At 41.5% G+C, this 288,358-nt stretch overlaps 2 protein-coding genes across 9 annotated transcripts; one reads left to right on the forward strand and one right to left on the reverse strand.

The window, feature by feature from the left end:
• Positions 1–3,102: 3,102 nt before the first annotated feature.
• Positions 3,103–39,267, reverse strand: nudt13 (nudix (nucleoside diphosphate linked moiety X)-type motif 13). Of its 6 annotated transcripts, none has more exons than XM_052113079.1 (9): positions 39,209–39,267; positions 38,720–38,823; positions 37,068–37,210; positions 36,873–36,980; positions 33,926–34,032; positions 31,870–31,995; positions 31,572–31,683; positions 29,240–29,394; positions 3,103–4,755 (listed from the first exon to the last, which is right to left on the reverse strand). In XM_052113079.1, exons 2-9 carry the CDS (start codon positions 38,797–38,799, stop codon positions 4,561–4,563), a joined length of 1,026 nt encoding a protein of 341 aa, XP_051969039.1. In that variant the 5' UTR covers positions 38,800–38,823; positions 39,209–39,267; the 3' UTR covers positions 3,103–4,560. The 6 variants fall into 6 exon arrangements, with proteins under 6 accessions (XP_051969039.1, XP_051969037.1, XP_051969040.1 ...); XM_052113077.1 differs by having other exon boundaries at positions 36,861–36,980; XM_052113080.1 differs by lacking the exon at positions 36,873–36,980.
• Positions 39,268–67,890: 28,623 nt separating this feature from the next.
• p4ha1a (prolyl 4-hydroxylase, alpha polypeptide I a) lies at positions 67,891–198,839 on the forward strand. 3 transcript variants are annotated; one of them, XM_052113074.1, is made up of 16 exons: positions 67,891–68,024; positions 109,397–109,513; positions 109,668–109,764; positions 129,396–129,547; positions 133,464–133,601; positions 134,126–134,377; positions 134,533–134,726; positions 147,718–147,894; positions 150,407–150,477; positions 150,934–150,999; positions 168,944–169,043; positions 169,217–169,270; positions 169,378–169,443; positions 169,540–169,608; positions 169,778–169,874; positions 198,006–198,839. In XM_052113074.1, the coding sequence occupies exons 2-16, from the start codon at positions 109,426–109,428 to the stop codon at positions 198,074–198,076; spliced, it is 1,692 nt and encodes a 563-aa protein (XP_051969034.1). In that variant the 5' UTR covers positions 67,891–68,024; positions 109,397–109,425; the 3' UTR covers positions 198,077–198,839. The 3 variants fall into 3 exon arrangements, with proteins under 3 accessions (XP_051969034.1, XP_051969032.1, XP_051969033.1); XM_052113072.1 differs by lacking the exon at positions 150,934–150,999; XM_052113073.1 differs by lacking the exon at positions 150,407–150,477 and having other exon boundaries at positions 150,929–150,999.
• The last annotated feature ends 89,519 nt before the right edge of the window (positions 198,840–288,358 follow it).

Consider the following 288,358-nt stretch of genomic DNA (forward strand, 5'->3'; position numbering starts at 1 on the left):
GCACCGCCTCCTTGGGGCGACCGTTCCCTTAACTGGCTTGCAGGACCTCACTGTGAGTGTATTGTGCAATCAGAGAGCTGTCCATGTCTCCCAAAGGTGGATGTCGAACATGAGATGATGAAAAAGAACAATGGGTTACTCACGTAACCCCGGTTCTCTGAAACATCGAGTGGAGAGATCCACCAAGCTTGCCCCACTTGCAGCATGAGAAGCAAATATACTTACTGAGGAGCAGCAGCGCGTGCAGGTCGTTATATGCTCTTAGGTAAGGGGGCGGGTCCTTACCGAGCATAGGTCACACGCTTCTGTCTGTCTAGCCAGACTTTGTGCAATTGGATGCTTCTGCAGAGGTCAGGTACGGATGCCCTTCCCATAGGTGGATCTCGAACACGAGATGTTTCAAAGAACCGGGGTTACGTGAGTAACCTATTGTTTCTAATGTCATTTGGAGCGCTCATGGTACTCCTATGTATGGCCGTACAGCTGCAAGCGCCAGTGGATGTTAGTTCTGGGCAGCAGGTGATTTCTCTTTCCCTCATTAGTGCTGTTCAGAATGTTGGCATTGTCAAGAAGTTTCATGTGATGGTTGAACTGCTCCATGGTACTTTTAAATAGCAAATTCTAATGTAAAATTAAAATGGGTCACACAACCATGCATTTATTAATCTTGGTTAAAAGGGTAGTTCACCCAAAAATTATAATTATCTTATAATTTACTCTTACATATCATTCCAGATGTGTATGACTTAACTTTCTTCAGCAGAACACAAAAGAAGATTTTTAGAAAAATAACTCCACTCTGTAGGTCCATACAATGCAAATGAAGGGTGACCAGACCTTTGTAGCTCCATAAATCACATAAAGGAAACATAAGTACTGTATATATGTGACTCCAGTTTTTAAATCAATATCTTCAGAAGTGATAGGTGTGGGTGAGAAACAGAACAATATTTACTCTAAATTTACACTTTAACTTTCTGATGTGAAAGTGAAACTAAACAGGAACCACATGTGACTTTCAGATGTAAAAGTTAAAGCAGAGATTTAGAGTAAAAATATTTTTTTAAATTTGTAACTTTTTCTCACTCATACCTATTATATTGCTTCTTAAGAAATGGATTTAACCACTGGAGCCTTATGGATTTCTTCGGTTTCATTTATTTGATTTTTGGAGAAAATGATACAATGATGCAACTTGCATTGTATGGTACTACAAAGCGCATATATTCTTCTGAAAATCTTTTGTGTTCTGATGAAGAAAAAGTAATACACATCTGGGATGACATGAGGATGAGTAAATGATGAGAGCATTTTCATATTTGGGTGCAATATCCCTTTAATATTCACCTATAAAAATACAATTGATTATTTTTAGTTCATGTTAGTTAACAGAGCCATGTCTGAGCTTACTTGGGCCCCAAGTGAAATCCTGCTTGGAGCCGCCCTAAGCGAAATCCGGCTTGGAGCCCTTCAGTGGTCTGGCTGCGTTTCTCCTTTTCCTTTATCCTTTTTCCGCTTCGGATTTGTAGGTGTGCTTCATGATGTTGAAAAACTCTTTGAGTGTACACATGCCTGTCACATCTAACTCCTACTCTCTCTTTGCAGTTACATTCTCCCTTCCCTCTCAGGCAAAAGGGGGCCCCCCTATAACTGACTAATTGAGCCATAACAGCAGCCTCAATTTTACTTGCAGCATCCATCCGAAAATCCATACTTTTCTACTATATGGTATGCCAAAAACAGTATACCAGTGGAGTATGTCTGAATCCTCAGTATTCATGAAGCAGTAAGTGAGAAATACCCCAATGACATACTATTTCTGGTGAGATTCTGAAGTGCAGATATGCTTAATCCTTAAGCCATTTTGCCACAACTTTGGAGGTATCCTTGGAGTCATTGTCCATTTGGAAGACCCATTTGCAACCAAGCTTTAACTTCCTGGCTGATGTCTTGAGATGTTGCTAGAATATATCTACATAATTTTCCTTCCTCATGATGCCATCTATTTTGTGAAATGCACCAGTCCCTCCTCCAGCAAAGCACCCCCCAACATGATGCTGCCACCCCCATGCTTCACGGTTGTGATGATGTTCTTTGGCTTGAAAGCCTCACCCTTTTTCCTCCAAACATAACGATGGTCATTATGGCAAACAGTTCATATCAGACCAAAGGACATTGCTCCAAAAAGTAAGATCTGTCTCAATTTGCACCTGTAAACTGTAGTCTGGATTTTCTATGGCAATTTTGGAGCAGTGGCTTCTTCCTTGCTGAGCAGCCTTTCAGGTTATGTCGAAATAGTACTAATTTTACTGTGAATATAGATACTTGTTTACCTGTTTCTTCTTCACAAATTCTTATGCTGTTGTTCTGGGATTGAATTGCACTTTTCACACTAACCTACATTCATCTCTAGGAGATAGAATGCATCTCCTTCCTAAGCGGTATGATGGCTGCATGGTCCCATGTTGTTTATATTTGCGTACTATTGTTTGTACAATAGTGGTACCTTCAGGCGTTTGGAAAGTGCTCCCAAGGATGAACCAGATTTGTGGGAGGTCTAGGCTGAGTTCTTTTGATTTTCCCATGATGTCAAGCATAGAGGAACTGAGTTTGAAGGTAGGCCTTAAAATACAACCACAGGTACACCTACATTTAATGCCAATTAGCCTATCAGATGCTAACTGGCTAAATGCCTAAAGGCTTGACATAATTTTCTGGAATTTTCCAAGCTGCTTAAAGGCACAGTTACCTTAGTGTATGTAAACTTCTGACCCACTGAAATTGTGATGTAGTTAATTAAAAGTTTAACAATATGTCTTTAAACAATTGTTGGAAAAATTATTTGTCACGCAAAAAGTAGATGTCCTAAACGACTTGCCAAACTATAGTTTGCTAATATTAAATATGTGGAGTGGTTAAAAAATGTGTTTTAATGACTTCAATCTAAGTGTATGTAAACTTCTGACTTCAACTGAACTAGACTAGAACTAACAAAACGTCATATACCCATGTCCCCAGATGAAGTATGTCCAAAATCTATTCATACTACTTGCATGCATACCAAAAAGAACATACCGTTTTACGGACTGAAAGTGTCCTTTATTAAATACAGTACATACTGTTACAGTACATGGTTCGGTCACAGGTTTAGTATATTTAAAAAAAAAAAAAAATCGACCTTGCTTTGTGAGGCCGCTTATAGATTCTTCATCCCACACAACATTGAGTTTTTCCAAAATAATTCCAGTGCATGCAACACTGGAAATCATTAAAATTATTCTGAAAGAAATTCTGAAAGTTGTCAATCTTAAAATTGGAAGTAAAACCACTTGAACAAACTGTATGTCTATTCCATACAGCCTCATTGTCATTAGCATCAAGTTAAATATGATGTCTACTCTTACTAGGGTCCACTGTGCCCACTTAAGCTATGATCTAATCCCGTTTAAATGGTTCATACACCAATCCAGTAGCGTGCTCTAGTTTAATGTGTTTAACTATTGTTCACATAAGGTATCACAACCCCCCCCAAAAAAGAAATTATTATGTTTTTATTTTTTGGTGTTCCCAATCATAGGCCTCATTGACCTGAGCTTATGAACCCCTGTTTTTGAGTGAAAAAAGCATTATATGTTGATACTTTTGGCAATATTAAATATAAAAACATTCTGTACTATTTATCACACTAGTGTGCTTTTAATTAACCAGCTAAAAGTTTAACCAGGAAGTTTGTTTTGAAATGCTTTTATTTTGTACAAAATGGCACAAAGTCACACTTGTGGTGTATAAGCTCAGGTCAATGAGGCCTACGATCAATAAGCTCCAAAAAGGAATACAAATCCTGTACTAATTGAAAGAAAACAAGTTGGCACAAAGATATAATACAGTATTCCGTGATAATATAGCATAACGAGAGATTTATAGGCAATTTTTAATAGGCCGGTCATTTTTGACCAGGGACACCAAATTAGATAAAAAATTTCACCACATTTTACATTTTGTTTCCAGATGACTGTTCAAATTATTTAAATCTCTCCTTTCACCCATAAAAATATCTTTTTTTGAGCTAGATGAGGTAGAAATCGTAAGGCTTAAAATGCAATCCACAAACATTTCACTTAACAAAACATTCAATTCCAAAAGTCAGAGACCACGAGTGAAAATTATATAAATGCATATTTTTTTATAATTATTGTTGCAATGTATATTTTCATTGGAAGCATGTCAGAAATTTGCTATGTTAATCATCTATAAATAGTGTTGAAGATTTTATATGTGGCCTCAGACTTTTGCACCTCATAATTATAATAATTATCTTTTCATGCAATCTTTCACATTTAGCTGTGCACGAGTCCAGGCATAATACTAATACAATCTATGTTACTCCATTTGATATTTCTGAAGTTTTCTTTACAAATGAAAGACAGTCCACTTCGGTGTGTTCTGGTTATCACAGCAAATCCAGTTTGTTAAATTCTCTTGTCCATTTTATTAAGTTTCTGTGTAAGTAGTAATCCATTCGATGCATAGTTATTGTTCAAATAATGTCCTGAGTCCATGTCACTGTCTTTTTAGCTGTTGCTGATTGGCCCATTCCTGAATAAGCTGATTGGCTATGGCATAAGAGGGTGGGACCCAGAATACAGGTGGCTCTCCTTTACGGTTGCGTGGCGGTTTCTTCATTTGCAGTGCTTCTGTAACTTCTTCAACAGTGAACCAACAAGCATCCTCAAGTTCGGCCTTGTCTACACTCACCTATCCATGAATACAGGTAAAGCAGTGACAATGCTTACAACAGCAATTTTGCAGTGCCTCTATTATGCTAATATTTGTTTTAATAAGTTTGATAATAAATTTGATATACCTAAATATTGAAATTTGAAATTACTCTGGGTTTTCCAGGGTCTCAAAATGGTATTCTCCAACTTCACTTTGCACATTTTGACAATTGAAAACATGATATATTTAATTAATCAACTCAAAGTCCTTTATGATGTCAAAGTGACATTTAACCAAATGTATACATTACTGTGCAAAAGTCTTTTTTGAAGAAGCTTTTGTGAAGCACATAAAATGCTTCACAAAAGCATTTGTCTTAAGGTATTTATTTATATTTTCACCTTTAGTGTGTCAAAAGGAAATATACATTTTAGGCTCCCAAACATTTATTTTGCAAATAAAATAGAATAACAGGGAGCCCTGCAACAGATGGCATGGTCCCCACAGAGCCCCCCAGTGAATATTGAGTCAGTCTGGGATTACAAGAAGAGACAGAAGCAATTAAGACAGCCAAAATAGATAGTAGAACTGTGGCAAATTCTCAAAGAAGCTTGGAACATCCTATCTGCCAACAACTAAGAAAAACTGTATCCAAATGCACCTAGGATAATTGGTGCTGTTTTGAAGGCAAATGTGGTCACCAAATATTGATTTAGCTTTTTTTTATGTTTACTGGACTTTGTATGATGTTAATTGATAAATGAAAACTATTTATAGCATTTATTTTGAAGACATCCTCACTATGCAACATTTTTCTCAAGTGCCTAAACTTTTGCACAGTACTGTATAGAGAAAAAGGAAATCCATTAATACAAAAGCAGATTTACAGCTGTAATGTAAGGTGAAAGATACATTTTTACATGTACGTTTATTAAAACGTTTTAATGTATCCTTTTGCATTCTTTTCCTTTGACATTCAACAGTTCTATGTTGATGAGTGGCAAGTATTTTAAAGACAATCTGGTACCTATTTTAGAGTGTTTTGCCTGAAGCGCAGCACTCAAAAAGTCAGTGGGCATGGTCATGAAGTTTTGATATTTTTGTGCAAGCATGCATGTGCCAAGTCTAAGCGCAAATAGGTTGGCAAAATTGCATATACAATGTGCTATTGTGCTGGGTCAAGTGCAACTTAATTCTGGAGGTCCTCTCCCTTTTATTGCACAATCTGCGTTCTAGAAAATATGTCAAGCAACATCCACTTAAATGAAGACAGCCCAATCATGAGAATTTGGTAGTGTAAATGGGCTGCATGCAATTAATTCCTGGGACTGTATTTTCACATTCTCTTCTCCGGATTGAGAGGTATGTGTTTTAGCCTATGTTTTCTATCGGCCTCTCTGGGACTATTGGCTCTCACCCTGCTGGCCCGTGTCTCACTTGCTTGAAATATGCTTTAGTTCTTTCCCACTTTAGTTCATTGTTTTGTAATTTATGTTTGGTTTATGAAATTGTGCTTGAAATTATTGCTCTGTGGCAGGATGAGAAACAGACCGACACATCTGTTGTGGTTGCAGGGCTCAGATACGCATAAATAAATAAACGTAAAATGTCCAAAAAAGGGAATAAAGTGTCCTTGGGGAATTGGTGTTCAAAATAAAGGGGAATCTGGCATCCTCATGGTGTGCTCCAATCCCAGACGATGCATCTAATTTGCGCCGGACACTCACCGCTCCATTCCTGAACCTGCAAAGATGCCAATATGTGCACAAAAGGAGGCCGGCTCTACATTCTTTTGGCAGCGGTGATGAGGCTAAATTCACATCAGGTGCCCTTTATTATCCGCTGCCCTAATGAGGCTTATCAAATTGCACCTCTTCTCTCTCCAGCCCACTCCTATTGTGAGGCTGGCTAATGGTGGCTCTAAGAGGTGGGGTGACAATGATGAGAGCCCACATAGCTGTGCTGAAGCTGTATGTTTGTCAATGTGTTAGTGTAAAGTGACTGCTGAAAAGCAGTGTGTGATATGTGACACTGAAATGTGTATAATGTTTGTACAATAAATGTCTACGTGTTGTCAAGCTGGTCCCAGCTTCTTCCTTTCCCGAACAAGTAGAGATCCGTTACCTATACATCTCAAAAAATCACGTCCAGGCTACATTTACCCCCTAAAAGAAATGTAATATTTTTTAGGCCTTTTTTTATTTTGCATTTTGACATTATTTTCATGAAAAGTAGCACATTTACCTCCAAGATTTTCATTTCATTACTGTAATAAAATTGTTTTGTAATATCAATTATACTCAACTGTGAATCTCATGTTTACTGTAAATTCTGCATGAATTAAAGGCAGTGCAACAAATAATTATGTATAAATACTTTTTGGAATTTATATATCATTCTTTTTTACATTACAGTAATGAAAATGAGACTTTCATTTCATTTCATTATGGTAATGAGGAAAATGTACTTCATTTCCATAAAAATATCACAAAGCAAAAAAAACAACAGATTTTGGGCTGACATATGTTCTGAAATGCTCTTGGCAGGTTTTAAGAGATTCACCCCAATAGATGTTAGGCAGATACTATTTACACCCTAGTGGTTAAAAAGGCACACTTGCACTGGCATTATGGCGCATGCAACTACACCAACAATGCAGTTTGTCATAAATGTATGCGTCTTATCCACTCTTCCTGAAAGTGCTAATTCTAAGCACAATTTTCATGTCAGCACAACGCACAAGTTGCCGTGGGTGGCTTGTGCTAACTGTGGACATATGAGCGCAAAGTGTGAGTGTGTTTTATGAATTGTCACAAATCACAATTTCCTATTTTCTTGAGAAATAGGTAATTGTGCTAAAATGTCTCAGCAGCACATCTATTCTTGGCACAAAATCTAAACACAATCCTTGCATTTGCATTTTGGGGATTCCAGCAGCAAATTATATCAGCGCGAAATAGATTCCAAAAAGAATCAATTCTTAATTTACAAGATGTTGGGAATCAAGATTCTGTCGACTCTACTCAGGGGAATCGACTCTGCACAGGGCATGAAATGTTCGGAGTGCATTTATTTCCTTCACTAAACCACTAAATGCAACCACTAAACTACTACACATTCCAGAAGCCCTAAAGCACTAATTCAAATTACAGACTATAGCAGCTAAATTATCATAATTTATAACTTAAAAGGTTGTATTAAATGTGCTTACTAACAATAAAATGGACAAACGCATCTTTTAAACATACCTCTAAATGACATTCACTGAATTAAAGAGGAAAAACGACTTGGATTTTACTGTTTAATTAACAATTTCACTGCAAAAAATCCTATTGTTATCAGGTGTTTTTGTCTTTCCATTTTAAATGTCTAAAAATCCTTAAAACAAGATACATTTACTTGAGAGCAAAATATAAGATATTTAGACTTGCTTTAAAAGAATGTATCTTAAATATGAGTGTATTTTTTCACTTGTTCATACTTCTGCCAGTGCAGTAAAGAAAAAATATATTCAACATATTTGCACTAAAAGCAAGTCTAAATATCATATATGTTGCTTCTCAGGTAAATGTATCTTGTTTTAAGGATTTTTCGATATTTTATAATATTTCAATATTCAAATTAATTAAATATTATATAAAAAATTCTCCGATAACAATTTTTTCTTTTGCAGTATAGCTGCTAAAGTAAATGTACATAAGGATTTTTTGATATTTATATTAGAAAACAAACCAAAAAAGACAAATCAAAAAAATATTTTTCGCATTGTATAATGGGCTAAGGCTACACCCTCTCACCTTTTTGTTCACTTGATTTCGATCCATCTTTAACTCACAAAAACAAACTCTTTCTTCTTTATAGAGCTGCGTATCGCAGATTTTCTTCAGCATAAGATACACACCGTGACACTCATATTAAAATTCACTATGTCACTAGCAATCAGTATAAACGAAATCTAGCTGCATCAAAGGTGCGCCAGTGATGAGCGTCTCCACGCCAGACTGTGTATTAGCCGGGAGAAATTTTAAACTTTCACAATGTTTTTCACGCGACTCATATAAGCGGCTCTGACCGCACAGACAAATGCCAGTTTTGGAGTTTGTGCTTCTTTATACAGCCGCTTCCTTATTATTTGAACTTTAATAAAGGATGCATTAAATACAGAATATAATGGCAAAGTGTTCCCTTTTAGACGCTCTGACAGGCAAGTTTTGCTCAAGTGGAACACCAGGTACGGCTCTGCTTTATTTCACGACAACACTTCTTCTGTATTTACTTATTTTGCATTTTTGTATTATAATACTCTGTGATCTACATCACCTTAATGATCACCTGTTTGGAAAGTTTGGAGTGCGTCTGGACTGTGAGCTGTTCTTTCTTCCTCACCTCAATCAAGTGCGAGCTGAAGTGCTGCTCTCCCGTGTCATCATTAGAGTTTCAAAAGATCTCATGTTGTGTTAAATGAAATCAGACGAATGTTCGACAACAAAAATTTTTGTAGACAATTTTTTATTATCGACGTTGCCGATAATGTCAACTAATCGTTTCAGATCCTCTTTGAATTAAATTTCGATTAAACTAATATGCCAAGCCAGACAGAATGGCTCACCCATCCATTTGCAAGCTGCCTTGAGACGTCACACAGGTCACACAAACTACAACACATAGAGACGGTATCGCCAAGAAATCATATAAAGAATGCGTCTGTTCCCTGAACTACCACAAACCAACCCCTCACTAAATAATTTAGAAAAAAATTTGATTGAGGTCAAGCTCGAAAATAACAAAAAAAATGTAAGATAACCATCATATAAAGGTAGGGCTACTAAATATTAGATCTCTTTCAACCAAAGCCCTAACCTTAAATGAAATGATTACATATAATAATTTATACGAACTCTGTTTGACTGAAACCTGGCTTAACCTGGGTGAATTTATTCGTTTAAATGAATCTACTCCCCCAGGTTATTATTATAATCATGAACCTCGGAGTCACGTGGCGCAGGGATAAGCGATGGCAGCTTGAAATGTGTGCTCCTGCTGTCTTTTGGGTTAATATCCTTAATATATGCTAAAATACATTCAGATATAGGTATTTTTCTTCTCTATTTTAAGTGGAACTCAAAATGTCAGTAGAAGGCAAAAGTTCTGCTGGCCATAACATTGAACAAAGAAAAATTCGATCAGCCGCACAGACTCTGCTCAACATGTGCACGAAGGGAGTAGCAGCTAGCAAGGATCTCATAGCTAGCACTGCCACGGAGCCCAACCAACCTGATATGGCTCAGATCCACGGGACGCTGAGCAAGATATTAGAAGAAACAGCGGATCTGAAAGAAATTCGTCGGTCTCTGAGCTCCATGGATACAAAGCTCTCTTCCATCATTTCTCGCATTACAGAAGTGGAAGATCGAGTGAGACAGCTAGAAGATGAGCAAGCTAACATAAACGCAAGACCGGCGGCAGCCACTAAAGAGGACATACAACTACTGACAGGCAGGCAGGCCACAGCGGAGGACAGATCCCGACGCAACAACCTCAGATTCGTTGGGATACCGGAGGGGGCTGAAAAGAGCAATGTTACGGCGTCCCTGAACGAATTTATCTCAGCGACCCTTGGCATTGATCCAACCCCGGGGGAAATCGAGATGGACCGCGCTCACAGGATCGGGACACGGATGGAAGCGGGGGACAAGAATCATGGCCGAAAGATTGTGGCACGCTTGCTACGGTACAAAGATTGCCAAGCCATCCTGGAAGCAGCACGGGAAAAGAAACGCCTGACGTGGAACGGCAAACAAGTTATGATTTTTCCGGATTATTCGAGGGAGACGCAAAGGAAGTGAGAAGCATTCTCGTGATGCAAGAAAGCACTGCATGAGCGCAAGATTAAATTTGGCATGCTCTACCCTGCAATTCTGAAGATTTTCATCAGTGGACCCTGTCCACTGATGTTTGATGACCCGGAAAAAGCAATGGAATACATCGAGAGGCGCTGAGGTATATGTCTGGTATTGTGTCAGCGCGTCATGCAATCCGGGCGCGCTCTGGATATGCTTTGGAAACCACAAAACCTTGCGGTCCGTCTGTTCGGGAATGTAAGGTATGTGAGATAGGGGATGTGTATATGCAAATTTGCAGACCTCTGTTTTGTTTTTGGACATGGAGAGATTATTTTAAATTACCGGCTCTGCACGTCACAAATCATTTTGAAGCCGACATTTGAGTTTATATTTTTCATAGCCGGGGCCTGTGTTGCCAACAATTTCTATTTTTGTATAGAAATTCCTATGTTTTCCTTAACCTAATATCTGAACACAATTTGGTATACGATACTCAGGGCAGTGGGCTTTTAGGCTGCCCTTGTTCCATAAGTCATGGACCTAAGAGATTTACCTTTTTGTTTTATTTCAACAATGTTCCTGGTTCTGTTGTTCTTTGTGCCAGACTGGTTCACAGTCTGCTATTTATTGATATTAATACGGTGTTGGTATTATGTTTTTTTTTATTTTCTGTCAATGTGTATAATTGATGGTGCACCATGGTTCTTATATCGTGATAGAATGGCCACTTATTCTGCAGTAAAATACATTAGGATTGTGTATAACTAGCAGGGGGAGGACATTATGTTATTCAACCTGGAATGTTAATGGCCTAGGCTGTCCAATTAAAAGGAAGAAAATAATGGGACATATGAAAACTAAAAAACAATGTAGTATTCTTGCAGGAAACACATTGTTGTCCCCAGGAATCAGTTAAATTATGCAGGGACTGGGTAGGACACGTGTCCTTTAGTGTTGGGTCATCTAAAAGTCGAGGAGTAGCTATATTAATTAACAAAGGCTTACAGTTCAGGCTCAGGAGGCAGGATAAAGATGAGGAGGGCAGAATAATAATAATACTAGCAAAGATACAGGGACATACTCTGATACTGGCCAATATATATGCACCCAATGTTGATCACCCCAATTTTTTCATAGACTTCGAGAATTAGCTGCATAATATTGGACAGTATCCCATAATTCTGGGAGGAGACTTCAATGTTATCTTAGATCAAATTCTTGATAGAAGTAAACCAACATTAAGTAGAATGTCTGGCTCTGTTTTGCTTGTTAAGAGAATGTGTTCATCTATGGGTTTAACAGATGTGTGGAGGCTGAACCACCCAACGGACAGAGATTATACTTTGTACTCAGGAGCCCACAAAGTATATTCAAGAATAAATTTTTTTTAAATTTCTAGCTCCTTGCTGCCTGCCACACTATCCTGTATAATTGATAGCATTCTCTTGACGGACCATGCCATGGTCAGACTACAAATGACCCCATATCAGGAAACAGAAAGATCACAGATGTGGCGTTTTAATTCATCTTTACTACAAGATGTGGGATTTAAGGAAGATCTTCGAGCCCAGATCAGGTTATATTTGGAGACCAATGTCCCCTCAGCTCCCTCTGCCATAGTGGCCTGGGAGGCCATGAAGGTTTTTCTAAGGGGATTTATCATTCAATATTCTTCTCATAAGAAGAAGGTCAATGCTACTAAACTCACAGATCTAGAAAGGAGAATTAAGAACACTGAAGCTAAATTAAAAAGGAATATATCTGAATCTATTTTAAAAGAACTGACCCACCTTAAATATGAATATAATATTATAATATCCAAAAAAACTGAATACCTTTTGTTCAGGGCCAGGCAGACTATTTTTGAATCGGGGGATAAAGCGGGGAAATTTTTGGCTGGGTACATTAAACAAAAAGAGTTCAAATCCTCAATAGCAGCAGTGACGACTGGGGATGGAAGTTTGGTAACTAAATCCAGGGAAATAAATGATGCATTTAAGAAATTTTATATAAATCTTTATACATCTGAAAACACTGCCACAGACGAGGAGATAATGTAATTTCTCAACAAATTAAACCTTCCCAAGCTGAGTGTCTCACAACAGGAGGACTTAGATTTACCTATTAGTTCACAGGAGATACTTGATGCAATTAAGGCCCTACCATCAGGTAAATCTCCAGGCCAAGACAGGTTTACGGCAGAATTTTTTTAATGTTATGAAGAAGACCTATTACCATTGTTTGAAAATATGATTGCAGAAGCATTTGAATTGGGCAAATTACCTTCCTCCTTAAACCAAGCAATTATTACACATTATTAAAAAAGAAAAGGACCCGGCTGACTGTAGAAGTTATCGTCCAATAAGCTTAATATCTGTTGATTGTAAACTTTTATCTAAAATACTTGCAAATAGATTGGATAAAACACTTGGGTCACTTATCCATCCTGACCAATTGGGCTTTATTGGACAAAGAAATTCTTCTGATAATGTGAGACGCCTTATAAATATTATGTGGTCGGTGCGGGACTCCAACGATCCAACAGCAGCTATCTCACTTGATGCTGAGAAAGCCTTTGATAGGCTGGAATGGAGGTATATGTTTCATACGCTTAAAACTTTTGGATTCGGTCAAACATTTCTCAGATGGATAGATATTATTTACAAAGACCCACAGGCCACAGAGAGAACATATGGTTTGATTTCCTCTTATTTCACACTTCAGAGAGGCACCAGGCAGGGCTCTGCATTATCGCCAGGGCTTTTCTGTCTGGCTCTTGAGCTATTCGTGAGAATCAGAATATTCAGGGAGTTAAAATCAATGGGTCTACACATAAGCTTCTGCTTTACACGGACGACATTTTGTGGCTTGCCTCGGACCCGGCCAGATCTGTCCCAGCACTATTGGATGTTATTGAATCGTTTTCCAAGATATCAGGGTATAAAGTCAACTGGTCTAAGTCAGAGGCCCTTCCACTGACTTCACACTGCCCAAAAACCCTATTTCAGGCAGGGCTGTTTCAGTGGCCTATTGAAGGCATAAAATATCTTGGCATTCTCTTCACTCACCAAATTGATAAAATAATCGAAAAGAATTTGGACCCACTTTTTAATCAAATCTCATTAGATACTGATAGATGGTCATCACTATTCTTATCATTATGGGAAAAGGTCAACGTCCTGAAGATGAACTGTATCCCGAGATTGAACTATTTGCTTCAATGACTTCCTATTGCAATACCCCAAAAGTACTTTAAAAGGTTCGACCAAATATGCAAAAAGTTCTTATGGAATGGTAAACGTGCTAGGATAAAATTGGAAAGGCTTCAGGTGCCAATCAATAAGGGTGCCAATCTTAATTCTGAATCTTGTATTTGGAATAACCCAAAGTTACGTATTAATAAACATTCCCTACTATGGAAAGATTGGGTAGAAAAAGGAATTGTTACACTAGCAAATCTATATGAGAGGGACAATATAAAGTCATTTGAAATGTTGGCTGGTGAATACAATCTGCCCAGAAATAATTTTTGGAAGTATCTACAAATGCGTCACCAGTTAGTTACTGTCTTAGGGAGAGGAATAGAACCTCAGCAATCAAACCTTCTCTCTCAGACTACGAAAATAATGGGTTTGGGGCATGAGGCTGCTATGTTTTATGCAATGTTACTCCAACAGACAGTTACCATATCTTATACAACAATGCTAACTTGGTCGGCAGACTTGAACATTGATGTCACACATAAGGAGTGGGATCGTATTTGTGAAAACACTGAGGGTTTCAAGAGACATTAAAATTAGATTAATCCAGTTTAAGATTCTTAATCGCTTTTATTGGACTCCGACGCGACTGTTTAGGCTGAAGCTGAGGGATAATGCAGACTGCTGGAAGTGCTGCAGCTCGGAAGGGACTCTTCTTCATATGCTCTGGGAATGTCCCTTGATTCAGAACTATTGGTTAAAGATTCATGATCGCATTGAAAACATTACTCGGACTAGCTTGGAGTTCTGCCCGAGGCTGTATGTATTAAATGATCCACAAATTACATTGAATTGTGGAGCAGCGGACTTTATTCAGATGGGTATAATGGTTGGAAAACAAATAATAATGAGAAACTGGAAGAACCCAGGTGAGCCCTCTTTCCAGGAGTGGAGCACGGAGTTGGCGAAAGTGGCATCATACGAAAAAATATCTTTCAACATCAATGATAATGCGGAAAAGTATGTGGCGAAATGGGGAAAATATGTGCAATATATTGCTACCAGATGAGAGCGTGGTGATTATTGTAAAACTGTACATTTGATCCATGTGTGTTCTTAGTATTTATTTATTTATTTTTTAATTTATTTATATTGATCTGATTTCTATTACCTCTTTTGGCTTATTCCTTTTAGTATTGTTTTTTTATTTATTTTTTATTTAAAATGTATCATCACTATGGGATATATGTTAAGATGTCTATTGTAATGATGTCTACATTATTGACTACAATGTAACAGTGGTGTTCAAAAACTCAATAAAATACAAATTATAAAATAAAAAAAACATGAACCTCGCCTAATGGGTCGAGGAGGAGGTGTTGCTACAATTTACAGTGAAGCTGGTGTAACTCAGAGGACAAGTTTAAGTTGCTTAATGTGACATTGTCAGATATAAATAAAATAGCTGTCGTCTTTTGCACTTGGTACAGTATATATATATCATCCAGGCCATATTCTGATTTCCCTGGTGAATTTGCAGATTATCAGACCTAATAGTAACTGTGGATAGAGCTTTAGTAGTTGGCAACTTCAACATTCACATAATGAAAATGACACATTGGGATTAGCATTTATCGATATAGTCAACTCTCTTGGAGTCAGACAAAATGTGACAGGACCAACTCATCACCAAAATCATACGCTAGAATTAATTCTGTCATATGTTGATAATGTAGAAATTCTGCCACAGAGCGATGTCATCTCAGATCATTACCTCATCTCTTGCATGCTACGATTAGCTCATGTCACTCAATGTACACCACATTATCGTTCAGGTAGAACTATTCTTTCGAACACTAAAGATAGCATCACTAATAATCTTCCAGATATGTCTCAAATACTCAGCAAGCCATAAAGTTTAGAAGAACTTGATGTAGTCACAGAAAATATAAATACAGTCTTCACTAACACTCTTGATAGTGTCGCCCTCCTTCAATTAAAGAAAGAATCCCTGCACCATGGTACAAAGAGCAGTTCGGAAAAAGCAAGTGAAAGAATACAAAATTAGAGGTATTTTGCCTTGCATGGAAGTCTCTAGCTACAAACTGCCAGGCCAGAATATTTTAGCAAACTCATAGAAAATAACCAAAGAATCCTAGGTGTTTATTCAGTACTGTATCTAAATTGGTTAAGAACAAAGCCTTGACTGAACCAGACATTCTGTCGCAGCACAATAGTAATGACTTCATGAATTTCTTTACAGATAAAATTGAAATCATCAGAAATAAAACTGGAATTATGCAATCTCAAGATGCATAGACTCAAGATGGCGCCGAGTATGGCTGCTGCGTTGCGAGCTCCGATACAACACTGCGGTTTATTGTTTGTTTTGTTTACAGTTCTTTGTTTTTTTGTCTTGGATGTTGTCTGCCTTATTGTTTACGACAGACAAACGCTTTTGGACATAGGTTCTACAATTACACATCGAAAACCGGACTTTAAATTCCTCAACGCCGACCCGCTGTTTACAAACACGCCGGCGGAGCCCTTTGTCTGGGCTGCTCGGCCGCGGAAAAGCAGAAGGAAAAGGGGAAAAAGAGCCGGCGTTCTCATCAGAGTAAGACGTCGTGCAAATCGACCCCCGCTACCCAGTATACTACTGGCAAATGTTCAGTCTCTGGACAACAAGCTCTGCGAGCTGAGAGAGCGGATCTCTTTCCAACGAGAGATGAGAGATTGCTGTGTTATCTGCCTTACAGAAACCTGGATGTCTACGGAGATTCCAGACTCGGCCATCGAAATCACGGGCTTCTCCATGCACTGAGCGGACAGAGCGAAAGACCTCTCTGGCAAAACCAGAGGTGGTGGTGTATGTTTTATGATCAACAAATCATGGTGTGATCAGAGGAACGTACATTCATCAAGTCTTTCTGCTCTCCTGATCTGGAATATCTCATGCTTCTGTGTCGACCATTCTGGCTACCGAGGGAATTCACAGCGGTCATCATCACAGCTGTGTACATCCCCCCACAAGCCGACACAGACCGGGCACTCAGGGAACTGTATGGGTGTATAAGTCAGCAGGAAACCGTGCACCCTGAGGCTGCGTTCATTGTTGCCGGGGACTTTAACAAAGCCAACTTCAAAACAATCGCTCCAAAATACCATCAACACATAAACTTCAACACACGAGGGGACCGGGTTTTAGATCATTGTTTCTCTCCTTTCCGGTATGGCTACAAATCCCTCCCCCGCCCCCCATTTGGCAAATCGGACCACTCTTCCATTCTGCTTTTGCCCGCTTACAGGCAGAAACTGAAACAGGAAGCACCCACCCTCAGAACGATCCAGTGCTGGTCGGACCAGTCAGACTCTGCGCTACAAGACTGTTTTGATCACGCGGACTGGGAGATGTTCCGGTCCGCCTCTGATGACGACATCGAGGTTTACGCTGACAGCGTAACGTGTTTCATCAGGAAGTGCGTAGAGGATGTTGTTCCGACCAAAACAATACGGATATACCCCAACCAGAAACCATGGGTTAACGGCGATGTTCTCACGGCACTCAATGCGCGGACCTCCGCTTTTAATTCTTCCAACACGGAGGAGCGTAAACAAGCCAGTTATGCCCTCCATAACTCTATCAGTGAAGCCAAACGCCAGTACAGGCACAAACTTGAAGGTCAGTTCAACGCCACTGACTCTAGAAGTATGTGGCAGGGAATTAACATCATCACGGACTACAAACGGAATAAAGACTCCGCCGTGAACACCGCTGCATCTCTCCCGGACGAACTTAATACATTTTATGCTCGTTTTGAGGACAATAACACCGCCCTCGCGGAGAGAGTATTCGTGGCTGACGCTTCAGAGGTTGGTTCACTCTCCGTCTCTGTTGTGGATGTAACCCGATCCTTCCGACGGGTGAACATCCGTAAAGCCGCGGGTCCAGACAGCATTCCGGGCCGCGTCATCAGAGCGTGCGCGAATCAACTGGCAAGTGTTTTTACGGACATTTTCAATCTGTCCCTCTCCCTGTCTGTAGTCCCCACATGCTTCAAAACATCAACCATTGTGCCTGTACCGAAGCAAGCCACAATCACTTGCTTAAATGACTGGTGTCTTGTTGCTCTGACCCCCATCATCAGCAAATGCTTTGAGAGGTTAATCAGGGATTACATCTGCTCTGTTCTGCCCACCTCTTTAAACCCATTGCAGTTTGCCTACCACAACAACCGCTCCACTGATGTTGCCATTGCATCTACACTACACACTGCTCTCTCCCACCTGGAAAAAAGGAACACGTATGTGAGAATGCTGTTTGTAGACTACAGCTCAGCATTCAACACCATAGTGCCCTCCAAGCTTGATGAGAAACTCCGGGCTCTGGGCTTAAACAGCTCACTGTGCAGCTGGATCCTGGATTTCCTGTCAGGCAGACATCAGGTGGTTAGAATGGGCAGCAACACCTCCTCATCACTGACCCTCAACACTGGAGCCCCGCAGGGCTGTGTTCTCAGCCCACTCCTGTATTCACTATACACACATGACTGTGTGGCAACACATAGCTCCAATGCCATCATTAAGTTTGCTGACGATACGACGGTGGTAGGTCTGATCACTGACAATGATGAAAGAGCCTACAGAGAGGAGGTGCACACTCTGACACGCTGGTGTCAGGAGCACAACCTCTCCCTCAATGTCAGTAAGACCAAGGAGCTTGTGGTGGACTTCAGGAAGAAAGACGGAAAACACAGCCCCATCACCATTAATGGAGCACCGGTAGAGAGAGTCAGCAGTTTCAAGTTCCTCGGTGTCCACATTACTGAGGAACTCACATGGTCCGTCCACACTGAGGCTGTTGTGAAGAAGGCTCACAGCGCCTCTTCTTCCTGAGATGGCTGAGGAAGTTTGGAATGAACCAACACATCCTCACACGGTTCTACACTAGTACCATAGAGAGCATCCTGACTGGCTGCATCACCGCCTGGTACGGCAATAGCACCGCCCACAACTGCAAAGGGTGGTGCGAACTGCCAGAAACATCATCGGAGGTGAGCTTCCCTCCCTCCAGGACATATATACCAGGCGGTGTGTGAAAAAAGCTTGGAGGATCATCAAGAGTCTCCAGCCACCCGAGTCAAGGTCTGTTCTCACTGCTACCATCAGGCAGGCGGTATCGTAGCATCTGGACCCGCACCAGCCGACTACATGACAGCTTCTTCCCCCAAGCAGTCAGACTGTTGAACAATTGATCTCCCATGATCAATAATTTGCACTGCACTTTATTAACCTATAATCTCACACTGGACTGTCAACATATTGTCCTCAATACAACTACTTATATATATATATGTATACTCTTTACTTATTGTATTGTATATTGTGTGTATTGTTTACTGTACATTTGTATATAATTATTGTGTTGTGTAAGTATGTGTACATCTGATATGTAAATTGTGTTGTGCAAGTATGTTGTTTACTGTAATTGGTATATGTCTCATCACTGTCATGACTGCTATGTTGTTCGGACCTGCACACAAGAATTTCACCTACTGTTGCACTTGTGTACATGGTAGTGCGACAATAAAGTGATTTGATTTGATTTGATTTGAATCGTATGCCACCGCACCTCAGAAAACAGTGTATCATAATTTTCCTCACAAGCAACTTCAATCCTTCCCTGTCATAGATCATGGAGAGCTAACAAAATGTATCGAAACATCAAAAGCAACAACATGCAACATGCTTGTTAGATTGAATACAAACTAAGCTCTTAAAAGAGGTGTTCTCTGTAATCTCAGAACCGCTTTTTAATATTATTAACTCCTTGATTCCCTTATGATATGTCCCAAGAAACTTTTCAAATGGCAGTTTTCAAACCACTTATTAAGAAGCCACAGCTTGATCCTGGAGAATTGGCTAATTATAGACAGATTTCAAATCTCCCATTTATGTCGAAAAATACTGGAAATGGCAGTGTCCTCCCAACTATGTTAATTTTTACAGACAAATGGTATATATATATGAACACTTTCAGTCAGGATTTAGGCCCAATCACAGTACAGCCATGGCCAAAAGTATTGGCAGTGACAAATTTTGTGTTTCGCAAAGTTTTCTGCTTCAGTTGTTGTGGTGTTTATTCACATTGTTTCTAGATTATTGTGCAGAGTGATCAGATGCATTTGAAATGATTGCAAAAAGCTTAATTGGCAAAACATTTTTACTTTATCAAAAAAAGCCAAATGTAACTGTTTTTGGCCCTGGCACAAAATGACCAGCTAACATCATTTCACTAATCATATAGTAGCACCTGGGAAAGTGTGAACGGGTACTAGTCAGGAGAAATCACTCTATCATTCTGATTGGATTATAAGAGCAGACTGATTGCTATAAAAGGAGGGAAGAAGTGCTCCCAATCATTGTGTTCTTGTTAGCAATGGTTACCTCTAAAGAAAGATGTGCAGCCATCATCACTTTACATCAAAATGGCCTCACATCCAAGGAAATTGCTGCAAAGAATATTGCACCTGAAAGAACCACTTACTGGATCATCAAGAACTTCAAGGAGAGAGGTTCAACTGCAGTGAAGAAGGCTTCAGGACATCCCAGAGTGTCCAGCAAGCATCAGGACATCTCCTGAGGAGTCAGCTATGGAATCATGTCACCACCAGTGCAGAGCTGGCTGAATATTGGCAGCAGGTTGGTGTGAGTGCATCTGCACGCACAGAGAGGCGAAGACTTTTGGACAAAAGCCTGGTATCAAGAAGGACAGCAAAGAAGCCAATTCTCTCCAAGAAAACATCAAGAACAGAATGAAATTCTGCAGGAAGTACAAGGATTGGACAGCAGAAGACTGGTGCAAAGTTATTTACTCTGATGAAGCCCCCTTCCAACTGTTTGGGACATCAGGAAAATCGTTAGTCCAGAGAAGAAAAGGTGAATGCTACCATGAGTCCTGTGTCATGCCAACAGTGAAGCATCCTGAGACCATCCATGTGTGGGGTTGCTTTTCATCCAAGGGAGTGGGTTCTCTCACAATTCTGCCCAAAAACACTGCCATGAATAAAGTCAAAACGTCCTGCAAGAGTAACTTCTCCCAATGATCCAGGAGCAATTTGGTGATGATCAGTGCATTTTCCAGCATGATGGAGCACCATGCCACAAGGTGAGTGATAATGAAGTGGCTCGGAAATGATTACATTGAAATTTTGGATCCGTGGCCAGGCAACTCCCCGGATCTTAATCCCATTGAGAACCTGTGGTCAATCCTCAAAAGGCGAGTGGACAAGCAGAAGCCCACATATTGTGATCAACTCTGAGCACTAATAAGGCAAGAATGGATTGCCATCAGTCAGGATTTGGCTCAGAAACTGATATCCAGCATGCCAGAGCGAATTGCAGAGGTTATGAAGAACAAGGGTCAACACTGTAAATATTGACTCTGCGTATATTGAATGTTTTTGCCAATAAAAGCCTTTCACACTTAAGAAATGCTTATCATTGTATTCTAGTATACATAGAAACATGTGAAAAAATTATCTACAAATACTGAAGCATCATTTTCATTACAATCGCAAAATTATGGCCTGTTAATAGTACCTAGAATATCAAAACCCTATTTGGCTCCTAAACTATAGAATAGTATTCCTAACACTGTTTGGAATTCAGACACACTCTCTCAGTTTAAGTCTAGACTAAAGACTCATCTATTCAGCCAGGCATACACCTAATTTATCCATCAACTCATAGTTATGCTGCTTTAGTTATGTCTGCCAGAACTGGAAACACTTCTCATATTCTATAACTCTGCAATAAATTAAATGGTATCTACGCTAATATTATTCTACCTGTTTCCCAGTCTCAACCTCAGGATTGTAGTTGAGAGAGATGAACGGTGATGGTGGTTAAGTGAAACCTACCTATGGACTAAATAAAGAGAATTAACTAAATACATTTGAAAAAACTAAATTATTTTGAATAACATTGGTAGCAGAGGACGGTTCAAGTATGACAGCCAGTTATAAAGTTCCACCGAAGTTTGATGAAGCCCGGCCATACGAGTGTTCGAAAAAGGTTAATATCTGGACGCGGGTTACCAACCTCACCAAAAAGAAGCAAGCCCTTGCTGTCGCCTTGGGGCTTGAGGTAAGAGCCTGTGAAATGGCGATGGAAATACCTGCCGAGGATTTGGACAGTGATAACGGTATGGCAACATTGATTGCAAAGCTGGACGGCGTGTTCCTCAAAGAGGAAAAGGATCACGCATATGAAGCCTATTCTTATTTTGATGGCATAACAACGAATAGTTCAGTTTTCCTGGAGGACTATATTATTGATTACGAAAATGAAAAAGTATAATATGATGCTTCCTGATGCTGTGCTGGCTTTTAAGCTATTAGACACGGCCTGTCTCAACGAAAAAAGCAGACAGCTAGCATTGACAGCCTGCACCGAGTTGAAGTTTCCCTCCATGAAGTCTGCTCTAAAAAGGATTTTCAGAGGGAAACTACAGGCTCGTCGAACGGAATACAAGTGAACCAGGACGTGGCGTTTTTCACAGAACAAAGAACACAAGTAAGAGGAAAACGGAGCGCAAATTGCCAAAGTGGACAACTAAAGCAGCCATTACCAGGGACTAATCCACTTGATAAGTTCGGTAAGAGATCCAGTTGTGCTATTTGCCAGTGTACATTTCATTGGGCGAAAGACTGTCCCCACAAGAAAACTGAACAAGTAAAAACAACTGAAGATGCAAATGTAGAGGAATGTAACATTACATTGTTTACAAAGGCCGCCATGTCAGACGCAGAGATAGTTATGACTGAATCGCTGGGATCAGCCATTATTGACACTGCTTGTTCCCGTACTGTGTGTGGGGAGAAATGGCTGGAAAGCTATATTGATGGTCTCACCCAACATCAAGTGAACCAGCTGATGCAAACAGAAACTCCCAGTTGCAGACCATTTCGGTTCGGAGATGGGAATTTGGTATATTCCATAAGAAATGTGAAACTACCAGCTAAAATAGGATTGACAAAATGCCAAATTGAAACTGAAGTTGTTAAGGTTGACATTTCACTTCTGTTGAGTAAAATCTCCCTGAAGAAGGCAAGGACTATTTTGGACATGGAGAAGGACAGTGCAGTGATGTTCAAACAATCCATTCCTCTTGAATTTACTAGTTCTGGACATTACTGTGTCGATATCAGAGACAAAGAAACAAAAAAAGGCCAAACTGAAGAGGAAGTCCTACAAGTGACAGATAATACGTAGGCAGTGGTGGCTCAGTGGTTGAGGCTCAGGGTTACTGACCAGAAGGTCGGGGGTTCAAGCCCCAGCACCACCAAGATGCCACTGTTGTGTCCTTGAGCAAGGCACTTAACTCCAGGTTGCTCCAGGGGGATTTTCCCTGTAATAAGTGCACTGTAATAAGTGCACTGTAATAAGTGCTTTGGATAAAAGCACTGTAATAAGTGCTTTGGATAAAAGCGTCTGCCAAATGCATAAATGTTAAATGTTAATATGTCTCCAGATGAAAAATGTAAAGTCCTTCTGAAGCTCCATAAACAGTTTGGTCACTCATCGGCAGACCGGCTACAGAGGCTCATTCACAGTTCAGGACATAACGACAAAGAATGCTATACTATCTTACAACAAATATTATATGACTGACAAAAAGTATAAAAAGACAAAGACAAAGCCAAAGCCTGCTGTGGGATTGCCCTTAGCTTCGGAATATAACAAGCCAGTGGCGGTGGATCTGCACGAGTTGGAGCCAGGTGTATGGCATCTCCAACTCAACTTTAACATTGAGACAAAAACAATCGCAGGATACAGTCCCTGGGGCAACATAATCAAACACTCACTGAGATAATTCAGAAGGTCAAATGAGAAAATGGATGTGACTGGCACACTGCCCTTGACTGGGCCCTCATGGCTAACAGTATGTTGAATGTTAATGGCTACAGTCCATATCAATTTGTGTTTGGACAGCGTCCTAACCTTCCTTCTGTATTAGTTGATAAACTACCCACTCTAGAAGGTACCACTATGAGTGCTAGAGTAGGAGAACACATTTCAGCTTTACATGCTTCTAGGAAAGCATTTACTGAAGCAGAGTCTTCTGAGTGGATAAGAAGGGCACTACTTAAGCAGCTCAGGCCCACAGATGACATGTATGTGACAGGAGACAAGGTATATTACAAAAGAGCAGACTGTCTTGAGTGAAAGGGACCAGGGGTAGTTATTGGTCAAGATGGAGCTGTTGTATTTGTAAGACATGGGGGGACTCTTGTTAGAGTACATCAATCCAGAACCTGTCATACAAACACACAGGATCAGGAATTTCAGGATAAGCAAACTGTACAAGACAACAGCGAGACAGCAAGTGAAAAAGGCAGCTTAAACAATGTAACAGAAAGCTCAGATAATGAAGAAAACACGGACAGGGAACAGGAAAACATCAGCGACAGGGAAGTGAATACAGGAGATGAGGTTCATCCAACTATAACACAATCTGAAACAGATCACCATTTTTGTGGTAACACTGTATCTTCTACTGATGTGAAGTTAAAACCAGGACAGACCATAACATTCATGAAACAGGATGGTGGTGGTCTGCAGAGAAGGCAAAGCCTCTGGGAAACACAAAAACTGGTTTAATCTGCAACATATTGAACCTAATGGCAGTGATGGTCAAAAGGAGTCTGTGGATATGTCATGTGTTGATAATCTTAACATTGAATCAACTGATAGAGTGACTGATGCATTCATAACAAAAGACATTTCATTTGATGCAGCCAAACAGGATGAAATTATGAATTGGTACAAAAACAATGTTTTTGATGAAGTTGATGATGCAGGTCAAAAATGTGTCTCTACCAGATGGGTCTGTAGTCTCAAAGAGACTCCTAATGGTATCATGCCCAAAGCACGACTCGTTGCTAGAGGTTTTGAAGAGCTTAATATTCACAAGCTGCAGAAAGATTCCCCAAACTGTGCTTTCGACTCTCTGAGACTATTATTAGCAGTAATCTGTCAAAATAAGTGGCATGTCCTTCTATGGACATCAAATCTGCTTTCTTACAGGGTATGTAGTTGTCCAGAGAAATCTATGTCTGGCCCCCTCCTGAAGCTGGAAAGCAAAATATTCTATGGAAACTAAACAAGTGTGTTCATGGCCTTGCAGATGCTTCATTGTATTGGTATAACAAGGTGAGAGAAATCATGCTGAGTACGGGTGGAAGATTGTCTCAAGTAGATCCAGCAGTATTTTATTGGTTGGATGAACAGTGTAAGGTTACTGGAGTACTCACATGTCATGTTGATGATTTTCTTTGGGCAGGCTCACAAAACTTCTCAACAGATGTGATTCCCTTACTTTCATGTTGGACGTAAGGAACATGAAAATTTCTGCTATGTGGGACTGGACTTTGTTACTATTACTGGTGTATTCATGTACATCAGCACAGTTATATTGAAAACCTACAGCCTATTCGCCTGCAAGTAGCATGTGCAATGCAGAGAGATGCCTCTCTTAATGAGACTGAAAAAGAGCAGCTTAGGTCAAAAATAGGACAGATACTGTGGGTTGCAAAACAAACCAGACCAGACATTACATTTGATGCAAGCAGCTTGGCATCAAATATAAAAGATGCTACAGTCCAGTCTATTCACTAGAAAAATAAGGTCATTAGAAAGCTTAAATCTGAAAACGTGACTCAAGTTTCAGCATTTGGGAAACAGTGATGCTCTGAACTTTAACGTTTTCAGTGATGCTTCCTTGGAAATCTCCATGATGGAGGTACACAAGGGGGAACATTGATTGGTCTCATGGGAGAAGGAGGGAAGTTTTCTCCTCTCTGTTGGCAATCTAAGAAAATTCAACGTGTGGTGAGGAGTACTCTGGCAGGGCGAACTCTGGCCCTGTCAGATGGAATAGACAATGCTGTTTTTCTGGCTACCCTCTTTTCAGAGCTCACAACTGGAAATGCTGAGCTGAATGCTCCTCCCTTGATCTGTGTGACAGACGATCACTCTCTGTTTGATGCCCTTAAGTCAACAAAACAGGTCACTGAGAAACAACTTAGACTGGAAATAAGCGGAATAAAGGAGCTCATACAGAGTAAAAGGATGAAGAAGGTACTCTGGTCGGACACAAAAACTCAACTCATTGACTGTCTTAACAAAAAGGGAGCATCTGCTCTGGTACTATTGGAAGCACTCAGTGAAGGGCTGTGGTGTTATTGAAAGCACTCTGTTAAGGACTGTGGAGACTTTAAAAAAAAAAAAAAGAAAGAAAGAAAAGAAAGTACATTTGAAAATACTGATCACTTTCAGTTGCATATGCTACAACTGTTTTGTTGTTGTAACTGTGATCTTAGTTATACAAGTTTTTTTTATATATACCATTTTATTTATATGTTTTTTTTTGTTTTGTTTAAAGTATAGGGAGATTGTTAACATGTGATTTCTCCTCTACTCTGTTCATCTCAGCACAAGGTGCTTATACACTATTGAATACAGTGGTTGTACACTATTGGATACTGCACGTCGTGCCATATGCAGTTGAGTGAGATGAACGGTGATGGTGGTTAAGTGAAACCTACCTGTGGACTAAATAAAGATATTTAACTAAATAAAGGTAGTGTTTATTTTGAATAACAATTGCATATAGTATTCCAGTGCTCACTTTCAATAGCCTATATTAATTTATAATAAAATGTAATTATAACAAGCATTCAGTTTAATGAATATAAAAGCTTTTGTATTTTAAATAAAGTTTATAAGCTTTTAAATTAATAAGCCTGTGTCTTCTTATTGTTGGCTTATATGAATTCACATATTCATTGATATATCATCTATTTTATAATTTTATCCCATTTAGAATGAGAGTAGAGGAGCAGTTGGCTCCGTCCAACCGTCCGGGAGCCGGTGAGAAAGTTCTTCTTTCTCTGTGTCTCCGCTCTCCCCTTCCCTCTCCCAACGCCTCCCCTGGTCTCTCCCTCAGGTTCCCGCCGCTGCCTCGTAGCAGGAGATGGATGGGGTTTACCACCGGCTGACAGAACGGCCGGAAGGGCATGTGTCGCTCTCACTCTCGAACCGGCATCTCCTGCTACGAGGAGGCGGCAGGAACTGGCTGAACAGTCAACATAAACTTTAATGATGTAAATTTACTTAAAACAAACAAACACAGACACACATACAATGCGTTTATGTTTGTTTTAAGTTAATTTATATCATTAAAGTTGATGTTGACTGTTCAGCCAGTTCCCGCCTCCTCCTTGCCCATCCTTACACTGTTACAGTCACTTCTTCATAATTGTACAGTGATTCCTTGTGCTATTTAAATGTATTTCAATTCTTTATATTTTCATAATTATCGGCCTACGGCAGAAATGTAAATCCTGCTGACTTTCTCACGAGAGGCAAATCTGAATCGCACGCTCTGTCTGTATATCACACGATTGGCTGTTCGCTGCAAACATCCCTCATTGCTCGTGTGAAATAATCTTAAACTCAGGATCAAAGCCTGAGTTGAGAAAGTTGATGGGCAGCATCATGGTACCAATTAAGACTGATAGGATTGGTTTAGTTTTTTCAACTCAAAAACAATCTTGGAACCCTGAGTTTGACCTTATTTTTTCTGCACTAATAGAAAATGACAGAGCATAAAATAGGGGGAAATAGAAAATAAAAATGTGGAATGTCACAGAATTTAACATATTTGGGACAGAAAAAAGTATGAATGCACAATTAATCTAATTAAAATTGTGATTTGTCCTAGTGTGATAATTCACCCACAAAGGCTAAGATTTAATTAAATGAATTATTGTGCATACAGTCTGCATTTGCTGCATGAATGTGTGAAGCCCGCAGCTCATCACTAAAAACACCTCATCATAACCTTCACGCGTACTCCACGTGTGGATGACGAGAGTACCCATTAACCTTAAATCATGCAGAACATGCAGACCATGTAGTTATATAATTAAATTGCAGCCTTTGCTGTTTAATTAGCATGCTAAGCCATATACACTCGACCAAACTCATTTAGGCTTTGTGCACACTTTAGTGCCAACTTACAAACCCCTAAGACAAAGCGCATACTTGCACGGAAATACCAAAAACTTACCATGCCCACTGACTGCGCATATTATTGCGTAGCACTGTACTGTAGCAATCTTAAAGGGCACCTATTATGGAATTTAGAAAATTACCTTTCATGTAGTGTGTAACATAGATTTAAGTGAACAAAAACATCCTGCAAAGTTTTATATATGAAATTTCACCGTAAAAAAAGTTATTGTCTCTCAAAAGTAGGAGTCGACTCGGAGTCAATTTAATGAATCGTTTTTCCAATGAGTCATTTTCCTTTTCGTTGTGACGTCAAGACGAAAAATTATCAAATTGGCTGTGCCCACTCATTGCGCGCGCAGACACCAGGGAAAACTTGAAAACATCATGTCGACAACAAGACGCTGTGTTCTGAAGTGCATATCAAAAGCAACCTTTTTTTCACTGCCCAGGGACGAGCATGTGAAGAATCAGTGGCTAGAGTTTATATTTACAACTATACCACACAAGTATAGCCCGAACCTTGTGCTGTGTTCGCGTCATTTTAATGACGATTGCTTTATGAACATGAATGCTTTCAAGTGTGGAGTCGCGAGCCAGTTGATACTGAAGGAAGGTTCAGTACCAAGTTTATTTGGATCAGCTTCCTCCGAAGAATCACAACCTGTAAGTATTATTAATAATTGTTGCTTTTATGTGGTTTTTAGCATGCTTAATAAGTATTTGTGTGTGTTGTGTAAGTTACGCTCAGCGCAGCTTCTAGGTCTCCAATGTCAATTTTTTGGAAATATGTGAAATGGTTGTCGATGTTATTGGAGTTGTCATAAAGAATAGAGCAATAACTTGTAGTAATGCAGTGCTTTACCAATATGTTTATGCGTTGGGCTAACGCAAACAATAACTGATTGGGTGTTTACCACCGAACTTTGGGCTATGATCGCTAACATAAATCAACTCAAATTCCTTCTCTGATTTAGATTTTTTTACTACAAAGCGGTGATGGGTGTTCCGTTTCCGACAATCTCTGCACAGAGTATACCAATCACAACTGACTGGGTCATCTGACCAATCACCACAGATTAGCGTCACGCAAAGGAGGGGTTTGGAAAAATTAGTCGTTGAACGAATCATTTGGGAGTCGGTGAGCAAATCAGGTAAACATAAATGCATATTATAAGACAACAACAGTGTTTTTTGTCATTGCATGCATGTAAAACTGTTGTTGGGGACTCCCAAAACAATATTAGGAACATTTTAAATGCCATAATAGGTGCCCTTTAAAAGGCACCTACAATAATTTTAGTTTTTTTACTACAATTTCTTTAATTATATAGCTTTTGTGATTAACATCTTGTGGCTCACTTTATTATGCATTTAAAGGCATCACCCAGGTCTCACCTGTGTTTTATCCGGGTTTACAGTTGCATGGCAGGCTATCATAAAGGAACTTTGTGGAAACGGCCAGTGCTGTGATCCAGAGTACTGCAGGGTCTCAACTTCTAAACCCACCTCCTCCGCCACCTCTCTGTGAAGGGCTTCCTCCACTGACTCTCCTACAAGATGATATCCAACTATTACTGGTTATTATAGCTTACCTTGGCTTTCAGAAAATAAACTTTTACTACATTTAGGCAAAATATAATTAATATTATTTGGTTCTAAATATAAATTACATAGGGCTGCTGAGCTGGCTATCAAGGTTGGCGACTGGTCATTTCAGAACTTCAGTCAATTCTAAAGGTTGTGTTCCTAATTATATATTAAGTGGAGTAAGTATGGCCAAGAAAGTACTAGGCAAGGTTAATGTCAGGATGAAATTTCTTGCTAGAAATGTTGGATTTCTGGATAGCGAATGTATGATTACTAGTAAGATTACTAGCATCATGTTTAGTGCAATATCATTTTGATTATGCTTTTAATTCCTGGAAGTCTCATCTCGGATGTGGATGGGATGGTTACAAGCATCTCAAAATAAATAAACTAGATTAGTTTTAGTTTTAGGGATTCAGGGTCTCACTTTTATGGATGAAACCCATTTTCGTCATCTTGGTTGGTTGCCAACTGAATGTAGAGCAGTTCACCTTAAACTTATAATTGTACATAGAATAATGAACAAAAGAGCTCCAGTCTATTTTAGTACTTATTTTTCAAAGGATAATGAAAAACATTAATACAATACCAGGCAGAGTATTATGGATCTATATGTTGGTCTAATACCATGCATGGCCAGAGGTCTTTTGAATTCTCAGGAGCACAGGAATGGAATATGTTACCTATGCATATAAAGAGCATAACAAATCTGGTTGTTTAAGTCTAAAAGTCTTTTCTTTTTTTTTTTTTTTTATAAATTATAAAAAGGGGGCAGTGGTGGCTCAGTGGTTGAGGCTCAGGGTTACTGACCAGAAGATCAGGGGTTCAAGCCCCAGGCACCACCAAGATGCCACTGTTGGGCCCTTGAGCAAGGCACTTAACTCCAGGTTGCTCCAGGGGGATTGTCCCTGTAATAAGTGCACTGTAAGTCGCTTTGGATAAAAGCGTCTGCCAAATGCATAAATGTCAAATGTCAAATATTTAATCGATGAATTGTATATTTTAAATAATGTCTAATATATATATATATATATATATATATATATATATATATATATATATATAAATAATTGTAATGTATTGTGTTTGTTAAATGTATGATATACGTGGACATCCTATGTAAAGGTTAGTACTATCAATGCCAGTGTACCTATCACCATGAATGTCATCTATGCTATGTAATATCAAGGACCACAATCGAGTGTGTGTGTGTGTGTGTGTGTGTGTGTGTGTGTGTGTGTATGTGTTATCCTTGACAAATGAGTTTCATTTGTGAGTTGTGAACTTTATATTGTCAAATAAACCAAACCAAAACTAAAAACCACCGCACATCACATACAGCTACAATGAACATTCAAAGTCATTGAAGTTTGAAATTGTAATCTGATTTACATTGTGGAATATAGAATGTATTAGTAAAATGTAAGATATTCAAAGGGGAAAACTTCTTTAAAGTGCTATAAAAAATGCTTAAGGGGGCCTTGGTGTCTCAGCAAGTAAAGATGCTGACTGTTCATAAGTCACAAGTTCAAATCCAGGGTGTGCTGAGTGACTCCAGTCTGGCTTCCTAAGCAACCAATTACATTTACATTTACATTTACGCATTTGGCAGACGCTTTTATCCAAAGCGACTTACAGTGCACTTATTACAGGGACAATCCCCCCGGAGCAACCTGGAGTTAAGTGCCTTGCTCAAGGACACATTGGTGGTGGCTGTGGGGATTGAAACAGCAACCTTCTGATTAACAGTTGTGTGCAATTGGACCGGATAGAGTCACGTTGAGTTAAACTCCTCTTGGTCGCTATAATGTGGTTCTCGCCCTCGGTGGGGCACGTGGATGTTGTGCGTGGATGCGCTCAACAAGCCACGTGATAAGATGCGCAGATTGACTGTCTCAGACACGAGCAACTGAGATTTGTCCTCCACCACCTGGATTGAGGCGAGTCACTGTGCAACCACGAGGACTTACATATGCAACAATGCACATGCAACTAATTAATCATTAAATTCTTTGATGATTATTTTTATTATTTATAATTGCTGATTTTATTATTTCGATTAGTTGTTGCAGGCCTAGTAAGATATTATCCCTTTCAGTAACTCCAACAGTTGGTGCAGTTACATTAAAGTGTGACTCACCCATGTCACAGAATCCAGCGAGAGCGCTGTACATTCCTGCAGGAAACATGGACTGCCGCCCCAGCAGACATCTGCTGCCATCAGACACCAGCACAATCACCACTGGTGCCATCTGAAGTCAAGCACAATCAACTAAATATTTTACATTCTCAGCATAAACTGGAATTAAGAAAAAAAAAAAAAAAAGATTTAAACAAACTCAGAAAATGCAGTACTAATCAAATCCCAATCAGTTGAGTAATTAAATTTTTATGAGAGTTTATTCTCAGATTGTCAGTTGTCCTGTTGAGTGACTTACTTTGGGATAGTATGTGATGCCACTGCTGTGGCAGACTCTAAGACTTCCTGACTGGTTTCTGATGGTGGGCTGACCTGTGGCACTGCAGAAGCCATTGGTCTGGTGCCATCGAAGTACAGCTTGACCCTAAAACACAGACAAAGACCATTTCAAACTGTACTTTTACCAACTATTTAGACATAGTGACAACAAAATGGCCCCAACTTTACTTCCAAGTAGCATCTTTGTATGTCTGCTTATTTGGGAATATACAGGTGAAACTCGAAAAATTAGAATATCGTGCAAAAGTTCATTAATTTCAGTATTTCAACTTAAAAGGTGAAACTAATATATTATATAGACTCATTACAAGCAAAGTAAGATATTTCAAGCCTTTATTTGATATCATTTTTATGATTATCAACACAGCTTATGAAAACCCCAAATTCAGAATCTCAGAAAATTAGAATATTGTGAAAAGGTTCAGTATTGTAGGCTCAAAGTGTCACACTCTAATCAGCTAAACACCTGCAAAGGGTTCCTGAGCCTTTAAATGGTCTCTCAGTCCGGTTCAGTTGAATTCACAATCATGGGGAAGACTGCTGACCTGACAGTTGTGCAGAAAACCATCATTGACACCCTCCACAAGGAGGGAAAGCCTCAAAAGGTAATTGCAAAAGAAGTTGGATGTTCTCAAAGTGCTGTATCAAAGCACATTAATAGAAAGCTAAGTGGAAGGGAAAAGTGTGGAAGAAAACGGTGCACAAGCAGCAGGGATGACCGTATCCTGGAGAGGATTGTCAGGAAAAGGCCATTCAAATGTGTGGGGGAGCTTTACAAGGAGTGGACTGAGGCTGGAGTTACTGCATCAAGAGCCACCACACACAGACGGGTCCTGGACATGGGCTTCAAATGTCAAATGTCTTACCTGGGCTAAAGAAAAAAAGAACTGGTCTGTTGCTCAGTGGTCCAAAGTCCTCTTTTCTGATGAGAGCAAATTTTGCATCTCATTTGGAAACCAAGGTCCCAGAGTCTGGAGGACGAATGGAGAGGCACACAATCCAAGATGCTTGAAGTCCAGTGTGAAGTTTCCACAGTCTGTGTTGGTTTGGGGAGCCATGTCATTGGCTGGTGTTGGTCCACTGTGCTTTATTAAGTCCTGAGTCAACGCAGCCGTCTACCGGGACAATTTAGAGCACTTCATGCTTCCTTCAGCAGACAAGCTTTATGGAGATGTTGACTTCATTTTCCAGCAGGACTTGGCACCTGCCCACACTGCCAAAAGTACCAAAACCTGGTTCAATGACCATGGTATTACTGTGCTTGATTGGCCAGCAAACTCGCCTGACCTGAACCCCATAGAGAATCTATGGGGCATTGCCAAGAGAAAGATGAGAGACATGAGACCAAACAATGCAGAAGAGCTGAAGGCCGCTATTGAAGCATCTTGGTCTTCCATAACACCTCAGCAGTGCCACAGGCTGATAGCATCCATGCCACGCCGCATTGAGGCAGTAATTAATGCAAAAGGGGCCCAAACCAAGTACTGAGTACATATGCAAGATTATACTTTTCAGAGGGCCGACATTTCTGTATTTAAAATCTTTTTTTTTATTTATTTCATGTAATATTCTAATTTTCTGAGATTCTGAATTTGGGGTTTTCATAAGCTGTAAGCCATAATCATAAAAATTATATCAAATAAAGGCTTGAAATATCTTACTTTGCTTGTAATGAGTCTATATAATATATTAGTTTCACCTTTTAAGTTGAATTACTGAAATTAATGAACTTTTGCATGATATTCTAATTTTTCGAGTTTCACCTGTATTGTAATGTATTAGTATTATGTTTAAGCTTGCTTGTACCTAACAACCAACAAACACAGAAAGATAAATAAATCTCACACAATAAATAAGGTTTGTCAATTACAATGCACAGCTCTCTTTAGAATCAGTCTGGATTCTTTGATTAAATGTTATGATCTTTAAAAAATAATTTATTAGTGATGTTTGCAAAGGCAAACATTATAAAGCTCATGGCTATAATGTGAAGAAAATTAAAGAAAAATAAATACTTTGGCCACAAGTGGAGCATCTGATCCAGATAACATGAAGAAGGCTTTCCTGAGGTTCACAAACACACCTCCACACTGCTGCTCCAAAGCACTGTGGTCTATCTCACCTATAGTGAAAAGACATCTCCATGAGATCATATATACAGTATATACAGTACTGTGCAAAAGTTTTAGGCACTTGTGAAAAACTTTCAAAGTGAGGATTTCTTAAAAAAAAAAATCAATTAACATCACACAGTCACAAATCAATATTTGGTGTGAACACTTTTGCCTTCAAAACAGCACTAATTCTCCTAGATACACCTGGACACAGTTTTCCTTGGTTGTTGGAAGATAGGATGTTCCAAGCTTCTTGGATAATTTGCCACAGTTCTTTTATTTATTTACTTCTTATTATTATTTATTATTACTATCACTGGATATGGGACCAGTAAGCTCAGTCTATGTAACCTGGGTTTACAGGCCAACGATGCCAATACCTTTTTTGCGAGGTTCGATGAATTAGATTTTTCTTCACTTCATGAGAGTGTTCTCTCTAATCTTAGGCAGAGCAGCTCTGAGGACTATAGTCCAGCCATTATTCTTAATACTGAAGAGGTTCGTCAGCAGTTAAGGCGTATTAAATCAAATAAGGCGGCAGGCCCTGATGGTGTTCTTCCACGTACCCTAAAAGTGTGTGCTGACCAGCTGTGCTACGTCCTTCATTTATTGTTTTCTTTGTCCCTGTCCACTGCCAAAATCCCAGCTATGTGGAAAACATCATGTCTTGTCCCTATCCCCAAAAAAGCTAAGGTGTCTAATAATCTTTCTGAATTGAGGCCTATAGCTTTGACTTCGCAGATCATGAATTGTTTTGAGAGGGTAGTATTGGAACATCTGACTAGGCACGTGTCTGCTTTTCAGGATCCTTTGCAGTTTGCTTATAGGAAGGGTGTAGGGGTAGATGATGCACTACTATTTATGGTCCACAATATTTATAGTCACCTTGAAACTACTGCCAGTTCTGTTAGGATCTTTTTTTTTTTTTTTTAGAGTGCTTTTAATACTATACAGCCACATATTTTAGCTAATAAATTAATTGATTTTAAATTGCATAATACAACCATTGCTTGGAATTTAGAGTACCTTTTAGCACGACCACAGTTTGTTAGGATTGGTAACAAACATTCTGATACCATTTTAACCAATACCGGTGCACCTCAGGGTACAGTTTTATCTCCCTTTTTATTTTCATTATATACTGCTGACTATAGGTATAGTCAGCTATCTGGTTGGGCCCAAAAATTTTCTGATGATACTGCATTAGTGGGTCTACTAAATCAGGGGGATGATCTTGTTTATAGAAGGGAGATTCAGTCTTTTGCAGTTGGTGTGAGTCTAATTTTTGAAACTGAACATAGGGAAGACTAAAGAACTTGTGATTGATTTTAGAAAGAAAAAGAAAAGGTCCTCCCAGTTACAATTAATGGTCAGGTGATCGAAATTGTTCAGTCATATAAATTTTTAGGTGTTCATCTGGATGAAAAATTAAATTGGAAAGAGAACACTAATGTTCTAATAAAGAAGGCTCAGACGAGACTGTTCTTTTGAGAAAACTTAGATCATTCGATATCAGCACAAAGCTCTTAAATGTTTTTTATCAAGGGATTTTAGCTAGTGTTCTTTTTTATGCTGTACTTTGTTGGGGGGGTAGTATATCTGTTGAAGATAAGAATAGGATAAATAAGCTGATTAAGAGAGCTGGTTCAGTAATTGGTCTTAACCCCGATGTATTGGAGGTTACTGTGGAGAAGAGAACAAGTTCAAAACTAAAACTTGTCCTGTTCTTTGAAGGCCATCCACTTCACAATCTGTTTAAAGGACTCAGAAGCTCTTTCAGTGAGCGATTGATAATGCCCTGGTGCTCTAGTGAGCGCATGAGAAGATCTTTTGTTCCTTCAGCGGTTAGATTTTTTAATGAACATCGTTAATTTGAACTGTGAAATTGAATTCTATTCACATTGTGTTTCCTAATCAGGGCCTATTATTATTAGTCTGTTAATCCAGAATTGTCTATTTGTTAGTTGTGTATTGTGTTTGTTTGATGGCTGTATGGTTGGTGGCAAACTAGTTTCCCTATCGGGATTAATAAAGTTTTTCATTCATTCATTCATTCATTTAGGCTGTCTCAATGACTTCTGTCTCTTCATGTAATCCCAGACTGACCCGATGTTCAGTGGGAGGCTCTGTGAGGGCCATGTCATCTGTTGCAGGGCTCCCTGTTATTCTATTATATTTGCAAAAGGAATGTTTTGGAGTATAAAATGTATATTTCCTATTGACACACTAAGGTAGAAGATATAAATAACCATTTTAAGGCAAGTGTTTTTTGCGAAACATCTTATGCGCCTAAGACTTTTGAACAGTAATATATCTCCATGAGATTATATATATATATATATATATATATATATAAACAGTATATCTCGAGTATGCAGTAATTTCTTGTTAAGTTCCAGAGCTGGAAAGGTCATAGCTTGTTTTATAGATATTTATACTTTTTTTTTTTGTGTCATATTTAAACAGTTGCTACAGTATTTGTGAGTGCAATCTCAAACATCCTTAAAAATACTTATCCAGTAATCACAAATGACAGTAAAAGTCATGGAAAAGCCATCGAAATTCATTAGTCAAAATGTGTGCAGTTATTACAGTACACTATACTCCGTATACCTGCATCTTTTTACTAATGGAATCCATTAAAACTTTTTATGGCATAAAGTATAGTGTATAACTCTTAAAAATGACTTTTGTTGGTGTTACCTAACGTATTTATGTTGATTCAGGGGTATGAAATAATATTTTTTACTTGAATCAAACCAGGATTTATTAGGCCTACACTTTTTCCAAGTAAAGTGCAGCATAGTATATTATTGTATAGTACAGTATATATTACCATAGTACTGACCCATTTCCAGTGAGAACTGTGGTATACCCTTGTCAGAGCATCCCAGAAGGACAGATTCATTAACAAAGTGTTTGTCCTTTCCAACCTTCTCCAATATTTTCTCCAAATCTAGAAAAATGGTAAAGATATACAGACTTATATTCAAAACCCTTTTATGTCTGTGATAGAAGAGGTCAAATGGTGTTGCATTGAGACCTGAAGTTTTCAGAGAGGCCAATTTGTAAAGGCCACTGGTTGTTTTATGCAGCAGAGGAGCAAGTTTATGATACAGCAGAAAACTCCCACACTTCAGTGCTTCTCGACACGCCTCATCATCCTCCTTTATTTTCATAAGGTGCCTAAGTATGACATACACAAGGTTTCTACATTTATTTTAACAGATTAAGGAGGATGAGAAGTTTGTGCAATATTTCAAAAATGTTTACACTATTCCAGATAACACTTTATAATCTATATAACACTAATAACAGGTAACAGAACAGTTGCTCAGGTACATTCAAATATTAGTATAGGATATGAAAATACACCAATCTATATTTCATGGATTTTTTTTGGTAACTATTTGAATGCAAATTAGGGTGCATTATCTCATATTGCATCAGATCAAATTTCACCTATAAATCCCCACATATCAAAAGAATAAACTAAATCACACTTTCCAAAAAGACAATAAATACTGTATAAGGACCAACCCTTATGCACTGTTCATCATTAAATCACCAGTCAAAATAAATGTGTAATTCTTTTAAATGTTATGAAAGCAATGCAATAACTCTAATTTAAATTATGTACATTTTTGGTCAGGACCTTTTTTTATTTTATTTACCAATTTATTTACCTATATGACCTTGAGAATTGACTTCTTTACTTTTCTTATGAATATTTTCTCAAATACTAAACCTATCCTCATAAATGATATACTGTTTGAAATCTTGAAGTCTCAAGAATCAAACTGTGCTGTCCATTTAAAAAATAAGAAACCAGATGAAATTACAAGTATAAACACTAGATGACTGCAGAGAGATACTTATTCATCCCTGGTTAAAATAGAATTTGATTTCTAGATTTTGTCACATAGTTCTCCATTTAGATTTAAACATTATCAAAATACTACTTATGTCTAAGTTTAGCGTTTAGTTTGAGGTTATTTTTTGTCCGTTTTTGCATACCTGAAATGAGTAGATCAACAAGTAATAACCTAATTTATCCCTGAGTGTAACTAGATGAATGTGAGTGTGTGTGTGTGTGTGTGTGTGCTCAGCATTGTAGATGTATTAAGGTCTCACCGATTAATTTTGGTGTGTTTGTGTGTGTTCTGCATTGTGGCTGATTTTTTATTATTATTATTTTTTAACAAAAAACTAACAAAAAAAAAGAAAACTGTTTTATAGTCTGACCAGTTCAGTTTTGTGTGTTTGCATGATTGCATTTTCACTCTAGATGTTTGGTAGTCTTTGTGTCTGTGTGTTTGATCTGCATTGTGGCTGTTTTTAGATTTTAAACAGTAAATAATGAACAAAATACAATAAATAAGATTTATTTCCATCTTAATAGTCCAAAAAATGGGCCTCGTTTATTTATTGTTATATTTTAAGATGAATAATTTTGGGGTGACATGTGACCTGGACTTTTCTTGTTATTTTGTGGCATTCACCCAACTAATGATAAGTTAAACATTATATAAGTTATATATGATGGTAATACCATGGTACTTTGACGTCTACCAAAATACTGACTATTACCATATCCATATTCACTCCAATTGGGTACTTAGAATAACCATGGTTACAAACTGTAACTCTATTCCTTATTTAACATAGATATTTTTGTATGTTAGGTTAACATACCTCATTCGAGACACATATCCAGAACAGCAGCGAGTGGGCCCAGGGTTAAAGTTTAGGAGAGACTTGACTGACCGCTGCATGTCCACAGGAAACGTATAGGCCTACTGTATGTTCAATTGGAAGGTTATGAAAAACATTCACATATGAACGAAATTAAATTCAGTTTAACAACATAATCATGCAGTCAGCCAGAAGGCATGCAAGGCGGATCCTGCTACCGCAGCTTTAACTAGCAGTTATTAACTAACAGTAGAATCACAGTTTCATGTGAATCAATTATTGACAATGTTCATGTGAAGAGACAGCGCAGGGAATGACAGAATAGCATGTTACAGAACACAGCGTACTGCATGCGGCCAGTTCACAGATGGTAGGCTGTTTTGTAATTTTTTGTCAGTCTCCACTTCAGCAAGCTTTCTGTTTAAATATTTAACGGATCAAGTAAAAATACCGATATAAATAAACATAAAGAAGGAATCGATTTTGTACCTCTGCGAATATACGTCAACAAAACAGCTGCAGTTTCCGCTTGTTTCAGTCTGCGGCAGTGGAGGTGGTAACAGCGTCCTCTGGCTTTCAAAAAGAACCACTCCTTGTGTTAAATGTTAATTGTTAATGTTAATTGTAAACAAAAACAGAGCAAGAAACATTTTAGTTACACAATTTTTTTTTTTGCAATACATTTTTACGCTATAAAATATGGAGGAAGAAACATGCAAAAAGAATAATTTGATTAATACACAAATATATACATAAATACATCTGCAAATTCATGCATAAATACGTATGTAAATAATACAGTTTGAGAGGGGATATACAAATAAATAAATGCACCAATCAATGCAAAAATAATACAGTACAAAATATAAAGGCATACATGGTTGAAGAAATGGAAATTGTTTAAGGAAATGCAAAAATGAAGGAATTACAACAGTTTGTATATGTGCCTCCCACTTTTTAAGGGACCAAAAGTAATGGGACAATTGGCTGCTCAGCTGTTCCATAGCCAGATGTGTGTTATTCCCTCATTAGCCCATTTACAAGGAGCAGATAAAAGGTCCAGAGTTCATTTCAAGTGTGCTATTTGCATTTGGAATCTGTTGCTGTCAACTCTCAATATGAGATCCAAAGAGCTGTCACTATCAGTGAAGCAAGCCATCATTAGGCTGAAAAATCAAAACAAACCCATCAGAGAGATAGCAAAAACATTAGGTGTGGCCAAATCAACTGTTTGGAACATTCTTAAAAAGAAATGCACCGGTGAGCTCAGCAACACCAATAGACCCGGAAGACCACGGAAAACAACTGTGGTGGATGTCCGAAAAATTCTTTCCCTGGTGAAGAAAACACCCTTCACAACAGTTGGCCAGATCAAGAACAATCTCCAGGAGGTAGGTGTATGTGTGTCAAAGTCAACAATCAAGAGAAGACTTCACCAGAGTGAATACAGAGGGTTCACCACAAGATGTAAACAATTGGTGAGCCTCAAAATCAGGAAGGCCAGATTAGAGTTTGCAAAGATGCGAATGCGAGACTCGAACGTGTGAAATCTCTTCATTCCCGTATTAAAAAATCAGCATGACACATTGTCACGAAAGCCTATCAGCATTGAGATTGTCTGGATGTCACTGACGTAGACGCAGAGGAAATTAGAAAATTGTTGTAGGAGGCGGGCAAGATGGCGCCTAGTAAAGTCACAAAAGTTCGTGGCTGAGTCAGCGTTTTCAATTTTCATCCTTTATTATCCTCTTTTCAAACTCCATTTGAATCCAGAATACCTCGTAAAACATCTTTGTACTGTATCGCATGGATTAACTTCACCGGGAAAGTGCTTTCCCAACATTGCAACTTTCATCAGAGACCGCCGAACACTGTAGCCAGCTAACCACAACTCTGCTTATCTCCAGCTAAGCTAACTTGCAACATCTTCGTCTGAGCACAGCGTTAAGCGTAAAGATAAAGAAAAAATTGTATCCACCAAAAACGTGACGAGAATCTCACGTAAAGGCATGAAGGCAACTGCTGTAACAACTGGTGTCCAGGCTCGTTCTACAACTGCTGCCCATGTTCCCTGCGAACATGACTATACTTTCTCCAGCATTCGCAGCCAGAGCCCAGAGCTATCACCCATGCTAGAGTCCGACCCAGATACTCCTGCCAAACAAGAGGGAAAGAGACTCAGAGGTGACTTAACTCTTACTGTTTGCAAAACAACATTGCTGCCATTATCAACGCGAGATCTGATAACCTGGAGAGCATGATCAATAATAACACTGTCCACTGTCAGCATCGAAGGCCTGAAAAAGTAAATTGAATTTGTGTTTACTGAGATTGAAAGCTTGAAAACAGACTTGAGATTGACAAAGACCACGTGTGAGAATAATATCCAGAAGTTGAGGCAGAAAGGTACCAGCGCAGATGGAACCCCAGACTCCACGATATCCCTGAGAACAAGCAAGAAAACATAAAGGAGAAAATTACCGAAATTTGCTGCGCTGTTGACATTGTTCATCTGGGTCACTATGGGCCAGTGGTGGCTCAGCAGTTAAGCCCCTGGGTTACTGACAGAAAGGTCGGGGGTTCAAGCCACAGCACTGCCAAGATACCACTGTTGGGCCCTTGAGCAAGGCCCTTGACCCTATCTGCTCCAGGGGCACTGTTTCATGGCTGACCCTGCACTCTGACGCCAGCTTAGGTGGGATATAAAAAAAACAACTGCATTTCATTGGCTCTGTACTCTGCACAATGACAATAAAGTTGAATCTTGAAAAGACCGACGCGCAGAAAAGACCGAGGATGACCTTCATCCGCCTCTCCAACAGATCAGCACGGGACCTGGTGTGGAGAATGGCAAAGGGATATAGCTTCCTCAAAGAGAATAACCTGAGATTTACAGAAGATCTAATGACAAAGCTATGCGGGAGAAATTTTGGCCACTGATCGATGCTGCCAAGAAACAAGGAAAGAAAGCTCACTTCGCTGGGATTCGCGTGATAATAGAAGGCAAGGAGATGCGCCCACCGCTGTCTCCACTACAAGTACAACCGACACCGGCTCAGATGAACACTACAAGACCTCCCTGATGGTCGTCTGTAGTTACGATTCACAATTTGCATAAACACTGTTTATAGGTAGGCCTACAATTCCGTTTAAAGCTGTTGGGCCTGTGAGTATAAGGTTATGTCATTCCAGGTTGGTTTAGTCTAAAGTCCTTAGACCTAGTTTTCTTAAGGGATGAAAATTGTTTGTTGTTGTTGTTTAAGTTACTTAATTGAATACTTATTACACTGTCTTTATCAGTTGTTTCTCTCAATGCCAGGGGACTAAGAGAGAATATTAAGCGTAAAGCTCTGTTTTTATTCACAAAACAGCAAAAATCACATTTGTATTTTTTCAGGAATCACATTCAGTGGTAAATGATGCTGCCTTTTGGAAAACTCAGTGGGGAAATGATATATTGTTGTCGCGGTTCAGAAAGATCTGCAGGGATTGCTATCTTAAAGAATAACTTTGATAGAGATGTCTTGCACTCAGAAAGTGACCACAGTGGCCGTTACATGTTATTAATTCTTAATATTGATAACAACATTCTCCTGCTTGCCAACATATATGAGTATAACACCAGACTCAAAAATTACTTTTTGCTTGATGTTTTACAATCCCGGTTTTTACATTGGTTATCCAAATACCAAAATGTACTGCTTCTGGTGGGTGGTGACTTCAACATTGCTTTAAATGGTTCCTTAGACAGATGGCCTACAAATTCAATAAATTCCTCATCTTCCAATTTGTTGATATTCATGCAAAAATTCAACTTGATAGACATATGGAGGGGAAAAAATCCTAATGTTAAACTCTATACGTGGAGTAATAAGGCTTGCACTTCAATGTCACGTATTGACTATTGGTTAATTTCTGAACACCTAAATAGTAATAGCATTATGGTTGATATACTAACAACTCCATTAACAGACCACATAGCTGTGTCACTCCAAACCTCTTTTAGATCCAATGCTAGTCAATCATTAAGAGGCTCCTATTGGAAACTTAATAACTCTACTTTAAAACATGACCTAGTAATTAAGAAGGTCCAAACATTGATTAATTGTTTCTGGAACAAGGCTTTAATAGAAAAGTGCTTTTCCAGAAACTGGGAGCTCTTTAAATTTGAGGTGTCAATATTCTTAAGAGAATACGTGTCCTTTTTATCCAAATCCAGAAAAGCGGAATAAACAAAGATAAAGACCAGAATAACTGCTCTCTTTCGGATTATACCTGAAAATCTATCAGAAAATGACAAACAGGATTTAATTTGACTGCAAAATCACTTGAATGAAATATACAGAGCAAAAGCAGAGGGAGCCTTTGTGAGGTCAAGGTGTAGATGGTTAGAGGAAGGAGAGCAAAACACTGCCTATTTCTTCCAATTAGAACGATCCCGCAATAAATCCAACTCTATTTCAAAACTCAGCATTAATGGTGTTATTACTGATGATCCCCAAAAGATAGCCAATTACTGCTCCACCTTTTATAAAAAAAAATTAGAAATCTCAGTATAATGAGGTAGCAGCTAACACTTTTTTAGGATACCTCACTAAAACAAAGTCAATCTTGAATGCCCAAATATATCTTTGTGATAGCCCAATAATTGCAGATGAAGTCTTGTCTGCCATTCATCATCTAAAACTCAACAAATCTCCAGGTGTTGATGGCTTAACCTCTGAATTTTATATTGCTTTTGCAGAACAACTTGCCCCCTTCCTTCACGACGTGTACACAGAAAGCATTGAAAATCAAACTCTCCCTCCCACTCTATCTCAAGGACTTATATCCCTTATTCCAAAACATAGGAAAGACTCGCTATGCATTGACAACTGGCGGCCAGTTTGCCTTCTTAATAATGATTACAAAATCCAAGCTCTAGTTTTTGCCAAAAGACTAAAAGCTGTTTTGGACCAAATTATTGATGAAAACCAAACCGGGTTTATGAGGCATAGACATATATCCAATAACATCAGGCTTGTGCTGAACCTCATTGATTACATTTACATTTATGCATTTGGCAGATGCTTTTATCCAAAGCGACTTACAGTGCACTTATTACAGGGACAGTCCCCCCGGAGCAACCTGGAGTTAAGTGCCTTGCTCAAGGGCCAAACAGTGGCATCTTAGTGATGCTGGGGCTTGAACCCCCAACCTTCTGGTCAGTAACCCTGAGCCTCAACCACTGAGCCACCACTGCCCTGTGATTATGCTGTTCTTAGTGATGATGATGGCTATATACTGTTTCTAGATTTCCGCAAGGCTTTTAACACAGTCGAACACAACTTTCTCTTATGGGCCTTAGATAAATTTGGCTTTGGCACTTACTTTTGTCTCACCATACTTGTTTCTGATCTGTGCTCAATTACTCTCTGATTTCATGAAGACCAGCCCCTTGAAAGGTATCACAATAGCTGAAAAAGAAATAATCATTAGTCACCTTATTTTTAAAAGATGCCTCACAGGTTTCAGTTGCTATTGATACAATTATCTATAAAGACATTCTCTAAAGCCTCTGGTCTATTCTTAAATATCAATAAGTGTGATCTGCTCGCCCTTAAAAACTGTAACGTTCTGTCTATCTCTACCATTCTAGTGAAAGAGTCCGTCACCTACCTTGGAATTGTTATTAACAAAAACAACAACACCAGATGCACTTTTAATTTCAGCCCAGTCGTAGGAAAGGTACAGACATTTTTTAATTTATGGCTTCAAAGAGACATCTCTTAAAGGAAGAATTTTGCTAACCAAAGCTGAGGGCATATCTCATCTTACTTATGCAGCCTTATCTCTAAATGTCAGCAAACGGATCTCTACGGTCATTGAACTTACTATACAACTTTGTATGGAGAAATAGAACCCATTATGTTAGAAAATCAGTATTAATGAACTCTTGTGTAAATGGTGGTCTAAACTTTCTTGATTTCTCTACCCTCAACAATACCTTTAAGATAAACTGGATAAAACAGTTTTTAAAAAATCCAAACTCAATCTGGAATTTTATTCCCAACTATCTGTTTTCAAAGCTTGGAGGTCTTAAGTTCCCCGTCTGTCGCTCTCTTCGACGTTGTTGGATTGACGGCGCATTACAGTGGCAATTTCTCCTTCTTGCACGGCAGTGCAATTTGCCCTTGGTCGCTTCGACAGTGCAGAAAACCAAACTCTAAGAGAGTTATTTAAAAGAGTGATTCCTCTAAAAGAATGTATTTTCTCTAAAAGAGCATTACACAGCGGCGTTGAACGTCCTTTTCAGGACGCGTCTTTATTTAGATGCCTTTCCGCCCCTGTGTAGTTCCTGGATACGGTAGAGTGCTCTCTGCTTCAGATGGCCACAGGCATTGTTTCGTGTGTCTGGGCAGCGATCACACAGAGGCTGCGTTTGTGGAAGGTTCATGCTCTCACTGCGAGAGCATGACCATGACAACGTTGCGGTCGCGGCTCGCTTTCAACCGAAAGCAAGCCACTCCAGCCGCCCCCCGCATTGCTTCTTCCCACGCGCGGCATCTGACGCGGATGACTCCCTTGGGCTGCTGCCTTCGAGCCAGCACGCCCAAGCTGGGGCTGACGCTCAGATGTCCGACATGCTTTCCCGGGTCCTGTTTTTCCCGGAGGTGCATGATGAGCTGACGTCACTGTGGAGAGCAACCTTCTCCACCCGTCACAAAGCCACTCGCTCATCCGCTCTCGCTACCCTCGACAGCGGAGCGGCCCACGTGTACACGGCGATTCCCCCGGTGGATAGGGCTGTTGCGCTCCACCTATGCCCTGGAAACCCTACCACTTGGTGGGGTCACCCTGTGCTCCCTTCCAAGGCCTGACAGTGAAGGCCTACAGTGCCACCGGACATGCCGCTTCCGCCCTGCACGCCATGGCCCTCCTGCAAGTCCTCCAGGCCAAGGCGCTTAAAGAGTTGCACGTGGGTAGCCCTGATCCCAAGGTGCTGCAGGAACTGCGCTCAGTGACCGACCTCGCCCTTAGAGCCATGAAGGTCACAGCGCAGTCACTCGGGCAGGCGATGGCCATGCTCGTGGTCCAGGAACGATATCTGTGGCTGATCTTGGTCGAGATGCGTGAGACTTTACCCAGCAGTTCTCCACGGTGAAGAAACAGACGGAGGCCATCTCTCACATCTTGCCCAGCCGCAAGTCTGCCGCCATGGGCCATGCCCCGTCTGCTCACTGAGCACGTCCCTCTGCGAAGAAACAACAAGCTGCTCTGTCTCAACCTGGGCCCAGCTCTCAGCCCACGCGTCGAGCGCTTCACAGGAAGCAGACGCCCCCCCGTCTCACGGACCCCCTCGAGGACCCGGAAGGCTGAGACGGATGACCCAGAGCCCAAGACGTTAGCTCCGGAGATGATAAGACCACTCCGTCCCCCGGTGGAGGGCCGGGAGGAGAATCTTCTTTTGAATTTATTTCATTTGCCGCTCCCCTTAAACGGGGCAGCGGTACCCAAATTCTCAATAAAAGAGCTATTTCCTTTGCCTCTGGGTCATCTGGCCCGCAAATGCCGTTCTCACGGCACTCTGCCGCCAGATCTCAACAGTCCCGGCATGCTGGAGGCGGTCCCAGATCCACCTTCAGCCCCACGACTGTCCCCCGGCCGGCCGGTTCTGACGAGTCTAGAGGACGCCACTACAGGACCTCCTCCTCAGTCACTAACCCGCCCCCTGCTGGGTGTGCAGAGCAAGTTAAGTGTTTCGAGTCCTTTCTCAGCACCAGAGCCTCAGACGCGTCCTCGCCTCCCGATGACGTACTACCTGCTTTGCCCCGCTGCGAAGCCCTGCCGGGTACGTCAAAAATACTCGTCCCCTTGGTGCCCCTAGCACGGAGATTGGATGCATGGCCCTCACTTCCCAACCCGTCACGCTGGCTGGCCCGGACCATCCAACTCTGTTACGCAATTCAGTTTGCCAGGCCCCCGCCCCCCTTCGCGGGCATCTGCTTTACCGCAGTGCACGGCGAACATGCCAAATCCTTGCGCGCGGAGATCGCTACTCTTTTACTCAAAGACGCGATAGAGCCTGTCCCTCCAACCGAAATGAAGAAGGGTTTCTACAGCCTTTACTGCATTGTACCCAAGAAATGTGGCGGCTTATGACTGATCTCGGACCTGCGAGTTTTCAACCGAGCTTTGCTCAAAGTCCCATTCAAAATGCTCACGCAAAAGTACATCTTAACATGTGTCCGGCATCTAGATTGGTTCGCAGCGATAGACCTGAAGGATGCGTACTTCTACGTCTCAATTCTGCCGTGACACCGACCCTTTCTACGGATCGCGTTCGACTGCCAGGCGTTCCAGTACAATGTCCTCCCCTTCGGCATGTCTCTGTCCCCTCGCGTCTACACGAAAGTCGCAGAGGCAGCTCTTGCCCCGCTCCGAGAAGCCGGCATCCGCATACTCAATTACCTTGACGACTGGCTCATACTGGCCAAGCCGCTCGGGGCTTCAGGTCAACCGAGAAAAGAGCAAGCTCACCCCGGTTCAGAGCATCTCTTTTCTCGGCATGGAGTTAAACTCAGTCTCAATGTCCGCACACCTCACCAACGAGTGTGCGCAGTTGGTGCTGAAATGTTTCACCAAATTCAAGCACAACGGTCCGCAACCACACCGCTGGGGTTGATGCATATGAGACCGCTTCAGCACTGGCTTCAGACTCGAGTCCCGAGACGAGCATGGCGCCACGGCACGCACCGTGTGACAATCACCTCCGGCTGCCGCCAGACACGCAAACCCTGGACAGACCTCTGCTTTCTACGAGCAGGTGTGCCCCTGCAGCAGGTGTCCCAATGCGTCCTGGTCACGACCAATGCCTCCAGACTGGGTTGGGGCGCCGTGTGCAACAGGCACGCAGTTGCGGGTCACGACTCGCCCGTCATCTCCTCCAATTCCCCGGCAAACTCAATGTGATAGCGGACGTGCAGTCATGAAAATGCTTGCCCAGCGGAGAGTGGAGGCTTCACCCCCTGTCGGTCCAGCTGATTTGGGAACGATTTGGCAAGGCCCAGGTAGATCTGTTTGCCTCCCGAGAGACCTCCCATTGCCCGCTCTGGTATGCCTGAACAGAGGCTCCCCTCGGGGTAGACGCACTGGCACACAGATGGCCCACAGGGCTACACAAATACGCATTTCCCCCAGTGAGCTTCCTTGCACAGTTGCTGTGCAAGGTCAGGGAGGACGAGGAACAAGTCACACTAGTGGCTCCCTATTGGCCCACCCGGGCCTGGTTCTCGGACCTCATAGTCCTCAAGACAGCCCCTCCCTGGCAAATTCCCCTGAGGAAGGACCTTCTTTCTCAGGGGCAGGGCACGCTCTGGCATCCGCATCCAGACCTTTGGAAACTCCATGTCTGGCCCCTGGCGGGACGCGGAAGATCTAGCTGGTTGTACCACCTACCGTTGTAGACATTATCAACCAAGCCAGAGCCCCTTCCACCAGGCATCTCTATGCCCTGAAGTGGCGCCTGTTTGCAAATTGGTGTTCTTCCCGGGCCGAAGACCCACAGAGGTGCGCAGTTAGGTCAGTGCTATCCCCTTCCACCCTAAAGGTGTATGTCACTGCTATCGCGGCCCACCACGACGCAGTAGATGGCAAGTCCCTGGGTAAGCACGACTTAATCATCAGGTTCCTAAGAGGCGCCCGGAGGTTAAATCCCTCCCGGCCAAGCCTGTTCCCGTCCTGGGACCTCTCAGTAGTCCTCACGGGCCTCCAGAGACCTCCCTTCGAGCCGCTAGAATCAGTTGGACTCAGGGCCCTCTCTCTTAAGACTGTCCTGCTGATCGCGCTCACTTCCATCAAGAGGATCTGCAAGCGTTCTCTGTCAGCGACACTTGCCTGGAGTTCAGTCCAGCAGACACATGTGATCCTAAGACTGCGACCGGGCTACGTGCCCAAGGTTCCTACCATGCCCTTTAGAGACCAGGTAGTGAACCTGCAAGCGCTGCCCCGGGAGGAAGCAGACCCAGCCCCTTCGTTGCTGTGTCCGGTACATGCTTTGCGTACCTATCTGGACCGCACGCAGAGCTTTAGACGTTCTGAGCAGCTCTTTGAATGCTTTGGGGGACAGCGGAAAAGAAACGCTGTCTCCAAACAGAGGCTTTCCCACTGGGTAGTGGATGCCATTTCATTGGCCTATCACACCCAGGCCATGCCCCCCTTGCGGGTCCGAGCTCACTCAACAAGGAGTGTTGTGTCCTCGTGGGCACTGGCCAGGGTTACCTCCCTGGCAGACATATGTAGAGCAGCGGGCTGGGTGACACTCAACACCTTTACAAGATATTACAATCTCAGGGTTGAGTCACTTTCATCCCGTGTTTTCTCAGGTTCGAGCCAGTAGAACTCGGTAACACGCTGATGGGCTGGCCGGGTCGGTGTGGTCTCCGCAGGGTCTTTTCCCCCTGAAAGAATAGGAAATTGGGTAAGACCCCCTTCCCTTGATGCATTTAAGGGCCCCGGCCGTCTATTGATCTATGCAAGTTTTTGGGGCATTGGGGAAGGGTACGTGCAGTCTGGTCGTAAGTCACCTGCCCGCTCCTGTGTCAGCAGAACACGTACAGCATGGTGTTATTTAAATTGGACCCCTAGTGTCGCTTCTCCGACACAACGTCGAAGAGAGCGCCAGATGGGGAACGTCTAGGTTACAGATGTAACCTCCATTCCCTGATGGAGGGAACGAGACGTTGTGTCATCCTGGCCACGTCGCTGAGCCAAGCCGCTGTAGTGGCCGGACCATTTCCGGCTCCTCAGAAAAATCCTGAATGAACTCTAATATTTCCTCGCCTTTATACCCGTATGTCCGGGGGCGGGGTACTAACTGCCAATACTAGCTGCCAACTTCTCATTGGCCTTTTTTCATAGATCAGAGGTATATTCGGTGCTCAAGAGAGACCCCTAGTGTCGCTTCTCCGACACAACGTCTCGTTCCCTCCACCAGGGAACGGAGGTTACATCCGTAACCTAGACTTTCCTCTTACTTTGCAGCTACAATGTGGAAAAAATGCCCTTAAAACTATCAAAATTTCACAAACAATTGCTTCTTTCCTGGTCCTTAATTTATAAACATAACTTTTCCCCTCACAAGTATTCCATCTGGAACAACAGAGACATATTATATAAACACAAATCATCTTGGAAAACTGGTTTGTCCATGGAGTTTACCTGGTTAAACAGCTCCTCAATTCTAGTGGTGAATTAATGTCATACTCCAAACTTCTAGACAAGTATGGTATTCCTATACCACCGAAGGAATATGCCTTAGTGTTTGATGCAATCCCTTCTGGTGCTCTAATGCTTCTTAGAAACTATATAGTATCTGTACCAACTTTTTTGCCACTGGATCCTTGTGCGACTTCTGTTGGCCAGACCTGTCTCTCCTCTATCTTGAGAAACAATAACCGAGCTATACGTACTCTGTTTCAAAAAGAAATAGTCTCTGTTCCAAATGTTGTTGCTTATTTGAATAACCTTACTCCAAATCTGGACTGGAAGAAAAATTAGTTAATTTTAAATAAGGTTAAGGAAGTGTCTTTTAAAATGCTGCATCGCTATTATCCCTCCAAGATATTTCTACGAAGATATAAGAAGGACATTGATGTGGATTGCTCATTTTGTCAAATGGCTCAAGAAGACCTGCATCATTTATTTTGGACTTGTCCCCACTCTTGCACTTTTTGGCAAGATATCTGTACATTTATCTCCCAATATATTGACTTTGAATTCTCACTTTCCTATGACAGTGTATTGTTTTGTGACTCGTGGATTCGGTGATCTGCTGAGAATGCCTTTCTGAGTTCAACGTGAACACGCTCAAACTCTGAGTTTCAAACTCTTGATTGAGTGAACTAACCATACGCAGGTGTACTGGAACCAGCATACCCAGAGTAAGCAAGGAATGGGTTAATCAACTGAGATTTCAGGGTGTATATGTGAAGGTAAGTTAACCTTACTTTCTGCAATACACCCCAGGCATTAAAGTCAAACTATCATACCATGTGCAACGGTTATTGGCGGGAGCTTGCAGTTTCACCATGGTGAAGAGAAGGTCGATAGCATTTCCTCAACCATATTATATTGTATTATTTTGTATTATAACTGCATTTCCTCAACCATATTATATTGTATTACTTTGTATTAATGGGTAGGCCTACATTTATTTATTTGTTTATTTAATTATTTATGTACCTCCTCGCACATTTAATGATTTATATATGTATTTATGCACAATTATATGGATTAATTTACTTATTTATATATGTATTTGTGTATGTAGTTATTTATAATTTTTAGCAGGTTGCATAAAATGATGAGAAATTTCTAACTAATTTGACCCATATAAAATGACTTTTATTGGTGTAACAATAAGGTCGGGTTGATTCAGTCATATTGGACTTTTTTTTATTAAACCAATTAATTAACATGTTACCATATGCCACAGGTTTTACACAGGTTCAAGTTACTTGACAAAACAAATTATTTTGTACGAATATTCTGTGAAGTGCCTTGAGTGCCAATGCCAAGTAAATTCTGTGATCATTCAGTAATCATTACATTCTACCAGAAATGTACATTATCTGTCCTGGAAATGTTACAGTGAATAAAACTTGTATAATCCAAAAATGTCTAAAAATGAATAGATGGTTGAATTCTGTGAGTTGTTCTGTAAAGGAATTTGTAATTCATTAGGTTCTCAGATGTTTTTGTCTTTATTAAAAATACTTTTGAAAAATAGAAATCCTGAAATATGGACTGTCTTCAGCCAAATTTGAGCTACATATGTCATTGTTTTGTTATGATAAAAACTGTTATTTAAAAAAAATAACACTATTAATCAAAAAATTCAGTCGTTATCATTCACATCAATTGATTAAAAACATGAAATTATACATACATACATACATTCAATAAATAAATAGTATTATATAACTGTCCCCATGTTTTTGTCCTGTCCTGTCACATTTACATAAAACAGTACATAAAAAGTGTGCAATAGGCCTTTAAGGTTATGACTCAGAGGAAGTGACATAATTTGACCAAGGTGATGCTTACATTGATTGAGGGTGAGTTCTGTCAATGAATTGTTTGATTTTAAGTTTGATTTTGCATGTTTTTTTAGGAGGATGAGCTAAAGGGTCAGGCCCTGTCACGCTAATATATCTCAGAAAAGAATGAAATATTTTTATATCCAAAACATGTCTAAAAATGTTACTGAAATTCCTTGCTTGCATTCTAACAATTTGGATGTTAGCCTATTGACAGGCTGAGCAATGGTAGTTAAAATGGCTGACCGTCAGGCCCTGTCACATCAGGTCCTGTCACAATCATGTGTAACAGGACCTGACAGCCCTGTGACAAGGCCTTGGCATTGTTACTTTTTATTAGCTTTATTGCATATAATATGTCATAGTAAAACATTATTTGAATTAAGAGAAAGGCCACAGTTCCACAGCCAGGGCCAGGACCAGGTCCAGGGCCAGGTCCAGGGCCACATCCAGGGCCACAGCCAGGGCCAGAGCCAGGGCCTTCAAGATTAGAAAAGGACAAAATAGTGTAACATTTGAATGACATTTAAATCGTTGTGTTGTAGTATGCGTGTGTATGTTGTAGGCAAAAGCTAGAGGGGCGAAAGCGTTCCAGGAAAGAGAGAAAAAAGCTCTAGGCCAAAGTTAAAGAGCTACAAGAGGCCTTAGCAATTGAAAAAAGAGAAATAGAGCAATATAAAAAAAGGTTCCATCGGGTGCTGTTGAGGTCAGGGTCTCCAGCAACAAAAGTGCGATATGTGAGGCCAAGAAACACTCCAACTGCAAGGAAATTCCTGTTCCATGATGCATTGATTGGAGACCTACACTCTTAATAGGCCATAGGAGAACCCTTTTAAGATCTACAAAGAACCCTTTATTGTTAAGTTCTTTAAAGAACCATCTATATACTGGTGCTTTAAAGAACCCAGAAATGGTTCTTAACAGCGGTGCCACAAGGAACCCCTTTTCAGTTCCACAAAGAACCCTTTTAAGTTCCACAAGGAACCATGATATTACAAGTTCTTTAAAGAACCCTTAGTACTATGGTGCTTTAAGGAAGCAAATAAAGGTTCTTAAGAGTGATGCCATAGGAGAACCTTTTCCAGTTCCACAAAGAAACTAATATACATTAGATCTCTAAAGGACCAAGGGCTTATACAGTAATGTTAAGATACTTAGCAAAGGATGTGGTCAGTTACAATAAATAAAACATTCAAAGCCTTTGAAAGTTATAACAAATGTTTTATTAAAATTAACCATCTATAGTTTTTATAGATAAAACATTTTTTTTGCACGTATTTACTTACAAAGTTTATACAAATGACTTTGACTAGTCCCTGGGTAACATAACAAGTTAGCTGTGGTTAGCATTTCATTCTTTAATTTAACATTAACACTGAATTTTAAAAAGACAACAGACAAAATTTAAAGACAAGTTTTCCGTACATTTTTGGGACACTCAATTTGGAACATGTGAAACAATGAAAATGTCAGACCCATTGCAAGTGAAATGTCAACTCCTCCATCGTCATGGACCATGACATTTCCATCTATTTTGATTGTCGCATTCGTGCTATCAAGTGGACTCCCATCACAGCTACCTAACTCCAGCGTGGGTGTTGGAGTCACCGGATCCTGACAATGAAAAAAGACCTGTCAGTCCTAGCATTATATACAACATCTCAAATCAAAGTACGGTTTGGTGATGGGAGTAGTAGATGATGATTTAGGATTATTTTGAAGAGATAATGATGATGATAATTTTGTAAACTTACCTTATCAATAGTGAAAAGTTCATCTTGGTTCTCTTTAAAAAAACTGGACAGGAGCAAGACAGCTGCATTGACCATTTGCCCTGTACACAATGAATAAGAACTCTAGTGAAAAGGCTATTCATTTCAAGAACTATCCTTATTTTAGTTTAAGAAGTCTTTAAAATGCAACAATTAACAAATTTCTAGTTTGTTTAAAATGTTTAAAAATATTTTCTACAGAAGTTGGACTAAATGTGGTATTGAGCCGGTTTCTTTTGTGCAAGTGAAGAAGCAGTGTATTTTTATGTCACAGAGAACAAAAGAGAACCATAAAGCATGCATCTGTTTAGACTAGTTTGTTGTTACTGATTGTATATTGCATTCATGTGCTTAGCAGTCATGTGCTTATCAGATATATCTATGACTCTGCTCAACACTACAAATACTACTAAATGTATGTAAACGGACTGCTGTAATCAACACTCAGCCCCCCACCCCCCTTGCCAAATCTACACCCTTGTCAACACTAATAATAATTGTTTAATCACAACAGCTGATCTTGTAATCTTGAATATTCGGCAGCCCTAATATATTTACCACAGAATGTACATGAGTATTCCTAAAAAATCACAATATTATATTGTCTAGATGTCTCCAGTGTTTTCCATAACCATGAGAACATGGTGTCAAACACTTGTGCAGTAATGAGCAAACAAACCTCTTCTTTCTTCATCAGTCATACATTTCTCCAGTGCCCAGACACATTGAAGCTTCAGAGGGCATTTTGGTGCCTTTTGTACAATACTGTTGGCCATCTTTGAAATATTTGTCAACAGTAGTTTGTACGCATCAATTTGATAACCTTCATCTCTTCCAAAAGCTAAAATAAGACAAAGTACATTATATTATTTCATGAAATATATGGAAATTGTGGACAGCAGGGTCTTGGCACCATCTAATTAATGAATGACAACAAAAAAAAAGAAAAACACAGATTGATCGACCACTGATCTTTATTTGCCAATATACCTCAAATGAGAGCTCACGATCGAGTCTAAAATCAGGACCAATATTTAGTTATGTCACAAAATCATAAATACATGTCAGAGAAGCTTCTGTTACTAAAGATATTATGCATGTTTTTGACTAGAAATGCATTGTTTTGATTAGAAATGGAAAATATGCACTTCTTGTTTTGCATCTTAAGATAGAGATGTGCTGAGTTTAGCCAAAAGATGGTTATTACATTTGTAGAGTTGTAGACCAAGAACAATTTTATAATATACATTTTTTTTTATAGAAAACTTTTCGGATTTGGGTGAAGAATTTAAATTTTGGTACATCACTAAAACATATATATAGAAAAAGATGATGTGCAGGGGATTGGGGTATTGCCGCCGCAGGTCTTCTGTTTCAAATGAACGCTCTGCAAGAATTCATGTGTACCGTCCACCTGGTCTAGATAATGAGTGCTAAACCTGAATCTTAAAGAGGTCATGAATTGCAAATTCAAATTATCCTTCATCTTTTGACAAATCATTATGCTATAAAAACATATTGTAAGTTTTAGAATTCAAAACTTCAAAAGTTGTTGTAGGCCAATATATCAGCATAGGCCAATACATTGACTGATGTTTGTCATTTTTTAGTTTTCTTGTTTTCACGATTAGTGTCAGAAGCGGGTATTTTAATTTATTGTGGCACACTTTCTTTGCAGCGTGGAGAATCTCTGTGTGAAGCTCAGAAGGCTGGCATGGGAGTGTCTTCTAAATAAAGATGCGCTTTAAAAAAAAATTTGATATGCATTGATGTATGCACTCAAATAATCATAGTATCATAGGTTATGATCGATGGATCATTACACCTCTAGTAAACTGTCTGAAATTACACAGCGCGGTACATTTTTCTGCAGCATATAAGTTATTTTTACGTGTTTGGCAAGGGGCTCTTTAAAAATGTATATAACAGAATGATTAGCTTTATCTCTCAAATAATTTGGTCAACAATAATGGAAAGTGATGTTCAAATATTTTAACCTATTACATTCTATATTCATATTAGCACACAACCCTTCACATCTGAAATTTGGAGGATGTGAATTGTTACTTTGGTAAAGTTTTAGGGAAGATTTCAGAAACCAAATTTGATTTATCTCTACAAAAGATAACGTACATAGATTGCAGACTAATACCGTCATAGAGAGCATGCACCAATTAATTTTTCATCTTATTCCTTTGATGTGACTTCAGTTGAGGGTCTTGATTCTTCAGTGCAGTCATGAGGAATGGTTGAACGTGAAGTTGGACACTCGCTTGTAAAGTATAATTTGTCTAATTAAATAAACAAACTAACATCATCGACTTTACAAGTCATGTTTCTTCCTAGACATGACCAACACCATCTGCATTGCAAATTTGTACTCCATTTGATAAATCAGTTTATATTATAGCTGCAACTCTTTTAGTGCATCAAGTGCAGTCATGAACTAGATGCACTAAAAGAGTTGCAGATCCGCTCACCCAAGATCCGCACACCCATTCGTTCTGTGAATTTCATGAGCGTTGGGCCATCAACTTCATTTTCTAGAAATTAAGGGGGAAAAAACACCCGGCATGAGGTAAAAGTACATCTTATACAACAAAAAAGTGAGTAAATTAGAGCTGTTGTTGTTATACAAATATATTCATAAAGTGCAAAGTTTGATAGTTTACATGAACACTTTAAACCAGGGGTCACCAGTCCTGCTCCTGGAGGGCCACAGTCCTGCAGAGTTTAGCTTCAACCTAGTCCAAGTGTGTGCCTCAATCAGTATATCACATGAATTTGTGCACTGTCAAGGGTGTTGATCCACTGAAAATTGGGACACTTATGACTGAATCACCTTTGGGCCACATGATTAAACACAGCCAGTAGTAATCAACAACATTGCTGTATAAATGAAACTTTTGTAATTTTTTATGGTAGATTTTAGAATCAACAATGATTTTATAAAAGATAAATTACATAAAGGAGTGAATTTTTTAATCTTCTTCTAAAACAATTATGAGGTGAGAGACTTCAGAAGACATGACGTCATTTCCGGTAAGGAAACAACATAGTGAGCAACGATGCCCCCTGGAGCATTGTGGGATTTTCTGAAACAATTTTGACATTGGGACACCCCGTAAAATGGCCAATTCTCTGACTACTGAACTGGCGAGCTAAATGAGGTGCACCCTAACTTACACCTCTGAAAGTTTCTGGTAGTCCTGAAGAACTTGACTAGCTGGTTCAGTTGTGTTTAACTCCACTGGACTGTGGCCCTCCAGGGCCAGAATTTGTGACCCTTGCCTCAAACAATAGAAGACCCTTATGCATGGGCTTTTATTAATGCAAATGCCAAAGATGGACAAAGCAGTTACCTTTAAACATATACAGATTTGAATGGCTGATATAGGAATGTGATGAAATCTTTTTCAGAAATATGGTAACAGTCAAGTGGATGAAAATCAATTTCATCTCCAGGGCTCAGAAGGACATTTGTTTCTGTCTTCTTGATATAGAAGGCATGGAAATGGCTCTCAAATGCCACTGTGTGGAAGACATTAGCAACACCAATTTGTCTGTATATTCAGTATGTGTGTGACCTGCACAAACAATGGAACCTCATCTCCATTGAACAAATCAACAATGAAGAAGTCTTATTTGACAGTGTCCACCACAACTTCCTTTGTTTTCCAAAGCTTTTCGTCCAGTGACAAGGCTGTTTGCAGGCCTTGAAAGTGTTCTTGTACACACAGGCAATTCATTCAAAGTGACTGGAGTTGTACAGTGGGGGACATCTAAACTTGAGATGTTCCACTCCCAGCACTGTCTGAGTTGATTTCTTTTGGCCAATGAGTAGCAAATATTTTTGAAGTTCTTCATGACATTGGAAAAATTTTTGAAATACAAGTGCTGACAACAGGTGCAAGTAATATCTCACATATTTCCCGAAGTACAAGATACAATTGCCACTGCTTATTGTTGGGTGCAACTTTATCTCCAACCACAAAAGGAAGCAATTGAAATAGAGTCCACTTCTCAACAGCTTTTCCAACAATATGTCCATCAGCCGGAAGTTTTTCAGAAATGAATGGTGTTTTGTGGTGAATGCCATTATGATCATACCTGAAGTGTTTTGGGCCAAAATTCAGTTCACGAACACTTACATATTTTTCCTTGTGCTGTGTTTTGATGATCAGCTTGAGAGTAAGTGGTATGACTCCCTCTAAAACATTGTGCATAACATCAGGAGGAAATGCTTGTGTGACCTCAAAGTTAGGTAGTTTACTGAAAGCACAGGGTCCAGTAACACTGTATACTGCGCTAACGCGTGGGTCATCTGCGACACACTTTAAATGATAACTGTGCACAGCAGAGGTCCGAAGCACACAATTCTCTTCATTTGTCTTACTTGAAAGGTCATTGTAATGGCAAAGGCAGTATCTGCAGATTCGACCATTACTAAATGATCCTGAAAATCCAGCAAGAGCATGAGCTGAAAGGTTATCTGCAGATATATTTGTAACAGTTCCTCTGATACAATGTGGGATACCTTTATAACAGACCTTTACACCTTCATTCTGTAATTTTGCAACATCCTCAAGAAGGGGTTTTAAGACTTCTTCTACTTCGTACTGTTTCAAATGTCTGTACTTGACTAAAATTAGTAGATGGATATGCTTCAAAATAGATCGGTTCTTGGGTGCAATATTTCCAAGTGTAAAATAAAAAGCTGATAACTTGTGCAAAAGCCTTTTTGAACCTAGAGGGTTTACCACCTCAAACTCATCATTGTAGAGGTGGAGAGTCAAGAATGGTGCACTACAATTAAAAACAGTGCTTTCCTTAAAAATAGTACCATCACTAAAATCATTTATCGCGTCAAATATCCTTCAGTTGATGATAAAAGACCCTTAAAAATAGATTAAAAATATCCAGTATGGGAATATTGTTATGCTGAGCAGGAAGGCAGACGAGGTCAGACGAGGGGTTTGGATCTAAGTGCGTTTAGGTTTTATTGTTTTAAAAATAACTAGACAAACACTGGAACAAATCAAATGTCCACAATGGGAAAATAAAACAAAAACATGAAAGACATAAAAGAAGAACACAGGCTGGGAAACATCCACGGGTGGTAAAGATAACAAAAACATCTACATACACATACCATCTACAAACCTAAATGAACGACAAGGGATAGAGGAACAAACAGGGTTTAAATACACAGACACACTAATGACTAAACAACATACAGGTGAGAACAATGAAGTGCATGGGCAGTGATGAAGGCAGGGAACTATGGGAAATGTAGTGCATGACAATAGACAAGTGAAACACAGGGCGGACAACACAGAAAACGTGACATGGAACGTGATCAGTGAAACAGAAAACACGGGACAGACAACAAGGGAATCGTGACAGAGCCGAAGGAGGTGGGAGGTGGGAGGCTCTAGAGGCGGAGACCTGGAAGGCTCTGGAGGCGGAGCCGTAGGAGGCTCTGGACGCAGAGCCGAGGGAGATGGCGCCGTAGGAGGCTCTGGAGGCGGAGACCTGGAAGGCTCTGGAGGCGGAGCCGAGGGAGGTAGCGCCGTAGGAGGCTCTAGAAGCGAAGACCTGGAAGGCTCTGGAGGCTCAGGGGGCGGAGCCATGGGAGCCTCAGGAGGCAGAGCAGAGGGAGGCTCGGGAGGCTCAGGAGGCAGAGCAGAGGGAGGCTCTGGAGGCGGAGCCGTAGGAGGCTCGGTAGGCTCAGGGTGCTCGGGAGGCGGAGCCGTTGGAGGCTCCGGAGGTTCAGGCTGCTCGGGAGGCGGAGCCGTAGGAGACTCTGGGGGCGGAGCCCTGGGTGGCTCAAGAGACTTGAGAGGAGGAGCCCTGGAAGACTCGAGGCTCGAGAGGCGGAGCCCTGGGAGGCTCGAGAGGCGGAGCCCTGGGAGGCTCGAGAGGCGGAGCCCTGTGTGGCTCGAGAGGCGGAGCCCTGTGTGGCTCGAGAGGCGGAGCCCTGTGTGGCTCGAGAGACTTGAGAGGCAGAGCCCTTGGAGGCTCGGGAGGCGGAGCCCTGGGAGGCTCGATAGACTTGAGAGGCGGAGCCCTGGGAGGCTCGGGAGGCGGAGCCCTGGAAGGCTCGAGAGACTTGAGAGGAGGAGCCCTGGGAGGTTCGGGAGGCAGAGCCCTAGAAGGCTCGAGAGGAGGAGCCCTGGGAGGCTCGAGAGGGAGCCCTGGAAGGTCCAGAGGCGGAGCCCTGGAAGGCTCGAGAGGCGGAGCCCTGGAAGGCTCGAGAGGCGGAGCCCTGGAAGGTCCGAGAGGCGGAGCCCTGGAAGGCTCGAGAGACTTGAGAGGCGGAGCCCTGGAAGGCCCGAGAGGCGGAGCCCTGGAAGGCCCGAGAGACTTGAGAGGTGGAGCCCTGGAAGGCTCGGGACGAGGAGCCCTGGAAGACTCGGAAGGCTCGAGAGGCAGAGCCCTGTGTGGCTCGAGAATCTTGAGAGGCGGAGCCCTGGAAGGCTCGAGAGGTGGAGCCCTGGGTGGCTTGAGAGGCTTGAGAGGTGGAGCCCTGGGAGGCTCGGGAGGCGGAGCCCTAGGAGGCTCGAGAGACGGAGCCCTGGGAGGCTCGGGAGGCGGAGCCCTGGGAGGCTCGGGAGGCGGAGCCCTGTGTGGCTCGAGAATCTTGAGAGGCGGAGCCCTGGAAGGCTTGAGAGGCGGAGCCCTGGGTGGCTTGACAGACTTGAGAGGCAGAGCCCTGGAAGGCTCGGGAGGCGGAGCCCTGGGAGGCTCGGGAGGTGGAGCCCTGGGAGGCTCGGGAGGCGGAGCCCTGGGAGGCTCGGTAGACTTGAGAGGCGGAGCCCTGGGAGGCTCGGGAGGCTCGAGAGGAGGAGCCCTGGGAGGCTCAGGAGGCGGAACCCTAGAAGGCTCGGGAGGCGGAGCCCTGGGAGGTTCGGGAGGCAGAGCCCTGGAAGGCTCGAGATGCGCTGGCTCTTGGACGGTCATGGCTACAGGCGCTGGCTCTGGGACGGTCGAGGCTACAGGCGCTGGCTCACTGACGTTCGAGGCTACAGGCGCTGGCTCACTGACGTTCGAGGCTACAGGCGCTGGCTTGTTGGCCGTGGTATGCATGGGCTCGGGTTTGTCAGACATAGAAGGCAGAGCCACGGGAGGTTCTGGGGCGGAGCCGTGGAAGACGGAGGCTTTAGAGCAGAACCCTTCCCTCTTCTCCTCCTCCTCCGGGCGGACGAAGTTGGCAGCGCTGATATGTTGACCACGGCAGGCGTGGGGGTTGGCTCACTCACCGTGGCTGGCGAGGAAAGCCCAGAGGCGGGAGCCGGGATCAAGAGATGTGGTTCCCCGGCAGCAAATTCCTCCACGACGAGTTCCACATACTCTTGCCAGGTGTAGTCTCCGGTCTCCGGTAACTCCCACCATCGGTGTTTGGGTACACCGAACTGATACGCCTCCTTCAGGGTATTGTCATCCCAGCCGGTGTAACTGGCCACGCTGGCGAAGAAGTGGGTGAACTCCCGAACAGAGAAGTCCGCCTGTGTTAGCTCCTTGAGGAACACCGCTAGATCCATTTTGGGTCGATCGTTCTGTTAAGGATGTAGATGAAGGCAGACGTGGGGCGAGGATCTACTTGCAGTGTTTCTTTATTAGATAGGGTGAAAACTAAACAGACAAAACCAGAACAAAGGAAATACCCGCAATGGGGAAATAAAACAAAAAACACGGAAAACATTCAAAGGTTTAACAGGCAGGATAAACATACAAAGAGCACAGAAACAGGCGTCCACACAGACAAGGGAATGGAGAACAAACAGGGTTATATACACTGGAGACATGATGATGACAAACGACAATCAGGTGAGCACAATGACACAGGGCTGGCAGTGATGAGGGCCGGGGATCATGGGAAGTGTAGTTTTAAACAAAGACAAGTGAAACCCAGGTCAGACAACAAGGGAATCGTGACAAATATACTGAAATGTGTCCTTTGTTCCAGAGGAGTCTTCACCTAGAGTGTATTCCACAGGCTCAATAAGAGAAAGTTTGTCATCGCAATATTTGTCAAGTTGATAGGTACCACTCACAGCACTAAAGAAGTGCTCCAGCAAATTAGATTGTGTTAAAAGTGACCACTCTGGATTGTTGAGGTCAACGTTTACCTTTTCAAGATACAGTGCCAAAAGTTCTTTATAACTCTATATGAAAATAATTAAAAAGTGCCTTTACATCACTAATGACTGTTCCATGCACAGATCTTGGAATTACATGGCTCCCAAGCGTTAAACAGAAAAGTGCACTGACTTTATAAGATTGTCAACAACACTGCCAACAGTAATGTTTGTAGATTCAGTACTTTCCTCTGGGACTGAAGAACAGCTCGGAGGTGTATCAAGCTCAGTTTCTATAATGGTGTCTCTCTCTCTCTCTCTCTCTCTCTGTGTTTCCGTCGGATGTGATTATGAGGGGATTTTACTTTGGAATACTGATGAGGACAACTGTCAATTCCAATATAATTGGAATAATCCAAATCCAAATATCCGATATTGCATAAAAATATTTCAAAACCACTAGTTCAGATTACAGACGCATTAAAAAGCACAAAAATATAAAATATAAAAACAAGATTTATTTTTTTTTATTCCATTCCAAACAAGTTTTTCTAATAAAATGTTATATTTTACATGTAAACTAATGCCGTTGTTTAGTAATTTTGAGGTAAAAAGTGTATAAAAACATACATTAAAAAAAAGTACCACATATCCACCAAAACACAGCACAAATGTAGAGATAAGTAAATAATAATAAAATATATTATTTGTTTTATTAAAATAAAAATCAAGAGCAGCAATGGTTATCACAGTTGGCTACTTACAATTTTGTTATTAAGTTCCGCCCTGGAAGAGTTAATCAGAATGCTGATGCACTGTCTCAACAGGCCATGAATGATGTGTTTCCAGGAACAGAAGTTCCTCAAGTTTTACGGCAGCAGTTGAGGGGGCGAGCTCCAGGGTGTGCAGTGGTGAGTGTCAATGAAATTGCTGCATTCCCTGGATGTTCACAGCAGGTAGATCTTTCTTGTTTGCAGAGGGCAGATCCGGTTACTGGCCCTATTATGAAGGCCTGGTGTGCGGGCAGCAGTTTACGTTCTTCTGAATTAATTGATGTGGATGATGTGGCTGTAAAAGATCTGGCTAGGCAGTGGGACCGATCGTGGGAGAAGGAGGGATGTCTCTATCGTTTAGCTTATGGTGGTCACCGAGAGATCTATCAGCTAAAACTTCAAAGGGAGATGTTTAGTAGTTTGAATGATGGCCACGGAAATCAAGGGAAAGATCGAACTGTAGAATTGGTGAAGCGTCGGTGTTACTGGCCAGGAATGGTGAGAGATGTGGAGCAGTGGTGTCGGGAGTGTCAGCGGTGTATTATTGCTAAAGCGGTTCAGCCAAAGGTGAGGTCTTTTATGGGAATGCTACAAGCATTAGCGGTTGATTTTACGGTGTTGGAGCCGGCAAGTGATGGGAGGGAGAATGTTTTGGTGCTCACTGATGTTTTCTCTAAGTTCACTCAGGCCATCCCCACTCGGGATCGGTGAGCAAGCACTGTGGCAGAGGTTTTGGTCCGCCATTGGTTTCACTTGTTTGGGGTCCCTTGTCGTCTGCATTCAGACCAGGGACAGAATTTTGAAAGTAACCTTATTAGCCAGTTATGTAAGGTTTACGGTGTACAGAAAAGTCGCAATACCCTGTACCATCCGCAGGGTAATGGGCAGTGCGAACATTTTAATCAGACTCTCCATGATTTGTTGCGGACGTTGCCCCCAGAGAAAAAGAAGCGTTGGCCTCAACATCTGCCACAGCTTGTCTATGCTTATAACACCACAGTGCATTATTCTACTGGTATGAGCCCATATTTTGTAATGTTTGGTTGTGAGCCCAAATTACCAGTTGATTTTTTGTTAAATAATCAGTTGGAAGTAACCACAGAGACGCCTGAACAGTGGATTGTGGAACACCAAGGTAGGCTTCGCGCAGCATATGGGGAGGTACAGGAGAGATTGAGAGACAAGGTCGCTCGTCGTAATAGACGATATGAGGGTAAGGTAAATGACCAGGGTTTTAGAGAGGGTGAGTTGGTCTACCTTAGAAACCATCATCGGGGACGAAATAAAATCCAGGATGTGTATGACTCCTGCTTGTATAAGGTGGTTTGTGAACCAGGAGAGCAGGGGGTTGTGTACTCGGTGGCTCCAGTGTCTCAGGTAGGGCCTGTGAAGCAGGTACATCGGATGGAAATGCGTAAGACATTTGTTGACCCTGTATTAAGTGATGTAGACTCTGCGGTGTCTGATAGACCGGCTAGCTTGAGTAGTGGGTCTACTACTGATTCCGATAGTGACTCAGCCTCGTGTGTATTATTGCACGGTGATTGTGATTTGTCTCCTAGTACAGTAGAGGGTGGTGCCCTGGAGGGTCACCCAGTATCAGAGGTCCGACCCTTAGGGCTAAGGATTTCTAAAAGAAGTACAGTTGGCCAGCACTCAAATCCTCATTGATTACCTAGAAGAGTAGCTGCACCAATAGTTAGAGAGGAGTTGGAGGCCTGGGAATAGAGTTAATGTTGTTTTTAGTGATGAGGGCAGTTTTTTTTGTTAGTTCATCAGCGGGTCGCCGATTTATTTCTGGGGGGAAGAATGTAGCCGGTGAGGTGGTTACCAGTAGAGGGCCTGGCCAGTTAGGCAATGAGAGGGATTCAGAGAATCATACACTAAACTGAAGAACCTATACTGAAACATAAAGAACATTTTTAATCTCCAAAGAACCATGTAACTCAAATTAAAAACCCTACATCATTAAAAATGGTTCTTGATAAGAACAAGGTTCTTTGTGGAACCTAAAGTGCTGCAAAGAACCATTTAAGGACCTTTTTTTTTTACATCAACACATTCAACAAGCAGGTAATAGTCAGGAAAAACAAGAAAGACAGGGATGATTGTGAAGAAATACAGGCTACAGAAATATGCCCAAAGTACCCTTGGCTTTACCTGAAGGAGATGGAAGTCAGTGGGAGGGAATCCATACTCCTTCTCAAGAAAGAAATGTGTCCGCATGGAAGAGGAATTCAAAAACAATGTAAGAGCCTTTTACACCAGAGATTAAGTAAGCCGTGTGACAATGGGAAAAAGCAGACCGTAACACAAGCCAAAATCAGGATACAAAAGAGATTCCTTGTGGACACCCTAAAGAACCTGCACAAGAAATACTTGGCAGAGAATACAAGGAAATCAGTTTCCTATTCTCAGTTTTGCAGACTTCGGCCGCTTTCTGTTAGGGAAACGTGCTTGTGCAAATTACATGAGAACCTGGGCTTTGTAGCTCAAAAGCTTAACAGCATGAAGTTTCTCAGCACCCCTGAACTGGAAACGTTGATGTCAGAGATCTGTTGTGATCAAAACAACAAAGACTGCATGTATAATGACTGTGGGAACTGCAAAGCAAGGACTTACCATTGCTCAGGGAGTATGAAGGCTCCACCTGGGTGGAATACATGCAGTGGGTCACAGAGGACACAAAAGGACAAACAAAGGACAACATTGAAACAACTTTCAAGAAGACAGTGAAAAAGAAGGTTGAGATCATGCTAGATGATCTCATCGAGCACTTCAACTGCATGCTTTTGAAATTCAAACACCATACACTCAAATTTAGACAACAGTACAGATCCTGCTGGGAACTGAAGAGGAACCTGACTGAGAATGAATGTATCTTCATGTGGACTTCTCTGAGAATTACATATGTAAATATGCATCTGAGATCCAGGCAGTGCACTTTTGTGCATCCCATGAGCAAGCAACGCTGCACACTGGAGTTTTATATATAGGACCAGATGCTGAGACAGTGTGCTTCGGCACCATCTCACCATCATGTCTAAAGGGGCCAGCCATATGGGAACATCTAAGCCCCATTCTGTCCTATGTCATGAACTTCTTCCCTGCTGTCAAAGTGGTCCATTTACTCAGTGATGGACCTTGTATGCAGTACCGCCAGAAGGGGAACTTCTACCTTTTCACCTCCCTCCTCTACAAAAAGGGATTCCAAGCTGGAAATGGAATTTATTTGAGGCCATGATGGGGTTGGAGGTGTTCTGTTGCACACAGGCACCACTCTGAAACTGTTCTACATAAGTGAAGCATCCATTGACAAGGCAATGAAGGGCATGCCAGACAGCATCCTACAAGTCCCATCAACAATGAGAATACATCAGGTTGTCACTACCTCTCCTGGGCAGATGTTGTACCGGGATGTAAGCTGTATGTGCACTGTACACAAGATTCTACAGTGCACGTGTTATAACACAAAAGGCATTCAGCTTCAACTCACCAAGCACACCAATATCAGAAGAGATTGAATGGGGTCCAGAAGTCATTCAAAAGTGGTGTGTCATAAAATATGATGGAGACCTCTACACAGGCATTATCACCTGCATTGATGAGGTTCAGGTGAGATGCATGCACCATGTGGGAGAGAACCGATTCTTCTAGCCCACCAGAGAAGATATGATCTGTATGTATTCGAGGATGTCATTTGTTTCATTCCACCTCCTCAGCCTGTAACCACACTTCATCATGAGATCCAAAGGGACATTTGGGCAAAGCTTGCTGGAGGATTAGAAAATAATTCTCTTGAAATGTATGTTTGTTATGGTTATTACACATGTGTGCAAAAAAGTAGTTTTTGTGTTTACTCCTGTGTTTGTACCATTACTGTATCTGGTCATGTTGTTGTTAAATGCATTTTTAGTTTTATTAAATTGTTGAATAAAATATGTTTTTATATCGAAATATCGTTAAATAAATATTTAATAAAAAAAAATGAAGTTTGGTCTCAATCAGTTGTCAGTGTAACGATGTTGACAAAACAGGCAGAGACGAAGATGAACCCAAGTGCAGTTTATTCTTAAAGTGTGGAAACCAGTATCCCCAACTATAAATGTGAGTAACAAAAACAAGAAACCATGGACCTAACTAAATATGACAAAACTATACATGACATGAAATAACTATGACTAAGGCTATGCTGGAACAAAACAAGGTTACAAGCAAGCTGGCTATACTAAACTTTGGCAAAAACAACAAGGTTACATGAACAATACCTGACAAATGACAAAGGCAAACATGAGGGTTTAAATACACAAGACATGGATAACAAAGGCCAATGAACAAACAGAACTCTAAAACAAGATAACAACCAATGACAAACTAGAACTGCATCAAAGTAATCAAACAATGAACCAATGAAAACCAGACACATAAACATGGAGGGAAAAAAGGACACATGAACACGACTGGGGAACAGGAACTTTAACAAGAAATTTCAAAATAAAAGTACACAAACAAAAGGTAACTGAGAATATATCACAGTCAGTCATATTCTAATGAATTAGGTCCTTGTTATATGTAATTGGCTGAACTTTAACGTATTAGTCTAATATTACATTAACATTAAAATTTAATAAGAAATTAAAATAGGAATGTTTACAAATACTTAAAGAAAACAAACATATCTTTTCCTGCAGTCAGTCCTGTCACAACACTGTCAGCCCTGTCACGCCACAGTCAGTCCTGTCACACAAAATATTATGATATAACAATTCATTATTTGAGAAAATATTGATGAATAGATCTTTCTAACTGTAGATAAAGGTGGGGGTACTTATCCACCATTACATGTTTGTAATGTTTGTAAAATCTCCTATGTAAATGTATATATCTAACATATATAAATTTGTCTGTGACAGGGCCTGACAATTTAGGTGTGAAATGCATATATCAATGTAATTTATTCAAGCATAAAAACATGCTGAGATGGCATGATGTGTGTTTCTCATAGTTTAACATGTCTTCCATGTGACTCAATGTTCAGATTTCAAGAATTCTATCTTTTTTCCATCAAGATTTTTCAAAGTGGAATTGTACGTTTCTGGTAGAATGTCAAATATTGCAAATAAAATTGCAAAAATGATGGTATCAGATGGTAATGGTTATAACCATTACATCTGATACCATCATTTTTGCAATTACAGCATCATACTTGTTGTGCATTAGATAATAAACTGTGATTAGATTTTAAACGTTCCTCTCCTTCCCACACAGTTCATACTTATTAAACAGTTATCTAAATATAATGGCTATATATATTTAAATATTTCACAACTGGATCACAATGCAAATAATAAAACACGTGTTGTTCGTCATGCATGTGTTTGTGTTGCTGTGATGTGACTGTGGCGCATTTTCCACTGTGTGAGCAGCAGATGGCACTACAGCACAGAACAAACAGTTTCTTCTGTAGCTCTTTTCACAGTTCAGCTGCTGTGAAATGTACAGCTTTATAAAATCAGACGAGCGGCTGAGGATAGAAGCAGAGAGTCGCAATTAATCGATTTTATCAACATTTTGCTGCGACTGAAATTCAGGAAGGAACGGTAAGTTGACCTACTCATTATGCCTTCAAGTAAACATGTTTACAGACCATCGCAAACTAGCACTATCATGCACACGAACTCAAGAGACTAGAAATTTCCCACATATTTCCAGTTTTCCCGTTTCGTGTGCTGCCGTAGCTCGCTGCTTGTATTTTGTGGTAAAACGACGGTTTTCAATAAGTTTCCTTGTATTAAATCTATATTTTTTTTTCTTGGATTTGGTATTGTAGATTTCACTAGTCGCTATTGAAAATCATCTCGCGTTCTGATTCAATCAATAACGCTGCGATTATGAAATATGAATCGTTCTACACAGAGTTGGCTTATGATATCAACCTCCGTGTACGCATGTAAAATACACTATCGTTTTTTTTGTTTGTTTGTTTTTTACACAAATATATCCCAACATATTCTTTAGTTTCTTTGTTATTACAATTGACGTTAACGCATATGTTTGGGCTCTGTATTTCTGTTCTGAGTATGTAAAGAACCAAGTTTTGGGCTGTTTCAATTTAGTGAGAAGTTACTATGGTGTAGTAATAATAAAGTAGCAGTGTTTGACTCCAGTGCAGAAATCGGCTCATACACGGGGGGAGGGGAAAGGACGTGGCACTCAGTCCACCCTCAGTTTACAAATACTTTAGTTAATGTACCAACATTGCAATAACAGTTAGCCATTGGTAATAACATTTAAGGAATTCAGATCAGTCCCTCTATCATCAGCTGACTGTGGCAGGACTATGGTACAGTGACGGTATCAGATAGTAATAATATTATACACACACTATTATCTAATATATTTATAGATAATTATAGATAAATGTTTACAAAGGTGTATTTATTTATTCTAATTTGCAAAAATAATATAAATGCAATAACTATCAGATTCTGGAAACCATGATCAATTTTTTAATTACAATGGGAGTAGTCATTCTCTATCTATTACATACCACACTGAGTAACCATCCATCACTTAACCTAAGGCTACTACTTTTTTAAGGATTTCAGGAAATCCTACTCTACAAGTTTGTACTAGTTTCTCCAGGCTTGCCAGTTTAGTTCAATCAAATCTTCTCATCACATTCTTGCCTTTAATGGTCAAAAGACTTGATAAATGATACATTTTTAGTTAACAACATTATAAACAGGTATTTGTTCATGTTTTAATAGATGAAGTCCAAGGGCGAGTCTAGCCCCTTTTTAGGGGTGCTTCAGCTCCCCTAAGAAGGAGATCAGCACCCCTAAAACTTGGAGTAAGAAATGTTGTTATTCTAAAAATTTTGTTCATCTTTGACAAGGTTTGACAAGGTAGTGAGCAAAATGTATGTGTTAAGGATGAAAATGTCCAAAACATACTCCGTAGTTTGTGGTTTAAAATGTATGTGTTAAGGATGAAAATGAAAACACCCCCGCCTAGCAAATGGTATCATCCTCTTCTCTTCTTCTACTTCTCCTCTGTACCTGCACTGCTCAGCACGACCGTCATCCAGCGCGAAACACACGCAGAGTGAGAACCCGTTATGTAGTGTTGTGAATCAACTAAGTTGCTCCAAAGCTGTGTCTCACACTTCTTTCCTTTTACCTAGAGTTGTTCCGTTTCCGAAACCATATCGGTGAGTACTGGAGTCAGTATCCTGAATCACCATGGTACACCTATAATAAGTGTTTATTTTCAGACTATTTTAGTCCAGCGGGTCGCCGCCGCTGTGGAGAAGCACAGCACCTGGGTGTAATGATTACCCTGTCTTGTCTCTCTGTTGCCCTCTTGTTTTCCATCTTGTCACTTTTTCACTTCTTAGTTTTCACTTTGTTCCCTTATTTAACTCCATAGTCCACCCGGTCTTGTTTCACTGTTGCCCTCTCGTTTTCCTTCTTATCTCTTTTAGTTGTCACTTTAGTCCCGTATTTGATTCCATAACCCTCTGTTAGCGTTCGTGCTCACTGTTCATTGTTTACACCTGCACTTGTTAATTTGCCTTTGGTTTCTGTTAATCACCTTGTTATCCTGTTTGAGTTCTGTTCTTTCATTGGCCACCTATCCTATGTTTGTGTATTTATTCCCCGTGTCTTTGTTCTGTCTTTGTCGATCGTTGTTTGGTGTAAACCCGGTATGTGTTCCCTGCCCAAGTTCTCCGTTTGATCCTTCGTGTTTTAGTTAACTGTTTTATGCTTTATTTCCCCATCGTGGGTTGTTTGTTTGTGTTTATCTTCTGTTTATTCAAATAAAGCCTCAGCTGCGTTTGGATCCGTAACTCCTCGTCTGCCTCGTTACTCCAACATTACAGAACGATCGACCGCACATGGATCCAGCAGCTATCCGAGCCAAATGTCGGCTGCTCAATTTGCAGCAAGAGCACTACCCGCTCGTAGACCACGCTCGCTACTTCCTCCTCCTGGCCAACGCTACTGACTTCCCGGACTCTGCGCTGATGGTCTTCTTCAGGGATAGCTTAAATCCCTCGCTGAGGGAGCAGGTGCCACAGGCAACGCCCGGCAGCACTCTCCGCGACTACCTGGAGATGACCCTACTAGCGTGCAGCTCACCGCACCCTGTCACACCAGCCCCACCTATCAGCGAGCCTGCCCCCACGCCGGTCGCCTTCCATGAGCCAGCGCGGCCCACTGCGTCTGCCCGGAGGAGGGAAAGAAGACGGGCATCCGCCTCCCGGCCCGCACCAACCCCGGTCTGCGAGCCTGAGCCCACGCATGTCACGGTGAGCGAGCTAGAGCCCCCGCATGTCACGGTGAGCGAGCTAGAGCCCCCGCATGTCACGGTGAGCGAGCTAGAGCCCCCGCATGTCACGGTGAGCGAGCTAGAGCCCACGCATGTCACGGTGAGCGAGCTAGAGCCCCCGCATGTCACTGTGAGCGAGCCCGAATCCTCGCCAACCACGGTAACCCAGCCAGAGCCTGTAGCCTCAGACGTCAATGAGCCAGTGCCGCAAGCCCCAAACGTCAATGAGCCAGTGCCGCAAGCCCCAAACGTCAATGAGCCAGTGCCGCAAGCCTCAAACGTCAATGAGCCAGTGCCGCAAGCCTCAAACGTCAATGAGCCAGTGCCGCAAGCCCCAAACGTCAATGAGCCAGTGCCGCAAGCCTCAAACATCAATGAGCCAGTGCCGCAAGCCTCAAACGTCAATGAGCCAGTGCCGCAAGCCTCAGACGTCAATGAGCCAGCGCCTGTAGCCTCGACCGTCCCTGAGCCAGCGCCTGTAGCCTCGACCGTCCCTGAGCCAGCGCCTGTAGCCTCGACCGTCCCTGAGCCAGCGCCTGTAGCCTCGACCGTCCCTGAGCCAGCGCCTGTAGCCTCGACCGTCCCTGAGCCAGCGCCTGTGGCCCCGATCGTCCAAGAGCCAGTGCCCAAAGCCACGACCGTCCCCGAGCAGGTGCCAGTAGCCACGACCGTCCAAGAGCCAGTGCCAGTAGCCTTGACCGTCCAAGAGCCAGTGCCAGTAGCCATGACCGTCCAAGAGCCAGTGCCAGTGCCAGTGCCAATGGCCGTGACCGTCCAAGAGCCAGCGCCTCTCAAGCCTTCCAGGGCTCCTCCTCCCGAGCTTTCCAGAGCTCAGCCATCCGAGTTTCCCGAGCTTTCCAGAGCTCAGCCATCCGAGTTTCCCGAGCTTTCCAGAGCTCAGCCATCCGAGTTTCCCGAGCTTTCCAGAGCTCAGCCATCCGAGTTTCCCGAGCTTTCCAGAGCTCCGCCTCCCGAGTTTCCCGAGCCTTCCAGAGCTCCGCCTCTCGAGCCTCTTGAGTCTTCCAGGACTCCGCCTCTCGAACCTACCAGGGGTCCGCCCCTCAAGCCTCTCGAGCCTCCCAGGGCTCCACCTCCTGAACCTCTCGAGCCTACCAGGGCTCCGCCCCCTAAGCCTCCTACGGCTCCACCCCCAGAGCCTCTCGAGCCTCCTGCAACTCCGCCTACGGGGCCTCCTACGGCTCCGCCTCCAGAGCCTCCGATTGCTCCGCCTCTCGATCCACTCAAGCCTCTGACGGTTCCGCCTCTTGAGCCTCCTACGGCTCCGCCTCTCGAGCCTCTCGAGCCTTCCAGGGCTCTGCCCCTCAAGCCTCTCGAGCCTTCCAGGGCTCCGCCCCTCAAGCCTCTCGGGCCTTCCGGAGCTCCGCCTCTCAAGCCTCTCGGGCCTTCCGGAGCTCCGCCTCTCGAGCCTCCCAGGGCGCCGTCTCTCAAGCCTCTCGAGCCTCCCAGGGCTCCGCCTCTCAAGCCTCTCGAGCCTCCCAGGGCTCCGCCTCTCAAGCCTCTCGAGCCTCCCTGGGCTCTGCCTCTCAAGCCTCTCGAGCCTCCCAGGGCTCCGCCCCTCAAGCCTCTCGAGCCTCCCAGGGCTCCGCCCCTCAAGCCTCTTGAGCCTTCCAGGGCTCCGCCCCTCAAGCCTCTCGAGCCTCCCAGGGCTCCGCCCCTCAAGCCTCCCAGGGCTCCGCCTCTCAAGCCTCTCGAGCCTCCCAGGGCTCCGCCCCTCCAGCCCCTCGAGCCTCCCAGGGCCCCGCCCCTCAAGCCTCTCGAGCCTTCCAGGGCTCCGCCCCTCAAGCCTCTCGAGCCTTCCAGGGCTCCGCCCCTCAAGCCTCTCGAGCCTTCCAGGGCTCCGCCCCTCAAGCCTCTCGAGCCATCCACGGCTCTGCCTTCCGAGCCTCCCCCAGAGCCTCCTACGGCTCCGCCTCCAGAGCCTCCAGTGGCTCCGTCTCCTGAGCCTTCCTTGGCTCCGTCTCCTGTGCCTTCCTCAGCTCCGTCCCCGGAGCCTTCCAGGCCTCCGCCTCAAGAACTGTCTACGGCGCCACCACCCTCAGCTCCGCCTCCTGAGCCTCCAGAGCCTCCCTCTGCTCCGCCTCCTGAGCTAACCAGGGCTTCGCCCCCGAGCCTCCTACGGCTCCGCCTCCAGAGCCTTCTAGGGCTCCGCCTCTAGAACCTCCCTCGGCTCCGCCTCCAGCCTTCCACGGCGCCGCCTCCCAAGCCTTCTACGGCTCTGCCCACAGGGTACACCATGGCTCTGCCTGCCTCTGCTCCGCCCCCAGGGTCTCCTGCGGCCCTGCCTATGCCTCCTGCGGCGCCGCCACCCAAGTCTTCGACTGCCCCGCCTCAGAGGTCCTCCTTGGCTCTGCCTCACGCGGCTCCGCCAGCTCCCCAGTGGCCACACCTCCCAGGTCCCCTGAACCGGCCATTGGCCCACGACCACCTCCCAGGCCACCGAAGCTGACCTCTGTCCTGTGGCCTCCTCCCAGGCCTCCTGACCCGGTCCCTGTCTTGTGGCCTCCTCCCAGGGCTTCTGACCCTGTTCCCGTCCTGTGGCCTCCACCCAGGCCTCCTGCCCCTGTTCCTGTCCTGAGTCCTCTTCCCTGGCCTCCTGACCCAGTCCCTGCCCAGTGGCCTCCTCCCAGGCCCCCGACCCGGTCCCTGTCCTTGCCAAGTGGCCAGCTCCCGGGCCATCTAAACCGGCCTCTGTTCTGCGGCCACCTGACCCTGGTCCCTTGACACACCCCCATAGACTGCTTGCCTGCCCTCTCGGCCTCCATGGTCTATCTATCTACCCTCTCCACCTCCCTGGACTGCCTAATGGCCCCCGTGGACTTCCTGCCTGCCCAGTGTACTCCCCGGTCCGCCCATGTGCCCACTTGTCTCTGTCTGTTTGCCCCTGGTGCCCTCATTTTGGTTTTTCTTTGTGGGTCTTTTTACGTCTTTTGTTGTTTTGATCGTCTGGAATCCGATCCTTAAGGAGGGGGCTATGTAATGATTACCCTGTCTTGTCTCTCTGTTGCCCTCTTGTTTTCCATCTTGTCACTTTTTCACTTCTTAGTTTTCACTTTGTTCCCTTATTTAACTCCATAGTCCACCCGGTCTTGTTTCACTGTTGCCCTCTCGTTTTCCTTCTTATCTCTTTTAGTTGTCACTTTAGTCCCGTATTTGATTCCATAACCCTCTGTTAGCGTTGGTGCTCACTGTTCATTGTTTACACCTGCACTTGTTAATTTGCCTTTGGTTTCTGTTAATCACCTTGTTATCCTGTTTGAGTTCTGTTCTTTCATTGGCCACCTATCCTATGTTTGTGTATTTATTCCCCGTGTCTTTGTTCTGTCTTTGTCGATCGTTGTTTGGTGTAAACCCGGTATGTGTTCCCTGCCCAAGTTCTCCGTTTGATCCTTCGTGTTTTAGTTAACTGTTTTATGCTTTATTTCCCCATCGTGGGTTGTTTGTTTGTGTTTATCTTCTGTTTATTCAAATAAAGCCTCAGCTGCGTTTGGATCCGTAACTCCTCGTCTGCCTCGTTACTCCAACATTACACTGGGTGACTCGTCCATAGTCATAAACGGAGAGATGTAGCGCCAGTTACAATGTTCTTCCGCAAGACACATGCAGTTCTGTTTATTAACTGCTAGAGCGTGAAACAAAAACAGCAGCGCGACAAATAAACTGCGTACCTGTGTAGTGCGTATGTGTGTCTCTGTTGGTAAAGTTTATCGTTAATTTCTCATTTTAACAATCGGGAGTCATGTAAACATGACATCACGTGCGTCTTTTCTGGTCAGTCGTCATGGAAACATGAAGCCCTGGCGTTTGGACCAGAGTAAAACAAACATATCACTGTATACCACCAGTATGTGTGAAAACACTCACTGTGGCTTTTTAAATGAATTGTTATTCATTCCTAGATTTATATCTGTTATTTTTCAGTTGTGGCTGACTATCAAACTAGACAATAAAAGAAAGTTTAATGTTTTTCTTTTGCTGTATTTATTCATTCCTCACACACAGAGGATTTAACCTGAACCAGGCTTAACTCCTGAACTCCTAGCATTACTCTCTCTCTCTCTCTCTCTTTGTGCGTGTGTGTGTGCGTGTGTGTGTGTGTGTGTGTGTGTGTGTGTGTGTGGCCTGCCAGTGTGCAATGGACATATGACAGTTCTTTAAAAGAAAAAAGACAGATTCAGGTGAGAGACTAGGGACAGTCCATAATGACCTCTGTCTTGTTTTTTTATTTATTTTTTCTTCTGAAAAGTGTTAAGCTAAAGTAACAGATAATGCAAACCAGCTATCTGTTGTTGTATCAAATTACTTATCTAGGCAATGGTCCCCTGCTTTTATTTTTTTTTTATTTATTTCAAACCCTCAATGGAGAATACAGCTTCTCTTGTGAAAGGAATTTGTGATTTAAAAAAGTTTCTAAGCCCAATAATAATAATAATAAAGACATTTAAAATGCTACGCCTCTGTGTGCCTTTTGATCATATCCTTGGAATCTGTAAATGGTCTCCATGACATTTTTGTGACATGACAAACTGACCTCATCTCTCCTGCCTACAATATATTTGTTTATGATTGTCAGTGCCAAGTCAGGGAGATGGAGAAGGAGAAAGGGAAAGGGAGAGCATGCAGGAAGAACCAGGTGAGGAAACAACAACAATTAATTGACATATAGTGAATAGTGGCAAGCAAAACAGTAACTACTCATACTCCTATACTAACTTATTGGCATTAAGTAGCTGTGACAACCGCCAAAGGAAGGGACGGAAACAGGCGTCAGCTTAAGGGGTAAGCTTTTTATTTTTCTACTAAATACATATATATAGGTATCGCAGTCTTTCTTGGACGGGTTGTCGGGCTCCCCATGCTCCGTCGCTGCTGCACTTTTATGCCGCTCTCCTCATGTTACTGAAATCAGACACAGGTGTTGGTCATCATTTAGCTCAGGTGTGAGCGCCCTTACCGCTTTTCTCTCCCGGACGGGCGCTTGACCACGCCCCCGCTGCCACATACCCCCACCGCCCGACTCAGGCCGGGGCGTCATCCGGACGGCCCTCAGATGTTGCAAGTGCAGATCGTTAGATCCAAGGTCGAATAAAACCGAGCAGTACCTAACCGATCGAGCAGTTCATCAACACGGGGCATTGGGTACGCGTCAAATTTAGACACAGCTTTGACTTTTCTATAATCCACACAGAAACGTACAGACCCGTCGCTCTTGGGAACAAGGATGACCGGGCTGGACCAATCGCTGTGAGATTCTTCTATTACTCCCATGTCAAGCATCGCATCCAATTCTTCCCGAACTATTTTCTTTTTATGTTCGGGCAAGCGATAAGGGTGGCAACGTACCACTACGCCCGGCTCGGTCTCAATGTGGTGTTGTATGATGTCTGTGCGGCCCGGTAGAGGAGAGAACACGTCTGCAAACTCCTTTTGTAGTTCGGAAACCTCTGTGAGTTGGCGTGGTGAGAGGTGGTCTCCACAAGGAACCGGAGTGTTAGGATGGCAGGCTTTGTTTACCTCCGGTCCGAGCTCCGCCCTCTCCGGAACTACCGTAGCCAACGTCACAGAGGCCGCCTCTTCCCTCCACAATTTCAGGAGGTTGAGGTGATATATTTGACGTGCGCCCCCTCTATCGGTACGTTTAACTTCATAATCGAGGTCCCCTACTCGTCGTGTGACCTCAAAGGGTCCTTGCCACTTGGCGAGTAATTTAGAGCTCGATGTTGGGAGTAATACAAGCACTTTATCTCCCGGTGCAAATTCCCGTAGCTGAGCACCCCTGTCATACAGCCGGCGTTGGCGTTCTTGAGCCTGGAGCAAATTCTCCTGTGTTAATTGCCTCAGTGTGTGGAGTTTTGCTCGAAGATCAAGAACGTATTGAATTTCATTTTTAGCATTAGAAGGTCCCTTCTCCCACGCTTCACGGATGACGTCGAGGACTCCGCGTGGGCGTCGTCCGTATAGCAGCTCAAATGGGGAAAATCCCGTGGAGGCTTGCGGAACCTCTCGTACTGCGAATAACAGGGGGTCCAGCCACTTATCCCAATTCCTAGCGTCTTCGTGCACGAATTTACGAATCATATTTTTGAGTGTTTTATTAAATCGCTCCACCAGTCCATCCGTCTGAGGATGGTACACGCTAGTGCGAATCGACTTAATGCCCAATAGTTCGTAAAGTTCGCGAAGTGTTCGTGACATAAAAGTAGTGCCTTGGTCGGTGAGGATTTCTTTCGGTACCCCCACCCGGGAGATTATCTTGAAGAGTGCCCCGGCAACACTACGTGCTGAGATGTTGCTCAGAGGCACTGCTTCCGGATACCGCGTTGCGTAATCCACCAGGACTAACACAAAGTGATGTCCGCGTGACGTTCGTTCTAATGGACCGACGAGGTCCATTCCAATTCTCTCGAAGGGAACCTCGATCAATGGAAGGGGCGCAAAGGTGCTTTTGGGGTGGCCGGTGGGTTTACCAGCTGACATACGCGGCACGCTGCACACCACCTGCGGACGTCGCCGCCAATGCCCGGCCAATAGAAACGGGCTATTAGACGGAAAAGTGTTTTCCGTTCCCCTAGGTGACCGGCCATAGGATTATAGTGAGCCGCCTGGAAAACCATTTCCCGGCGGCTTCGTGGAATCAACAATTGTGTCACCTCCTCCTTTGTTTGAGCGTCCTGCGTCACTCTGTACAACCGATCTTTAATAACTGAAAAATACGGATATGAAATGGCGATACCCGGCCGGAGTTGTTGACCATCGATTACTCTCACTTGGTCAAAAGCGTGCTTAAGGGTTTCATCCCGCGACTGGGGAAATCCCCCTCAGGGAACTCCCTGAGAGGAGGGGTGACCCCCTCGCCCCTTCCCTCGTCACTCGGAGCAGCCGAGGACGGCCCCGGCTCCGCCTCCCCTGCCAAAGCATCGCACATCACACACCTCTTCACTTTCATGCAGGACCCATCCGCACAAACTCCCCCTAATACATTTCTAAAATTCGGCCAATCAGTACCCAAGATTAGCGGATGGGTGAGGCGGGAACTAACCGCTGCCTCCACACTCTGTTTTTCTCCCCGGAATTTGATCGCCAAAGTCACCATGGGGTACTTGTGAATATCCCCATGCACACACCTCACCCTCACCCGTTTAGCTGTGCCCAAAGCCCCGGGTTGAACCAAGCGTTGGTGGATGGTGGTCTGATTACAGCCGGTATCCATCAATGCTTGGTATGTACCCCCCTGGATCCTTACCGGGACCCGGTACGCTCCAGCCCGACCGGGGGCAGCCTGCGGGACATCGGAGACCCGCACCACCATCCCCACCTCCATCAGCGGACACTGATCCCGGAAGTGGTCCGGGTCTCCGCACCTCCAGCAGACCGGCCCAGGCGCCACGGCCGCACCCGTGCTGGCGGGCGCCACCACCTGAGGAGGAGAGCAGCTGAAGGAAGGGGAAGGGGTAGGCGGGTTCTCCCACGGCCGGGAAGTTGGCCTGGTGTATCCTCCACGCCTGCGTGGGGCAGGAACGGGCCCTGGGGAGAGAGCAGAGCGAGAGGGAACGGGGGGAGAAGCAGGGGAAGACACAGGGGAAGGGGAGAGAGAGAGAGAGGGGGAGGGCTCATCCGCCCTCGGTATCGCCGCCAAGTGGTCCTCCGCGAGCTGAACAGCTGCCTCCAGCGACGCCAGGCGTTGGCACTGGACCCATTCTGCCGTTCTCCTGGGCAGTCGTTGCGCGAATTGCTCCAGTACCACCTGATCGATGACTCCCTCGACGTCGCGGTCCCCCGCGAGCAGCCACCGCCGACAGGCGTCCCGGAGCCGTTGAGCAAACGCAAACGGGCGGTCGGACTTCTCAAGCTTCATGCTCCGGAAGAGCTGGCGATTCTCCTCCGGGCTCCGACCAACCCGTTGCAGAATGGCCCTCTTCAGGTCAGAGTAAGCCAGGAGGTTAGTCGCCGGCAGTTGTTGTGCCGCGAGTTGTGCTTCCCCGGACAGGAGAGGAATTAGACGGGCTGCCCACTGTTCGGGCGGCCAGCCCCAGATTTCAGCCGTCTTCTCGAATAAGTCGAGGAAGGCCTCAGGATCATCTGCTACTCCCATCTTCTGTAACGTGGGCGGGGGCAGCGTAGCGTGGGTGTCCGGGGTCGCGGCTGGGGCCGACGCAGCCTCCTGGCTGAGGAGGCTCCGGATAGCGAGTCGGTCCTCTGCCTGAGCCCGCATGATCTCGAAGAACCGCCGATCTTGATCCTGCCGGAGCTCAAGCAGGGATTGTTGGTGGCCTTGATGGAGAGTAGCGAGGGACTGGAGGATTTCAGCCAGCTGGGAGGACTCTATGGGGCGATCTTGTTTCATAACTAAAAAAAAAATGTTCCCGGGTTTCTGCACCAATGTGACAACTGCCAAAGGAAGGGACGGAAACAGGCGTCAGCTTAAAGGGTAAGCTTTTTATTTTTCTACTAAATACATATATATAGGTATCGCAGTCTTTCTTGGACGGGTTGTCGGGCTCCCCATGCTCCGTCACTGCTGCACTTTTATGCCGCTCTCCTCATGTTACTGAAATCAGACACAGGTGTTAGTCATCATTTAGCTCAGGTGTGAGCGCCCTTACCGCTTTTCTCTCCCGGACGGGCGCTTGACCACGCCCCCGCTGCCACAGTAGCCTATATTACATATACTTTTTGTAACATTATTTTAAACCTCATTTTTTAATAATAAAGGAGGAGGAAAACAACAGGGAGAGTCCATAAGGGATGAGAGGGAATTGACTAGTGAAAGAAATGAAGAGACAGAGGGAGTGCAACATAGAGACCACCAAGCCAAAGCAGCAGAGACAGAAGAGAGCTGTTCAGACTTAGGGGATAAGGACACTGGTCCTAAACAGTTAAAGCTGTCTCAATACCCTCATACTCAGTTTGGCACACAAAAAAAGAGCCTTTCAAGAACCATTTTTTGTAAATAATTTACAGAAGATGAATTACATTTTGTTGTCCAAGTACCTGTTACTTTGTTCAATGACAATAAAGTTGAATCTAATCTAACCAATCTGATGATTGTTGATACAAAAGGAGGCACATGGAGTTAATGGACAGGAAAACCAGCTGAGTGAAGAAGGTTTTGTGTTTGTTACAGGGGGCTGTCTGTGAGAACTCTCACAATTAAGCTGGTGCTCTGAAAAGGTATAGAAAAAAAAGAAAAAAAATCTGGATTTTGGAGTTAGTTGAACCAATGTTAAAATGATAAAATTATTTTTCAGTAGACATATGTTTTATTTTTGTGTGAAAAGAGGGTGGGTGGTGGCAGTGGGGCTCATTGGGTGCTCAGCACCCCTAAAGCTCTGACCCTAGAATCGCCCCTGATGAAGTCTACAATCGTCTGTAAGCTACTGTTGTGCATTTGTGGTATGAATTTCCTGAAGTGCTTATTGTAGCAGCTATTATTGCCCCAGCAGTTGGTCTGTTGTCTTGCATTCATAGCATGTTTTTTGTCATTTCTGTGGCCAAATGGAAACATAATTCAAGCTGCAGTCAGCAATAGGTTACTGTAGTTTAGTTTCAAAGAAAAATAATAATTGAGGAACACCTGCTTGTCTTCTATTAATCATCTAAGTTAAAGAAAAAGAAACTTTGAACTGAATACATTCGATCACACCCCCAAAAAACAAAAACAAAACAACAATAGTCATTTTAAGGAATACATCTGGTAAACATAACTCCTTAAAGGTGCACTCATAGCCCTTTTCCACAGCACGTTTCGGGGCGGGTTCCTGGGCCGGTGCGAATTCTCAAACTGTTCCACACGTTTCCACCGCAGAAAAGGCCGTTCCGGGGCTACACAAGCTAGCTGTAGCTACTGTCTGGAGCAAAGAGTACTTATTTGCTCTTTAAAAACAATAATTAAAACCCTACAAAATTATCAGACCCCAAAAGCATTCAAAACGAGTCCACTACTTGTGGTTTGGACTTTCTAGAGATCCGACATAAACTAGAGAGATCGCAAAGGAAAGAATTTGTCTATGAGAAGAGACAGCACAGACCAAAAATGTTTTTCAATACATGTTTACACTATAAAAAATTATATAAATCAAAGTTTGTGGCTGTCTGTTAAGTAAACCGGTGGGATTCTCAATCAGGACATAAACAATATTATGGCAAAAATCCAAATATAACCATCTGCTACACTAATGTTAATGATTCCATTGTTACAGTTTACAGAACTTAGAAAGTTAAGCCATAGCTCATGCAAAATAATGTAATTACATTGTGTGGCAGCGGGGGCATGGTCAAGCGCCCGTCCGGGAGAAAAAGCGGTAAGGGCGCTCACACCTGAGCTAAATTATGTCTAACACCTGTCTCTCATTGCAGTAGCTTGAGGAGAGTGGCATAAAAAGCAGCAGCAACAGAGCCCAAGGAGAGCCGGACACGAAGGCCAAGAAGCCTGCTGTTATATTAGTGTAATATTTGTGTGTAAAAATAAAACAAACAACCTTACCTGAACCCGCTCCGCCGTTTTCCGGGGCAAGCGCTGGACAAACTGCTCCAGTACCACTTGATCGACGAGCTCCTCGACGTCGCGGTCCCCCGCAAGCAGCCACCTCCGACAGGCATCACGGAGCCGTTGGGCGAACGCAAACGGGCGGTCGGATTTATCCAGTTTCATGGCCCGGAAGAGCTGGCGATTTTCTTCCGGGGTCCGACCAACCCGTTGCAGGATGGCTCTCCTCAAGTTGGTATAAGCCAGGAGGCTTGTTGCTGGAAGTTGTTGTGCCGCGAGTTGGGCTTCCCCGGACAAGAGAGGGACGAGGCGGGCTGCCCACTGGTCGCGTGGCCAACCCCAAATTTCCGCCGTACGCTCAAAGAGGTCCAGGAAGGCCTCTGGATCATCTGCCGGCCCCATCTTCTGTAGCGCGGGTGGGGGCAGTGTGGCGCGGGCGTCCGGGGTCGCGGCTGCGTCTGGAGCAGCCTCCTGGCTGAGGAGGCTCCGGATGGCAAGCCGGTCCTCTGCTTGAGCCCGCATGATCTCAAAGAACCGACGATCCTGGTCCTGTCGGAGCTCAAGCAGAGACTGTTGGTGGCCCTGATGGAGCGTAGCGAGGGACTGGAGGACTTCCGCCAGCTGGGAGGACTCTATGGGGCGACTCTGTTCCATAGCTTGGAACCACTGTTTCCGCAGATATTGCCGGGTTTCGGCACCAGTGTAACACGTTTCCAGTGAGGAAGGGACGGAAACAGCAAGCGGGTTCAGGTAAGGTTGTTTGTTTTATTTTTACACACAAATATTACACTAATATAACAGCAGGCTTCTTGGCCTTCATGTCCGGCTCTCCTTGGGCTCTGTTGCTGCTGCTTTTTATGCCACTCTCCTCAAGCTACTGCAATGAGAGACAGGTGTTAGACATAATTTAGCTCAGGTGTGAGCGCCCTTACCGCTTTTTCTCCCGGACGGTCGCTTGACCACGCCCCCGCTGCCACACATTGCCATCAACGCTCAAGGTAATCTAATGTAAAGTAAGGTAAGTAATGTTAAATAAGGTAATCTTGTTGCGCAATGTAAACATTTTGGATTGCGTTACTCCTTATGTTTAAATATGTCCTCAAAACAAGAATAAAAGCAAACACTGTGATGGGCCATGCTTGTTTGTGGGCAGGTGAGGTAGTCATGTGAAACTACCACTTAGCCTGTTACATTGTTGTTCGGTTCTCAAGTCAGTGGAAATACGAAGCCGGTTTATGATAGACTCTAGATTGCCCTGGCCGTAAACCAGCTGAGCAGTGGCTCGGCACAAGAACCAAACACTATTTTGGTTGAAAAGTACGTTTTTGCTCATTTAAAAAGTTTTTCACACAAAGACATGAATAGCACTTTTTAGAAATATTTTTAAAGTAGTCCAATATTTTCAATTAAATTTGTTTAAATTTATATTGAATGGGTTGTCCCTCATAGGCACTGCCACGTTGACAGTAAATGACAAACTGCATGCAATTAACCATGTTACTACCACATAAAATAATTATAATAAAAACAAAACAAGATACATTAATCCTAGAAATGAAGCGGCAGCATTTAGTAAACAAGCTTTGAGCATTCATGATGATGGATGTCAGTATAATGTCCAAAACCACTGGTCCTACTGGTACCAGTTTAAAATTAAGGTACACTAAATGTAGATGCATGAATTGTAATGTTGCGTACTTGGTAGTATGCAAATTGGTACACAGAAATGAGCAGATGAATATATAGGAAAAGCGATCCTAAATTAGCAAGACAAAAAATGAAAAGTCATTGAGGAAAGGAAGAAGTTGTATTCTGCACAGTTGTGCTGTCCTGTTTACAAATAAAAGCCACAGGCTCACTGCATGTAATCATGCTGGCAACCCCTTTTTCTTCCACAGTGCCAGTGGTGTATTGAGTGGAGATGAGTGGCATTGCTACTGTTGTTTAGGCTAGATCTGTCTGGCACAGAACGTCTTGTCTCTCATTATTGCTGTACCTCTCAGGGCTCTAAACCAAATATGAGCAATGACACTGCTGAAATATATACAACAGTTGTGTGAGAACTTCATTATTCTGTTAATGCATTAATGCTTAAGCTGCATGGACATCATTTACTTCCTTTTTTGTGAAAATGGTATGTTGACCTCATCAGATTTTCTTTGTCAGTTCCTGATTTATTCTCAAATTTTGGTATTTTGTGTGTATATGTTTGGTTGTTTATTTGTTTTTACTGTTTAGAAAAAATATTTTGATTCTCCATTTATATCTCCATTTAGATATAAGGTCCCCATCTAGGCCTTGGGTGCAACATCAATTAGACCGGTTCCACAAGCGTCAACAAACACTGCATACAAATAAAATCTTAAAATGGAATTCTATGAGGCATTTCCAGAGGGTCAATATTAATTCTTCCATACAGTTGTTTGAGCTCTAAAGTTGTCTAAATTGTCCTTTTAGCAGTGGGACTACTGTTCTTGGTGGATTATTATCTAATCATGAGTTACCTACATACTAGTGCTGCACGATAAATCATATAGCAATCGCAATCGCGATGTCAGCCTATGCGATTATATGACGGCAAATGCTGCGATTTATATTAAATAAATAAGTGCATGTGTGGACGTGACAGCCCATTCTCTCTGAGAGCTGTTTGCCCATTTTCTACACCGCTGATAAAAAGATGACCAGTCAGTCTCAGTTTAGGGAGTGGCACTTGTGGTCATGTCATGTGTGTTTCTGGTCATTGTTGCCAACTTAGCGACTTTGTCGCTATTTTTAGCGACTTTTCAGACCCCTTTAGCGACATTTTTTCAAAAAAGCGACTAGCGACAAATCTAGCGACTTTTTGGACAAACCTTAGCAACTTTCCAAATTCCAAATATCGCCAGTACTGCAAGCGTGAGGTCTTACTTCCCCGCTGCGTCTGCTCTGTTCAGTGAGCGGCTGGGCTGAGCAGCACATTCCGTTGACTGCACGCCAGCGGACATAGACATGAATGAGCTGCGCATGTGCACGCTGTGTTAGCAGGAACCAATCAGTGATCACATAGCAGCTGCCTTCTCCTTTGTTTTAATTCAAAACATTTAATTTGACCGTTTTTTCTTGGCATGCGCTTATATTCACTACTAATCAGAGTTTTAGTTCATTCCGGTTCGGTTTCTGAACTCTCCGACTTCAGATCGTATATTTACAGACTCTATACATTTTACTTATCCAAACACAACAGTAAACCTTCTTCAAACTCATAAACATGTAACGTTAGCTAAGTTACGTTCTGTTGTCTAACAGAAAATATGTAATTGAGAACTGTTTTACTGGACATTCGGCTATATACTTATATAAAAACAGTATGAGCACGGTTTAGGGGAGATAACCGTTATTATAAACTGAAGTAGGCTACAGTACCGACAAATTAGGCAGAATGCAAATACGACGCGATGACGTCATTAATATGCTAATGACGCATGACGTCATCTGGCGACATTTAGCTACTTTTCGAGCAGGCTTTAGCTACTTTCCATTGAAAATAGTTGGCAACACTGTTTCTGGTGTGCAGCGTGGAAATCAGGTGAACATGGATGCTGAGCAGACCGACACTGAACTCGTGGCCAGAAAAAAATAACACAGATCATAGCTTGGCGATATATCTTTATTTCATCCTTAATTAAAGTTCATATAATACGGGAGCATGCCAGGTAAATAAACACAAACTCCAAAACTGTCATTCTCGGTGCGGTCAGAGCCGCACTTCAACCAGTCGTGGAAGAGATACAATCTGAGCGGGAGTCGAGACCGGGAGAGATATAAAGTTCCGCCAGGTGATGTGCACTCTAACACGGAGCCGCTCGTCTCTCACCCCCGCTGTCTGCAGCTTGCAACATGTTGCATTATTGATGAGATCATCATAAGATCAATCTTATGTGAAAAATAACACTAAAATGACAACAACAATAAAATGTGTGTGTGTGTGTGTATATATATATATATATATATATATATATATATATATATAGTTTTAAAACTAAACATTTAGACTATTTTAGCACAAATTATGAGCTTAATTGGAGATTTTTTTTATAATTCTTGACAAAAAAATTTTGAAGAAAAGTTTTGGGTGGGCCTGTTGAAAAGTGGGTGGGTATATATATCAGGCACGGCGTTATGGGTGGGCCTGACGGGCCTAGGCCCACCCAAAACTTTTCTTCAAATTTTTTTTGTCAAGAATTATAAAAAAATCGCCAATTAAGCTCATAATTTGTGCTAAAATAGTCTAAATGTTTAGTTTTAAAAACAATTTTAAGCTGGTTATGTCTATTTTGATGTTTCTGCGCAAGTTCAGCAGACAGTGTTCGGGTTTGTTCCGATCAGAGCATGTGAGCGGAGAGCGCATTTCTGAATATTCCGCTCTGCTCGCTCATTCTGCAGGGTCGCTCGCTCAACCCAGAATGGCCTGCTGGTTCGAACTTCGAAGCAGGGGCGGATTGGCCATCGGGAATACCGGGAACAATCCCGAACGGCCGGTCCATTTCAGGCCGAAGACCGGCCGGTGGTCAAAGAGTTTTTTTTTTTTTTAATATATACGCGACCGGCCTAACCGGCCTCTCAGCTGCAGTGGAACGCTGTGTGTGTGTGTGTGAGATTCAGACCGGGCCAGACCAATACTTTCAATCTGAGGGGGGATATGAGCGGCCCCTGCCAACTTGGACTGATCCTCGTTTTTCCTGACATCCGATTGGCTCAAACTAGGCGCCGATCAAAGTAGTTTACTTTTGGTCATGTTTGGCGGGTTTGTGTGAATGCAACAGATACGAACGGTAAAAATGGCAAAAAGAAGGAAAGAAGAGAAAGAAATGGGTGGGGCCGAAAAAATAAGAATTAAAAAGAAAAAAATTTTGGCACAAGAGGCAGCTAAATGCACCAAATTAACAGACCTTTTCCGTAGTGGAAAGAGTGCTGTGGCAGCCGGAGGTGCAGATGAGGAAGGACCCAGCAGCATGGACAGGACAGGTGCACGATTAGGGATATATTAGTGATTTATTATACACTGAAATTGTTTATATTTGCATTTAAATATAGGCATTTATTACATGGCTTGGTGGAATTCCAATGTAGGAAGAGAGAAGAGGAGGAGGAGGAGGAGGCGGAGGAGCAGCAGAAACCAGGAAACAGACAGGTAGAGGGGCAGTGTGCAGTGCTGGGTAGGCAGTCATATTAGGCATATCAATCAATCAATCAAAGCTTTATTAAGGACACACACACACAAAATAGAAAAATACAGCACAATATTACATCTTTACATATAGGATAAAATGCCAATAGTTCCACATACTAGATAATAACCTGACTGAAGCACAGATTGAATTAGAAAACGTATTATTCTTAGTCATAGTTGAAAGTGAGGACACACACACACACACACACACACACACACACACACAAATCTCTATTTTATGGGACTGTATTGTGGTTTTTGAGTATCTGAGTGGGTATTTGTTAGTATTTGTAACCATTTTATCACTCCGACTGACTGTACACATGACATGCTGGTAGTTAGCAGTATACTAACTATACTGTGACTTATGTGTTCGAGATTAGGTTTTGCTGACCTGGTTGTGTTCAGTGCAGTGGTGACTTGCTTATACAACCTGAAGAGGCAGGTGTCATCCTAAAATTTCTTGAAGGTCTTCAGTGTAATCTGATTCTCTTTATACCATAAAAACACTATTAGAATTAAAATAACTGCAAAAAATCCTTCTGCTCGTGCACCAAAGGCACTTGCGTAAAAGGCCTCTCCATCTTAAAGTCCCGGGCTGAATTTCAGTCCCAGTACGTCCCTGCTTCGAAGATATGTGGAATAAGGCCTCCGACTATTTTTTTCCCCCCTAGTCGACTAAGCCATTAGTGGACAAATCGCCTCTTTATATTAATTTAATTAGGCTACTAGGGCAGGCTATAGGCTATAGCCTATGGAAGCTTGTTTCCGCCATAGAATAGCCTAAAACATTTAAAAAGATAATTGCGACTTTTTATCTTGCAATTCTGACTTTATTTCTCAGAACTGCGAGATATAAAATCAGAATTTCGTGAACTAAAGTCGCAATTACGTGAAATAAAGCCGCAATTGCGTGTTATAAAGTCAGAATTGCATGAAATAAAGCAATTGCTGCTTCTTTTTTTTTACCCATAGTATAGGCCCTATATCTCACAATTCTGACTTTGTAACACGCACTTTATATCATGCAATTCTGCCTTTATATCTCCCAATTGCGTAGGCCTATTATAAAGTCAGAATTGCGAGATATATAAACATGCAATTATGTGAAAAAAAACAGAATTTCAAGCTATATTTCTCGCACTTTATATCACGCAATTTTTACTTAACATAGGCTACAATTGCGACTTTATATCACGCAATTCTGACTTTATAGCTAACCTGCAATTGCCACTTTATATCACGTAATTCTGAGATTAAAAAAATCGCAATTACATTTTTTATTTTTCACTCTGTGGCGGAAACGCTCCAGTTCTCGTGCAATGCAAGTGATCGTACCGGCGCCTATTACATTGTCTGCTATTTGCTTCTTATTTATTAAATACAGGCGGTTGATAAAACATTGATCAAAATTAAGATACAATTTAATACAAAACGAAAAAACTCAATTAAGTGGTCAGAATAATGTTTTACCCACTCCATGTATCCAGAAAAATTGCGCATCTCATGATGTAGCCTATCATCTCTCTCATGCTGCATGCTCACTTTCATAATCAACATTGAGAGCAACATGCAGGTTGAATTTATAACTGAATTAATACTTTATATTGTCTGCAGAGGTCTTTTAAAAACACATATGTAGAAATTACTAATGAAATCTCATTTGATGTAGAGATTTTGATGAAAACGTGCTAGGCTCTGGAATACGCCTTTCCCAGCAACGTAGGGCGAGGCAAATAAAAGAGCTCGCGGTCAGCTCTCTCATTGTTGGGTGTTGATGTAGTTAGAGCAGTAGTGAGAGACAGAAAGTTTTAGATCGAGTTTTAGAGAAGCCATAATGGTAAATTATTGTGTTTGTGCTGGTTGCACGAATTACAGCCTGTCTGGACATCGTGTCCATCATTTTCCTTCTAGGAAAAACAAGGCTTTTCGGTCTTGGGTGCGTTTTGTGCAGGTGAAGAGAGCAGACTTCACTGCCGCGTCTGTTACCACACACTCGGTCGTTTGTGGCGCACATTTCACTCCGGAGAATTATCGACCTGGAGATTTGTTGGAGTCTCGGATGGGATTTCGGAGTAAGGACCACGTGAGGCTGATTACTGATGCTGTTCCCTCGGTGCACTCGATGGAATCAAGTCCACCGTCAAAGTTTACACCGGATTTTGGCGCGGGCGGGACTGGAGGACCAAGTGCTAACGTTAGCAGACATTCTGTGCAACAAAAACGAGGACTTAGCAGAGTAAGTCTTACTTTTAATTATTTTAACTCTTAATTTGTGTAATTTCGTTAAGGAGGCTCATAATTATAGGCCTGTGGGCCATCATAGGCATGTTCGTCCACACCGGAGAACTCGTTTTCTTCATTCGCATCCATTGTAACCTGAGCTTGAACTTGACCAGAATCCATCGGCCATCGTCACTTCCGGTTAGTGTTTAGTAAAATTACTCAAACGTCACTCGTCCACAAATATAAAATGAAATAAAAGAAAGAGTACAACGGTCGGTGGAGCGGTTATCTCATCACCTTTCAAATCTATTACTGACACGCACATGCGCAGTTCTCATTTTACCTCAGATTAACATAAAAGCACAAAGTGACCGTTACAGTAGCATGCCCTTTCCTACTGCTCTGATAAATAATTTGATTTGCAATGAATGAATATTCTTCTCATACTCTCTCTTCTTCCCTTTCCTTCACGTTTGGCAATCTTTTAAGCCTGTCTGTTAGCGCAAAAATATGAGTGTCTTTTACTCAGTTGTTACTCAGTTGTTATTTTTTAGCCTGATTATTTTTTGGCTTCTGAAATGTTTTTTTGTTGTTGTTGTTGTTTTTCTGCAATGCAGATAACTTTGTTCTGATATTGTGATATTGTATAGGTTACATTTTAATACATCTTCTCTGTATAATAAGTAAGTCTGTTGTTAATGAAATCGAAAATAAATAAATGGACAGATGACGTTGTTAATGAACAAGTTCTGTTCCCAGTATTGATTGAAACTGTCGGGCAGTGTTGTTGATCTGTAATGTAGTAGCCTATTGTTGAAAACTTAAAACAATTAATAAGAATTGTGAAATATTCGGCCTCATGTTATACTGAGCAGAACTAAACTATGTTTTGGGGAAATATTACATTCCTGACCTCTTTTACAGTCTAAATATAGGCTATTATAGTTTAGATAATTTTTTATAATATCCCATGAGTTCTAATAAATGCAATTTCAACTATTTCTGAAGTGCTTATTTTATAAAGAACACCGCTTTTTCTTTTATCGGGAAACGCAGCCCAGGTATGATGCGTAATGGAGATTCCAAAGCGCTCTTCTTTGGTCAGAACCAAGGAGAGCGATCACGGATAGGTCCGTCCTGGCTCTATATGCACCGAAACTTTTTAACAATGCAACAAAATATTTAAAGAGCATCAAGCTATTAAAATCTATATTATGTATAGCCTACGTACAGATAATATAGCAGTATATTAGTCAGTAACTTTTATTAGGTTAAACAGTGATTGGATAACGTTTTTAATTTAAGGCCCACCCACAATTGGTCTGGCCCATCCAAACCTGAAATCCTGGCGCTGTGCCATATATATATATATATATATATATATATATATATATATATATATATATATATATATATATATTAGGTTTTGGATAGACAAATGCTTATCAATAATACTCTTATGGCTAAAATGTTTACAGTGTTCAGTGGCTAAAATATCAATATGACCAAATGTTACTAAAATATGACAAAAATGTCAACAGTTTTCATTGACTAAAACTACAATAAAAAGCCCAGTAAACAAAACAAAACACAATTACAGATGTATTTGCGAGTGTCACACCATATGACATATCTTCACAGAGATATAAAGAGACTGTTAGCAAAGTGGGATTTCAGAAAATGATCCACTCACTGGACAAGAGGTACCAGCGATAAGTAGAACTTTTTAGAAAGAGGATTTGGAAATACCAGTTGGTCATTTAAAAAAAAAACAAAAAAACAACAGTTTTAGTGGTTTGAGTGAACCACACTTTTATATCCAGTTTCCTTTTCAAAAGAGTTTATAGAAAGTACATGTTACATCCTGATTAAATGTCTCTGTTTGTTTGGATAATCTTATTTTCATGAAAATTTTTATGTTCTTATTTATTGTTCCATTTTATTTAGGTGTAATATTGAGAAAATAACAAGTAATGCAAAGATGTTATTTAATTTTGTAAAAATATTTTAACTTGAAAACCTGTGCATTTATAGTTGTTGTTGCTAGTTTGTATGTTTGAGTTGAGAAATACACATTTCAGCATTATCAGTAATCTATTTGTGCATTTTCCTTGATAACCAAGCACAGTGTCGATGGCGGCGCGGTAGCACGCAGCGGCCACTCCGGATCCACAATGGTGCTATTTTTGTTAAAAAAGCCCGACTTTTGCAACACATGGACATCGGAGCAACCGGTGTTCGTGTCTACCATCGCCAGACACTACTGAAATATAAGACTCATGCAAAAACCAAGCTGCATGATGACCTGCAGGAGGCGCTACGCGTACTCGGCTTGCTGCGGAGACCAGGCCTCCAGCCCTCGGCGTCGCCTGATGCCCGAGGCCGGGGGAGAGGACGTCGTAGCGGTGTGCGAGAGCGAGCGCGGAAAGAGGGCGGGGTCCATGCTAGGCTAAAAACAAACCCTAGCCGACCGGCTCTCCCGTCTATCCTGCTCTCAAATGTTTGCTCCCTGGACAATAAACTGGACTATATCCGACTCCAGCAGGCTACGCAGCGTGAGTTTAGAGACTGCTGCGTCTTTGTTTTCACGGAGACGTGGCTCAGCGACAGAGTTCCGGATGCCGCCATTCAGCTAGACGGGCTCGCCTCGTTTCGTGCCGACAGAAATACAGCTCTCTGCGGTAAGACTCGCGGTGGTGGCTTGTGTGTTTACATCAACACGGAATGGTGCAAGAACTCTATGCTAGTCTCTAGTTACTGTTCATCGCTGTTGGAGCTTGTGACTGTTAGATGCAGACCTTTTTATCTACCACGGGAATTCACCACTGTTTGCATAACCGAGTTTACATTCCCCAGCGCTAACGCTAAGGAAGCGCTCTGTGAACTGTATGGGGCTATGAACGAACTGCAGAACGCTCACCCCGACGGACTGTTTATTGTTGCCGGAGATTTCAACCATGCAAATCTCAAGACAGTGCTCCCTAAATTCCATCAGTATGTGGACTTTGCAACGAGAGGGGCGAACACGCTTGATCTTGTTTACACAAACATCCCAGGCGCGTACCGGGCGGAGCCCCGCCCCCACCTCGGCTACTCAGACCACATCTCTGTTATGCTAATTCCAGCATACAGACCGCTCATCAGACGCACAAAACTGCTTCAGAAGCAGGTGAAAACCTGGCCAGCAGGAGCCATCTCTGCTCTTCAGGACTGTTTTGAGTGTACTGACTGGCACATGTTCAGGGAGGCTGCAACATATGGCAATTCTACCAACTTGGAGGAATACATAGCGTCAGTGACCAGCTACATCAGCAAGTGCATTGATGATGTCACTTTCTCCAAGACCATCACCACACGCTCCAACCAGAAGCCGTGGATGACTGCGGAGGTGCGCACACTGCTGAGGTCCCGAGACTCCGCCATCAGAGCAGGCGATAAGGCAGCCCTAAGAACAGCTAGGGCCAAACTGTCACGGGCAATCAGAGAGGCAAAGCGCGCACACGCCCAGAGAATCCACAGTCACTTCCAGGACAGCGGTGACACGCGGCGCATGTGGCAGGGCATCCAGGCCATCACCAACTACAGGACAACATCAGTTGCCTGTGACAAAGATGCCTCTCTTCCAGATGCGCTGAACGACTTCTACGCTCGGGTTGAAGTGCAGAACGACGTGATGGCGAGGAAGTCCACCCCTCCTCCCAACGACCAGGTGCTCTGTCTTACCACGGCAGATGTGAGGAAAACTCTACGTAGAGTCAACCCACGGAAGGCTGCTGGACCAGACAACATTCCTGGCAGAGTGCTCAGAGGATGTGCAGACCAGCTAGCAGATGTTCTTACCGACATCTTCAACATCTCTCTGAGCAGCGCCGTTGTTCCAACGTGCTTCAAGGCCACCACCATCATCCCCATGCCAAAGAAGTCTTCAGTGTCCTGCCTCAACGACTACCGTCCCGTCACACTTACACCCATCATCATGAAGTGCTTCGAGAGGCTCGTCATGAGGCAGATTAAGACCCAGCTGCCCCCTCACTAGACCCACTGCAGTTTGCGTGATCGTTCAAACCGTTCAACGGACGATGCCATCACCACAACCCTCCATCTGGCCCTCACCCACCTAGACAATAATGACTCATACGTTCGAATGCTGTTCATAGATTTCAGCTCAGCATTCAACACAATCATTCCCCAGCACCTGATTGGAAAGCTGAACCTGCTGGGCCTGGACACCTCCCTCTGCAACTGGATCCTGGACTTCCTGACTGGGAGACCTCAGTCAGTCCGGATCGGGAACAGCATCTCCACCACCACCACACTGAGCACTGGGGCCCCCAGGGCTGTGTGCTCAGTCCACTGCTGTTCACTCAGCTGACTCACGACTGTGCAGCAATGCACAGCTCGAATCACATCATCAAGTTCGCCGATGACACGACCGTGGTGGGTCTCATCAGCAAGAACGACGAGTCAGCATACAGAGAGGAGGTGCAGCGGCTGACGAACTGGTGTAGAGCCAACAACCTGTCCCTGAATGTCGACAAAACAAAAGAGATGGTTGTTGACTTTAGGAGAGCACAAGGTGAACACACTCCGCTGAACATCGACGGCTCCTCTGTGGAGATCGTCAAAAGCACCAGATTCCTTGGTGTTCACTTGGCGGAGAACCTCACCTGGTCCCTCAACACCAGCTCTATCACCAAGAAAGCCCAACAGCGTCTCTACTTTCTTCGAAGGCTGAGGAAAGCACATCTCCCAACCCCCATCCTCACTACATTCTATAGAGGGACTATTGAGAGCATCCTGAGCAGCTGCATCACTGCCTGGTTTGGGACTTGCACCGTTTCGGACCGCAAAGCCCTGCAGAGGATAGTGAGGACAGCTGAGAAGATCATTGGGGTCTCTCTTCCCTCCATCAAAGACATTTACAAAAAACACTGTATCCACAAAGCAACCAGCATTGTGGACGACCCCACACACCCCTCACACAAACTCTTTACCCTCCTCCCGTCTGGCAAGAGGTACAGAAGCATTCGGGCCCTCACGGCCAGACTGTGTAACAGCTTCTTCCCCAAGCCATCAGACTCCTCAATACTCAGAGACTGGTTTGACACACACGTGTCCTGAGTTGCACTTTAATTACTGTCACTTTATAACTGTCTGCTACCTCAATAACTGCTATGTGCATAGAACATTATCTCATAGTATGTTATGTTTACATTTTTAGAAACTGTCATCTTTTTGCACTACTGAGTACTGGTCGGCGCTGCACTGTCTATTGTCCTGTTCATTGTCAGAAATTTGTTGTACTGTCCTGTACTTTTTGCACATGTTTGCACGTGCACTTTATATAGGTATATGTAGGTTTTTTTATATAGGTATTTTATTTCGTTGTGTTGTCTCATGTGGTCCTGTGTTGGTCCTTTGTTGTTTTTATATAGCACCATGGTCCTGGAGGAACGTTGTCTCATTTTGCTGTGTACTGTACTAACTGTATATGGTTGAAACGACAATAAAAACCACTTGACTTGACTTGAAGTTGACTCATGTTACCAATTGTTTAATTATATCGCAATCGCATATCGCAATATTAGCCTCAATAATCACAATATGACATTTTCCCCAAATTGTGCAGCCCTACTACATACTGTAATTCCTATATTAAAGGTGCACTCTGTGAATGTTTTTTCTTTCTTTCTTTTTTTCTAATTGCTAAACTTTAAAGAAAGATAAATTAATAATATTTTTTTGAAAATATGTTTACTTCAGATTTGTTTAGAAACTTGTAATGGCCAAACATATTTGGAATTACTCAAATGTCCAACTAAAGTAGGCCTAAATCTGGAGCATTTTAAATATAACATGAAATTCATGTGTATCAAGCACAGAACAGTTCTGAGACCGCTGAAACACCATGTATTCAGACTTATGTTTGTTCCGAGTACATGTGTAAAACACTTCAAAATAGAGCTGCACATATACGATACTCATAAACGGTTGCATGTTGCAGGTGCATATTTCACAGCGTGCTCAAAAGTGAAACAATGATTGGTCAATAGCGAACTTCTAAAGTGAGCTTGATAGGTCAGGTGAGGTGAAAATGCAAATAAGCTCATTTTTCAAAAAGCCCTAAAATATTTACATAAATAATTTTCTTTATTGCCATAACACCACTTTTCGTATGATTATCAAAACAATAACAAATTGAAATGATCTCTTTAAGACAAACGTGTTCATGTGTTCTGTTCACTGCTTCTGTACGCCACAAACTCTGTATTAGCTCTCTTACCTTCAGCTGTTTATTGAAAAAATTACTGATGTTTAAACATCAAGGAGCTTTCATATGACTCGCGTCAGCGCTAATAAATACATTAAAGTCTATGGAGTGAAGCGTTAGATTAGGCCCTGGCTCAAAATGTACACCAAAGTTTTTCCACACATTTGTGCCTCACAAATGTTGTCTATGAGAGTACAAAGCAACAATAAATATTTAAAAACTGTCCAAATTTATTGAATGTCTCAATTTCTTATAATATTTTTTTGTTTCTGAGCATTGTGAGGATGTAGGTATTGAACTAACTCATTTAAATTCACCACGTGTTGGTGTTCGCATGATACGAGCGCAAAGCGATCGTCAAGCAACAGCAACATCTCCTCATCACTGACCCTCAACACTGGAGCCCCGCAGGGCTGTGTTCTCAGCCCACTCCTGTATTCACTATACACACGACTGTGTGGCAACACATAGCTCCAATGCCATCATTAAGTTTGCTGACGATACGACGGTGGTAGGTCTGATCACTGACAATGATGAAACAGCCTACAGAGAGGAGGTGCACACTCTGACACGCTGGTGTCAGGAACACAACCTCTCCCTCAACATCAGCAAAACCAAGGAGCTTGTAGTGGACTTCAGGAAGAAAGACGGAGAACACAGCCCCATCACCATCAATGGAGCACCGGTAGAGAGAGTCAGCAGTTTCAAGTTCCTCTGTGTCCACATTACTGAGGAACTCACATGGTCCGTCCACACTGAGGCCGTTGTGAAGAAGGCTCACCAGCGCCTCTTCTTCCTGAGACGGCTGAGGCAGTTTGGAATGAACCACCACATCCTCACACGGTTCTACACTAGTACTGTAGAGAGCATCCTGACTGGCTGCATCACCGCCTGGTACAGCAATAGCACCGCCCACAACGGCAAAGCCCTGCAAAGGGTGGTGCGAACTGCCAGAAACATCATCGGAGGTGAGCTTCCCTCCCTCCAGGACATATATACCAGGCGGTGTGTGAAAAAAGCTTGGAGGATCATCAGAGACTCCAGCCACCCGAGTCATGTCTGTTCCCACTGCTAACATCAGGCAGGCAGTATCGCAGCATCAGGACCCGCACCAGCCGACTACATGACAGCTTCTTCCCCCAAGCAGTCAGACTGTTGAACACTTGATCTATCAGGATCAATAATTATAACTGCACTTTATTAATCTATAATCTCACACTGTCAACATATTCTCCTCAATACAACTACTTTATGAAATATATATATATATATATATATATATATATATATATATATATATATTTTCATAAATTAGTTGTGTTCTTATTGTATTGTATATTGTGTATTCTATATTGTGTGTATTGTTTACTGTACATTGTATGTATGTGTACATTTTGATATGTAAATTGTGTTGTGTAAGTATGTTTGTTTGTTGTAAATTGGTATATGTCTCGTCACTGTTATGACTGCTATGTTGCTCGGAACTGCACACAAGAATTTCACCTACTGTTGCACTTGTGTACATGGTAGTGTGACAGTAAAGTGATTTGATTTGATTTGAAACTTCTGCACATGCGAAGAGCGTCAGTTGTTGCATTCTGAAAGAGCAGAGAAAGTGAGAATGGCACCAAAGTCTGTAATTCGTGTTTTTGCTTTGAGATATCTAAAAAATAGTCTAAAGCATAGATATTATTATAATTTTTTTCGATTAACACTTTTTATTGACTCTAGCAAATGAAACGGAAAAACAAAACATACAGTGCATCTGGAAAGTATTAACAGCGCTTCACTTTTTCCACATTTTGTTAAGTTACAGCCTTATTCCAAAATGGATTAAATTAATTATTTTCCTCAAAATTCTACAAAAAATACCCCATAATGACAACATGAAAGTAGTTTGTTTGAAATCTTTGCAAATTTATTAAAAATGAAAAACAAAACAAAAAAAAATCACATGTACATAAGTATTCACAGCCTTTGCTCAATACTTTGTTGAAGCACCTTTGGCACCAATTACAGCCTCAAGTCTTTTTGAGTATGATGCTACAAGCTTGGCACACCTATTTTTGGGCAGTTTCTCACATTCTTCTTTGCAGGACATCTCAAGCTCCATCAGGTTGGATGGGGAGTGTCGGTGCACAGCCATTTTCAGATCTCTCCAGAGATGTTCAATCGGGTTCAAGTCTGGGCTCTGGCTGGGCCACTCAAGGACATTCACAGAGTTGTCTCGTAGCCACTCCTTTGTTATCTTGGCTGTGTGCTTAGGGTCGTTGTCCTGTTGGAAGATGAACCTTCACCCAGTCTGAGGTCCAGAGAGCTCTGGAGCAGGTTTTCATCAAGGATGTCTCTGTACATTGCTGCATTCATCTTTCCCTCGATCCTGACTAGTCTCCCAGTTCCTGCCGCTGAAAAACATCCCCACAGCATGATGCTGCCACCACCATGCTTCACTGTAGGGATGGTATTGGCCAGGTGATGAGCGGTGCCTGGTTTCCTCAAGACATGATGCTATTTAGGCCAAAGAGTTCAATCTTTGTTTCATCAGACCAGAGAATTTTGTTTCTCATGGTTTCCTGTGCTCATTGGGACCTTCAATGCTGCAGAAATGTTTCTGTACCCTTCCCCAGATCTGTGCCTTGATACAATCCTGTCTCGAAGGTCTACAGAAAATTCCTTGGACCTCATGGCTTGGTTTGCACTGTGGGACCTTATATAGACAGGTGTGTGCCTTTCCAAATCATGTCCAATCAACTGAATTTACCACAGGTGGACTCCAATCAAGTTGTAGAAACATCTCAAGGTTGATCAGTGGAAACAGGATGCACATGAGCTCAATTTTGAGTTTCATGGCAAAGGCTGTGAATACTTATGTACATGTGATTTTTCTTTTCTTTTCTTCTTTTTTTCTTTTTAATAAATTTGCAAAGATTTCAAACATACTTCTTTCACATTGTCATTATGGGGTATTGTTTGTAGAATTTTGAGGAAAATAATTAATTTAATCCATTTTGGAATAAGGCTGTAACATAACAAAATGTGGAAAAAGTGAAGCGCTGTGAATACTTTCCAGATGCACCCCCATTGTGATTGCCTTCTAGGCTGTATTGTTTGTGTGTATGTAGAGCGTGTGTTTTGTCTTTATTTCTCTCTTAATCGCTCTCAGGTGATCTGATTGTTAATGTGCAGTGCCGGCACGCAGTGTGTGTGTTCTTATGTAAATCGACTATTTCGTGGCACTTTTCTGCCATGGGGGTTCGTGAGCTGTGCCATCTTGGTCACCGGTGCTCTCGCGCAAATTCCCGGAGTGGATTTTCCCACAATTAATTTTTATCTACACAGTGTTGATATGGCAACAAGTAAACAAATTAAGTTTCATCTTACCAACGTGTGTGTGGAAACGTTTAAACCACGTGTGACTAACCCCATGTTAGTTTGTGCCCCGCACTCCCCTTGTTACGATCCCTGGTTGTCTGCCCCGTGTTTTCTGTGTCACCGTCACCATGTTTCCCGGTCTTCATGTTTCACTATGTCATTGTTCGCACCTGTTTTTCATTCTTGTTTAATAAAGCCTGCACGTAGATCCTCACTCCCTGTCTGCCTCCTCCTACACACGTTACAGAATGATGAAGACCGTGAAGACGGTGACACGGAAAACACGGGGCAGACAACCAGGGATCGTAACACCCCTAGGGTACGAATCTGAAAATGGCAATATATGCTGAACACTTGTATGCTGAAAGTAAGTGTTCATAAATGTTTTTACCAATGTAAAAATGTCACTTATATACAGTAGCTATATGCAATATACAGAATATGACAAAAATGACAATTTTCATATATGTATCATGTTTTTCTTTTAACACTTGTGGAATTTAAATGTGTACATAAATGCTCACATATATGAACACTAATTGTATTTGTTCACAGTGGCGATTGCTCGGGGCCAGTAATGCCTTCTCTGCTGGCATAACATGCCTAATAACCCCCTAACCTTAAAGACAATGTAATAATGGCAACAGGCCTGATTTTTGAATCCTCATTTGTGTTTTTATCTTAGTCTTTTTTTAAACTTTTGCATTCTCCGAGGCAGAAAATTATAATACAGCAATAATTAAGGATCTTTCAATGCCCACAGCTTTCACTTAAATGTATGCTATTTTTGTGTGCGTTTTTTCTTTTTTTGGGGGTTGCTAACTGCATATTTAGTTATTATGCATTAAAATATTTACATGTAATTGCATTTAAAATGTAATTAGCACAATTAAAGGGGTATATACTGATGATTTGTGAGTTTTCACTGCAAAACAACCCCAAAAAACGAATTGCATTGCAAAATTTGAGAAATGCAGCAACAAATTCAGCCATTTTGTAATCTCAGCTAGCCAAATTACATGGCCAGTTCCTAACTACACAGTAATTTGATGACCAAACTTTAGTTGTGGCAATGTAACTGATTATGTTGCAACAACCGGAAAAGTTAAATTCCTGTATTCGTTGGTACGTAACTTTGTAACGGTGCCAGTCCGTCATGATGACGTTGTGGCAACATTGAAGAACAATAGTTGTTTGTCGGTTACCGGTTGGTAATCTTTGCTTTTAATGATTATTCTATAGGCGGACACTAGGTCTCGGCGATATGGCCAAAATTGTTATCAAGATAATCTTTTTTCATATTGTTCGATATCGATATTTATCACGATATAAGTTTACACATTGCACTTTCTTTTTTTATTTCAAAGTTAACGGAAGAAAAGAAGAAAAAAATAATTCTAAACCGTCAAAATAGTCTCTACAAAACTGCACAGGGGGGTCCAGAGACGGCCAAAGCAGTCGGGGCTGCAGGATCTTTTACCAATTTTACAGTCTTTTACCGTTTATCAATTGAAAATGAATGTTAAAAGATAATTTGTTTGTTCTGAAGCATAGTGACAGCAGTCCAGTATTTGTTGGAATATTTCTACATTAAAATGAAATATTTTTATATTTCTATAGATTCAGATACCAAAGTATGGGGCATAGAAGCCCTTGTGACTGTGGAATGATGCTGAATGTGGGTTCAGGGGTGTCCCGAGAGAAAATTTAGAGAACTTTTTTTTTTTTAATGTAAAAAACATTTGTATATATTCATTAAAGTGAGAGACTAGTCTACCAACTAGTAATTTTAGTCTTTCCTTATCCATTCTAGACATCTAATTAATTTTCACAAAATTAGAACAGAAATCGATTTGTTTATTCGATTTGTTTATTATTAAAGGCTCGTAACATGCCAGTTAATAAAGATACATTTAGAAGGGAAAAACGTTATGGTCTAATAGGTGCTTTGAAACCATGTTAACTCATACGGCGCTTCATGTCTACACACATGCAGGTAAAAGAGGCAACGCGTGCGGAGCGGCATAAATTATGCATATTTGGTGCTAGAGAACAATATTCAAGATTACAGCACAGAAAGATCAGAGCTGTTGTCCACATCACTGTTGTTCTGTCACGCTCTTTACTAGAGACGATGAGAGAGCACGACCTTTGTCATGAAGTCTTGCGGTGCGGATGGAATCAATCCGGTGTCCGACGTAACCTAATTGTTAGCAAGGCAGCTAACATTAGCAAGTTCATCCAGTCTGACCCTACGTTACCACTGGCGCGTTGTGAGCGAAGCTGAGAGCGTTTTCAATTCATTCCTATGAAAGCCGAGCGTCATGTTCGTAAGGTGGATCATAGGATTGGCAGCAGTGCAGAGCAAGCTCTCTCCTAGCGCTGTGAGCGCCTTTGAGCGGATTTTGTCTGCCCCGGTGGAAACGCAGCCTGAGAAAGCCGAACTGCTTGTGTTTTAGCGGCACACAGTAAATATCGATTCCTCAAAAGCTTATTGTGGATTTTCTTTATCGTGATATATATCGATATCGTTTTATCGGCCAGCGTTAATGCGGCGGGGTCTGAGATCGCCGGCCGCAAGCGGGGAGGGGCTCGTTGCCGACCGCCTGTAGCGGGAGAACCACTGCCAGGGGTGGGGGAGACCCCTTCTGTTCCCCGAGAACGCGTCGGGGCGTTCCGTCCACCAGGGGCTGGAGGACTGCCTCCGATCCACCCGGGGAGGCACAGCTGTCGTCCGTTAGAGGGTGGAGGAGTGGCCGAGGACCAAGCTACGGCGTATCGGAGAACTGGCGACTAAGTGTTTTTTTTTTTTTTTCCTCTCTCTCTCACTGCCCCTCCACGTTGACCTTTTCCCTCTCTTTTAAATTTTTGCAACGAATGCTGTATTCTTTTTAGCACTTATTGCATTTATTTGATTACAAGACACAGAAACAATATTGTGAACAACAACATTTCTTTCCTGACAAAAAATAGTGGGGAGATAGGGAACAGTGTTTTGTGTCTCTCCAATCAAGCCTTTTTTGGAGCAGACCCGGGAAACGCTGGCTCTGCTTTCCGCTTCAAAGGGTTGTGCCCGTCAGGAGTGCTTTTGCTGCACGTGCTGATACGCAGGTGTCGTGAGGCAGCAGGTATGGGGCTTTTAGTTGGGTGCTGGCTCGAAACAGAGCGAGGGCAAACCAGCTGTGATATACTCCGTTTGGGCATAAAGTGTCCTCAATAGCCTGTGACTGCTGCTGAATCGCGACATAATGCTCCGCAAACTTATTCATAGAGCCTCCAAAAAGGCCGGCTGGAGACGTTTGTCGTCATGGTTTGGAAGGATGTACACGTTACTCGCTAGGCAGAGGTGAGCCGCTACCGCCTCCTCCACGGGGTAATTGGGCATAACTGTTTTCTATCCCTTGATCCATATTAAAGAGGATTGCGTCACTGTGCAAGTGCGCCATATAAGGTCGAGTGCCAGGACTTGATTAGTTCGTTATGAACTTCAGGGAAGAATTTTGCAGGATGCTGCCATTTGACGGCTATTCGTTTGTAGATGAGTGGAAAGCGATTGAAAATACATTATAAATGTATAATATTGATAAATGATAAATATTTATTAGGAATGTTATGACAGCAGAGAAGGCTTTGCTGGCACTTAGAAATCGCCACTGGCCATATACGAACAAATATATTCATATATTTGAGCATTTATGTACACATTTAAATTCCACAAGTGTTTAAAAAACAAGATACATTTAAAAAAAAATTTTTTGACATTGTCATATTCTGTGTATTGCATATATTTAATGTATATTATTGACATTTTTATATCAGTAAAAACATTTAGAGACACTTTCAGCATATATTGCCAATTTCAGATTCATAACCAAGACGAGCGCAGGGCACAAACTACAGCTGCTTTCACACTGCAAGCTACTTTTTTACTGCATGTCGACAGTGGTTGGCGTTTAGATCGCTAGTGGTGTGTATGGAGAGTCTAAACAGCACTGTTTCTTTACAATAAATATTATTATTAAATATTAGGATCACGTGAGCTCTACCATCTTCTCTCATATTGGCTGTTGCTCCCAAAAGTCGCTCATCATTTGCATAAAGTTAAACAATTCTCAACTTTGTGTCGTCGCCGTCGCTCATGTTGCCTGGAAGTCGCCATTCACATGTGGTTACCACTGAGGTTACCACTATTCAGGGGGAGAAAACATAGAGTGGAGGCCGTGGTTAATTCCCGCCTCACCTATCCGCTGATTCTTACATGAGGATGAAAGAAATTAGGATAAGTGGCTAGACCCACTTATCGAGCTTCCACAGGGTTTTCCCCATTTGAGCTGCTAGATGGGCATCAGCCACACAGCGTGCTCAATGTCATATGGAAAACTTGGGAGGAGGGATCTTTAAATAGTAAAAGCAAAGGTACGTTCAGTTCAGTACGTTCTTGATCTTAGATCAAAACTCCACACTTTGGATCAGTAAACACAAGGGAAATTGCTCCAAGCTCAGGAACGTCAAAGCCAGTTGTATGACGGGGGCACTCGACTATGGGAATTTGCACCGGGAGATAAAATGCTTGTATTGCTACCCACATCAAGCTCTAAATTACTCGCCAGGGTCCTTTTGAGGTCACACAGCGAGTTGGAGAATTCAATTTATAAGGTTAAGCGAATGGATAGGGACAGGGCACGTCAAGTTTACCACCTCAATCTTCTAAAATCTTGGAGGTAGGTGGTCCCTGTGGCCTTGGTATCAATCAAACATAATCAGTTCACCCTTGTACCGTGTGGAGAACATCTCTCACCGTCGAAGCTCACAGACGTAGCCAAGTTGCAAGCGGAATTTGCAGACGTGTTCTTGCCTCTCCCCAGTTGCACGAACCTCGCCTCTCCCTAGTTGCACGTACCTCGTAGAGCACCACATCGAGACTACCCCAGGGGTGGTGATTGTAGCCACAAAAAAGTTAGTTCAGGAAGAATTAGAGGCAATGCTTGAAATGGCCGTAATAGAAGAATAACACCGCAATTGGGCCGCTAAATGGGTAATGAAAAAACAACACATTTTCTTTTCTAATTTGTAGATTTGTTCTTGCAATGCCACAACAAATTACAGTGATGCAAACTCATGAGGGGTGAAAAAGGTAAGACCATCACTGGTCCACAAAATGTTTTTCTAAAAGCACCAATTCCAGCTATTTCAATGATTCAAGTTTACAATTGTGCAGCATTAGCTGCAAAATAAAGCGTATTTTGGTGAGGCTTGTTTCTGTTTCACAAATTTGTTGAATTTTATTAGCTGATTAGTTCAGTTCTTCTGGAAATTTGCAGAAAGCATCACAGAGGGGTGATTTTACAAATTTGCCACTAAAAAATGTGGGAGGTGTGCACAATAAACATTGAAAACTTATATTTGGAAGAGAGAAAAAAAGCTTGCAGTTGCTTTGATAGCTGAAAGTAATAAAAGGACTTGTTTATGTGTTTTCTTGGTGAATTTAAATTAGTTCAATATCTGGAGTTTCTGATATTCATAAATGATAAGGTAATATTTAACTAAAATAAATTATGCAACATTCAATGTCTCTTCACAAATTTGGACAGTTTTTAAATATTCCTTGTTGCTTAGTACTCTCAAAGACATTGTTGGTGAAGCACAAACGTGTGAAAAACACTTTAGTGTGAAGTCACTTCATAGACTTCAATGTATTCTGCAGTGCTGACACGAGTCATGTGATGACCCTTAACTCATATAAATTTCAGTCACTTTTGCACATTAATCATTGCTCTTCGCAATCACAAAAGTGACCGATTATGGTTTCAAAAGGCGAATTTCTCTGAAAGGGGAGGAGTTTGGATCCCTGAAATTATATTTATTTTTCATGCATTCATTTATTTTATGGAATTTTATAATTTTCCACGGCACACCTGACAATCTCTCACGCGGCACAGTGGTTGGGAAACACTGCCCTACACATTGACAGCTATGCAGATATACAGTAAATGCCCTACTGTTGTCATTATGACTGCAAACCATTCCAGCATAAAGGAATAGTTCACCCAAAAATGAAAATTCTCTTATCACTCACTGTTGTGCCATCCCAGATGTATATGACTTTCTTTCTTCTGAATAACACAAAGATTTTTTTATATATATATATATATATATATATATATTTATATAAATATATCAGCTCTGTAGGTCCATATGGATGTGGGTTGTATGGATTAATTTTATGCTGCCTTTATTTGCTTTTTGGAGCTTAATTGTTTCAAATTTTGAACCCTGATGACATGCATTGTATGGACCTGCAGAGTTGAGATATTCTTCTAAAAATCTTTGGTGATTTTCCATTGAAGAATAGTGACTTTGATAGTCCGTTGGTGAAGCCATGTCTAAAGGTGAAGTTATGAATCATCTTAAAACAGGCATCCAATCACAACAGACTTCTGTAAATGGGCAACATATCTGGCGTTCATTTAGAAGGGAATCAATTTATTGTCAGTCAGTTTGCTGATGACACTACTCTTTAAAAATAAATAAATAAATAAAAAATGAACCGCAAATACCCATATCACTTCAGTTTATTAAGATTTTCTAAAGCTTAATTTCTCAAAATGTGAGTTATTGGCGATCCATGATTATCCTAATAGAACACTGTATAATATCCCAGTTAAAAACAATGTAAAATATTTAGGTATCTGGATATCCAAGTCAGTGGATCATTTAGAAAAAAAATATTTTGATAAAAATTGAGAAATGTAAATTAATTATGAATACTTGGCTGCAGAGTTATTCAGAAGAATTCTATTGATGAAAGTAGAGAGTCTTTCTAGATTAATTTATCCGTGTTACTCACTAGCAGCTTCTGCTAAAAAGATTAAATAAATAAATGTAATTTTTATTTTATATGGAAAAGGAAAAGTCATTATATACGTAAAAGTGATATGGTTAAAGATTATGAAGACGGAGGTCTTAAGACGATTGACTTTGACATTATGAATGGGGCTATCTGCTTACCTAAAGTGTATGATAAAATTATTAAAAGTATCCCATTGTTGATGATTAAATTAGTTAAACAATTAAAATATTCAGTGGTAAAGCCTAAATTGCATGATCTCATGATAGAAAATGTAAACTTTGCAGATAAAAAATGCTAAAAACAGATTTTTGAGAGATAGTTTTCCAGGTCCTGTAAAGAGATCTTACTTTTTTCATCATTTGGAGAAGAAAAACTGAGCGAAATTAAACCAATTTCTTTTCATTTCCTGTTGCCCCTTAATGTGAAGAGGTGCACTTTAAAATTATGAATTATATTTATCCAACTAAATCATTTTTAAGAATAAGATTTAATGTTGGGGACTCAAATCTGTGTCAAATATACAAGTCAGAGATAGAAACAGCTGAACACTTGTATTTAGAGACATTGAGTGGGAAGAAAAATCCCAAAGCAAAATATGTGTATTCTTTGTTGAAGGAAAAGGTTTTTATGTAAAAAAATCCTACTCCCCTACTTTATTTTTGTTTATTTTACAAAAAACAAGTAAATAAGTAATTTATTGTTATTTATGTTGTGGAGAATGTGATGTGCAAATTGAGTTATAATATCAGTCTTTGTTTGTTTGTTGATGTTCATACAAGAATAAATAAATAAATAAAACAGACTTCCGGAAAAGTTTAAGTAACTAATGACATTTTAGTTTACAATCAAAAGAGCAAAGCCCACCCCACGACTGCCAAAAATAAAAGTGTTTGAGCGAGCAAAAGCAACGGATGAGATTAGATAGAGCGGGAGACTTTGGGGAATTGTCTGCATGCGAGATCTGTATTGCACGCGCAGGAGATGTCATGCGCATGCGGGATCTTCCCGTTTCCTCTTGTGGCAATGAACTACTGCGCGCAAGTGTCAATAATGCGTGCGAGGGTTTAAAACGAGCATGCAAGTTTTTCCTTTTTCCTCGCGTGGCTTAGAGTCCTGCATTTCAGCCCGAGCCCGACGGGCCCCGACTTATTTATGCTCATAGGGACGGGCTTTGGGCCAATTTTCACGTCATAGTTCACACGCGGGCTGGGCATCGGGCCTGTTTAATGATCCTCCTTTTTATATTTTAGACACAGTCTGCTTACATACACACATGCACACAGGTTTCCCACAGACCCACAATTCACCTCATGTGCAATTGAGAACATAAAGAGAAAAATCGCCAATGGCGAACTTAAAACTGAGAAAAACACAAGAGGAAAGGCAGACTTCTGGGCAGTTTTTTTAAGTAGTGACAACCTTAAATGACGAGCCCACTGGTTATGCACAATGCACAACTTGCAAGGCTGTGCTAAGCTACAATAGTAAGAAGACGGGATCATCTCATTTACAAAGACATTTTGAGTGTGGAGGATGTAGCGGACCAACCAGCAACAGCAAACAAATGAGTGTGAGTGATTTCCTGTCCAAACCAACTCCCTCTACGGTGAAATCACTAATCACAGCTAAATGCGTGAATTTCTGTTGTATGGACATCCGGCCATTTGAAACATTAGCATGGAATAGTTTCATCCAGTTAGCACGAGAGCTAATAAATGTAGGCGCAGCTCACGTCTGTCTGTCAGCTACAAGTTTACTCCCTGACCCCACCACAATCTCTCGAATGTGCAAAGAAATGGCGACTGCTAAGAGAGGGGACGTGGTTGAAGAGATCATGGGGGTTATGTCGTTGATAAATGTGGGCATGACAACTGACACGTGGACAGATGATCACCGTAAGATAAGCTACATGTCACACAATTGTCACACAACAATATGACATGAAGAGCAGGATACGCACCACAACAAGCTTCCTAAACGAAGCCACAACAGGAGACTGAGACAATTGTTGTTGCAGCAACAATTAGTCTCAGTCCTTGGCTTTGATGCATCAGTGATGAATAATGTTGTCTGGGTAACCAATCAGGGGGCTAATTTTGTTGCCGCTCTCTGCCCATACCGGCCCCTGGACTGTCAAGATCACTTGTACAACACTGTCCTCCGGCATGCCTTGAACCCAGATTGCAGAAACATTCCCAGAATTAGCAGAGACTCTGCAGGCCACCAAGGCTTTAGTCCGATATTTAAAGCAGTCAGGTCTGACAAGCCGGTTGTCAAAAACTGTCAAACAGATGGCAGAAACCAAATTCAGCAGCGTATTTCTCATCCTGGAGTCAATTGAGTTGGTCTATGCTGAGTTACAGGAGATACTTCAGAGCCGTGTTTTTTTTTTTTCTAAATTAACTTAGTAAAGAAACGAATAGAAATATAACTATTTTGCCATTTAAAACAAAACTGACGCTTTGTTCTTTTTCTTCACGCTTATTATTGCACGTTATTATTTATTGCACATAAATTCTTTGAACTGTTCCTCTGCACTTGGGTCTCTTTGTCTCCTTGTGACATCTTTATAATGACACAGCAAGCTGCATATCTAAAGTAACTAGCTGTCCACACTTTGAAAATATCTTATAAAATGTTATGTCAGTATTTTCAAAGCTCATTTTTTAAAAGTATTATTTATTTTATTTTGTATTATTGTGGTCGGAGAAATGTGCTGGGAAACACATACATCTTAATAACAATGTGAAAAGTAAAAGAGATTTGGCTCTGTACTTCATACTGATATGCAGGAGAAATGGACTTGCAATCATTATTGTAGGATTCACTTTTGGTAGGATTATGACTAACCAGATGAACAATATTCGTTTTCAGTACCGCCGCTTCCTACATGTATACTATGCAGTATGCGTTGGGTACCAACTCACTGGGGGGGCACCAGAAAGTCCACCGACTGCCCTTACTTGATCGTTATGTTATTCAAGGACCCAAACGCATTTGCGGAAAACACAGGCGATTGCGTCGCGCTCATATCATACGAATGCATGGGAAGTGCATCGCATAGCAATAGGTGTGAAAAGCATGAAATTATTTAGGAATAAAGGGAATCTCTGCACTGCGTACAGAAATGCAGGAGAAATTAATTGATTTTACTCATGTGAAGCATTTGTCCTGATGGGAGGAGGTAAAGTCATGTTATAGTGTGGAGATTTTAGGAAGCGCTTGCTTCCTGTTATCGGGGCTGTGAGGCGAGCTTGAATGCTGAGAGCAGGCGAGACACGTTGCAGAATGATTATGAATGAGTTGGGACGCAGCGCATTATCCGCCTCTTGCTGAGCCGAATTCGGCTTGTGTCTGTTTGGATGGAGTAATGGTCAGAGTGAGTGCTGCGTGGCAGCGAGCTCACATTAAAATGACTGCGTTGGTTTGAAAGAAGTTGTCATTAGAGTATCGGTCGATTGGAAGGGGTTCTCCCTTTGCATGATAGCCTTTGTGTTCAGAATGGAATAAATATGCTCAGAAGGGCACTTTGGGGGGAGAAACAATCACGTTAGAAGATGACGAATAATCACTGGATAGAGCATGCCCTAAATGAGCTGTGCGGCTAGGAAATGAGGTTGACGGGTATAACCTGTGCTGAAGAACCAGATTAAAAAGTTTGGGGGTTGAAATGCTGGTTGGATTGAATTGTTAATCTTTGTTGCTCTCACTTTCAAATTAAACTGCCTCTGCGCACTACTTTCTGGGTAGAAAGTTTAGCTGTTTCACATGTATAAAGAGCCGGAGCAGCCAGTTTGCAGAAGCAAATTCACACTATAAACTGCTTTTTTACTTAGAAAGAAAGAGTAAAAATAACACTTAACGTGGTAGCCGGCAATCATGCAAAAACAAATTAGCTGTTCTGATTATGGCGAATACATTGCAGCGATGTTGCATCAGAACGATGATCAGACTACCTGGGTCTGTATGTGGGCATACAAGCTAGAACCGCTACTTGTTGTCACAGGAAACACGTAAGCAGCGGCTTATATGCTCCAACTCGCGGACTGTGATTTGTCAGATTCAAATGAACATGCACCTCACTAACCTCTTTTAATTAACTCCTTAACACACTCAATAGTCTTTCCTGTGGATGCAACAGAATAGCAGTAATATTTTGGAGGTTATAAATGTATATTCTAAATCATATTCTCTAATTTTTAGACAGCATACGTGTGTGTATCAGTATTAAGATGGGAGTTTGGAGTGTGTGCTGCATTTTGCTCTTCAGCTGTCAGCTGAAGTTCTCCTGTGCTCACAATGACTTCTTCACATCCATCGGTATGTCACCTCTTTTTGCAATTAAATGTATATACACTTAATGCCACTGAAACAGAAGCCTTTAAACCTATGTGTTAATACAAATTTACAGGTGTTAACAGTACAAATCAGTCTCTGCTCTGGCGCTGGTTTAACCTGTGTTGTGTTTTTGCAGGTCACATGACGGATCTGCTGTTCACAGAGAAAGATCTTGTGACATCACTGAAAGATTACATCAGAGCAGAGGAGAGGAAACTGGAGCAGGTCAAACAGTGAGTGATATTTTAATATAGAATATAATATCACATTTGAGGTGTAAACACTAATCCATCCTGTATGCATCATGGCAGCTGTGCAGCACCTCCCCGAGCAGTTTAAAAGGAAATAACCGTCCAATCTAAAAATTAAAAAAGTGGATATATACATAAACACAAGGACTTCACGGATCTTCTACAGTGTGTCTGAAATCAACATTCAGGGACTTATGAGAAGTACAAACATCTGCATCTCAGGTTAATAATCCACTATAATAACGGATAGGGGTGTAACGATATAACGTGTAACGATATATCGCGATGCATAAATGTTACAATATGTATCGTAGAGAATAGTTTTACTATATCACATCCATTTTATCCTATTGGTTGAGCTACCAACACGCGACCTACTCCCGCACCTGTGTCAAACATGCATTGACTGCATTCACAGAAATCGCTTGAACTGAGCAGTAGTAGGGCAAAATAAGTTCGGCTGAAATTGAAATTGGGGATGCCCTATCCACTTAAGTCTGACGTCTGGCAGCATTTTGGTTTTCCAGTCACTCGACAGGAGGAAGGTAAAAACAAACAGACAAAAACATGAACTGTGTGTAAATACTGTAAAAAAACCTCTGTAATGTACAGCATCAAACACAACAAATATTATGTGTCATTTAAAACGGCACCACAACGACAAACTGCTGCAACTGGGTGCGAAAAAGAGAGTGAAAGAAGGCCAAACATCTATACAACGTAGTTTTGATTCAACGTGGTCTCAGTCAAGTGCAAAGCTCAAGAAATAACCAGGTGCAATCTGAGTTTTTATCGCAAAAGGCATGAGACCAGTCTCTGTTGTGAACATTGTTGGATTTCGCGAATTGGTTAAGGTACTGGAGCCCAGATACCATATTCCGTCACGCCCACATTTCAGTCAGGAGGTAATTCCAGCCCTGTACAACGAAGCTAAAGCAAATGTGACAGATTGTCTGAAAAAGGCAGAGATTGTGGTGATAAAAACTGACAGGTGGACATGTTATCACGTTACACCCCTAATAACAGACAATTCTGCTCAATTCTGCTGCTTGCATTTGTGCTTAAATTTCAGCTGCCGTGAGTATTTGCTTGTGATATACAGTAATGCTACTGGAATATCGCAATGATTTCAATGTGCTTTTAATTCGGCCTTTAAGTTTCCTAAAGAATGTGTTATTTCACAAAATGTACAATCCTTTCTTGTTTTTTGACTTGTGGGAAGGAGAGCGTTAAGATAGAGATGTTGTATTAGAATCTCTTATTTAAACATCAGCATAAAAAATTATGTTAGATTTGGTAAGAATCTGTCACGATCCTGACACTCTTGAGTTTTTATTTGGTGTCGGGTTCCAGTCATCTGTCTTCTGTTTTTGTTTTGGTCTTTGTAGCTTAGGGCCGTAACTGCAATATACATTGACGGGACAAGTCCCCTCCAATAATCAGATATGGCCAGATTGCCCCCCCAATAATTGATATCCTTGTTTCTGTTCTGATGCAGTATCATATGCATCGCCATCTAGTTGTCATTAAGTTGTTGCAAGAATAATATAAAGGTTTAAAAAAAAGTTTCATTTTTACTGCACTCAGTAGTCTAATGTTAATGTCATTTGAGATAGCCAAACAAATCGATGAAGGCAGGACTCAAGTTTAAGACGCTAATTGGAAAACTCGTGAATTATCCTAGCACCGCGCATCAACAAAGCAGTTCAGGTTAAGAGTGTTTGTGTAATGTAAGATATACTAAAGATATACTTTACAGTACTAAGGAAACTAAGAGTTCACCAAGATGGCGTAATGTGCAAGACCAGTGTATAGTCCCTGTTTGTCATCTTACTTATTGTATCCACTTTATTTATTGTATCCACTTTTAATACAAACACAACGGATCTTCTTTGGGAACTTATTTTACCTCACTGGGAACCTATTCATATATTTGTTATATATGCCTAGCCGGCATATGACCCCGTACAATCTCCGGCCAGCCAGCCTGTGTGTGTACTTTTATTTTAGTGCCTTTGGACTTACACTTTACACTTCATCACCAGGAACATTCATCGCTAAATCAAGCTATTATTATCAACTAACCGCATTGTTAACGGAGCTAACAACATCACTGACTACGACACGGCATTGAGTTCGACATACCTTCCGCCTGGCCGGCGGGGTGGTCTACCCCGGGGGATTCCCCTGCTGGTGTTCCGGTGCTGTGCTCCTCAGTGCTGCGGCTGGTCCATCTGTTGCCCCGCACGATTGCTGACTGCTGTGGCAGCGCCGTTTGTTCGGTTGACCACCCCTGCCTGGGCCCGGTTCGGCGGCTCTCTGTCTTGGACTCTTCGGTCGGCTCCGTGGACGTTTCGGTCGACTTTCCCGCTTCGTTGGCGGGACGCTTGTACTTTATTGGTCTGGTTGTTGCCTGGATCTTGTGAGTCAAAGTCATTGCTATTTGTTGCGAGCTAGTCTTCTGTTAAGTATTGTTTTGATTTCATGCACTGAGCACGCATGCGCAGTATACTCTCCAAATAACTTTACGGCTTTAACAATATGGCTCGCTTTTGGTTGTTTCTGCTAACTTTTATAGTTTCTTATTATTATGGATGTCCTTTTCAACAATCCCGAGATAATTTTATGATCCGAACTTGTGTAACTGAGTCAGAACTTGTGTAACTGAGTCAGGTTTGAATCAAGTCAAATCAAATCCCTATATTGTCACTCAACCATTTACACAAGTGTAACAGTGGGTGAAAGTCTTTGGTGCAGTTCCAAGCATCATAGCAGTATGACAATTAAAAGAAACATCTGATTTACACATAATACAATTTACCCATCTTGATACACAGCACAATATACAGCTAATAATATACAATATACAGTATACACAAAATAAGAAGACTGTATACAATAAAAATACACTGTACATGATACATATGTATAGGGCATCAACTTTTGATGCCCTATACATATATCTATATGTATCATGAGCGATCAAGAGTTCAAAAGTCTGATTGCTTGGGGAAAGAAGCTGTCATGAAGTTGTCGTAAGGCTGGTATGGGTCCTTATGCTTCCTGCCTGATAGTAGCGGTGAGAGCAGCCCATGGCTTGGGTAGCTGGAGTCTCTGATGATCCTCCAAGCGTTTTTCACACACTACCTGGTATAGATGTCCTGGAGGGAGGGAAGCTCACCTCCGATGAGGTGTCTGGCAGTTCGCACCACCCTTTGCAGGGCTTTGAAGTTGAGGGTGGTTCTGTTGCTGTACCAGGCAGTAATGCAGCCAGTCAGGATGCTCTCTACAGTGCTGGTGTAGAACCGTGTGAGGATGTGGTGGTTCATTCCAAACATCCTCCACCATCTCAGGAAGAAGAGGCACTGGTGAACCTTCTTCACAATGGCCTCAGTGTGGACGGACCATGTGAGTTCCTCAGTGATGTAGACACAGAGGAACTTGAAGCTGCTGACTCTCTACACCGGTGCTCCATTGATGGTGATGGGGCTGTGTTCCCTGTCTTTTCTCCTGAAGTCCACTACAAGCTCCTTAGTCTTACTGACATTGAGGGAGAGATTGTGCTCTTGACACCAGCATGTCAGAGTGTGCACCTCTGCTATGTAGGCTGTTTCATCATTATCAGTGAACAGACCTACCACCGCCGTATCATTAGCAAACTTAACAATGGCATTGGAGGTATGTGTTGCCACACAGTCATGTGTGTACAGGGAATACAGGAGTGGGCTGAGAACACAGCCTTGTGGGGCTCCAGTGTTGTGGGGCTCCAGTGTTGAGGGGCAGTGATGAGATGTTACTGCCCATTTTAACCACCTGGCATCTGCTTGACAGGAAGTCCAGGATCCAGCTACACAGTGAGCTGTTTAAGCCCAGAGCCCGGAGTTTCACATCAAGTTTGGAGGGCAATATGGTGTTGAATGCTGAGCTGTAGTCTACAAACAGCATTCTCACATATGTATTCCTTTTTTCCAGGTGGGAGAGAGCAGTGTGTAGTGTAGATGCAAGGGCATCATCAGTGGAGCGGTTGTTGGGGTAAGCAAACTGCAGTGAGTCCAGTAAGGCAGGCAGTACAGAGCAGATGCATCTCAAAGCTCTAAAAGCATTTGCTGATGATGGGGGACAGAGCAACAGGATGCCAGTTATTTAAGCAAATGAGTTTTAGTTGCCTTGGTACTGGCACAATTGTGGATGTTTTAAAGCATGTGGGGAATACAGACAAGGAGATGGAAAGGTTGAAAATGTCTGTAAAAACATCAGCCAGTTGGTTTGTGCATGCTCTGATGACGTGGCCCGGAATGCTGTCTAGACCCACGGCTTTACGGATATTCACCCGTTGAAAGGATCGGGTTACATCCGCTACAGAGATGGAGAGTGACCTCCGCAGACATCCAAGTTTCTGTAAGGCAGATAATGCAGCAGACCCTCGTCTCTCATTGGAAAGAGATCCACACTCTCAGCTCACAGAGATTGCTGTCCGGAGACTGAAAATTTGCCAGAAGAATGCTAGGTAGTGGGGGTCGATTTGCCCGACATCTTAGTCTGACGAGAATGCCAGCTCTCCTTCCCCTTTTCCGGCTACTTTTCTATGGCCGGGCAGCCTAGACAAAGGGCTCAGTTGTCGTGTTTGAAAACAGCGGGTTGGCATTGAGGAATTTAAAGTCCAGTTTTTGGTGTGCTATTGAAGAACCAATGTCCAAAAGTGTTTGTCTATATATGTTACAATAAGGAAGACGACATCAAAGATGAAAAACATAATAATTGTAGACAAAACAAACAAAAAACTGCAACATTGGGTCGGAGATCACAGCACAGCAGCCATACTCTGCGCCATCTCGAAGCATCAAGATGTAGGCCTCCTTACTCGCACATGCTTTTTCAGTTCTGCCCACAAATTCTGTCGGACTGAGGTCAGGGCTTTGTGATGGTCACTTGACTTTGTTGTCCTTAAGCCATTTTGCCACAACTTTGGAGGTATTCATGTGGTCATTGACCATTTGGAAGACCCATTTGCGACCAAAGCTTTAACTTCAAGGCTGATGTCTTGAGATGTTGCTTCAATATATCCACATAATTTTCCTTCCTCATGATGCCATCTATTTTGTGAAGTGCACCATTCCCCCCTGCAGCAAAGCACCCCCACAATATGATGCTGCCACCACCATGCTTGACGGTTGGGATAGTGTTCTATGGCATGCAAGCCTCACCCTTTTTCTCCAAACAAAATGATGGTTATTATGGCCAAAAAGTTTCCAGAGGAAGACCAGAGGAAATTTCTCCGAAAAGATCTCTGTCCCCATGTGCTCTTGCAAACTGTAGTCTGGCTTTTTTATGGCAGTTTTTGAGCATTGGCTGCTTACTGAGCAGCCTTTCAGATTATGTCGATATAGGACTGTGGATATAGTGGGTATACTTGTCTACCTGTTTCCTACAGCATCTACACAAGGTCCTTTGCTATAGTTCTGTGATTGATTTGCACTTTTTGCACCAAAATACGTTCATCTTTAGCAGACAGTATGCGTCGCGTTCCTGAGCGGTTTGATGGCTGCGTGGTTCCATGGTGTATGGTAATGTTAATACCTTGTTAATGTAAATAAGCTGTATTTGAATAGCTTAGAAATTACTTGCTAATATTTGTTTAATCATAGTGGTGTGACTTTTGTTTTCCAATAAAACAATTTATTGATTCATAGACATATCACAAAGAAGTGTGACATACTTTAAGTAAAAGAAGTTGAATGAGCGTATATATATATATATATATATATATATATATATATATATATATATATATATATATATATATATATATATATACACAGTATCTCACAAAAGTGTGTACACCCCTCACATTTTTGTAAATATTTGATTATACCTTTTCATGTGACAACACTGAAGAAATGACACTTTGCTACAATGTAAAGTAGTGAGTATACAGCTTGTATAAGTGTAAATTTGCTGTCCCCTCAAAATAACTCAACACACAGCCATTAATGTCTAAACCGCTGGCAACAAAAGTGAGTACACCCTTAAGTGAAAATGTCCAAATTGGGCCCAAAGTGTCAATATTTTGTGTGGCCACCATTATTTTCAACCCTCTTGGGCATGGAGTTCACCAGAGCTTCACAGGTTGCCACTGGATTCCTCTTCCACTCCTCCATGACGACATCACAGAGCTGGTGGATGTTAGAGACCTTGTGCTCCTCCACCATCCGTTTGAGAATGCCCCACAGATTCTCAATAGGGTTTAGGTCTGGAGACATGCTTGGTCTTGGAGATGTGTTTGGGGTCGTTATCATGCTGGAATACTGCCCTGCGGCCCAGTCTCCAAAGGGAGTGGATCATGCTCTGTTTCTGTATGTCACAGTACATGTTGGCATTCATGGGTCCCTCAATGAACTGTAGCTCCCCAGTGCTGGCAGCACTCATGCAGCCCCAGACCATGACACTCCCACCACCATGCTTGACTGTAGGCAAGACACACTTGTCTTTGTACTCCTCACCTGGTTTCTGCCACACACACTTGACACCATCTGAACCAAATAAGTTTATCTTGGTCTCATCAGACCACAGGATATGGTTCCAGTAATCCATGTCCTTAGTCTGCTTGTCTTCAGCAAACTGTTTGCGGGCTTTCTTGTGCATCATCTTTAGAAGAGGTTTCCTTCTAGGATGATAGCCATGCAGACCAATTTGATGCAGTTTGCGGCATATGGTCTGAGCACTGACAGGCTGACCCCCCCACCCCTTCAACCTCTGCAGTAATGCTGGCAGCACTCATACGTCTATTTCCCAAAGACAACCTCTGGATATGATGCTGAGCACGTGCACTCAACTTCTTTGGTCGACCATGGCGAGGCCTGTTCTGAGTGGAACCTGTCCTGTTAAACTGCTGTATGGTCTTGGCCACCGTGCTGCAGCTCAGTGTCAGGGTCTTGCAATCTTCTTATAGCCTAGGCCAGGGGTCACCAACCGTTTTGATACTGAGAGCTACTTCATGGGTACTGAGTCATACGAAGGGCTACCAGTTTGATACACTCTTCTGAAATAACAAATTTGCTTAGTTTGCCTTATACATTATTAATAATGTGAAGACTCTGATCACGTTGTTGTTACATTTGTTACATTTTCAGATGATTACTTACATTACATTTCTTAGGAAAAATGTCCCATTTTCACTAGCCACTGACAAACCTTTTAAACAACTCATGAACTATGTTACACCATGTTTCAAAAAGTTATCAATTATGTACATTGTAATGTCTGTAATGTAGTGGAAAAAACTTAAATATTTTTAAATAAATCTTGTCACATTTTGAACTAATGACCAAATCTGCTGTATTTTTAATAAAATAATAACTGTTACATGTCATGCTAATACAACATGGCGCCGCAGATGGCCGCCTCGGTGTGGAGCTCTTCAATTCTTTTGTTGTTTTTGTTAGTTTGTCCTGTGTTTAGCAATCTTTTACCAATCAATTTTACCAGGGACGAACTGCTGAACATTCGGCAGCACATACCAGATCATCTTTTCTCGATTTTTCAATATTCTGATGTTTTGCTGGACATTTTAGTTGGAGGCGCTGCTGTGTTGTTTAGATGCGCTACGAGACGCAGGCGAGGGAGACGAGCTGGCGCGCTGGTTAAACTCCGTCAGCGCGGCGTTACGCATAGCGCTGCCGAGCATTCATCTCGCAAATCTCCGCTCTCTTCCCAACAAAACGGACGAACTACATCTCCTCACACATACTAATAAGGACTTTTCAAACCCTGCTGCACTGTGCTTCACTGAAACCTGGCTGAGTGAAGCCATTCCGGACAGCGCATTACATCTGCCGGGCTTCCAGCTGTTCAGAGCGGATCGCATCACAGAGTTAACGGGGAAAACGAGAGGCGGTGGAACATGCTTTTACATCAACGAAAGTTGGTGTACAGATGTAACAACACTAAAGAGGATGTGCTGTCCTAATCTGGAAGCGCTCTTTATTAACTGTAAGCCGTTCTACTCGCCGCGGGAGTTTTCTTCGTTTATTCTGGTGAGTGTTTACATTCCTCCTAACGCGTCTGGGAACTTAGCACTGCAACAGCTGGCTGATCAAATCTCAGACACAGAACAACAATACCCGGACTCAGTCATTATTATTCTTGGGGACTTTAACAAAACAAATCTCACACGCGAACTGCCCAAATACAGACAGCACATTACATGCCCCACCAGAGACAGGAATATATTGGATCACTGCTATACAACATTAAAGGATTCATATCGCTCTGTCCCACGTGCAGATTTGGGTCTCTCTGATCACTGTCTGGTTCATCTTCTCCCGACCTACAGGCAGAAATTAAAATCAACAAAGCCAGTTGTAAGGACTATAAGGAGATGGACTATTGAAGCAGAGCTGGAACTACAAGCCTGCTTTGACTGCACTGATTGGAGTGTTTTTGAAGCTGCAGCTACAGACCTGGACGAGCTCACAGATACTGTTACATCATACGTCAGTTTCTGTGAGGATATGTGCATCCCTACTAGGACATTTGTCATTCAACAATGATAAACCATGGTTCACAGGGAAACTCAGACAGCTTCGTCATGCCAAAGAGGAGGCTTACAGGGGTGGGGATAGAGTCTTGTATAATCAGGCCAGGAACACACTGAATAAGGAAATCAGAGTGGCTAAAAGAAGCTACTCTGAGAAGCTGAAAAGCAAGTTTTCAGCTAACGACCCTGCATCAGTGTGGAGTGGCCTGAAACAACTTACAAATTACAGGACTCCTACCCCCAACCCTGTGGCGGACCAACGACTGGCTGACGACCTGAATGTGTTTTACTGCAGATTTGAAAGGCCCGATTTCACACCCCACATGCACTCAGACCTTCATTTCACACAACCATTAACACCTCCTGCAACCCCCCTCCTCCCCCCTCCTGCTACACTACCTGCACTCAAGATCTGTGAGGACGATGTGTGCCGTGTCTTTCGGAAGCAAAGGACAAGGAAGGCTCCAGGACCAGATGGCATCTCACCAGCTTGCCTTCGTTCCTGTGCTAACCAACTGGCCCCCATCTTCACTCAGATCTTCAATAGATCACTGGAGCAGTGTGAAGTCCCATGCTGCTTCAAACGCTCAGTTATTATCCCCGTCCCTAAGAAACCTAAAATCACAGGACTTAATGACTACAGACCTGTCGCCCTGACATCTGTGGTCATGAAGTCATTTGAGAGACTGGTGTTGGCCCACCTGAAGGACATCACTGGACCCTTTCTGGACCCCCTTCAATTTGCTTATCGAGCAAACAGATCTGTGGATGATGCAGTCAACATGGGTTTGCATCATATCCTGCAACATCTGGACAGACCGGGGACATACGTAAGGATCCTTTTTGTGGACTTCAGCTCGGCTTTCAACACAATCATACCAGATATACTCCGGACTGAGCTAAACCAACTCCCTGTTCCCACCTCTACCTGTCAGTGGATTACCAGCTTTCTGACGGACAGGCAGCAGCTTGTGAGGCAGGGAAAATTCACTTCCACCACCTGTACCATCAGCACTGGTGCCCCCCAGGGATGTGTGCTCTCCCCACTTCTCTTCTCCCTGTACACCAATGACTGCACCACCAAGGACCCCTCTGTCAGGCTCCTGAAGTTTGCAGACGACACCACTGTCATCGGTCTCATCCGAGATGATGATGATGAGTCTGCATATAGAAAGGAGGTTGAACGGCTGGCTTTCTGAAAAAAGTGGAGATGATTGTGGACTTTAGGAGGAACACCCCAACATTGTCCCCCCTCACCATTCTAAACAGCACAGTGGCAGCAGTGGAGTCATTCAGGTTCCTGGGCACTACCATCTCACAGGACCTGAAGTGGGAGATACACATCGACTCTATTGTGAAAAAGGCCCAGCAGAGGTTGTACTTCCTTCGCCAGCTGAGGAAGTTCAACCTGCCACCAGTGCTGCTGAAACAGTTCTATTCAGCAGTCATTGAGTCTGTCCTCTGCACTTCAATAACTGTCTGGTTTGGTGCAGCTACGAAATCAGACATCAGAAGACTACAAAGGACAGTTCAGCTCTGCTGAGAGGATTATTGGTTGCCCCCTGCCCCCCTTCAAGAACTATACACTTCCAGAGTGAGGAAAAAGGCTGGTAAAATCACTCTGGACCCCACTCACCCTGCCCACTACCTTTTTGAACTGTTGCCTTCTGGCCGGCGCTTCAGAGCTCTGAACACCAGAACCGTCAGACACAGGAACAGTTTTTCCCTCAGGCCATCCATCTAATGAACAATTAAATTGCCCCATTGAGCAATAATTATGTGCAATACACAGTTTAATTTTAATTTTAATTTATATTATCCAACATATCCACTTCTGCCATTACTTACATTGCTCTGTACATAATATACTGTTTTTTTGTTCTTTATATACAGATTGTATTAGATTTGCACTACGTGTGTGTATGTGGGTATGTATGAAGGTGAGTGTATGTACGTATATGTATAATTATTTATTTTGTGTTCTTTTTTGTTTTTAATTACCTATGTCTTGCTGCTGTTTTTGGTATTGTTTGTATTGTTGTTGACTGGAAACTCCTGTCACCTAGACAAATTCCTTGTATGTGTAAGCATACTTGGCAATAAAGCTGATTCTGATTCTGATTCTGAACACACATTTTAAATTGAACAATTCTTCAATATTTTAATTAAACTTTGCCATGGCACTGACATGTTGCCAGTGACATCTGGTATAATTTTCTTTGTTAGTGGGAAGACTGGCATTGCATGCTGTTCCCCTTCTGTCGCTCTCTCCACGTTGTGTCGGAGAAGCGACACTAGGGGTCTCTCTTGAGCGCCAATATCCACCTCTGATCTATGAAAAAAGGCCAATGAGAGTTGGCAGCCAGTATTTGCATGTCCCGCCCCCGGACATACGGGTATTTAAGCGGCGCAAATACGGGAGTTCATTCAGAAAATTTCTTCGGAGCCGATGGTCTGTCTGCAGTTTGCTGCGAGTTTACACACCACTATAAACGTTCCTGTTTCCTCTGACGATCTGCATGCTGTTGGATCTTGACGGCGCACAACAGCGGCTTTCTCCTTCACATTGCACGGCGTGCATTGTTGCCCCTGAGCGCTTCGACAGCGCAGACACACACACACACATTGTGTATTGAAAAGAGCAAATTCCTATTAAAAGAGTAATTTCTCTAAAAGAGCAAAACACAGTGGCGTTGAACGTTCTTTTCAGGACGCGTCTTTTTCAAGATGCCCTTCCGCCCCTGTGTTGTTCCTAGATGCGGTAGAGTGCTCTCCACTTCAGACGGCCACAGGCGCTGTCTCGTGTGTTTGGGCCGCGATCACACCGAGGCGGCGTTTGTGGATGGTTCATGTTCTCACTGCGAGAACATGACCATGACCACGTTGTGGTCGCGGCTTGCTTTCAACAGAGGGGGCCTTTCAACAGAAAGCAAGCCACCCCAGCTGCACCCCGCATTGCTCCTCATTCCCACGGGATTGAGGACGATGCGGTTAGCGCTGGGGGCGATTTGGGGGCAGCAGCAGGTGCAGTTTCGCCGGGTAGCCCCCCGCGAACTTCCCGTTCCCCGACACGCTCGCTGGTCCCCGTCCACGCTCGCGGCGATAGCAGCTCGCCTCACGGCCTGGCTGTCTATCCTCCCGAGCCCGAAGCAGATGAGCTCGCCGCTGCATCGGAGAATGTGATGTCTGATGCCGAGGACTCCCCTGGACTGCCGCCTTCGGGCCAGCAGGCCCAGGCTGAGGCCGACGCTCAGATGTCTGGCATGCTTTTCCGGGCCGCCGTGAGCGTGGGGTTGGATTGTAACCCTCCATCCTCCCCACAGCCTTCACGGTTGGATGACTGGTTCCTGGGGGCAGCGCGCCGTTCGCGGCCTCGCATCCCCCGGTCCCGTTTTTCCCGGAGGTGCATGACGAGCTGACGTCTACGTGGAGAGCCCTGCTCTCCACTCGTCTAGGTGCCACCCGCTCCACTCTCACCACCCTCGACGGCGGAGAGCGCCACGGATACGGGGTGATTCCCCAGGTCGATAGGACAGTTGCGTACCATCTATGCCCCGGTAGCCCTACCTCCTGGCGTGGCCGCCCCGTACTCCCATCCAAGCCCTGTAGGACAACATCCTTGCTCAACGCGAAGGCCTACAGTGCGGCTGGACGCGCTGCCTCCGCCCTGCATGCGATGGCCGTCCTGCAAGTCCACCAGGCCAAAGCACTCAGAAGCATGCACGGGGTGGACCTGATCCTGATGTGCTGCAGGAACTGCGCTCAGCGACCGACCTCGCCCTGAGAGCGACGAAGGCCACAGCGCAGGCACTCGGACAGGCGATGGCCACCCTAGTGGTCCAGGAACGCCATCTCTGGCTCAATCTGGTCGAGATGCATGAGGCTGACAAGAACCGCTTCCTGGACGCACCTGTCTCCCAGATTGGCCTTTTCGGCGACACCGTCGAGGACTTCGCCCAACAGTTCTCCGCGGTGAAGAAGCAGACGGAGGCCATCTCTCACATCATGCCCCGCCGCACACCTGCCGCTACGGGCCCTGCCCCGTCTGCTCACCGAGGGCGTCCCCCTGCGGCGATGAAACCAGCTCCTGCTGTACGCCCCCTGTCTCACGAACCCCCTCTAGGACCCGGAAGGCTCCCAAGCGTTCCTGAGACAGTCGACCCAGAGCCGAAGACGTTAGCTCCGGAGGTGGTAAGACCGCTCCGTCCCCCGGTGGAGGGCCGGGTGGAGAATCCTTTGTTTTTTCATTTGCCACACCCCCTGACGGGGGCTGTGGTACCCACATTCTCAATAAAAGAGCTATTTCCTTTGCCTCTGGGTCACCTGGCCCGCAAATGCCGTTCTCACGGCATTGTGCTTTCAGATTACGACAGTCCCGGTACACCGGACGCGGCGATCCCACCTTGCGCCTGCCCACGACTGTTCCCCGGCCGGCCGGTTCAGATGAGTCCAGAGGACGCCAACATCAGACCACCTCCTCAGTCATGAACCCGCCCCCTGCCGAGCGCGCGGAGCAAGGTAAGTGCTTTGAGTCTATTCTCAGCACCTCAGCCTCAGGCCGCAACGAAGCCACCCGACGCTGCATTACCTGTTCCGCCCCGCTGCGAGGCCCCGCCGGGTACGTCCAAAATACTCATCCCTTTGGTGCCCCTAGCGCAGAGCTGGGAAGCGTGGCTTTCACTTCCCAACGCATCACGCTGGCTGCACCAGACCATTCGACTCGGTTACGCAATTCAGTTTGCCCGGCTCCATCCCCCTTCAGGGGCGTCCGCGTTTCTGCAGTACACGGCGAGCATGCCAGTTCCCTGCGCACGGAAATCGCGACCCTCTTAGCCAAGGGCGCGGTAGAGCCCGTCCCTCCAACCGAAATGAGGAAGGGTTTCTACAGCCCTTACTTCATTGTACCCAAGAAAGGCGGCGGCTTACGACCAATCCTGGACCTGCGAGTTTTCAATCGGGCCTTGTTAAAACTCCAGTTCAAAATGCTCACGCAGAGAAATATTCTGGCTGGTGTTCAGCATCTAGATTGGTTCGCAGCGGTAGACCTGAAGGACGCGTACTTCCATGTCTCAATTCTGCCACGACACCGACCCTTCTTATGGTTCGCGTTCGACGGCCAGGCGTTTCAGTACAAAGTCCTCCCCTTCGGCCTGTCTCTGTCCCCTCGTGTCTTCACGAAGGTCGCAGAGGTGGCCCTTGCCCCGCTACGAGTAGCCGGCATCCGCATTCCCACAGAGACCAGGTGCTCCGGCACCTCAGCCACTTGGGGCTTCAGGTCAACTGGGAAAAGAGCAAGCTCACTCCGGTTCAGGGCATCTCTTTTCTCGGGTTGGAGTTAGACTCAGTCTCAATGACAGCACGTCTCACGAGCGAGCGTGCTCAGTCGGTGCTGGACTGCCTCGCTTCCTTCAAGCCAGGCACAGTGGTCCCTCTAAAACTTTTCCAGAGGCTCCTGGGGCATATGGTGTCCTCCGCGGCGGTCGCACCGCTGGGGTTAATGCATATGAGACCACTCCAGCACTGGCTCCAGACTCGAGTCCCGAGACAAGCATGGCACCACGGCACGCATCGGGTAAGGATCACCCCCGCCTGCCTCAAAACACCCCGACCCTGGACAGACCACTGCTTTTTACGGGCAGGAGTGCCCCTTCAGCAGGTGTCCCGACGCGTTCTGGTCACAACCGATGCCTCCCGGTCCGGGTGGGGTGCCGTGTGCAGCGGGCACGCAGCAGCGGGCCGTTGGAAAAGGGCCCCGCTGCGTTGGCACATCAATTGCCTGGAGTTGCTGACCATCCTTCTTGCTCTCAGGAAGTTCCTCCCGTTAGTTCAGGACAAACATGTCCTCGAGAGATCGGACAGCACCACGGTGGTGGCGTACATAAATCGCCAAGGCGGCGTACGCTCCCGCCACATGTCACAACTCGCCCGCCGTCTCCTATGGAGCCAGCAGCGACTCAAGTCGCATTTCCCCCAGTGAGCCTTCTTGCACCGGTGCTGTGCAAGGTCAGGGAGGACGAGGAGCAAGTCACGTTAGTGGCCTTCTACTGGCCCACTCGGACTTGGTTCTCAGAACTCAGACTTCTCGCGACAGCTCCTCCCTGGCGAATTCCCCTGAGAAAGAACCTCCTCTCTCAGGGACGGGGCACGCTCTGGCACCCGCGCCCAGACTCTGGGTCCGGTCCCTGGACGGGATGCGGAAGAGCTAGCCGGCTTACCGGCGACCGTTGTGAATACAATCAACCAAGCCAGAGCCCCCTCTACAGGCACCTTTACGCCCTAAAGTGGCGCTTGTTCGCAGATTGGTGTTCTTCCCGAACTGAAGACCCGCAGAGATGCGCGATCAAGTCAGTGCTCCTGTTCCTACAGGAGAGGCTGGACAGGAGGCTGTCCCCGTCCACCCTCAAGGTGTATGTTGCCGCCATTGCCGCCCACCATGATCCTGTAGACGGCAAGTCTTTGGGTAAGCACGACTTGATCCTCAGGTTCCTGAGAGCGCTCGGAGGTTGAATCCCTCCCGGCCAGGCCTAGTTCCCTCCTGGGATCTCTCGGTAGTCTTGGCAGGACTCCAGAGACCTCCCTTTGAGCCGCTTGAATCAATTGGACTCAGGGCCCTCTCTCTTAAGACGGCCCTGCTGATCGCGCTCGCCTCTATCAAGAGGGTCGGGGACCTGCAAGCGTTCTCTGTCAGCGACACTTGCCTGGAGTTCGGTCCGGCGGATACGTCTGTGATCCTAAGACCGCGACCGGGCTAGGTGCCCAAGGTTCCTACCACACCCTTCCGAGATCAGGTAGTGAACCTGCAAGCCCTGCCCCAGGAGGAGGCAGACCCAGCCCTTTCGTTGCTATGTCCAGTGCGCACTCTGCGCATTTACCTGGACTGCACCTCCCTAGCAGACATCTGTAGAGCCGCGGGTTGGGCAACACCCAACACCTTCGCGAGGTTTTACAACCTCCGCGTTGAGTCGGTTGCGTCTCGTGTTTTGTCAGGTCCGAGCCCGTAGAACTCGGTAACACATAGACCGACCGGCCGGGTGGATCGCTTGCGCCCAGCGCCCTTTTCCTGACGTCAAGGTAAAGTAGTGCGCCTTCTTCCCAGGAGCGCCCCACTCCGAGTCGGGACCCTGGTCGATTCCTCCCCAGCCCTCTGGGTCCGCGGTTCAGCGGAGGAACTTGCCGACCCAGGCCACTGCGGGTACCCTGATGGCTACCCTGTACTGGTATAGGTGCTCCACAGGTAAGGCCTCCTTCTCGGACTCCCCCTGTGTGTAAATTCCACGGTTCTGTCCCCTTATGAGCGGACCCCCGTGTCCCCCTTAGGCAGTTACAGCTGCTCTGGTCGCCGTGCTGTAGCAACTCCCCCCTTTCGAGGCTGGATCTACCACCGCACCATACTTTCCACACGAGCCCTAAGAGGGCCGTGTGACGTGTCTACCACTTTTCCTCCCCAAGAAAAAGGGCAGGTGTGGTCTCCGCAGGGTCTGGGTAAGACCCCCTTCCCTATATGCGTGTAAGGGCCCCGGCCATGATTGCTCTATGCGAGAAACATAGAGAGAAAAGAGGCCCAGCCAGGCTGGCCCGTTCCCATGTTGGCAAACATCGCCTTGTTCCCCTCTCAGGGTAACTAGAAGGATTCCGATGTTCTTATGGGGCATTGGGGAAGAGTGCGTGCAGCCAGGTACAGACGATCGCGCGGCACTGGATGAAATCCCTGCCCGCCTCTGTATCGGCGGTTCACGTACACGGTTCAGCGCATGGCAAGATTGGAATGGGTCCCCTAGTGTCGCTTCTCCGCCACAACGTGGAGAGAGCAACAGAAGGGGAACGTTTGGTTACGTATGTAACCTCCGTTCCCCGAGGGAGGGAACGACGCGTTGTGTCTTTCCTCCGCCATGTCGCTGAACCGAGCCACTGTTGTGGCCGGACCATTTCCGGCTCCTCAGAAAAATCCTGAATGAACTCCCGTATTTGCGCCGCTTAAATACCCGTATGTCCGGGGGCGGGACATGCAAATACCGGCTGCCAACTCTCATTGGCCTTTTTTCATAGATCAGAGGTGGATATCGGCGCTCAAGAGAGACCCCTAGTTTCACTTCTCCGACACAAAGTGTCGTTCCCTCCCTCGGGGAACGGAGGTTACATACGTAACCAAACGTTTACTATTGTATTGTAAGCTGGTGTGTAACTTGACACTGCAACTGAGAATAACTCTTTCAGATGTGCATCAGTGAGGCGTGTTCTGTGTTTGTTCTTGATGAAGTTCATGTCAGAAAATGCTGATTCACATAGATAGGTAGAACCAAACAGGCTGGCAACCTTCATAGCTGCTGTACACACACCACTGTATTTCTCTGTGTCAACAAGGCACCAAAAGTTTGGTGCAGCCTGGTAGGCTTTGAGGTGGAGGTCATTTTGCAATGTTATGATTTCAATCTCCACCTGTCCTGCATCCAAGTTGAAAGTTGTACTTAGTTGCTCAGCAAAGCTTGTTGTGTCCACATTCATGAAAGGATTGGAAATTAATGATACACATGGCTCAAGCTGATCAAGGTCACAAAACCTATTCTCAAACTCTTGCCCAAGTCTGTTTATGACTTCATAGTACTTGTCTGCAACTTTGTCAAATGTATCAGATGCAGAAGCATTGTCTTTCAGCACTGACTGCACAGAGGGAAAGTGCAGCACCTTTTTTCTCTGTATATCCACAGAGAAAATGTTAATTTTGGCTTTAAATGCATTTAAAGCACTTATCATATTAACAACAGTCTTGCCTTTACCTTGCAGCTCGCAGTTCAAGTGGTTTAGTTTCCCAGTAATGTCCGTCAAAAATGCAAGGTCAAGTGTCCACTCTGTGTCCTCTAGCAGTGAGACGTCTTCGCCTTTGGACTGCATGAACTCTTTGATTTCACCCAAATGTTAAAAAAAAACGAAGTAAAACTCGTTCTCTGCTGAGCCATCTGATTTCTGTGTGTAGTAGCAGGTCACCATATTCAGCTGCCATCTCCTCCAATGGCCTTTTGCTCAAGGGCTTTTTCTGCCCGTAGTGCGCTTCCCGGTGGGTAGTTAGCTTTGTAGTTTTTGTGATTCGTAGTAAAGTGTCTCTCCACATTGTGCCGCTTTGCCGTTGCCACAGTCGCACCGCATATAAGACACACGCAGGTTTCTTTCACAGTCGTAAAAAGAACTCCGACTCCCATTCGTTGTGAAAGTGATACGTTTTCTTTTTTCTGCCATGTTTTTGGGGTAAGAAACTGCGTTCAACGCCAATCTTCGCTGCGCCCGCTAGCTTACTCTCCACGAGCACTGTATTGTCACACGCGCAATACTGACCTTCGAACTGGAGTACGTCAGAGTTCACCTAAACTTATCTAAACTTCATGTATAAGAAACATATTTTTAAGATATTGTCATTTTTTAAATCTATATAAATGCAAGTGTGATTAAAAAAAAGAATAGCAACAAAATAAAATAAAATTTTATACGCAGCTGAGTTGTGCTATTTTTAGAACAGGCCTGCGGGCGACTCATGTGGTCTTTGGGGGCGACCTGGTGCCCGCGAGCACCGTGTTGGTGACCCCTGGCCTAGGCCATCTTTATGTAGAGCAACAATTCTTTTTTTCAGATCCTCAGAGAGTTCTTTGCCATGAGGTGCCATGTTGAACTTCCAGTGACCAGTATGAGGGAGTGTGAGAGCGAAGACACCACATTTAACACACCTGCTCCCCTTTCACACCTGAGACCTTGTAACGCTAACGAGTCACATGATACCGGGGAGGGAAAATGGCTAATTGGGCCCAATTTGGACATTTTCACTTAGGGGTGTAATCACTTTTGTTGCCAGGGGTTTAGACATTAATGGCTGTGTGTTGAGTTATTTTGAGGGGACAGCAAATTGACACTGTTATACAAGCTGTACACTCACTACTTTACATTGTAGCCAAGTGTCATTTCTTCAGTGTTGTTACATGAAAAGATATAATCAAATATTTACAAAAATGTGAGGGGTGTACTCACTTTTGTAATACTGTACAAACCAGTAGGAAGTTATTTCTTCCATAAATGTTAAAAGATTCAGGTATTTTTAATCCAACATTAAAACCACCTGCCTAATATTGTGTAGGTCCCTGTCGTGCTGCCAAAACAGCGCAAAATAGTATTCTGGGATTGTACAGAGCGGTTATCTGAGTTAACGTAGACTATGTCAGTTTGAACCAGTCTGTCCATTTTCTGTTGACCTCTCTTTAACAGGGCATTTCCGTCCACAGAACTGCCACTCACTGTATATTTTGGCACCATTCAGAGAAAATTCTAGAGACTATTGTGCGTGAAAATCCCTGGAGATCAGCAGTTACAGAAATACTCATACCAGCACATATGGCACCAACAATCATGCCATGGAGTAATCACTGAGATCAAAATTTTCCCCATTCTGATGGTTGATGTGAACATTAACTGAAGCTCCTGACCCGTATCTGCATGATTTTATGGACTGCTCCCACACGATAGATGATTGTTGGTGCCATCTGGGCTGGTTTGAGTATTTCTGTAACTGCTGATCTCCTGTGATTTTCTCTCCTGTGTCTCTAGAATTTACTCTGAATGCAAAAACAAAAAACATCCAGTGAACGACAGTTCTGCGGATGGAAACGTCTTGTTGATGAGAGAGGTCAGCAGAGAATGGCAAGACTGGTTCAAATTGACAAAGTCTACAGTAACACAGATAACTGCTCTGTACAATTGTGGTGAGAAGAATAGCATCTCAGAATGCTGTTCTAAGATGCGGGTTGGGGCTGATTTGGTGTCAGGGGACCTACACAGTGCCGTCTTTGGTTTGTGAGTGTGTGTGTGTGAATGGGTGAATTTGTTCACAGTGTAAAGCACTTTGAAAACCACTAAGGTTAAAAAAAGTGCTATTTAAGTGCAGACCATTTACCATTAGGCAGGTGGTTTAAAAAAATTATATATATATATATATATAATATATATATATAATATATATATATATATATATATATATACACACACACTGTATATACTGTATATAGCATATATTATAATATGTGTATGTGTGTGTTGTTAGGTGGGCTGAAAAGCTGGATGCTCTAACAACCACAGCCACTCAGGACCCAGAGGGGTTTTTGGGTCACCCTGTCAATGCCTTTAAACTGATGAAGAGACTCAACAAAGAGTGGAGTGAAGTTGAAGACCTTGTTCTCAAAGACATGTCTGATGGTTAGTATTACTATATTGCAACACCATAACAATAGCATTGTGTGAAATCATGTGCATCAAAGTCTATTGATTAAACAATTGCAATTGATGCACATATGTATTTAAAAATAATGACTACAAGTTGACGGCATGTCAATTATTAAAGTATAGTTCTCAGGACTTTCAGTTAAAGCACTTTGGCTCTCTAGCCACATCTGTGATTAAAAACTAAAATTGCAAGTAACATTTTACATCATTTGTGTGGTTTGGCACTGCACTTCTACATGGATGAATCTCATGGTTTGAGGTTACCAGGAAATTGCCTGTCTGTGATCATCACTCGAACATGTTCATCTACAGAGCCGGAGTCATGACGTCCTATTTTCACGATGATATTATTGTATTCAAAGAACATTTTGTAACTGAAATATTACTTGCTTGAGGAAGACAAACAACACTCTTATTTACATATTTTTATATAATTATTCAAGTATTTTATCCACCACACACTACTTTTAGTATTGTACTACACATCTCAAATTTAAGAGATTAAACTTGTGATATGGCTAAAATGATTTCAATTTGTGGCACTTTATTTTTATATACAATCTATGGCCTGCGGACAATGCATGTAAACTGTATTACTACAATAGTAGGTGTATGCACTGCACACAATACAACTAAACTAAAAACACAAAAAGTGGATTTAATAATGATGGGGATTAAATATACAGTACTTATTGTGCAGAAATATGCAATAAAACAATTACAATAATAAACTGTTTCCTTAATTGTTTCTTTGGCTGTAAATTCATAATAGAAATATGGTTACACACTAAACAGATTACATACTGTGTAATATGAAATTGGTGCATTATGAATAACTTGAGATTGGCATACCAATCCCAGGAATCTGCCTTGTAGTACCATGTACTTTTAATGTAATGTAAACAGACTATCTGCTAAAAGGGCAATGGAAAGTGACAGCAGCTTGCATTTCTGTAACTAGGGTAAAAGAAATGAGAAAACAGACACACTTCTGGAAACTTGAAGCTACAGTAATATTATAAAATACTCAGAAGTCATGAATATAAGTGAACATGTTTGTAACAAGGTTAAAAATGGGAAAGGAGGCAGCGGGAAAAAATAATATTTTAATGAAACAAAAAAACACAACACAAACGCACACACGGCAGCTGCATGTGGCTCTCTATCTCGAACTGCTGCATCACTGCACTTATCCATATCCTCAACTGATTATTCCAATTGGGGGCCGGGTGTGCATAGTCATGGCCCGGCCCCGGCCTCCTCCTCCTCACATTGTTACAGTAACTTCACTGGAAATCATAGCCTATTAAACGCATAGTAAACACAATATCCCTTGAGTTATGTTCAATGCTGCAAATTAGCTGCTAGCTAAAAGCCTGTATACAGAGATTATACAGGTGAAACTTGAAAAATTAGAATATCGTGCAAAAGTTCATTAATTTCAGTAATTCAACTTAAAAGGTGAAACTAATATATTATATAGACTCATTACAAGCAAAGTAAGATATTTCAAGCCTTTATTTGATATAATTTTGATGATTATGGCTTACAGCTTATGAAAACCCCAAATTCAGAATCTCAGAAAATTAGAATATTGTGAAAAGGTTCAGTATTGTAGGCTCAAAGTGTCACACTCTAATCAGCTAAACACCTGCAAAGGGTTCCTGAGCCTTTAAATGGTCTCTCAGTCTGGTTAAGTTGAATTCACAATCATGGGGAAGACTGCTGACCTGACAGTTGTGCAGAAAACCGTCATTGACACCCTCCACAAGGAGGGAAAGCCTCAAAAGGTAATTGCAAAAGAAGTTGGATGTTCTCAAAGTGCTGTATCAAAGCACATTAATAGAAAGTTAAGTGGAAGGGAAAAGTGTGGAAGAAAAAGGTGCACAATCAGCAGGGATGACCGTAGCCTGGAGAGGATTGTCAGGAAAAGGCCATTCAAATGTGTGGGGAGCTTCACAAGGAGTGGACTGAGGCTGGAGTTACTGCATCAAGAGCCACCACACACAGACGGGTCCTGGACATGGGCTTCAAATGTCAAACGTCTTACCTGGGCTAAAGAAAAAAGAACTGGTCTGTTGCTCAGTGGTCCAAAGTCCTCTTTTCTGATGAGAGCAAATTTTGCATCTCATTTGGAAACCAAGGTCCCAGAGTCTGGAGGAAGAATGGAGAGGCACACAATCCAAGATGCTTGAAGTCCAGTGTGAAGTTTCCACAGTCTGTGTTGGTTTGGGGAGCCATGTCATCGGCTGGTGTTGGTCCACTGTGCTTTATTAAGTCCAGAATCAACGCAGCCGTCTACCGGGACAATTTAGAGCACTTCATGCTTCCTTCAGCAGACAAGCTTTATGGAGATGCTGACTTCATTTTCCAGCAGGACTTGGCACCTGCCCACACTGCCAAAAGTACCAAAACCTGGTTCAATGACCATGGTATTACTGTGCTTGATTGGCCAGCAAACTCGCCTGACCTGAACCCCATAGAGAATCTATGGGGCATTGCCAAGAGAAAGATGAGAGACATGAGACCAAACAATGCAGAAGAGCTGAAGGCCGCTATTGAAGCATCTTGGTCTTCCATAACAGCTCAGCAGTGCCACAGGCTGATAGCATCCATGCCACGTCGCATCGAGGCAGTAATTAATGCAAAAGGGGCCCAAACCAAGTACTGAGTACATATGCATGATTATACTTTTCAGAGGGCCGACATTTCTGTATTTAAAATCCTTTTTTTATTGATTTCATGTAATATTCTAATTTTCTGAGATTCTGAATTTGGGGTTTTCATAAGCTGTAAGCCATAATCATAAAAATTATATCAAATAAAGGCTTGAAATATCTTACTTTGCTTGTAATGAGTCTATATTATATATTAGTTTCACCTTTTAAGTTGAATTACTGAAATTAATGAACTTTTGCACGATATTCTAATTTTTCGAGTTTCACCTGTATGCTGCTTAAAACTCAACACTTTTGTAGCAACAATATTCTGTATTGTCCCTGTCAAATAAAAAAATGAAATAAAGCATGACAACCAGTAGAAGCTTCAACAGCCCTATCAGAAAACAAATCCAAGCATTACAGCTAAACAACTTTGCCAAACAATTAAAAGTTCAACATCCATCCAGATACTGCTGTTAACATGTTATTTCTCCTCCACACTTTTCACCTCGGCATAAGGTGCTTATACACTATAGAATACGGTGCTTATATACTATTGAATACTGCACATCGTGCCGTATGTTGTGCAGTGAGAAGAACGGTGATGGTGGTTAAGTGAAACCTACCTGTGGACTAAATAAAGAGAATTAACTAAATAAACATAGTGTTTATTTTGAATAACACTGGTAGCAGAGGACGGTTCAAGTATAACAGCCAGTTATAAAGTTCCGCCGGATCCCTTGGAAATCTCCCTGATGGGGAGCCAATGGGAACATTGATCATGGGAGAAGGAGGAGGAGGGAAGTTTTCTCCTCTCTGTTGGCAATCTAAGGAAATTTTGCGTGTGGTGAGGAGTACTCTGGCAGGGCAAACTCTGGCCCTGTCAGATGGAATAGATAATGCTGTTTTATAAAATGACTATAAAATTTTATAAAAAATAAAATTGACTTAACTTATCCATTTTTGTTTGAAAACATTTTTGAAAACAGTTTTCTAACATCATTGTTTTCAAAAGAAAATGTTTTGAAACTGGGCAGTTTCAGTTCAGTAAAAAGAAGTTCTAGTGTGGATGAGAAATCAACGCATTTATGTTCTGTGGTTGTGGCCTCAGAAATATGTCATATTGCGTAAGTAAAATGTGTTTTAAAAGGTGTTTAATGCTGACTTTAGGAAGTTCTTCTCAAAACAAGGAACAGATATGATACATATTTATTTACATTTTTCTCTAGGCTTCATCTCAAATTTGACCATTCAGCGTCAGTATTTCCCTAATGATGAGGACCAGACGGGTGCGGCCAAAGCTCTCCTCCGACTACAGGATACTTACAAACTGGACACACAGACCATCTCCTCTGGAGACCTGCCTGGTAAGATGAGATCTAGATACTTTACAGCAATGGTTTTGGTCATAAGGGGGTTCTAAGGAGGTGCATGGCAAATTTTGTTTGGGTTATTAATCTTTCATTATTTTGATATTTTCAGTTTAAGTCTACTTTTCAAACACTAGTTGGAATTTATGAAGTTTTAATTTTATTTTATTGACCTCCTTATCAAGATGCTTTGGGACAGTATTTATAGTGAAAAAATGCAAAATTTATAAATGTGAATTGAGTTAAAAATGTTTCTCTTTAGGTTTATACAGTTAATCTAGCATACTACTATACTGGGATGAAAAAAGGTACGAGAAAATTCTCAGTTGTAGTTAATAAAAGTATATAGTTTCTTTCGATTTTAGTTCAATGACCATATTAAAGACAGTTATTTCATATTGCAAACAGCATCTGGTCTATGTCAATGTTTTAAAACTCTTGCTTTACAAGTTCACTATGTCTATATGTCTATGTACAGTATATGTTTTAGCTCTACCCTCTGTGTGAATGTTGACTTACAGGCCTCACGACAGGCTTGCCATTTAAGAGCACTCTGACAGTAGAGGATTGTTATGAGTTGGGAAAAATTGCCTACTCTGAAGCAGACTACTACCACACAGAGCTGTGGATGGAACAGGCTCTCAAACAACTGAATGAGGAAGAAGAATCCAGCATCAAGATTGTGACAGTGCTGGACTACCTCAGCTACTCAGTGTACCAGCAAGGGGAGCTGGAGAGAGCTCTTGACTATACCATGAGACTGCTTACTATGGGTTAGTTTGTTGAGCTCCCAACCACTAAATGAATTGTTAGCCTACCTGTTGTTTCTGAGCCATCTCTGATTGGTTCATATAGAGACAATTTACTGTACAAATGGTTCCATACATGTTGGAAAGGTTTAGCTAAAGCACTCATCTCTGCTATATAGATCCTGAGCACCAGAGGGCCCTTGGGAACTTGAAGTACTTTGACTATCAGCTCGCCAAACAGAAGAAGGCTGAGAGAGAGCAGAGCGCTAAAGAGGAGAGCAAGAATAAGCAACAGAAGGACTCTGAGAGAAAAGAATATCTGCCTGAGAAAAGGAAGTATGAGCAGCTGTGCAGAGGAGAGGGACTCAGAATGGTAAATATGTTAATACTGCAATAGTTGCATAAGAGTAAATCTGTACTGGAATTTCAAGCTGCACATTGAGCATGAATTAGGCCCTGTTTAAAATTTCAACAGGGAGCAACAGAACACTTACAAATGGGAGAAATACCCAGATAAAAATTAGCATGCCATAAGCCCTTGGAGAGAGGAGCGGTCATAATGATAGTGGGTGGGGTTTGTGTGATGTCAATCTGTGAATGCAGATATGATGGCTAGATTGTGTTTAGATTACATTGATATCTGATCAAAAAGCGTGCCCAATTACCTCGGCTTCAGGACAAGCAGATCTGAACTCATTCCGGTCACAAACGCGTTTACACTCTTTTAAATGCGTATATGGACAACATCCTGATACAGGTTGCATGTTAATGCCAAGTGTAAACACAACCCTTATTTTGTCCATCTGTACTTTTAAAAAAAGCATCTAAATGAATTTTACCTTTAAAATATACAGTATGTAACTACTTTTAACTTTTTCATGCTTTTTAGGTATAGGCAATTTTTTCCACTTTAGAAATCCAAAAGTCCACCTATACCTTTTCTCTTTTCAAAACCTATTTAAAATCACACACACACACACACACACACACAAACACACAAAATATATCTTTAATGTTATCATATTTCCATAAATGTTCCCTAACATTAATCACTAAGCAGATCTTCAATTAATTTGCATTGTTATTTCCATCATAATACATAAATGAATGTTGTCTGATAATGACCGTTTTATGAATCATCATGTGGGGTGACTGACAAGAAAAGTCTTTGAGACTTTTATTTTTGAAAATTGTTCAAGGACCAGAAGTAACATCATACAGCAGCATTCAAAAGACAACTGGATACATGTTGAAGGCCATTACCACCATTGTTGATGTGTTGTTGGCAAAATTGCCTTAAAAATATTGGGCCTACTGAAAATTGTGTTTTATCAAAAAATCCTTAATTTTATTATACATTTCATAATGACCTTGTGTGAGGTGGCCAATTCTTTTGCCTGTATATTTGGCTAAATTCTAAATTCTTTAAAAAATTACTAAATGTTTTGTGGTTCCACTATTGCTGAACATTGTCTAAGATGGAACGATGTCCTGGTTTCTATACTTTCTACTCTAACTTAAATATTGACATATATATATATATATTAGGGCTGTCGATTTAATGTGTTAATTCAGTGCGATTAATTTGACAAAAAAATAACGCGTAAAAAAAACGCAAACGCAATTAATCGCACCTTAATAAGGAAGATTCCTGAGAAATGCAAGCTTGTAGTACCACCTGTTTACTCCAGAGGGCAGTAAGTGAAATTTCAGCTGGATGAGCAAGCACAGTTTATACAGTGAATAAAACTCTTCAGTAGGAAGAACAATGCAAACATATGTTACATTCTTGCATTTAAAACACTTGAAGGAGCGCAAATGCGAACTAAGGGATCTCAAGATGTGTTTAAAGATTGAGTATTAAACTGTATTTAACATGGAAACAGTGAACTAAAAATTGTATGTTTATGATGCGACGCATCCGAGACGCTACACAAGCATGTCTGACGCAGGTGTAGATTGACGGGCTCTTAAACAAGCCCTCATAATAAATCTCCAACTGATTGACAAATTCACTTGTGAAATGGATTGCTGTGAACTGTATGCCATTGATTGACTTATGATCAATAATATGGTAGTAAACAATACATTGTATTCTAAAGCCGCTTTTTGTATTGTCTTATCAATGATTAACTCTTCTGCTACAAGAATGTAATGCATTTTAATTATCTGAATATTTTTTATTTTATATATATATATATATATATATATATATATATATATATATATATATATATATATATATATATATATATATATATATATAATTTTTTAATATTTAAAGATAACTGTGTATATATATATATATATATATATATATATATATATATATATATATATATAGATATAAAAATGTATAATCTTTATATATTGAATTATTGTTATATGAGGGGCTTTCTCAGCAAATATTTGTATATGCGATTAATCGCAATTAATTAATCGGGACACCATGTAATTAATTCGATTTAAAATTGTAATTGATTGACAGCCCTAATATACATATATACACACACAGACATACATTTGTAGTAAGAAGTTTACATATACTTAAGTCATTAAAACACGTTTTTTAACCACACCTTTGCTATAATATTAGCAAAGTTTCATTTTGGCAAGTAGTTTAGGACATTTGCTTTGTGCATGACATGAATAATTTTCAACAGTTGTTTACAGACAGATTGTTTCACTTTTAATCAACTATATCACAATTCCAGTGGGTCAGAAGTTTACATACACTAAGTTAACTGTGCCTTTAAGCAGCTTGGAAAATTCCAGAAAATTATGTCAAGCCTTTAGGCAATTAGCCAATTAGCTTCTGAAAGGCTTATTTAGTCAATTGGCGGTGTACCTGTGGATTTATTTTAAGGCCTACCTTCAATCTCAGTGCCTCTTTGCTCGACATCATGGGAAAATCAAAAGAAATCAGCAAAATAATTGTGAACCTCCACTATTCTGGTTCATCCTTAGGAGCAATTTCTGAATGCCTGAAGTTACCACATTCAAATTCAAACAATAATACGCAAGTATAAACACATGGGACACCGCAGCCGTCATACCGTTCAGGAAGGAGACGCATTCTGTCTCCTAGAGATGAATGTTGTTTGGTGCGAAAAGTGTAAATTAATCCCTGAACAACAGCAAAGGACCTTGTGAGAATGCTGGATGAAACAGGTAGACAAGTATCTTTATCCACAGTAAAACAAGATTTATATCAACATAACATGAAAGGCTGCTCAACCAGGAAGAATCCACTGCCCCAAAACTGCCATAAAAAAGCCAGACTACAGTTTTTATGTGCACATGGGTACAAAGATCTTTCTATTTGGAGAAATGTCCTCTGGTCATTTTGATGAAACAAAAATTTAACTGTTTGGCCATAATGACCATTGTTATGTTTGGAGTAAAAAGGAACGAAGAAGAACACCATCCCAAATGTAAAGCGTGGGGGTGCTTTGCTGCAGGAGAGACTGGTGCACTTCACAAAATAGATAGCATCATTAGGAAGGAAAATTATGTGGATTTGTTGAAGCAACATCTCAATCATCAGCCAGGAAGTTAAAGCTCAGTCGCAAATGAGTCTTCCAAATGGACAATGACCCCAAGCATACCTCCAAAATTTGGAAAAATGGCATAAGGAGTGCAAAGTCAAGATATTGGAGTGGCCCTGACCTCATTCCGATGGAAAATATGTGGACAGAACTAAAAAAGCATGTGCGAGCCAGGAGACCTACAAACCTGACTCGGTTACACCAGTTCTGTCTGGAGGAATGGGCCAAAAGTCCAGCAACTTATTGTGAGTGTTGTGGAAGACTACCCAAAATGTTTGACTCAAGTTAAACAATATAAAGGCAATGCTACCAAAAACTATCAAAGTGTATGTCAATTTCTGACCCACTGTGAATGTGATGAAAAATATAAAAGCTGAAATAAATAATTCTCTCTACTATTATTCTGACATTTAGCTGCCGTCGCCAGTATTGCCATGGCAATACTACTTTTATTTTAAGTATTTCTCAGCAATCCTACTTCTCTTCCTTTGTACAGCATATACAGATATATTATACGCCTTGTGATTTCGTCAAGTTAAATAATACAAGTAGGCCATATATAGCCTACATAAATAGTATAGATAGATAGATAGTATAAATAATAATATTAATCTAAATACTATAATATTAATACTTGTAATATAGCTTATACAATTTTCTAAATATATTTACATTTATGCATTTGGCAGACGCTTTTATCCAAAGCGACTTACAGTGCACTTATTACAGGGACAATCCCCCTGGAGCAAACTGGAGTTAAGTGCCTTGCTCAAGGACACAATGGTGGTGGCTGTGGGTATCGAACCAACGACCTTCTGATTAACAGTTGTGTGCATTAGCCCACTACGCCACCACCACTCATAAATATTACTTTATTATCGTTATTTAATATATGTTATTATCTTTCAGTAAACATCATAACTTATTTAGAAACAAGGCCCCTTGTTTTAGGATTTCATCTGATAACATGTTCATATTAACATGCATTTTGTCTAGTATACATTTGTGAGCATTGACAGTTAAAGGGATTGTTCACCCAAAATGAAAAAATTCTGTCATCACTTCACATTTTCATGTTTTTGCAAACCAATGACATTTTTTTTTTCTTATATGGAATTCAAAAGAAGATGTTAGACGGAACGTTAGTCTCAGTATTCACTTTTATTGTATGAATATGTATTGCCTTCTTTTGTGCTACACAGATGAGAGAAATTAATATGGGAACAACATGAAGTTGAGTAATGGTGACAGAAATCTTTCTAACTACGTTTACATTTTTGTTAAAGGGATAGTTCACCCATAAATTTAAATTATCTCATCATTTACTCACCCTCATGCCATCCCAGATGTGTATGATGCTCTTTCTTCAGCAGAACACAAGCTCTGTAGGTCCATTCAATGCAAGTGAATGATGTTCAGACATTTGTAGCTCCAAAAATCACATAAAGAAAAACATTAAATAATCCATATTACTCCAGTGTTTAAATTCATATCATCAGAAGTGAAATAATAGGTGTGGGTGAAAAACAGGTTAATATTTAATCCTGTTTTACTCTAAATCTACACTTTAACTTTCACTTTCAGATGTGAAAGTGAAACTGAACATGCACCACATGTGACTTTGTATAAAAGTGAAAGTGGAGAGTTAGAGTTAAAAGAAAATGTACTTTAATTTTAATCTTTTTCTCACCCACACCTATTATATTGCTTCTGAAGATACTAGGGATTAGGGGTGTCAAGTAACGAATTACAAATACACTTGTTACTGTAATTAACTACTTTCCCAATAACTGTACTTTTTAAGTAGTTTAAATATTGTATACTTTTTCTTGAGTACATTTTAAGTGCTGTAACTGTACTTTTACTGCGCTAATTTCCCACTGTCTGTGTTCGCTACTTCCCTGTACTGATTTTATTTTTATCTATCATCATGATTGGCTAGGTGCAGTCTCGTGACTCCCATCCAATCAAATCACACATAAAAAAACTTGAACGGTAGCTGCAGATCTGACGCCATCTGTTATGGATGTGGAGAATGCCTCAAGCACTGAACATAACCGGCCGCACCTGGAAGGGCTTTTCGCAGTGAAAAAGGCCAATTGCTTGATCATGTCATGTGAGTTTAACTTGCTCAAGCCAGATATCAGCATTAATCCTGCCTCTAATTTGAAGAAACATATCGAGGTAAATTTACTATTTCTGCTTACTTGATTCTATGTGTCTATAATGTAGCCTGTAATTTAAGTGATCTATCTGTCACTGAGATTATTGGGCTGCTCTGAGAGATTAATGCAATGTTATCAATAGGGCTGGGCAATAAAATTATCTAGATGTTTATCGGAAAAAATAGAGATGTCCTCGATCAAACTTTTTAGTAGTTTTCTATATTTAGCCTATGTTATACATCTATACAACAATAACTCTCTCAGTTGGCATTAAGGGAAATTTAGACCCTACACTTAAACTGATTTTAATTATAAGGGGGTTACGATGGGCAAGGAGGAGGCGAGAACCAGCTTGTCAATATAAATAATATTTTAATTAAACTCAAACCAAAAGCACAAACATAAACACACTCATGACGGACATGCCTGTAATTCTTTCTCTCTCGAACCGCCTTTATCCCTCGCGCACCCCATCAGGCCGATTGGGGACCGGGCGTGTGACATTCTAGCCCGGCCCCGCCCCCCTCCGCTCCACACTCCAGGCTGGGGTGCCACCGGCATGACCTACACCCCCCTCTTTCCCTGGGGAGGGGCGTGCTTTGCGCCCAGTCAGGTCGTCCCCGCCTTCCTCGACCTGAGAGGAGACAGGAGGGGAAAACAACAACAAAAAAACACTAAATCGGCGAGAGAAAAAGGCCAACACGGTGCGAAAGTGAGAGAGAGAGAGAAAAACTCACTCACCGGTTCTCTGATGTACCGTCGCGTGGTCCTAGAACACTATGCCACACTCTCCGGCGGACGACAGCCGCTCCTCTCCGGGTGAACTCCTCCGCCCCTGGCAGCGGCTCCATCGCTCCAGGAGGTCGGGGAATCCAGTCCCCACTCGCCCCGCGGACGGCGGCCGTTCCCCGCATCCGGGTGGTCGGGCTGGCTACTCCGTCACCCGGCAGATGGTAGCGGTGCTCCCCTGGGTAGACTGTAGTGTCGAGGACTCTGCGACGGGCATCCCTCCTCCTTCCCGGGTTTCAGCACCAATGTTAGGGGGTTACGATGGGCAAGGAGGAGGTGAGAACCGGCTTATCGATATAATAATATTTTAATTAAACTCAAACCAAAAGCACAAACATAAACACACACGACGGACATGCCCGTAATTGTCTCTCTCTTGAACCGTCATCACCGGCCGCCTTTATCCCTTGCGCGCCCCATCAGGCCGATTGGGGACCGGGCGTGCAACATTCTAGCCCCCCTCCGCTTCACATTAATATAATTGTTTCATACATACATGGCTGTGGCTCAGTTGGTAGAGCGGGTTGGCCACTAATCGCAGGGTTGGTGGCCCACATGACTCCACATGCCGAAGTGTCTTTGGGCAAGACACTGAACCCCAAGTTGCTCCCACAGGGTGTCCGCGGGGTTTTAAAAAGTGATAAATCAAAAGTGTCAAATTTAAGGCCATTAAAAGTGTTAAATGTGGTCTCAGAGGTATTATTTTTTCCAAATTAGGTATTATTTTTTTCAGACTATCAGGTGTCCTAATTCTGATTGAAATTATATCTACGTTCGCGTTATTTCGTTTAAATATGGGCTTTAGCATATCTCCGCACATAATCAAAGATCTTTCGTCTCCGTCTCAACTTATGTTTGACGCTGACGTCATATTCAGTGGTCGTTCGGCATCATCTCAGAACACTGCGCGCTCAACAGAAGTGGCTGGCGTACGTTTTATTTAAGACTTGCTTCAAGGCATATCGTCAACGACTGGACAACCATCGTCGTCTTCATGGGCAAATGCAAGTTTTCTGGTAGCTGGGTGAACGACCCAGCGTTTAAGGACTGGCTCAGGCCTGTAGTAGGGAATAACAGGCAGGCTTATTGTTCGGTGTGTAAAAAAAACATCAATGTCAACTGGATGGGAGCTAACGCACTTCGGTCGCATATGCAATCCACTAAACATAAAAATGGAATGCGTTCTCGGAGAGAGCAGTTAATTCTACCAATCTCAGCTGTCTGTGCGGCTGCACCTCCACCACCACCACCACCGCAAATTAGTGCCACTGTTGGCCTACTGGCCAACGCTACGGCTCCAGCAACGTCTGACCTCCGGGTGGCCATGGGCGCCACACCAACACTGCGCGCGGAGGCTCTGTGGTGTCTGAACACTGCAGTTAAACACCACTCATTGAACTCCAATGAAGGAATTTCGGAGCTGTTTAAAGAAATGTTTCCCGACTCTGACATCACGAAGTCATTCACGTGTGGTAAAGACAAAACCGGGTACATCATCGGATTTGGATTAGCATCGTTCTTCAAAAAACAGCTTGTTGATGGCATCAACAAGGCTGGGCCATTCGTGTTGATGTTTGATGAGAGCCTCAATCAGGCGTCAAAGAAAAAACAGCTTGACATCCATGTTCGATACTGGGAGGATGACCGTGTCCAATCCAGATACTTTGGATCTCAGTTTTTGGGACATGGAAGGGCCGAAGATTTGTTGCATCACATAAAGGTAAGTTATTTTTTATATAGCCCTACTTACGCTCTATCCTGTGATCACTCATTTGAAGAGTTATTTATTCACAAAGATTTTGTATATTATAGGATGATGTTGGCTAATTTACTGTTGGTTACACAAAATAATAAAATTGGCCAAAGTCCTGCAGTTACTTGAATGAAACATGTAGGCCCACCTGCATTTATTGACCTGTGGGGTATAGCTCAAGGTACAAGAAAATTATGTTTTTAGTATTTTGTTAAATTCAACAACTTATCACAGTTATGTAAGGGATAATGTATAGCGAGGCGGTTGTTATAACGAATGCTACCACCCCGACAGGATGACTAGGAGCCCGAAGCGGAGGGATCTTAATCAGCCTGAAGGGGTGGTATTCGCTATAATGACCACCTCGCTATACATTATCCCGCTTATTACATGGCTACCTACCAAATAAATCAATAATTTGACTCAAAATATTGATTTAAAAAGGAGTTTATTGATTTAAAAACGATTGTTTTGCTTCCGCTAAAGAAAATAGTCCGTTCCGTCTCTGAACTGCATCCATGGCAACGCTCGGTTTTTCATGGCAACGCTCTGTTATACTAAGCAGCGTCTGTTATCAAGAAATAACAGACCGCATTCTAAATTGGAATTCTACCAAGCCATGTAATAAAAAAATGTAATATTTGGCTCGGGTTTTGTTGTTGGAAAAAAAACACTAAATAATTTAATTGCTGAATTACCAATTATTAATTGAAATCAAATGTGTATGCAGTAATGCTTCTCCTTAACCAACCTTTGTGAATGTTGAGATCTATTTGAGATCCTGTTGAGATTCTGCCAGAGCGTTTTACTTCTTTCACATGGACAAGCCACCGTGGAGAGGGGCTTCTCCATTAACAAGGAGGTGGAAACCTGTAACCTTCTAGGTGAATCCTTGGAGGCACTGAGGTTAATCTGTGACAATGTCAGTAGCTGTGGTGGTGTCCTCAAGGTGCCTTTAACCAAGGAACTGCTGGCTTCTGTGGCCTCAGCAAGGTCCCAGTACAGGCTCTACCTGGAGCAAGAGCGTAAAAGAGGGAGAGTGATACTCAAACACAGAAAAGGAAGGCCGCAGAGGGACCGAACTACAGGAGCTCAAGCAGCAACGCAGAGTCCTGGACGAAGTCTGTGCCATCCTTGAAAATGATGCCAACAAATTGGCCGAGGAGGCAGAGGGAAAGCTGGGTCAAAAATGGCCCAGCTAATCACCAAATCAAACACACTTAGAAGGAGACACAAGGAGAAAAAAGAGGAATTGGTCAAAATGGACAAAACTATTGAGGAAAAGGCCATGGAATTAAGGCACTTTCCATAGGATTTTATGCCCACAAGTTCATATTAGGGCTATAGCACAAGTGCAAACAATAGTTCACCAGTTCATGTAGTGGATGCCAGTTTGTGAATCAGCAACAGTTCATAGAAGATGCCAGTTTGTAATGCATCAACTTGCAGTGAATGCCAGCCAGTGTGCTGGAACTATCCATTCTCTCCATTGCACATTTTATGTAGTTTGTTTTATTTTTATTTACTAAGTGAAATAAATATGTGCAATATGTTGTCAACATCAGTCTCTAAATCTATTCTTTTTTGTATGTTATATATGTCAAAATCTGTGTAAATAATAGAAAGGTCGCTGATTAACACTTGCAATTCAGTGTCGTGATGGTTTTAAAAAAAATTCTGAAGGTAGTAAAAAAGGTATTAAAAAGTAGTAAATTTAACTTAAGAATTGCTGTATATACCCTGTCCCAATGGCAGGCTAGTGCCTTGCATGTGTTGTATGAATGTGTGTGTGAATGGGTGAATGAGTCACAGTGTAAAGTGCTTTGAATACCGTAAAGGTTAAAAAGGCGCTATATAAGTGCAGACCATTTACCATTTACATTATGATTTAAAATGGTGATCAGTGTATTGAAAATAACTTTTTCATCTTTTCACTTCTGTTATCATGTCTCCCTTTTATTTTTTGGAATCAGATTCATACAGTGTTTATCATAGATAAGTGATGTATTTTAAAAGTTGGCATACAGTGTTCTTTTTAATGGGGCATAGGTTTTGCAACTCAGTACTCAATAAACATTACTCATGAGTACTATTAAATGAGCTACTCTTTTACTCTTACTTGAGTAGTTTTTAGGACAGCTACCTTTACTGTACTCACACAAAATTTTTTGGGAAGTACCAGTACTTCTACTTGAGTATGATTTTTCAGTACTCTTTCCACCCCTGCTAGGGATGTGCACAGCGAGTTGACATTTAGTTAACCACTCGATACATCACTATTCGAATGTCAAAATCACTATCTGTTTATACTACACTTGCAATAGAGGTCTTCAACCTGACCCCAACTCGACTCTGACAAACCGTCGGGGTTGGGTGAGTCTTTCAAGTATAGGGCAAGTTAGGGACTGTTTAAACATGTTTTTCTGTGCGTCTGTGCTGTTTTTCTATGTACTGTTAACACATGCTGGACGGGCGTCATTGACTGTTTCACTGAATCTCACTGTTTTCTCTTTCAGCATCTCACACGGGATCGCCACATTTTTAGACATCAAATAAAGTTAAAAATAACTTTTTATAAACTTTTTATAAATGTATCATGAAACAGCTGTGTTGTTTCATTTGATGTGCTGCGTTGCTTTCTGAAAAAGTTCTGGTTGCAAAGAGGACTTCAAATGACTTGTTGTTTTTCAGCAAGAAAAGTTTCAGTCCTTTATAAACGGTAAGACAGTGTTTTTCCTGTTGCTCTAAGGTGCATCTTTATGTACAATAGTTAGATAAGTTCAATACCATTTGATTTGAAACCATTAAAAAATCAAAACATCCCGAAGCAGTGTTAAATCCATGCACATGACAATACTTGTGTTTACTGCCTCAGAAATGTCAGCCCACCCATGCAGAGCTCATACTACATGCAGTGACAATTTGATAAGTTTTGTTTGTTTAATGTGAGATTTTATCATTTGAAGATCTATGTATTTTGCTATTTAGGCTCATAGCCATCTGTACAATATATTTGCTGTTGTTTTGAGTGTTTGAGGAAATTCCATTCCATCAATATACATTCTTTATTACCATGTCCCGATTCCTGATGAAAAAATTATTAACCGTTCATGATACCTTGCAGTTAACCGAATGTTAAAAACAGTAACTGTATAGATCCCTAGAAGATATCGATTTAACCACTGGAGTCTTATGGATTACTTCCATTTTTCCTTTATGTGATTTTTGGAGCTACAAAGGTCTGATCACTATTCACTTGCATTTTATGGACCTACAGAGCTGAGATATTCTTCTAAAAATCTTTGTTTGTGTTCTGCAGAAGAAGGAAAATTATACAAATTTTTGGGTGAACTATCCCTTTAACTGTTTTTGTTTAAGCTTTATGCATTTTTTTATTATTTGTACTTTACCAATAAGCTTACTAGCTAGCTATCTGGCTCAAACATCATTTTGCAAATTATTGGCACAAATATAACCGCATTGACAGTATTTCTACTTTTGTGTGTGAGTTTGTTAATGCTTTGTTAATTGCTTAGTGGTTTCAGGCTAAGCATAAAGGCTTCTGATGTAAATATGGTGTCTTTTCATATGCCTTACCAAATATTCACATGAATTTAAGTCAACATGTAGAGCAATTGTAAGCAGCTCCCAATAGCTAGTCCTGACAAAGGAGGTGGGACTTTATAGGCAAAATTGGATGAGCGGTAATTCATGTTGAAGAAATATAGAATCTGGTTGATCACAGTGAAATGACCTCCTAACTATTAAAGCTCTGCAAGAACATGAAGCAATGACTAATTGACAGTTTCAAACTGTTAATTATTGGTGAATGTAGGATGATATACACTCACCTAAAGGATTATTAGGAACACCATACTAATACTGTGTTTGACCCCCTTTCGCCTTCAGAACTGCCTTAATTCTACGTGGCATTGATTCAACAAGGTGCTGAAAGCATTCTTTAGAAATGTTGGCCCATATTGATAGGATAGCATCTTGCAGTTGATGGAGATTTGTGGGATGCACATCCAGGGCACGCAGCTCCGTTCCACCACATCCCAAAGATGCTCTATTGGGTTGAGATCTGGTGACTGTGGGGGCCATTTTAGTACAGTGAACTCATTGCCATGTTCAAGAAACCAATTTGAAATGATTCGAGCTTTGTGACATGGTGCATTATCCTGCTGGAAGTAGCCATCAGAGGATGAGTACATGGTGGCCATAAAGGGATGGACATGGTCAGAAACAATGCTCAGGTAGGCAGTGGCATTTAAACGATGCCCAATTGGCACTAAGGGGCCTAAAGTGTGCCAAGAAAACATCCCCCACACCATTACACCACCACCACCAGCCTGCACAGTGGTAACAAGGCATGATGGATCCATGTTTATGCCAAATTCTGACTCTACCATCTGAATGTCTCAACAGAAATCGAGACTCATCAGACCAGGCAACATTTTTCCAGTCTTCAACTGTCCAATTTTGGTGAGCTCTTGCAAATTGTAGCCTCTTTTTCCTATTTGTAGTAGAGATGAGTGGTACCCGGTGGGGTCTTCTGCTGTTGCAGCCCATCCGCCTCAAGGTTGTGCGTGTTGTGGCTTCACAAATACTTTGCTGCATACCTCGGTTGTAACGAGTGGTTATTTCAGGCAAAGTTGCTCTTCTATCAGCTTGAATCAGTCGGCCCATTCTCCTCTGACCTCTAGCATCAACAAGGCATTTTAAGCCCACAGGACTGCCGCATACTGGATGTTTTTCCCTTTTCACACCATTCTTTGTAAACCCTAGAAATGGTTGTGCGTGAAAATCCCAGTAACTGAGCAGATTGTGAAATACTCAGACCGGCCCATCTAGCACCAACAACCATGCCACGCTCAAAATTTCTTAAATCACCTTTCTTTCCCATTCTGACATTCAGTTTGTAGTTCAGGAGATTTTCTTGACCAGGACCACACCCCTAAATGCATTGAAGCAACTGCCATGTGATTGGTTGATTAGATAATTGCATTAATGAGAAATTGAACAGGTGTTCCTAATAATCCTTTAGGTGAGTGTACATTAGAGATATTGTATCTAATGCATTATGTAATCTTAATCTCACCCATTCAGTCTCCTCGCAGACAGAGGCGTTTGTTCTGCCGTTACTACAACAACAACAGACATCCATTTTACATGCTCGGGCCAGTTAAACAGGAGGATGAATGGGATCGTCCACGTATTGTCCGTTACTACAACGTTATAACAGAAAAAGAGATGGAAAAGATCAAGGAGTTGGCCAAACCCAGAGTGAGTTCAAATTGAAAGATGCAAAAAATATGTAAAGTTGAAATCTTTTACATCCACATGTTACCCTGAAATGACACCCACATTGAAGTTAAATGGAAGAAGTATAGAACCAATGGCAGTAAGGATTTTTCCAGATTCCACAATTGATCAGGTTTTTATTTGCCTTGTCAACATTTTCACTGGCCCCAAAACACACACACACAAATTCTAAACCAAAAAATAAACCATTCAAATAATTTAATAGCTTTCTACTTTTGAAGAAAATATTACCTTGGTCAGCAGCAAAACCAAGCGTTTAAGTTTGCAAGGTATAAAACACATACATAATCAATGAACATTAAACGTAGTCGTAGTGTCAATGCAGCACTGGCTTGATTGGGCTAGTGACAGCAGGTCCTTTCCCACTGGTGGTACTAAAGCCTGTTTTAGGGACTTTTCAGCAGGACTAGTGCTTTTCGTTGCTTTGGCATCTAAACTATAGTTCCTCAAAGCCATTTAAGGAGACATTTTTAGCTCCTATTCTGGGGTAGATACTGTATATTATAGGAACTGTTGGAGGTGCTGCAGCCTGTGATTGGTCAAAAACCTGCATTGAGAAAGGAGAAAGGCTCCAAAATCACCATTAGTAAACAAACTAGCTGCTAGTCTGCTACTCAGAGGATTTTGCTTATTTTATAATTCCCTTAAAAGAAATAACGTGTAACAAACAATGTATCCAAAGAGAATCACCCGTTTCACATGTGTATGTGTGAGACTTCATGGGGAGACATGCTTTGAGTTTTCATCTCATCTGTAATGTGTGACTATAAAGAATATAAAGTGGATTCTGGTTTACTACATCAACTTTTTCCTGGGATGACAGATATAAATAATCTGATGTTTATCAAGAGTGGGTAATTTAACTTTATTATACTCTAAACCATCATTAAATCTAGTTTACATGAGGGAAGCATTGTGTGCCTGATACTGCATGGTTAATTTGCATCAAGACTCTTTTTTTAAGTCAGTGAGGGAGTATTTCAGTACAGCAATTTATGTTGAGTCATAAAAGCCTTTATCGTAAAAGTCTCTGTTGATAAATAGGTTTATAGTGCATATTCAACATGTTGTCCTCAGTCTACTGTGTTCAGCTTGTGCTGCGCAGTTAAAGAGCATTTTTGCCACCTCATTTCTCCTCTCATTCTGGCAGCAGCAGCATGAATCACCAGATGGGCGGCTTACGGGCTCAGTTTAAACTGTAACCTTAAGATACAAGCTGTGCCCGAAAACTGGAAAATGCTGGAAAATCAGACGCTGTATAAGGATGGATGAATGTAGGATGAAATAAGGCCTTTTAAACTGTTCAGATTGTTCCAACACTGCTGTTGTTTCAACTATTAACTGATAAGGCAGCTTCCTACATTTTTCAATGCTGCAAAAGTTTGCATAAAACAGCCCTAAACCAACAAAAGTGTAGCTCCAATCCTGGTGTCCTCCATCAGTGTTTTTATTGTTGTTGTTGCTATTGAAAAGTGCAAGCAAATAACGTCAGAAAATGGTCGATACTAGATGACGTCACTATGGTGGTTACTTTGTGAGTGCAAATACAACGGGATAAGTCTCCTCGCGTGTTCCGTCCATCTTAAGAGTTTTCATACATATGTATGTATGTATATATATATATATATATATATATATATATATATATATATATATATATATATATATATATATATATACATAGTAGATAATGTGAAATGTTTGTCATGGGTACCTTTTGCATTCATGACGATAATGCGATAGCAGCGCTAATACGTGGACATGGTATGGACTGTTTACAATCTATTGTAATATATGATGACACTAATACTACTGCAATGATGGGTTTATTAAAAAGTGTTAATGGGCAGAATTCCGTGGACATGGTATGGACTGTTTACAATCTATTGTAATATATGATGACACTAATACTACTGCAATGATGGGTTTATTAAAAAGTGTTAATGGGCAGAATTCAGACAAAATAATGGTGATAGGCTTAACTTACAGATGCTACATGGGTGAATGGGCACTTAAGAGTGTTTGAGTTGATTTGATTCCTTTTGTAGACCAATAAAAAAAACACATGACATGTTCTTGGAAATTGTCTCTACGCAAATGATCGTACAGATGTAGGTACATTTCCACCAGCTCGCAATAACTCTACACGCCATTGCGTTCATGTTGACTTAACTGACTGAATGGGAATTAGCTGACGGTCTCAAAGTAGGTTAGAGCTCCAGGTCACACCCACCGAAAGTTAGCCCTGGCGAGCTGTCAGGAACCAACAAAACAAACTCAAAAAAGCCTTCTATTTGGTCAGGTTTAGTTTGAAATGACTTCACACCCATTCGTTCTTCGATTTTGTTGGAAGTGTGCAGGGGCCTTTAGGTTACAGTATATGGCTAACAGAAAGAGTGTTGGTGTGTGTGGTCAGTAATTGAGATTGCAGCTAGTGTGTAACTTATGTACTTTTGGCCGGTTGGCTCTACAGCTGCGCAGAGCCACCATCTCCAACCCCATTACAGGTGTTCTAGAGACCGCACAGTATCGCATCAGTAAAAGGTAAGACTCGTATTAGCCTGCAGCACTGCCAGCCGACTAGCTCCCACTACTGCATGTTGGGAAAGCAACTTTTGCAAGAACGCAGACAATGGGGTATATAAATACTAAGAACAAGCTAAAAGTTTGGGTTTGTGCCATATATGCTAATCATGGGTCTACTGTTTCAGTTTTAAAAGTTTACATTAGGATACAAGATAAGAGCCATGTTTAGTTTACAGTTCTTGCAAAGGTTGCTGCCTGTGCTTCTTTACTTATTTACTATTCATTTAATAGATAACAGTAGTAATTCAGACATGGCCGACCATGCTGCTCGCCATGTAAACCCACTCATTCAGTCCCAGTCTGCAGCTGTTGTAGTTCAGATTATTCAACAATGCACATGCCAGTAGCAAATAGTGACACATTCTTTCACCTTTTATTGTTCTCTTTCATCTGTTTGCTGGCTCTATAGCTGAGGCGTGCTACCGTGCATGACCCACAAACGGGCAAACTCACCACCGCCCAGTACAGAGTTTCCAAGAGGTAAGGGGTCAATGTCAAAGGGCAAGGATCAGGCACGCAAACCCCTCTTTACCCACAAGCTTCTTTATGGAACTTGCACACATTCATCTCATCTTTATTTAACTAATACATGTTGAATAAGTGTGGGTTGCAAAGAATAACATAATGATATACATTCCACGAATAATATGTTCTTTGTACGAACCAAACGTTTCTAAAATTTCTGTAAGGATTTCAGTCAACAACAAAAAAAGAATTGTCTGGATAATTTTCAGAGCTTTTTTTGCATGTGCTTAGAATTTTGAATGCTCCGTACTTTATACGTACAATGGGCATTCATGGAACATCAGAATGGTTTTATGGACAATTACTTATGATTTTGTCTCATAACTGAGGCCCAATGTCTTCACCAGGCCTGGCTCCAGTTCTAAGATTTAAGGTGGGCAGCAGGTCAAAGGACTTGGGTTGTCAAGCTCCAAAAATACAATAAAGTATCATTAAAGTTATCCACAGAGAGGAATACAGGACCATAGTGAAAAATAGATTGCTTTAATCCTCATTGTAAAGTTTGCATGAACTGCATGCAGCATGCCAACTGTACTGAAGGTTCGACTCGCATAAGCTTAACACTTCATTTCACTGCTGTATGCTAATCCTGCAACTGACAACTTAATTTTCATTTGGGCCACATCCACACTAATCCGTTTGAACCTGAAAGTTTGAAACCTCCATTTTACTTTTATCGATGATCAATTAACGGAGACCGTTTTCAAAAGTCTCCGTTATTGCTGAAGGAAAATGCCATTCCACTGTGAATGAGAGGTTAAACATAGCTAAATCAATTCAAACAAAAATGGATTGTGTGTACGTGGCCTTATTTACTTCAATTGTGTATATGTTCTATTTTTTATGAAAACAGAGTAACCATTGTATTGTAAACTTTTAGAAATAGGATGGGAAATTTACTTTTATGCATACCAGCTAAAGTAGTGGCAGGTGAATGCACAATTCTACCAGTCACTCAGATTCTTTACATTATTATTTTTTCAAATACATAAATATGTGAAGTTGAACAATGCATAAAATCCTGATGACTGTTATCTCTGTGTTTTTTTTTCTCTCTCTCTCTCTGTGCATTCATGTCTCTGGTCTTGTTAGTGGACTTGTTGGTGAACAAAAGTTTTACTTAAAGCCACGACCCCAGAACATGTCAGGGGAGGTGCAGATATTGATGATAAATTCACCAAGTAAAATCAAATGATACATGATAAATAAAAATTATTACCATGATTGATCAGATTCTAGCTTCATAGACCATACTGTATGGCGTTATAATACTGTTAAATTGTCATGAATGCATGCATCAAGTGAATCAAAATCATGAATGTATCACTTTACAGCAGAAGGGAAGGAGAAAAGAGGGAAGCAGGTTTTCCAGGCTCGGGTATGACTTTTAATCAGACTCTTCAGTGCTTTACAACTTCACAAACTCATCAGCTTCACAGGCACGTAGTTACTTAAAAACATCAGTTTCACAAACACAATAGATTAAATGCAACAGCTTCAGAATCACTATGGCCTTCCTTTTGCCAGTCTCTCTCCCTTCTCTGCTGGTGGCGTGGTTGCTTATATGCCACTCTCACCATGCTCACTGGAATTAGAAACAGGTGTTAAACATAATCTAGCTCAGGTGCAAGCGCCCTTACCACTTTCTCTCTCCGGATGGATGCTTGACCATGCCCCTGCTGCCACAATGAATATCAACGCAAATCTCTCTTCTTGCACACAGATTTCCTTTGCTTTCGCACAAAACGTCTAGGTTACGTATGTAATCTCCGTTCCCCGATGGAGGGAACGAGACATTTTGTCAGAGAAGCGACACTAGGGGTCTCTCTTGAGCGCCGATATATACCTCTGTTCTATGAAAAAAGGCCAATGAGAAGTTGGCAGACGGTATTTGCATATCCCGCCCCCGGACATACGGGTATTTAAGCGGGGCGAATACGGGAGTTCATTCAGGATTTTACTGAGGAGCCGGAAATGGTCTGGCCACAACAGTGGCTCGGCTCAGCGACGTGGCGGGGAAGACACAACGTCTCGTTCCCTCCATCGGGGAATGGAGGTTACATACGTAACCTAGACGTTCCCCTTCTGTCGCTCTCTCCACGTTGTGTCAGTGAAGTGACACTAGGGGTCCACTTTTAAACGTGCCATGCGCTGAGCCGTGTACGTGAACTGCTGATACAGGAGCGGGCAGGTATTTCTTACGTGCAAAGGTGACCAGCTGTATCAGGCTGCACGTACCCTTCCCCAATGCCCCATTAAAGCCATCAGAATCCTTCTGGTTACCCTGGAGAGGGGAACAAGGTGATACTTGCCAACCTGGGAATGGGCCAAGCCTGGCTGGGCCTCTTTTCTCTATGTTTCTCGCATAGAGCAACTACAGCCGGGGCCCTTACATGCATTAAGGGAAGGGGGTCTTACCCCGTTCCTATTCTTTCAGGGGGAGAAGACCCTGCGGAGACCACACCTACCCTGCAGGGGAGGCAAAGAGTGGCGAATACATCACATGGCCGCTTAGGACCTATGTGGGAAAGTTGGCGCGGTGGTAGATCCTGCCTCGTAGAGGGGGGAAGCTTACAGCACGGCGACCGAGGCAGCTGTAACTGCCTAAGGGAGACATGGGAGTCCGCTCGTGAGGGGACAGTACTGCGGACTTACACACAGGGGGAGTCCGAACAGGAGGCCTTAACCTGTGGAGCACCTATTCCAGTACAGGGTAGATTGAGTACCCGTAGTTGCTTGGGTCGGCCCAAAAGGGCTAGGGGAGGAATCAATCAGGGATCCGAAGATGGGGTCTCCTGGGAACAAAGGCGCACTATTTTACCTCAGCTGAGGGAAAGGGCGCTAGGCGCAAGCGATTCACTCGGCCAGATCGTCAGCGTGTTACCGAGTTCTACGGGCTCAGACCTGAGAGAACACGGGACGATACTGACTCAATTCGGAGATTGTAGAATCTTGCAAAAGTGTTAGGTGTTGCCCACCCTGCTGCTCTGCAGATGTCTGCTAGGGAGGTGCCCCTGGCCAGTGCCCATGAGGACGCAACACTCCTGGTTGAGTGAGCTCGGACCCACAAGGGGGGGGCATGGCCTGGGTGTGATAAGCCAGTGAAATGGCGTTGACAACCCAGTGGGCGAGCCTCTGTTTGGAGACAGCTTTCCCTTTCTGCTGTCCCCCAAAGCAGACAAAGAGCTGCTCAGATCGTCTAGAGCTCTGCGTGCAGTCCAGATAGATACGCAAAGCACGTACCAGACACAGCTACGAAAGGGCTGGGTCTGCCTCCTCCCGGGGCAGCGCTTGCAGGTTCACTACTCTCTGAAGGGCGTGGTAGGAACCTTGGGCACGTAGCCCGGTCATGGTCTTAGGATCACGTATGTGTCTGCCAGACCGAACTCCAGGCAAGTGTCGCTAACAGAGAACGCTTGCAGGTCCCTGACGCTCTTGATGGAGGCGAGCGCGATCAGCAGGGCAGTCTTGAGAGAGAGGGCCCTGAGTCCAGCTGAATCTAGCGGCTCAAAGGGGGGTCTCTGGAGGCCCGTGAGGACGATCGAGAGATCCCAGGAGGGAAACAGGTTAGGCCGGGAGGGAGTTAGCCTCTGGGCACCTTTTAGGAACCTGATAATTAAGTCGTGCTTACCTAGAGACTTGCCGTCTATCGTGTCGTGGTGAGCCGCAATGGAAGCGACATACACCTTGAGGGTGGAGGGGGACAGCCTCCTCTCCAGCCTCTCCTGTAGAAACACGAGCACTGACCTAACCGCGCACCTCTGTGGGTCTTCAGACCGGGAAGAACACCAATTTGCGAACAAGCGCCACTTTAGGGCATAAAGATGCCTGGTAGAGGGGGCTCTGGCTTGGTTGATAGTATCTATGACGGTCAATGGTAGACCGGCTAGATCTTCCGCATCCCGTCCAAGGGCCAGACGTAGAGGTTCCAGAGGTCTGGGTGCGGGTGCCAGAGCGTGCCCCGTCTCTGAGAAAGGAGGTCCTTCCTCAGGGGAATTCGCCAGGGAGTGGCTGTCGTGAGAAGCGTGAGGTCCGAGAACCAAGTCTGGGTGGGCCAGTAGGGGGCCACCAGAATGACTTGCTCTTCGTCCTCCCTGACCTTGCACAGCACCTGTGCAAGAAGGCTCACTGGGGGAAATGCGTACTTGTGCAGCCCCGCGGGCCAGCTGTGTGCCAAAGCATCTGCCCCAAGGGGAGCCTCTGTCCGGGCATACCAGTGCGGGCAGTGGGAGGCTTCTTGGGAGGCAAACAGGTCTACCTGGGCCTTGCCGAACCGGTCCCAGATCAGCTGGACCGACTGGGGGTGGAGCCTCCACTCTCGGCTGGGCAAGCTTTGTCTTGACAGCGTGTCCGCTATCACATTGAGGTTGCCGAGTGCGGCGCAGTGACTTGAGTCGCTGCTGACTCCAAAGGAGGAGGCGAGCTGTGACATGTGGAGGGAGCGTACTCCGCCATGGCGAATTATGTAGGCTACCACTGTGGTGCTGTCTGTCCTGACTAGAACATGTTTGTCTCGAATTAACGGGAGAAACTTCCTCAGGGCGAAGAAAACAGCCAGCAACTCTAGGCAGTTAATGTGCCAATGCAGCGGGGCCCGGTTCCAAGGGCCTGCGGCTGCGTGCCCGTTGTATACGGCGCCCCAACCCAGTTTGGAGGCGTCTGTTGTGACCAGAACGTGTCGGAACACTTGCTGCAAGGTACTTCGTAGAAAGCAGTGGTCTGTCCAGGGTTTGAAGGTTTGGCGGCAGGCGGTGGTAATTTTCACATTGTGCGTGCCGCGGCGCCATGCTCGTCTCGTTACTCGAGTCTGGAGCCAGTGCTGAAGTGGTCTCATATGCATCAACCCCAGCGGCGCGGCCACCGCGGAGGATGCCATATGCCCCAGCAGCTTTTGAAATCGTTTTAGAGGGACCACGGTGCCTGGCTTGAAGGAAGCGAGGCACTCCAGCACCGACTGAGCACGCTCGTTGGAGAGACGTGCTTTCATTGAGACTGAGTCCAACTCCAAGCCGAGAAAAGAGATGCTCTGAACCGGGGTGAGTTTGCTCTTTTCCCAGTTCCCTGAGCACCTGGTCTCTGTGCGCACATAGTAACTCTCGCGAGGGGGCCAGGATGAGCCAGTCGTCGAGGTAATTGAATATGTGTTTGCTGGCTTCTCAGAGCGGGGCAAGAGCTGCCTCTGCGACTTTCGTGAAGACGCAAGGGGACAGAGACAGGCCGAAGGGGAGGACTTTGTACTGATACGCCTGGCCGTCGAACGCGAACCGTAGAAAGGGTCAATGTCGAGGGCGGATCGAGACGTGAAAGTACGCGTCCTTCAGGTCTACCGCTGCGAACCAATCTAGATGCCGGACGCCAGATAGAATTTGTTTCTGGGTGAGCATTTTGAACGGGAGTTTGGACAGAGCCCGGTTGAAAACTCGTAGGTCCAAGATCGGTTGTAAGCCGCCGCCTTTTTGGGTACAACGAAGTAAGGGCTGTAGAAACCCTTCGTTTCGGTTGGAGGGACAGGCTCTATCGCATCCTTGATTAGAAGAGAGGCGATTTCTTCGCACAGGGACTGGGCGTGTTCGCCGTGTACTGCGGAAAAATGGACGCCCACGAAGGGGGGCGGAGGCCTGGCAAACTGAATTGCGTAACCGAGTCGAATGGTCTGGTGCAGCCAGTGTGACGGGTTGGGCAGTGAGAGCCATGCCTCTAAACTCCGTGCTAGGGGCACCGAGGGGACGAGTATTTTGGACGTACCCGGCGGGGCTTCGCAGCAGTGCGGAACAGGTAATGTGCCATCGGGAGGCAGTGAAGCGGCCCGAGGCTCTGGTGCTGAGAATAGACTCAAAGCACTTACCTTGCTCCGCGCACCCGGCAGGGGGCGGGTTCGTCATTGAGGAGGTCTGGTGTTGGCGTCCTCTGGACTCATCTGAACCGACCGGCCGGGGAACAGTCGTGGGGCTGACGGTGGGAACACCGCGTTCAGGAAGCCGGGACTGTTGAGATCTGGAAGCAAAGTGCAGTGAGAATGGCATTTGCGGGCCATATGACCCAGAGACAAAGGAAATAGCTCTTTTATTGAGAATTTGGGTACTGCAGCCCTTGTTAGGGGGTGCGGCAAATTAAAAAACACAAGATTCTCCTCCCGGCCCTCCACCGGGGGACGGAGCGGTCTTTCCACCTCCGGAGCTAACGTCTTGGACTCTGGGTGGCATCTCGACCAGGTTCAGCCATAGTTGACGCTCCTGGACCACGAGCGTGGCCATCGCCTGCCCGAGCGCCTGCGCTGTGACCTTCGTCACTCTCAGGGCGAGGTCGGTCGCTGAGCGCAGTTCCTGCCGCGTGTCGGGATCAGGGCCACCCCCGTGCATATTTCTGAGTGCATGAGCAGAGTGAGTCGAGAGTGAGTTTCTTTTCAAAGGCCAATCTGAGTCGGATCACCCATCACAATAGCTGGTTAAGGCAAAATGACCAGCCACTCCTTAGAAGCCATTGTAGATATATGAATGTACTGTATGTATTGGGGGGCAGTATGTTGCAGGAGGCGTTCTGAAACGTCATGTAAACGAGAATGTTGTTTTCTCCTGGAGAATGTGGCTTATGTGGCCAAGTATATGCATAAGCTGCATTCTTATAGGTTTTTGAGAAGTGTGCATGGAGCCCAACAAGTCAACATAGAACAAATTCAAGTTTTCTGTGAAACTTCAAACTATACCCATTTAGCCTATACACATCAATGACAAATATTGACTGTCCCTCAAGTTTGCACATATGCGCCAGAGCCCTTCTATAAAGTTAAGCCTACAAGGTTACTGTGCATTCAGACCAGAGGCGGCAGGGCATAAAAATTCGCTCTGGCTGCCCTGCCAACAATGCATTCGAAGATTCGTGGATGCTTTGACGTTGAAATAGAACGTTCGTTCGGAATGCTTGGTTTTGTGAACTATAATTAAAGGGGCCGCAAAACATCCAGACATATCTTTTTACCACAAGTAGCGTATATCCTCATGAAATCTTTTAAATGTGAAAGAAATCGATCGATGGCAGAAAGTAATTAAAATTATGGTTGTTTGTTACCAAAATAAACAAAATAAAATACATAAATCCCTGTAAGCAAACAGGGACAGATCGTATATTACAGGAAAACCTGCCACGGCAATAATTAGTTTCTCCTCCATTTTGTCTTTTGCTTATTGTTTGTCTATTGTTTGGTGGGAACCAAAGTTTACACTGTTGTGTTCTCTAGACTTCGCTAGAGCAGAGCACTTCTATATTAGAATAGGTTGCAGCAGAACAGCATCAAAGCTCATTACCATAATGTTGCCCACACTTCAACTTTCCTCTGATGCCCACAACGCCCAAGACGAGACGTACACATATGCGCCGCTTCTCTCCACCGAGAGACGCTGGCTGCCATAGAAAAATTAATGACTTTCGGTTGATTTGACGCTCTTGACGTCTCTGGTATGAACGCACCATTAGCAGCAAAGTGCATAACTGCTGCCCCATAGACAGCATGGGTAGTACACTGGCAAGGGTACCAGAGGCCGATTTTATTGGTTGTCTATGGAGAAAGATCCAAGATGGTGGCGTGGTAGCACACAGCGGCCACTCCGGATCGAAATGGTGATATTTTTGTTTCTTTGCCCGACTTTTACGGCACATGGACATCGGAGCAACCGGTGTTCGTGTTAACCATAGCCAGACACTGCTCAAATACAAGAATCATGCAACAACCAAGCTGCATGATGATCTGCAGGAGAAGCTACACAATGATGCCAGGGGAGGGGACGTCGTAAGTGGTGTGCGAGGAAGCGGAAGCACGGCAAGTGGGCGGGGGTCCATGCTAGGCTAAAAACAAACCCTAGCCGGCCGGCTCTCCCATCTATCCTGCTCTCCAGTGTTTGCTCCCTGGACAATAAACTGGAATATATCTGACTCCAGCAGACTACGCGGTGTGAGTTTAGAGACTGCTGCATCTTTGTTTTCACAGAGAAGTGGCTCAGTGACAGAGTTCCAGACGCCGCCATTCAGCTGGACGGGCTCGCCTCGTTTTGTGCCAAAGAAATGCAGCTCTGTGCGGTAAGACTTGTGTTGGTGGCTTATGTGTTTACATCAACATGTAATGGTGCAAGAAATCTATGCTAGTCTCTAGCTACTGTTCATCGCTGGTGGAATTTGTGACTGTTAGATGCAGACTTTTTATTTACCACAGGAATTCACCACTGTCATTATAACCAGAGTTTACATTCCCTCCAGTGATAATGCCCTCTGTGAACTGTATGGGGCTATTAGCGAACTGCAGAATGCTCACCCTGACGGACTGTTTATTGTCGCCGGAGATTTTAACCATGCGAATCTCAAGACAGTACTCCGTAAATTCCATCAGTATGTGGACTTAGCAATGAGAGGTTCGAACACTCTGGATCATGTTTACACAAGCATTCCAGGCGCATACCGGGCAGAGCCCCGCCCCCACCTCGGCTACTCATATACAGACCACTCGTCAGGTGCACAAAACCGCTTCAGAAGCAGGTGAAAACCTGGCCAGCAGGAGCCATTTCTGCTCATCTGGACTGTTTTGAGTATACTGACTGGCACAAGTTCAGGGAGGCTGCAACATATGGCGACTCTACCAACTTGAAGGAATACACTGCATCAGTGATCAGCCACATCAGCAAGTGCAATGATGATGTTACTTTCTCCAAGACCATTACCATACACTCCAACCAGAAGCCATAGATGATTGCGAAGGTGCATGCCCTGCTGAGGTCCCGAGACTCCGCCTTCAGAGCAGTTGACAAGGCGGCCCTAAGAACAGCAAGGGCAAAACTGTCCCGGGCCATCAGAGAGGCAAATCGCCACACGCCCAGAGAATCCACAGTCACTTCCAGGACAGCGGCGACACGCAGCGCATGTGGCAGGGCATCCAGGCCATCACCAACTACAGGAAAATATCAGTTGCCTGTGAAAATGATGCCTCCCTTTCAGATGTGCTGAATGACTTCTACACTCGGTTTGAGGTGCAGAATGATGTGGCGGCGAGGAAGACCACCCCTCCTCCCAACGACTAGGTACTATGTCTTACCACAGCTGATGTGAGGAAAACTCTATGTAGAGTCAACCCACGGAAGGCTGCTGGACCAGACAGCATTCCTGGCAGAGTGCTCAGAGGATGTGCAGACCACCTGGTTGCTGTTCTTACCAACATCTTCAACATCTCTCTGAGCAGCGTCGTCGTTCCAACATGCTTCAAAGCCACCCCTACCGTCCCCATGCCGAAGTCTTCAGTGTCCTGCCTCAACGACTACCATCCCATCATACTAACACCCATCATCATGAAGTGCTTCGAGATGCTCATCATTAGGCATATCAAGACCCAGCTGCCCCCCTCACTAGACCCACTGCAGTTTGTGTATCGTCCCAACCGTTCAATAGACGACGCCATCGCCACCACCCTCCATCTGGCCCTCACCCATCTGGATATAAAGGACTCATACGTTCGAATGCTGTTCATAGAATTAAGCTCAGCATTCAACACAATAATTTCTCAGCACCTGATTGGGAAGCTGAACCTGCTGGGCTTGGACACCACCCTCTGCAACTGTATCCTGGACTTCCAGACTGGGAGACCTCAGTCAGTCCGGATCGGGAACAGCATCCCCACTGTTACCACACTGAGTACTGGGACCCCCAGGGCTGTGTGCTCAGTCCACTGCTGTTCACTGTGCTGACTCACGACTGTGCAGCAATACACAGCTCGAACCACATCATCAAGTTCGCCGATGACACGACCGTGGTGGGTCTCGTCAGCAAGAACGACGAGTCAGCAAACAGAGAGAGTTGCTGATGCTAACGGACTGGTGTAGAGCAAACAACCTGTCTCTGAATGTGGACAAAACAAAAGAGATGTTTGTTGACTTCAGGAGAGCACAGAGTGACCACTCTCCACTGACCATCGACGGCTCCTCTGTGGAGATCGTCAAGGGCACCAAATTCCTTGGAGTTCTCCTGACGGAGAACCTAACCTGGTCCCTCAAAACCAGCTCCATTACCAAGAAAGCCCAGCACTGTTTCTACTTTCTTCGAAGGCTGAGAAAAGCACATCTTCCACCCCCCACCCCCATCCTCACCACATTCTATAGAGGGACTATTGAGAGTACCCTGAGCAGCTGCATCACTGCCTGGTTTGGTACTTGCACAGTTTCAGACCGCAAAGCTCTGCAGAGTATAGTGAGGACAGTTGAGAAGATCCCCCAAGCCTTCAGACTCCTCAATACTCAGAGACTGGACTGACACACACACCTATACACCATCCAACTTTTTCACATGTCCAGAGTTGCACTTAATTCATTGTCACTTTATACTTGGGTGTTACCTCATTAACTGCTATGTCCATAGAACACTATTTCATAGTATGTTATGTTTACATTCTGCATTTGTATAAAGTGTCATCTTTTTGCTCAGATTAGAAATGTATACTGGTCAGTGCTGCACTATTGCAGCTTCTTAATGTGCCTATTGTCCTGTTTCCTTTTTAGTAATTATTGTACTGTCCTTTTTGCACACGTTTGCACTTTATGTAGGAATGTGTAGGTCTTATTCGTTCTATGTAGTCTCATGTGGTTCTGTGTTTGTCCTATGTTGTTTTATGTAGCACCATGGTCCTGGATGAACGTTGCCTGTTTTGCTGTGTAATGTATTACTGTATATGGTTGAACGACAATAACTTGAGATGCTTCAGTATTGTAAAGATATTTGGTATGCAACATTTAGAAGGGAACTTTAAATTGCCCTCATTCTCACACCATTATATGTAAGGATATTTGGTATGCTAAATTTAGAAAGAAATTTAGGGTATCGAAATATATGAGCTATGAATTAAATTAAACTGTCCTTATTGTACGTTATTAGGTCATGAAATGTATAATGAAATTAGTCGCGTTCGACAACCATTATAAACTAGATAAATGACAAATAACATAATAGATTATTTGTCTGAATAAATTATTCCAACGCAATCCAACGCATCTGCTCACAATATCTACTGAATTTGCTTGAATAAGTGAATTATGATTAATTCACTTATTGGAGTGATATTATTCTCATGGCTTATTGAAAATAATATCACACGTATTTAGGAAGAACCATTTACACTTCTTTGAGTCTACATCGATTTGCTATCGAATTACCCAACGTATTTAATAAATACACCAGCACTTTGAGCACAATATTGGAGATTTACTTGCGTTTAGTGGCATTTCCTTGCGTTCTTTGTGTTGCTTGGTTCTTGGTCAAAAGTTTGTTCCGTCGATGTTTTGGACCTCTGTAAGATTGAAGAGTTATTGTCTGTATGAATGATGAGGTTGGCTTTGAAGCGAGGTCTTCTCTGGGTGTGTGAACCATAGAGCGTGACGAGCGATGTCCCGAGCTTCCTTGGACCTCACATGGCATGGATCGGGTTCCGACGAGATCCAGAGAAGACCACGAGGGAAGAGTCAGAGCGAAGTCTTGAGCAGTCAGAGGAGCAGGAGAGACTACAGAAGACAAGAGGGGAAGAGAGAAGAGCGTGTTCTTCCTGTTTGGAAACATTTGAACTGAAATTGTCCACATCCCTAAATGTGTCCTATGCCAATCAGAAGTGACTTTTCAGAGTCTCATGGTCGACTGGGCTGTCTTTTCCGACTGTTGATTTATGGTGTTGGAATACGCTCTCTTGCCTCTTCTCCTCTTGTCTCTTCATCCTCGCTTCTCTCGGCTCCTTGCTCTTCTCTCTTCTGCCTGCACATGCTGGTCGCTCCATTGACTGCCTGGTCCATGCCATGTGAGGGCCAAGGAAGCTCGGGACTCGACGTCTCGAGAAGGAATGAGAAGGCCTCGCTTCACAGCTCACCTCATCATTCATACAGACAATAAATTCAATCATACAGAGGTCAAAAACATTGACGGAATGAACGTTCGACCAAGTGCCAAGAAACAAGCAACACAAAGAATGCAAGGAAACACCACAAAGACACTTATGTATATATGTGTTAGATTAGATTTATGTTTAGAATAGTAATAAAGTTTGTCTTTGTTCAAAGACCACGTGACTGTGGTATATTTTGATAAATAATCTCACCCCTGTTTCTAAAAGATTTAGCTTCAAAACTGTACCTGTGTGATATTATTTTCTATAAGCCATGAGAATAATATCACTCCAATAAGTTAATTAATCATAATTCACTTATTAATGCTAATTCCTTACAGTAGGAATCGTGAGCTGATACAACTAGACGTTGTATTACGATTTCAATGGTGGAGAATCTATTAAGACAAATAATCGAGTTATTTGTCATTTATCTAATTTATTGTTGTCGAACGCGACTAATTCCATTATACATTTCATTACCTAATAATGTACAATAAGGATAATCAATTTAGTACATAGCTCACATATTTCGAGACCCTAAATTCCCTTCTAAATTTAGCATACCAAATATCCTTACATATATTGGTGTGAGAATGGGATCAATTTAAAGTTCCCTCCTAAATGTCGCACTTCCGTTATTCCCATCAAGAGTGTCTTGACCATTTTATTGTCCAAAGACAGGCCTTCAGTAGGAAATTGAGTCTTGGTCTGTTACTTTATGATGCTGAAGAATTCCAGGATAAAAAAGTTGGGTTTTTCTTGATTCAAATCATGTCATTTCAATTCTTCTTCATGTATAATCCAGCAGTATGCTGAATAAGTTGCTTTTGTGATGAAACAGCTCATCACTTAATTAATTGACTGCCTGTCCACTAATCTTCAGCATGTTTTACACTAAACAATAATGCGGTACATTTACCAGTCAAGGCAACCAACGATTTTCCTGTAATTTACCTGGTTGCATGTGTGAATGTGGCTGACGCTTTTGGAATGAACAATGTGTGGAGTTTACTACAATAAAATTGCTTTTTTATAAGATAAGTGGACAATTTTACAACAGGTTGGATGAGATTAATGTGTCATACCTCAGGAACATCATGATGAAGCTGCCTCATTCACTTAGGGAAAAATGGAGAAACACAGCTTGTGAGCTGCAAGAACGTCAGGGCTGTAAGTTAAGTTTACAGATACAGTGAACTTCACTGAACATCAAGATTCTCACAGATCCTCTCTTGAGAGATATTAAAGATATACAATCATCCATATCATACAAAGCCAAAAGCAAACCTGCACTTAAAAGTGGTAGAGGCCGGAGCTCAGTTACAGTGGCTGTAGTCAACGCCATTGAAGGTTCTATGCCAAAAGTCCATCAACCACATCATAGCTCTTCATCTTTCTGCCATGCATGCAAGAAATATGTATTGGGAAAATTCCCTCAGCTCAAGAAATGGATTCAGAGAAAAAATTTTGTTTTTTTAAAGGAACACAGAATTTGCTTTGCCTGTCTATAATCTGGACATATTGGCAAGGATTGTACAAGCCATCAAATTTGTAATGTATGCAGTCAGAAACATCCCACCATACTGCACATCAGAACTAAGCATAAATCATCTCGGGAGATGCAAGTGAGTAATGCTTTTGTTACTGTAATTTGCAGACCTTTGCTCATACTGGGGTCAGAGAACAGGATTGAGTATTGTCCATTCTGCCAGTTCAGTTGAAGTCTAAACTTTGAAACCTTATCATAAGAACATATGCCTTCTTGGTTCCGGGGATAAACCACATAGCATCTCAACAAGGTGGCGATGGTAAAGTTGGACAGATGCAACAAACCAAAGAATTCTGAAAAGAGGAAGAATACCCAGTTGCATCACTTTTCAGATGCTAGAAAATGTTACAAAACTGTCTTGCGACTGGAAAATCACTACAAAAATTTAAAACTTGGCTTCATGCTTGTAAAGTCAAGGGTTGCTCCTTTGAAGCAAACAACTATTCAGAGACTCAAGCTTACAGCTGCTTTTTTGTCAATAATGCAAAGTATTTCACACATTCGTGGCAAACAGAGTGTCAGTCATCAGGGGTGCAATATATATGTTGTGCAATGGAGGCACATAGGAACAAAACTAAATCATATGACTAAATCCTAAACTAAAGCTAATAATGCTTCCAGAGTTATGTCCAGTGAAAATTTCTTGGAAGACAGAAGATGGATACAGGGTCTAGACTCTTTTGAAAGCCTCAGTGAAAAAGCCACAATCCTCGATGTGCCACATCTTAAAAGATGATCCAAAACGTCACTGTGGTAATTGCTGCCATTTCCAAATGTTCAGGCAGTGCTACTCGTCAGTTTTTAAACTACTTTTTTGACTGGAGAAAACTGAAAGCTGTAGTGGCATGGCTGCCTTGCAAAATGGAACATCTGGAGTAAAGACAAGCCGTGATATTCACAAGCTTCCACCCATATTGACAGATGGTTTACCTATAGTGGGTGGAAGACTTAGTAGAGCAGCAGTGCTGGGAGAAATGAAACACCCTGTTATCCTGCCAAAAGAACACCATGTATCCACACTCATCTAGCAAATTGTTAAAAAAAACAAGTGGGTCATGCAGAAGAAACCATATGCTATCAACGCTACAAAAAAGTTCTAGATTATAAATGCAAACTCTGCCTGCAGAAAGGTAATTTCAGAATGTGTTGTATGTCTTTGTCTACAAGGCAAAGTAGAAGAGCAAAAAAGGCTGACTTACAAAGGAGAGTATAATGCCAGACTTGCCTCCATTTACCAACACTGGTCTAGACTACTTACCTATTGATGTTGAAAGAGGTTCCGATGTTGTGAAAAGATGTTATTAATATGGAATTATTATTACCTGCATGAACAGTCGGGTAAGTCTTGAAGTACCTTTTTACATTTACATTTATTCATTTGGCAGACGCTTTTATCCAAAGCGACTTACAAAAGAGGAAGAACATCAGCGAATCATCTTAGGGAGACAGTGGTACAAAAAGTGCCATATTACAAAGTTTCACTATCATCAGAATAGTATACAAAACAGATTTAAGTGCAACAAGAAATGTAAAATCTTTTTTTTTTTTTTTTTTAGTGACCGGTTAAGTGCTTTTGGAAAAGATGTGTTTTTAGCCGTTTTTTGAAGATAGAGAGTGAGTTAGCTTCCCGGATTGAGTTGGGAAGGTCATTCCACCACCGTGGTATGATGAAACTGAAAGTCCGGGAAAGTGTTTTGGTGCCTCTTTGTTTTGGTACGACAAGGCGACGTTCCTTAGCCGACCGCAGGCTTCTGGTGGGAACGTAGCTCTGCATAAATGTTTTTAGGTATGCTAGAGCAGACCCAGTGACTGTTTTATATGCCAGCATCAGGGCCTTGAATTTAATACATGCATGAACCGGCAGCCAGTGGAGAGAGACAAAGAGTGGTGTAACATGTGCTCTCTTAGGTTCATTAAAGACCAGACGTGCTGCTGCATTCTGGATCATTTGCAGGGGTCTAATAGCACATGCAGGAAGGCCTGCAATGAGAGCGTTACAGTAGTCCAGTCTATTTATGACAAGGGACTGAACGAGCAGTTGTGTGGCATGTACAGAGAGGAAGGGTCTTATCTTCCTGATATTGTACAGTGTAAATCTACATGATCTTGCAGTTTTTGAAATGTGGTCTGTGAAATTTAGCTCATCATCAATGGTTACCCCTAGATTTCTGACCGTTTTGGAAGGCGAAACTGTAGTTGGACCCAGCTGCACGGTGATGTTGTGTTCAACAGCCAGGTTGGCTGGAAAGACAAGGAGTTCGGTCTTGGCAGGGTTGAGTTGAAGGTGGTGTTCCTTCATCCAGGCTGAGATGTCTGCCAGACAGGCAGCGATTCGAGCGGTCACTGTGGTGTCGTTGGGCTGGAAAGACAAGTAGAGTTGCGTGTCATCAGCGTAGCAGTGGTAAGAGAAACCATGTGACTGAATGATGGGTCCCAGTGATGTTGTGTATATGGAGAAGAGAAGTGGCCCAAGCACTGATCACTGAGGTACCCCAGTAAGTAACTGGTGTGGCTTGGATACTTCCCCTATCCATGCTACCTCAAAGGACCTTTCTGAGAGATAAGAGTTGAACCAGTCAAGCACAGTTCCAGTGATACCCAGTTTAGAGAGGGTGGAGAGTAGGATCTGATGGTTGACTGTGTCAAATGCAGCAGAAAGGTCCAGCAGAATCAGAACGGATGATCTGGATTCAGCTTTCGCCTGTCTCAGCGACTCGATGACAGACAGCAGGGCAGTCTCAGTGGAGTGTCCACTTTTGAAGCCTGACTGATTGTCATCCAGCAGCTTGTTCTGTGAGAGATAGGTGGAGATCTGATTGAAAACTGCCCTTTCAAGTGTTTTTGCCATGAATGGGATGAGAGAGACTGGTCTGTAGTGTTCTATCTGTGTGGGGTTAAGTGCAGGTTTTTTCAGCAGTGGGGTTACTCGAGCCTGCTTAAATGTAGTGGGAAAAGTGCCTGCAAGAAGGGATGTGTTAATTATGTGTGTAAGTGCCGGTAGGATGGACGGAGAGATGGCCTGGAGAAGGTGTGATGGAATGTAATGGGGTCAAGGGAACAGGTTGTGGGGTGGTTGGAGAGGAGGAGTTTAGAGACCTCCGTGTTAGTTAAAGGAGAGAACATGCTTTATCTCTTGTATATACTTTATCTCTTGACACTGATAAAGTATATACACAGTATAAGCATTTATTTATGTAGATGTTTTTATTTTGCGCTGTGACCGCTGGGGCGGGGGGGGTATGTTCACGGTAACGGGTATTTCATCAGGCATTCGCACAAGTAGTACATACAGTGCATCCGGAAAGTATTCACAGCGCTTCACTTATTCCACATTTTAATATGTTACAGTCTTGTTCCAAAATAGATTAAATTCATTATTTTCCTCAAAATTATACAAACAGTACCCCATAATGACAACATGAAAGAAGTTTGTTTGAAATCTTTGCAATTTTATTCAAATAAAAAAATCACATTTACAAAAGTATTCACAGCATTTGCTCAATACTTTGTTGAAGCAACTTTGGCACCAATTACAGCCTCAAGTCTTCTTTGCAGGACCTCTCAAGCTCCAGACGGGCTGTCATGTGCCTTTTACAGAGAAGTGGCTTCCGTCTGGCCACTCTACCATACAGGCCTGATTGGGGGAGTGCAGCAGAGATGGTTGTTCTTCTGGAAGGTTCTCCTCTCTCCACAGAGAAACGCTGGAGCTCTGTCAGAGTGACCATCAGGTTCTTGGTCACCTCCCTGACTAAGGCCCAATCAACTGAATTTAGCACAGGTGGACTCCAAGTTGTAGAAACATCTCAAGGATGATCAGTGGAAACAGGATGCACCTGAGCTCAATTTTGAGTGTCATGGCAAAGGCTGTGAATACTTATGTACATGTGATTTTTGTTTTTGTTTTTTATTTTTAATAAATTTGCAAAGATTTCAAACAAACTTCTTTCACATTGACATTATGGTGTATTGTTTGTAGAATTTTGAGGAAAATAATGAATTTAATCAATTTTGTAATAAGGCTGTAACATAACAGAATGTGGAGAAAGTGAAGCGCTGTGAATACTTTCCGGATGCACTGTAGGAAGCTTGGATGGTGTGATCGTCATACAATTCTTGCCACATCACGCCACACCATCCACATTTCACTAAACTGTAAAGTCTATAAAAGGTGTATTGTCAATTGCAATAAAGGGGAACACAACCCAAAACAGCAACAGCATCTGGACAAATGATTGTGTGTACACCCAAGCCGGCAGCTATGGAAACATTGGATTGGAAACAAACGTTGCTACTTTACACACTCCAAAAAATAAAAGCATTTGGTTTATGACTGGTGTTCATTTCCCATCCTGTTTATATTGTTGTTAGACGTTTTTATTATGGAATACAGTGCAATATGATGACTTTGGGTTTTAACTGAGATGTTATTAATTGCAAGTGTCTTTTCTCAGCGCATGGTTGGCGGCCTATGAGCATCCAGTTGTAGATCGCATTAATCAACGTATAGAAGACATCACAGGCCTAGATGTGAAAACAGCAGAAGAGCTGCAGGTAGTTCAAAACACTTTTTATTTGAATTATACAAATAAAGTTTAATATTGTATTTAATTTTGTCATGAAAATGATCCTTTTCATTAATTCTTCTGTGATGCAAATGTCCAATGTGTCAATAAAAAGAAGTGAAAATGTAAACATCTAGTTAAAATATTTACACTTCTCCTTAGGTAGCAAATTATGGTGTTGGAGGACAATATGAGCCACACTTTGACTTTGGACGGGTAAATAAAAAGCTATTTATTAGTTTAATACTTTGTTATACCAAATTGTACAGCAAAGAAGTTTTAAACCATACTTTAACGCATTTTAACATACTTTTGACCATCAGAAAGATGAACCAGATGCCTTTAAAGAGCTGGGCACAGGGAATCGAATAGCAACCTGGCTATTCTATGTAAGTTTTGATGAATTGCTGCAGTAGTGACTGACCTGTCAAGGTTTGTTCTGCTACTGTCATGTCTTGTAATTAAATAATTTTTCCTTGTTTTAGATGAGTGATGTACCAGCAGGAGGCGCCACAGTCTTTCCAGAAGTAGGAGCTGCAATAAAGCCGATGAAGGTTCTGTTAGTTTGTGTATATATTTTAGGGAAATCAGGTAGAGAAAAGACTATGATCTGAGTTTTGCATCATAAACTGTGATGTGCTTTAGTAAAAGATTAGAGGTTGGATCTTGACATGACTACCTTTTCGATAAGCAATTTTTGTTTTTATGTTTCTTTGTGTTTAGGGTACAGCAGTATTTTGGTATAATCTCTTTCCCAGTGGAGAAGGAGATTACAGCACACGACATGCGGCTTGTCCAGTACTGGTGGGCAACAAGTGGGGTAAGTCTGTATCATTATCACATACATTGGCTCTGTTCCAATACCTAGGGAGCTACCTACCTCAACAGCATTTAAGCACACTCCAGAAACAAATACTGTTCCAAACAAAACTAAATTATACTACCTTCTGAAACACCTAGTTTTTGGTCATTTCTACAGAAGCATCATGTGAATCCTTCACAGAGATTCTCAGAATGCATTGCAACCAGTTCTTTAAAAAAAATCTTCCAAGATGTAAAGTGAGAGTCAAGAGAAGAAAAGAGAAATGTTGATTTATAATTTTTAATTCAGTACTGAAACTATTTTACTTAATATTTGCGTGTTCTTTTTATTGTTCTTAATTAGAGTGTTGTTTTTTTTAGCTTGGCATCATGTACTAACATCAGACTCTATAGAGCGCAACAGTAGGGTTCCAGAGGTAAAAATCCCATTCACTCCAGAGAAAAACAGATATTTAACTATAACGTGTAAACCAGGGCTTTTGATCAAACTGCCCTTGCAGTCTCATCAAATTATTCTGCACTAAACTCAGCGGTGAGTTTAACAATGCTCAACAGCTCACAACAGCATTCAGCAGTCATCATTTAGCTCACAGATCTGGACTGAAGTATGTTTAAGGGGGTTTTTTTGGCCATAGTTTAGTCACACTGCTTTCCAAAACATTAACGCTTAGCACTGTTTAGGTGAGCAAATTCAATCAAATTAATGCAATTTTATAAATTTAGCAGTTCATGAAAATTGCTACGCTGCAGTACGAAGTGCGGTGAAATGTATAGATGTAAAAAGAACAGCAGTTGTTACAGAAGTTATGTGAGCTCATATGCACAATTGTATTCAACAAAAGAGTAAATGATGATGAAAACCGAACCTTCAAAGAAATGCACAGAAAATGTTGCTTTTATTCTTCAATGTTAAAAGAAATGTTAAAAGAAATAGATGTTAAACAGTTGTTAACTGTAACTGTAATAGATGTTAACATGTCATGTTTAAGAAATAGTTCACCCAAAAATGAAAATTATCAAATTGTTTCATTCCATCCCAGATGTTAATAACTTTTTCATCTGAATACAAACAAAGATTTTTAGAAGATTTCAGCTCTGTAGGTCCACACAATGCAAGTGAATGAAGCTCCAAAAATTAGCATACAAGTAATCCATACAAATCCCGTTGTTAAATCTATGTCTTTGGAAGCGATATGATAGGTGTGGGTGAGAAACAGATGACTATTTAAGTCCTTTTTTACTATAAATAATTTCCCCTGCCCAGTAGGTGGTGAAATGCACAAAGAATGCAAATCACCAAAAACACAAGAATAAATATTATGTTATAAAATATAATTAAAGAATAAATACAGCAATTAACGGGGTTCAAGCCTTTTAAGAACTTTCAAAGTATGTAATAATGTATATGTACTTTGTAAGTTGCTGAATTTGCAAACTGGTGTTAAATGACTGATGTCTTGTGTTCAAAAATCCTGAAACAGGATAATTATTATGGTGGTCATTTTGTTTAACTTTTTAACTGTTATAAAGCCACAAAGCACCCAATCTCCAAAAAGGTTTTAGAAGTTTGAATATTTATATTAGGAATTATAGACTTTTGGATACACTTGGTCAAACCCACATGATAAATGCAACCCCTAATTAACTAAATAAATAACTAAAGTTCAACTTTTCTTTGATAATTATTGGCCTAGGGAGTCCTAGATGTAGTTCACAATAGCAGGTATCATTGGATAATATACAATAATTTACACACCATTTGTACAGCCATTTTGCTGAAATATGATTGGCTGCTGGTGGCCATGTATTTATTTGTCTGAGTCATATTGTAGAATATGTAAGCCTTATATATCCTACAAGGATATGTTAGCCTTTGGCCCCTACAAGATGCATACCAATTTTCAACTTCATTGGTCATACGGTTGCGGAGTTATTATCGTTTTTGAGTTGTAGCACCCCCTATAGGTGCCATTTTTCATGATCCTCAGAACGTCTTGTTGTCTATGTTTATCAAGTTTCTTTATGCCTTTTCGTTTGGTAGATATTGGTCAAGATATTGGCACACAAAATGGATGACGCCTGACCAATTCATTGGCTTATATCTTTGCAACACTTTGAAGAATCAAAATTCCTTTGATACATTTTTGTCAGGAGGTTTCATTGAAGACACACACCAAGTTTCGTGCAGATTGTTCATACGGCGTAGGAGAAGTTCGAAAAGTAGGTTTTTCAAATTTTGCAAATTAGCGTGAAAATTGAAAATAAATTTTGTTCGGCCCGAGCAAAGAAATCCAAAGATTTAAGACATTTGAATGTGCGACAAACGGTTTAGGAGTGATGGGCTAAAATGTAAACATGATCATTATAGCGCCACCTTGAGGCCGATCGGGACGAATCCTTGATACGCTGTAGTACTCAGGGGGACTACCTTCCCTGAAAGTTTCAGCTCTCTATGAATAACTGTTCTGCATGATCAGTTTTAGGGCCGAATAATCATAAAAAAAATAAAGCTGCAAGCAGCAATTAATTGGGTTCAAGCGGTTTAAGGCCTTTACACACAAAGGTATTCGTTTTTTTTAGCAAGCATGTAACCACCTAGATCATAGATGGAAAAGACAATTTACAGCAAATACAGGTAATTTACTGTGGAAATATATGTTTTTTTAAAGCTTGTTAACAGTTATTGTGCCACCTATTGTCCAATCTCCATAAAAGTTTGCTAAAGCTTCTTTAGAATTATGTTGCATGTGCTCACCTACTTTTGTGAAGTTTTGACTTTTTGTTAAGGATTTATAAGCTTTTGAGTATATTTTGCCATGCTCATTTACTAAATGACCCTGTTATAGCTATCCAAAGGGTAAAGTTCCATTTTTTTTTTTTAATAAATATTGACCTAGATAGTCCAGAGCATTAATTTTTATTGAGTTTGAGCTAAAAACTTAGGACTAGTTAGCAAAACTATGTTTCTTACATAATCGTGAATATTTAATGAACAATTTGATTGACAGCAGTGCTACTTGAGGCAGAGTTGTTCAGAATGAGGAGATCTAAGATATGATATGCATATTGTGTCTGTGTGAAAGTCAGCGTGATTACTGAGGCGTAAAACTCGTTAGTGCCACTCGGTGTCCGATTTTTTTTTCAAATTTCTCACAGATGTCTATGGTCAGGAGTCAAACAAGCCCACCGAGTTTTGTGCCGATCGGCCTCCGTTAACCTTGTCTAATAGGTGCACAAACTTCATTGGCTGATGGCGGCCATGTTTTTTTAGATATGCCAATATCCTCATAGACAGTCATGGCACCTTGGACAAAGACACTGCATCCCAAATAATATGACTGATGTCTTGTGTTTTACGATCCTGAAACAGGATAATTGTTATGGTGGTCATTTTTTTTAACTGTTATAAAGCCACAAAGCACTCAGTCTCCAAAAAGGTTTTAGAAGTTTGAATATTTATTTTAGGAATTATAGGCTATTTGATACACTTTGACCAAGTGATAAACCCACATGATAAATGTAACCCCTAAATAAATTAATAAATTAATAACTAAAGTTCAACTTTTCTTTGATAATTATTGACCTAGGGAGTCCTAGATGTATTTCACAATAACGGGTAACATTGGATAATATACAATAATTCACACATCATTTAAACAGTAATTTTGCTGAAATTTGATTGGTTGCTGTGGCCATGTTTTTTATTTGTCTGAGTCATATTGTAGAATATGTAAGCATTTGGCCCCTTCAAGAAGCATACAAATTTTAAACTTCATTGATAATACAGTTGCAGTGTTAAGAGCATTTTTTAGTTGTAACCCTATAGGTTAATGTTTTCGTGATTTTTTTTTAATTTTTTATGCAGGCTCAAAATGTGCTGTTGTACATGCAGGGGCGTGGCCACAAGGGTGGCACGGGGTGGCAGCTGCCACCCTAAAAAATAGCTTTGCCACCCCAGATGACAGCTCGGATACGGAGGGGCGTCGGCTTAACTTCCCCCCATCTTAGGCTACTTCAATCGATTGGGTCACGAAAAGTACTTAAGTCTGATGTCCTTATTATGTAGATAAAGTGCATTTCTGCCCCTGCAGCAGGCTAGTGTAAACGGCAGATCGGTAAATCCACGGGTGATGGAGCGCTGCTGCAGTAGCCTAACTGGCCTCGTCTCGGAGGAAGAATGCGCTCGTCTTGTCCAGAGTGGACTCTGAGTAGCCTATAGTTGTGAGAATCTCCACGAATACGAAAGCAAATTTTTCATTTGAATCGCATATTCTGACAGGTGTAATGGTATTGAAATTGTCATTCAAATCACAGTGATTTCAGGAGACAAAACTTGACAAAAAAAGCATGTGGAGAAAATATGTGTTAACTATATAAATGTTTTTAAATTAATATATTAAAAGCTTTTTATTTAATTTTACATAAACATAATTAAAACATATATTCAACATTTAACATATCTCCAAGATGATCTTACTTGGTTTGGGATTAATTACTAATTGCTATTAAAATGTAAATGTATCAAAAGCAAATATAGCCTAAGCAAATATTAAAATGGCAAAGCAATAAAATGTCTGTGCAAACTAAATAATATTTATTGGGACAGTGTTCGTCATATAGTGATGTCACTGGCATATCTTAAGTTCACCCCTCCCCCATTCTTTAATCATTTCACCAAAACTACAACATGTGGCAGGCCCGCGACCACCAGGCTGAAGCCGTTTAGACTGTTCTTTTTAATGCACAGAAACAGGTAAAGTCAATCATGTGTCTATCTTGCTCGTTAATCTACAAAAGTAACCTGAGTGGTGGTTGTTATAATGACTTATGTATATTTTCAGTCAGTGCAAAGTTGCTATCGTTAGCTCATTAGGCCTACGACGACATTGTCCGCGGCGACACAAGTGGATTTTTTTGAAAGGGCAAGTAAGTAAAAGACATTTACTTGCCTGACCGGACAAGTAGCCTGATTAAAACTTCAGTGAGAAAAATAACTAGGAGAAAAGCGAGAACAGTTCTGATTTTATTACATTTTATTACATTATTACAACGTTAGACAGCGATTACAAATGGATAACAGTGTATTTCTGATAAAGCTGAGGCCAGCGCAGCCTGTCTCTTTGTGAGAGACTTTAGTGGAGAAATCAAACCAAATGAGCATAACAAAACTCACAGAAGAAACATACATTCAAAATGTTGAGTTTATTATTAATAACATGACTATGTTTTGCCGAATATTATTACGATTGCAAATGTTACATTGATTTAAGTTAAATAAATAAGTAGTTCATATTAAGTTACTTGCATTTTAGACACATTATTAACTGTTTTTGTTCTATTTTACCATCGAAAATAGTTCTAAACAAAGAAAAACAGCACTCAATGGTGTTTTACTAAATGATTCATCGTTTTGAATTAATCGGGTGAATCAATGACTAAGTGACTTGCTGCCACCTACTGCCAGTTTAGTTTGATGTTCAAAAGTATCATACATTTTTTTCCACAATGTCTTATTTGTATATTCAAAGGTTAAATTAAAACATTAATCTTATAACATTATTTATTGCATTTGTAATTTCGCAGTATACATTATTTAATTTGATTGGTATATTGCTATAGTGTGTTACTATTAACACGTGATTTATTGATCAAATGTAAACATTTGACATGAAAGATAATGCATACATTAAATAAGGTTTTAAAATTGGCCTTCATAAAAATAATTACCGCCATTGGATAAATATAAAAAATATGCACATTTTCAGAAGTAAAAGCTGATAGAACACTGATGGGGATATTGCTTTAGAAAAAATTATATTTACACCACCAAAAATATCCCCCCCCACAGACCAGACGAATTTTAAGCAGGAAAAAGTCTGAAGGACAGATGATTCCTGTTACTTTAATGGAATTCACCAGGTTTCTTGAACCTTTTAAAGAAGTCTTCTTTGAGCTTTTCCGTCTTGCAAAAATAGCTGTTGTGCTACCTGTGAGTAGTGCCTCATGTGAGCGCAGTTTCTCTACGCTGAAACTTGTTAAAACACACTTGCGCTCCACTATGTCAGATGGTAGATTGAGCAATTTGTCAATACTTAGTATTGAGTCTGAGCGGTCAAAGGCTATAGACATGGATGTTTTCCTTAAACGTTTTTGTGCACAGCATGGTAACCGGCGAATTCAGCTCTTCTGATTTTTTGGGTTCTCATGTTTGACTATTTGTCTGAGTCAGTCTGACTAGTTTAACTGGTTAACATAATCATTTACAGTAGTATTTCTACTTCTCTGTGTCATATTCAGATTTTTTTGTACAGATAATGAGTTAATGGCTGCTGCCTTACATGTTTGACTATTTCATATTTGAGTCTGATACTGTTTTGCTACTCTGGTTGCTCTTAGCTTTGCTGCTTTTATTTGTGTTTTATGTGATGTTATGCAGGTATTATTTTCGCATTATTTAGGCTATCTGGTTGTTCTGTAAAGAACTTTGGTCCGCCTAGTGGCTGTTGTAAATCAGTTATCAGTAACTGTTGTAATCAGTTACAGTAGTATACTGCATCTTGCAGAATATGCATAATTTAATTTAATTGAATGCAAGTTTTATTGTTTGGTAATCAAAATATTCTGGATTCCTTATCTTTTTGATCAATATGAATAAATAAATGCACTTTGAGTACAAATTAAGGAATCAATTTATTTTAATTACAAGTGCTTGTTTCTACCAGTAATCTCCACTAAAGCAAGGGCATTTTTTCCATGATTACCCCATTAATATGCTTATACACATTTTCATGTACACACATTATCACACATACACTCATACACACTCTCTCACTCTCTCTCTCTCTCTCACACACACACACACTCAAAAACATACTCCTACACACAATGTTAGAAACAGATTGAAAACGATTGTACTTTAAAGATTTCTTATCCAACGTTAGTATTACAGCCTTCATCTTTCAGTTGAAATGGCTGATAGTTCAGAATTTACTGTTAGCCCTCTCTGAACATCAGAAATTCATTAAAATAAGCACATGTCCCTCATAACCAGTATAACACTTTTATTTTTATTTTTTTACATATATCATGGGAAGCCTAGTTGCCACCCCTCATTCAGCTCTTGCCCCCCCTTTGCCACCCCAAATATAAAATCCTGGACACGCCACTGTGTACATGTGTATCAAGTTTCGTAACATTTGGCCTTTTTGTTTGGTAGATATCGTTCAATACACACAAAATTGATGACGCCTGACGAATTCATTGGCTTATATCTTTGCAATGCTTCCACAAATCAAAATTCCTTTGATAACTTTTTGTCAGGAGGGTTCATAGTAGACACACACCAATTTTTGTAAGAATGGGTTATACGGCCTTGGAGGAGTTCGAAAAAGTAGTTTTTTTAGAAAATTAGAATAGCGGAAACAATTTATAAAATGCCATAAAACAAAGCTATACATTTTGTAGATCTTGATGCAAGGAATTAGAGAATAAAATAATTTGGAGATTATTCAACTTGGTTGTGGAGTTATTGGTAAAAATGTAAATGTCCTTGTTATAGCGCCACCTTGTGGCCGATTTTCATAAATCTTGGTACACAGCCTCATTCTAACACTGTCTACAAATATTTCAAGTTTCGTAGCAGTCGGCCATTAATATTTGAAGTTATTAGTTGCTGAAATTTGATTGGCTGCTGGTGGCCATGTTTTTTTATTTGTCCGATTGATACTGTAGGATATGTTAGCCTTTTGGTAACTGCCTAGCAACCAGATTGGGGTACCCTAGCAACCGAGTAAAAAAACATATCTCAGCAGTTATAAAATGCTATTTGACGAGTTTTGTACATTCTAGTTAGTGGTGCTTGCAAAGCATCACTATTGTAATCTCACATATTTCACAAGCCAACTTATTAAGTTGGCTTGTGAAAGCCAACTTACTGAAATCCTATTTAAACTTATTAAGTTGGCTTGTGAGAGCCAACTTACTTAAATTCTATTTAAACTTATTATTATTATTAAGTTGGCTTGTGAGAGCCAACTTACTGAAATTCTATTTAAACTTATTATTATTTTTATTATTAAGTTGGCTTGTGAGAGCCAACTTACTGAAATTCTATTTAAACTTTTAGACTAAAATTACCAAGACTAACTCCTCCTAGAGCTTTTAAGCTACATGCACCAAACTCGGCACAGACCTTCAGACTAATAATAGTGTGCTATATCTTTTCTAACTGATCGGACTTACGGTTTTCCCACAGCGGATGATCAAAGACTGGAAAAATCCCATTGACTTAACATTGCGGAATGTTCAGAAATTTAAATCCAAACTGACATTTTCACACACACAGACAAAAAGGGCCTGTCAGCCCTGCATCTCTCCCTCTCTCTCTCCCTCAGAGGATTTATTTTATCAAGCAGCCAAAAAGTAATGACCTAAAATCTTCATAGCCACACGCTAAAACATGCTAAAAACGTGCTAGCATCATGCTAAAATCGCCTAGCGAAGTGCTAAAACATGCTAAAAACGTGCTAGCATCATGCTAAACACGTGCTAGCATCATGCTAACACATGCTAACATCGCCTAGCGAAGTGCTAGAACATGCTAAAAACGTGCTAGCATCATGCTAAAACATGCTAGCATCACCTAGCGAAGTGCTAAAAAATGCTAAAAGCGGGCTAGCATCATGCTAACACATGCTAGCATCGCCTAGCGAAGTGCTAAAACATGCTAAAAATGTGCTAGCATCATGGTAACACATGCTAGCATCGCCTAGCAAAGTGCTAAAAAATGCTAAAAATGTGCTAGCATCATGCTAACATATGCTAGCATCGCCTAGCGAAGTGCTAAAACATGCTAAAAACGTGCTAGCATCATGCTAACACATGCTAGCATCGCCTAGCCAAGTGTTAAAAAATGCTAAAAATGTGCTAGCATCATGCTAACAAATGCTAGCATGGCCTAGCAAAGTGTTAAAACATGCTTAAAAGCGTCTTAGCATCATGCTTAACACATGCTTAGCATTGCCTAGCGAAGTCGCTAAAACATGCTAAAAGCGTGTTAGCATCACCTAGCGAAGTCGCTAAAAATGCTAAAAACATGCTTAGCATCATGCTTAACACATGCTAGCATCGCCTAGCGAAGTGCTAATAAATGCGAAAAACGTGCTACCATCATGCTAACACATGCTAGCATCAACTAGTGAAGTGATAAATCATGTTAAAAATGTGCTAGCATCATGCTAACATGCTAGCATCAACTAGCGAAGTGCTAAAAAATGCTAAAAACGTGCTAGCATCACCTAGCGAAGTGTTAAAACATGCTAAAAACGTGCTAGCATCATGCTAACACATGCTAGCATCGCCTAGCGAAGTGCTAATAAATGCGAAAAACGTGCTACCATCATGCTAACACATGCTAGCATCACCTAGTGAAGTGATAAATCATGCTAAAAATGTGCTAGCATCATGCTAACACATCCTAGCATCAACTAGCGAAGTGCTAAAAAATGCTAAAAACGTGCTAGCATCACCTAGCGAAGTGTTAAAACATGCTAAAAACGTGCTAGCATCATGCTAACACATGCTAACATCGCCTAGCGAAGTGTTAAAACATGCTAAAAGCGTGCTAAGCATCATGCTTAACACATGCTTAGCATCACCTAGCGAAGTGTTAAAACATGCTAAAAGCGTGCTAGCATCATGCTAACATATGCTAGCATCGCCTAGCGAAGTGCTAAAAATGCTAAAAATGTGCTTAGCATCATGCTAACATATGCTAGCATCGCCTAGCGAAGTGCTAAAACATGCTAAAAACGTAGCACATTTTTCAACATCACTATCTCTCTCTCTCTATCTATCTATCTATCTGAGGGTAAATATCTATCTATCTATCTGAGTGTCTATCTCTCTATCTATCTATCTAGCAACTAAGTTAAACTTTTAACTACTTTAAACTACAAACTACTTTAAACTTCAAACTACTTTAAACTTTAAACTTCTTCAAACTTTCTGGTCCAAACTTTCACAAGCCAACTTAAAGTTTGTCTCGACGAACTTTTTTTTCTACTTATTATTATTATTCTGAGACTAAAATTACCAAGACTAACTCCTCCTAGAGCTTTTAAGCTACATGCACCAAACTCGGCACAGACCTTCAGACTAATCCCGAATAGTGTGCTATATCTTTTCTAACTGATCGGACTTACGGTTTTCCCACAGCGGATGATCAAAAACTGGAAAAATCTCATTGACTTAACATTGCGGAATGTTCAGAAATTTAAATCCAAACTGACATTTTCACACACACAGACAAGGGCCTGTCAGCCCTGCATCTCTCCCTCTCTCTCTCCCTCAGAGGATTTATTTTATCAAGCAGCCAAAAAGTAATGACCTAAAATCTTCATAGCCACACGCTAAAACATGCTAAAAACATGCTAGCATCATGTTAAAATCACCTAGCGAAGTGTTAAAACATGCTAAAAAGTGCTAGCATCATGCTAACACATGCTAGCATCGCCTAGCGAAGTGCTAAAACATGCTAAAAACGTGTTAGCATCGCCTAGCGAAGTGCTAAAAAATGCTAAAAACGTGCTAGCATCATGCTAACACATGCTTAGCATCGCCTAGCGAAGTCGCTAGAACATGCTAAAAGCGTCGCTAGCATCATGCTAACACATGCTAGCATCGCCTAGCGAAGTGCTAAAAAATGCTAAAAACGTGTTAGCATCATGCTAACACATGCTAGCATCGCCTAGCGAAGTGCTAAATCATGCTAAAAACGTGTTAGCATCATGCTAACACATGCTAGCATCGCCTAGCGAAGTGCTAAAACATGCTAAAAACATGTTAGCATCATGCTAACTCATGCTAGCATCGCCTAGTGAAGTGCTAAAACATGCTAAAAACGTGCTAGCATTGCCTAGCGAAGTGCTAAAACATGCTAAAAACGTGCTAGCATCACCTAGCGAAGTGATAAAATATGCTAAAAATGTGCTAGCATCAACTAGCGAAGTGCTAAAAAATGCTAAAAACGTGCTAGCATCACCTAGTGAAGTGTTAAAACATGCTAAAAATGTGCTAGCATCATGCTAACACATGCTAGCATCGCCTAGCGAAGTGTTAAAACATGCTAAAAACGTGCTAGCATCATGCTAACACATGCTAGCATTGCCTATCGAAGTGTTAAAACATGCTAAAAACGTGCTAGCATCATGCTAAACATGCTAGCATCTATCTGTCTGTCTATCTATCTATCTGAGGGTCAATGTCTATCTATCTGAGGATCAATCACTATCTCTCTCTCTATCTATCTATCTATCTGAGGATAAATATCTATCTATCTGAGTGTCTATCTCTCTATGTATCTATCTATTTAGCAACTAAGTTAAACTTTAAACTACTTTAAACTACAAACTACTTTAAACTATAAACTACTTTAAACCTCTTCAAACTTTCACAAGCCAACTTAAAGTTTGTCTCGACAAACTTTTTTTCTAGTTAAGTTGGCTTGTGAGAGCCAACTTACTGAAATTCTGTTTAAACTTATTCTTCTTATTATTATTATTAAGTTGGCTTGTGAGAGCCAACTTACTGAAATTCTATTTAAACTTATTTTTATTAATATTAAGTTGGCTTGTGAGAGCCAACTTACTGAAATTCTATTTAAACTTATTATTAGTGGTGCTTGCAAAGCATCACTATTGTAATCTCACATCTTTTTCTTATTATTAGTGGTGCTTGCAAAGCATCACAATTGTAATCTCACATACTTATTATTTTTATTAGTGGTGCTTGCAAAGCATCACTATTGTAATCTCACATACTTATTAGTGGTGCTTGCAAAGCATCACTATTGTAATCTCACATACTTATTAGTGGTGCTTGCAAAGCATCACTATTGTAATCTCACATCTATCTCCGTACAAAACTTCGGCACCTAACTCGGCCCGCACCGCTTGGCGTAGACCCACGAATGGGGTGTCAAATCGAACGGCCTATTGAGGACACGTGTGCTATGACTTTTATAATCGATCGGGGTATGGTATTTGCCCCAGGGGCAAAAAAGCGCCAAAAAATCCCATAGACTTAACATTGTGACAAACTTTGACGTGTCACAGCTCCGAGCTGAGGATTTCGCAGAAATGTGTGATTTGCCACATTTGAAGAGGCTGGCAGGCTCTGTAAGAGCATACCTCAATATGGGGTAAAAGTTGCACCCCTGGGGGGCAGGAGCTGCCCAAAGTTGCCCCCATTGACTTACAATGGTGTAGGACAGCCCATGAAATAGTGATATTGTATTGAACATAGCTCTGGATCACAGTGTCATAGAGACAAGGGGGCGGGCTCATTTGACTCAGACGACCAATCAGTCTCTCAGGATCATTGTGAAGCTATCAAGCCACGCCCTAGCAACAATTTAAAGCACCTTAGCAACAAGTCCCATAGACTTCTAATGAAAGACATCAAAGGGATATCTCCGGATAGAAGTGTCATAGAAACACAAGGGTGGTCTCGCTTTGACTCGGGGCAGCAAACAGCCAATCATGAATCACCTCAACACTTCCTAGCCCCTCCCTAGCAACCATTGTCGACCACCATAGCAACCAAAATCCATAGAGGGATATCTTCCATTCTGAATGTCACAGAGGCATGGGAGTTGGTTTATATCATTCATACTGACAAGCAGCCTTTGGAGATTCATGATTGGCAGCTGCCAAGCCACTCCCTAGCAACTAAACAGAGAACCCTAGCAACCGAGTAACAAATCACATATTTCTGCACTAGAAAATCAGTACAGACTTCTGGGTTGATTTATTTCAACCAGGATGGCAAGGAGACTTCATTAGTATCACTATGGTAACTTCCTAGCAACCAGATGGGGTTACCCTAGCAACCGAGTAACAAATCACATATCTCTGCACCAGAAAACACTACAGACTTCCGGGTTGACTTATTTCACTCAGGATGGAAAGGAGCCAAGTATTGTATTACCTTGGTAACTGCATAGCAACCACATGGGCTTACCCTAGCAACCGAGTAACAAATCACATATTTCTGCACCAGAAAATCGTACAGACTTCTGGGTTGACTTATTTCACTCAGGATGGAAAGGAGCCAAGTATTGTATTACCTTGGTAACTGCATAGCAACCACATGGGCTTACCCTAGCAACCGAGTAACAAATCACATATTTCTGCACCAGAAAATAGTACAGACTTCCGGGTTGACTTATTTCACTCAGGATGGAAAGGAGCCAAGTATTGTATTACCTTGGTAACTGCATAGCAACCACATGGGCTTACCCTAGCAACCGAGTAACAAATCACATATTTCTGCACCAGAAAATCGTACAGACTTCTGGGTTGATTTATTTATGACCATAAATTTTGTTCTTTTCAAGTTACAACATGCTGTTTGACGAGTTTTGCCACGGCAAGCACCACTCACATTTTCTTCAGGAAATGTACCTATCTAGTTAGTGGTGCTTGCAAAGCATCACTATTGTAATCTCACATACTTATTTTTATTTTTATTTTTCTTTTTTATTATTATTCTATCTCCTAACAAAACTTCGGCACCTAACTCGTCCCGCGACCGCTTGGCGTAGACCCACTAATGAGGTGTCAAATCGAACGGCCTATTGAGGACACGTGTGCTATGACTTTTATAAGTTTATCGGGTACGGTATTTGCCCCAGGGGCAAAAAAGCGCCTAAAAATCCCATAGACTTAACATTGAGACAAACTTTGACGCGTCACAGCTCCAAGCTGAGGATTTCGAGAAACGCGTGATTTGCCACATTTGAAGAGGCTGGCAGGCTCTGTAAGAGCATACCTCAATATGGGGTAAAAGTTGCACCCCTGGGGGCAGGAGCTGCCCAAAAATGCCCCAATTGACTTATAATGGTGTAGGACGGCCCATGAAATGAAAAGGCATAGGGATTTGTATTGAACATAGCTCTGGATCACAGTGTCATAGAGACGATGGGGTGGGCTCATTTTACTCAGACGACCAATCAGTCTCTCAGGATCATTGTGAAGCTATCAAGCCACGCCCTAGCAACCATTAAGAGCACCTTAGCAACAAGTCCCATAGACTTCTATTGAAAGAGATCAAAGGGATATCTCCGGATAGAAGTGTCATAGAAACACAAGGGTGGTCTCGCTTTACTCGGGACAGCAAACAGCCAATCATGCATCACATCAACACTTCCTAGCCCCTCCCTAGCAACCATTGTCGAGCACCTTAACAACCAAAATCCATAGAGGGATATCTTCCATTCTGAATGTCACAGAGGCATGGGAGTTGGTTTATATCATTCATACTGACAAGCAGCCTTTGGAGATTCATGATTGGCAGCTGCCAAGCCACTCCCTAGCAACTAAACAGAGTACCCTAGCAACCGTTTAGCAGTAACTATATCTCTGCACCAGAAAATCAGAGAGACTTCTGGGTTGATTTATTTCAATCAGGATGGCAAGGAGACTTGATTAGTATCACTATGGTAACTGCCTAGCAACCAGATGGGGTTACCCTAGCAACCGAGTAACAAATCACATATCTCTGCATCAGAAAAACGTAGAGACTTCCGGGTTGACTTATTTCAATCAGGATGGCAAGGACACTTCATTAGTATCACTATGGTAACTGCCTAGCAACCAGATGGGCTTACCCTAGCAACCGAGTAACAAATCACATATCTCTGCATCACAAAAACAGTACAGACTTCCGGGTTGACTTATTTCAATCAGGATGGCAAGGACACTTGATTAGTATCACTATGGTAACTGCCTAGCAACCAGATGGGGTTACCCTAGCAACCGAGTAACAACTCACATATCTCTGCACCAGAAAAGAGTACAGACTTCCAGGTTGATTTATTTCAACCAGGATGGCAAGGACACTTCATTAGTATCAATATGGTAACTGCCTAGCAACCACATGGGTTTACCCTAGCAACCGAGTAACAAATCACATATCTCTGCATCAGAAAAACGTAGATACTTCTGGGTTGACTTATTTCAATCAGGATGGCAAGGACACTTGATTACTATCACTATGGTAACTGCCTAGCAACCAGATGGGGTTACCCTAGCAACCGAGTAACAAATCACATATCTCTGCACCAGAAAATAGTACTGACTTCCGGGCTGATTTATTTCACTCAGGATCGCAAGGACACTTGATTACTATCACTATGGTAACTGCCTAGCAACCAGATGGGGTTACCCTAGCAACCGAGAAACAAATCACATATCTCGGCACCAGCAAAGAGTACAGACTTCCGGGTTGATTTATTTCAACCAGGATGGCAAGGACATTTCATTAGTATCAATATGGTAACTGCCTAGCAACCAGATGGGGTTACCCTAGCAACCGAGTAACAAATCACATATCTCTGCACCAGAAAACAGTAGTGACTTCGGGTTGACTTATTTCACTCAGGATGGCAAGGAGACTTCATTAGTATCACTATGGTAACTGCCTAGCAACCATATGGGGTTACCCTAGCAACCGAGTAACAAATCACATATCTCTGCATCAGAAAAACATAGAGACTTCCGGGTTGACTTATTTCAATCAGGATGGCAAGGAGACTTGATTAGTATCACTATGGTAACTGCCTAGCAACCAGATGGGGTTACCCTAGCAACCGAGTAACAAATCACATATCTCTGCATCACAATAACGTAGAGACTTCCGGGTTGACTTATTTCAATCAGGATGGCAAGGAGACTTCATAAGTATCACTATGGTAACTGCCTAGCAACCAGATGGGGTTACCCTAGCAACCGAGTAACAAATCACATATCTCTGCATCACAAAAACAGTACAGACTTCCGGGTTGACTTATTTCACTCAGGATGGAAAGGAGCCATGTATTGTATTACCTTGGTAACTGCATAGCAACCACATGGGCTTACCCTAGCAACCGAGTAACAAATCACATATTTCTGCACCAGAAAATCATACAGACTTCTGGGTTGATTTATTTATGACCATAATTTTTGTTCTTTTCAAGTTACAACATGCTGTTTGACTAGTTTTGCCACGGCAAGCACCACTCACATTTTCTTCAGGAAATGTACCTATCTAGTTATTTTTATTATTTTTATTTTTCTTATTTTTTATATCTCTTAACAAAACTTCGGCACCTAACTCGCCCCAAGACCGCTTGGCGTAGACCCACCTAATGAGGTGTCAAATCGAACGGCCTATTGAGGACACGTGTGCTATGACTTTTATAAGCTTATCGGGGTACGGTACTTGCCCCAGGGGCAAAAAAGCAGCCGAAAAATCCCATAGACTTAACATTGAGACAAACTTTGACGCGTCACAGCTCCAAGCTGAGGATTTCAGTAGAAACGCAGTGATTTGCCACATTTGAAGAGGCTGGCAGGCTCTGTAAGAGCATACCTCAATATGGGGTAAAAGCTGCACCCCTGGGGGCAGGAGCTGCCCAAAAATGCCCCAATTGACTTATAATGGTGTAGGACGGCCCCTGAAATGAAAAGGCATAGGGATTTGTATTGAACATAGCTCTGGATCACAGTGTCATAGAGACGAGGGGTGGGCTCATTTTACTCAGACGACCAATCAGTCTCTCAGGATCATTGTGAAGCTATCAAGCCACGCCCTAGCAACCATTAAGAGCACCTTAGCAACAAGTCCCATAGACTTCTATTGAAACAGATCAAAGGGATATCTCCGGATAGAAGTGTCATAGAAACACAAGGGTGGTCTCGCTTTACTCGGGACAGCAAACAGCCAATCATGCATCAAATCAACACTTCCTAGCCCCTCCCTAGCAACCATTGTCGAGCACCTTAACAACCAAAATCCATAGAGGGATATCTTCCATTCTGAATGTCACAGAGGCATGGGAGTTGGTTTATATCATTCATACTGACAAGCAGCCTTTGGAGATTCATGATTGGCAGCTGCCAAGCCACTCCCTAGCAACTAAACAGAGTACCCTAGCAACCGCTTAGCAGTAACTATATCTCTGCACCAGAAAATCAGAGAGACTTCTGGGTTGATTTATTTCAATCAGGATGGCAAGGACACTTGATTAGTATCACTATGGTAACTGCCTAGCAACCAGATGGGGTTACCCTAGCAACCGAGTAACAAATCACATATCTCTGCATCAGAAAACGTAGAGACTTCCGGGTTGACTTATTTCAATCAGGATGGAAAGGAGACTTCATTAGTATCACTATGGTAACTGCCTAGCAACCAGATGGGCTTACCCTAGCAACCGAGTAACAAATCACATATCTCTGCATCACAAAAACATACAGACTTCCGGTTTGACTTATTTCAATCAGGATGGCAAGGACACTTGATTAGTATCACTATGGTAACTGCCTAGCAACCACATGGGGTTACCCTAGCAACCTACTAACAAATCACATATTTCTGCACCAGAACATTATACAGACTTCTGGGTTGATTTATTTATGACCACAATTTCTGTTCTTTTCAAGCAGGCTATTTGATCTAGTTTTGCCACGGCAAGCACCACTCACATTTTCTTCAGGAAATGTACCTATCTAGTTTTTATTTTTAGTGGTGCTTGCAAAGCATCACTATTGTAATCTCACATACTTATTTTTATTTTTATTAGTGGTGCTTGCAAAGCATCACTATTGTAATCTCACATACTTATTATTTTTATTTTTATTTTTATTTTTATATCTCTTAACAAAACTTCGGCACCTAACTCGTCCCACGACCGCTTGGCATAGACCCACCTAATGAGGTGTCAAATCGAACGGCCTATTGAGGACACGTGTGCTATGACTTTTATGTTTATCGGGGTACGGTATTTGCCCCAGGGGCAAAAAAGCGGCCTAAAAATCCCATTGACTTAACATTGAGACAAACTTTGACGCGTCACAGCTCCGAAGCTAGGATTTCGCAGAAACGTGTGATTTGCCACATTTGAAGAGGCTGGCAGGCTCTGTAAGAGCATACCTCAATATGGGGTAAAAGTTGCACCCCTGGGGGCAGGAGCTGCCCAAAGTTGCCCCCATTGACTTACAATGGTGTAGGACGGCCCATGAAATAGGGATTTTTAATTAAACATAGCTCTGGATCACAGTGTCATAGAGACAAGGGGCCTGCCTCATTTTACTAAGACGACCAATCAGTCTCTCAGGATCATTGCAAAGCTATCAAGCCACGCCCTAGCAACCATTTAGAGGACCTTAGCAACAAGTCCCATAGACTTCTAATGAAAGAGATCAAAGGGATATCTCCGGCTAGAAGTGTCATACCAACACAAGGGTGGTCTCGCTTGACTCGGGCAGCAAACAGCCAATCATGAATCACCTCAACACTTCCTAGCCCCTCCCTAGCAACTATTGTCGAGCACCTTAGCAACCAAAATCCATAGAGGGATATCTTCCATTCTGAATGTCACAGAGGCATGGGAGTTGATTTATGTCATTCATACTGACAAGCAGCCTTTGGAATTTCATGATTGGCAGCTGCCAAGCCACTCCCTAGCAACTACACATAGTACCCTAGCAACCGAGTAACAAATCACATATCTCTACACCAGAAAATAGTACAGACTTCTGGGTTGATTTATTTCACTCAGGATGGCAAGGAAACTTGATTACTATCACTATGGAAACTGCCTAGCAACCAGATGGGGTTACCCTAGCAACCGAGTAACAAATCACATATCTCTGCACCAGAAAATAGTACAGACTTCCGGGTTGACTTATTTCAATAAGGATGGCAAGGAGACTTCATTACTATCACTATGGTAACTGCCTAGCAACCAGATGGGTTTACCCTAGCAACCGAGTAACAAATCACATATCTCTGCATCAGAAAAACGTAGAGACTTCTGGGTTGATTTATTTATGACCATAATTTTTGTTCTTTTCAAGCATGCTATTTGATCGTAGTTTTGCCACGGCAAGCACCACTCACATTTTCTTCAGGAAATGTACCTATCTAGTTATTTTATTTTTCTTATTTTTATATCTCTTAACAAAACTTCGCACCTAACTCGCCCCAAGCACCGCTTGACGTAGACCCACGTAATGAGGTGTCAAATCGAACGGCCTATTGAGGACACGTGTGCTATGACTTTTATAGTTTATCGGGGTACGGTATTTGCCCCAGGGGCAAAAAAGCGGCCTAAAAATCCCATAGACTTAACATTGAGACAAACTTTGACGCGTCACAGCTCCAAGCGTAGGATTTCAGAGAAACGTGTGATTTGCCACATTTGAAGAGGCTGGCAGGCTCTGTAAGAGCATACCTCAATATGGGGTAAAAGTTGCACCCTGGGGGCAGGAGCTGCCCAAAAATGCCCCAATTGACTTATAATGGTGTAGGACGGCCCATGAAATGAAAAGGCATAGGGATTTGTATTGAACATAGCTCTGGATCACAGTGTCATAGAGACGAGGGGTGGGCTCATTTTACTCAGACGACCAATCAGTCTCTCAGGATCATTGTGAAGCTATCAAGCCACGCCCTAGCAACCATTAAGAGCACCTTAGCAACAAGTCCCATACACTTCTATTGAAACAGATCAAAGGGATATCTCCGGATAGAAGTGTCATAGAAACACAAGGGTGGTCTCGCTTGACTCGGACAGCAAACAGCCAATCATGCATCAAATCAACACTTCCTAGCCCCTCCCTAGCAACCATTGTCAAGCACCTTAACAACCAAAATCCATAGAGGGATATCTTCCATTCTGAATGTCACAGAGGCATGGGAGTTGGTTTATATCATTCATACTGACAAGCAGCCTTTGGAGATTCATGATTGGCAGCTGCCAAGCCACTCCCTAGCAACTAAACAGAGTACCCTAGCAACCGCTTAGCAGTAACTATATCTCTGCACCAGAAAATCAGAGAGACTTCTGGGTTGATTTATTTCAATCAGGATGGCAAGGACACTTGATTAGTATCACTATGGTAACTGCCTAGCAACCAGATGGGGTTACCCTAGCAACCGAAGTAACAAATCACATATCTCTGCATCAGAAAAACGTAGAGACTTCCGGGTTGACTTATTTCAATCAGGATGGAAAGGAGACTTCATTAGTATCACTATGGTAACTGCCTAGCAACCAGATGGGCTTACCCTAGCAACCGAGTAACAAATCACATATCTCTGCATCACAAAAACATAGAGACTTCCGGGTTGACTTATTTCAATCAGGATGGCAAGGACACTTGATTAGTATCACTATGGTAACTGCCTAGCAACCACATGGGGTTACCCTAGCAACCGAAGTAACAAATCACATATCTCTGCACCAGAAAACAGTACAGATTTTTGGGTTGACTTATTTCACTCAGGATGGAAAGGAGCCATGTATTGTATTACCTTGCTAACTGCATAGCAACCACATGGGCTTACCCTAGCAACCTAGTAACAAATCACATATTTCTGCACCAGAAAATTATACAGACTTCTGGGTTGATTTATTTATGACCACAATTTCTGTTCTTTTCAAGCAGGCTATTTGATCTAGTTTTGCCACGGCAAGCACCACTCACATTTTCTTCAGGAAATGTACCTATCTAGTTATTTTTATTATTTTTATTTTTCTTATTTTTATATCTCTTAACAAAACTTCGCACCTAACTCGTCCCAAGACCGCTTGACGTAGACCCACCTAATGAGGTGTCAAATCGAACGGCCTATTGAGGACACGTGTGCTATGACTTTTATAGTTTATCGGGGTACGGTACTTGCCCCAGGGGCAAAAAAGCAGCCTAAAAATCCCATAGACTTAACATTGAGACAAACTTTGACGCCACAGCTCCAAGCTGAGGATTTCGAGAAACGCAGTGATTTGCCACATTTGAAGAGGCTGGCAGGCTCTGTAAGAGCATACCTCAATATGGGGTAAAAGCTGCACCTCTGGGGGCAGGAGCTGCCCAAAAATGCCCCAATTGACTTATAATGGTGTAGGACGGCCCCTGAAATGAAAAGGCATAGGGATTTGTATTGAACATAGCTCTGGATCACAGTGTCATAGAGACGAGGGGTGGGCTCATTTTACTCAGACGACCAATCAGTCTCTCAGGATCATTGTGAAGCTATCAAGCCACGCCCTAGCAACCATTAAGAGCACCTTAGCAACAAGTCCCATAGACTTCTATTGAAACAGATCAAAGGGATATCTCCGGATAGAAGTGTCATAGAAACACAAGGGTGGTCTCGCTTTACTCGGACAGCAAACAGCCAATCATGCATCAAATCAACACTTCCTAGCCCCTCCCTAGCAACCATTGTCGAGCACCTTAACAACCAAAATCCATAGAGGGATATCTTCCATTCTGAATGTCACAGAGGCATGGGAGTTGGTTTATATCATTCATACTGACAAGCAGCCTTTGGAGATTCATGATTGGCAGCTGCCAAGCCACTCCCTAGCAACTAAACAGAGTACCCTAGCAACCGCTTAGCAGTAACTATATCTCTGCACCAGAAAATCAGAGAGACTTCTGGGTTGATTTATTTCAATCAGGATGGCAAGGACACTTGATTAGTATCACTATGGTAACTGCCTAGCAACCAGATGGGGTTACCCTAGCAACCGAAAGTAACAAATCACATATCTCTGCATCAGAAAAACGTAGAGACTTCCGGGTTGACTTATTTCAATCAGGATGGAAAGGAGACTTCATTAGTATCACTATGGTAACTGCCTAGCAACCAGATGGGCTTACCCTAGCAACCGAAAGTAACAAATCACATATCTCTGCATCACAAAAACATACAGACTTCCGGTTTGACTTATTTCAATCAGGATGGCAAGGACACTTGATTAGTATCACTATGGTAACTGCCTAGCAACCACATGGGGTTACCCTAGCAACCTACTAACAAATCACATATTTCTGCACCAGAACATTATACAGACTTCTGGGTTGATTTATTTATGACCACAATTTCTGTTCTTTTCAAGCAGGCTATTTGATCTAGTTTTGCCACGGCAAGCACCACTCACATTTTCTTCAGGAAATGTACCTATCTAGTTATTTTATTAGTGGTGCTTGCAAAGCATCACTATTGTAATCTCACATACTTATTATTATACTTTTATTTTATTTTATTATATCTCTTAACAAAACTTCGGCACCTAACTCGTCCCAAGACCGCTTGGCGTAGACCCACCTAATGAGGTGTCAAATCGAACGGCCTATTGAGGACACGTGTGCTATGACTTTTATAGTTTATCGGGTACGGTATTTGCCCCAGGGGCAAAAAAGCGCCTAAAAATCCCATAGACTTAACATTGAGACAAACTTTGACGCGTCACAGCTCCAAGCTGAGGATTTCAGAGAAACGCAGTGATTTGCCACATTTGAAGAGGCTGGCAGGCTCTGTAAGAGCATACCTCAATATGGGGTAAAAGTTGCACCCCTGGGGGCAGGAGCTGCCCAAAAATGCCCCAATTGACTTATAATGGTGTAGGACGGCCCATGAAATGAAAAGGCATAGGGATTTGTATTGAACATAGCTCTGGATCACAGTGTCATAGAGACGAGGGGTGGGCCTCATTTTACTCAGACAACCAATCAGTCTCTCAGGATCATTGTGAAGCTATCAAGCCACGCCCTAGCAACCATTAAGAGCACCTTAGCAACAAGTCCCATAGACTTCTATTGAAACAGATCAAAGGGATATCTCCGGATAGAAGTGTCATAGAAACACAAGGGTGGTCTCGCTTGACTCGGGACAGCAAACAGCCAATCATGCATCAAATCAACACTTCCTAGCCCCTCCCTAGCAACCATTGTCGAGCACCTTAACAACCAAAATCCATAGAGGGATATCTTCCATTCTGAATGTCACAGAGGCATGGGAGTTGGTTTATATCATTCATACTGACAAGCAGCCTTTGGAGATTCATGATTGGCAGCTGCCAAGCCACTCCCTAGCAACTAAACAGAGTACCCTAGCAACCGCTTAGCAGTAACTATATCTCTGCACCAGAAAATCAGAGAGACTTCTGGGTTGATTTATTTCAATCAGGATGGCAAGGACACTTGATTAGTATCACTATGGTAACTGCCTAGCAACCAGATGGGGTTACCCTAGCAACCGAAGTAACAAATCACATATCTCTGCATCAGAAAAACGTAGAGACTTCCGGGTTGACTTATTTCAATCAGGATGGAAAGGAGACTTCATTAGTATCACTATGGTAACTGCCTAGCAACCAGATGGGCTTACCCTAGCAACCCAGTAACAAATCACATATCTCTGCATCACAAAAACATACAGACTTCCGGTTTCACTTATTTCAATCAGGATGGCAAGGACACTTGATTAGTATCACTATGGTAACTGCCTAGCAACCACATGGGGTTACCCTAGCAACCTACTAACAAATCACATATTTCTGCACCAGAACATTATACAGACTTCTGGGTTGATTTATTTATGACCACAATTTCTGTTCTTTTCAAGCAGGCTATTTGATCTAGTTTTGCCACGGCAAGCACCACTCACATTTTCTTCAGGAAATGTACCTATCTAGTTATTTATCTTATTTTTTATATCTCTTAACAAAACTTCGCACCTAACTCGTCCCAAGCACCGCTTGGCGTAGACCCACTAATGAGGTGTCAAATCGAACGGCCTATTGAGGACACGTGTGCTATGACTTTTATAAGCTTATCGGGGTACGGTACTTGCCCCAGGGGCAAAAAAGCAGCCGAAAAATCCCATAGACTTAACATTGAGACAAACTTTGACGCCACAGCTCCAAGCTGAGGATTTCGTGAGAAACGCAGTGATTTGCCACATTTGAAGAGGCTGGCAGGCTCTGTAAGAGCATACCTCAATATGGGGTAAAAGCTGCACCCCTGGGGGCAGGAGCTGCCCAAAAATGCCCCAATTGACTTATAATGGTGTAGGACGGCCCCTGAAATGAAAAGGCATAGGGATTTGTATTGAACATAGCTCTGGATCACAGTGTCATAGAGACGAGGGGTGGGCTCATTTTACTCAGACGACCAATCAGTCTCTCAGGATCATTGTGAAGCTATCAAGCCACGCCCTAGCAACCATTAAGAGCACCTTAGCAACAAGTCCCATAGACTTCTATTGAAACAGATCAAAGGGATATCTCCGGATAGAAGTGTCATAGAAACACAAGGGTGGTCTCGCTTTACTCGGACAGCAAACAGCCAATCATGCATCAAATCAACACTTCCTAGCCCCTCCCTAGCAACCATTGTCGAGCACCTTAACAACCAAAATCCATAGAGGGATATCTTCCATTCTGAATGTCACAGAGGCATGGGAGTTGGTTTATATCATTCATACTGACAAGCAGCCTTTGGAGATTCATGATTGGCAGCTGCCAAGCCACTCCCTAGCAACTAAACAGAGTACCCTAGCAACCGCTTAGCAGTAACTATATCTCTGCACCAGAAAATCAGAGAGACTTCTGGGTTGATTTATTTCAATCAGGATGGCAAGGACACTTGATTAGTATCACTATGGTAACTGCCTAGCAACCAGATGGGGTTACCCTAGCAACCGAGTAACAAATCACATATCTCTGCATCAGAAAAACGTAGAGACTTCCGGGTTGACTTATTTCAATCAGGATGGAAAGGAGACTTCATTAGTATCACTATGGTAACTGCCTAGCAACCAGATGGGCTTACCCTAGCAACCGAGTAACAAATCACATATCTCTGCATCACAAAAACATACAGACTTCCGGTTTGACTTATTTCAATCAGGATGGCAAGGACACTTGATTAGTATCACTATGGTAACTGCCTAGCAACCACATGGGGTTACCCTAGCAACCTACTAACAAATCACATATTTCTGCACCAGAACATTATACAGACTTCTGGGTTGATTTATTTATGACCACAATTTCTGTTCTTTTCAAGCAGGCTATTTGATCGAGTTTTGCCACGGCAAGCACCACTCACATTTTCTTCAGGAAATGTACCTATCTAGTTTTTATTTTTTATTTCTCCTTAACAAAACTTCGCACCTAACTCGTCCCACGACCGCTTGGCGTAGACCCACGTAATGAGGTGTCAAATCGAACGGCCTATTGAGGACACGTGTGCTATGACTTTATAAGCTTATCGGGTACGGTATTTGCCCCAGGGGCAAAAAAGCGCCAAAAAATCCCATAGACTTAACATTGCGACAAACTTTGACGCATCACAGCTCCGAGCCAGGATTTCGCAGAAACGTGTGATTTGCCACATTTGAAGAGGCTGGCAGGCTCTGTAAGAGCATACCTCAATATGGGGTAAAAGTTGCACCCCTGGGGGCAGGAGCTGCCCAAAGTTGCCCCCATTGACTTACAATGGTGTAGGACCTGACCATGAAATAGGCATGATTTGTATTGAACATAGCTCTGGATCACAGTGTCATAGAGACAAGGGGCGGCCTCATTTTACTCAGATGACCAATCAGTCTCTCAGGATCATTGTGAAGCTATCAAGCCACGCCCTAGCAACAATTTAAGAGCACCTTAGCAACAAGTCCCATAGACTTCTAATGAAAGACATCAAAGGGATATCTCCGGATAGAAGTGTCATAGAAACACAAGGGTGGTCTCGCTTGACTCTGGGCAGCAAACAGCCAATCATGAATCACCTCAACACTTCCTAGCCCCTCCCTAGCAACCATTGTCGAGCACCTTAGCAACCAAAATCCATAGAGGGATATCTTCCATTCTGAATGTCACAGAGGCATGGGAGTTGGTTTATGTCATTCATACTGACAAGCAGCCTTTGAAGTTTCACGATTGGCAGCTGCCAAGCCACTCCCTAGCAACTAAACAGAGTACCCTAGCAACCGCTTAGCTAGTAACTATATCTCTGCACCAGAAAATCAGAGAGACTTCTGGGTTGATTTATTTCAATCAGGATGGCAAGGACACTTCATAAGTATCACTATGGTAACTGCCTAGCAACCACATGGGGTTACCCTAGCAACAGAGTAACAAATCACATATCTCTGCATCAGAAAAACGTAGAGACTTCCGGGTTGACTTATTTCACTCAGGATGGAAAGGAGCACGTGATTGTATTACCTTGGTAACTGCATAGCAACCACACGGGCTTACCCTAGCAACCGAGTAACAAATCACATATTTCTGCACCAGAAAATCGTACAGAATTCGGGTTGATTTATTTATGACCGTGATTTTTGTTCTTTTCAGTTACAGCATGCTGTTTGATCGAGTTTTGCCACGGCAAGCACCACTCACATTTTCTTCAGGAAATGTACCCATCTAGTTAGTGGTGCTTGCAAAGCATCACTATTGTAATCTCACATACTTATTATTTTTATTTTTATATCTCCGTACAAAAGTTCGGCACCTAACTCGTCCCGCACCGTTTGGCGTAGACCCACGAATGAGGTATCAAATCGAACGGCCTATTGAGGACACGTGTGCTATGACTTTTATAAGCGATCGGGGGTACGGTATTTGCCCCAGGGCCAAGAAAGCGGACGAAAAATCCCATAGACTTAACATTGCGACAAACTTTGACGCATCACAGCTCCGAGCGAGGATTTCGCAGAAACGTGTGATTTGCTACATTTGAAGAGGCTGGCAGGCTCTGTAAGCCTCGTATCGTATCACCTCGGTAACTGCATAGCAACCACACGGGCTTACCCTAGCAACCGAGTAACAAATCACATATTTCTGCACCAGAAAATCGTACAGACTTCTGGGTTGATTTATTTACGACCGCAACTTTTGTTTTTTTCGAGTTACAGCACGCTGTTTGACGAGTTTCGCCACGGCAAGCACCACTCACATTTTCTTCAGGAAATGTACCCATCTAGTTATTATTATTATTCTTCCGTATAAAATGTCAACACCTAACTTGTCCCACATTGTTTGGTGTAGACCCACGAATGAGGTGTCAAATCGACCAGCCTATTGAGGACACCTTTGCTTTGACTTTGCTAAGGGGCAGGGGGTACAGTGCTCCCCTGGGGGGCAAAAAACATCCCTAAATATCCCATAGACTTTGCATTGTGACAAACTTTGATGGATCATATCTCCGGATCAGAATTTCGTAGACACATGGGTGGACTCATTTCAGCATAGCAAGACGTTTTGGAGCATTACATGAGTTTGGGGGTAAGATTTACGCCTGGGGGGTAAAACGGGACCAAATCTGCCCCATAGGCATACTATGGCAAGGGTCTCGCCAATGAAAACAATTGTTTTTTCCCTACTTTGACTAGACACTTTATTTTGAGGAATCATATCTCCCAATCAAATTGTCATAGAGACATGGGGATAGGGTCATTTCATTCATGCTACCAATCAGTCTTTAAGTATGACCTTGGAAATGAAGTAGCCATGCCCTAGCAACCATTTACAGAATCCTAGCAACAGCCCCTTCAAACCATTCGAAATGGTTCAGATGGATATCTTCAGAACAGAATATCTTAGACACTTTAGGATTGGCTCTTTTGAGTCAGGCTAATAAGTAACCAATAAGAATCACTCTCACCTCACATTTTAGAGCACCCTAGCAACCAGCTCTATTGATTTCAATTAGAGTGTCATATCTTCGGATCAGAATGTCCTCGAGGCATGAGAGTTGGTTTGTTTTAATTGGGAGAGCAATCAGTCTTCAAGTATTATCATGGGAACTACTTAGCCACGCCCTAGCAACCATTTAGAGCACCCTAGCAACCAATCACAATTGACACCCATTCAAAATCACAAAGATGGGAATCTCATGATCAGAATGTTGTAGAGACATCCCGGTTGACTTATTTCACTGAGGATGGCAACGATTGAGGGAATAAGTATCACCCTGGTAACTGCTTAGCAACCAGATGGTTTTACCCTAGCAACCATGTAACAAATCCCATATCTCTGCACCAGAATATCATAGAGAATTACGGGTGGATTTATTCCAGGGGAAAAAATTTATCAATTGATGACCCTAATGTAGAGTGTAAGGTAGCTCATTAGGGTTTGGGACAGAGACATTATTAAGAATAAAGTTCTTGTTCATGTCTGTATATATCATACTTCCTGATTTCCTATTTATGATTTCCTATGACTGTTTTCTTTGTTATCTTACCTCTTTTTATTTTTCTCTCCCTTTTTGTCTTCCGTTAGTTTCAAATAAATGGATCCATGAGAGAGGTCAGGAATTCAGAAGACCGTGTGGCCTGAAAGAGACTGATTGATCGAACTGGAAGCCCAAACTATCCTCCATCTCTTCTACTTTCCCTGGAGTCTTAATAGATGTCTAACCTGTCTCAAAAACACAGCACCCTCCATACTGTACAAATCCACTGTGTCCACAGCAGCCAACAATGTTACCTATCACATTTATTTTTAATAAGTTTACGTGTGTGTGTGTGTGTGTGTGTGTGTTTTTTACATGACCTCTGTTAGTGCCTTTTGTTGTTGAATTCCAGAGCTTCTATGGATGAAGCCATTGCTGAAAAACACTCCAAAACCGAACAAACATCAGGATATTTAGGTCACTTGGGCAGCAGAAATCCAGACAATTCAAATTTGTATGCCCTTACTTTGCTTCACTCCGTCACATGGACTTGGATGTACATCATTGTTCATGTTGCAAAAGTGCCCACTAATGGTGGATCCCACACAATGGGCTTAAATGGAACGACCTAAGCCCTTGATCACTTCAGCTGCTGTGGACTGGAGCAAAAGGCTGATGCCATTTTATTAAATTGGCAATATTTTGGCAATATTTGCACCTGAAGAGACAACATCTTCAGCGATTGATACAATCCCAGATTCAAGTAAAGTTTAGTTGTAATTTCAGAGGCTTATATATAGATCTTGTCTGTTAAGAAAAAAAAAGTTTTTATTAGAATTAATAGTCAGAAAGTATAATTGTTGGTTCAACCTATTGTCTCAAAAGGCTGTTAGCTGTTTGACTGTAATAACAAATTATAAATTCTTTCCCTGATGATTGCAGTGCAGTCCAACTAATGTTATTACTGTGTTATTACTGCAATATAATGTACACAAAATCTGCAAAATTTACACAAACGGAAATAGTAACATTATAATGAACACATAGGCGATGACTGTATAACAGTAGAGCTAAACATAGCTACAAGAATTATGCGGGTATCTCAATATAACTATTCTAAACTGCTTAATTGACCTAACTTCACTTAGCTGGAAACAGCTAACACACAGCTCATCACTTAATGAATTGATCACTTTTCCACTAATCTTCAACATGTTTTACACTAAGCAATCCTTTTGGAATTAACGAAATGTGGATTTATTACAATAATTGTATGTATTATAAGAGAAGTCACTGATGATTTTGCAACAGGTAGGTGTCACTTTACTGCTCTCCCCATTTATTTGTAAGGTATCCATAAATGGCGATTTACTGTCGTAACATGCTTGTTGACTGTTACGCTCTCTCCTATGATAGAACCACAGAGGCTAATTAAAAGAATCTCTGGTGAAGCACAATCTGCTGTGATGTCACAATTAGGGCTTTTTACAATTGTCACAATTTAGGGCAATTAGTACCAGTGACTTCCTGATTGCTAAATACGGTTTTCATGCCAGAGTGGATGTTTTCAATTCTACATTACTCACCTATACACTTTTACTCCATCTTGTATGCTGTACGTCACGTGCCATGTGACAGTCTGTTCGCAACTCAATACTTACTACTCTTGAGTATTTTAAATGAGCTAGTTTTTTCTTAAGTAGTTTTTAGGACAGGTCCTAAACTCACACTACATTTTTGGGAAGTAACTACTTTTACTGGAGTATGATTTTTCAGTTCTCTTTCCACCCCTGTGCATAACACAAAAAATATATATTTGTATTAATTTACCAGTCCATCTTCTGAATACAATGGGTTGCATTTTTACTGTACTAAAAACAACGCAAGTTCTTGCATGACCTGCAAGCCACTGTGAATGAGCTTCTTTTGTAGTGCTCATGAACATGTAACAGACATCAATATTTTCAATAAAAAAATAATTAAAAGGAATGCTCCGTTTTAACCAATATGCGTCTTAACATGATTCTGGTGTGATAAAATCACTTACTAACCTATTCTGTGTAAAGTTATAGCCAATTTTACAACTTTGTTGCCATGACAACATAATGTCAATAAAATCCTAAAATGACTGTAAAAATTACAATTTAAATAACAGTTTTAACAGAAGAATTCATTTAAGTGCTTTTATAAAATTATAAGCCTCACATTTCTGCTTTTAAAGCCTCCAAAAAGGGCCCCCACTTCTATTGTAAGTGCATCACTGTAACCTTTTTAAAAAAAAGAGGGACGAGTCAAAGTACATTTTAGTGGTAATCAACATTATGCCACAAATGCTGTCAATTGAGCTTTAACTTGTATTGAACCCAGAACATTCCTTTACATTTTGGGTTGTTTCTCACCAAAAACTATAGTTTGTCTTCAAAAGACTTGGACGTTTAGCTGTTTTTTAAACTTTAAAGTGAGTCACTATCAACTGCCATTGTATTTGCCAGACCAGGTTACTCATTTAAGTTTTTTCCTTTTGTGTTGCATATAAGAAAGTAAGTCATGAAGTTAGAATGACTTGAGGGTGAGTAAATGATAACAGAATTTTCATTTTTGGGTGAAAGGAGTACCTTTAATATCATGGCAGTAAGTAAAATAATATAAAAGAAACAAAAATAAAGCCATTAATTTATGGATTTGGTAGTTTGTAATCAGGCTTGTGAGACCCCTCACGGACCCGTCTAAAGCAGCCCAGCATCAGATCCACTGCAGAGTTTACTGTTGATTTAGTTTCATGGTCTGTTCTGCCCTGCTGTGGGTTCACTTCCACCATATCTACAGCAGCCCTGTAGTAGTAAAGCAACTGAAGTCAAGAAATGTTAAATACTTGTGAACTTAATTAGTATACAGTGTTTTGGGAAATGTATTAGTATAGATATTGTACAATTTGAAGGGGAAGATGCCCCTTATAGGAACAGTCCCCCAAAAATGAAAATCATCTTGTACCTTTAACTCACCCTAATGCCATCTCAGATGTGTATGACTTCCTTTCTTCAGCAGAACACAAACTATTATTTTTGGAGGAATATTTCAGCTCTATAGGTCCATAAAATGCACCAAAAAGAACCTTGCGAAATCCATGTGACTCCAGTGGATTAATTATTATCTTCTGAAGCTAAACGCTAGGTGTGTGTAAGAAACAGATCAATATTTAAAAAAGTTTTTGAGAAACATTCACAATGGTCGAGTTCATGCACCCTCTTGTGTGACATAAGCACGTTCACGGAGAACTGACATGTGAAATATGAAAAAGAGGGAAGCACAGTGTTGTTTACAACAGAGGAGCATAGATATCCAAACGAGCTGAATGAGGCATCTACGTATGTATGGTTATGTGAACTACAGCAACATCTTGGAACGGTCATCATGGAGAGCTGTTTGAATCGGTTTGAATGCAAGTGAATGGGGGAGTTGCCTCAGACCGAGCTTTTTCAGACTGCTGCATAGACTGCTTTTGTGTGGAAACAGTATTGTGGTCCATAGGAACAGCAGCTAATATGGTATCTACATATGAATATAAAGTAGGCTTACTGATGCTGTTTACTGGTATTGCAATACGTCACGCGAGAGACAGTTTAAAGTTGAACTCCACTTCATCAATGTGTAAACCACAAGCAAACATTTTTTGTAAAAACCTAGCGTATCACTTCAGAAGACATTAATCAATCCACTGGAGTGCTTTTTGGAGCTTCAAAATTTGGAACCCATTTACTTGCATTTTATGGACCTACAGAGCTGAAATATTCTTCCAAAAATGTTTGTTTCTGTTCTGCTGAAGAAAGAGTCATACACATCTGGGATGATATGAGGGTGAGTAAATAAGATCATTTTCATTTTTGGGTGAACCCAAAAGGCATGTTTTCAATTGAGATTTAAAAAAAAAAGATTTTTTATTAAACTGTTCAATGGGGACTAATAGACTAATAATTTGACTAATAGAATGCCACAATTAACTATTTTGTAATGACACAAAATAAAACCAGCTATCCTCAAAACTGTTCTGATATATAATACATTTCACAAATGTTGATGTTCCGATTAAATGTCTAGATTAAAAAGAGCACAGCCATTCAATAAATGTTTTGACATGAGATTTAGTGCCATCTATCTTACCCCAGGGAACATCTTCCCGTATACATACATATGTGGTTCTGTAAGTCTGAAGTGTTTTACACAGTTTTGTTATTGATTATACACTGACATAATAGAGAAGAAAAACCAAAATATTTTATGCAGTGTTGTTTCTAAAATAAGATTAATCAAATTGATCTTGATATTTTTACAGGAAAACAATACAAAAATGATTATCAAGAATACGATTTTTGCCCTAATATCTAAGGTCTTACTAGAAAAAATGAAATTATGATCCAACGTGAATTTTCTTGATAAAAAAAATATGATCGTGCCTGGTAACGTGCATGTAAAATGGATAGAAATAGCATTCTAGTTTAGCGTAAAGCTGATAATTTACACAAGGTTTATTTATATTTCTTCTGCTCCAAAATTACTTCAAACAAACTTCTCTGTCTGCTTAAATGAATGTAACACATCATAAGAAAGTGTTTCACCGCTGTTCAAATGCACTTTGGATTGCATATGTATAAATGGTTTCCATCTAAAAGGACTAAATATTAAATGAAACAAAATGCAAAGTAATCTCTTCAGTAATCAAAATACTTTTTGAATGTAACTTTATTCTAATTACCAATTATTCAAATTGTAACTGTAGTGGAATACAGTTACTTATATTTTGTATTTTAAATACGTAATCCCGTTACATGTATTCCGTTACTCCCCAACCCTGGGCATTAGTACCGCTGCTCCCTATACGCATATTATGCAGTCTGCGTAGGGCACCAACTCTCTAGAGAGGCACCAGAAACTCCACCGGCTGTCCTTACTCGCACGTTATACATTATTCAAGGACTCATTAGCAGTCGCAAAAACACAGATGATTGCCTCGGTAACACTTTCGCACCACACCTTGCACCAGTAATGATATATAGAGTGCAAGGCAGCCAATAATAATAATACAAATCTATTTAATGATAGTAAATGAGTATGTGCAATCAGGGAGCGACCTGGTCTGGAAAAACAAGCCCAAAATGTTTTACTGTATTCTGGAAATTAGTCCAAAACACAACCAAATCAAATCACTTTATTGTCACACTACTGTGTACACAAGTGCAACAGTAGGTGAAAGTCTTGTGTGCAGTTCTGAATAACATAGCAGTACCAATTACAATAAACAACATATTTACACAAAACAATTTACATAACAAATGTACACATACTTACACAACACAACACAATATACAATGTACAGTAAACAATACACACAATATAGAATACACATACAATAAAAATAAGGGTAAGGGTATATAAAATATATATACAGTAGTTGAATTGGAGAGAATATATTTGAAAGACCAGTGTGTGATACAAGATGATAATTAATAAAGTGCAGTGCTGATTGTTGATCGTGAGAGATCAAGTGTTCAAAAGTCTGATTGCTTGGGGGAAGAAGCTATCATGTAGTCAGCTGGTGCGGGTCCTGATGCTGCGATACCGCCTGCCTGATGGTAACAAGTGTCTGCCCATGTTTATGTGTTTATGCATTATAAAAATCATCTCAATTATTAATGTAACCTTGGTTCCCTGAAAGGAGAAAACAAGATGCTGCATTAGTAGCTGATGCTATGGGAGCTCTTCCCAGGATAGAGGATCTCTGAAGCCTTTTAAAATCACACCATTCTATTGGCAGATGATACTTGATGCTGCATCCTTGATGTGTTCGTCATCGCGGTCATATAAACCGGAGCACAGCACCATTTCATCAGGATTTTTCATCTAAAGGGAAAGCGCATCTCTCGGTCCGTAAACAGCGTGAAATCAGTACTGTGGCTAATGTATGCAGTGTCTTGTTCCCTCCTTTACAGGGAAACATGGTTACAGTTATAACTGAAACATTCCCTTTCAAGTAGGTCATTGTGATGCTGCGTCAACAGCTATGGAAACTGTATACCACAGGGCCATGTTACTGATTCACATGCATAAGGCACTGCCTCCTAGCCAATAGAATAGTTGAAAGGCATCGATATAATCTCCCCTTCATTTAAAAAATCGGAAAGAAAAGAGAGAACTTCAATAACCACATATGGTTATGAAATGTAACAATGACCTATCGTGTAAGGTAGTGGAACATACATGGCCTCTATGAACAAAGCATGTGTAGTGTCAGTTTCTTATCCGATTTATACAGAGGAGAAGAGAAAACCTATAAGAGGACCACCTGCGCTCTAAAAGGAGTGTCAAAAACCTTGGGCACCTAACCCTCCCTAGGCTTGATAATGGCTTTTGACAAGCCAGGTCCGAATTCTAAGCAAGACTCATAGACCAAATGTCCACAAAACGCTTGATCGAAGCCAAAGAGAACAACAGCACGGTGTTCAAAGAAAGTACTGGCAAACTTACCACATTAAGTGCCTCAAACGGAGAACCCTTAAGTGCATTTAGCACAAGTGCCAGGTCCCAGACAGGGACAGTAGCTGTCTTGCTCCCCACAAGAATGTATTAACCACAGGGTGCTTACCCACAGACAAGCCACCCAAATGGGCATGACCCATCACTATATCAGCGACATAGACTTTGAGCATGGATGAAGTGTGTCTTGCAACCAAATGCTCATGCAAAAATCCCGGTTTTCCTGTCTTTGCAAATTTTGTACTACACTAGGTTTAGTACAGTCACCCTTGGCTTGTTCACTAGAGGCCAAAAGACAGTAGTTTTAAGGCATGATTTTCAATTGCATTATTCATTTAAACTGCACAATGAGGACTTCGAGACATAATTTTCTGTTACAGCATAATTTTCTGTAAAGCTGCTTTTAAACTGTGTGTGTTGTGAAAAGCACTATATGAACAAAAATGGTTTGACGTGTAGCAAACAAACGGGAAGGAAAATATACTTGCGTTTCGCTGGCCATTTGTAAGCTAGTGCTTACAAGCTCAGCGTAGACTGAATCATGGTGTACCAGAGGTGACAGCAGGTCTTCACTGTCACAACTTCAGTGACATCAGTGGAGATCAGATGTGAACCTGCATATCTGTCCGAAAAGCTCTCAAAACTATGAGGACTGTAAGCTGTGCTATGTGATTTATGTGCCACATCATTTGCACGTCTGTCCTGGTGCCGAAGACCAGACGACTGTCGCACAGGGCTTCCAGGGTTGTGACAACTTTGTCCACCTACACAACATTGATTTGCTGGATGGATGTTGCAATAAAGACATGTTAAACACTTTCCTGCAACTTTCAGAATTCACGAGGATGCTCAGGCATCAGGGCTAATTTGTTTCCATTTAGTAATTCACATTTCTTTTGAAAGAATAATCATTTATGAGTATTTTATACATACATATGCATAGACTTCATAGATCATTAGGCAGCATGTTGAAACAATTTCGTGGACTATTCAAAGACTCTGAGCCTGTGCTTTTGTTTTTTAGAAACTATAATTACATCTGGTAATAAGAAGAATGGTTTTACCTGTGATAAAAAATTTACTTAATGACACAGGATGATATGCAAAAAGGGCAAGTACAAAGAAGAATTTAACAAGTGCTTTAAAGCCTAGACCCTGTGAATAAAGGCTGAAGCAATGAGTTTTTCCTCTGTATATATGTTCTAATTAACTTTAATGGAAAAAGTTAATTCAATAATTATTAATATCCTGATGAAAGAGAGTCTGTCATACTGTCATGTTGAGGCTAAGGGTTACTGACCAGAAGGTCGGGGGTTCAAGCCCCAGCACCACAAAGATGCCACTGTTGGGCCCTTGAGCAAGGCCCTTAACTCCAGGTTGCTCCGGGGGGATTGTCCCTGAAATAAGTGCACTGTAAGTCGCTTTGGATAAAAGCGTCTGCCAAATGCATAAATGTAAATGTCATAGCCTTACATAGATTGCTGTTTACATATTTTATTGTTGTTAATATCAGTAAATTCACATCTGCCTCCCAACTGAATGCTTCACAGTCAAATGTACATTTCTATGTGACAAAAAATATGCTGTATTAATATTGATAACGGCATTTGCAAATCAATAATAATATCACAATATACAATAAAATAAACATAAAATCTTTCACTGAATCTTCCATTGTTTATGTTTCATTGTTTATTAGTCGGCCTGGCTATTGTCACATCAAGTTCAGATGTTGCCGCTATAACAGCATCACATGCTGCTAATGTCAAAGCTTATTTAAAAAAGTTCCTGCTTTAGTGTGTATGGTGGAAAAACATTGTTTGGAATTTAATCGAACTGATTTTAGTTAAGGTACGAACAAACAAAAACTAACAATTGTGTGAAAAATTGGCTTTTCATTCAGGTAAAGGCTGGGAGGGCAGGTGAGCACCCTGGTCAATCCTGGAAAATCACTGTGTTGTTAACTGAGAAATGGCATTATCAGTATGTCAGTCTCGGGTGTGTCTAGACCCCCCCACCTGCGTGGATTACATTTATACCTAATTGATTTAAAAACAAATAAACTAATCATAAACTGTATAACACTGCAACAGTAGTATGCAATAAATATTACAGTAAATTAAAAAGCTATTGTTAGAAAACTTTGATTCTGTTTTGAATTAAGTTTTCTCTGGTCCCCTAATTAGTTGTTTGCTTGAAAACACTTATCAACTCTATTCCATATTCTTTTATCTTCAGTAGTGTGATTTGGAGAGGTTAAGAAATGTCCGATATCTCTTTTCTTTCTCACTGAATGTGTGCTGTTGCTAACAGTGCTGGTCCTGATGAGCATCACGGAGCCAGAGCTGTCCACTAAGGCACATCTCCCAGTCCAGTTTGCATGTAAAGAAGCAAAGAGTTTGTGTCCATAGAGCCACTGGACTCCTTGAACTGTTTTTGTACCGTCACAGTTGGGGGTCATTACGTGTGAGTAGTTGGGGACAATTTTCTCATGCTTTGATTGATCTACACAAAATCTACACAAAATGGGTTTCTACTGGTTTAGTTGGTCGTGGTAATAATAGTTTTATGTCCATTCCTCCTCAGGGCCTCCAAATTTCAGGCACTGGCGCTGTGTGGTCAGCTCGTCCAGTGCTTTCACTGCGTCCCTTTGACTTAGTATTACCCTCCTCTGGTGCTGGCTTAACACGGCTTGCATGGATCCACTGCGGTTGGAGGTCGGTCAGCACCCCTGTCCGTGTCACGGTCAGAACAGTGGTTGGACCAAAATACTTCGGCTCTCCCAGCCTGGTGGGCTTCAACTCTTCACTAAGATCTGTTGATTTAGAACAAAGGGGTGAGTGGGCTTTCCTGTGGGCATAGGGAGAGAGAGAGAGAAAGAGAGAGAGAGACATCACCATTTATGCCATTCAATGTTTTGATCAGGGAATCCACATATTCCTCGATCACCACCTCAGTGTCACATGTGGAGAGAAAGCCGGCGCAACCTTTGACCCATGGGGTCGGGAAAGGTCTACCTATTAATACTTCAAATGTAGAGAGTTTAGTAACATTTGATGGTGACATTCTGAGTTCAGTCAACACAGCCGGTAGAACATCAACCCATGTTCTCCTTGTTTCCATGCAAGCTTTAGTCAATCTTTCTTTGAGTGTTTGATTTGTCCGTTCATCCTTTGCAGCCCACTTTGCTACTTCATCAGCATACGTCGAGTCTTTGTATATATTGACTGATTTAACTTTAGCCTGGCATGCTCTGATCAACTCTAACAACTCAGCAGCTTGTGCAGATTTGTATGGGAGTGAATAAGCTTTGATGATTCAATTTGGAAGTTCTGTTATCGCATAACCACACCAGTATACAGAATCATTTGGCTTAGAACAGGACCCATCAATCTGTCAATGTACCAATGGTCCCCCTCCTCCAGGGCGGAGGATGAAACATCCGGCCTGCAGGAAGTACTTGTATTAATGCGGTCTAGACAGTCATGGGAATCATTAGAAAATTCACCTTTAGTTAGCAATTTGTGTGCGACAAAGTGGGGCCGTGTATAACGGAGGCTGGTTTGATAGACAGATTAGCATTATCCAACAGAATGGCTTCATAATCTGATCGTCGTTGTGCTATCATGTGTTGTGTGGTAATATTGCTCATGATTGTTCCTACCTGGTGAGAGGTGTGCACGATCAAAGGATGTGAGAGAACAATACGTTCTGCATGTTTTACCATCAACGCCGCAGCAGCAACTGCTCGCAAGCATGCAGGGAGGCTTTTGGTGACTGCATCTAAGGTTTTTGACAAGTATTCCACTGGTCTGTATGTTCCACCATGAGACTGAGTGAGGATCGCTGCTGCTGTGCCTGCTGCTTCATGCACGTACAAATGAAAAGGTTCGCCATAGTTCGGTAAGCCTAGGGCTAGTGGCTGTTGCGTAGATTTTTAAAAGCCATGTCCATCTCAGCAGTCCACTTTAAAGGTTCCTCGGCCCCCAAAAGTGTGGCTTCTCTCAGGATTTTGTCATATAATGAGCAGTATGGCACCCATGCTCGACAATAGTTGACTAAACCCAGAAAATTTTGCAATTGAGTCTTTCTTTTTGCAGCTCATATCCCAGATAGTCAACCTTCAGTATCACCAACTGCAGCTTTTCTTTGGATGCCTTGAAACCAGCCTTTGCTAGAATATTGCATAAAATGGTTGATGCAGCTGTACGTGACTCAGCATCGGGACGGAAACCAGGATGTCATCATCGTACTGTTTGTGACAGGTTTGTGGTGGCAACTTGGTGTCCCTCAGAGTATTATGTATTACAACAGAGAACACAGCAGGCGAGTCTCTAAATCCCTGGGGCATTCTGGTCTAAGTGTACTGTTGACCTCCGTAGGTGAATGCGAACAGGGGCTGCGTAACAGGTGAGACTGGCACACTGAAAAAAGCAGAGCACAAATCAATAACGGTAAATTGAGTGTGGTCTGCTGGGATTGAGTTTATTTTTTTACACACATCTGGCACCACAGGTGACAATGGAACAATTAAATCATTAATTTTCCTCATATCGCGTGTCAAACGCCATGTACCGTTAGCCTTCTTAACAGGATTAATTGGTGTGTTATATGGTGAGTGTATAGGTTTTAAAATACCTTGTGACAGGCACTGTTGTATTATTGGACCTAAACCTTCCTCTTTTTGACAGATGTTGAGCTGCAAACTTCTCTGCAGTGTCCTCTATATACAGACTGACAATATACTGAGGGAAACAGTAGTTGCAGTTATTTTAGCTCCAATTTTATGCATCAGATCACGGCCCAGTAGCCAGAAGGGAGAGTCAGGCAAAATCACAAAAGTGTGCATTTTGAATAAGGTTGGATTGTCTGGCGATGTAACTGGTAATGTAGGTGTCATTTGACACTTAACGGGACCACCATTAAAACCCACTGCGGGTGGAATGGTGGTGGCGTAGTGGCTAAAGTACAGGGCTGTTAATTAGAAAGTCACTGGTTCTAACCCCACGGCCACCACCATTGTGTCCTTGAGCAAGGCACTTAACTCCAGGTTGTTCCGGGGGGATTGTCCCTGTAATAACTGCACTGTAAGTCGCTTTGGATAAAAGCATCTGCCAAATGCATAAATGTAAATGTCCCCAAACCCTCTTTTAACCATGGATTTGGATTCACTCACTAAATGAGCCATCCCTAGGATATGGGTCTAACTGTGTTTTACCTTCTGACCATCCGGCCAGATTATTGATATAAGGTTCCATGTTATAACCCTGATTATTACAGAACATCCATTGTTTTGGAGTTTCATCAGGTAATGGGTGGCTTATTTCTGAACCCATAACGTCACCGTGTTAGTAGTATATTATTTAGATTTGCAAATCACGAATGCAGACACTTGCGTAATTTAATTTAGAATATCTGGAACAATTCCTTGTTTCCTTCCTATTCTTCAGAAGAATAGGGATAACTCCTACATTAACGTACTAGTAAGTAGGGTATATACCCTCTTCCTATCAGAAGATAGGGCAAAAACGTCTATATGAAGAGGTCCCTAGTATGAAATCATACAATAAAATGTTGTCTTTATCTGTTAAAATCAATGTATTAGTAAGTAAGGTATAAACCTTCTTCCTATTAGGAGATAGGACAAAAACATATCTTAGAGAAGTGGTCCCTAATACGAGATCACACAATTAAATTGATTTTTATCTATTTCGATCTCTCAGCAGACAGGACCATTGTCAATAAAATAAATTGACCTTACCTGTCTGGAGAAATCCCAGACGAGCCCCCAAATTGTTAGAAAACTTTGATTCTGTTTTGAATTAAGTTTTCTATGGTACCCTAATTAGTTGTTTGCTTCAGTCTGCATGTATTTCCTTCCACCTCTAAGACTCGAGGGAAGAAGAATGACAAGTGCTTTAGTTCATTCTCTTGCTTTTTTCTGTTAAGTTTATATACAGTCTAAGTAGGTCAGTGCCTATGTCAATGAAAAGATAAGAGAAATTATGTGATCTTAAAACAAAGAACTAGAAGACAGATGAGTCGTCAGTTACAAAGGTCAGTCCACAGCTGTATGTCTGCACAAGGGAACTGACCATTGACCTAAAGGAAACCGAGTGTTCAGCTAAAAAGGATGCACACACACAGAAAATTAATAGACATGAGATTTTATATCTTAAAGCTATAACTGAATATATATCAGGGGGATCTTGCTGTGATATGTCGATAGATCACTGCCATGGAGTTGAAATTCCCTGATGTGGTTACAAGATTAGGGGAGGTCGAGAAATGGATTCCCTCTCCAACATTCATTGGAGAGGGAATGTTCTGCTAATACGCTAGCGACCAAGGTGGATTTGGAGTCCCTGATGGAGTAGAGGGACAGGATATGGTGAAGTTCCTGGATGGGCTCCTTCCGAATCATAATCTGGATATCAAGCGAGCTCACAAGCCTGCTCGGTGATCCTTGGAGCTCCCTCCACGGATCACCGAGCAGGCTTGTGACCCCAATCAATTCTGGCCAAATTTCTGAGATCATCCAATAATGATCTTGTGTTACGCGAGGCAAGGAGTAAAGGAAGGCATTCTTAGAAGAACCACAGCATTTTCTTGTTCCCAGACTTTGCGAATTCGACAAGAAATGTGATCGATTCAAGGAATGCAAGAAACTTTTATATTAACTATATTAAATGAATTTATTTGAGGTATCGGTATTGGTATCAATATCGGCGATACTGACCTAAAATTACTTGGTTTCGGATCTAAAAGAAAATAAGTGGTATCACCCATCCCTAAGCCTTACCTGTTGTTCCTGTCAATCAGAAACGCAGTGTCAACCAATGAACCAAAGATGCGTGAGTGAGGGCGGAGCCCACTCACTCACAAATACAGTCACACTTAGCAGCCAAGCAGAGAGAGGAAGGACAGCTGTGAAATCAACAGCTGGAAAGTAGAAAATGAGTCGTAAGCACAGTAGTATTTTGATGCATTTTAATAATGTAGACCATGTTAGAGCACAGTGTAGAATTTGCCTTTAACAAAATCTCATATAATGCCGGTTCAACGCACAACTTACACCGGCATATGCAAATTGTGCACCCTAATAATTTAATTTGAATGTTTTAACACCAGTCATAGTCAAACTATCGCAAACTGTTTGACTTGAAAAAATACAAAACATATTTTTTTAAAGAGCCGTTTGGGAGCCAAAGGAGCCGGCTCTTTTTGGTGAGCTGAGCCGAATGAACTGGCTCACTGAAAAGAGCCGGAATGCCTATTGCACAGCTGGCGCTTAGATTCAAACAACTGATTCTCAGGCATTCATTGGCTGAACGGTTTCGGCAACGACGATTTTGTCCAATCATAACACAGATCTGTTTGCTGACCTCAAGTAACAAATTACTTAACAGGTTGATATTATCAAGTTATTTGAATCAAAATATCCTTTATTATTTTATTCCCGGTGGGTGTTTCTGTGTGTATGAAGGACCAGTACATTATAATAAAAACAAGTATTGTGCTAGAGCATAGAGATTAAAATATCTTCTCTGTCCAGATATATTTGTACTTTTAAATCATTAATATTTGACCATAAGTCAGGTTTTGTCAAATGCAGGTGTTAAGGTATTATGGCAATTGGCGAAGAGAGTGGCTGTGTCCAAAATCATTCACTATTTCCTATGTAGTGGGTGTACACACAAAGCGTCGGATCGCTGAGGCTGTCACAGAAGCAATATCACATATGAACTTTTAAAATACTTGGGCCTTACTTGTTATTCTTATTAAATAATATATTAATAAAATATATCTTTTTGTCATTTTTAATATATATTGTGTGTTAATATAAAGAGTAAACTTATTTGATCAAATAAAGAGTACATTTTAAAATATATCTGTGTATATCTGTGTTTTGCCTCTCTAAATGTTATTATGTTATTTTAATCAAGTAATGATTAGTCAAAAAGTAATTTAATACATTCAGCATGAAAGAAAACATTGCAGGAGTGAAGTGGATTGCCCGTGGTGGATTGTGGGCAATTAACCGTCATTGAGTGTACATCAAATGTACACTCGAAATTAGAGTGCATTGTGGGTAATAATGAGTTAACAAAAGTAAGGAACGAATGGCTCACCCAGAATTCAGACAATCCTACAAAATGGTGGACACTCGAAATAGTGCACTATATAGTGAGGGCGGTTTCAGACACAGTGAGTGTTTCATGACTGGGGTTGGTGCCCTACGCACTAGGCTGTGTGCTCTGTACTTAGAGAGCAGCGGTACTGCTGGACAGAACTAATGATTCAATTATTTCAACACTGAAAACTGTAACTACACTAAAATAAGAATCCATGCAGGACTTTAAAAGCTATGAAATAGTGAAAGAAGGCTTTAATAAAGCATGATCTTGCTTTGGTTTATATTTCAGTATTATATATAATGTCCGTGTGGGACATTATCACGTTTTCAATGTAATAATTACTAGAAATGTTTCCAAACCTCTCTTCTTATTGACAAATTCGTCCAGATCTGACAAGAGCCCTTAAAGGGATAGTTTACCCAAAAAATGTTATTCTCATTAATTACTCACCCTCAAAGAGTCACACTAGTTTGGAACAACACAAGGGTAGGGATATGATGACAGAATATTAAATTATGGCCGAGCTATCACTTTAAAGGGGTAGTTTACCCAAAAATGAAAATTCTCTCATCATTTACTCACCCTCATGCCATCCCAGATGTGTATGACTTTCTTTCATCTGCTGAACTCAAATTAAGATTTTTAGAAGAATTTCTCAGCTCTGTAGGCCCATACAATGCAAGTGAATAGGTGGCAACATTTTAAAGCTAAACAAAAACATAAAAGTCTTTATAAAAGTAATCCATAAAACTCCAGTGATCAATCAATATCTTCAGAAGCAATGTGATATGTGTGAATGAGAAACAGAGAAACAGATCACCTTCACATTCTTCTTATTGTGTTTTTGGTGATTCACATTCTCTACATATCGCCCCTGCTGTCTAGCAAAAAAATACAAAAATTGATCTGTTTCTCACCCACACCTATCATATCACTTCAGAAGATATGGATTTAACTACTGGAGTCTTCAGCTTACTTTTATGCTGCCTTCTTTTGTGCTTTCTGGAGCATAACATTTTGGTCAACAGAGCTAAAATATTCTTTTTAAAATCTTAATTTTTGTTCTGCAGAAGAAAGAAAGTCATACACATCTGGGATGGCATGAGGGTGAGTAAATGATGAGAGAATTTTCATTTTTGGGTAAACTACCCCTTTAAAGTGATAGTGTTGTTCCAAATTAGTGTGACTCTTTGCATTTGCATTTTGCACAAAATATGTTAGACAGAATGTTAGGGACTGACTCGCTCACCATTCACTTTCAAAATATGGAGAAAAAAAAATTCACTGAAAGTAAATAGGTACTCAAACATTCGGTCTAATATCTCCTTCGTGTTGCATGGAAGAAAGAAAGTCATATGGATTTGGAACAACATGATGGTGAATGATGACAGAATTTCCATTTACAATAATAACAATTATGTAATACAGGTTTAATGTGTATTATTTAATGGAATATAGGGGAGTTAACCCTCTGGGGTCGACAGTTTCGTCATTACAGCGGAAACAATTTAAAATACCCCAGCTAGCCATTACAGCAACGTAATCACATTGGGGATCTTTCGTCGTGGCAACCTCATGACAACCGGAAAAGTGAAATTCTTGGATTCATCGATGCCTGTTTGTCGTAGCAATGATGTGACAACGTCGTGAATCAATAGTTGTGTGTTGGTAACCAGTTGGTAATTTTAATCTTAATTAATATTCTATTGGCAGACTTGCAGTACCAATCTAATTTCTGTCCTCATTTGCCCAAAACTATTGTAGAGGCTTTTACAAAATAAACAAAAAAATATATTTGTTAAAATATTTGCCTAAATACATTTACATAAATATATTTTCTACAAATACATTTTTGAAAATATATTTTAAAAGCATTTAAAAATATATTTTGCCCTCCATATATTTCAATACAAGAAAATACACACATGTAACATTTGAAGAAAATCTTTATATGATGTCTAAAACATGAACATGTATGTAACACATTTGAATAAAAATCAAGCAACGAGCATACTTTACATTTCTAAAAATGCACTTTTTTTCAAGCCATCTCAGTTCCCCCATCTTAGAATTCACTGCAAACCCCAAAGCTCCTCTGGACACATTGGGAAACTTCTTCACTGCCACTGTAAGAGACAAAAATCACAGCTATATTTTAAAGGGATGATTCACCCAAAAATGAAAATTCTGTCATTAATTTCTCGTCCTCGTGTTGTTCCAAACTTCTGATTTCTGTCCCTCCATTGACAGTCCACGCCAATCTAACTACCAATTTAACGCTTCAAGTTAATTAATAAAAAAAAAAATCTTCATTTGTGTTTTTGAAGATGAACAGGTCTTACAGGTTTGGAACAACATGAGGGTGAGTAAATTATGACATTGTTTTAATTTTTTGGTTGAACTAATCCTTTAACTGAATTTTTCTAGTAAATTTTCCTTTCACCAACTCAGTATCCAAAATCAAATACTTCTCTAATATACAGTATTCGAAAAACAGTATGCCAACATGGTAGTATGTCCAAATTTTTTTTTAAGTCAAAATTTCATTCATATAGAACATACATTTTTAATGGTTGTGAAGTAAATTCAAATACAAATGTAGTACCTACTCAAACAGTATGCGATTTCGGACGCACAGCAACTCTTACCATATATTGCTGACTTACCATATTGCTGCCATGGTGTCCTTGTCAAGGGCATTCCTTCTCTCTGAACCACAGTCAGTTTGACTCATTCCTCCTACAAAAGACAATACACGATACATGAACATTTGAACAGGGTACAGAGGGCATGCACCATTGTCTTCAAGCTAGTTTTAAATTTCCAAATATTTTTGTTCACCTTAACAGTGGAACTGAAGAAAAATAACTATAGGTATCCTGGATTTGAAAGATATTTTTATGGGTATGTTTTGGACAGTAAAGAAAATAATGAAGGAGAGGTAGAATTAGCCTTATTTAAACTACTCAGATTAATATCTAAGAATATGACCTGGCCTTCGAAACTGTTTACCTTTCAAATTGCTGTGGATCAGAATATCCAGTGGGAAGGAGGCCATAAAAAGAACATATACCATTGAAGTGACTGTTTGGGTCTGCAGGGCAGAAGTCCATTGATGCTTTAGAATTGTTATACCTTTGCCATGTGCTAACTCAACCTGTGGTTGTGATCACATAAAAAGAGATTTACAATATACATTATTTTCATATAAATTATTTAAAACTATTTTAAGTTTTTATTCAGCCATTTCACCCATCACAGAAATGCATAACAAATCTGTATGTACAGACCTAACTCATCAGCAAAATGTACTTACATAATTAGCATCACTGCAACACTAATAAAAGTAAAAATTACAAAAAAATAATAATGTTATTATAGACAGACAGTTTACAGACAGAAAGAGCTTACCTACAAACATTTACAATTTTATTATTACAATTTATTAAGAATTAACAAAGCAATGACACTAATGTAACTGCACCATGTATTTTTGCAAGGTGAAAACAAAATACTTACTTTGGCAGAATCAGACAGAGAAGCCTTGGATGGATCCTTTGGCACATGTGAAGCAGAATATTGATAGATTAAAAACAATACACATAACACTGAGCATCATAAAATCTTTGTAGAAGTATCAGAATATCAGAACTTTGCCCAACTATCTGAACATTACTGCTTGTAATTCATGTGACTTATATTTTGATGGATGTATGACGTGAATACACCCATAAAATGCAAGTGAATAGGAGTTTCATGTTCTGAAAAAGACAGAAAAAGCTTAATTGTAACCATAAGACTCCAGTCGTTAAATAAATGTGTTCTGAAGCAAAAGTCTTCATGATTTTGGGTGAGAACAGAACATTCCTCCAAAATATACCTCTACTATAAGTCATGACATCAGCAATCAACTTCATGATCATGATTAATTAAATAACTTCCTGGTTCTACCTAGTGCTCTGTGCATGTGTTAAGCACTAGGACTGTATGTCTACAGTGCATCCGGAAAGTAATCACAGCGCTTCACTTTTCCACGTTTTATGTTATGTTATGTGCCTTATTACAAAATGGATAAAATTAATTATTTTCTTAAACATTCTGCAAACAATACCCCATAATGACAACATGAAAGAAGATTGAAATCTTTGCAAATTTACTAAAAATAAAAAACGAAAAAAATCACATGCACATAAGTATTCACAGCCTTTGCCATGACACTCAAAATTGAGCTCAGGTGCATCCTGTTTCCACTGATCATCCTTGAGATGTTTCTACAACTTGATTGGAGTCCACCTGTGGTAAATTCAGTTGATTGGAAATGATTTGGAAAGGCACACACCTGTCTATATAAGGTCCCACAGTTAACAGTGCATGTCAGAGCACAAACCAAGCCATGAAGTGCAAGGAATTGTCTATGGACCTCTGAGACAGGATTGTATCGAGGCACAGATCTGGGGAATGGTACAGAACCTGCATTGGGACCTGCAGCATTGACGGTCCCAATGAGCACAGTGGCCTCCATCATCCGTAAATGGAAGAAGTTTGGAACCACCAGGACTCTTTCTAGAGATGGCCGCCCCGCCAAACTGAGCATTCAGGGGCCTTAGTCAGGGAGGTGACCAAGACTCTGACAGAGCTCCAGTGTTTCTCTGTTGAGAGAGAACCTTCCAGAAGAACAACCTTCTCTGCAGCACTCCACCAATCAGGCCTGTATGGTAGAGTGGCCTGACAGAAGCCACTCCTCAGTAAAAGGCACATGACAGCCCACCTGGAGTTTGCCAAAAGGCAACTGAAGGACTCTCAGACCATGAGAAACAAAATTCTCTGGTCTGATGAAAAAAAGATTGAACTCTTTGGCCTGAATGGCAAGGGTCATGTCTGGAGGAAACCAGGCACGACTGATCGTGGACCTGCGAGTTTTCAACCGGGCTCTGTCCAAACTCCTGTACAAAATGCTCACCCAGAAACAAATTCTATCTGGCGTCCGGCATCTAGATTGGTTCACAGCGGTAGACCTGAAGGACGCGTACTTTCACGTCTTGATCCGCCCTCAACATCGACCCTTTCTACGGTTTGCGTTCAACGGCCAGGCGTATCAGTACAAAGTCCTCCCCTTCGGCCTGTCTCTGTCCCCTCGCGTCTTCACGAAAGTCGCAGAGGCAGCTCTTGCCCCGCTCCGAGAAGCCGGCATATGCATACTCAATTACCTCGACGACTGGCTCATCCTGGCCCCCTCGTGAGAGTTACTATGCGCGCACAGAGACCAGGTGCTCAGGCACCTCAGCCGCTTGGTGCTTCAGGTCAACTGGGAAAAGAGCAAGCTCACCCCGGTTCAGAGCATCTCTTTTCTCGGCTTGGAGTTGGACTCATTCTCAATGACAGCACGTCTCTCCAATAAGCGTGCTCAGTCGGTGCTGGAGTGCTTCGCTTCCTTCAAGCCAGGCACCGTGGTCCCTCTAAAACGATTCCAAAAGCTCCTGGGGCATATGGCATCCTCCGAGGCAGCAGCACGCACAATGTGAAAATTACCACCGCCTGCCGCCAAACCTTCAAACGCTGGACAGACCTCAGCTTTCTACGGGCAGGAGTACCCTTGCCGCAGGTGTCCCGACGCGTTCTGGTCACAACCGACGCCTCCAAACTGGGTTGGGGCGCCGTATGCAACGGGCACGCAGCCGCAGGCCGTTGGAACCGGGCCCCGCTGCGTTGGCACATCAACTGCCTAGAGCTGCTGGCTGTTTTCTTTGCCCTGAGGAAGTTTCTCCCGTTAATTCGAGACAAACATGTCCTAGTCAGGACAGACAGCACCACAGTGGTAGCCTACATAAATCGCCAAGGCGGAGTACGCTCCCTCCACATGTCAGAGCTCGCCCGTCATCTCCTCCTTTGGAGTCAGCAGCGACTCAAGTCACTGCGTGCCACTCACATCCCCGGCAACCTCAATGTGATAGCGGAAGCGCTGTCAAGACAAAGCGTGAATGAACTCCCGTATTTGCCCCGCTTAAATACCCGTATGTCCAGGGGCGGGATATGCAAATACCGTCTGCCAACTTCTCATTGGCCTTTTTTCATAGAACAGAGGTATATATCGGCGCTCAAGAGAGACCCCTAGTGTCGTATGCCCCAGGAGCTTTTGGAATCGTGTATCCCTTAATTAATGTCAAAAATGTAAGCGTACATAGCAATTTTGTGCATCGTGGTTCCTTTTCAAAATGTCATATCATACAGTAAACTTACTGCCTTGTTATCATTAAATGTCCTACTGTATCCCTGACAGTTAATGTCAAAGTCAGCTTTGTTCAAAAAAATTTCAGTGGGCACTCTTATTTGTGAAGATCATATACATTGCCTAAATTTAGGTTTTTAGGTATTTATTTAAGTTACTACAAAGCATTACACAACTTTAGCAAATTAATATCTGGATCATATCAAGTGATAAATATATTGCAACTTTTAAGAAGCCTGTTTGATACAGAAATTGTGTATCCTGGTCTAAATAAAGTGCCTTCATAAAGTTTCATATATGTGTGTGTTGTCTTTATCCAGAGGACCTCCACATAGCATAGGAATTTGACATGTCAGGCTCCCAAATTGTGGTTTGTATTCTGTTGCAGAGGATTCAAAAATGTAATGTCCAAATAATTAATCATCTGAGCCTGTAAAGCAAATGGATACAAAATAAAGAATGCATGAAATACGTTACTATTAACATTTTATTTCATATGACCCCTTTTTGTAAAATGTATTTGTCTTCCAGATGTACAACACTTGGTGTTATGCAACTGCTACAGCAACAAAAACAAACAAACAAATGCAATTTGCAAAATGCAAAAAGGTGGTAAAATTACGGGCCTGGAACATTGCAGTCTCATTGCCAATAAGTAATGAAATGACCAAAATATTACGAATAGATTACGTAACTGGAACGTTCTTGGTTATCTTGCAACATTAAGAGCGCGTAATTGCGACGTTGTGAATTGGTCATTTAATGGTAATGAAATTACGGGCCTGCGACGTTGTAGTTACGTTACCAGTTAGTAAGTCATGAAATTACCAAAAAGTACAGAAAAATTACGTAACTGGTTCGTCGTGTGTTAGCTGGGTACTCCGTCATTTTTGGGTATACAGATAAGTGTATCACATCATTAGAGACTATAAAGGGTCTACTTTTATTTGTGTACACTCACAGTAACAACAAAATCTTGTGCTTTTGTAAAATAAAGAAAATAAAAAGGGTGAGCTTTCAGCAGTCTCTGTGTTCACGAGCATATTTCAGAAACACGTCACTAAAATGACCTGAAACTCTGCAAATACTTATCACACAAACATGAAACATAAGTCTAAAGAAAGCTTAAAATGTGTACTTTAAATAAAATAATTCAAATTTAAAACAAATATTCTCCTGAAATGCAATCTGTTTGAAGTCAATTCAAGTCAAGTCAAGTCAAGTGGTTTTTATTGTCGTTTCAACCATATACAGTTAGTACAGTACACAGCAAAACGAGACAACGTTCCTCCAGGACCATGGTGCTACATAAAAACAACAAAGGACCAACATAGGACCACATGAGACAACACAACGAAATAAAATACCTATATAAACTACCTATATATACCTATATAAAGTGCACGTGCAAACATGTGCAAAAAGTACAGGACAGTACAACAAATTACTGACAATGAACAGGACAATAGACAGTGCAGCGCCGACCAGTACTCAGTAGTGCAAAAAGATGACAGTTTCTAAAAATGTAAACATAACATACTATGAGATAGTGTTCTATGCACATAGCAGTTATTGAGGTAGCAGACAGTTATAAAGTGACAGTAATTAAAGTGCAACTCAGGACACGTGTGTGTCAAACCAGTCTCTGAGCATTGAGAAGTCTGATGGCTTGGGGGAAGAAGCTGTTACACAGTCTGGCCGTGAGGGCCCGAATGCTTCGGTACCTCTTGCCAGACGGAAGGAGGGTAAAGAGTTTGTGTGAGGGGTGTGTGGGGTCGTCCACAATGCTGGTTGCTTTATGGATACAGTGTTTTTTGTAAATGTCTTTGATGGAGGGAAGAGAGACCCCAATGATCTTCTCAGCTGTCCTCACTATCCTCTGCAGGGCTTTGCGGTCCGAAACGGTGCAAGTCCCAAACCAGGCAGTGATGCAGCTGCTCAGGATGCTCTCAATAGTCCCTCTATAGAATGTAGTGAGGATGGGGGTTGGGAGATGTGCTTTCCTCAGCCTTCGAAGAAAGTAGAGACGCTGCTGGGCTTTCTTGGTGATAGAGCTGGTGTTGAGGGACCAGGTGAGGTTCTCCGCCAGGTGAACACCAAGAAATTTGGTGCTCTTGACGATCTCCACAGAGGAGCCATCGATGTTCAGCGGAGTGTGTTCACCTTGTGCTCTCCTAAAGTCAACAACCATCTCTTTTGTTTTGTCGACATTCAGGGACAGGTTGTTGGCTCTACACCAGTTCGTCAGCCGCTGCACCTCCTCTCTGTATGCTGACTCGTCGTTCTTGCTGATGAGACCCACCACGGTCGTGTCATCGGCGAACTTGATGATGTGATTCGAGCTGTGCATTGCTGCACAGTCGTGAGTCAGCAGAGTGAACAGCAGTGGACTGAGCACACAGCCCTGGGGGGCCCCAGTGCTCAGTGTGGTGGTGGTGGAGATGCTGTTCCCGATCCGGACTGACTGAGGTCTCCCAGTCAGGAAGTCCAGGATCCAGTTGCAGAGGGAGGTGTCCAGGCCCAGCAGGTTCAGCTTTCCAATCAGGTGCTGGGGAATGATTGTGTTGAATGCTGAGCTGAAATCTATGAACAGCATTCGAACGTATGAGTCCTTATTGTCTAGGTGGGTGAGGGCCAGATGGAGGGTTGTGGCGATGGCATCGTCCGTTGAACGGTTTGGTCTAGTGAGGGGAGCAGCTGGGTCTTAATGTGCCTCATGACGAGCCTCTCGAAGCCCTTCATGATGATGGGTGTAAGTGCGACGGGACGGTAGTCGTTGAGGCAGGACACTGAAGACTTCTTTGGCATGGGGATAATGGTGGTGGCCTTGAAGCACGTTGGAACGACGGCGCTGCTCAGAGAAATGTTGAAGATGTCGGTAAGAACATCTGCTAGTTGGTCTGCACATCCTCTGAGCACTCTGCCAGGAATGTTGTCTGGTCCAGCAGCCTTCCGTGGGTTGACCCTACATAGAGTTTTCCTCACATCTGCCATGGTAAGACAGAGCACCTGGTCGTTGGGAGGAGGGGTGGTCTTCCTCGCCACCACGTCGTTCTGCACTTCAAACCGAGCGCAGAAGTTGTTCAGCGCATCTGGAAGGGAAGCATCTTTGTCACAGGCAACTGATGTTGTCCTGTAGTTGGTGATGGCCTGGATGCCCTGCCACATGCGCCGCATGTCACAGCTGTCCTGGAAGTGACTGTGGATTCTCTGGGCATGTGCGCGCTTTGCCTCTCTGATTGCCCGTGACAGTTTGGCCCTAGGGCTGTTCTTAGGGCTGCCTTATCGCCTGCTCTGAAGGCGGAGTCTCGGGACCTCAGCAGTGTGCGCACCTCCGCAGTCATCCACGGCTTCTGGTTGGAGCGTGTGGTGATGGTCTTGGAGAAAGTGACATCATCAATGCACTTGCTGATGTAGCTGGTCACTGATGCTGTGTATTCCTCCAAGGTGGTAGAATCGCCATATGTTGCAGCGTCCCTGAACATGTGCCAGTCAGTACACTCAAAACAGTCCTGAAGAGCAGAGATGGCTCCTGCTGGCCAGGTTTTCACCTGCTTCTGAAGCGGTTTTGTGCGTCTGACGAGCAGTCTGTATGCTGGAATTAACATAACAGAGATGTGGTCTGAGTAGCCGAGGTGGGGTTGGGGCTCCGCCCGGTACGCGCCTGGGATGTTTGTGTAAACAAGATCAAGCGCGTTCGCCCCTCTTGTTGCAAAGTCCACATACTGATGGAATTTAGGGAGCACTGTCTTGAGATTTGCATGGTTGAAATCTCCTGCGACAATAAACAGTCCGTGAATTCCTGTGGTAGATAAAAAGGTCTGCATCTAACAGTCACAAGCTCCAACAGCAATGAACAGTAACTAGAGACTAGCATAGAGTTCTTGCACCATTCCGTGTTGATGTAAACACACAAGCCACCACCGCGAGTCTTACCGCAGAGAGCTGTATTTCTGTCGGCACGAAACGAGGCGAGCCCGTCTAGCTGAATGGCGGCATCCGGAACTCTGTCGTGAGCCACGTCTCCGTGAAAACAAAGACGCAGCAATCTCTAAACTCACGCTGCGTAGCCTGCTGGAGTCGGATATAGTCCAGTTTATTGTCCAGGGAGCAAACATTTGAGAGCAGGATAGACGGGAGAGCCGGCCGGCTAGGGTTTGTTTTTAGCCTAGCATGAACCCCCGCCCTCTTGCCGCGCTTCCACTTTCTCGCACACCGCTTACGACGTCCTCTCCCCGGCCACCGGCATCAGGTGGCGCCGAGGACTGGAGGCCTGGTCTCCGCAGCAAGCCGAGTACGCGTAGCGCCTCCTGCAGGTCATCATGCAGCTTGGTTTTTGCATGAGTCTTATATTTTAGTAGTGTCTGGCGATGGTAGACACGAACACCGGTTGCTCCGATGTCCATGTGCTGCAAAAGTCGGGCTTTTTTAACAAAAATAGCACCATTGTGGATCCGGAGTGGCCGCTGCGTGCTACCGCGCCGCCATCTTGGATCAAAAAATGTTTGTGCGTATGGTTCCGCACGCCCAGATCCTCTTCTGAAGGAGGTCAGAGAAAAGAGAGGGACTGGTGTAAAAATTATCTACGAACAACTTGTAGCCTGTGCCAAGCAACTGTGTGTCAAGAAGCTCCATCACAGACTCATAACTGAGGCCCTTGCCACTGTTTCCTTGCAGCTTCCCTTCATATACAAAGAAGTCCCAAGTGTACCCATTGCTTGAGTCTGCAAGAACAAAAAGTTTGTATCCCCAGCGAACTGGCTTATTCTTCATGTACTGCTTTAGCCCGATGCGTGCTTTTGAGGCCACCATCCTCTCATCAATGGAAATTTCTTGGCCAGGGTGAAAGTTCCTTTTGCAGGCATCCCTCATCTCCATGTACAGTGGTTTTATTTTGCAGAGACTATCAAATCCTGCTGTACCTCTTCTCTGCTCATTAGCAGCATCGTCCACCATGCTACTGATGTGAAGGGAGCGGCAGATCCGAAGAAACTTCTTCCCTGTGATGACCTTTTTAGGGAACGGCAAGCTGTAGAGATTACCCCCTCGCCAGAAATCCGTTAATGAAGGAAGTTTCACAATACCCATATAAATTACCATGGCCATGAAGCAAAAATATCCTGTAGGGTAATGTCAATCCACGGGTTGGAGGGCTTTGATTAGTGAGTTGATCCAAAGTCATTAGTGTTTTGTATTATTGACTGTAACAGGGTGTTTGAAAAAAAAGTTGGAAAATCTGGAGAACTGTATAAGTTGCTGTACGAATGAGCTGGGGTCCTGGTGTATTGGTGGGTCTGAAGGTAGGCTGTGGTGGCGTCACGTCTGGAATGTCCACATCATTCCATCCAGCTTCAGAAGTGCTAGATGACATTTCCACCTGGCTGCTGCTGCTGCCAGTTCTCCCTCTGCCTCTCCCCCTCCCCTATGCTCTGCCTCTGCCTCTGCCTCTCCCTCTCCCCCGTCCTCTTGTTGTTTTGCTGACAGAACCTCTCTGGGAAGGTGAAGGATGGGGCTCCTCTCCTGATGAGGTGCTGTCATTCTGTCCCTCAGTATGCTGTTTTTTTCTGACAGGCTCCCAGACTTCATCCGATTCATTTTCAGATGATGGTCTGTGATATAAAACAACAACAACAAAGAAATAAGTAATTTACAAAACATTTACATTGTTTCTGTATTTACAAGCATATAAACAGAACAACATGCACACAAACAATCAGGTTATATGGTTCAGGAGCGCACAAACACACACACACACACACACACTTGTGCTTGAGCCCACATAAACAAACAATCCTGCACAAGCGCACACGAAAGAAGTTAGCAGGTAACGTTACACGTAAAAAACACACACACATACACTCGACATAAAACACCAAACACACGACATAAGCTGACAAATACACCTCAAAACAAACACATACCTCAGTATATACAGTCAAATATGTTTTATAATATAATAGTGAGTGACGTCGCCACCATCCAAAAATATATCAAAAGTTCAGGGGTCAGTGGCCATTTTGATATCACATTTTCTTCAATGTTTACTTTTCAAATGAAACTAGATCATAGAATGCGTCGAAGTTGTGATAGTGCTGTTGGCTAACGCGAAATGCTACTATTATATTCCGTGGATGTTTATTGATATATAAATGTGTTATGGACTAAATACTTCATTGAATTGGATTGTATGGACCCTTTACAGTGTAACCAAACATTTTTGTTGGAATGTAATGGATCAGTGGACTAACAGGAGGCTTCATGGGTGAGTTTCTTCCAGTTTGGGTTTGTTTATGTGGCTGTTGGTGGTCTGACAAAGAGACAGATTGTACCCGCTGTGTTGATTGTATCTTAAAAAGGTTAACATCGTTCGAATCACGAGTATCTCAGCTTTCCAAATATATGTATTATGTTTACTTTTTTTTTTTTTTTGGAGTTTTATCTTTCAAAAACATAAACCTCTGAAACACACCGTGGGTCGTGGGCGAGACGTCGGACCGGCAAGGTGTTAATTGGCTGATGAAGGCTTTTGTTGGCAATAGTTAGTCTATGCATTCCATTTCAAGATCGTAGTACATCAATAAACCGAGGTGATGCAGGTTGGAGTTGGCATCAGTTCATCTTCTGAAGTCCATCATAATAGACTGAAGTGATGTTTGGTTAGCACCGGCTGCATTTAGTCATAATCATTCAGCGACATGTAGCGGTGGAGCCCAACATGAAGCAGGAACGGAGCTGGATCCAGCCGGTTCTGGTGACCTCAGGATAGGAGTCCCGGGGTTGAGACATGGGAAACAAATAAAATTATATTAGCATAGATGCCATTAAATTTATTGCAGAGTTAGAGATCATGCTCAATGTTTCTGGTTCTGGCAGACCCAACTAAAGCAGCCTAATTGTGGATTGGAGGATAAATTAGGTGTATGCCTGGCTAAATAGATGAGTCTTTAGTCTAGACTTAAACTGAGAGAGTGTGTCTGCATCTATTCCATAGTTTAGGAGCCAAATATGAAAAGGACCTCCTTTTGTGGATTTTGATATTCTAGGAACTATTAATGTGCCAGAATTTTGCGATCTTAATGAACGTGTTGGAATATAGCGTGGTAGAAGATCACTTAAGTACTGCAGAGCTAGACCATTCAAAGCTTTGTACGTAGTTAACAGAATTTTAAAATTAATACGGAATATAACAGGTAGCCAATGTAGCGATGATAAAATGGGGCTAATATGATCATATTTCTTGGCTGTCTTTAGCACTCTGGCTGCTGCATTTTGAACCAATTGAAGTTTATTTATTGATCTTGCTGGACATCCTCCCAGTAATGCATTACAATAATCTAGTCTTGAGGTCATGAATGCATGAATTAGTTTTTCGGCATCAGCAACAGAGAGCATATGCCTTAATTTAGATTAATTTCTTAGGTGGAAGAATTCTGTTCTACAAACATTGGTAATTTGATTTTCAAAGGACAGATTGGTATCAAATATAACACCTAAGTTCTTCGCTGTTGAAGATGATGTAACAGTACATCCATCTAGAGTCAAATTATATTTTAGTGGGTTTTTTGGTCCAATAATTACTACCTCTGTTTTGTCAGAATTGAGTAGAAGGACATTTCTGGCCATCCAATCTTTTATTTCATTGATGCACTCTGCTAATTTAGAGAATTGTGAAATCTCATCAGGTTTTGAAGAAATATAAAGTTGTGTATCGTCAGCATAACAGTGGAAACATATTCCATGATTCCTGATAATATCTCCCAGTGGAAGCATATACAAGGAGAAAAGCAGAGGCCCTAAAACTGATCTCTGTGGCACTCCATATTTTACTTTTGTTTGGTTTGACAATTTGGTTTTACATAAACAAAGTGGTAGGGGTCTGCTAAATATGACCTAAACCATGCTAATGCGACCACACAAATTCCAACATAATTATCCAGCCTATTCAAGAGAATGTTGTGATCTATCATGTCGAATGCAGCACTAAGATCTAAAAGCACTAGAAGAGAAATGCAGCCGCGATCAGATGATAAGAGCAAGTCAATTGTAACTCTGATAAGTGCAGTCTCTGTACTCTGATGAGGCCTAAATCCTGACTGAAATTCTTCATGTATACTATTTCTCTATAGAAATGAACATATTTGGGAGGATACTACCTTTTCTAGTATTTTTGACATAAACTGGAGATTTGAAATCGGTCTATAATTAGCAAGTTCTCCAGGATCAAGTTGTGGCTTCTTAATAAGCGGTTTGATAATTGCCATTTTAAAGTTTCTTGGGACATGTCCTAAGCATAGCGAGGTGTTAATGATATTAAGAAGAGTTTCTGAGATTACAGGAGATACCGCTTTTAAGAGCTTAGTTGGTATAGGATCTAACAAACAAGTTGTGGCTTTTGATGTTTCGATAAATTTTGTTAGCTCTTCATGACCTATGACCGAGAAAGATTAAAGTTGCACATGAGAAATTATTAGGCACTGTTTTCTGAGGTGCGATGATAGATGATTGCATAATTCCAATTTTATTTCTGATTATTTCAATTTTATCTGTAAAGAAATTCATGAAGTCATTACTCTTGAGTTGTGACGTAAAATCTGGTTCTGTTGAGGCTTTATTCCTAAACAATTTAACCACAGTACTTAATAAATATCTAGGATTGTTGTGGTTATTATCTGTGAGTTTACTAAAATATGCTGACCTGGCAGCTTTTAGTGCCTGTCTGTAGCTACAGACACTATCCTTCCATGCACCACGAAATACTTCTAATTTTGTATTCTTCCACATGCGCTCCATTTTCCGAGCTGCTCTCTTGAGAGCATGAGTGTGATCATTGTACCATGGTGCAGGGCTTATTTCTTTAATTTTTTTTAATCGAAGTGGGGCGACAATAGTGCTAGAGAAGACTACATTTATATTTTTTGTTTTCTCAAGTTCTTCTGGGCTTTGGATTTTATTGAGTGTATGAGATAGATCTGGAAGATTATTAGTGAAGCTATCTTTAGTGGTCGAAAGAATAGTTCTACCTGAACAATAGCGTGGTGTAGATTGAGTAACATTAGCTGATTGCAGCATACAAGAGACGAGGTAATAATCCGAGATGTCATCGCTCTGCTGCAGAATTTCTATATTATCAACATCAACTCCATATGAAAGAATTAAATCTAGTCTATGAGTATGGCGATGAGTTGGTCCTGTTACATTTTGTCTGACTCCAAGAGAGTTGAGAATATCAATAAATGCTAATTCCAATGTATAATTTTTATTATCTATGTGAACGTTGAAGTCACCAACAACTAAAGCTCTATCTACAGTAACTACAATATCTGATAAAACATTTGCAAATTCACTAAGGAAATCAGAATAAGTCCTGGGTGATCTATATACATTGTAGCAAGGGTAAAATACGACAGAGATTTTTTGTTTATATTTGACAGTGTCACATTAAGCATTATTAGTTCAAAAGACTTACATTTATATCCTGTCCTCTGAGTAACACCAAAAACATCACTGTAAATTGTAGCAACACCTCCTCCTCGACCCCCTCAGACGTGGCTCATGTTTATAACAATAACCTGGGGGAGTAGATTCATTTAAACTAATATATTCATCCGGTTTAAGCCAGTTTCAGTCAAACATAGCGCATCCAATCTATCTGTAATAATTTCATTGACAATTAGTGCTTTGGTAGAAAGAGATCTAATGTTTAGTAGCCCTATTTTTATATGATATTTATTTTTAATTTGTTTGTTTTGTTCAAGTTTGACCTTAATCAAATTTTTTCTAAATGATTTAGTGAGGGTATTGTAGTTCGGGGAACAGACACAGTCTGTATGAGATATCTAGGTGATATAGTCTCTGTGTTGTAGTTTATGTGATCTGTGTGACGTCTCATGGCAGCTAGACGTTCGGATTAACCAGTTTGTCTGCTTCCTGACCTGGCCCTGTCGTGGAAAATCGCGACGAATCTCTCTTAAGTTGTAAGAAAACTCTCGGAGTCTTGAGTTCCAGATGCCAAAGTTGTAGTTTATTGAACACCAACAAACATGAGACCGGTCAGCTGTCCGTTCTGACTCATTATACTAAGTTCTCAGTTATATACCTTTTTGTTATCTTGTTACCCACCATCTCTGACTAACGAGGTCACTGCCTTGTTTCTTTCCCTCGCCCGTCTATTAAAAAGAAACGTATATCCTCGCCTCTCTATTGAAAAGAAACATATATCTTTGGTAGCCTCTCATATCTTGACCTCATGTTACAGTTCATGGACAGAGTACCTCAACTCCTAGAAACATCTGCGTAAACAGCCATGTCCCCATCAAATACTTTTTATCTTTGTCCTACATTTTCAGCGCATTCCCACAATGAGGCAGCCTTGTTTGCTCATACACATTATTATTTGAAAGAAAACACCAGCTGCAAATATATAATACTTTCAGCTTATTAGAACAAGACACCATTCATATAATAACTGATTAAAAGTATCTTTGAAAAGATACGTGCCAGCACAAAGGAAACACACCAAGGACTTACATCAGAAATATTGATTAACAGAAACATATTTTTTTTTTTGAAGAAATACACCTGTTTTTCAAGGTTATATACCATAGGCCCCAGTTAGTCAATTACTATCATTATTAAAGGGTAACTAAACACCTGCTCAGAGTCTGACTCCACCCACTATAAATATTAGAAATGCTGGAGAGTGGCAGACCCGGGATAGAGGAACGAACCGAGCGCGATGCTGAGCGGGGTGGGGATTCATTCACACTGGTCATTAACCAGTGTGAATGAATCCCCCCCCCGCCAGCACTCGGTTCGTTCCCTCTATCCCCGCCGGGGTCTGCCCACTTTTCCAGCATTTTCAAATATTTCTAGTGGGTGGAGTCAGACTCTGAGCAGGTGTTTATTTACCCTTTAATAATGAATCAATGACCAGTACTAATAAAGCCCCATGCTTACAGATCATTAACTAAAAAAAGTTGGTTTAGGGTTTAGTTACCCTTTAATGTTGTATGTTAAGGGTGGTATTGGGTTTGTCCAGTAGGGGGCGGTGGCGCACTGTTTTGTGGGCTGTAGCACTGTTAAAAGCAGAGAAGAACGTGCAGTGTGTGTGCTTGTGTGTGTATTGCTGGCAACAGAGATGAGGCCTAATAAAAAGAGACCATCCTGAAGTTTCCGTGTTCTCTGAATTTTTCCTTTGGTATCTACAATATAACATATGGCGACGAGGATGAAAGTCAGAACGTTGGAGCAGCTGTTTCCGGAGGGCAAATAAAAAGCAGGACGCCAACTGGGTGAGCTGATGAAAGTTAATAGCTACCACCTGAGGTACTGACTGAACTGAACTATGGCTGGCATGCTGGGATCCGTGGCACCATTTAATAATATATTTAATAATTTTTTCGTGGCAAATGATGTTGAAGAACCAGAGAAAAAACGAGCCATATTGTTTAGCTGTGTGGGAGCTCAGACGTACACATTAATGAGAAATTTACTGAGTCCTGAGAGACCGGGATCAAAAAGTTATGAACAGCTGGTGAGTTTGCTGAAAAATCACTTGAATCCGAAGCCCAGTGAAATAGTTCAATGGTGGAAGTTTAATTCACGGAACAGACGCTTTGATGAAAGCATAGTAGAATATGTGGCCGAACTGAGGAAGCTGGCACAAGATTGTAATTTTGGAGACACACTTACAGTTATGCTGAGAGACAGATTAGTGTATGGTGTTAATGATGACAGCATACAACGGAGATTACTGGCTGAGGATGGACTGACGTTTGAGACGGCTCTAAGGAAAGCTCAAGCTATTGAAGCTGCTAATAAGGATATGGTTGATTTGCATAAAGATAAAGGAAATCGAATGGGTACCACTGTTTTCAAGATGGACACAGGAGAAAAAGGTAAATCCAGTGTTACAGGAATGTGCTATCGATGTGGTGGAAGTAACCATGGGCCAAAAGACTGTAGATTTGCCAACGAAAAGTGTTATAATTGTGGTAAAATTGGACATGTGAAAAGAGTATGTAGAATGAAACCACAAGAAACTGGTGTTGATAAAGACAGGAAATTTTGGAATGGGGAGAGGAAATCAATCAAAGAGGGCAAATTATCTTCAAGAAGAGGAGGAAGATCAGTCTGAAGAAGTTTTCACCATGTATAGTGTAGAGACACCACAGCCCCATGTACCCCCTATTACACAGGCACTGTTTGTAAATGAATGCCCAGTGAAGTTTGAGATTGACACTGGATGTAGTGTGACTGTCTTATCACAGATGGAGTATGAAAAAGTTTAAGCTAAAAAGAACTTGGCTGAGCTCAAAACAAGCTCTCTCAGTCTAAAAACATATACAGGACAGTCAGTGCATGTTCTAGGTACCACCCAGATTAAAGTCAAACACAAAGGGCTTATCAAAGAACTCACAGCAAGTGGTGGCAGGAGCTGGGCCTAATTTATTAGGACGATCATGGCTTATAGACCTGGAACTCAGCTGGGAAAGAGTGAGTAAAATTAAAGACAGCTCAGAGTTGTTGCAAGATATTTTAAGGAAACATGAAACCGTTTTCAAAGATGAACTTGGAACATTAAAAGGAGCCACTGCTAAGATTCATGTACCAAGTGATGCAAAGCCTCATTTTTTTAAATCAAGGTCACTGCCTTTTGCTATGAGAGAGAAAGTTGAAGCCGAACTTGATCGCCTGATTAAAGACCATATTATAGAGCCTGTGAAATTCTCAGAGTCATAAAACCAGATGGGTCAGTAAGACTTTGTGGAGACTACAGAGTAACCATTAACAGAGAGTCGTCACTGGAGCAGTATCCCATTCCTCGAATGGAGGACATGTTTACAGTTTTGGCTGGAGGTGATAAATACAGCAAGTTAGATATGAGTCATGCATATCAACAGATTGTGTTAGATGAGACGTCAAGGCCGTATGTGACTGTGAATACACACAAAGGATTGTTTACGTACACTAGATTACCTTTCGGAGTTAGTTCCAGTCCAGCAATCTTCCAGAGGACCATGGAAGGGGTCCTGAAAGATATTCCAAAGGTCACTGTATATCTGGACGATATCTTGCTAACAGGACGAGATGATCAGGAGCATTTGAGGACACTGGATCAAGTGTTGCAGCGGTTGGAGGAGTATGGTTTGAGGTTGAAGAGGGGAAAGTGTAAATTCTTGGAAAAGGAAGTCATTTTTCTGGGACACAAAGTGGATGCCACTGGTATTCATCCAGTTTCTGAAAAAATCCAAGCAGTTCAAGAGGCACCAAGCCCAACGTCAGTAACAGAGCTGAAAGCATATTTGGGACTGTTGAATTTTTATAACCGGTTTCTGCCAAACCTCTCAACACTGCTTGCCCCATTGCACAGGCTTTTGAAAAAGGATGTCCCCTGGGGTTGGAAAAAGGAACAAGAGGAAACCTTTAAAAAATCCAAAGAGTTACTGCAGTCTAACCGTGTGTTAATCCACTATGATGAGAAGAAAGAATCAGTGCTTTCTTGTGATGCCTCAGCGTACGGTGTGGGAGCCGTGTTGGCACATCGTATGGCAGATGGAATGGAGAGACCCACTGGGTTTGTATCATGAACACACAGTAGCAGAAAAAAACTACTCACAGCTGGAGAAGGAGGGTTTAGCTGTAGTGTTCGGGGTAAAGAAATTCCATAAATATCTGTATGGCCGTAAATTTGTGATCAGTACAGACCATAAACCTTTACTAAGTTTATTGAATGAACTGAAAGCTGTGCCGCAGATGGTCTCTCAAAGAATTATGAGATGGGCAGTGATGTTGGGGGCATATGAGTATGTCATTTCTTATAGAGCTGGCAAGGACAATGGAAATGCCGATGCCCTCAGTCGTCTTCCTGTTCCAGAGATTCCAGAGAAAGAATTGAAGGAGGATTATGTCTTGATGTTGGACAGTGTTGTAAGTCCTGTGACGACATCAGAGCAAATCAAGCACTGGACAACTCGAGATCCTGTCCTCTCTAGAGTGCGTGAGTATGTGTTTAAAGGTTGGCCTGATCACAGTAATACAAATGAATTTGCACCTTGGGTATGGACCAAAATGGGTGCAGGGAGTAATTCAGGAAATCACAGGACCTGTATCCTATAAAGTAGCAATAGGAAGTGCCCAAATAGTGCGACGTCATGTGGATCAATTATTCAGTCGACAATGAAAAGAGATACTGACTAAAGACTTTCAAGCGGCCCTGGGTGAACCTTATGATTCTGATATTGTGTCAATGGATGCTGATATTAAAATGCCTGAATCACTCAGTACGGCGTCAACACTCGAATCTTCAGATAACTGGGAGCCTGAGAGTTTGAAATCTGGATGTCAAAGAAATCAATTGCCAGATTCACCCAGTACTCAAAGAATGCCTGAATTGACTAAAACTGCAGATAGAAATGAGCCTGAGAGTGCATCCTCTGGTTGTCTACGACGTTCAGTAAGAGAGAGGAAACCACCAGCATATCTTAAAGACTTTGTGACATAAAGAAATAGTGTCATCAGGAAGAACATTAGAACCTATTGAATTATGAATTGTGTGAAGAAAAAAAAAATTCACTGTAATATTGTCCTAGAAGATTTTGTGTCTTGGGAAAGGATTGCCTCTGAGTTAAGTGGAGGGGAAATGTTGTATGTTAAGGGTGGTATTGGGTTTGTCCAGTAGGGGGCGGTGGCACACTGTGTTGTGGGCTGTAGCACTGTTAAAAGCAGAGAAGAAAGCGCAGTGTGTGTGCTTGTGTGTGTATTGCTGGCAACAGAGATGAGTCCTAATAAAAAGAGACCATCCTGAAGTTTCCGTGTTCTCTGAGTTTTTCCTTTGGTATCTACGATATAACAATTAAGACTATGAGCCAAATTACTAGAGAGGAGAGCGGCACCTTCCCTGGAGGGAGGGAGTTCGTCTCTCTTAAGCAGGTCAGGTCTACCCCAAAAACTCTTCCAATTGTCTATAAATCCTATTTTATTCTTCAGACACCACTCAGACTCAGTGACACTAATCTACTATAAACCACCACTCAGTGACACTAATCTACTATAAACCTCATCACCACGACGAGCAGGGAGGGGACCAGAGCATATTACAGTGTCTGACATCGTTTTTGCAAATTTGCACACCTCTTTAACATTATCTTTAGTGATCTCCGACTGGCGAAGCCGGACATCGTTAGTGCTGACATGGATAACAATTTTAGAAAATCTACGTTTAGCATTAGCCAGCACTAGTAAATTTGAATTGATGTCAGACGCTCTGGCCCCCGAAATGCAATTAACAATAGTGGCTGGAGTCTCTATTTCCACGTTCTTTACAATAGAATCGCCGATAACAAGGGCTCTTTCAACATGATTCTCAGTGGGTGTATCACTGAGTGGGGAGAATTGATTGGAAACCCTAACAGGAACTGGAGATTGGTGTCTCTTTGCTGAGCGAGTATGCCGCCGAGACGTAACCCAAATGCCCTGCTGCAGGGGCTCTATAGCCAGAACCAAAGTGTGTATGTTGCTCTCTGTACTGCCCACATTCGAAACAGTATCTACCGGCTTCTCTTTCTCACTGACCTCCACTAGCATTCGGATGCGAAAATGGCAGATGTTAAGGATTAAAGGCTGAAAACGGATATATATGCGATGCTAAAAAAAACTAGCAGGCTACAAACACAGACTCTAGCTAGGTGCCAGCATTAACAGGTAAAATACAGTGAAGAAAATGAAACGGGAGAAAAGCGGAAAAACTTGAACGCAGTAAAATGACAAAGGATATAACTATGAACGATGAATGTTTGAGAATAAGCAATAAGCAGGCCGCAAACAAACTCTCGTGCTGCGTGCGCGCGTGCTGTGCCGTCAGCAACAGGAAGTCCAGACAAACAATAGTTTGTTTGCTCAACAAGTACAAGGATTGTACAGCAGAAGACTGGTGCAAAGTTATTTTCTCTGATGAAGCCCCCTTCCGACTGTTTGGGACATCTGGAAAATCGATAGTCCGGAGAAGAAAAGGTGAACACTACCATGAGTCCAGTGTCATGCCAACAGTGAAGCATCCTGAGACCATCCATGTGTGGGGTTGCTTTTCATCCAAGGGAGTGGGCTCTCTCACAATTCTGCCCCAAAACACTGCCATGAAGAAAGAATGGTATCAAAACGTCCTGCAAGAGCAACTTCTCCCAATGATCCAGGAACAATTTGGTGATGATCCGTGCATTTTCCAGCATAATGGAGCACCATGTCACAAGGCAAGAGTGATAATGAAGTGTCTCGGAGATCATTACTTTTAAATTTTTGATCCGTGGCTAGGCAACTCCCTGGATCTTAACCCGATAAAGAACCTGTGGTCAATCCTCAAAAGGCGAATGAACAAGCAGAAGCCCACAAATTGTGATCAAATACGAGCACTATTTATTCTAGAATGGATCGCCATCAGTCAGGATTTGTCCCAGAAGCTGATATCCAACATGCCAGAGCGAATTGCAGAGGTTATGAAGAACAAAAGTCAACACTGTAAATATTGACTCTTTGCATAAATTGAGTGTTTTTGCCAATAAAAGCCTTTAAAACGTATGAAACGCTTATCATTGTTTTCCAGTATACTATAGAAACATGTGAAAAAAATCATCTACAAATTCTGAAGCAGCAAACTTTGCAAACACAAAATTTGTGTCACTGCCAATACTTTTGGCCACAGCTGTACTTAACAACAATTACGCACAATTATAGTATGTTGTTATTTTAGCATGAATAAAATTTGTGTAATGATGTTAACGTTAACACATTATATTGTATTAAAATACATATAGCCTAGATATGAATGGTTATTTGTGTATTTTAATGAGCTTGTCTGTGTATAGTGAAATTGTTTTCCAACTTAGAAATATAAATTGAAATTATTTGATATCATGAGAAAAATGCCCCACCGACACAGTACAAGGCAAAAAAAAGAGCATAAAAAACTAGCAGGGGTGCAATAACATGTAACTCCCAAAAACAGTACAGAGCATGTGGTGCAGCTGTAAATACCTATAAAACTGAGATCTGGGAATCCCAAAATGATGACCCAAATTCTCAAAAGATCTCAACACTCCACTCTCATACAGATTGCATGTAGTGTAGTAACCCCCCTCACAATCCACTCTGATCAACAAAAACCCCTTTTGATTGAACTTGTTGATGCCTAATTTGGGGTTCAGCCATATGCTTGAGGCAACATTTAAATAAATGTCAGAATTCTATTAACTGGCCACTCTTGTCCAAATCACATGCAAATGTGAAATAATGTGATGTGACTTCACTTGTCAGGTTAGTTTCATAGAAAGGCTTTGCAATGGTGAAATAGGGGAAAGGACTTCCTGTTCAATGGAAAACCAGGGAGGGGCTGTTTCAAGCGACCAATGAGCCAAATGTCAGACCGAATGCATAATAATAAAACAAACTCTTGGGTAGGTCTAGCCCACCTTTGTCAATCGGCCTATGTAATTTGTTGAAATGTAGTCTGGGATGTTTACCATTCCAAATGTAGGCCTTCACTATACTATCAAATTGCTTGAAATAAGAGAGGGGGACATCTATAGGGAGTGACAGTAGCAGGTAGTTGAATTTTGGAATACAGTTCATTTTAATAACATTAACCTTCCCAATCGTCAATAAATGTAATTAAGCCCACCTCTCCACATCGCTCAAACTTTTTATTAAAGGTTCGAAATGAACTAAATCAGACAAATTTGCTGGGAATAAAATACCCAAATACTTAATGCCCTGTTTAGGCCAATGGAATGCGCCCGGCTGGAAGGCTGTTACTGGACAGTGTGCTGTTAGAGCCAAAGCTTCGGATTTAGACCAATTGACTTTGTATCCTGAGAACTTGGAAAAGGAATGAATAATTCTGTGGAGGCAAGGCATAGAACTAGTAGGGTCAGAGACAAATAATAAAAGATAATCTGCGTAAAGCAGAAGCTTATGCGGCACACCTCCTGCCATCATCCCTGGAAATATCATCCTCCTTTCTTATCGCGGCTGCTAATGGTTCCAGGGCAAGACAGAACAATAATGGGGAAAGAAGGCAACCCTGACATCTGCCCGTATTCAGAGAAAAATCATCTGAAATTAATCCATTTGTTTGTACCGCAGCTACAGGGTGTCTATAAAGTAACTTAATCCAACCAATAAATGTACTCCAGAGACAATACATTTCCAAATTTTTTTTTAGAATGGGATTATTAAAAGATAATCCCATTCTACCATATCAAATGCCTTTTTGGCATCAAGTGAGATGGCAGCGTCCGGATACTGCTCATTCGCTACTGACCACATGATTGATGAAATGCCTAATGTTATCTGAAGAGCTATGGCCCTGAATAAACCCCACCTGATCTATATGTGTAAAAGATGTCATAACTTAATCGGTTACCCAAAATGTTTACATCTAGCTGGATCAGGGAAGTCGGACGGTAACTTTTACACTCGCTTGGATTTTTGTCCTTTTTAAGGATCTGACTGATCCGGGCTTGTGTCATGGTTGGGAGAAGCTTTCCATTCTATAATGATTCAGTATAAACTTCTAACAAAAGTGGAGCCAATTCTGTAGAAATTCAGCGGCAAAGCCATCTGGCCCTTGATTTTTGCCTGTAGGTAAGGCCTTAATAACCTTTTCAAGCTAGGTTATCTCAGAATCAAGATAATTGTTTTAGCTCAGTTGTCAATTTATGGAGTTCTAATGGTTCCACAAATTTTCTAATATCTTAATCAGTAGACGAAGACGTGGAACTATAAAGATCAAGAACCCTTTAAAGGCATTATTTATATCAATGGCTGAGGTAAAAATGTCACCACCTGCAGATTTCACTTGGGGAATGGTAGAAAAAGACTCTCTGCTTTATATATCTAGCCAAAAGCTTCCCTGCATTGTCCCCCGGCTTAAAGTATGACTGTCTTGCCCTGAATAATCAAAACTCCACTTTCCGCGACAAAATGTTATTATATCTGTATTTCAATCGGGTCAATTCTCTAAGGCCATCAGATGACATTTGGCGCTTCGGCTCTGCCTCTGCACTTTTAATATTCCCTTCCAACTCCACGAGTTCTCATGCATTTGACTTTTTTGGTAAATAAGGCATACTGTATGATCTGACCCCTAAGAACTGCCTTAAGTGCCTCCCAAGCCACGCCCACAGAAGTGGCTTTATTTTTAATTTTTTGTATTGATTATTGAGCCATTACATGTAATTACACGTTTTGAGCACATAAATGACTAGGGAAAGTTGTATTTTCAAGTGGGAAACTTGGAATTTTAGATGATACCCAAGTTCAGGGGTGCCCACACTTTTTTGTGTGATGATCTACTTTTAAATGACCAACTCAATAAGATCTACCAACTAAAAAAACACAGTTTCATTTAAAATAAGAAAATGCTTGTTGGGACTACTGCATGTATCCCTAAATGGAATTCATCTTCTAAGTAATAAAAAAAATATATAGTATTGTTCAATGTTGATATCATTCAGTTTTGAAACTAAACCCAAAACACCTACAGCACAATAGATTACAATAGCCAGGGCATTTTATATTGTAAAATGCAATTTGTGATCAAATCTGAATTTTCAGCATAATTACTGCAGTCTTCAGTGTCACATGATCCTTCAGAAATCATTATAATATGCTGATTTTCTAATATGGGCATATTTAAAGTGCGTTTTACTCATTTAACCTGAACACATATTTGCAAGCATAAGCTTTGTTGATGATAACGAGGCTGCATAAACACGTTAAAATATAATCTAAACATTCATATTATTTTTATATCATATTACATATCATATTTATATCATACAGCATTCAATGTAAATGCCTGCTTTAGCCGAAACAGAATTTAAATGTAACTAAAACTTGCCTATTAGGACATATTTCAAATGTCAATACTTTGAATCCTGTCTGGAAACAGTCCTACTAGTAAAATATGTACGTTTATATAAAATAGCACGTCAGCTAATGAAAACTAAATTATTTACTCGTTTGAAATTGTATCCTCTGCTGGATCAAGTCTCTCTTCAAAATACAAATGTTCATCTCAGTCCCGCTCTTCTTCTGAGGAAAATGTTAACATCCTTACATCCAGGAGTTTACAAACATGCAGAAAAGTTGAGCTGTGTTGTGTTTACATTAAACCTCTGAACGCCGTCGGGGCGTGCACCATTTGCCTTGATCGTCTCAGCACATTAGCGTATGAATGGCACGCTCTGCTGGTGGGTGGGATCACATTACAGATAATGAAGCTGAGCCAGGAAAACCGTACATTGTTTTGTTTCATACAGATTACATTGCAGGAGAGAATATTTGTTTTAAATTGTAATTGTTTTATATAAAAGTAGACATTTTAAGCTTGCTTTAGACATATGTTTCATGTTTGTGTGAAAAGTATTCGTGGAGTTTAAGTTCATTTTAGTGACACGTTTCTGAAATATGCTCGTGAACAGAGAGACTGCTGAAAGCTCACCCTTTTTATTTTCTTTATTTTACAAAAGCACAATATTTTGTTGTTATTGTGAGTGTACACACATAAAAGTAGACCCTTTATAGTCTCTAATGATGTCTTACACTTACCTGTATACCCAAAAATGACGGAGTATTTTAAGTTGTTTCTGCTCTAATGATGAAAATATCCTGCAGGACTCGCCGGCGCATCCGTTGACCCCAGAGGGTTAAGACTTGCCTTCAAACGCAGTGCCTCTTTGCTTGACATCATGGGAAAATCAAAAGAAATCAGTCAGGTTTTCTCAAGAAAGTTTTGGACCTCCACAAGTCTGGTTCATCCTTTTGGAGCAATTTCCAAATGCCTGAAGGTACTACATTCATCTATACAAACAATAGTATGCATGGTACTATTATAGTGTAAAAGTTTATTAAAGTTTATACTTTTATATTTATAAAAGTATAAACGCCATGGGACCACGCAGCCATCATACCGCTCAGGAAGGTGACACATTCTGTCTCCTATGGGGCTTTTCCACTGCATGGTCAACTCGACTCTGTTAGCTTTTTGGGGGTTTTCCACTGTGGTCCTTTTTTTTGTGCCACCTCGAACAATGTTCAGAATGAGCCGAGCTGATTCTAAATGTGACGTCAAAACCCTGCAGATCACTGATTGGTCTGAGAGAATCATCACTACCAGAGTCACTGGATTTTCTACATGGGACATCAACCCGCTAGTTTTAAATTTAGCACATCTTACTTTTTGGAGAAATATCCTCTGTTCTGATGAAACACAAATTTAACTGTTTGGTCATAATCACCATCATTATGTTTGGAGGAAAAAAGGTGATGCTTGCCAGCCGAAGAACACCATCCCAACCATGAAGCATGTGGGTGGCCGCATCATGTTGTGGGGTGCTTTGCTGCAGGAGGGACTAGTGCACAAAATAAATGTCATCATGAGGAAGGAAACTTATGTGGATATATTGAAGCAACATCTTACGAAATCAGCCATGATGTTAAAGCTCGGTCGTAAATGGGTCTTCCAAATGGACAATGACCCTCAAGCATACCTCCAAAGGACAACAAAGTCAAGGTATTAGAGTGGCCATAACAAAGCCCTGACCTCAATCCACTAGAAAACTTGTGGGCAGAACTGAAAAAGCATATGCGAGCAAGGAGGCCTACAAACCTGACTCGGTTGTACCAGTTCTGTATGGAGGAATGGGACAAAATTCCAGTAACTTATTGTGAGAAGCTTGCAGAAAGCTACCCAAAACATTTGACACAAGTTAAACACTTTAAAGGCAATGCTACCAAATATTAACAAAATGTATGTAAACTTATGACCTACTGGGAATGTGATGAAAGAAAGAAAAGCTGGAATAACTAATTCTGTCTACTATTATTCTGGCATTTCACATTCTTAAAATAGTGATCCTATAAGACGGGGAATGTTTTCTACGATTAAATGTCAGGAATTGTGAAAAACTGAGTTTAAATGTATTTTGCTGAGGTGTATGTAAACTTCTAATCTCAACTGTATATCAGTCAACTAATGACTAACCCTTTGTGGTTTGTTTTAAATAAATATATTTTTATAATTAATCATAAATCAACAAATCATTTAGTTCATGTAAAGTGATCCAGTGTTTTCAGTTATGCCTATTCACTGGTACAACTGAAAATAAGAGCTTTTTCCATCATTTATTGTGTATTTGAACTCAACTCAGAGGTAGGACCTTCAAAGATCCACTTGAAAGCAGCAAATGTCATGATTTTCTGAGGCACCTTACTGTCCCAGTCATCACAGCAACAAGTTCCAACACAGCGCAGTGTGACATTCTGTCCTGTGCAGAGACGGCACTCAACATTAAAAATATTCTGGGTTTAATACAAGTTAAGCTCAATCAACAGCATTTGTGGCATAATGTTAACACAAAAAATTATTTCGACTCGTCCCTCCTTATCTTTAAAAAAAAAAATACGAGCAAAAGTCTGGGTTGCAATGTGGCACATGTATGTAAAGTTATATCTAATTTTTCTTTATTGCCATGACAACATTCATTCAACAAACCCTAAAATTACCACAAAAACATCCATTTAAACAATGTTACAGCTCAAATAATACACGTAAAAAAAATTTCCCTTAAATGTGTGCTAGTATTTTTTTCCCAATTAAAATGGATTTAACCCTAAAGAAATGAATTAAAATTTGGAAAAGTTTATAAAATCATGACCACTCACGAGATGTGGACCATTTTTGAATTACTTCTCACTTAAGGTTCACACAAAGTAAAAAAATGTTTTGAATGTTTATTTCAAACGAGCATTTGCATGGTAACAATGCATACCTATGGCGCTATGCACATAAAGTCCAACAAGTTGTCTGCCGACAATCTAAAGGTTTTTTTTTTTTGTACGGAGAGTGTTCAGATTTCTTTCCCGACTATGATGAAAACTGACTGACCAATGAGATAAAAGCTTTTTGTCAGTCGCTGCAGCTGCTCAATCCAGCACTAATCCAGCGCTAATCAACTGACAAACACCGGCATATGTGTAGCTGATACTAGGGATGCACTGATCCGATACATGGATCGGTACCAGCTCCGATACGGAAGGTTTTAGACGTATCGGTCCAACGAGCCCGATCCAAATCCGATACTGTGTGTTATGGCACTTTTCCACTGCACGTTACGGTTCAACTCAACTCTACTCGCTTTACTTTTCTGAGCTTGCATTTCCATTGCAGTTTAGTGCCACCTCAACGTGGGTGGGAATATAGGCTGATCGTCATAGTTGGCTGCCTCTACTGCCGTGACGTCATCTTAAACCCATCACAAACTGAACAAAACAATAACACGACCACTAGCTGTTAGCTACTAGCTCATTGTGCTACAAACGTGTATGGTACCATATTAATGTATGTACATATTTTAAGTAGTTTACATTACAAAGCCATTTAAATAATAAAGTATAGCAGATGTCTGCAACCTTTTTGACATGAAGTGCTGTTTTTAATTTTCCTTTTAACACTCCCTCCAAAAAAAGAAAATAAATAAAATAGACAGACTAATAGAAAGACGGACCCTGTCCATGCAGAATATAAAAACTTTTATAAGGTTACTGAGAGCCTATACCTGGAGTCTTCATCATGTTTAACACGAGCTAACTAACAGTTAGTGATCGATTTTATACATGCGTTTCAAAATTACTTTTTCCAAAGCGACTTACAGTGCCCTTATTACGGGACAATCCCCCCGGAGCAACCTGGAGTTAAGTGCCTTGCTCAAGGACACAATGGTGGTGGCTGTGGGGATCGAACCGAAAACCTTCTGCTTACCAGTTCAGTGCTTTAGCCCACTACGCCACCACCACTCCAAGAGTACAACTTTGTAATGAGGAAAGAAATGACTATTTGCCTTTTAATTATGTTGACGTCATTGTAGCCTATAGCAGCTTTATAATCTCAGAGGTAACTAAATATTTAGACACATTACATACAGCCCAATAATTAGGCAAGTGAGTATTCTGATCTTATCATTACTTCCATGCACATTTTCCAACTCCAAATCATATAAACTTTAATCATTTCAGGTGGTATGTATTTGAGTAACAAGGGAGGGTGTGGCGAAAGTGACTAACACCTTATATCAAGGTGTGCATAATTATTAGGCAGCTTCATTTCCTAAGGTAAAATGGGCCACAAAAGAGATTTAACGGACACTGAAAAGTCAAATATTGTAAAATGCCTTTCCGACGGATGCAACACTCTTGAAATAGCTAAAATATTGAGGCATGACCACCGGGCAATCAAACATTTTGTTGCGAATATTCAACAGGGGAAAAAAACTTATGGAGAAGAAAAGGTGCAAATTAACTGTAAAAGACTTGAGAAGAATGAAACGTATTGCTACCAGGAACCCATTATCCTCCAATGCTAAAATATTCAAGAACTGCAACCTACCTTGAGTGTCTATAAGTACAAGTTGCCAAGTGCTCAGAGACATGGCCAAGGTCAAGAAGGCTGAAACATGACCACGACTGAATATATTCACAAGTTGAAGCGTCACATTTGGGCAAAGAAATACATGAAGATAGATTTTTCAAAGGTTGTATGGACAGATGAAATGAGAGTGACTTTGATGGAACAGATGAATGAGCCCATGGCTGGATCACTGATGGACACAGGGCACCACTTCGAGTCAGGTACCAGCAAACTGCTTGGCTAGCTAGCAAGGGCCTCAAAAATGGCCAAATAATGACTTGGAACCCTTCCTCACCTGACTTAAATCCTACTGTGAACTTGTGGGCCCTTCTCAGACATGAGATTTTCAGTGAGGGAAGACACCTCTTTGAACAGCATTTGGGAGGCTGTTGTTGCTGCCTCAGCAAAAGCTGATCAAGAAACTGACAGACTCCATGGATGGAAGGCTCATGGCAGTTATTGAAAAGAAGGGTGGCTATATTGGTCACTGAATATTTTTGAAAGGCCAAAAATGTTATGTCATTTTGTGTTAATTATTTGTTGCGCCTACTCTAAAAATTTTGAATAAACAATTGAGGTGGGAGAAATTATTTTTGTAATTTATTTGCCTAATAATTGAATATATTCCCCTGAGAAAGACAACTCACTTTTTCTTTATTAAACATTTAGGTTTGAGGTTCAATAACATTTTGGATTGACTGAAAGTTTGTTCAACAAAAAAATTTATCCTGAGGAATGCAATTTGCCTAATAATTGGGCATGCAGTGTATAGGCCTATATATTAAGTAAGTATAGGCTATTGCTCTGAAAGCAAAAGTAACTAATAATACAAGAAATTAACTGTAGGCTGACATCTGCACACCACGAAAAACTCAAAGCAGACACGTTTACTTACGCAGCCCTCTACTGCAGCGCTGTTTATCCTGATATGCGTTGCGTTATTAGCAGCTCATAATTTAACAATGTTCGGCGTTCCATTTAGTTTATAACTAAATAAAACGGGATGTATGAACATGAGGAAGGATTACTGCAAGAGGAAGATTTAGCATGCAGTTTCGAGGGGCTTCAGAATGTTAATGGAATAAAATGCATTCTCCTTGACAAGGACGTGCGAGGAGAAAGTGCGAGGCGATCGTCTGTGTTCCGCTACTACTACCAGGTCCTTGAATGATGTATAACGTGCAAGTAAGGGCAGCCGGTGAAGTTTCTGGTGCCCTCCTAGGGAGTTGTTGCCATTATGCGTATAGGGAGAGGCCCTACTTTTCTTCTAAGAATTATTATTAGGGCACAAGCCTTGAAAAGGCGAAGGCCCTATTGTTTTCCTTAGTATTATTATTATTATTTTTTTTTTTTTAACGTGCTCAAACTCTTGAAACTTTGCACACGGGTCAGAACCCGCAGCCATTAGGGCCGGGCTGAAGCTGGTACCCGGGCGTGGCAGGGGGGCTCGACAGCGCCCCCTGGAACAGGGTCCGAAAACTTGGTCCATAAATCAAACACGCTTGCATGTAATAATATGAAACTTGGTACACATATAGATCTCATCGTTTCATATATCCTTCATACTTTTACTTTTTACCCCAGTCCAACAGGAAATCGTCTATTTAGGGTTGTTTGGAAAACGCATGCAATGGAATTTGAAATACTCCTCCTAGAGAATTCCACCAATCGCCACGAAACTCGGTCAGCATGAAGTCAAGACATTGAGGATGAAAAGTTGTCAGCGGATTTTTGATATCTCGAACGGTTTGGCTGTGGCGAGGAAACTAAATTATGGCGCGAAAAGAGAAACAGGTAGTGTGTTATAACTTCTGCATACATTAATTGATCTCGATGAAACTTCAGCAGTGTGTTCGCTGGAAGAGGCCGCTCATATGGATGTGACTATTGTGAGTCAAAGTTATAGCGCCACCAACTGGCAGAAGGAAGTGTGTCACTTTCAAAATGCTTTGAAATCACCCTCTTATGTCTCAAGTGAACAAACAGTTGATAAAGAAATCGGGTATCAATATATTGAATTATGAATTATTGCAGTGATCAACACAGATGCCGCTGTGATGTCCTGTTGAGATTTTTCTCTCGAATCAGCGTTAACAACTTAAACAAAATACTGCATTATAATTGCCCATACAGATACATTTAATACATCATCACAAACTATGAAAGTTGTACTTTTATTTGTGTACATTTAAAATAACAACAAAACCTTGTGCTTTTGTAAAATAAAGAAAATAAACCGGCTGCGCCATCTCTGTCTAAGCGATTATCTTTCTGAAACACGTCACAAAAACTTACAGAAACGTATAACACAAACATGAAACATATGTCTAAAGAAAGTAGGGATGGGCTGATCGATCCTAATGTATCAAAACTTCTGAGAATGATGTTGTTTTAGGGTTGTCTCTGACAACACGCGATCCGCGAGGCGAGATCATTTTTGCTTGCATCTTCACGAAGGTTTGTCGGTTGTATACGTTTGCCTGTTTGAACATTCAAGCGATTTTACATTATTCAACTCAACAAATGAGAAAACAACTCAAATACATGTTTGCGAGCAGATTGTGTGACACAGCGAGCCGCGTTGCGTCTAACGCACGCACTCCGATGAGAGTTCGCTTTCGCTCCTGCTTGCGTCTGAACGGACAATTTCATACAAAAAAATGTAAAAATAGGCTAAATGATATATTGGGGAGTCTGTTATGTCTCAAGTGAACAAACAGTTGAGAAAGAAATCTTGTATAATTATATTGAATTCTGGCATTATTCCAGGTGACGTCCTGCCAGGGCCGGACTGGGACACAATTTCAGGCCGGGAAATCCTGCACCCAAAAAAATTTAGGAACACGGACAACCTTGTTATTTTTCCCCCTAAATTACATTTATTTCACAGTATGACCATAACATAAAAACATAAACAACCAATCTAGAAGTAAAGCAGTCCTAATATCAAATAGGTCTGCACATAACGTACATACAAGCATTTACTCTAGATGTCCAAAGCTGTTTCTACCTCTCTACTTCTCACTCATAAGTGTATATAAAAAAAGGAAATTTGTATTACCTTATTAAATGTATACATCATCTTTCATGTCAAATTCTTATATTTGATCAATAAATTCAGTTATAATAATAAGACACTATAGGGCTATTACCCATCAAATAAAAAAATGTGCACTGCAATTACAACTGCAATAAATAATGTTATGAGATTGATGTTTTAAATAAATGTTTGAATATAAAAAAAAAATGCAATACTTAAACATTAAACTAAACTGCCAATAGGTGGCGGCAAGTGACCATCTTAATTAGTGAGTCATTCATACAAAAGATTCGTTCAAAACGCTGAATCATTCAGTAACAAAACACTGCTGTAGCTTTCCTTTGGAACTATTTTAGTTGGTGAAATAGAACAAAAACAGTTAATATGGTTTGTGTCTAAAATGTAAGTAACTTAATAATAAATATTAACTACGCTACTTGTTTATTGAACAATAAATTCAATGTAAAATTTTCAATCGTGATAATATTCAGCAAAACAGCTCCCTTAGTTGTGTTATGTTAAACTATATCATATGTTATAAATAAAAAAAACAACAATTAGAATTTTTACCTCAGTACATTTCTTCTGTGAGTTTTCTGTGTGCACTCATTTGTTTTGATCTCTCCAAGAATGTAACGTTAGACGGGCGCTACTGCTTACATTTGCTAGCAGTTCAATACTAACTTAATGAAGAAAAAAGTACAGTATTTACAGATGAAACTGACCTGCACTTGAAGCCCTGAACAGGTCAGTAATTTTGCAATATTTTGCTGCTTATTCTTGGAGTGCTTTCTTTTTTTTTTGTCCTTTCCCTCTCTGCTCCACCTGGCCGTTTTCTCTTCATCATCGGGTGCTGCTTGCATTTTCTGTTTAACCGTTTGTCTGAGGCATAAAGTCGAAACGTAGCCTTGCCAGTCAAGACTAACAGATTCGTGATTTTATTTTTTTTATTGTTATTAATATTAATAATAATTTTATTGAATGACAAATTCAAAAATGATCACTGGTAAAGGTAGTAATATAAAATAATAATAATAATAATAAAAATGCTGGCTGGCAGCAGGCCAACTTAGTCGCCAGGCCAGCGGGAATTGTCCCGGTGCTCCCGATGGCCAATCCGGGCCTGCGTCCTGCTATATTTTTCTCTCGAAACAGCGGAAACAACTTAAATAAAATACTGTGTCATTTGTGCCCATACAGATACATTTAATACATCATTACGAACTATGAAATGTGTACTTATTTGTGTACACTTACAATAACAACAAAACCTTGTGGTTTTGTAAAATAAAGAAAATAAACGGGGTGCTCAGTTTCTGTCTTCGCAATAATCTTTCTGAAACACGTCACAAAATTCAAGTGAACCAAATCAACCATTCACGCAGTCTGTATTTTATCATCTCACAATGAATACAGATGCAACAAGCACGGCACAAAAGGAAAATAATGATACTTCTCAGTTCTCAAAAGATTAAACTGAACTGTACCTTGAATATCGTAGGCTATCATGCGATAAAACCCTCTTAAAGAGACAGTAACAATTTAGCCTTCGCCCTGAACATAGACATCCCAAGTAATTGAAAAGTACAAATGGTATTATTTTAAGTTTTTTTTTATTTCTCTCTTATGTTGTAAAATGCCACGTTTTTGAATGGCATGTAAAATGTAAAAATAATCACTCAATCTCCGTTTTTTTTCTCTGATCTGTTGCTATTTTAATGATTTAAAAATCAAAGCACTGACCATTTAAAGCGTGAGCTTGTACATTTTGAAATAGTTATAAACAGTCACAGCTATGCAGTGTTATTATGTGCCTAGATAGTCTTTCAAATAAAATTAGTTTACCCCAAAAAGATATTTCTCTCATCATTTACTCACCCTCTTTCTATCCCAGATGTGTATTTCTTTCTTTCTCAGCCCTGTTGGTGCTTTCAATGCACTTGAATGGTGATCAGAACTCACATCAACAAAAATCACATAAATGCAACATAAAAGTAACCCATAACACTCCAGTGGTTTAATCCATACTTTCAGAAGGGATATTATAGGTGTGGGTGTGAAAAACATCAATAGTATATATTGTATGTAGTATATATAGTATTTTTATTTTTTTTACTATAAATTGTCCACCCTGCTCAGGAGGGGTGATATGCTTATGTAAATCACAAAAAAAAAAAAAAAAAAAAAACAGAAAAAGAACTGTTAAGAGAGAAGAGCGCTTGTGAAAGTGCAAGTAGAGATTTATAGTACAAAATGACTTAATTATTGATCTGTTTCTCACCACTTCTCATTTACTTACATTCAAAAGACCAACAGAGCTGAGATATTCTTCTAAACATCTTCATTCAATTTCTGCAGAAGAAAGTCATACACATCTGGGACTGCATGAGGGTGAGGAAATGATCAAATATCCCTTTAACATTCACTTATTTTTACAATGCATAAAATGAAGTCTTAGAACAAAGTGAAAATCTTAGTGAATGCTAATTTGGTACATTGATACTACAGGCCAACAGGAACCCACAAACCAAGAATGGCCAACATTCGCCCCTAGGGGGTGCTACAGGCCACGCCAAAATTCCCATTTTCTGGTCAAAAATTTTCTAATTTGGTACATTGATACTACAGGCCAACAGGAACTCACAAACCAAGAATGGACCACATTCACCCATAGGGGGCGCTACAGGAAATGCAAAAATTCTCATTTTCCGGTCAAACATTTTCTAATTTGGTACATTGATACTACAGGCCAACAGGAATCCACAAATCAAGAATGGCCCACATTCACCCTTAGGGGGCGCTACAGACCACGCCCAAATTTCCAATTTTCAAACTGATGGCATTTTCACCCAATTTGTCAAATTCGTCTGAAACTTAATGTACATTCCTCATTTCTCATTGGAAACAAAAAAGCCTCAAGGATCCATAAGGTCCGGTATGATGGAATTTCCTGTACACTGAAAGTGTTTTGCTTAGGATTCAGACAGAAATACATGTTTTTTGGATTCCTCCATTGGAAGGGTTTAACCCCAACCCTCTACTGATCAATTTTAAATGATTTGCCATTTTGAGGAGGAATCACATTGCTGCTTGTAGCTATATTTATATTTTTTGTAATTTTAATGTAAAATTACAAAATTTTTATGTTTTTCCTTAGATGCCTAAGCTGAAGAGATAACTAACGCATGTGGTTTAGGCTCTGACATTGGTAATCAGTTGTTGTGTTTAACACAAACTTGCAAGACCTAGTTTTTCACATGGATAATTTAATGACGAGCTTGTCTGCAGATAAGTTTGGTATTTGTGGTATTAATGTAGACATCTCATCAGATATACCATTCTTTGACATTAGTGATGATGTTGGAGAAATAAGTGCATGTACAGTCAAATATACTGAACAAAGATACATGCTTTTTAACTTTAAATGGTAATACCTGTGGTATTATTAAGCAAAATGGACAGTTTGCTATAGTAGATTCTCATGCCCGTATGTCTTATGACTGTCAGCACAAAAGTTACACAGCTCTGCCCAAAAGGAAGTTGGTGATTGTGGATAATTTGAAAAATGCATGCTCAGGAATTTGATAAACTCCTCCCAGGGATTTTATTTTATAGGTATCAAATATGGGCGACATCATGCAAGGACATTGACGATGCTAAATTGCGAAAGGATTTTTGATATATGGAATGGTGTTGCCATGGCAAAGCAATACATTTATACAAAAAAATTTATAAGGAAATGTCTCATATCGTCTGCGTGCATGGTGTTATTTTACATAAAAATTGAGCCAAATGTTTGTCCTTGCAGGCTGATAACATTGATGTGGATATTGTGGGTCACAGCCATAGTGTTAATAAACATATTTATTAAATTGTATATACATAAAATATAATAAAAATATCAACTGAAGTGTAAAAATACTAGAAAACCTAGGCTAAGTCTAACCCAGTGTGTTAGACAATGGCAATTTTATTTCTCAAATAACAATAAGGTTTTTCGTGTCGTCTCTAGAAGTGGACCCTCACATTGAAATGCATGCTGTATTTTTCTTCAATCACTGGATTGGATCATAAGCAGAGAACATGAAACATAAGTACTGTTTCTCAGATGTTGCATGTTTTAAAAATGCACTCTTAACCTTTTTAAAATGTTTTCACTGTAATATTCTAATTGCAAAAGACTTCAGAAGATGAGAGTTGAGTTTAAGCTTTAATTTGATACCAAGTTTGTGAACATTGAAGTTTTTGATATAAAACAAAGCATTTGTTTTATAGACACATAAAAAAGGCCCACCTGTTGGCCACTGACAGTTATCAGGTTTAAAATGGGCATGTGAAACGGCCTTGGTAGCACCCCCCATTTTCACCTACAGTCACGAAAATTGGTACGTATATAGTTCCCATCAAGCTGGACAACTTTCATAATTATAATTATTAGCTCCGCCCAGCAGGAAGTCATCCAATTTGGATTTTTTTTAATATTGCATTTTGTGACATTTTAAATACTCCTCTTAGGAGATGAGACGAAATAATAATATCACCACATTTAGACAACATTATGTCAAGATATTGAAGATGCTAAATTGCCAACAGATTTTGAAATATCGAATTGTGTTACCATAGCGAGGGATTACATTAATGGCAAAAAATGGGAAACAGCAATGTCTCACCTCTTCTGTGTGCAATTTGTGATTTAGATCAAAATAGAGATGCATGTTTGGGGCTAATCACATGGATTTGACTATTTTGGGTTACGGACATGGTGCCACCACTGGGCAGCAGGAAGTGTGTGGCTCTTACATTTACATTTATGCATTTGGCAGACGCCTTTATCCAAAGCGACTTACAGTGCACTTATTACAGGGACAATCCCCCCGGAGCAACCTGGAGTTAAGTGAATGCTCAAGGACACAATGGTTGTGGCTGTGGGGATCGAACCAACGACCTTCTGATTATGTTATGTGCTTTAGCCCACTACGCCACCACCACTCCACTCTCTTATAAGAGACTTCAAAATAGTTCTCTTATATTTACCCAGGTTGCTTCAAAATTGTTTAGAATAAAATAAAATGCCAAAATGCATGTGTCCACCTTGTTTTCCGAAAGCCAAAGGGTGGAAATGGACCCATGGTGCTTGGGCCTGTTATTGCTGCTTGCAGCTATATTTAAATTTGGACTCTTGTCTGGCCCTCCTCATCACTGGAACAAAAGACTAAGAACGTTTAATATAGGCTACCAATTAAAAAAAAAAAAACTATTTCAGACTAACTGGCTTTATTCAACAGATTATCAAATCAGCACAATCCAATGTCGGTCGACCTCTAATTTGTATTTATTTATATAATGGTGCAGAAACCAATTTTAATGTGATGTATATGTTGAAAACATGTCTTGAGTATTTAAAACTTGCATACAGTGCATCCAGAAAGTATTCACAGCGCTTCACTTTTTCCACATTTTGTTATGTTACAGCCTTATTACGAAATGTATTAAATTCATTATTTTCCTAAAAATTCTACAAACAATATCAAATAATGACAACGTGAAATAAATTTGTTTGAAATCTTTGCAAATTTATTAAAAATAAAAAAAATTAAAAATCACATGTACTCACATGTATTCACAGCCTTTGCCATGACACTCAAAATTGAGCTCAGGTGCATCCTGTTTCCACTGATCAACCTTGAGATGTTTCTACAACTTGATTGGAGTCCACCTGTGGTAAATTCAGTTGATTGGACATGATTTGGAAAGGCACACACCTCTCTATATAAGGTCCCACAGTTAACAGTGCATGTCAGAGCACAAACCAAGCCATGAAGTCAAAGGAATTGTCTGTAGACCTCCGAGACAGGATTGTATCTGGGGAAGGGTACAGAAAAATTTCTGTAGCATTGAAAGTCCCGATGAGCACAGTGGCCTCCGTCATCCGTAAATGGAAGAAGTTTGGCACCACCAGGAATCTTCCTAGAGATGGCCGCCCTGCCAAACTGAGCTATCGGGGGAGAAGGGCCTTAGTCAGATGGTCACTCTGACAGAGCTCCAGCATTTCTCTGTGGAGAGAGGAGAACCTTCCAGAAGAACAACCATGTCTGCAGCACTCCACCAATCTGGCCTGTATGGTAAAGTGGCCAGACGGAGGCCACTCCTCAGTAAAAGGCACATGGCAGCCCACCTGGAATTTGCCAAAAGGCACCTGAAGAACTCTCAGATCATGAGAAACAAAATTCTCTGGTCTGATGAAACAAAGATTGGCCTGAATGGCAAGCGTCATGTCTGGAGGAAACCAGGCACCACTCATCACCTGGCCAATACCATCCCTACAGTGAAGCATGGTGGTGGCAGCATCATGCTGTTGGGATCTTTTTCAGCAGCAGGAACAGGGAGACTAGTCAGGATCGTGGGAAAGATGAACGCAACAATGTATAGAGACATCCTTGATGAAAATCTGCTCCAGAGCACTCTGGACCCAAGACTGGGGTGAAGGTTTATCTTCCAACAGGAAAACGACCCTAAGCACACAGCCAGGTTAACAAAGGAGTGGCTACAGGACAACTCTGTGAATGTCCTTGAGTGGCCCAGCCAGAGCCCAGACTTGACCCTGATTGAACATCTCTGGAGAGATCTGAAAATGGCTGTGCACCGACGCACCTGATGGAGTTGTGAGGTCCTGGAAAGCAGAATGGGAGGAAACTGCCCAAAAATAGGTGTCCCAAACTTGTAGCATCATACACACAAAGACTTGAGGCTGTAATTGTGCCAAAGGTGCTTCAACAAAGTATTGAGCAAAGGCTGGGAATACTTAGTACATGTTTTTTTTATTTTATTTTTTTTATAAATTTGCAAAGATTTTAAACAAACTTCTTTCACGTTGACATCATAGGGTCTTGTTTGTAGAATTTTTAGGAAAATAATATAATAAGGCTGTAACATAACAAAATGTGGAAAAAGTGAAGTGAAGGGAAAAGTTTAATTGACTCATGTCTTGAAAAAGATCTTTAAAAATCTTAAATTAGATTTTAAAAACTGCAGCAACCCTGTACCATTCTAGTGCTTGTTATACAATTGAATGTAAACTTAATTGTATTTCTTGTAAATTGTTAACTTTATTACAAACATTGACCGCTCATATCATTATTATATAATTGGTAAATGGTCTGTACTTATATAGCGCCTATTTAACCTTAACGGTATTCAAATCGTTTTACACTGTGACTCATTCATCCATTCACACACACACATGCATACACCAATGGCGGAAGAGCTGCCATGCTAGGTGCTACCCTGCCATTGGGAGCAACCTGGGGTTCAGTGTCTTGCCCAAGGACACTTCGGCATGTGGAGACGTGTGGGCCGGGATTCGAACCACCAACCATTTAATTCTACCAACTGAGCCACAGCCGCCCCTATATATAATAATAATTGATACAGGGTTTGCATAAGGTCCTTAAAGTGCTTGAATTAAGCTTTTAGACAATTTTTTTCTAGAATACCTGGAAAATTGGCATGCTTTGCTAAAAAGTGCTTGAAATTAAAACTCATAATTTGTATTATTTTAATTCCTTTTTTTATTATATTGTATTTAATAATGCTTTATAAAATAGTATCTATGTATTGTATGTTAATGTATTTTATTTACCTACATTCCTTATTTATCTACATTTTGTTGATGTTGGTAATATTATTTCGTTTTAAATTGTTCCCGCTGGAGGTTTACTGAGGGGAAACGCACTTGGAAGAGCGTAGAAAGGAATAGTTGTGGTCTCAACAGTTGTTACTGTCAATGCTGTTTGCTCGGGAGACATTTAATAAAGATGCTTGAATCATACCTCATCTGTATCCCGTGGTATTATTATGATACATGTGCCTGGTGGAGACATCGATGCTGCTGTTGCTGACAATACTAAAGACAGCTTCACCCAGGATGCGCTGGATTCCCTTTAACGCGCTCAGTGCACGAAAGCATACCGAACCGAACTCTGAACTCATCTCTGATCATGAGATTCGTTTTAGAGCACAGAACCGTGCTGAAACATTGTATTAATGCATTAACATAATCAGAGGTGGGTAGAGGAGCCCAAATCTGTACTCAAGTAAAAGTACAATTACTTAAAAAAAATTACTCAAGAAGTAAAAGTACTAACATAAATAATTACTTGAGTAAGAATAAGAAAGTATCCATTTAAACAAATACTCAAGTTGTGAGTAACTCGTTACTTTCACAAATGACATATTAGAAGTTAACTCACCTATATTCCATTGTATAATACACATTTAACATGCATTATAGAATTATAATTATTAATGGAAATTCTATCTTCATTCACCATCATGCTGTTCCAAACCCGTATGACTAGTAGAGTAGAGATTAGACTGAGTCACTATTTACTTTCAATTAATTTTTTTTCTCTCCATATTTTGAAAGTGAATGGTGACCGAGACTGTCAGTCCCTAACATTCTTTCTAACATATTTTGTGCTCCACATAATGCAAAGCATCGCAGGGGTTTAGAACAACATGAGGGTAATGAAATGATGACAGAATAATACATTATGGCTGAGCTATCACTTTAAAGATGTAGTTTACTCAAAAATGAAAATTCTCTCATCATTTACTCACCCTCATGCCATCCCAGATGTGTATTACATTCTTTCTTCTGCAGAACACAAATAAAGATTTTTAGAAGAGAATTTTTGCTCTGTTGGCCAACATTTTTATGCTCCAAAAAGCTCATAAATGTAATCCATAAGTAGTTAAATCCATATCTTCTGAAGTGATATGATAGGTGTGGGTGAGAAACAGATAAATATTTGTCATTTTTTGCTAGACAGCAGGGGTGATATGCAGAGAAAGCGAATCACCAAAAACTCAAGAAGAATGTGAAGGTGATCTGTTTCTCATCCACACCTATCACATCGCTTCTGAATATATTTATTTAACCACTGGAGTCTTATTGATTACTTTTATGATGACTTATGTGATTTTGTTTGGCTATAAAATGCTGCCACCCATTCACTTGCATTGTATGGACCTACAGAGCTGAGAAATTCTTCTAAAAATCTTCATTTGAGTTCAGCAGATAAAAGAAAGTCATACACATCTGGGGTGGCATGTGGGTGAGTAAATAATGAGAGTTTAAATTTTTGGGTGAACTATCCCTTTAAGGGCTCTTGTCAGATCTGGATGAAGAGAGGTCTGGAATTTTTTTTAGTAATTATAAACTTTTATAATTATAATAAAACATGAAATTGTCCCACAGAGACATTAAATATAATGATGAAATATAAACCAAAGCAAGATCATGCTTTATTAATAACATCTTTTGCCATTTCATAGCTTTTAAAGTCCTGCGTGGATTAATATTTTAATGGAGTTACAGTTTTCAGTGTCGAAAGAATTTAGATCATTAGTTCTGCTCTCTAATGCAGAGTACACAGCCTAGCGCATAGGCAACAACACCGGTCTTGAAACAATTGCGGTGTCTGAAACCACCCCTATCATAGTGCACTATTTCAAGTGTCTGACATTTTGTAGGATTGTCTGAATTCTGAGTGAGCCACTCATTCCTTATTTTTGTTTACTCATTATTACCCACAATGCACTCTAATTTCGAGTGTACATTTGATGTACACTCAACGACAGGTCCCATAATCCACCACAGGGAAGACGTACGAGCTGGGAGTCTACTGCTTCCTTCACTCCTGCAATGTTTTCTTTCATGCTGAATGTTTTAAATTACTTTTTGCCAATTATTACTTGATGAACGTAATATATAGACAGGAAAACATACAGATCCATTTTCAAATTAGATCAAATGTGTTTACTCTTTATATTAACACACAGTATATATTAAAAATGACAAACAGAATGAAGATTTATTGTGTGTGTGTGTGTGTGTGTGTGTAAAATTATATATATATATATATATATATAAGACACGTAAGGTCCAAGTAGTTTAAAAGTTCATATGTGATGTTGTTTTTGTCACAGCCTATATAGATCCAACACTTTGTGTATACGTCATCGTCCGAATTCACGCACTCATTTCGTTCACTCACTGCTGAGATATAGTGCACTAAATGCCACTCACTATATAGGCAGAAATGCTCTCTGTTCGCTTCTAGTTGTCAATCATGCGAACAGCAGAGCTAAGGCATTTATTTACACTTAACTTGGATGTTTACATGGATTTATAGTTAATCCGCCTGAAGTAGCTGCGATTAGTTTCCAGTACCCCCTGCTCATGACATGCAGGACGCGGGACAAAGCACACGGATATATTGCTGCACTACAAATGTACAATTAAAAACTGATGTCATAAGAGCCCAGTTTTAGAATCACCCTGAAAATTACCATCACATTCACACAGAAAAGCCTGTGTTCGCCTCAGAGCCAAAACTTACCTCAATGTGCTGCTAAGTTAAAACTGTGATTTTAATTTTGAAATATTAGCTTGTCTTGGTTTTAAATGAAGGCATTGCATGACGAAACTATTCTTTTTTTTCTCTGTGTTTCACTTTGAAGTGTTTGATGCTGCAACAGTGATTGAGTGACAGTCTGTGACAGCAGCACGTGCAGCTGCGTGAACTTCCGTAATTGGGTATCGTCAGCATAACAGTGGAAACTTATTCCACGATTCCTGATAATATCTCCCAGGGGAAGTATATACAAGGAGAAAAGCAGAGGCCCTAAAGTGATCCCTTTGGCACTCCATACTTTTATTTGGTTAGACAATTACTCATGTACATACAAAAAGTGGTAGCGGCCTGCTAAATAGGACCTAAACCGTGCTAATGCAACTCCGTGTAACAACCCTCACGGGAAGGATGACAGGAAACGAGGCTCCAACTAAAAGGTAAGGCTTTAATTGCCGTCTTCCTCATAATAATTTACAACGATCTCATACAACACAACATAATCTAATATAGTACAAGCACACTGGGTTCGCTTGTCGGCTCTCCCTGACTGGAGGCTCTGTGTCTGCTTTTATGCCGCTCTCCTCGAGCTCACTGGAATTAGAGACAGGTGCATAATTTAGCTCAGGTGTAAGCGCCCTTTCCTCTCCCGGACGGGCGCTTGACCACTTCCCCGCTGCCACATACCCCCGCCGCCCGACTCAGGCCGGGGCGCCATTCGGCCTGTCTACCACTCCCCCCCATTTCTGGAGAGAAAGTCGGCAACAGCCATCTGCACCCCCGGTCTGTGGACCACCTTGAATTTAAAGGGCTGGAGAGCCAGGTACCAACGGGTGATCCAGGCGTTAGTATCGTTCATGCGGTGGAGCCACTGGAGTGGGGCGTGATCCGAGCAGAGGGTGAAGGCCCGCCCCAGCAGGTAATAGGACAGCCCACTTGATGGCCAAACACTACTTCTCCACGGTGCTGTATTGGCCTCCCTCAAAGAGAGCTTCCGGCTAATGTACAGCACTGGGTGCTCCTCCCCCTCCACCACCTGCGAGAGTACGGCCCCCAGCCCTCTGTCTGAAGCGTCCGTCTGCAAAATAAAAGGGAGAGAGAAGTCAGGTGCATGAAGAAGCGGCCCCCCACAAAGTGTGGCTTTAATCTGCATAAACGCCTGTTGACACTGCTCCGACCATTGAACCGGATCTGGAGCCCCCTTTTTAGTGAGGTCAGTCAGTGGGCTTGTGACATCCAAATAATTAGGCACAAACCTTCTATAATAGCCAGCCAGCCCCAGGAACTGCCTCACCCCCTTTTTGGTCTTAGGTCTAGGGCAAGTCGCAATCGCCGCGGTCTTATCAATTTGGGGACGCACCTGGCCATGACCCAAGTGGAACCCCAGATACCGTACCTCCACACGCCCAATCGCGCACTTCTTAGGGTTTGCCGTGAGCCCTGCCCGCAGCAGCGATCTCAGGATGGCCCTCAGATGTTGCATGTGCCGCTGCCAATCATTGCTATAAATGATAATATCATCAAAATAGGCAGCGGTGTGAGGTCTGAGGATCCGATCCATGAGTCGTTGAAACGTGGCCGGAGCCCCAAACAAACCGAAAGGAAGCATCACAAATTGGTGTAATCCAAACGGCGTAGTGAAGGCTGTTTTCTCACGGGACATTGGTGTCAAGGGGATCTGCCAATAACCCGTTGTTAAATCCAAGGTCGAATAAAATCGAGCAGTACCTAACCGATCGAGCAGTTCATCAACACGGACATTGGGTACGCGTCAAATTTAGACAACGTGTTGACTTTTCTGTAATCCACACAGAATCGAACAGACCCATCGATCTTCGGAACAAGAACAACCGGGCTGGACCAATCACTGTGGGATTCCTCTATTACGCCCATATCAAGCATCACATCTAATTCCTCCCGAACTATTTTCTTTTTATGTTCAGGTAAGCGATAGGGGCGGCAATGTACCACCACGCCCGGCTCGGTCTCGATGTGGTGCTGTATGATGTTTGTACGGCCCGGTAGAGGGGAAAACACATCTGCAAATTCCTTTTGTAAATCGGAAACCTCTGAGTTGACGCGGTGAGAGGTGGTCTCCACAAGTAACCGGGGTGTTGAGATTGCGAGCTTTGTTTACCTCCGGTCCGAGTTCCACCCTCTCCGGAACTACCGTGGCCAACGTCACAGAGGCCGCCTCTTCCCTCCACAATTTCAGGAGGTTGAGGTGATATATTTGACGTGCGCCCCCCTCTATCGGTACGTTTAACTTCATAATCGAGATCCCCTACTCGTCGTGTGACCTCAAAGGGTCCTTGCCACTTGGCGAGTAATTTAGAGCTCGATGTTGGGAGTAATACGAGTACCTTATCTCCCGGTGCAAATTCCCGTAGCCGAGCACCCCTGTCATACAGCCGGCGTTGGCATTCTTGAGCCTGGAGCAAATTCTCCTGTGTTAGTCGCCCCAGTGTGTGGAGGTTTGCTCTAAGATTGACAACAAACTGAATTTCATTTTTGCTATTAGAAGGTCCCTCCTCCCAAGCTTCACGGATGACGTCAAGGACCCCGCGTGGGCGTCGCCCATACAGCAGCTCAAATGGGGAGAACCCGTGGAGGCTTGTGGGACCTCTCGTACTGCAAACAACAGGGGGTCTAGGCACTTATCCCAATTTCTAGCGTCATCATATACAAATTTACGAATCATGTTCTTGAGCGTTTTATTAAATCGTTCCACTAGGCCATCGGTCTGGGGATGGTAAACGCTAGTGCGAATCGATTTAATGCCCAAGAGCTCGTAAAGTTCGCGGAGTGTTCATGACATAAAAGTCGTGCCTTGATTGGTGAGGATTTCTTTCTGAATCCCCACCCGGGAGATTATCTTGAAGAGTGCCCCTGCAACACTACGTGCGGAGATGTTGCTCAGAGGCACTGCTTCCGGATACCATGTCGCATAATCCACCAGGACTAACACGAAGCGATGTCTGCGTGCTGACCGTTCTAATGGCCCGACGAGGTCCATCCCAATTCTTTCGAAGGGGACTTCGATCAATGGTAGAGGGCGCAATGGCGCTTTTGGGGTGGCCGGTGGGTTTACCAGCTGACGTTCACGGCACGCCGCACACCACCTGCGGACGTCACCGCCAATGCCCGGCGAATAGAAACGGGCTATTAGACGGAGAAGTGTTTTCCGTTCCCCTAGGTGACCGGCCATAGGATTATAGGCGGCTCCGTGGAATCAATAATTGTGTCACTTCCTCCTTTGTTTGAGTGTCCTGCGTCACTCTATATAGCCGATCTTTATAGCAAAATATGGGTATGAGATGGCGATGCCCGGCCGGAGCTGTTGACCATCAATTACTCTCACTTGATCAAGAGCATGTTTAAGGGTTTCGTCCCGTGACTGCTCTAGAGGGAAGTCCCCCTCCGGGAATTCCCTGAGAGGAGGGGTGGCCACCTCGCCCCTTCCCTTGTCATTCAGAGCAGCTGAGGACGACCCCGGCTCCGCCTCCCCTGCCAAAGCACACCTCTTTATGCAGGACCCATCCGCGCAAATACCCTCTAAAATATCTCTAAAATTCGGCCAATCAGTACCCAAGATTAGCGGATGAGTGAACTAACCACTGCCTCCACACTATGGTTTCTTCCCCTGAATTTAATCGCCAAAGTCAACATGGGATACTTGTGAACATCCCTGTGCACACACCTCACCCTCACCAGTTTAGCTAAACCCAAAGCCCCGGGTTGAACCAAGCGTTGGTGGATGGTGGTCTGATTGCAGCCGGTATCCAGCAAAGCTTGGTAAATACCCCACCCCCCCCCCCCCGATCCTTACCGGAATCCGGTATGCTCCAGCCCGATCGGGGGCAGCCTGCGGGACGTCGGAGACCCACACCACCATCCCCACCTCCATCAGCGGACACTGATCCCGGAAGTGGTCCGGGTCCCCGCACCTCCAACAGGCCGGCCCAGGCGATACGCCCGCACTTGTGCTGGCGGGCACCCCCACCTGAGGAGGAGAGCGGCGGAAGGACGGGGAAGGAACATTCTCCCCAGGCCGGGAAGCTGGATGCACATACACTCCATGCCTGCGCGGGCAGGAACGGGCCCTGGGGAGAGAACAGAGCGAGAGAACACAGGGGAGGGGGAACTGGAGAGGGGTGCAGACACAGCGGAAGGGGAGAGAGAGAGAGAGAGAAGAGGGCTCGTCTGCCCTCGGGATCGCCGCCAAATGGTCCTCCGCCAGACGAACAGCCTCCTCCAGCGACGCCGGGCGGTGGCACTGGACCCACTCCTCCATCTTCCGGGGCAGCCGTTGGACGCATTGCTCCAGTACCACCTGATCGACCACTCCCTCGATGTCGTGGTCCCCCGCGAGCAGCCACCTCCGACAGGCGTCCCGGAGCCATTGAGCAAACGCAAACAGGCGATCAGACTTTTCTAACTTCATGCCCCGGAAGAGCTGACGATTCTCTTCCGGGCTCCGACCGACCCGTTGCAGAATGGCTCTCTTCAGGTCTGTATAGGCCAGGAGGTTCGTCGCCGGCAGTTGTTGCATCGCAAGTTTATCTTCCCCGGACAGGAGAGGAATTAGGCGGGCTGCCCACTGTTCGAGCGGCCAGCTCCAGATTTCTGCCGTGCGTTCAAACAAATCGAGGAAAGCCTCAGGATCATCTGCTGCCCCCATCTTCTGCAACGTGGGCGGGGCCAGCGTAGCGCGGGTGTCCGGGGTCACGGTTGTGGCCGACGCGGTCTCCTGGCTGAGGAGGCAACGGATGGCGTGCCGGTCCTCTGCCTGAGCCCGCATGATTTAAAAAAAAAACGGCGATCTTGGTCCTGCCGGAGCTCAAGCAGGGATTGCTGGTGGCTTTTGTGTAACGTCGCGAGGGACTGGAGGACCTCCGCCAGCTGGGAGGACTCTATGGGGCGACCTTTCTCCATGCTTGGAATTTTATTTATTTATAATTTTTTTAAATTCCCGGGTTTCGGCACCAGTGTAACAACCCTCACGGGAAGGATGACAGGAAACGAGGCTCCAACTAAAAGGTAAGGCTTTAATTGCCGTCTTCCTCCCAATAATTTACAACGATCTCATACAACACAACATAATCTAATATAGTACAAGCACACTGGGTTCGCTTGTCGGCTCTGCCTGACTGGAGGCTCTGTGTCTGCTTTTATGCCGCTCTCCTCGTGCTCACTGGAATTAGAGACAGGTGTTAGGCATAATTTAGCTCAGGTATAAGTGCCCTTACCGCTTTCCCGGACGGGCGCTGCCACACTCCAAAAATGCCAACATAATTCTCTAGCCTACTCAAAAAAAATGTTGTGATCTATCATGTCAAATGCTGCACTAAGATCTAAAAGCACTAGAAGTGAAATGCAGCCGCGATCAGATATTAAGAGCAAGTCATTTGTAACTCTAATAAGTACAGTCTCTGTACTGTGATAAGGCCTAAATCCTGACTGAAATTGTTCATATATACTATTTCTCTGTAGAAATGAACATATTTGGGAGGATACTACATTGTCTAGTATGTTCAACATAAACAGGAGATTTGAAATTGGTCTATAATTAGCCAGTTCTCCAGGATCAAGTTGGGGCTGCTTAAGCGGTTTTATAACTGCCATTTTAAAGTTTCTTGGGACATGTCCTGAGGATAGCAAGGAGTTAATAATATTAAGAGGAGGTTCTGAAATACCTCTTAAGAGCTTAGTTGGTATTGGATCTAACAAACATGTTGTAGCTTTTGATGTTTCGATACGTTTTGTTAGCTCTTCATGACCTATGACAGCGAAGGATTGAAGTTGCGTGTGAGGAAAATGCTGAAAGTTTTTTGAGGTGGTATGACAGATGATTGCATAATTCCAATTTTATTTCTGATTATTTCAATTTTATCAGTAAAGAAATTCATAAAGTTATTACTCTTGTGCTGTGACATAGTATCTGGTTCTGTTGAGGCTTTATTTCTAACCAATTTAGTAGAAATGCACCGATTGCAATTTTCTTGGCCGATTCAGATTTTATTTTATTTTTTAAGTGTGACCTGCCAATAGCGATTTTTCCCGATTCCGATTTTCTATCTAATAACTATAATTGACAGCATATACAAACAAAAATATTATTTTCTTCCATGCAAAATGTTATTTTCATAATAAAATAAATGTATTAAACAATTTCCCCCAAACTGCACTAAGTTACAGGATCTTCTCTGACTCAAACAACTCTCAAAATAAAGTGCTCTATGACTGGAAAGAGGTAGAAATAACAATTAACTGAAAATGTGTTGCTTTATATAAAAAAACAGATGCCATTTTCCACTATTTGATAAATTGACCTTTTTCTCTATCAAAACAATTCCAAAGACTACAAGCCTATGAACAAAACTGTCAAATAAGTGTCCAATCTGCTCAACATTGACATTATGCTTACGTGTTAGATGTCCAAATATCAGTTGTTAAACTGATTGCTGTTTCGGGATTGGCTTGTAACAGACTAATGTGTCATGACACAAGATTAAACAACTCGATGTTGGAAAATTACCGCCTACTCGGTAATTTTGGTCTTAGGAAATTTATCAGATTTCTGAAGCCTCTTTCATCAACTATGCAGAACGGCTGGTCATCCAGGGCCATGAATTCCATAATTTTCCTCGTAATTGCTTTGGTCTTTTTGCTGCTCATACCAAGGAAAGATAGGAGAGGCTCCTGACTTGTGGCTGGCTCTGAGCTCTGGCTAGCTTTAACCGTTTACCCTTTCTTAGCTTCTTGAAACTGGGCATGTTCAGCTGGGTGAGGGTGTTTTAATTGTCTAATTAGTTTTGTTGTTTTGAACGTTATCGTGGTGGTTCCCCTGCGGTTTACTTTAGCCTTATAATTATTACAAATTTCAAACGCTGTCTTCACTCATAGTGAATAACTTCCATGCCAACAACATGTTTACATGCGGCTGTGACGTTATTGCCTGTGCTGCTGGCAACAAAACGGACCAGCTCTGAATCGGAAAGATGTGAGACTGGTCACCGGTCAGGGCCGAGCATACGGAACATTGATTCCGTATGCTGATTCCGGTCGATCGGTGCATCTCTTCAATTTAGCCACAGTACTAAATGAACACCTAGGATTGTTGTGGTTATTTTCTATGAAGTTACTAAAATATGCTGACCTGTAGGGCTGAAATGATTAGTCGACATTATGGACAACGTTGACAATAAAAAAAATTGTCTAAAAAATGTTAATTGTCGAATAGTTGTTTGATCTCTTTTAACCTAACATGAGATCACATTAAACAATAATGATGACACAAGAGAGCAGCACTGCAGTTTGCGCCTGACTGTGGAGGAAGAATTACACAGCTCACAGTCCAGATGCACTCTAAACTTTCCAAACAGCTTCAGGTGATGTACATGTACAAGGGAATTATACAAAAATACCAAATAAGTAAGTTAAAATAATAAGGAAATAGGTCATGTAATTGACTACAAACTTCGACACTGGCATTTCTCTATGCGGTCAGGGCCTCTTCTATGAGTTGCCCGAATGTCCCAATCTAAGGGGGAGAGATTGAAACCGCATCCGGCTGATACACACTTGACGCGATGGCTCGTAAATTATTGAATCATAATATATGTGTCACTGTGAATTTTTTATCGTAAATTGCCAATATGCAGCTTTATTAATAAGAGAGAGTTTGTTTTTTTGTGAGTTGGATTGAAGTGAACAGAAAGGTGAGAGATTGCCCCATTATACACTTAAACAAAATACGTTTATGACTTGTTTTGGTTTGTTTTCCAATAAAAATATATAAAGCTCATTTAAAACAATGTACATTTTCTTTAGCAGCAATACTGCAGAAGAAAAAATTGTTATCTGAGAATGTTGAATATAATATTAAAAATACAAATATTTTTAAATATATAAAAATCCTTTTATAAAATGCATTCACCTGAGAAGCAGCATTTAAGATATTTATACTTGCTTTTAGAGAATAGATCTTGAATATATGCATAATTTGTCTTTACTGTACTCGCAGAAGTATAACCAAGTGAAGAAATACACGTATATACAAAATACACTTATATTTAAGATGCTTTCTCTTAATGCAAGTCTAAATATCTTATGTTGCTTTGCAAGTGAATGTATCTTGTTTTAAGGATTTTTAGACGATTTTAAAAGGAAAACAAGACAAAAACACACTGAATTAAACTTAATAAAAAGTATTTTTTCCCCCTTCAATTCAGTGAATGTCATTTAGAGGTATTTTTAAAAGATTATTTTTTTTCCTCTTCATTGTTATTAAGCACGTATAATACAACCTTTTAAGCCTGGGCACAAGCTGAATAATCAGTTAAGAGCTAATGATTAATCATTGCAATAATCGCCAAATAGTCGAATAATCGTTCTAATAATCGTTAGATGAATCGATTATCAAAATAATCGTTAGTTGCAGCCCTACTGATCTGGCAGCTTTTAGAGCTACAGACACTATCCTTCCATGCACTGCAAAATACTTCTAACTTTGTATTCTTCCACATGTGCTTAATTTTCCAAGCTGCTCTCTTGAGAGGATGAGTGTGATTGTTGTACCATGGTGCAGGGCTTATTTATTTTATCAAAGGGGGCGACACCATCAAGAGTGGTAGAGTGCTATATTTTTTGTTATTTCATCAAGTTCTTCTGGGCTTTGGGGTTTATTGATTGTATGAGATAGATCTGGTAGATTATTAATGAAGCTATCTTTAGTGGTCTAAAGAATAGTTCTACCTGAACAATAGTGTGGTGTAGATTGAGTAAATTAGCTGGTCGCAGCATACAAGTGATGAGGTAATGATCCGAGATGTCATCGCTCTGCTGCAGAATTTCTATATTATCAACATCAAATCCATATGACAGAATTAAATCTAGCGTATGATTATGGCAATGAGTTGGTCCTGTTACATTTTGTCTCCATAAGTTACGAATATTGATAAATGCTAATCCCAATGTGTCATTTTCATTATCTATGTGTTTGGTGAAGTCACCAACAAATAAAGCTCTATCTGCTGTAACTACAAGATCTGATAAAACAAAAATGGCTAATTCACCAAGAAAATCAGAATAAGTCCCGGGTGATCTATATACTAAAGCAAGGGTAAAAGATGCCATAGTTTTTTATTTATATCTGACAGTCACATTAAGCATTATTAGTTAAAATGTCTTAAATTTATATCCTGTCCTCTGCGTAACACCAAAAACTTCATTGTAGATTGTAGCAACACCACCTCCTCGACTCTTCAGACAAGGCTCATGTTTATAACAATAACCTGGGGGAGTAGATTCATTTAAACTAATATATTCATCCAGTTTAAGCCAGGTTTCAGTCAAACAGACCGCATCAAACTATGATCTGTAATCATTTAATTTACAATTAGAGCTTTGGTGGAAAGAGATCTAATGTTTAGTAGCCCTTAATTTGTTTATTTTGTTCAATTTTGACCTTAATCAAATTTTATTAAACTATTTATTGAAGGTATTGTGTTTGGTAGTTTGGGGAACAGACACAGTCTCTATGAGATATCTAGGTGGGCCCCAGATAGTCAAATACTATCATTATTAAGACTATGAGCCAAATTACTAGAGAGGAAAGCGGCACCTTCCCTGGAGGAAATATCTGTTCTACCCCAAAAACTTCCAATTGTCTATAAATTCTATTCTATTCTCCAGACACCACTCAGACATCCAGCCATTCAGTGACACTAATCTACTATAAACCTAGTCACCACTATGAGCAGGGAGGGGACCAGTGTATATTACAGTGTTTGACATTGTTTTTGCAAATTCACACACCTCACAATAAAGATTTAATTAAACTAAACTTCTCTCTCCCCATCCCTTCCCCAAGAGTCCCCCAAAACTGCCAAATACCTACCCCACGTTCTGATAAACAAGTCCCCAAACCCCAGGCTTCTACCTGCCACCTCCTCAAAAGCTGCCACCCTCCCCATCTCTGCACACCACTCCAGAAATGATGGCACTGCGTCCGACTTCCAACCCCTTAAATTAATTTGACTGCCAATCACAATACTAGTCAGAACACAATTTTTTATATTTTTTTCCCCCAAAATGTATGACCGCCCCATCACCCAAAATACAAAGTCTGAGGCAAGGTAAAATTTGAGTGTCCAAAACATCACACAAACAACTCTGAACCTCCAACTTCTGATTGGCATTGCCAGCAGGTGAGTGTGTCTTTAAGGCTAAGCCTATATAATCTAGAAGGGGTCCAATAAAATCTTAAATTGCACCCTTGCATCTCTAGATGCATACTTAACATTTTTCAGAATCCTAGCACACATGCCGTCCTCCAGTACAAATTTCAAATCTTTCTCCCATAATCTCTTGACAGAAGTTAAAGCTCTGTCTCCCAAACTCTGAATTAGTAGGGAGTAATACACTGATGCCTCATGGCCTTTTCCTAAAGCAGTAATCACCTTTCCCAAAGTATCTGCTACTTTAGGGGTGTGTGTGTGCTACTCCCAAAAACAATACAGAGCAGGTGGCGCAGCTGTAAATACCTCTAAAACTGAGATCTGGGAATCCAAAATGATGAACCAAATTATCAAATGATCTCAACACTCTCATACAGGTCACGGAGTGTAGTAACTTGTCTCACAATCCACACTGTACAACAATGAGCCACATGTCTGAGACCGAATGCATAATAATAAAACAAAATCTTGGGTAGGCCTAGCCCACCTTTGTCAATCGGCCTGTGTAACTTATTGAAATGTAATATGGGACGTTTACCATTCCAAATAACGGAATTTGCTATGCTATAAAATTGCTTGAAAACATAGAGGGGATATCTACAGGTAGAGACTGTAGCAGGTAGTTTAATTAGTGGTGCTTGCAAAGCATCACTATTGTAATCTCACATACTTATTTTTATTTTTCTTTTTTTTATTATTATTCTATCTCCGTACAAAACTTCGGCACCTAACTCGTCCCGCACCGTTTGGCGTAGACCCACGAATGAGGTGTCAAATCGAACGGCCTATTGAGGACACGTGTGCTATGACTTTTATATGCGATCGGAGTACGGTAATTGCCCCAGGGGCAAAAAAGCGGCCGAAAAATCCCATAGACTTAACATTGCGACAAACTTTGACGCGTCACAGCTCCGAGCGAGGATTTCGCAGAAACGTGTGATTTGCCATATTTGAAGAGGCTGGCAGGCTCTGTAAGAGCATACCTCAAAATGGGGTAAAAGTTGCACTCCTGGGGGCAGGAGCTGCCCAAAAATGCCCCATTTGACTTACAATGGTGTAGGACGGCCCATGAAATGAAATGGCATTGGGATTTGTATTCAACATAGCTCTGGATCACAGTGTCATAGAGACAATGGGGCGGGCTCATTTTACTCAGACGACCAATCAGTATCTCAGGATCATTTTGCATCTATCAAGCCACGCCCTAGCAACAATTTAGAGCACCTTAGCAACAAGTCCCATAGACTTCTAATGAAAGACATCAAAGGGATATCTCCGGATAGAAGTGTCATAGAAACACAAGGGTGGTCTCGTTTCACTCGGGCAGCAAACAGCCAATCATGAATCACCTCAACACTTCCTAGCCCCTCCCTAGCAACCATTGTCGAGCACCTTAGCAACCAAAATCCATAGAGGATATCTTCCATTCTGAATGTCACAGAGGCATGGGAGTTGGTTTATATCATTCATACTGACAAGCAGCCTTTGGAGATTAATGATTGGCAGCTGCCAAGCCACTCCCTAGCAACTAAACAGAGTACCCTAGCAACCATTTAGCAGTAACTATATCTCTGCACCAGAAAATCAGAGAAACTTCTGGGTTGATTTATTTCAATCAGGATGGCAAGGACACTTCATTAGTATCACTAAGGTAACTGCCTAGCAACCAGATGGGGTTACCCTAGCAACCGAGTAACAAATCACATATCTCTGCATCAGAAAAACGTAGAGACTTCCGGGTTGACTTATTTCAATCAGGATGGCAAGGACACTTGATTACTATCACTATGATTACTGCCTAGCAACCAGATGGGGTTACCCTAGCAACCGAGTAACAAATCACATATCTCTGCACCAGAAAATAGTACTGACTTCGGGTTGATTTATTTCACTCAGGATGGCAAGGACACTTGATTACTATCACTATGGTAACTGCCTAGCAACCAGATGGGGTTACCCTAGCAACCGAGAAACAAATCACATATCTCGGCACCAGAAAAGAGTACAGACTTCCAGGTTGATTTATTTCAATCAGGATGGCAAGGAGACTTCATTAGTATCACTAAGGTAACTGCCTAGCAACCAGATGGGGTTACCCTAGCAACCGAGTAACAAATCACATATCTCTGCATCAGAAAAGCGTACAGACTTCCGGGTTGACTTATTTCAATCAGGATGGCAAGGACACTTGATTACTATCACTATGATTACTGCCTAGCAACCAGATGGGGTTACCCTAGCAACCGAGTAACAAATCACATATCTCTGCACCAGAAAATAGTACTGACTTCCGGGTTGATTTATTTCACTCAGGATGGCAAGGACACTTGATTACTATCACTATGGTAACTGCCTAGCAACCAGATGGGGTTACCCTAGCAACCGAGAAACAAATCACATATCTCGGCACCAGAAAAGAGTACAGACTTCCAGGTTGATTTATTTCAACCAGGATGGCAAGGACACTTCATTAGTATCAATATGGTAACTGCCTAGCAACCACATGGGGTTACCCTAGCAACCGAGTAACAAATCACATATCTCTGCATCAGAAAACGTAGATACTTCTGGGTTGACTTATTTCAATCAGGATGGCAAGGACACTTGATTACTATCACTATGGTAACTGCCTAGCAACCAGATGGGGTTACCCTAGCAACCGAGTAACAAATCACATATCTCTGCACCAGAAAACAGTACTGACTTCGGGTTGATTTATTTCACTCAGGATCGCAAGGACACTTGATTACTATCACTATGGTAACTGCCTAGCAACCAGATGGGGTTACCCTAGCAACCGAGAAACAAATCACATATCTCGGCACCAGAAAAGAGTACAGACTTCGGGTTGATTTATTTCAACCAGGATGGCAAGGACACTTCATTAGTATCAATATGGTAACTGCCTAGCAACCAGATGGGGTTACCCTAGCAACCGAGTAACAAATCACATATCTCTGCACCAGAAAACAGTAGTGACTTCCGGGTTGACTTATTTCACTCAGGATGGCAAGGAGACTTCATTAGTATCACTATGGTAACTGCCTAGCAACCATATGGGGTTACCCTAGCAACCGAGTAACAAATCACATATCTCTGCATCACAAAAGCGTAGAGACTTCCGGGTTGACTTATTTCAATCAGGATGGCAAGGAGACTTCATTAGTATCACTATGGTAACTGCCTAGCAACCAGATGGGGTTACCCTAGCAACCGACTAGCAAATCACATATCTCTTAATCACAATAACGTAGACAGTTCCGGGTTGACTTATTTCAATCAGGATGGCAAGGAGACTTCATAAGTATCACTATGGTAACTGCCTAGCAACCAGATGGGGTTACCCTAGCAACCCGACTAACAAATAACATATCTCTGCATCACAAAAACGTAGAGACTTCGGGTTGACTTATTTCACTCAGGATGGAAAGGAGCCATGTATTGTATTACCTTGGTAACTGCATAGCAACCACATGGGCTTACCCTAGCAACCGAGTAACAAATCACATATTTCTGCACCAGAAAATCATACAGACTTCTGGGTTGATTTATTCATGACCATAATTTTTGCTCTTTTCAAGTTACAACATGCTGTTTGACGAGTTTTGCCACGGCAAGCACCACTCACATTTTCTTCAGGAAATGTCCCCATCTAGTTTTGGAATACAATTCATTTTAATAACATTAACCTTCCCAATCATATATAAATGTAATGAAGCCACATCACACGAAAACTTTTTATTAAATGGTCAAAATTAACTAAATCGCACAAATTAGCTAGTAGTAAAATACCCAAATACTTAATGCCCTGTTTGGGCCACTAGAAGATGCCCAGCTGAAAAGCCATTACTGGGCAGTACGTTGTCAGAGCCAAAGCTTCGTATTTAGACCTCTTTCTACCTGAAAACTTAGAGAAGGAACTAAATTGTCTTATTGTTATTATTGTCATCATCATCATTATTACTACACTAAAATATATTACCATAAAATGTTCTTATCTCTAATATAATGGTTCCAAAAATAATAATGAAAAGTGGGTTGAGACCGTATCACAAAGTGGACAAAAACATGTGCACAGTGAGCAGATACAATGTTAAGACCCCCAATATATTCTTCACTGTACATTTCTATTCTTTTTTTTTTCTTTTTTTCATTTAAGTGTGAACACCCTTTCTTGAACCATATTTCTAATGGCAATTACCTATTACTACATTTTGTCAGAAGGAAACCCTTACTAGGATTTTTTTTTTAAATATTGATGTTCAAATTGCAATTGCAATATTTTTCAAAATAATCACAATTTGATTTTTTATCCAAATCATTCAGCCCTAGTAACAGAAAAAATCCTGACCAGAGGATCCTAATTTGTGATAATCTTGGACGCATTAACAAATCAGTAGTGTTTTCCACTTTATGAATTTCCCAGCAAATTATTAATGGGCTGCATAATTATTAGATATCGCTGCAAAATAAACTCCTTAAATGAATTTAAACCTTTCATTTATTTTCAGTAAATGGCCTTTTTTGTATTGATAAAAAAATTTAAAATATCTGACTAAAATTAGTCAGATTTTAAAAGTGTTTTTTGTTGTTGTGGGGCTAGTGAAAATATTGTCAGGCCAACAGTAATAGTCTATTGATCTATTGAATCAAATCCTTATTATTGAGCCCTGCACTTCAGTTAAATGGCTTTGTAATGACGAGTAAATTTACATAAATTTTTTAAAACAATTATATTCCTTTAATGTGACGTGTGGTTTATTTTACAGACACTGGACTCCAGGTCTTCTAATGTAGACATTTCCACCTCAAACTGCCCTCTACATCAATCCCAGAATCCTGCACCTCCAGATCAGGGACGGCCTCACTTACAGGATCTCCACCTCACGCGGCTGTCTCTGCTTACCTCACTTCTTGTTTGCGTGTGGTTTCACCGGCACGCTGGACTTCAAAAGCTGGGCGGAAACTCATAGGATACAAACATGTCAGAAGTTGGAGAGCGTCGCCCAGTCAACACTGACTACGCTGTTTCCGTGCTGGAGCAACTCAAGTTCTTCTATGAGCAGAAGTTGTTGACTGACATCACTCTGCTGGTAGAGGACAATGAGTTTCCTTGCCATAAGATGGTGCTGGCCACCTGCAGCTCGTACTTCAGGTGGGTTTGTGTTTAAATGATGTCATGGACTCTCTGTCTCCATCTACCTTAACCCTCTGGGGTCGACAGACACGCCGGCGCGTCCTACTGGATTTTTCCGTAATTTCAGCGGAAACAACTTAAAATACTCCGTCATTTTGGGGTAGTTTAAGACATCATTATAATATGATATACCATATATAATAGCACATATACCATATTCCATACGGTAATGTGCTATAAAGGGCCTACTTTTATTTGCGTATACTCACAATAACAACAAAACCTTGTGCTTTTGTAAAATAAAGAAAACACGTCACAAAAATCAACTGAAATTCCACAAATACTTATCACACAAACATGAAACATATGTCATAAATGTCTATTTTTAAATAAAACAATTCCAATTTAAAACATATATTCTCCTGCAATGCAATCTGTATGAAACAAAGCGATGTACAATTTCTCCTGGCTCAGCTAATTATTCCTAATGTGATCACACCCACGGGCAGAGGGCACTATTCCATACGGTAATGTGCTGAGACGATCAACGCAAATGGTAAACGCATATCAAGTTAATTCACTTTTCTGCGCGTTTGGAAGATGGCACGATACACAGGTGAGGAAGCTCCGGGATAGTGATGAAAAGTTAACATTTTCCTCCTTTGCATTTTGAAGAGTGACTTGATCCAGCCGATGATACAATTTCGGATGAGTAAGTAATTTAGTTTTACTTACATTAGTTGACATAATATTTTATATAAACATGTACATATTTTACTAGTGAGACTGTTTCCAGACTTGCAAGCCAGAAGTTCAGAGTATTGATATTTGAAATATGACTCCTAATGTGCAAGTTTTAGTTACATTTAAATGTTGTTTTGGCTAAAGCAGGCATTTAAATTGTATGCTGTATGATGTAAATACCATGTAATATGGTATAAAAATAATATGAATGTTTAGATTATATTTTAACTAGTGTTTATGCTGCCTCATTATCATCAACAAAGCTTGTGCTTGCAAATATCTGTTCAGGTGTAAATTAGTAAAAAAAACTTTTAAATATGCCCATATTAGAAAACATCATATTATAATGATTTCTGAAAGATCATGTGACACTGAAGACTGCAGTAATGATGCTGAAAATTCAGCTTTGATCACAAATTGCATTTTACAATATATTCAAATAGAAAACTGTTCTTTTAAATTGTAAAAAGAGTTCACAATATCACTGTTTTACTATATTTTGGATTAAAAAATGCAGCCTTGGTGAGCAGAAGAGACTTTTAAACGTAGAGTAGGTCTAACATTTTTAAGTATAGTCTTTATGTAAAGAAAATGTATAGTCAGATTACTACTTTTAACTTAAAACTTGATTTTGATAATTCTCCTCACATTCATTCTCTTTTTGGCACATTCCTCATTGATAGGCCCAGGAGGGTCTTTGTCTCCTCGGGTGTAAATCACATCAATATTCATGATACTATGCGCCTCCTCGCATATGACCTTTCTAACACTAAAAGTCTATTACAAAAGTTAAACGACTACATTGTTTTGTATAAATGAGTGATCAGGATTGTTTTCACATCATTTTGTAGCAAAAACGCTAGGCTACCAGATCCAGTTGTTTAGTATGTGTTATATGGCCTTATTTCAATGACTTAAAATATTTGTTTTTTCAAATATCAAGCATACATTTTCTCAAAAATACAAACATGTACATACATGTTGCTCACATATTATTGTAGCCCAGTTTGTGCTGAATACAGTGTTATCAGACATAGCTATTAATATGTATTTAAGAAACTGAAAAAAGCACAAATGTCAAGGCATGTCAAAACTTCTTCAGGGCCTAAAACACCCCCAGACCCCTGAGGGTTAATATCACTCACAAAAAGACAAAACTTAATTCTCATCACTTCCTTTTCTCTTAATAGATGGCTACCATAAAACATGTGTGTATATAAGTATATCCCATCAAAATATTTTGTCTATTTCTTTGATGGTAGTCACGTTTGAAAGCAAACAGGAGTTCTTAGTCTGAGACGTTCAAACGTAGTTTTCACTTTTTTAAATAACTACTTTTCAAAACTCAACTGTTACACTGATGGCCAAAAGTTTGGAATAACATACAGATTTAGCTGTTTTGTTAGGAAATTGGTACTTTAATTCACCAAAGTGGCATTCAACTGATCAAAAAGTATGGTCAGGACATTACTGATGTAAAAAAACAGCTCCATCACTATTTGAAAAATGTCATATTTGATCAAATCTAGACAGGTCCCAGTTCCAGCAACCATCACTTATACACCTTATCCTTGAGTAATCATGCTAAATTTCTAATTTGGTATTAGAAAATCCCTTTACATTATATCAAACACAGCTGAAACCTATTTGGTTCATTAAATGAAGCTTAACATTGTCTTTGTGTTTGTTTTTGAGTTGCCACAGTATGCAATAGACTTTTGGTCAATATTTGGTCAAAAATGGCAAAAAAGAAACTGCTTTCTCTAGAAACTCATCAGTCAATCATTGTTTTGAGGAATGAAGGCTAGACAATACTTGAAATTGCCAAAAAAAAAAATATATACAAAAGTGCACACTACAGTCTTCAAAGACAAAGGACAACTGGCTCTAACAAGGACAGAAAGACATATGAAAGGCCCAGTTTCAACTAAACAAGAGGATAAGTACATCAGAATTTCTAGTTTGAGAAATAGATGCCTCACATGTCCTCAGCTGACAGCTTCAGTGAAGAGAAGACTCAGGGGTGCTGGCCTTATGGGATGAATTGCAAAGAAAATGCCACTTTGAAACAGAAAATGAAAAGGATAGAGTGGGCAAAGAAACGCAGACATTGGACAACATATAATTGGAAAATAGTGTTATGGATCTCAACCCCATTGAACTTTTGTGGGATCAGCTAGACTGTAAGGTGCATGAGTAGTGCCCAACAAGACACACCACATCTATGGCAAATGCCACAGGAACCATGAGGTAAAATGTCACTTGAGTACCTGGACAAATTAGCAGCTAGAATGCCAAGGATCTGCAAAGCTGTCATTGCTGCACATGGAGGATTTTTTGGTGAGATTTCTTTGTAATTTAAGAAGATTTGAGAAAAAAAAAATCAAATTGTAATAGTAATTATTCACATTATTAATGTCCTGATTGTAATCAGTTGGATGCCACTTTGTTTAATAAGAGTACGTTCCCTTCGTCTTAGGGAACCGAGATGTTCCCTTACGACTCGGTCCACTTGACATTGCATAGTTATGCATATGGGGAACAGAACCAATCACGCCACACTACACAACATAACTTCCCAGAGAGGAAACATGGTGGCGCAGTCTTATAGGACGGTGACCGACATGAGCATGCCACAGTGAGTGATCCTCGTGATAGCCAGGAGGAGAGCACTCATAACGAATATATGAACTATAGTCACATAGTATGAATTAACTCCTTATAAACCCAGTCAGGAATGGATTTCATTTATAATGAAGTGCTTGTGACTTATGGAATTATAATGGCCTGAATGCAGGTGGTTGTGTAAATGATGGGGAGCCCATACTTGGGCCAGTGGTGGCTCAGCGGTTAAGGCTCTGGGTTACTGACCGAAAGGTCGGTGGTTCAAGCCCCAGCACCACCAAGATACCACTGTTGGGCCCTTGAGCAAGGCCCTTGACCCTATCTGCTCCAGGGGCGCTGTTTCATGGCTGACCCTGTGCTCTGACCCCAGCTTAGTTGGGATATGCAAAAACAACTGCATTTCATTGGCTCTGTACTCTGCACAATGACAATAAAGTTGAATCTGGGGCAGTGGTGGCTCAGCGGTTAAGGCTCTGGGTTACTGATCAGAAGGTCGTGGGTTCAAGCCCCAACACCACCAAGACACCACTGTTGGGCCCTTGAGCAAGGCCCTTGAACCTATCTGCTCCAGGGGTGCCGTATCATGGCTGACCCTGCACTCTGACCCCAGCTTAGCTGGGATATGTGAAAAATAAATAATTTCACCATGTATATGCAGAAATGTATGTATAATGTGTGACAATTGGTCAAATTACTTAAAGGGAAGGGCTTAAGTGTATGTATGTATGTGTGTGTATATATATATATATATATATATTTGATATTTTAGGGCTGTCAATCAATAATTTTTTTAATCGAATTAATTACTTGGTGTAATTAATTAATCGCATATACAAATATTTGCTGAGAAAGCCCCTCAGTATAACAATAATTCAATACATAATGATGAAATAATTATACATAGTTATCTTTAAATATAAAAAATTATATATATATATATATATATATATATATATATATATATATATAAAATTTAAAATATTCAGATAATTAAAATGCTATTGCATTTTCTTGTAGCAGAAGAGTTAATCTGTTACGTTAGCAGGAGGAGGCAGACGAGGGGTGAGGATCTAAGTGTGGGTTTTTATTGAACAAAGTGAAAACAAACAAGACTGGAACAAAGGAAACGTCCACGATGGGAAAAACTAAACCAAAACACGAAAACATCCAACGGGTACACAAACTGGGTAAACAAGGCAAAACATCAACTTCCAGACATCCACAAACAACGATCGACAAGGAATGGAGGAACACCAGGGTTTAAATACACAGACACAATGCCGACTAAATGACATGCAGGTGAGAACAATAACAAAGTGCTGGCAGTGATGAGGGCCGGGAATTATGGGAGTTGTAGTTTTACGACGGTGACACATGAAACGCGGGGCAGACAACAGGGGATCGTGACATAATCATTGATAAAACAATATAAAACTGGCATTAAAATACAATGTATTGTTTACTACCATATTATTGATCATAAGTCAGTCATTGGCATACAGTTCACAGCAATCCATTTCACAAGTGAATTTGTCAATTAGTTGGAGATTTATTATGAGGGCTTGTTGAAGGACCAATCAATTTACACCTGCATCAGACATTTTTAATTTATTTTTAGAAACAAGCCAGGGGTATCTACAGATATATTTTACAATAATGCCAAGACATTATATTCATTGCGTGGGCACATTCCCAAAAAAAGTGAGGGGCAGATTCATCTACAGCATTACAGAAGGAGCAAAGTGGATCTATTTCAGGGAACATGTTTCTTAAATAAAGATTGACTGGGTAAAAACGGTGTAACAGTTTAAAGGACACCTCCTTAACCGGTAATTAAATATTTTGTGAGGTAAAGACCATACGATAGGGTGACCACCTTGCTATTGCTCTGTTGCAGGTCAGCAGACCTGATTTTGCGGGACAAGAGGGAGAGATAACTTACTATTATTGTACTACGTGAATAAATATTGATTTTATATTAGATGTATTTTTGCAGTGATGTTAAATGTTAATGTCTTGTCTTGTCACACTATCTCATAGTATGTTATGTTTACATTTTTAGAAACTGTCATCTTTTTGCACTACTGAGTACTGGTCGGCGCTGCACTGTCTACTGTCCTGTTCATTGTCAGTAATTTGTTGTACTGTCCTGTACTTTTTGCACATGTTTGCACGTGCACTTTATATAGGTATATATAGGTAGTTTATATAGGTATTTTATTTCGTTGTGTTGCCTCATCTGGTCCTATGTTGGTCCTTTGTTGTTTTTTTATGTAGCACCATGGTCCTGGAGGAACGTTGTCTCGTTTTGCTGTGTACTGTACTAACTGTATATGGTTGAAACGACAATAAAAACCACTTGACTTGACTTGACTAATGACGGCGCTGTGAACGTCACTCAGTTTAGCATAAGGTCTACGATACAAACTCATTTTAACAGCTCAGACCTACTTAATGTAAATATAATGAAGTGAAAATAATAATCTAATCGTTAAATTTCCAAATAAGCACATCAATTACATTATTAAAGACTAGAAAGCTTAAATGCGTTCTTACCGGATTTTTTACCGAAAACATTTTTGTCTGATCTGGCGGCTTTGAGTAGGGCCTTCTCATTCATTATGACTGTAGAACTCCTGGCAGGTGTAGGTGTTCACTTTCACCAGGAGTTAACTTTTGATGAGGTCCACAGATGCTCAGTTCCTTGTCTCTGTCCACGCAGCGGTCATCAGTGAAAACACACACTCCACAAACGCGTTGGTGACAGGAATGCTCAAAGCCAAAGATATCAGAGCTGTCATGTTTGGGGCACTGAACTGCTTCAGCAGAGCTGTCCGTGAAACTTCGGTGGCATACCCTGCACTCTCCTTTTTTAGGGTCACCTGTAACTGGTTTTAACCATGTATATATTTTCTCCAATTATTTATTATACAAACAAAAAACATTTTTCTTTTCGGGAGCTCCGGATAGACCCATTTTTCTGTTGCAGTTTTTTTTCCCCAGTGTTTTGCCTCTCTGGCAAGAAAAAAAGGCTGCGCTGCGCATGTTCAGTGAGTGTTTTCTTATTAACTTTTTTTATAGTGATTTTGTAATTAAAGGACGATGAAATAAAATGATGCCGAAATAATAATAAAGATACATAATTATACAGACAAAATTGAATTGCGGGACAAAGCTTCCAATTTCGGGACTGCGACAGGTTGTCACCCTACCATACGACCTGCGTAAGACATGCTTGTGTCACGTCTCTGGTGTGTTGCGTCATAAAAATAACATTTTTATGTCACTGTGTCAAGTTAAATATAGTTTAATTCTCAATCTTTAAACACATATTGAGATCCCTTAGTTCGCATTTGAACCCTTAGTAATGCATATCTGTATTGTTTTCTTCATTGTATAAACTGTTGTTCACACAGCTGAAATTTCACTTACTGCCCTCTGGAGTAAACAGGTGGTACTACAAGCATGCAATTAAATGCGTAAAATTTTTTAACGCATTGTTTTTTTGTATAATTAATCGTGCGTTATTAACGCGTTAACTCAACAGCCCTATATATATATATATATATATATATATATATATATATATATATATATATATATATATATATATGGCCAATGATTAACAAGTGCTCTAAACAGAGAGGACTTGTGAAGAAAGAGACGTTATGTCTAGGTTGTAAAACCTTTCTAATGTGTTTTGCTAGGACCATCCTGCTGCAAAATGTCTTGTAAGGACACACCATTCGTCCATGCCCATGAGGAGGCCATGCCTCTAGCTGAGTGTGCTTTAACACCAATTGGGCAAGTCTGAACCTGCATCTCATAAGCCAGGGTAATTGCAATCCAGTGAGAAAGTCTTTGCTTGGAGACGGACATTCCTTTTGTGTGTCCTCCATAGCATATAAAGAGCTGACCAGACACTCTGAACTGGTAAGTGCACTCAACGTATACGTGCAGCGCCCGCACAGGGCATAACAAATGCAATGATTGTTCCTCATTTGAATTAAAAGGAGGGAAGACTGCCCAGAGGTGGTTAGGACCTTGGGTACATAGCCTTTCCTGGGTTTGACAGTGGCTCTTGAAAGACTGGGGCCAAACTCCAGACATGATTTGTTGACTGATAATGTATGCAGGTCACCTACCCATTTTACTGAGGCCAGAGCCAGCAGTAGTGCGGTCTTAATGGAGAGCATGCGCAAATCAACAGAGTCCAAAGGCTCGAAGGGGGGTCCTGCGAGAGCTTTTAGGACTAAAATTAATTCCCAAGTTGAGACTGTCCCAAGTTGAGACTGCCGAGGTGGGTTTAATCGTCTTGCTCTTTTAAGGAACTTTGATTAAATCATGCTTGCCTATAGTGGCACCGGTTTCATGTGCGTGATACGCAGATATAGTTGCCACATACATTTTGACCGTTGACAGGGTGAGTCCTGCGTCTAATCGCTCTTGAAGAAATATAAAAATATAGTGTATGGGGCAGTTTACTATGTCCTTGCAGTGTGAGAGACACCAATCAGTGAACACCTTCCATTTTAGTGCATAGAGGTGTCTTGTGGACTGTGCTCTGGCTTGTGAAATGGTGTTCATGACTGAACGCATCAGTCCTGGCGTGTATAGTGGGCCCCGTTTGGGGCCACACATGCAGGTTCCACAGCTGGAGCTGGGGATGCCAGATCGTGCCTTGGTGAGCTGTAGAGCATCTCCGTCATTTCCGGAAACCATGGCTGGCTGGGCCATTTCGGTGCAACTAATAGAACTGTTTCCTTGTCCTCTCAGACTTTGCATTATACAAAGTGGATCAGGCATACCGGGGGAAAGGGCTTGGGACTTCGAATACCAAATGGTATAGTGGATGTTCTCCACTGAGGTAAATAGATTGATTTCTGCTTTGCCGAATATTTCACTAATCCTCAGTACAGTTTGAGGATGAAGTGTCCAAATGCCCGGTATCACCCCTTGGCATGACATTAGGTCCGTGTCATAATTCATGTGCTCTGAACATATGTTGCTCCCAGGGAGAGGAAATGAACCTCGCTCCATAGGAGGAGGTGAAGTGTTGGTCTCAACAGTGGCGGTGAATGAATTCCACCTTGGTGATTTATATATGCCAAAACTGGCATATTTCTTCACTTCATGAATGTGCAAGATACACTGTTCCCTCAAACACAAATCTCAAAAACACCCTGTGATGTCGTACAATTTGGATGTTAAAGTATGCATCCTTCAGATCTATCGAAGCAAACCAATTGTGTGGGCATACATGCGATAAGATCCATTTCTGAGTAAGCATTTTGAATTGCCACTTTATTTGTGTGCAATTTAAATGTCTCAGATCCAGGATTGGCCAAAGTCTGCCATCTTTCTTTGGGACAAGAAAATAACGGCTGTGAACACCTTTTGTGCTTGACAATTTGGCACAATTTGACCAGGCTGCCCATGGACTTCCAATGGCCTGTGCTGTTTTTTCCGTGGCGTGCAGCGCTAAGTCTGTAGCAGTGTGGAGCTCTTTGAAAGTTTCCGGATTAAAGTCTTGCTCGTCCATTTGTCTGAGGAGCTTTGCTTGAAATACCTGGAGCACTGCCATTGCGTGGAGTGCTGATCCAGCTTGTCCTGCCACAGAGTAGGCTTTCCCCACCAGTATGGACATCTGTCTGCACGGCTTAGATGGATGTATGAGGCGTGATTTCCACGCCCTGTTACTCGCGGGGCAGAGGTGTGCTGCTACCGCCTCCTCCATAGGGGGTAGTTGGGCATAGATGTTCTTTTCCCCTTGGTCCACGTTCATGAGAACGGCATCACTGCATGTGCGTGCTGAGAATGGCGCATGCCAGGACCTAGATAGTTCATCGTGCACTTCGGGGAAAAACGGGGCAGATCTGTGTGATGCAGCCGTTTGATGTTGTCCGGACTGGAAGAACCACTCATCAAGGCGAGACTGCCCAGGTTCCTCTGGGGGTGACCACTCGAGGTTGAGTTCTTCGACCGCCCTTGCATCTGTCAAACGAGAGGAGGCCGTACGCTTCTTCAGAGGGCCGGAGCTCTTCTCGCACATAGCATACTGGGAAACGTGCTTCGTGGAGATTGAGGGGCTCGTGGGGCATGTGCTGTGATTAAATCCACCTCAAATTCATATTGCTTGACCTGGTGGGTGGACACGAGAGGCTGAATCTTTCCTCAGAACGAGGGCGATTCATGAGCGAAGCGACTTGAGACTCATGTCCTCACAGTGAGGACAGTCTGTCTCCATGAGAGCTGACTCTGTGTGGGCGTGGCCCAGAAATAAATTCAGCTCTCATGCTTGTCTGAAGGCGGGATGTGTCTCTCACACAAGGAAAACTTACAGAACGACATATTGAAAGACACGAACACGTAAGTGACTCTTTTTGAAATTATATATATATTATATATTTTATATTTATATCACACAAATACAATTGCTTTTTAAAAGGATACTCTACACCTGCCAACGGGCTGCGTAGAATCAGGATGCAGAGATCCGTTCACCAGCGAAGCGTCAAATGGCGAGTCGTGGCAAGGCGTAGAGTCGTCTCCCTGCCGTGAAGATTCCATTCTGACTCTTGTGTATCCATGGCGAAGGATAGAGGGATTTGAGACGAGATGGTCACTGTCTTGAAGGAATAAATGCTGAGGAAATGGTGTCTGTGCACCTGTTTTTGTAGCTGTCAGTTTCATGCCAAAACAGGCGGGGCTCAAACACCATAGCCAATGTTAGAATATTGCTGTTATTGTAGAGGTTTTAAATAGGTTGTTTTTATGCTTAAGTATATGCGTAACTATGCAATGTCAAGTGGACTGAGTCGTAAGGGAACTGTACATTATTCCAAACTTTTAGCCGCCAGTGTAAGCGTTTATAAACTGAAAAGATAATAATATATATATATATTACATTCATAAGAGTTAGCTATTTTTAAATCAATATGACTTTGTGTGTGTATTGACTTTATTTACCATAGTGCCATACTTGATTTTTGATGGGAATGACAACGAGGCTGAGAGGGATAGATGGGTTGTACATTTGTATAAAAAAAATTGGATCGCTTTCAAAATATTGAAAAATATCTTACCAAGACATTTTAGCAGAGAGAAGCTGTCCAATTAATGTAATATTTTTAATCAGTTAATGACATCATAGTTCTGCATGCATTGGTGTATAGTTGAAAATGGCAAGCAGAGAAGATAAGCAGTTGAGAGAGAAACCCACTGCCTAGTTCAAGTCTTATGTCTGGAAACTAGTGATGGGAAAATGAAGTTTTCTGGAGCAACTGGGGCTTTCATTACAAGAGTAATAAAATTTGGTTTATTACTAGAAGCTTCTGTACAAGGTTCAAATTAATGCCATGTGGTGATCAAAACAATTAAACGCACATAGTAAGCCACAGTTTTGAACATGACATTTTGAAGCAAAAATGTATTATCAGTGCTAATGCTGTTTTTGTGTTATGTTCGGTAAAGTAATTGTTTATAAATAAATAATAATCAAGTGAACGATCAAGCCTCAAGGGCTTCATACTGTATATTAGTAAAAAAGCAATTATTCGATGTTAAAAAAAAATATCAGATCATTCTCCAAAGTTTATTGTCCAGCTCATCATTATATATGTTTGAGCTACGTGTGATACGTGAGAGCACAGAAACAGGAAATTCATTCCTATAGACACATCCTCTTGCAGAACAGGAAACAGCTTGAAACTGTGTCTTGTAATAACAAAGTAAGCTGTACAAGAGTTGTTGAGAGGCCTTTATTATTTTACAAGCTTATTTTTTGACAAAGTGACATTAGACCTTGTCTAATGTCACATCATTACTGAAAACATGTACGGTTTGATTTTATTTTTTGCTGTTTCAGGATTAAACTTATATATTGATCTACCGGTTAAAATTATATACCTGTAAAAAATGTCAACCATTACAATTTTTTTTAGAATTTGAGCGTCCCCAGTTATAGGTTGTGCTCCAAACCACGGTAAAGTTAGTTTGACATTCGACATTCTGGACAATCGGTTTCGCAGATGTAAGGGACCATCTGAAAATTCCACTCACTATGCTAAAACATAGGCGATGTCCACATTCAATTGATGTGCAAGTTATTCATGAAAAAATAACAATATACAATTTCACTTTCAGAATGTTCTAATAAATTCCCAGAGGACAGACAGACATACTACAGGTGAGATTATTACTGTATGATCAATTATATATAAGTACAGTAATCAATAATTGTAGAAAAATATTCACAAACATTCCCCCAAATTATATTTTCTCATTTTAAAGTCTGTAGTAACTTCCCATATGATAGATTAACTTACTACAGGTAAAATATTACAGTATCATAAATTATATAAATACAGTAATCAATTATTTTAGAGAAATATTCACTAAAATTTACCAAAATTATATTTTCTCATTTTAAAAGTTGTAGTAACTTCCCAGAGGATTGATGAATTTACTACATGTGAGATTATTTAAGTATGATCAATTTTATAAGTAATCAATTATTTTAGAAACATATTCACCAAAATTATATTTTCTCATTTTAAAAGTTGTAGTAACTTCCCAGAGGATTGATGAATTTACTACATGTGAGATTATTTAAGTTTGATCAATTTTATAAGTAATCAATTATTTTAGAAACATATTCACCGAAATTATATTTTCTCATTTTAAAAGTTGTAGTAACTTCCCAGAGGATTGATGAATTTACTACATGTGAGATTATTTAAGTATGATAACATTTATAAGTAATCAATTATTTTAGAAACATATTCACTAAAATTCACCAAAATTATATTTTCTCATTCTAAAGGCTGTAGTAACTTCCCAGAAGAGAGACAAACTTATTACAGGTGAGATCATTACAGTGTGATCAGTTATATGAGTTCAGTATTCAATTATTTTAGAAAATAACTCATATTGCTAAAATTCACCAAAATGATATTTTCTCATTCTAAAGCTTGTAGTAACTTCCTAAAGGATAGTACAATTATATGAGTACAGTAATCATTTATTTTAGAAAAAAAATTCACAAATATTTTCTCATTTTAAATATTGTAGTAAAGTTTCAGAGGATATATGGATTTACAACAGGTAATATATTATAGTATGATCAATTATATGAGAACAGAAGTATTTTAGAAACAATTCTATACATTTCTGTTAATACTGTTTCTGCTTCCTGTAATATAGGCTTAACATTAGAGATGGCATAATAAAGTCTGATCGCTGACGGCAAGATAGATCTCCACTATCACTTCCTAGAGCATGGTGCTCATAAAATCGCTGTTTTGGAGAGGACATCTGTCTTTAGTAAATATATATCAAATCTAGTGTACATGTCCTGTCTGATCATTTCCTTTACATATTTTTAGTCATATGCTCTGATGTACTTTTGTGTTCTGTACCTCAATGATAGTCAGACTCAGGTGTTCCCTCAAAGTCCACCACCAATTTTTTATGGTTAGCTTTCAATGTCCAAACATTTACATTTACATTTATGCATTTGGCAGACGCTTTTATCCAAAGCGATTTACAGTGCACTTATTACAGGGACAATCCCCCTGGAGAAACCTGGATTAAGTGTCTTGCTCAAGGACACAATGGTGGTGGCTGTGGGGATCGAACCTGCGACCTTCTGATTACCAGTTATGTGCTTTAGTCCACTACACCACCAGCACTACATATGATGAGACTAACATAAACTAACAGAGTCCAATAGGGAGCTGGGGGGGGTGGGGTCCTTGAGGCATGGCCTGGCGAGACAGGGCCATGAAGGTAGGCCGAGCCGTGGCGGGCTCAGGGGATGGAGGCGTGGCAACATGGCAAGGCAGGGCCTCTTGACTAGGTGTGGTAACATGGCATGATGTGGCTTGCAACACTGGCTCCGGGACGGATGAGGCTTGCAACGCTGGCTCGTGGAACGTGGCGGCCATTACGGGGGACGCTGGCGTGGCAGCCACTGTAGGAGTGCAAAATTCCTCATCAGCCACTCCTATAGCGAAAGATGAACCACTCAGTTTCAGGGCAAAATCAATGTATTGAGCCAGATTGATAGTTATCCGACCGCCAGCCATCATGGAGTAGACAGGCTCAAACAAGCCTGCCTGATAATAGTCCTTGAGGGTGATCTCATTAAAATCCACCTTGCTGGCCAGAGCACAGAAGTCTTTCACATATTCCTCAATGGAAAGGTTTCCCTGGGCAAACTGCTGGGTTAATTTTGTGGTCGAGTAATCTGTAATGTTGAGACAGGCTGAAGACAGGAACAGACGATGTTGATGAAGAGTGAACCCAAGTGCAGTATTTATTAACAACGTGAAATCCAAAACAAAACAAATATAAACGACTTGACTACGTTACACCAAAACAATACATGACAAAAGACAATGGCAAACATGAGGGCTTAAATACATGAACATGACAGAGACAACCAATGAAGAGACTAAACTAATGGACATGATAATAAAGCAATAAAACAAGAACCAATAATAAAAACAGAACTGATAACAAGACACATAAACTTAGACCAATGAAGACCCAGGACTAATAAACATGGTGGAACAAGCGGGCCACATAAGGAACCAATAAAAACAAAATACATAAAACATGGCGGAAACGGGAAATCACATGACAAGAAAGAGGAAACAGGAAAAAGGAACTACATTTTCAAAATAAAATACATCACCAAAACACATTAAAACATGACAGTAATGTTACTGATATTTGTGATAATTCTGGGTAATTCTGTGGTATTTATTTTTTCAAAAACCTTGTATAATGATCCCCATGTTGTTACGTTAATGCTGTCATAAATTGTTTTATAAACTTAGGTATATTCACTACATTTCCATTTAACAAAATTTATAACAAATTAATAAAAGATTTTTCACCAAAAATATTTATTGCTATTAATCTATTTTTTTTTTTTATTCCTTCTGTAAGACCATTTTAAATTATTTTGGGATCTTCTTTAAAGAATGTGTGGAGGGGTGCAGCTTCGTTTTGGTGCCTGGATCAACCTGTGTTTGAGCACACAAACACATCTATTCAGGTGAGTTATTAATATCAGATAAATTATTATTTTAGTTCCTTTCAACTCTTTGTGTCAGTGAAGTTGTATCAAAGTGAACAGTTAGGAAGCAGTTGGCTTTATATTAGCTGACTTGACTTGGATGCTCAGAACTATTTCCATGTTATCTCTGAATATATTTATTCATATATTTATTATGTTTTTATCATGAGACATTTAATGTGATTCAACATTCCAATATAATTACTAGCCTAGGTTTTAGGTCGATTTTATATACAGTATAACAAAAACATTCTAATCTTTGCATAGTCCTCCATTTTTGTTTGTTTTTTTCAAACATGATGTTAATGTTGAAATGATTTGCTCAGGTGTATTTATGTCAGACAGTCAGTGAAATGTGTGGAAAATGAAAAGAAAGGCACCAGATATAGCATCCTTCTTCAGGAAGAGTAGCAAGAAACAACCCTAAGACACAGGAGAATAATAGGCAGGATGAAAGAGAGAAAGAACAGACTGACCCAGAGAGTGAGGGAGAAGAATCTCCAGAGAGCACAAGCCCAAGAGAAATGTTAGGTATACCTCCACTCACACACTTGAGTACTCTACTGGTATATATGTTTGAATACAACAAGTGATATAGAAATCAATAATATATAAAACTTTTTAAAGTGTATGAAAACCAACTGAGACTGATTTTTGTATTCTAGCACTTTCTCAGACAGTTCAGGAGACAAACTTTGAGAATGAAGAGGAGCCAACTACCAGTAACCACGCTGACCCAATTGGACCTCCAGGTAAACTACAGTACCTATCACACATACCTTGATTATACAGGTGAAACTCGAAAAATTAGAATATCGTGCAAAAATTATAATTTTGATGATTATGGCTTACAGCTTATGAAAACCACAAATTCAAAATATCAGAAAATTAGAATAATATTACATGAAATCAATAAAAAAAAGGATTTTAAATACAGAAATGTCGGCTCTCTGAAAAGTATAATCATGCATATGTGTATAGTTATATATATACTAAATATATTAGTTTCACTTTTTAATTTGAATTACTGAAATACACAAACTTTTGCACAATATTCTCATTTTTCGAGTTTCATCTGTAAGTGTGAAAGTCTTATTTTCAGGTTTATTAAAGAAGCTCAGTCAGAATGTTAGGTAAGAATGTTAGGTGTAAATGGTGTAAAAACAACAGTAAAAAATAAATAAAATTATTTGTCTTGTCCCCCTCTTTTTCTGATGTGTAAAATAATTTATAGAGCTAATTTTTGTTCTGTCACCATTTCTTTATTGTTCTAGACATTTCCACATCAAGAGCGGATGGTCCAGTCCAGCCACACCTTAAAGTCTTTCCCAGGACTCTCCAGGGTGACAGACGAAGAAACTTTCAAGCCTCATGGTACAATATACCACCCATGGATAGAATACTCCCAGTGCCAGGACTCCGTGTACCGTTTCGCTTGTAGAAACTTTGGCCTTCTAAACACAAATTCAGTCTTTACATCTGTTGTGGGATATAAGAATTGGAAAAAGGCAACATTTAGAGATGGTGGATTTGCTGGGCATGCAAAGTCTGAGGCACACATAAATGCAATGATGGCTTGGAAGGAATTTGAAAGAAGAAAAAAGACTGATTCATCTTTAATGACTATTTTAAATAAAAAGCACAAAAAGCAAATAGAGGAAAATCGTACATACATAAAAACTGTAGCAGAAGTCTTGCTGTTAACTGCAACCCAGAATATATCCCAGAGGGGTCACAGGGAGACAGCTGATGCTAACAACAAGGGAAACTTTTTAGAAATATTAAATGTTATTGGCAACCATGACCCAACTGTTAAGAAG

This window comes from Xyrauchen texanus, chromosome 40 (genome assembly GCF_025860055.1).
Source record: "Xyrauchen texanus isolate HMW12.3.18 chromosome 40, RBS_HiC_50CHRs, whole genome shotgun sequence".
NCBI lineage: Eukaryota > Metazoa > Chordata > Actinopteri > Cypriniformes > Catostomidae > Xyrauchen > Xyrauchen texanus.

What these genes read in the sequence shown, in the direction of transcription:
- nudt13 (XM_052113077.1), bottom strand. Translation starts at nt 38,799, where the DNA reads ATGCAGCGGTCAGTCAAGTCTCTCCTAAACTTTAACCCTGGGCCCACT. An exon ending in GGATATGTGTCTCGAATGAG is followed by an intron (nt 37,211 to 38,719) that starts GTATGTTAACCT and finishes TGTCATACTTAG; the next exon opens with GCACCTTATGAAAATAAAGG. An exon ending in ATGCTCCACTTGTGGCCAAA is followed by an intron (nt 31,996 to 33,925) that starts GTATTTATTTTT and finishes TCTGTGTTTTAG; the next exon opens with GGTCAAGCTGTACTTCGATG.
- p4ha1a (XM_052113074.1), top strand. Translation starts at nt 109,426, where the DNA reads ATGGGAGTTTGGAGTGTGTGCTGCATTTTGCTCTTCAGCTGTCAGCTG. An exon ending in CTCCTCTGGAGACCTGCCTG is followed by an intron (nt 133,602 to 134,125) that starts GTAAGATGAGAT and finishes GTTGACTTACAG; the next exon opens with GCCTCACGACAGGCTTGCCA. An exon ending in GAGGAGAGGGACTCAGAATG is followed by an intron (nt 134,727 to 147,717) that starts GTAAATATGTTA and finishes TCACCCATTCAG; the next exon opens with TCTCCTCGCAGACAGAGGCG.